The sequence below is a fragment of the Mus musculus genome, chromosome 16 (assembly GCF_000001635.26).
Source record: "Mus musculus strain C57BL/6J chromosome 16, GRCm38.p6 C57BL/6J".
NCBI classification, from domain to species: Eukaryota; Metazoa; Chordata; class Mammalia; order Rodentia; family Muridae; genus Mus; species Mus musculus.
Window position 1 is genome coordinate 33,377,831 of NC_000082.6, and position 287,032 is coordinate 33,664,862.

The 287,032-nt window shown below is 43.4% G+C and overlaps 2 protein-coding genes and 1 long non-coding RNA gene across 24 annotated transcripts; 2 read left to right on the forward strand and 1 right to left on the reverse strand.

Annotated features, from left to right (window-relative positions):
- Positions 1-2,023: 2,023 nt before the first annotated feature.
- 1700007L15Rik (RIKEN cDNA 1700007L15 gene) lies at positions 2,024-2,906 on the reverse strand. The gene is made up of 2 exons (NR_045709.1): positions 2,686-2,906; positions 2,024-2,549 (listed from the first exon to the last, which is right to left on the reverse strand). It is a non-coding gene; the product is annotated as an RIKEN cDNA 1700007L15 gene (long non-coding RNA).
- A 38-nt stretch (positions 2,907-2,944) lies between these two features.
- Zfp148 (zinc finger protein 148) lies at positions 2,945-126,073 on the forward strand. 11 transcript variants are annotated; one of them, NM_011749.4, is made up of 9 exons: positions 2,945-3,197; positions 43,491-43,572; positions 49,364-49,499; positions 56,796-57,144; positions 79,046-79,171; positions 89,025-89,148; positions 90,270-90,353; positions 117,515-117,633; positions 117,916-126,073. In NM_011749.4, the coding sequence occupies exons 4-9, from the start codon at positions 56,812-56,814 to the stop codon at positions 119,512-119,514; spliced, it is 2,385 nt and encodes a 794-aa protein (NP_035879.1). In that variant the 5' UTR covers positions 2,945-3,197; positions 43,491-43,572; positions 49,364-49,499; positions 56,796-56,811; the 3' UTR covers positions 119,515-126,073. The 11 variants fall into 11 exon arrangements, with proteins under 11 accessions (NP_035879.1, XP_006522166.1, XP_006522161.1 ...); XM_006522098.4 differs by having other exon boundaries at positions 2,996-3,197; positions 79,046-79,189; positions 117,916-124,550; XM_030249100.1 differs by having other exon boundaries at positions 3,009-3,197; positions 117,927-124,550.
- A 13,424-nt stretch (positions 126,074-139,497) lies between these two features.
- Slc12a8 (solute carrier family 12 (potassium/chloride transporters), member 8) lies at positions 139,498-286,308 on the forward strand. Of its 12 annotated transcripts, NM_001370999.1 has the most exons (14): positions 139,498-139,665; positions 140,450-140,546; positions 157,034-157,180; positions 163,022-163,213; positions 173,053-173,284; positions 212,422-212,535; positions 228,336-228,423; positions 230,315-230,402; positions 239,278-239,424; positions 246,724-247,345; positions 268,733-268,830; positions 271,988-272,105; positions 280,367-280,427; positions 285,095-286,308. In NM_001370999.1, exons 2-14 carry the CDS (start codon positions 140,499-140,501, stop codon positions 285,255-285,257), a joined length of 2,118 nt encoding a protein of 705 aa, NP_001357928.1. In that variant the 5' UTR covers positions 139,498-139,665; positions 140,450-140,498; the 3' UTR covers positions 285,258-286,308. The 12 variants fall into 12 exon arrangements, with proteins under 12 accessions (NP_001357928.1, XP_030104852.1, XP_006521886.1 ...); XM_030248992.1 differs by lacking the exon at positions 212,422-212,535 and having other exon boundaries at positions 139,503-139,665; positions 285,095-285,578; XM_006521823.4 differs by lacking the exon at positions 139,498-139,665 and having other exon boundaries at positions 140,330-140,546; positions 280,367-280,483; positions 285,095-285,578.
- The last annotated feature ends 724 nt before the right edge of the window (positions 286,309-287,032 follow it).

A 287,032-nucleotide genomic window follows, 5' to 3' on the forward strand; every position in this document is an offset into this window, starting at 1 on the left:
GCTCTGGCTGTCCTTTCCTAGAGCTTGCTTTGTAGACCAGACTCTCCTCAAACTCATGTATGTCCACTTGCCTTTACTTCCTAAATGCTGGGATTAAAGATGTGCACTACCACAAACTGGTAAGGAGTGGTTCTGTCCTCACTGTGGGGACAGACCTGTGCTCCTACATAGGATGGAGGTAAACTCTAAACACACATGAGGATGCACATGCCGGGTGTGGTGGCACATGCCCTTAATCCCAGCACTCGGGAGGCAGAGGCAGGCTGATTTCTGAGTTCGAGGCCAGCCTGGTCTACAAAGTGAGTTCCAGGACAGCCAGGGCCACATAGAGAAACCCTGTCTTGAAAAACCAAAAACCAAACCAAACCAAACCAAACCCCTGGAGGATGCACATGGGTTCAAAGGTCACAGATACTGCCCGGTTTTGTGGGCACTACGTAACAGGCTCCTGCCAATCTGCTGCTGTTGATGGCTCTCCATAGTTTTATATCACACCATTGGGAGAAGCTGGGTGAAGAGATAAAGGAGTTGTTTTGCCCTGTATTTGTAACTTCGTATAAGTGTACAGTCATTTTAAAAATTTATCATTAGGGGTGCCCCTGTGGATGTTAAGAGGACAACTTTGGGGCTGGAGAGATGGCTCAGTGGTTAAGAGAACCTACTGCTCTTCCGAAGGTCCTGAGTTCAAATCCCAGCAACCACATGGTGGCTCACAACCATCTGTAATGAAATCTGATGCCCTCTTCTGGTGCATCTGAAGACAGCTACAGTGAACTTAGACATAATAATAAATAAATCTTTAAAAAAAAAAAAGAGAACAACTTTGTGGAATTGATTCTCTCCATCTACTTTTAGTGTGAGTTGAGCTCAGGTTGCTATCTTGTGAAGCAAGTGCGGTCACCTGCTGAACCCCCTTGCTGATCCTTCATTTGTTTTAAAGAGTTATTTTTATTCATGGTGTGTGCTTGTGCATATTATCTGCCATGTGTGTGCAGGTGCTCTGGAAACTTGGGCCCTCTGAAAGAGCAGCAAGTGCTTTGAAATGCTGAGCCATCTCAGACAGGGTTTCTCTGTGAAGCCCTGGCTGTCCTGGAACTTGCTCTGTAGACCAGGCTGGACTCTAACTCAAGTGATACCCCTGCCTCTGCCTCCTGAGTGCTGGGATTAACGTCACTACCTTATGGCTGTCTCTCATTGTTTTAAAGTGGGTGAGTGGAAGAAATTTAAGATGGAAAGGAAGCAAGCTGCGTGGCCAAGACTGGTATTGGAAGGTAAGCAGCAGCAGTCTGGATAAAAAAAATGGACCAGCAAGAATTTCAAGAGCCTTCAATCACTCTTACTTTGAAGGCATGGTCAGTAGTCTTCTCCACTCTGCCCATTTTAGATGGTTGTTTCTTCCTTGTCTTAATTCTCTTCAGAAACAAAGAGATGTATTCCTAGTGGCAACCCTATTCATCTTAGTCCACTGGGTGTGACCCTAGGCTTTTAGCTCTTTCTAGTTATTAGCTTTACCACAGCTTAAACCTAAAAGTTAGCTTCTTGGCTGCCAGAGGGTTTTTTTTTTCTTCTCTTCCCTTTTTAAAAATACATCTGAATTTGATGTCACTGCAGTTGCTAGAAGTTGCCAGAAGGCTGTCCTCCAGCTAACTGTCCCTTGCTCTAGCTTGTATCACGGTTTTGTTACAATTAGCATTCAGAATATGCACTGTCATCTTATTAAAATTTATATTTTTTTAGTGGAGAAGGTTCAAGTAGAGTTTATTGTGAGGCTGTGGGCTCATCCCTGCTTTTCTTAGTTAACTGTGTTTGAATTCAGCTGAACTTCTGAGCCTCAGCTACTTCAAAAGGCGTCGCGGTTTACTAAGGTTAACGCCTGAGGGAATATTAACCTTGCAGACAGTAATCTAATTCAGTGTCATCACAAGTGCATAATGCGGGAGTTTGGAGTTTGGCCAAAAAGCCTATTCAAATGAACATTCAAGGGGTGGGGAGGTGGGTGTGGACAAGGAGAGAATTCCAGAAATGGTTATGTAGATATTTTAATGTCCTTTCCCTCTCACCTCAAAGGTTATGTTTAAGTATTGCAGAGAGGTGCTAAAATAAAGCCTTGAGATTGTGAAACAGAAATCCTAACGAAGGTGCTCCATCTCTCAGGAAGTTCCCAATAACCCGATCGACATTCACTGGGCACATTAAGTTAGCTGACCTTGTACTACTGTGTGGGCACAAAGGTCATTAACTGTAAGCCCTCCCTTTGTATAGGCAACTAAAGGGCCTTGGTGTTAAATGAGGGCGCTCCTAAGAAACCAGGATTTAGTGAAGGTCGTCGAAGGGCTGCCAAAAGATGGCTCAACTAAGCAATCTTAGGTATGCAGAGATTATAACCAAGTCTTTGCTGACATGCAGACCGTGGTTTGGGCCAACGAAGTCCTGACTGGGATCTCTTGCTTTTTCTCGGTGCCCACATCCTGCATCGCGGTTTGCAGACTCCAACCAGGTTTTCTAGTTTCAAGGGTGCAGGGTAGCATCTTCCGGAAAAAGAGGAGAGGCTAGGTAAGAGAATAAAAGAAAGATCCAAGAAATCCTGGCTAAACCCTTCATCGACGTTCCCGCCCCTTCCACTTCCCAGGGCCTGGGCCGCTATTTAATCCCCATTTTTCACTTCTCGGGGTGCCAGGCACGCACCCAGCCTCAAGGGGAGGACGTCCCTCTCAGTGGCTTTCCCAGCTCCCATCAATTTCAAAGCGTTTTCCTCTCAGGCCCATCAGGGGGACCCCCAGAGCGGGGCCCAGCTTTCCCGGCCACGCCGCGCTGCTGACACGCAGGCGCCAGAATCAAAGCCACGCTTGGTCTCGCAGCCAGGTCTCCGCGCCAAGCGAGGGCCGGCGGCCCGGAGCGCTTCCTGTGTGCGATGCTTCCCATAATGCACCGCGCCGGCAGCGGCGGCGACCGCGGCGACGCTCTAGCCGCGCCATGTCTGCCTCTCGACTGCTCTGGGAGGAGGAAGAGAAGGAGGAAGAGGAGGAGGAGGAGGAGGGGGAGGAAGAGGAGAAAGGCGCAGGGGTGGGAGCTGTCGCCGGAGCTGCCACAGCAAAAGTTCTCTCCCCTCCCCCTCGCCCTCCTCGTCGGGCCCGTGGGAAGGTCGGAGCCGCCGCCGCCTGCAGTCAGTGACCGCGCGCCTCGGCGCCAGCCCCGCGGTAAACGCTCGGCCTGGCAGGCCTGGGCCCGGGAGGGCGGGGGAGGGGAGGGGGCGGCGCGCGGTCGGGGGGGGGGGAGCGCGGCGACGACGGTGTGACCCGCAGGAGCGGCGGGCCGGCCGGCCGGGGGGCGGCCCGGGAGGCGGCGGGCGCAGGCCGCGGGGAGCGCGGGGCTGGGGACGCGAGGATGGTGGGTCGGGGCTTGGAGAACGGAGAATGACGGGGGCGGCGGAGGCGAGAGAGCGGGCGGCCTCCGAGGCCTGCGGCCGGTGTCGGGTAGGAAGGTGGGATGCACGCGGGGAGGCCTCGGGGTGCCAGGCTGTGGGCGACGAGGCCGGCCAGACCCTGGGGTTCTCCGCCGTCTTGGTGCAGTGCTTTCTGCACCGCAGGCCTCGGTCGCCGCTGCTGCCTCGGTGTGCTCGTTGGCTGCAGGGAAGGGCAGGGGCTGGTGAAAAGGGGATTGCTTGCAGGAAGCCGAGTAGGAGTGCGAAAGGGGAGAAAGGGGCCGGAGGGGAAGATGCCGGATAGGTGGAGGAATGCCGGGGGTGGCTGTGGAGCAGTCTTGAGGATTCTGAGGGTGTTCATTGTGCAGATACGTTAGGTGTTTCATTATGGAAAGAACCGAAGCGTTTCCAAGGCAAGGGGAAGAAGGCTAGAGTAGTTTCTACGGATAGAAGGAAGAGCGTTTGAAGCCAGAGGAGTGCTAAATATTGGAAAAGAAGCAGAGAATGCATAATAGAATAGACAGATGTAGCATAATTATCAAATGCTGGCCCAAGGTCTAAAGAGTTATTCCAGATGGGCCAGAGTGGCCTAGTTCGGAACCTGTTTGGGCTCTTCAGTAGATGACATCCGGTAAGTGTGGGTCCCCGCTTGGTTGGGGGTCATTGAGAATTTAGTCACTTAGCCTGTAGATTGGTTTGAGACATTTTAGTGCCGCACTAGTGAACTGAAAAATCTTTGAAAGAGACCTTGAGAAACCGCCTGGCTTCTGGGCATTCTTGAGGCCACGGAGTTGAGAATTTTAGCAGATTTGGAGTATTGTCTGTTACCGGAGGGTGGATGAACACCGTCCTGGAAGACGGTGGAATAGGAATTAACGTGGCCTGGCGGTGTTCTTCTTCACTGCCTAGCTTATATGGTACCACCAGAAGAGCTGGTGCCGTATTTCAGCCTAGGTTGCAGGACATAGATTGTAATTGTCCGGGTCAAGAGTTGGTGCATTCTAGTCTGGTCTTTGAAGGCTCCATTTGTCTAGTTCTATACTTCGGGTTGGCGGGAGATCCTTTTCCATTCACAGTTCCGGGTGTACTCTTTCACGGAGGCATGATGTTATTAAAGAAAATAACATCTGCAAGCAAAATGTAGGCAGAGCATCTAGAATATCTGTTATCTTAGCTTATAAGGAGGTCAGGAGTGGTTGTAATGCCTAAGGAAATCTGAAGTGACAGGATGAGTCGAGGTCTCATGAGGAGGGACAGTCCCTATGTTAGGAAACCAAGTTCTGCACTCCCTGAATGCACAGTAGACCACATTTTTCAAGAAGGAACACTGGGTGAGAACAGAGTCTTGTCCTTTTTGTTTTGTTTTGCTTTTTTTTTTTGAGACAGGGTTTCTCTGTAGTTCTGGCTGTTCTGGAACTTGCTGTTGTATACCAGGCTGGCCCGGAACTCAGAAATCCACCTTCCTGTGCCTCCTTAAAGGCACAGCCCGGCTAGAACAATGTGTTAAATTCTATTTGGATAGTGGTCACCTTTTGTTATTAAGAGAAATTACATAATGTGTTGTGGTATCATTTCAACTGAAGGGAAGACGAGTATGTTAAATGTGACAGATCTTTTTCATGGCAGTTGAAGGAAAAGAGAATAATGGGGAGGATGGGGTAACATTCGGGAGAGGGGAAGGAAACTCAGGTATATTCATTCCTTTTTCTTTCATTATAATTTTTCTTATAGAAATAACTGGATTTTTTTATTTTTAAAAAAACTTGGAAATTTTCCGGTTAGTGCATTTAGATTTGCTCACTTTTAAAAAGATTTTTTTTTTTTTTTTTTTGGTTTTTCAAGACAGGGTTTCTCTGTATAGCCCTGGCTGTCCTGGAACTCACTTTGTAGACCAGGCTGGCCTCGAACTTAGAAATCCACCTGCCTCTGCCTCCCAAGTGCTGGGAGCAAAGGTGTGCGCCACCACGCCCAGCTAAGATCTTATTTTTATTTATGCATATGTATTTGTCTATGTGAACATATGCCATGGATGTGAGGGTAACCAAGGAGGTTAGAAGAGAATGTTGGATCCTCGGGAGCTGGGATGACAAGCATTTTTGAACTGACTGATGTGGGTGCTGGAAACTGAACTTGGGTCCTTTGGAAGAGCAGGACGCACTCTTATTAGCTGCTTCTTTGGCCATTTTAAAAAAGGGCTTACTTGACATGATGCACCCATTTTTACTGTCATGGTGTTCGTGGCTCAGTTTCCCTCTGCTGCACTGGTATTGTGTATTGTCATTTCTTTTACTACTGAGTGCCAAATACAGTATGTTGTGTTTCTTATGCAAATAATATGAATATATGTAATTTTAAAAAACTGTCCTGAAGGGACTAACAATGAAAAGCAATGAAACAGGGGTTCATTGCAGTTTTGCTTTCATAGACTGCTGCCTGCTGTGCCCTGCAAGCCCCCCCCCCCCCTTTCTGAGACAGGGTCTCACTGTGTAGCTCTGTCTGAGGAGGGACTGGCTTTGTAGGCCAGGCTGGCCTCAAACTCAACAGAGATCCGCTTGCCTCTGCCTCCCAGGTGCTGGGATCACGGGCCCACATCACCGTGTCCAGTGAGCTTTTGTGTTGGTGTTCTGAGACAGGTTTCTGTCACCCAGGCTGGCCCCTTAAGTATGTAGGAAAGATGACCCTGACTGTCTGAACCTTTGCCTCTTTGATTTCTGGCATTACAGGTGTGAATTCCACAACTAGTTTCTGCAGTGCTGGGAACTGAACTGGGGACCAAGTTTTTTTTTTTTTTTTTTTTTTAATGTTTAATTATCTTATGTATATAAGTACACTGTAGCTGTCTTCAGACACAGCAGAAGAGGGCGTCAGATCTCATTACAGATGGTTGTGAGCCACCATGTGGTTGCTAGGAATTATACTCAGGACCTCTGGAAGAGCACTCAGTGCTCTTAACCACTGAGCCATCTCTCCAGCCCTCTCCTTTTTTTTTTTTTTTTTTTTTTTTTTTTTTTTTTTTTTTTTTTTTTAAAACAGGGTTTTTCTGTGTAGCCCTGGCTGTCCTGGAACTCATTATGTAGATCAGGCCAGCCTGGAATGAGTGCTGGACTGAAAGGCCTCGTTGAACCCAAGACTTTTTTGCATGTTGGGTAAGCACTACAACTGAGCTACAACTCCAGCCCTTTTTTCTTAACCATATTCTTACCTTCCACCTTAAGAGAATGAACACATAGCAGGAGGTGGAGTGCACCTTTAAGCCTAGCATTTGGGAGGCAGAGGCAGGCAGACCTCTGTGAGTTGGAGGCCAGCCTGGTTTGCTGAGTTAGTTTCAGGACAGTCAAGGCTAAACCAGGGCTCAGTTACAGAGAGAAACCTTGTTTTATGAAAAAAACAAAAAAAACAAAAAAAACCGTAAAATCACACTTCATATAAAATAATGGGTTACTGCATGGCATTTTCATATGTGTATATAATCACTTTGATCACATTGATCTCTCTGCTGCCTTATCTTATACTCTCCCCCACATTTGTCCTCTACCACAGGCTGCCAGTTCTAAGCATTAATTTTTCTGTAGTTCATGTTTTTCTCTGGCTCTCCCAAGCGGTTGGTAGGTCTTTATCATCTCTGGTCTTTGTTTTATGGAAGAATCCCACCATGCTCTGCTCCATCATTTCTCTCTTCACCAAAATGATGTCATCACTTTGGATCATGACTACAGAAGTCAGCTTTCCCTGAGTGAAATGGATGAATGTCATTGATGTCTTTTATTATTCATCCTCCATTCTGCTCTTCAGTTATTTTTGTGTATTAGATGATATACCTTGATATTAAAAATTTTATTTTTAAGTTTAGCTTTTATTTACATTTTAGAAATTATTGCATGTGTGTGGTCATGTGTGCAGCAAGGTGAGTGTGTGCGGAGGTCAGAGGAGAGCTTTAGGAGTTAGTTTTTCTCCTCAACCTTTATGTAGGTTCCAGGGGTTGAACTCAGGTCCTCAGGTTCGCCAGCATCATTAAGCAGCGAAGCACATTTACCCTCTGAACCATCCTGATGGCCCTATCTGTCTAAGCCTTGAGTTTTAGAGGCTGAAAAACTCAGTTTAGATGCTTTAAACCAACTGCTTTAGCATGCATCTCTGAACTTCCCAGTATATTAGAATAGGCTTTAAACTTCTAACTTTAAAAAGGGAAAGAAGGTTTTGCTAAAGTAGTCAGAAGTATTGGGCGAAATGGGAAAGGGAAGGCTTGGACTCAAACAAGAGTTGTAGGAACCAGCATCTTTGCAACATTAGCTTTGCTGGCTAGAGATGAGGAGTTGCTTGAAAGTATTAATTGCTTGTTCATCTTTGAACTACCTACCGGGTTGCAGTATCCTTAGACAGTCTTCAGGAGAGTGTTAGTTGATGAAATGTGGGAAGGTGTTAAAATGACCCATTAGTGTTCATTCCATAGGTCTGTGGTGTTCACTCACTCATTTGAGATAGGACCTTGCTAAATAGTTCCAGACTGGCCTGGGACTCGCTAATTGTCCAGGCTTACCTAGATTGTGGAATCCTCTGCCCCCCTGCTTCTGTCTTCTGGATTACAGGCACACATTGCATGCCTGGCTATAACTTTTTTTTTTTTTTTTTTTTTTTTTTAAAGATTTATTTATTATTTTATGTAAGTACACTGTAGCTGTCTTCAGACACACCAGAAGAGGGAGTCAGATCTTGTTACGGATGGTTGTGAGCCACCATGTGGTTGCTGGGATTTGAACTCTGGACCTTCGGAAGAGCAGTCGGGTGCTCTTACCCACTGAGCCATCTCACCAGCCCGGCTATAACTTTTTAAATTGGACTGATTTATTATGTGTGTGTACGTGTGTGTGTGTGTGTGTGTGTGTGTGTGTGTTTACATGCACCATGGTCTAAGTGTGGAGGACATCCTGAGTGAGTCAGGTCTACCTTGTGGGTCTGTGGGATCAAACTTGGGTCACCTGGCTTTGCAGTGAACTCCATCCCCCACTGAACCATGTCCCTGGCCCCTCACTCTGACTTTTACATTTTATTAATAGGGCTGGTAGAATTGTTCAGCTGGTAAAAGTGTTTGCTGTCAGGTCTGATAACCCGAGTTCAAGTCCTGATCCTGCATAGTAGAAGGGAGAGCTGACTCCTGCAAAGTGTCCTCTGACTTCTACATGCAAGTGACATGTACACACAGAATAATAAGTAGTAAAAAGAATGGAGTCAGTATTGCGGTTAGCACTATAGATATGGGGAGTAAGAAGATACTGTTCTATTTCTTTTAGGAAATCTTGTCTAAGTAATTGTACTCCTCTCACTATTAATGTCAAGATTTCTTTCACATATAGTTGTAAATATTGAATATTCTATTTGCTCCTGTTCATCCCCCCCCCCTTTTTGTATTGTAGATTACATTTAGGGTCTTGTGCTTGGTAGGCAAAGATTCTGCCACTGGGCTAGCTGTATTCTCTTTGCACATTCATTTATATCAGTTCTTCTTGGCTTTCTCTTTGAAAATGTCAATTAGGTTGTAACCTGTTCTAGAACTCCAACTTTATTTAATCTTTGAGGAAACTGAACAGCTTACCTTTTAATAAATAACTGTTGAATGATTGCTAGAGGGCATTATTAGTCACAGTACCCTGGAGGCAGAGGCAGGAGACTCTCTCAGAGATTCAGGCCATTTGGGAAGCTCCAGGCCAGCCAGGTCTACATAGCAAACCTTGTTTCAAAGAACAAAGGGACACAATAGTGTTTCTGTGAGTTTGAGTTTGAGAGCATGGAGGACACAGGGTCTTTGGTTGAATACTGTGAGTTTATGGAAGAAGGTGGAGTAGGTTAGATTTGAGCTCTCACCCTGCAGAAGCGTTGAAGGAGTAAGATCCAAGGGCCTCTTCTAATCAGAGGGTGGTTTAATCTGGTCTGGAGAAGGTCACTGGTTTGTTTGTATTTCCTTATCTCTAGCTGTTTTAGGAATCTGATTTAAAGGGTAGGAGTTGTCTCTGGGTAAGAACCCTTGCTGTGCAGGCATGAAGACCTGAGTTTAAGTCCTCAGGACCCATAGAAAAGGCTAGAATGGTTTCAGCTATGCTTGTAACCCCCGTACTGTGTATAGGATAGTGGTGGGATTGGTGGTAGGCAGAGACTGAAAGCCTAAGCAGTTACAGATTCACTGAGACCTCTGGCTAAAAAAAATAAGGCAGGGAGCAAGATACTTGATGTCCTCTTTCTCTGGCCTCCAAGCACATACCTGTACACACATGGGTACATACACCATGCGCACAACCAATACACATTCATACATATTAAAACAGATTAAAAAAAGAATCTTTAGCTAGCCATGATGACACAGGTCTGCAATTTCAGTACTACAAGAGGAGGAGGGCGAGGCAGGAAGATTTTTAATTCTGACTCAGCCACAGCTACAGTGTAAGACTGTGTTCCTTTTTACTCCAAATCCCAAATTTGATATAATTCATTTTGAGAAAAATTAAAAAATAATGAGGTTTTCTCTTTCTTTCTATGAGGTGAGAATAACAGTTGTGGAGCAATTCTGTAGCTAGGATGTCAGGAATTGATTTTTTTTTAATTGTTTTTTTTTTTTTAATATTTATTTATTTATTTTATTGTATGTAAGTACACTGTAGCTGTCTTCAGACACTCCAGAAGAGGGCATCAGATTTCGTTATGGATGGTTGTGAGCCACCATGTGGTTGCTGGGATTTGAACTCAGGACCTTTGGAAGAGCAGTCGGCACTCTTAACCGCTGAGCCATCTCACCAGCCCCTAATTGTTTTTTTTTTTAAAGATGATTTATTTATTTGTTATATGTAAGTACACTGTAGCTGTCTTCAGACCCACCAGAAGAGGGCATCAGATCTCATTACTGATGGTTGTTAGCCACCATGTGGTTGCTGGGATTTGAACTTAGGACCTCTGGAAGAGCGGTCAGTGCTCTTAACTGCTGAGCCATCTCTCCAGCCCAGGAATTGATTTTTAAGTTTTTAAAAAATTACTTATTTTGATATGTGCATGCCCATGCCACAGTACATGAGGAGGTCATGGGACAGCTTACAGGAATCTGTTCTCTCCAATCTTGTAGGTCTCAGGAATTGAACTCTAATTGTGAGACATGGCATTGGGTGCCTTTATCTGCTGAGCTGTCTCACTAGCTTTAATAGGATCCTTTAAAATATAAATATTTGGGCTGGAGAGATGGCTCAGCAGTTAAAAGCACAGACTGCTCTTCCAGAGGTCCTGAGTTCAATTCCTAGCATCCATCTGTAATGGGATTTGATGCCCTCTTCTAGTGTGTCTGAAGACAGCTACAGTGTACTCACATAAATAAATCTTTAAAAAAATATTTTCAGATGAGAATTTTTAGTGTTTTGTGGTAGTAGTGTTCAGACCTTTTGTGGAACACCTTTTCGAATTACCTTTTAACCTCTAGTGCCACTTTATACAAGTATTACTGAGTGTCTGTTGTATGCTGTCAAGGGAGGGTTTTTAAAGTATACTTGAGATGTGGTCCTTAGGAGTACATAATTCTTTGAGGGTGGTACATTTATAAGTAGTACAAAGTATAAAATTCTGAGTATCATTGTTGACAAATATTTCTGAACATATTTTACATTAACTTATTATGTGCATGTGGAGGTCAGAGGACAACTTGTCAGAGTCTTGTTTTCTTCTACTATGTGGATCCCAGAGACCAAAGTCAGGCAGTCAGGGGAGGTGCCATTATTTGATCTTCCTAGCTCCTGACAAGTCTTTTTTACTCTAAAAGTTTTGATTTTTTTTTTTTTAATTTAAAGAAATGCTAAAGACCAATCAGTATCAAATAGAGAAAATAGAGAAGAGCTTTGCTTACAATTTAGTAAGTCAAAGTTGGAAATATTTTGGACAGTGGTGGCCACTTTACAGTTAGGTACTTCAAAGTGTTAATTAAGCAAATCAGATGATTGGATGGGTGGAGTGAATTTTAAAAGGTATGGGGTAGCTTTGTTTTGCATTTTGAGTTAGGGTTTCATTGTGTGGCTATAACTCTGAATGTCCTGGAACTCTAAGTAGACCAAGCTGGCCTGAAGTTACAGAGATCCATCTGCCTGTGCCTCCTAAGTGCTAGCATTAAAGATGTGTACCACCAAGCCTGGCTGGACAAGGACTTTTGAAGACTGTCAGCAGCACCAGAGTTCAGGGTATTGGGATATTTGTTAATAGTATTGGGAAAGGAGAGAAGAGGACAATGCTTGAGATGTTTGTGAGACTTCTAAGGGATCTCAGAGAGGAATCACTGGGTTCCAGGTTTCTTGGGCAACCATAGGATGAGTCTACAGTGTGGCTCTATGTGAATGCTTTCTGCCTTCTTTCTTTTATCTGTTCCTACTGAATTGTTTCTTTCTGAATTAGCATATGTTGGGCAGATTTTTGAGCCCTCTGTAACAGCTGTGGGGACTTTTACATCTTTGTCTAGTGCAATTTTTAGTTTGTTACTTTCTGAGTCTACCTTGAAGATTTTTTTGAGTAAAAAATACGCATGAGTCAATTTAGCCTGTTATCCTGACATTTTCCTGCACTCTTCTCAGAGCTACTGTCTGAATTGCAGACGGGACAAATAGATCTGAGGGCATATGTGCAGTGGATGGACACATGCCTGTTGAACAAAAAAGAGAATGGGAAACTGAGGTAGGTAGTTCAGGAAAGCTGAACTATCTTTTCTGTTTTTGTTTCATTCATTTATTTATAATTTCCATTTTATACACTTTTTTTTTTCCCGAGACAGGGTTTCTCTGTAGAGCCCTGGCTGTCCTGGAACTCACTTTGTAGACCAGGCTGGCCTCGAACTCAAATCCGCCTGCCTCTGCCTCCCGAGTGCTGGGGTTAAAGGCGTGCGCCACCACCACCCGGCTTATACACATTTTTATACAAACAAGAATTAAGAGGATTGATAAAAACGGTGTACTAGAAAGAAGTGAACTTAAGTTGAGGAGATGTAGTTGTAGAAAAATACCTTAAGTATAAAATTGGTCAGTATGGCTGGGGGCTCATGCCTGTAATCCTGGCACACAGAGCAGGAGGATTGCTACAAGTTTGAGGGGCAGCTTGGTCTACATAGCAAGTTCCAGGCTAGCTAGAATGACGGAGTGAGAAGCTGTTTTGAAAGCTATCCTCTCACCTCCTACCTCCAAAAGGAGGCAGTTGATTGGTTTAGATGCTGGAGAATGAGAACTAAGGTAGAGGAGAATCAGAGTGGGGAGAAAAGTGATTCTGAAAGGAAATGGTCGTCATGAGTTATGTCTAATGAGCAGTGGAGGAATGATGGGGGGAGGTAAAGAGGATTGTTCGAAAGGGCTATTTTGAAGAAGAAGATGGTGAGAATACTTGAAGCACGAGAGTTAACAGAATTTAGTAGATAAGGCTTTAAGACAATTTGTTGCATGATTTTTTTTGTTTTTTTGTTTTTTTGCTTTTTGAGACAGGGTTTCTCTGTGTAGCCCCGGCTGTCCTGGAGCTCACTTTGTAGACCAGGCTGGCCTCGAACTCAGAAACCCACCTGCCTCTGCCTCCCGAGTACTGGGGTTAAAGGCGTGCGCCACCACTGCCCAGCTATGATTTTCATTTAACATATATAAAAGCATCGTTAGAGGTCATCAAGAATGAACCCTTTGGGAGTTATGCTCTGAGGGAGCTAGACTTGTGCACAAATATACAGCGGTCATAGGTGTGCCACAAACAGCAAAATGTGGCATAAGAAAATGTCCACTGTTCCTGAAGTTGTAAGAATATATTTGACTGCATTGCAGTGCTACATAAGTGGAATTTTGAAAGCCTGGTGCAATGGTGCCAATCTGTAACTCTAGTACTTAGAGACAGAGGCAGGAATATCCAGTTTTCTGGGCCAGTTTGGCTTACCAGAGTCAGTCTGAGATACATAATGAAACCTTGTCTCAAAAAAGAAGAGAAAAATAAATTAATAAAATATTTAAAAAGAACATTTTAGTTGGAGAGATTGGAGATGAGATATTTAAGATCTATGGGGAATGGTATAATATTTACATGATGACCAATAGTAAGAAATACAAGGTATAATATCTCAGTGAATACATGTATATATGAATATGTATATATGTAAAGCAAAAAATCATAACTAAAACCATCTTTACCAAGGTGGATGCTATTATAATAGTATATACTGTTCTCTTTTTAGAAAATAGTATATACTATTCTCTTTCATTGTGTGTATGGGTGTCCCTTTGTCTGCATGTGTGCCTGTACCCGTGTTCATGCAGTACCCCTGGAGATCAGAAGAGAGCATTGGATGCCCTGGGATTGGAGTTAGAGACAGGTGGGAGCTGCTGTGTAGGTGCTGGGGATTAAACCTAGGTCACCTTAGCCCACTCCCCTAACCTCTGAACATCCCTCTAGTGCCACCTCCCTTTTTACATTTTTGGTTGTGAGCCTAACCTTTAATGGCTGAGCCATCTCTCCAGTCTTCATTGTCCTTTTTAGAAAGATGGAGTCTCACTGTGTATATCCCTGCCTCACTATGTAGACTAGGCCTTTAATTAAGAAGTTGACCTGCCTCTGCTTCCTGAGTACTTTGATGAAAGATATGAGCCACAAATGCCCAGAAAAATACCACCTCTCCCCCAAAAAACTGGCTCAGGGGTTTTGGGTTAGGAATATAATTATCATGTATGAAATGGGTTTCATGAATTGCTAAATAATCATAACCTGTGTAGTTTAAGTATAGAGGGGTTAATTCATGAGTAGAGCATATTATGTTTTAAAGTAGGAAGAGTTAGTTTGAATTGAGTAGAATATGGATGATAAGTAGTTTGTGATTGGTGAGTTAGTGTTGTGCTTTTTAAGCAAACAGAAGTTGTTTTTTTTTTGTCTTAGCTCTTGTATTTACCCATTCTATGTAGAGAATTATTTCCTTTTCTGAATCTCCACTTTCTCATCGGGAAATTGATAATCATTGTACCTTTTTGACTAAGGTTGTTGTGGGGATTTGATGATGAAAGTATGTTAGCAATAATATTGAAGTATGTTAGCATATCATTAATGTGTAGCTATAGAATTTTGAGTAGAGAATTGTCAAGAACTATATATTAGACAGATTGACATTCTTTTCTTTTCCCTTATAGTCCTAGGCAAGTGCTCTACCAGTGAGTTATGTCCCTAGGCTTATTTATTTAATCTGATAATAGATATACCATATAACATTGGGGCAGTGTGGTAGGAGTTAAGATCAGTTAGGAGGCTGAAAATGAAGTTCAGAAGGGCTTGAGTTAGTAGCAGCAGTAATATTAGAGATGAGAGGGTGGCATGGGGTGATTGCAGTGGAGAGACTGGGTGGCTAGATTCAGATGACAGCAGCTGAATTGGATTGAATTTTTGTGTAGAATAGTGGAGCACATTACAACAGACAGTTTATTTCCTGTAGTAAGAGTTTAATAATTTGTTGTATGATTAAATGTGCAAACTGGGATGGGAGGGTTAGGTTACAGGGTATTTTTGATGGACTTCCAGAATTTCCTTAGCAATCTTTGTACATTATACTGTACAAGGTTTTATGGTAGGCAACGAAAGGATACATATCTGTTTATGAACATGTACATGATCCATTTTCTTCAGGAATTTATCTAGGGACAAAATATATGCATCCGTCTATGACACAAGTAATTTGACAGCTTTGGTCGGGCTTTGTGGAGGAATTGATGTGTAGCTTAGAACTTGAAGGATAGGCAAGAATATAGGTCAAATGATGAGAATAATGGAAGTGACAATTCTGGATGTGTTTAGGGGTTGGTGGTTTAAAGCATCTATAATTACGGTTCATGTTGTGGAATGGAAAGGAAGAAAGCTAGAAAATAGTAGCAGAGAGAGCCCCAAATCCAGACCAAAGTGGGTTAAAACATTTTATTTATTGAAATATGCCCAGTAAAGTGCTTTAATCCTGAAGGCACAGGATAATATGTTTTAAAACTTGTTTTAAGGCTTATTTACATAGCTATTTACATGGCTACCTCCTAGCTTACTATATATGAGGTTTCTAACATTTCTTCTATTCCCATAAGATTCCCATATGTCACCTCCAAGCAGGAAGGTGGTTCTCCAAACCACAATTATTATTTTAATCTCTTTGTAACAGTGTAGTTCTGTATGACTTTGAACTTCTAATAAATGTAGTCTTATCTCTGTATTTTTTCTTAGGTCATGGCTGTCAGATTCATTTCTGTTGCACATAGCAGTGATTTATTCGTTTTCATTCCTCCTCAGGTCTCCTATGTCACTGTTCTACAGTGTAGTTACCTATTTTACAATTGTTGGATAATTGAATAGTCGGTAATTTGAGGAACTCAAAGGAACTTTAACTTAAGATATAGTGGGGCACCATTGATGAAATTTTGTTTTCATTGATGAGTTTTGCTTGGGGAAGTAAGAAGAGGGTTTAAGAATAGAGTCTTAAGACATTCTCCTTGTGTGATAGAGACATGACTGGAAGACATTTACAAGGCTGTGGCAGAGTGTGAAGTGTTGAGGATGTAAGTTGGCAGTAATAGTAGGAATAAGGGGACTGACTGCTCTTCTGGAGGTCCTGAGTTCAATTCCCAGTAACCACATGGTGGCTCACAGCCATCTGTAATAGAATCTGATGCCCTCTTCTGGTGTGTCTAAAGACAGCAGTGTACTCACATAAAGTAATAAATAAATAAATCTTAAAAAGAAAAAAAAAAGCCTGAGTGCTGTCGTGCTGTTAGCAGGAGGAAATGTCAGTCAGTTAGACTGTCTCAGTGGTCTAAGACATTGGGCGAGGTGTAGGGTTGTACCTGTAGTCCCAGCACTAGACTGGCTCAAGTAGGAAGATGCAATGAATTTGATACTCACATAGTGAATTCAGGGATACCCTGGGTTACATAAGGAGATCCAGTCTCTAAACAAACAAAAACAAACTAAATAGGAATATCAAGGGTAGATTATTTAGCAAGAGTTAAAAGTACTGAAGGAAGATCCAAGAGGTCCAATAGAGACTTGAGAATACATGCGTGGGCTTGTTAGTTGACACTACTACTAGATTTGGTAGGACACTCACTGGCAGTTATGAAATAATTTGGACTGATAATTTAAGTGTTGATTAAGCAATATATGGGCTGGAGAGGTGACTAAGTGGTTAAGAACCAGGTTCAAGTCCCAGCCCATGTGGTGGGTCATAACTGTTCATAACTCTAGTCCCAGGGGATCTTTCATTTTGTCTTCTCCATGGTACTGCATGCATGTGTACAGATATATATGAAGACAAATACCCATACATAGAAATGTGTTTGTTTTTTGTTTTTGTTTGTTTTTTGAGGCAGAGTCTTTCTACATAGTTAGACTGTCTCAGTACTTAGGGCTGTAGTGCTATTAGCAGGAGGAAGTGTCAGTTAGACTGTTTCAGTGTTCTGGAACTCACCATGTAGACTTATTACTGGATCTGCCAGCCACCTAGTAATGACACATAAACTTATTATTTATGACTGGTTAGGCCTTATAGCTTAGGCTTGTTTCCAACTATCTTGTATAACTTAATAACCCTGTCTATACTAGTCTGTGTTTGCCACATGGCCTGTTACTTCCAATTCAGTTATCATATGTCTGATTTCATTCATGGCTAGGTGGCAAATCTACCTCCCCTTCTCCATTTCTCCCCCAGAATTCCTATCTTTGCTCTACTGCCTTTCCTCTCCTGTCCTGCTATTGGCCATTCAGCTCTTTATTAAATCAATCAGAAGGTGATAGAGCAGAGTTTTCACAAAATACTCAGGACAGGTGATGATCCAGTAAATAACAATACCAAGGTCCAGCCTGTACTCAACTCTGTGCCAGTACAGAAATCAACATTTGAATAAAACAAAGACAACCTTTACACCGTGCATAAAAAGATTATTTCAACATCTCTGTATAACCCTGGCTGTGTTGGAACTCACTACATAGACTAGGCTGACCTTGGATGCATAGAGATCCACCTGCCTCTTGCCTCCCAGTGTTCGCATTAAAGGCATGAGCCACCCATACCCGGCTTTATAAATACATAAAATAAAAAATATATGTTAATAAAAACATATGTTCAGATTCCTTAGGAAAAGCAGGTTGAGGCAGAGAGTGACAAGCGAAAGCTCTTTCTGGGGAGCTGAGAAAGATATCCATCCATATGAAGGAGAGGATTGACGAAGTATTAGGAGGGAGAACATTTTAGAAAGTTCCAAGATAGAATTAGCATATTCAAATTTGGGTCAAGCAGAGACCAGTTTAGAGTAATGAACTAAGAATCTAGTGTAGGAATGCCATGTAAAAATCATGCGTGTATAAACCAAGACAGGTTGGGCAGTGGTGGCACACACCTTTAATCCCAGCACTTGGGAGGCAGAGGCAAGCAGATTTCTGAGTTCGAGGCCAGCCTGGTCTACAGAGTGAGTTCCAGGACAGCCAGAGCTACACAGAGAAACCCTGTCTTGGGGGGTGGGGTAGGGGACAAAACAAAACAAAAAACCAAGACACGTCTTTAGATGTATGCCAAAGACTTGAGTGGAGGGCCAAGGGCCTGGTATATAGAACCTGCCTTTTCTCTGGATAGACAAATCACCAGAATGCATGAAGCTTACTTAGTGGACTAAGATGGAAATAGTGGATGTAGGAGTTGAATTGAGTTAACTTTAGGAAGCATGGGTACTTTATTCTGAAGCTGGAGGTAACAGATGGATGAAGGAAAACGCAGCATTTAGAATGTGTAAAGAGGATTACAGGTGCCAAAGGTATGATCTGAGACTTTTATGGAAGGACTTGAGTATTTGAGTGGGATTAAGCATTTAAGTATGGAAATGCTTTAGATTAGTTGATGGGATGAATAGTTATATTTAGAATAAATAATGGAAGATTCAATGGCTTTCTGCTGCTGTTCTTAGTACCCAGTGTGTAAGTGTGGAGGAAGTAGGTGAGAACATACGCACTGAGGAGACAAACAGTGAGTGTGGTAGAAGACAGTGGCCTTCTGAGGAGAGTAGCACAGAAGGACAGCTAGTCATAGTGGGTGGGGCGTAAGTGAAGCTAAATGCCAGGAAAAAGGGGTAAAGCAAGGCACGATGGAACCAATACTCAGTAAATTGAGACAAGAAAACTTGAGAGTTCAAAACCAGCCCAAGCTACATCATAAGATCCTGTTTCAAAAAGATGAGAGGTGTGTGTGTATATAGGTGTATGTGTGTATGTACACACACCTATATATGGTTGTGGCTAAGAAAAGAGAATCTTTGAAGTCATAAAGCACACTGAGTTGATGGGTTGTTTGTGTGTGTGTGTGTGTGTGTGTGTGTGTGTGTGTAGCTGATGTGGGGTATCTTTAGGAAATGAGGAAGGTACTGAAGAAAGTTTTTATTTATTTATTTATTTACTTATTTATTTACTTATTTATTTATTTATTATATGTAAGTATACTGTAGCTGTCTTCAGACACACCAGAAGAGGGAGTCAGATCTTGTTACCGATGGTTGTGAGTCACCATGTGGTTGCTGGGATTTGAACTCTGGACCTTCGGAAGAGCAGTCGGGTACTCTTACCCACTGAGCCATCTCACCAGCCCCTGAAGAAAGTTTTTGAGCATATTGTTGAGTTCGTTGAGAATAATGGCTAATGGGGCTGGAGGGATGGCTCAGTGGTTAAGAGCACTGACTGCTCTTCCAGGTCCTGCGTTCAAAATCCCAGCAACCACATGGTGGCTCACAACCATCCCTAATGAGATCTGATGCCCTCTTCTGGGGTGTCTGAAGACAACTACAGTGTACTTAGATAATAAATAAATCTTGAGAGAGAGAGAGAGGGAGGGGGAGGGGGAGAGGGGAGGGGGAGGGAGAGGGGGAGTGAATGAATAATGGCTAATCTACAACAAAGCAGAATTGAAGTCATTGGAGGAACTACTCCAGAGATTGGTGGATGGTGCAGAGGGATGAAGTGCATAGTGGAAACTCCCAGCAATCCTTTAGTGATGGAGTAGTAATAGGAGAAGCAGAGAGACTTTTTATCGGACTGAAGGAGTAGGAGAATGAGGCTTTAGACATTAGAAAAGCAGTTTATGCAGGAAAGGGTGAGTTTAAGAAGAGGAAGTGGTCACTGGAGTCTGGTCAAGAGGTGAAAAGTCTCATTGTGTCTGAGGTATGGGGTTGAGAGAATCAGATTTGTTATAGACACCAGTTCTTTGATTTTTCTGTACAAAGTAACATTTGTAGAATCTTAACCCTTCATATGTAATATTCAGATAAACTTATTTGAAAGATATGTGGATTAAAAAGGAAACATTATAAATGAAGTAGAAGTATATCAAAGATGAGAGGAAAGGCTTGTAATTGTTGACTGTATAGCATGGACCAGGGCTTCCCCCCGTTTTTTTTTTTCTTTCTTGAGGGATGGGCAGTAATAGTCTAGGCTGTCCTTGAACTTGCTACTGATTCTCCTGCCTCTACCTCTCAAGTGCTAGGCCTACAGGTTTGTGTAGCACATGTGGTTTTATGTGGTACTTGGGTCAAACCCAGGGTTTGGTACATGCTAGGGATGCACTTTAGCTACTGAGCCACACTCCCAGTCAGAATATAGACAAGTTGATAGATAAGTCAGTAGAAGCTAGATAGCTCAGTGCTTCTCAGCCTGTGTGTTATGGTTCTTCCCGCAAACTTCTACCTCCAACAATAGTTATATTAGCAATTCATAACGGCAACAAAATTACAGTTATGAAGTAACAATGAAGATAAATGTTATGGTTGAGGGTCATCACAACATGAGGAGCTGTGTTAAAGGGTCACAAGGGTCACAGCGTTAGGGAGGCTGAGAACCACTGGGTTAAATGCATAGACAGGAAGTGAACGAGGAGGTCAGAGAGGAGCGAGGAGGGGAAACAATGTAGAGAAGATGTGCTAACCGAGAAAAACTACTGTATATAATGAGACCCAGGGTGGACGCAGCAGGAAAGGGACAGACATCCTGCTGAGGAACTTAAAATGTCCCGTTGGTATGTCATGCCTTTTTTTCCTCACTTTCAATCTTTGTTATTTTATTTTTTTAGCTTTTAAATAAGAGTCACAATCTTATTTTTCACTAAGCTGGCCTGAAACTGTAATTCTTGAGTCTCAGACCCGTCCTTTTCTCCTCAGTGGCTGGGGCTATGTGCATTCCATACTTATGCCATATACTTTCTATTTTAGATTTGTTTGTTTACTTTATATATATGTGAGTACACTGTTGCTGTCTTCAGACACAGCAGAGGAGGGCATCAGATCCCATTACTGATGGTTGTGAGCCACCATGTGGTTGCTGGGAATTGAACTCAGGACCTCTAGAAGAGCAGTCAGTGCTCTTCACTGTCGAGCCATCTCTCCAGCCCTGCCAGACATATACTTTCTTAGTTTTGGGAGTTTGCTTCCCATTTATTACCAATGTATAGATGCCTCCCCACACAATTCTAAATAGGTTTTCTTGGCTTGTTTCTATTTCTTTAAATTTATTTATTTATTTATTTATTTATTTATTTATTTATTTATTTATGAGGCAGGGTTTCTTTGTGTTGTCCTGGCTGTCCTGGAACTCACTCTGTAGACCAGGCTGGCCTTGAACTCAGAAATCCGCCTGCCTCTGCTTCCCAAGTGCTGTGATCAAAGGTGTGCGCCACCACGCTTGGCTTTCTTTAAATTTTTGATAATTTTGTACACATATATTCTAGTCTTATCTGTTGAACATCTTTAAGGCATTGACCTACTAATCCTAAAGACAAAATATAGTTTAAATGGAAACTTTGCCACCAAAAAAGAAATAAGTCCTTTATCTTCTATATACTTACCATAATTAATGATATTTAAGACCAACACCAGGCCTCTTATTTGCTTGGATCTCTGCTTCCAAACTTAGCCTGCCTAGCCCTGTAATAGTACTCATTTTTCTCTGTGTAGCCCTGACTGTCTTGGAACTCACTCTGTAGACCAGGCTGGCCTCGAACTCAGAAATCCGCCTGCCTCTGCCTCCCAAGTGCTGGAATTAAAGGCATTTGCCACCACTGCCCGGCTTTGTCACCTTTTCTTTTATACTATCAAGGATTTAATTTTTTTAGAAAGTATTTATTAGCATATGTGTGCGTTGCATATTGAGGTTAGAGGGTAACTGACCCCACATTGCTGTGGGTTTGGGGGATGAGTGGTTCAGAGGACTTCTTACAAGTTCTTGCCTGTGGAGCCTTGCACTCACAGAAATCCGCTTGCCTCTCTGCTTTCCTAGTGCTGGGATTAAAAGTGCATGCCACTGTCACTAGTTTAGAAAGCATTTTTAGAGATTTATGTTAAGTTGTTGAGGGCAGGATTGGAGATAAAGTGATTGGAGATACAACTCAGAGGTGGAGTACTTGTCTCGCATTCCTGCTGGAGGTTGGAGTCTAGCCCGGGTACTGTAAAAAGGAGAAACAAGGGCTGGGCCAGACCTAGGAAATGGAGTTATAAAAAAGACTCCTGGAATAGTTTCACAGAATGTGAAATAATAACTTTGAGAGGATGATGGAACAACGTGGAGAGTCTATGATTATTTGGCAGGAGCTGGTACAAAATATAAAAGTTAAATTTGGTGAAATTTTTAAAGGAAACTTGTCAGGTAAATTTCAAAAAAATAAGTGGAAAGATGGGCTGCAGAAAAATTCCTTGAGGAAAAAATACAGTTCTTATGTTGAAACCAGAGGGAGGGAAGACTGAAATGAGAAAGTGAAGGGATAGAGAAGTGAGAGGAAGAGGGAGGAATGAAGTTATTGGAAGGTTTCTTCCTATTTAAGGCAGTGTTCTGCCAGGTGCCTGGTACCTCCTGATGACAGCTCAGTTTCTAAGGGTGCAGGTTTTTACCAAAGTTCCTGAAGCCACACATTTTTCATTTTAGACACCCAGGAATAGGGAGTCCTAAAGTTTCTTGGGTTGGAGCTCTGGACAGGTTGGGGAGCCTGGCCTAACAGAGCGGACCGGCCAAGGCAAACCGAGCTTTGGGCCTGCGGGACCCACGCGCCTGCGGCCAAGGAAGGCCCCTTGGCGTAGATCGAGGGAGTGAGAGAGCCGGGAGGCGGAGCCTTTTGTGTGCAGCGCGTGCGCCCGAGGCCTCGCTGCTGCTTCCGGATCGGCGGTGCGCGCTGGCCCAGACTGCCAGGGTGCCCCGGTACAGTGTCTGTTCCAGTGGGGCCGCTGGGGGCCAGGGGCTGCTACTCCTCCTGTTCGCTGCCCTGTGCTTACAGCTTTATGGTTCGTGAGAAGGTCAGGCTAGAACTTGGTCTACAAGACAACTTTGTTTAAAACGTAGACTTATGCAGAGAGTGTGCCACAGTCCTTATGTTGGTTGTGCTGGTAAAACCTGCGAGGTTAGTGGTGAGAACTCTCCCGAGGGCTTTCCAGGGGTAGACTGTGAAGCAAACTTTGTTCTCCACACAGCAAAGTACTTTTTTACAGTGACAGAGAATGGCTGCATATATAATAGACTCAAAATTAAAGTTAGGGAATACATATTGGAAGCCCTCCACTCCTGCGTTTGTTTGTCTTTTATGTAATGATTATGCCTTGTTCAGTTTCTCATTTAAAACTTAAAAAAATTAGGCATGATTTTAAAAAGACTTACTAATTTGTGGTGAACAATGGTAAAAGCACTACATAGATTTGAAATTTCAAGTGTGTTAAATGTTATTTTAAATAAGTTATACAGGATTTTAGAACTCATAAATCTAAAAATATGTTAGCAATTGCCTTTTGGGTGTCCGAGGCAGACCTCAGTTTTTCTGAATTTCTGGATAGCATTATCAGCATGGTATGAGTGTAGAACCTCCCCGTGAGTGAGTGCATAGTGTTTGAGATTACCAGTGTGTTCACAGCTGGGAATAGACCGGGTCTCTTCTTCCCAGTCTGCTGACCTATCCAAGAATAGACTAATGAAACTGGCTATTTATTTGTTTGGAGGGAAATATGGCCGAATTGGTTTTATAGTAAGCATTAAAAAGCTAAGAAAAATGAATGTGGCAATGTTTAGTTTATTGTTGAAATGTATAAACTTAAGAGTAATTTATTTGCATGGAATTTCTTTGGCCTTTGAAAAAACAACAAAGGCTTGAATATTCCTCAGTGTTGATTCCTTTTATGGGATTTGTGCTGCATTTGAATTTGATTAAATAGATCGATGGAGATACTTGGCATTTAACTGGGTGGATGTGTTTTTCATGTGGATATTTTCAGTGGTTACAAGTAACTTGAAAGCTTAGCCTTTTCAGAAATGCCAAGGAGAAAAGGAATTATGTTAATAGTAATCTCAGTTAAAAACCTTCCTGCCTGGCCATTACACAGGGCCGTGGTGCTAGAACTCAGGGGGCTTGAGCAGGAGGATCACCACTTCTAGGTAAGTGTAGGCTTGATAGCCAGACTGTCTCCAAACAAGAAAAACAGGAAAACCTTTGGCCCTCCTTATGGGGGATGCTTAACAAGGCACAGATAGAAATGTTTATGACTCTCTCCCACAGCTTTGAACAATACCAAGTTTAAATTTTATATGTGTATGGGCGTTTTGCCTGCATGAATGTGTACCAGAGGCCAGGGTGTCAGACCCTCTGGAACTGGAGTTATAGCTGATTGCGAGCTGCCATGTGGGTGTTGGGGATTGAACCTGGGTCTTCTGGTAGAGCGGCAGCTGTTCTTACCTGTGGAACCATGTCTCCACTCTCTCTCCAACAACTTGATGTGCTCTTAAACTATTTGGTTAGTGGCCTTTTTGTTTTGTTTTGGAGATTGGGTTTCTCTGTAGCCTTGGCTGTTCTGGAACTTGCTGTGTAGACCAGGCTGATCTCAACTCTGCCTCCTTAGTGCTGGGGTTTAAGACCTGTGTCACCACTGCCTAGCTATATTTTAATTTGCTTACTTTATTGGAAAAATTATTTTGGAATTTTAGGAGTGGAGTTGGATGTAACATAAATTGGATGTATACATATTATATTCATATATAATATATGTTATATATCTTGTATGTTATATATGTAGTATACATTGTATTATATATACATAATATGTTATGCCTCATGTAATATGTATATTATATGTAATAAAGGTATTATATGGTTTAATATATTACACATATTAAATATTTAATATATTATTATTATTTTAATTTTTAATTTTTAAGACAGGGGTTTCTTTGTGTAGCCTTGACTGTCCTGGAACTAACTCAGTAGACCAGATTGGCCTTGAACTCAGAGAGATCCTCTTGCCTCTACCTCCCAAGGGTGGATTAAAAGGTATGTGCCACCAATGTCTGGCTCATAAATTGTATATTTAGTGAATTGTTTTCATATTATGTAAGCAGTGTATTGTTAGAGGAAGAAGTATCAATAGGCTTCTCTTTATGTTAAATCCTCTCCATGGTGATGCTGTTTAAAAATACTCTCAACCAAATCAAACCAAATCAAACCAAACCAAACCAAACCAAATCAAACCAAACCAAACCAAACCAAACCAAACCAAACACACTTACACGCACGCACAGAGAGTAAAAGGGCAAAATACAAGTTATTAGCTAAGCCTGCTGAAAATCATTTTGTATTTCTTTATTTTTAAAGTTTAATTATTGTGTAAATGTACATGATGTGTGTGTGGGGTCTGAGGACAGCTTTGTGGAGTCAGTCCTCTCCTGCCTGGTTAGAAGGGGTTGAGTTTAGGCTGTTGGGGTTTACAGGAAATGCCTTTACCCACTGAGCCCAGAAATCATTCTATAGAATCACGTTGATTTTTCAGAATTGAAATGCATGTTAGCAAAGAAAAACAAGAGAAACTCTTGTTAATACTTTGGTTTATAGATGAAATGGCTTTCTTACATTTTTATTAATGTTGTAGACAAATTTAAATAGAGGAAAGAAAGCAAAGTCTTAGAAACTCTACAATTAGCAGTTGTTGGCCATTCTTGTTTCATCTAGACTTCCACCTATTCTGTTTCCTGCCTCTTCCTTATGTATTTCTTTAAGATTTTCTTTACTTGTGTGCATATGTGCATCTTGGGAGTATGTGCACATGCTTGTGTGTGAGCAGAGGCTGGAAGACTGTGTCAGACCCTTTAGAGCTGGAGTTGGCAGGCATTTGTGTTATTACATAGATGCTGGGATCTGAACTCCAGCTCTCGTGGGCTTTGTAGCAAACACTTAACTGCTGACTCATCTCCTACCTTTCCTCTCAGTATTTTGTTTATTTACTTGAAAGAGAAGAGGGTAGAGGGAGAGAATGTATGTGTGTGTATATCTGTCTGTCTATGTCCATGCGTGCATGCACCCATTGCCCTGGCTTACCTGTTGAGGTCAAATGACAGCTTGTAGGAGTTCAATCTTGCCCTCTACCTACCATGTGGGTTCCGAGGAGCAAAGTCTCAGGCCCCTAGGGTTGGCAGCAAGTGCATTTTACTTGCCAAACCTGCTGGCCCCACAACTCTTGCTATTTTTAGGATAACTTTATTTTGAAAAAATTATAGGAAGTGGCTATGCAACAGGGTGTGGTGGTTCACACCTGTAATTCCAGCCGGCAGGAAAACAAACATATTTCTCTGACTTTGAGGGCAGCCTCGTTTATATAGTAATATCCAGGCCAGGTAGGGCTACAAAATCAGACTCTGTCTCAAAAATAAAACAAAACCAGAAAGACTGCTGTGCTTCCTTCATGATGTAAGTTACCAAACCCAGAAATCGACAGTGGGACTTTCCCCTTAATAAGAATACTAAGTTTGTAGTTTTATTTGTTTGTTTAAAATTTTTTTAGACCTACACTGCTTGTGTATGTATAATTTTGTGCCGTTTTTTCTCATGTAGAAAGGTATGTAGTCACTACATTGAAGATATAAAACTTGAGTCACAACAAAGGCCACCCCTCTTGCCACACCCTAAGATTGTCCCTTCACAATGTGGCTCCCTGACTCCTGGCATCCTGCCCCCCTAGCTCTGTGGGTTCCATTTCCTTGGTATGTAGTGTAAGTTAAAGAAAGACACTTGGTGTAACCTTTCCCCAGTGAGAGCTTGTTTGTGGTGTATGTGTGTGTGTGTCCGTGCTGAGGCCAGAGGGAGGACTAGCATTCTTGTTGCTCTTTGTCCCATTTCAGTGAGACAGGGTCTCCTGCTGAACCTGCAGCAAGGCTAGCGGCCTGCAGTCCTTTCTTCACCCCTCACAGGGCCCGGATTACAGAACACCTGGCTTTTTATGTGAACTCTGGAGATTTGAACTCAGGTCTTTGTGTTTACAGAGCCAGTGCCCTTATCTACTGAGCCATCCCTGAGCCCTGAGGGATGTTTAGTGTTTTCCATTGTAAACCAAGGGCTAGTGCAAATTTGTACAGGCAATATGAGGATTTTCTTAAAAAAAGATTTATTTATTATATGTAAGTACACTGTAGCTGTCTTCAAACACATCAGAAGAGGGAGTCAGATCTCGTTAAGGATGGTTGTGAGCCACCATGTGGTTGCTGGGATTTGAATTCAGGACCTTTGGAAGAGCAGTCAGTGCTCTTAACCGCTGAGCCATCTCCCCAGCCCCCAAAATATGAGGATTTTATGTAAATAAAAGCTCCCCCCTTTTCTGAAATAGGTGTTCAATGGCAAAATTGCTGAGTTGTGTGCTAAGTGTGTATTTAGTTACTTGCTGTGATGGCTAATGGTTTTAATCATCTTTTTATGTTTTTATTCTCTTCAGATTTTTTGTGTGTGTGTGTGTGAAATGCTTGATATCTTTTGTTGCATCAGGATAATTTGCTTATTTGCTATTGAGTTTTGAGAATTCTTTATAGAATAGTTTCTACTTAAGACCTTTTGTTTGTTTTGTTTTTGTTTTTGGAGACTGGGTTTCTCTATGTAGCCCTGGAACTTATAGACCAAGCTGACCTTGAACTCTTAGAGACTCACCTGAACGCCTGGCTTAAAGGTGCAAGTCACCACCTGTCTATTTAAGACTTTTGTTAGATGAGCTTTACGGATACTTTCTTTAAGTCTATAAGCAGAGTAGACTGCTTTTAAAAATGATCTTAGAAATGTCATCTTGACAAGGTCTTTAATTTGGGTATCAGATCTGATTTATTTTCATTCATGGAGGGTAGCACACCTCTGGTGCCAAGGTCTGTAGTCCTTTGCTTCAGTTCTCAAGAAGTTCTTTGTATCATATTTAAATTCATGATCCCTTCTGACTTTGAGACATGGTTGTATGGCTTAGAGGTTGGTTTTGTTTGGCTTCTAGGTGTCTAGTCACAACACCTTAGTTCCTCAGTTATCCTTTCTCAGTCGAACTGTTTTTGCTTCTTTGTCAAAATCTGTTGCAATGTGTGTGTTCATGTTGGAGCTCTGATCTGCTCAGTGATCTGTGTGTCCTCTGTCTTCAGGACCTTGCTTACGGTGTGCTCCTGAAGGCTGGCAGGGCTCCTGGTACTTTGTTCTGGGTCAAGACTATTGCAGCTTCTCTGGCACTTTTGCCTTTTCATATAAAGTTTAGAATTTCATAATATGTGTGAACAATACCTCGACAAGAGCTTGGTAGGAATTCATTAAGCTCGGTTTAGCATAGATTGCTTTATTATGTAGACTTTTAATCCGTGACCAGGAGCTTTATAGAAATTTTACCAAGTTTGTGGTTCAGTTTGGGATGAATTTACTTTTTTATGTAGACTTTCTTTTTTGTTTTTGTTTTGTTGTTGTTGTTTGTTTGTTTGTTTTTGAGACAGGACTTTGATATTTGGCCCTGGCTGGCCAGGAACTTAATCAGTAGATCTGCCTGCCTTTGCCTCTGGGGGTGGGCTGGAATTAATGGACTGCATCACCACTGCCCTAGCCTATTATGTTAGCGATTCCTGGTTATTTAGATCTATCATTTTTGAAACACATTCTAAGAACCATTGAGTTTTCCTTAAACATATTTGAAGTATTTTTAACATACCATTTAATTCATATACTATAAACAGAGTGATAAAGTTTTTAGAATAACACAGAGCTATGTGGCCATCACTGTAATCAAGTTTAGAATATGTAGCATATAAAATATTTAGAATATTTTCACTATCTTAAAAAGAAACCACCCTTATTTCTGCTTCCTCTTAGTGCCTGGAAATCTACTTCTAGGAGTTTGTCTGTTTTGAACATTATCTATCTATCTATCTATCTATCTATCTATCTATCTATCTATCTATCTAAAATCTACTTCTAGGAGTTTGTTTTGAACATTATCTATCTATCTATCTATCTATCTATCTATCTATCTATCTATCTATCCATCCATCCATCCATCCATCCATCCATCCATCCATCTATCTATCTAGAAGTTGCTGTTACTCTTTCTGCTTCTAGGGATTTGTCTGCCTTGAACATTCTGTCTGTCTGTCTGTTTCTCTCTCTCTCTCTCTCTCTCTCTCTGTAGTCCTGGCTGTCCTGGAACTCACTCTGTAGGCCAGGCTGCACTCAAACTAAGAGATCTTCTGCCTCTCTAGTGCTGGGATTAAAGGCGTGCCACCACTGCCTGGTTGTTTTGAACATTTTAATGGAATCATAAAGTGAATGGATTTCTGTGCCCTGTTTATTATGCTCTTACATGATGTAGGAAATGTCATTAGTTGATTCATTTTTAATGGGTTAGTAGTAACCTATATGAACATACATTTTGTCTATTATCTGATCAGCACTTGGGTTGTTTAGACTTAGGTATTATGAATAATTCTATTTTGAATATATGTGCCTTTTTTTTTTAAGTCTATATCCATTTTTTAAAGTAATTTTTTTTCTTTTTGTGTATGCTGTGTGTGTATGTGCATATTTCATGCTAGTGGGCACATTTGTGGGCTTAGACTCAAGGTTAATATCTGGGATTTTTCTGATTATTCTTCCACCGTAATGTTTGAGGCAAGTTCTCTTAGTCAGATCCAGAGCTCACTAGTGGCATTAGTGAGCTTGCTCTGGGACCCTGTCTCTAGTTGTGGGTTTTGAGGCTGAATTACAAGTGAGCCACCACTCATTTACTCTGGTGGGTTCTGGGGATCTGAGCTCTGTAAGCACTTTGACTACTGAGCTATGCTCCCCATTGTTACCTCTGTAATCCAGGCTAGACCTGGACTCAAGAGATTAAGGGATCCACCACCACACGATGCAGGAAAGTCTTTTTGGTTTTTTGTTTTTTTTAATGGAGACTCTACAGGTTCTCTACAACTACATCCCAAACCCTTGTTTTTGGTGTAAGCCTTCACTTTCAGTTCTCTTGTGTATATGTCTAACAGTAGAATTGCTGAGTATAGCTCTTCAGCGATGTTCATTCAGTTATGAAACTGTAGACTTTTCCAAAGAGGCTTTACTATTTTAATTTTCCATCAGCAGTGTATGAGCTCTTCAGTTTTCCTGTATCTTGCCAATATCACCTGAACCACACCCCCATCACCCATCCCTTGCTCCTTGCTGTATAGTTCAGATTGAATTCAGTTTAAGATCTTATTCCAGCTTCTCTAGTGCTGGGGTCACAGGGACTTACAGACTGGTGTCAGCCATTTTGATTATAGCATTCTTTGTGGGCCGTGAAGTTTAATGATGTGATACTGTAAAATGTGTGTTTGGTCTTTATCTATTTCCTGGCATGTAACTCCTGAAATGCTTGGAATCTCTAATGAGTTTCTTTTGTATTTATTGAGTGTAGTGAGGTTATAACCTCCTAGCTAGCTTGAGGTGGGGACTGGTCATAGGAGAAATCTAGGTATGATTTGGGGGTTCCAAGGAAGGGAAGAACAACGGTTGAAAAGATTTATTCTTGGACAGTGGTATAGTTTATTCTTACTTAGTGAGACCCTATTTTGAATCCCAGAGAATTGAGTTTGGGGAACTATGTGGAGGAAGACCCTACTGCATATTGTGCTGGAGAGAGCTCGTAAGCAAGGCCATTCTTTCCCTCTTCCTTGTGCATATGTGTCTCATTTGAGGTTTAATCACTGTCTTTGAATGCCTTTTGTAGTAAGTCAATGATTCTGTTTTTCTGAGTTCTGTGAAAAGCTCCAGAAAATTAATTGAACCAGAGTGGGGTTCATGGAACCCTGATTAATAGCAGGCTAGTCACTAGACAACAAACCTGGGGTTACATAGATGACATTTAAGGCAAAGCAGCTTATCTCTAGATTTGAGTTGATTTAAAGGTCAGTTTCTTAGAGTTTCTATTGCTATGATGAAACACCATGACCAACATCAACTTGGGGAAGAAAGGACTCTAGGTTACACTCTTTCAACAGGGAAGTCAGGGCAGGAACTCAAGTCAGGAACTGAAACGAGACTTCGGAGGAATGTTGCTTACTGGCTTGCTCCTCACAGCTTGCTCAGCCTGCTTTCTTATATCATCTTGGACCAACTGCCAAGAGGGGCACCCTCCCACATCAGTCATTAATCAAGATAGTACCCTCACAAACTTGTCCCACAGGCTAATCTTATGGAGTCATTTTCCTCAATTAATTAAGATTCCCTTTTCCTAGATATGTTTAGGTTTGTGTCAAGTTGACAGAAACCAACCAGCACAGATGCCCAGCTAGTATCTGTTGCAGAACTTAGAGAGATCCCTCCTTGTACTTGGTGACTGGGGGTCAGAGTCTTTGTGTGTTCTGGATCTCACGCCACGGCTTGCACATATTTCACCTGAACGTTTTTTTTTTTTTTTTCACTTTCTTGATGGCATCTTTGAAGTGCAGTGCTTAAGATTTAAAAAAATCCATAGTATAAGATCTATGCTTTCAAAATTACATTTAGAGTATGAAATTAACTAGAAGCAGTGTTGTAAAGCAGAGTCTAGAAGCTTTTCAGTTTTAAGCACTGAAATTTTAGATCTGTGCAGCATAGCTCCTTGTTTTTACTTCCTCGTCCCCTGTCAGCCTGCGTGCATACTGCCTTTCTCCTGTGGTTGCTTTAGATCCCTCATATGGTGGAATCACACACTGTCTGACCATCTGTGACTGACTTAGTTTACTTAGCATTTTGTTCTCAGTGTTTATTCATCCTGAATCTTCCTTTTAAAGTGTTGAATGTTTCCTTGTGTGTCTCTACACAACACCATTCATTCATTCATTCATTCATTCATTCATTCAGTGGGCACACATATGCTATACTCACACATAGAGGTCAGACACAACTTGTAGGAATGGCTCTTCTTTTTCTCTGTGGGCTCCAGGAATGGAGCTCAGCTTGTCAGGCTTGGTGGCTGCTGCCTGTACCTGCTATCCCGTTTTGAGAACTGGTCCATATCATAAATATTTTCCTTATCCATTATTTGTTGGTGTTCATTTTGTTTGTTTCCATATTTTGGTTTTTGTGAAGAATGTCGTAAATACCTGTTTGGGATCTAATTTCAGTTCTTTTGAATAAATAAGTCCCACCTACAGTCGGGTTACTGTCTTTGAAGAGTTCTATAAGCTTCCCTCAGTGGCTCTTACCATTTTGTATTCTCATTAGTAGGGCACGGTGTTTCCAATTTTTTGTATTCTCTCAACATTTACATGACCCTTTTGATCATGGCCACCCTAATAGGTGTAAGGTAATTATAGTTGGGTGTGTTTTTTTTTTTTTCTTTAAAGTTAAGTTTCTCTAGTGACTATAGTTTCCATGTTTTTTTAAAAAAAATGTTCTGTGTATGTCTGTACATATGCATGTGTATATACATGTGCATATGTGCACATACACCTAGGAGGGCCAGAAGAGGGAGATGAATTCTGTGGGTCTGGAGTTACAGTTGTGAGTTGCCCAGTGTGGGTGCTGGGGGCCAAAGGAAGAGCAGGATACACTGTTGGTGCTGAGCCATCTCACCAGTGTGCCCCCCCCCCCAGCCCCTTTTGTTGTTGTTTTTTTCAAGATAGGGTTTCTCCATGTAGCCTTGGCTGTCCTGGAATTAGCTCTGTAGACCTGCTGGTGGCCTGGTCACAGAGATGCACTTGCCTCTGCCCCCAGTGCTGTGATTAAAGGAGTGTACCACTACCTGGCCCCTTCATTTTTTTTAATGTATGCGTGTGTATGTTTGTATGTTTGCAGGTGCTTGGGTAAGCTAGAGGGCAGTCTGCCGTGTCATCCTCAGAAACACCATCTGTTTCCTTTTGGATAGGATCTCTCTTTTGGCTTGCAGCTCACCTACTGGGTTAGAACCAGTATCCTTCTGCCTTGCCTTCCCATGCTGGACTTAGAAGCACCTGAGTCTCCAGTATACTTACTGGATTCTGAAACTTGAAGTCAGGTCTTCATGCTTACAAGGCAAGTTCTTTGCTGACTAAGCTATCTTGTGGTACTCTTCCCATATTTCTGTTGTCTTTTGGCTATTGCTTTTGGAGAACCATCTGTTTAGGACCTTAGTCCTTTCTTTTGATGCTGGAAGTTAAGCTGAGCTTAACTTGGACATGCCATCCTTTTGCTTTGCTACTAAGCCATACTCCTAGCTTGCCTACTTTAGTTTTGTTTTAATCATGTATCTATGGGAGTTTCTTCTGTAGTTTGAATGTCTCCCTTATCAGTTGTGGTTTGCACATCTTTTGCTGCTTTCAGCAAGGCACCTTTTCACTGGATTGATTTCTTTGCTGGATTGTAGAATCCTTTCCGTGTGATGTAGTTTCACTTTTCTAGTTTTTGTTGCATGTGTACCTTTGGGGTCATGTCCAAGAAATTATTGGTGTGTCATGAAGGTTTCCTCATCCCTTTTCCCCTAGGAGACTGTGATGGTTTCAGATCTTCCATATTTAAGCCTCTAAGGGGGTGGTGGTAGTGACAGGCAGGCATGCTGGGGAGTAACTCTAAAGCCTTGTCACCAAGCTGCAGGGTTTTGTGTATTAGTTGCATTGAATCTGTGGATGAATTTGGTCAAGTATTCATCTTAACAGTACTAAGGTTTCTGATCTACAAATGCCAGATATCTGTTTTGATCTTTCCTAATTTCTTTCAATCAGTTTTTGTAATTTTAGGACCTGTTTGTTAACTTTATAAAAGTAGGAAATTTCTATACTTTTTGATGGTACATTAGTGACTTTTCTAGAGCATGCCACCTGGAGCTGTATGCCTTTTACTTAATTTCTTGCTTAATCATTCTAAATTATTCTATAACATTGTCTCTAGAAGTAGCAAGCGCAGACATGTTTGTCTTGTTTCTGCTCTTAGAAGCATTTACTATTTCAGCATTAATTATGATGTTAACCCTGCCTTTCTGGTAGATGGTGTTTATTAGATGGCAGTCATTTGGTCACTTTGTTCTCTTTCTTGTGTGAAAGTGTGTGTGCAGGCGAAGGTTTTATTTTATTTAAAACGTTTCCACATCTTTTGAGGTGATTGATTAAAAGTAATGATTTGACATCTAGTTCTTCATTGTTTTGGTGTTGTATATGTCCAAGTTTTCTTTTGCTGTGATAAAACACCAAGATCAAAAGCAACTTTGGCCGGAAAGGGTTTATTTCATCTTACAACTCTCAGGTCACATCCCATCACTGAGGGACGTCAGGACAGGAAGTCTAGGCAGGCCCCTGGAGGAAGAAAACTGAAGCAGAAGCCTTGGAGGAATGCTGCTTATTGTCTTGCTTTTTATGACTTGCTCACTTTGCTTTATTAAACAATTCAGAGTCACCTGCCCAGGGTGCCCTTCTCCTGTGGACTGGGCCTGCACATTAATCATCATTTGAGAAAATGCCCCATAGACTTGTGCCTACAGGCAGTCTGCATGGAGGCATGTGGGGCTGTGGGTATAGGGGAAGAGGGGGGAGGGAGAGAGCCCATGTCCGGCCAGAGTTCTTGTGCTCTGGGCAGGCAGATGCAGGAGGACTGCCGGATGCTTTCTACATTTTTTTTTTTTAATTGAGGTTCTTCTCCCCAAATCTGTGTAGGTTTGTGTCAGGTTGCCAGACCGAGCCAGCATGTTAGACTGATTTTCAGAGCTTATGCCAGCCCGACATGTTTGAAATGATTCCCTTTTGCCTGCGGTGCATCGTCCTTTTATGTGTTGGCGGGTTTTCTGGTCTCATATTTTGGTGAGAGTTTTACCTATATCCATAAGTGATATGACTTGTCTTTTCTTGTGGCATCTTTGTCTTGTTTCAATTTCAGTAGCACTAAACTGTGTTTGTTTTGTTTGTTTGTTTGTTTGTTTGGATATTTTCACCAGGGACTCTCAATGTAGCTCTGGCTTTCCTGGAGCTCTATGTAGACAGACTGGCCTCGAACTCACTGAATCTTTCCCTCTTTGTTTTGCTAAAAATAAGTGAAAATTTGGTTTCAATTCCTTAGTTAACTATTAGGTAGAAGTAACTAGTGAATCCATTTTAGTTTGGCATTTCTTTGAGGAGAGGCTCCTCATGAGTCCAATTTTCTTTAATGGTTGTATAATCACTTTCCTCTTGATTGAGTTTTGGTAGCATTCTTAGAGCCTAGGGTCAAATTTAAGAGCATAAAATTGTTTGCAATATTCCCTTATCTTTTAAATTCAGGGCCTGTATTGATAATGTCATTTTATTCTTGATATTGTTTGTAAACTCCCTTTCTGTTAGTTTTATAGAGAGTTGAGGGCTGTGTGTGTGTGTGTGCGTGTGCGTCGTTCTGTCTGTCTGTATAACAGGTTTAAAGGTAGCCAAGGCTAATCTTGAACTCTTTTGGGGCCTTAATCTGCCTTTAGGCCTTCAACTAGCTGAGGATGACAAACATCTGACCCTCTGCCTCCATCTCTGTGGTGTTGGGGTTGCAGGTGTGTGCTCCCACATCTGGTTTGTGGGGTGCTGAGGATGGAACATTGGGCTTTGTACATGCTAGGTCAGCCCTCTAGGGCTGTCTGGCTTATAAATAGATATTTTCTTTTCTATTTCATTTATTTCTGCTCTACTTGTTTAAAGTTCATTTTACCTTTATAGTTATGTGAGTGTGAGCGCACATGTTTGTATGTGTACGTGCGTGTACAGAACCAGAGGTCACCATTGGGTATCTTATTCTAATCTAAAAATCTTTATTATTTTTGTTTTTTTCTAAGATTTAAAAAACATTTATGTATACTTTATCTGCATATATACCTGCATACCAGAAGAGAGCATCAGAACCTATTTTATAGATGGTTGTAAGCCACCATGTGGTTGGTTGCTGGGAATTGAACTCTGGAATACCAGCCAGTGCTCGTAGCTGCTGAGCTATCTTTGCAGCTCCTTCCCCCAAGATATATTTTGCCACTTTAAATTATGTATATGCATGTGTGTCTGTGTGAGAGTATGTCACACAAGTACAGATGCCTATGAAGGCCTAAGCACTTACAGTTGTGAGCCCCCTAAGGTGGGTGCTAGGAACTGAATTTCAATGCTCTGCAAGAGCAGTGTGTGCTCTTAACTGCTGAGCCAACACTCTAAGTTGTTATTTATTTGTGTATTTATTTATGTATTTATATGTGTATCACTCACATTCAACACTACTAGGTTAAGAACAACTTTTAGGAGTCAGTCCTCTGCTTTGGCTGTGTGGGTCTCAGGGATTACACTCAGATGCTCAGGACACACTTGTGGCAGGCATCTTTACTAGCCAAGCCATCTCACTGGTCTGTCACTTCATTCATTCACCCATTCATATATTTATATATCCATCCATTTATTGTTATGGCTCTAAGATTTTTAGAATTTATTATTTTATGTATATGGGTGTTTTTGCCTGCATATTAGTTTGTGCACTGCTTGTTTGAGGGGGGCAGAAGAAGGCATCCAATCTCTCTGGAAGTGGAGTTACAGATGGTTGTGAGCTGCTGTGTGAGTGCTGGGAATTAAACCTTGCGTGGTCCTCTGTAAGAGCAACATATGCTCTTAATGTCTGAGCCATCTCTCCAGCCCTAAGGTTTGTTTATTTATTTATGTGGTTTATTTTATTTGAATGAATGTTTTGCCTGCATATGAGTACCATGTGAGTATACCTGGTATCTGCAGAAGTTGGTCTTGAATACCCTGGACTGGAGATATGAATGATTTGGGCTACTGTGCGTGTGTTGGGAATTGATGCATGTGCGTGAACCTGAGCACTGTGCAAGGCAGCAAGCATTTTACTTATGAACTGTCTCTCCAGCCCTCTAAGGTTTATTTTTGGTTATGTGTGTGGGTATGTGCATGTGACTGTAGGCACAGGCTTCTGATCTCTAGAGTTGTAGTCAGAGGTGGCTGTGAGCCATCTGATTTAGGGAAGCGAGGTCTGGTCTTCTTTCTGCATGTGCGTACGTGCTCTTAATATTGAGCTGGACAAGGCTGCTCAATGGAGCTGTAGCTCACTGATTTGGCTAGATTGGCCACTCAATGAAGTTCAGGGATCCTCCTGTCTTCATTTCCTAAGAGTAGGATTATACACACATACCACAGTGTCTGCCTTTTTATGTGCTCTGGGGACCCAAACTTCTTGTCCCTAGCACTTTGAAAACTGAGCCAGCTTTTTTTTTTTGTGGTAGAGACACTTCAAGCTTCACCTTCTCCCCTGTGTTTGGGAAACTTATTACTTCAACTAATCTTTTTAAAAATTTATTTTTTAAAAATTTTGTATATGAGTATTTTGCTTTCATGAGTGTTTGTGTACCTCATGTGTTCTGGTGTCAGGCAAGGTTAGGAAAGGTTATCAGTTTCCCTAGAAGTCAAGTTAGGGATGATTGTAAGATACTGTGTAGGTGCTGGGACCTTAACCCCTGTCCTGTAAGAGCAGCAACTGCTTTGAACGACTGAGCCATCTCTCTGTCCCTCTTCTTCAGTCAATCACGACGAGGAGGTTTTCTAGCAATGCATAATTTCAGTTTTTTATCTTTTGAGAGCTATTTATTTTTATTTCTGAAGGATAGTTTTATTAAATATTATTCATTAGTATCTCCCTTGGAATTTGAAAAATACAATGCCACATTTATTTTTGGTCTCTGGTTTCAAGTGAGAAAATTGTGTGTGTATGTGTGTGTGTGTGTGTGTGTGTGTGTAGTGTGTAGTGTGTGTGTGTAGTGTCTGCAGAGGCCAGAAAAAAGATTCCATGTGGTCCTTTGGCAGAACATCGATCTTTCTGAACTGCTCAGCCATCTCTCTAGCTCCCAAGCCCATAAATAAGCATTCCATATTAAGTGCACCAGTTTCCTTTTTGACTGTTCATAGTTGCTTGGCTTTTTAGTCAGTCTTTTTATATAGTTAAAGCTCAACAGGACTCAGAATTCTCCTATCTCAGCCTCCCAAGTACGGAGATGATAGTTTGTACCACTGTCCGGTGCTTCCAAAGGATTCTTATTACTATATAGCTTTTGTTCATGAAGAATTGACGTTTGGATGTGAGGTACACGTGTAGATGCCAGGGATTTACATCAGATGTCTTTTATTGCTTTCCTTTTTATTTTTGAACCTTAAAAGTGTACATCCTTATTTTATGTGTATGTATGCACAGAAGCATGGCACGGCACACACGTGCAAGTCAGAGAACAACTTATGGGTGTTGGCTTTCTCTTCTGGCCACATGGGTCCTAGGGATCAAACTCAGGTCATCAGACTTGACGTCAGCTTTGTCTTTCCTTCTACATTTTTAAAAAAAGGTTTATTGTACTTGTGTGTGTATGTACATACACAAATGCCTACGGAGGCCCCTGTACCTGGAGTTAAACAGAAGGTAGTTGTAAGCTGCCCTGTGGGTACTGGGGATCAAACTTGGGTTCTGTGGAAAAGCAGTGAGCATTTAAAACTGGTAAGCCATATCTCCGGCTCTTTCACTTTATTTTTTGAGATGGGGTCTTTGATTAGGACCCAGGCATTAGTTCACTGACTGGCCAGGAAGCCTCTGGACCCTCTTGTTTCCCACAGGGCTTTTCCATCCTCAGGGTTAAATAGTAACAGTTATGGGTGTGAACCACTGCAGTTACTCTGTTTTCTGTTTGTGATAGTTGATTTTTTGATTAAAAAATATTATTTCTAGTAACAGCTCATTATTTAATTTGGTATACTGAAAATATGCATTATAGACAATATGCAGATATACTGTGGAATTACTTGTAACTGTAGAAGTTAATCTAATTTTCTTAGAGCGAAACAAGAAGTGTCTGGCATAAAAACAAAACAAACAAAAATCCCCCCAAACAAAAAAGCCAAAATCCCCAAATCTTAAACTTCCCGTCTACTGCCAAGTTCATGCACTTTCTAAAGTTTGGCTGAAAGAGAACTTTGTCAGTTAAATTCACTAAAGACAGTCTCTGCGGCCCCAGTGTGCGCGTGGCTGACTCCGTAAGAGGGAGACGAAGTACTTGCTCTGGGTTGCTTTGACTGAGAGGAAGCCCACGTTTGAACTCTCCACTTTTCTCCCTCTGTCTTCCATTTGTAGCCATGGTTTCTCTCTTGTCTGTAGTCTGTCTGTATCTGCCTTGCCTGCCTAGTGTTTGACTGTCTCATCCCTAACAAAGGGCATTGTTCTGTATTTGTTGAACATAACATGGGGAAGGAATGAGGGATATCTTACCTAAGTCTTTAACAGAGTTTTACAAGGGATTGAGTCAGTCCAAGTGTCCTAGCTGATCCAGATAGTAAATGTAGCATCATCAAGCAATCCCTGTTTCCAGCATTTGTGAGTGATGTTTGTTGTACAGGATCATTTTTCATATATTTGCTGTATTCAACAAATGATTATCATCACACACACACACACACACACACACACACACACACACACACTGTTCTCTGGGTCAGTGGCATGGAAGGGTATATAATTTAAAGCGATGCATTAGCTTGGATTGTCAAGCTGATTACATGGAAAATCCAAGGCAAGAAAGGTTGTTTGTTATGTTGTCCTTTTAAAGGCAGGTTAAAGGAGGAGGTTGAGTACACAGTAGGACAGCAGTCTTGAGTCCAAGTGACCTCAGTTCCTATTGTTAACTGAACAGTGGGGCCTAGCAAAAGTTCCTGTCTCTTTGAATACAAGAGATATTTTCATCAAATATATCACCATAAACAAGAACTTCTGAAATTAGTTGCCATTCTTTTAAAGCATTGTAAAATAAGTTCTGTAGTACTGAATTATTCCTCACATCATGCTTTTAAAACAACTAAGCTAGATATGACTGAACTATTCTGTAAATAGCTAAGACTGATCATGCTGTATTTGTTAAGTGTTTCATAATTTTAAAGTAGACTCAGGCTTCCAGAATCTGTTGTGAAGACCAGAAGCCTTCTAAGGGAAATCTCCCAACACTTGAGCCCTGCCACTTACTGGTTGTTGCTGTTGTTTGTTGTTGGTGTTTTGTTTTTAAATGAACAAAACTTCAGTCTTCTTATTTGTAAAATGTGAGTAGTAAGTAATGAATAGTAACAGTAAGGCGTCTAAATGCCTTAGCTGAAGTACCCAAGACCAGGAGTGTTTTGGGTGGTGAGAGATCTGTCTCCCCCCCCCCCCCCCCCCACCGCTCGGCATAGGTTTATTTCTTGGATGCCTGTGAGTTCCTGTGAATATTACTCAGCAAAATCTAAATACTGTTCTCTGTATTCTTGTATGTGAGATGAACATTAATAGGTTATCCTTTTTTGGTTTCAGAAAGTTAGCAGAAGCAGATAAATCATTCTTATTTGATTTTCTTGTGATAAATTGCTTAAATTTCTGCTAAAGGACTTAGTACTTTATTATCCCAAATGAATACTGTCTATGAACTTAACATTGCAAAATTGCTAACACCTCTGACAGTGTCTTAGTCTTTTCCTGTTACTCTAATAAAGTATGAGGATGACAGCATTTTCGGGTTGTTTTCTGGCTCACAGTACAGGGTAGAGTCTTCTGTGGGAAGAGGTCAGGGAAGCAAGAGCTTGAAGCAGCGTTGGTGTGACATCACGGTCAGGGGACAGATCTCTGCACATTGCTGTTGAGTTCTCTTTCTCCGTTTCATACAGTTCATGATCCCAGCCCTGGGAAGGGTGCTACTCACCATGGGCAGATCTACCCCAGTGACCACCACCACCACCCCTTACCAGCAAATGTGCCCTCCCTCCCTCCCTCCCTCCCTTCCTTCTCACCCCCTCTCTCCACACACTTTTCCCCCCACAATAATAAAAATAATAATTTGTGGTGGAAAGATAATGTAAAAAATATTTATAATTTCAGGCTATTTTGTGTTGTGTGAAGCATGTTCTTCATTATTTTTTTTAAACAAAGCTAGTTATATTCTTTGATACATGACAGCCTTTATTTGGTACATTCAGTAAAAGTTATGTAAGAAAGTAAGTATGCTTTTTGAGAAAATGTTTATGGAAACTTAATATTTCAGAACCATTTCACTAGGCAATAACAGTTAACAAATTGCAGTTATAATAATGTCTTGATTGTGGAGGAGGTATAACAAATCAACTTTTAAAAAGACTCAGAAAGGTGTGTTTATACATTTTTAAAATTTCATTTCTTGCATACCAGTGTTTTGTCTGTCTGATATATGTCACCAGGTGTGTGCCTGGTGCCTTGGAGCTCAGAGGAGGGGTCATATCCCCTGGACTGGAGTGACGCTTCTCAGCTCTCATGTCTGGTCATGCACTGCCAGCAGTTGTGAGAGGTGAATACAGCAAGCGATGTGAGCTCCGTTAGCGGAGCAAAGAGCGGAGATGGGACAGAGTGCAGTGCACACTCAGGGTAGCTCCGACTCATGGCGCCTGCTTTCTCTTCTCTAACTGTAGAAATAGATACTTAAACATAATTTTGAGTGTGGAACAGTGTTTCTATAGTTGCAGATGTGTGGAGGCAGAAGTGGGACGATTGCTTAAGCTCAGGTATTTGGGATCAGCCTGGAAAACATAGTAGGACTCTGTTAACAGTAATAAGAAGCACATATTGGCTCTTTGAGTGCTTGACTTTGGGGCAGGCAGTGGAATTGCTTACTAGAACCTTTTGTTGTTGTGCTGGGGACAGAGCTGTTTTGTGACACTTTTTTTCTGGGGAGATGCAGCACATGCATCTACTGGCTCCAGCTGGGGATCCCACCACAGCCGAGTGCAGACACCACCAAAGTCAGCTCGGGGGACCAACGAGCTCTCCTGAGAGTGGGGGGTGTCCCAGTCTTCTGTATCTTGGCTTGCCTGAGAATCTTCTTTTCAGCTTCTACTGCTTATTCTGTCAGGAAGGGGCCTAGGGAGTCTTGTCAGTTTCATGGATTTCCTGGAGTGTCGTCCATGCTGGAGTGGGCTTTGGCTTGTCTTGGAATCTCTGTCTGGGTGAGTGTGTGTGTGTGTGTGTGTGTGTGTGTGTGTGTGTGTGTGTGTGTGTGTGAGAGAGAGAGAGAGAGAGAGAGAGAAAATTATAACTAGAGCTACTCACTGGCTATAAAATGATAAAGCGTTAGGGGAGTTGGTGAGATGGTTCAGTAACTGAAGCGCTTGGGAACTTGAGTCCGGGCACAGTTGCTGCCTGAAATCCCAGGATCTGGGAGGAGACAAGGAGTCTGGGGCAAACTAGCTAGCTAGACTATTCAAATTGTGCAGCTCTAGGTTCAGTCTGGAGACCCTGCCTCAGTAAGTAGAGAAGAGAGTGAATGAGAAAGGCACTGCCATCGACTGTGGGCTTTCACATGCACACATGTGCCACATGCGCTGGTGCTACAGCAGAGTTAAGGCCGACACATGAAAAAAATATTTTTTTCTATATAAACTTACATTTGGCCTATTCTGTGTTTGAGAATTCAGCTTTTAGTTTTCATAGCATTTGTTTCATATACCTGGAAAAATATCCCAGTTAATAGGAAAGAAATGGATCTGTGTCCTGTATCATTATAATGCAATCTGAATGGTAATTTTCTTAGTTTTTTGCTAAGAGGTTGATTTACTATATATAAATTAAAATCATCCATAGATTGTTTTGACATTATTAAATCTTTTTTGCCTTACAATTAAAAAATATATATTTTTTTTTATTTTCTTTTTCTCTTTAAAGATTTATTATATGTGAGTACACTGTAGCTGTCTTCAGACACTCCAGAACTGTTCTTAACCACTGAGCCATCCGTCCAGCCCCTATTTTTTACTTTCACAATCTACATTCAACTGTTTTGGGGATTAAGGGAAAGAGGATGTGAGTAACCAAAGTCTCATGTAGCTTGGGATGGCCTTGAACTTGTTATGCTCTCAAAGATGATCTTGAATTTTGATCTCTTGCCAACTCCTCAAGTTTGGAGCTATAAACAGGCACTGCCATACTATGCTTTTACAGCCCTGAGTATTGAACCCAGGGCCTCATGGATGTTAGGTCCATTCACAACTACCTGCCTCTCCTTCCCTCCCCAAGACAGGATCTTGCTGTGTAGCTCTGGGTTACCTAGATTTATTTCACTATGTAGCCCAGGTTGGCCTTGATGGGCATCTTCCTGTCTCAACCTCTTGAATGCTAGGATTCAAGGAAGGGGCCAACATTTTTATTTAAAGTAAGTGTGTGTGTGTGTGTGTGTGTGTTCGGGTGCCTAGGGAGTCCAGAAGAGGGAATTGGATCCCTTAGAGCTAGAGTTACAGGCTTCTCAATGTGAGTGCTGAGAATTGAACTTAGGGTCCTCCGCCTTTCCAGCTCCCAAACTACAGTGTTAATACATTTAGCCATTTCAGCAAGAGGCATTATTGCTCTGGGGTTTTATTAAATAAGTAGTATCATGTGAGTGATCAATGCATGGAGTATGCTCGTTTTTATATTTTCATCTCTTTTGTAAGTATCCCAGGCAGTCCACAACTTGTTTCTGATCCTCCTGTGTCAGTCTCTTTATACCAGCAACACATTTGTGCTTTTTTTCTTCCTTAATATGATTCAAAATTGTCCTAACTTTCAAGACATCTTAATCCTCCTTAACTAGAAGTTTAAAACATTGCAACCTACTGTCTTTGATAAACAGCTAGTATTGATGGGCCGTTGCAGTTGAATTGTTAGTTGTGAATTATGTTTAATCCAAAAGCGTCTACTTAGGAAAAGAATTTTGTTAGATTTTTCACATTTAGTTACAACTCTTTTGCCTAGCTGTAAGAATGTGTTTAATTCAGTTCTTTTGGGTTACTAACTTGTATTTTCATACTTTTACAGGATAGAAGAGAAGAATCAGTGGTTTGGAAATTTAGCCAAGTGATCTGGCGGGATGGGCTTATACCTGACACATTTTATAGAGGTAAGTCATGATTGCTTTATCCAGGCTTTAGTTCTCACATTTAACTACTGTCCCCACGCTTATACAGATAATACTTTATTTCCTGAATAGTGCCTTTGTATTGCTTATGCATAACATCACCTTCAAAGAATAACATTGTAGTGCTGTATGGTTTGCACAGAATCACTGAAAAGAATGAATGTTGCAAGTTGTAGGTTGAAGGCCATTGTCTTTTCATTTAACTAGATATGGTTTTGTTTTGTTTCTTGTTGTTTTTGATCTCCCAGTTCTTTTATGCTAGGAGGATAGTCAATCCTTTTCTTTTTTGGCAGCCTTTCTTGGTGTTTGTATTAAACTCCTGCCTTTATCAAACAACATGAAGGAAAACAAAACAATTAACAGTTAAAGTATATTTATATATCTACAATAACACACACTCATCTATATATCATGTTCCTGTCTATCTATTTTTTTTTTTTAAGACAAGGTTTCTCTTTGTAACGCTGGCTGTCCTAGAACTTGCTCTGTAGACCAGGCTGGCCTCCATACTACCATCCCCACCCCCCCACCCCACCTCCTTTGTTTCTCTTCAGAAAAAGGTAGGGTTCCCAGGCATATGAACCAAACATGGCATATCAAGTTGTAAGACTAGGTATCTCTCCTTGTATTAAGGAGAGGATTCGCACTGTTAGGAGTCCCACAAGGAGACCAAGCCACATAACCATAATATATATATGCAGAGGACCTACGTCAGACCATGTAGGCTCCCTGACTGTTGGTTCAGTCTGTGAGTACCTGTGAGCCTAGGTTAGTAGATTCTGTGGGTTTCTTTGGTGTCCTTGGCCCCTTTTATTTCTACAGTCTCCTCCCACTCCCTTCCACAGGATCCCCTGAGTTGCCTAATGTTTGGCTGTGGTTCTGTGTCTGTTTCCATTCGTTGCTGGATGAAGCTTCCCTGATGGCAATTATGCTAGGCACATTAGTGATCAGTTCCTTGACTTTTTTTTTCTTTAATAATTGCTGGTCCTGTTTGGTTCTATCCTGGGTCTCTGGATTATCCAGCCTCTGGTTCTTATCTCTCTAGGTAGTATCTGGTGGTTTCCCTCAAGGTGGACCAGGCATTGCTTAGCCACTCCATAATTTCTATGCCACCTTTACCCCAGGATATCTTATAGACAGTGCAGATTGTAGGTCAGAGGTTTTGTGGTTGTGTTGTACATGTATTCTTATGTCAGTTATACAGATTATAAAGTTGAATTATAAATTTTTAAATTTGTTTTGAGAATTCTTTCAGAACATGAAGATTGAAATATTGCTGGGTTTTTTTTTTTTTGTTTGTTTGTTTGTTTTTGTTTTTTCCAGAGCTGAGGACCGAACCCAGGGCCTTGCACTTGCTAGGCAAGCGCTCTACCACTGAGCTAAATCCCCAACCCCACATTGCTGGTTTTGATGACCATATTTTAGGGCTTTCTTTATTGGCCATATCTTTTGGCAAATGTGGAGCATGCTACTAATAACCTCCTTTACTTAGGTTTCATTGTAAGCAGTGGAGAGTGTCACAGTGTTAAAGCAAACAGGAAAATATCTCCCATTCTTTGTTAATAGTATATATTTTCCCAGACATCTCTGAATACACAAGGACCTAATTACTTTTATGAGACAAGGACTCTGTGTACTTTGTCTTGGTTTCATACTCCATTGTAGTGTGAGCTGGCCTTGAACTTTTGTGATAGTCCTCTGCAAGCTGGCTGCAAGCATGTGCCACCACAGATTTTATATAGATTGTATTTTAGAATAGTGTCTTTTTATTGTCAAATTATTTGTCAAATTGTCAAAAATATTGTCAAAATGTTAAAATGTTAACCTTTAAAAATTGCATTATGATTGGCGGTTCGGATGAGTGTGCATCTCTTCAGGGCATGCCCAGCATCAGCATCAGTATCAGCGGTTACTCGAGTGAGCGAGCGCCTGGTTAGCTCCTTGACAGCATGACAATTGGTTCATGTCAGGTTTTTTTGTTTGTTTTGGGGGAGATCCTTTTATCCTTTTTGTATATTTACATATTAGGGATGGGAGCCTTGTTGTTATGTTAGGAAAATTAATTTGTACTTAATTACTTTTACTTAACATTTGCTTTTTTTTTTGATTTTGGTTTTATTTCAGTTCTACAGAAGTTAATTTTTTCTAAATTGTTAGATAGATACTCATCCTTTTTTTGTTTGTTTGTTTGTTTGTTTTTGTCTTTTGCTTTTTTTTGCGAGATAGGGTTTCTCTGTGTAGTCCAGGCTGGCCTCGAACTCAGAAATCTGCCTGCCTCTGCCTCCCGAATGCTGGGATTAAAGGCGTGCGCCACCACACCCCGCACTTCTTATCCTTCTTGGCTGTAGTAAATGTAGAGTGGAGATTTCTGCATGCTCTTGAAGACTCTCACCCTTGAGCGTGTAACTATACTTTACCCTCTACATCGTCATTTCTGTGAATGACCATGTTCCTAACCTTTCCCAATTTGATATTCTTTCTCTTGGTGATATAAAATAGTGAGTATTGCACTAGTTAGTAGTTGTAGATGTCGTAAACTGTGGTATGAACAAGTCAATGATAGTAGTAGCTAGGTCATGGAAATGTAGCAGATGGGCTCCACTCTATCCGTGGTGTGCACCTGTACTTTCAGCATGTGTGAGGTGGAGGCAGGAACAGGCGTTCAAGACTTGCCTTGGACACATCACAAATTTGAGTCAGGCAGGACTCAAAAGAGAGAAAATTTAGCAAATGATAGGTTTTGTTTTAAAAAACGTAGAAAAGAAAATAATAACCCGCAAGACCTCATTGGCCTATCCATTTGCATTTGTGGCTGTTGCCACAACTACTGCTGTGGCCGAAGCTAAAGGAGTAAGGACAGGAAAGGGATTTTGTCTCTTTGATCTCTCCAAAGCACCCAACTCGGCCAGCTTTAATTGAGAGACATGGAAAATAAGGCTCATTTCTTAAAAACCAACAAAGGAAACAAGCAACCTGGTAAACAAGTTAGGATAGTTGGCCTATCATCTGGGAAATGTAGTGCTAGAGCTCTGCGTTTGTTGATTATGTAAACATTCTGGGTTTTAGTTTTGTTTGCTTTTTAGACAAGATCTTACTGTAAAGCTCTGGCTGGCCTGGAACTAACTCTGTAGAATAGGCTAACCTTGAACTTAATAGAGCTCTGCTTGACTCTGCCTCCCAAGAATTGGGATTAAAAGCGAGTGCTGCCATGCCCAGCTCATAAATTCAGAGTTTTAAGCAATTCAAGTTATAAAAAGTAATGGAACATTTATCTAATTTGGATTTATTATGGTTGGAGAACATATTTTGTAGGAGTTGAATCCTTTTAATTTTACTGTCTTACTGCTTAGTTTAGTGTTTTATGCCTTAGTTTGCTAGTCTGCTGGCTGTTGTTAAAACTTAGTATGGTCTCTGCCAGAGAGTATACATTTAGAAGCAGTATCTTCTTTTTATTGTCCTTCCTTTCTTCTCCCTCCTTTCTGTGAGTCTATCCTTGTTATCTTGTAACCTCTGCTGTCACTGGTTAGAAATTGGCCATTATTTCGACATTTGCATTAGTTACTGTTCAGTTACTGTGATAAAACACCATGACCACAGCAACTTGTAGAAGAAAGCATTTAATTGGGCTTATGGATTTAGAGGGTGAGAATCCATGATGGAGGCAGGAATAGCTGACAGCTCACATCTCCGACAGGAAGCAGGAGAAATCATCTTGGGAGTTTTAAAACCTCAAAGCCTGCCTTGAGTGTCACGTCTCCATCAAGGCCACAAACCTCCTAACCCTTCACAAAAGTTCCACCAGCTGGGTACCAAGGCTTCATCCCTGAGCCTGTGGACCCTCTCCTTCAGACTAGCACACTGGTGTCCTGCGCACACTGCCCTTTCCCTTCCTGCTGCCCAGATGCTCTTCTCTCTGTGCTTGTTCTCAGCAATTTTATTTGGACTCAGGAGTAGCACTTTTCATATCGATTGAAATGGAAGTTGATTGAGTTTCCTGGATTTGTAAGCTTATTTTTAAAAAATAGTCCAAATATGAGGAATATTTGGCTTCTGTTTTATTAAATTTTACTTCTTTTTCTCTTTCTTATTAAGAAATATTGGTGAGCAGGATGTTGGTTCATATATCTCTGGAGTTCTATTTTTTTTCTTTCTGTATTTTATTGGGTAATTTTCTTGTTTCTTTATATTTTTAATAAAGATTAACTTATTATATTTATTTATTCTTGCATGTGCATATATGACAGTCTGCAGAAGTTGGCTTTCTTTTCCATACACTCAGGTCACCAGGTTTGGTAGCAAGAACTCCTACCCACTGAGCAGTTTGGTCAACCCTAATTGGGTAATTTCTATTGATTAACCATTAAGGCTACTTATTGTGTTTTGCAGTTTTAAATTTGGTTTTGAATACTTGGCATACGTTTTTGTATTTGAATAATCACATTCTTTTGTTTCCAAATTTCTATTGGTTTTTTTGAAATAATTTCTTTGCTTTCTTGAGAATTTTACTTGGTAGATGATTGTTTTCATAGTTAGAGGTGAACATAAGTTGAGTTCATAACATAGTAAATGTTTGAAATCTTTGTTTAAATGAACCCATGAAAACACTTAGAATCATCTTATATTGCCTAATTTTGATGAATATATAGGCCTGTCTCCACCCCGCTTTCTGTATTGCTTATTTGAGTCAGTTTATGTAGCCCATGTTGTCTGGTACTGGAAGTGTAGACCAGGCTGGCTTTGAACTTGCAGAGATCTACCTGGTTCTGCCTTCTAAATGCTAGGGTTAAAGGTGTCAGCCCCCATAGTAGCTTGCGTTATCATTTTGAGGGCCATAATGAGGACTGAACCTAGGCCTCATGCAAATTATGCAATTTCTCTACTGCTGACCCAGTAGCGTGAGGCACATTTTCTGGTATATTTAAGTAACTTGTGATGGTTGAAATGGCTATTTTGCGTATAATGCTGTACACATACAATATTGCAAGTCCAGATCATCATTCCTTCCCATTTCTCCTGTGCTGGTTTTATTTTTCATATTGTTTATGTGTGATAGCAGTCTTGTTGAAAAGGAGAGCACCTTTTTTTTTGTACATGTTTTGCTAACAAAAAACATAAACGTAAAGATTCAGGAAGCTTTAGGAGTAGAATGCTGAGCATGGACAGGTTTGGCTTTGAACTCAGGCGCCTGCAGATGCTTTAGAAGGTTCTCCCTCGTTGTAACAGGGCCTCCCTGTAGCCCTGGCTGGGCTGGGCGAGACTAGGCTGTCCTCAGACTCACAGAGATCACTGCCTCTGCGCCCCTAGTGCTGGGGGGTTAGTACTGTTTGTGCTTTAAGTGGGCACTGTTATCCTTGTTGTTTTGTGCCATTGTAAACATGTCAGATCTGTTCGTAAATCCAGTGCAAACTGTGCATGGACCTCATAGGGTAGAAAGTTTTATAACATCATTCATTTGTTTGACAACTTTGCTAATAAGAACTTGACCATGTAGAGGTCAGAGCTCAACTTGCAGGAATCGGTTCCCCACTGCCTCCATGTGGTTCCCAGGAATCAAACTCAAGTCATCAGGTTTAGCAGCATGTCTGTTGAGCCTCGTGTCTTCCCTGGCACTGTTGGGTTTTCTCAGTCAGTGCCCTCTCTCTCTCCCGCAGGCACAGCTCCCTAGTTTGCATGCATCACTGTAGTACTCAGACAGCTTGCGCACAGTGTCCCTGCATGTTCTCCCTCAGGGAGCGGGACAGGTTTCACTTATCCTCTCTGTGTTCTCCTGTAGGCATTGGATGGCACAAGTGACTGAGAGGATCCCGAGAGTTTCCGGGGCCTGTGAAAGGTAGAAACTCAACCATGATTTCTTTCTCAACTCAACAGCATTCCCTTCCTTGAAGTCTTCGTTTTTACTTCAGCCTCAGGTAACTTTATGTCTCATAATGTTGAAAGAGTACATTTTACTTATTTAATTTTAGGCTGTATTTTAATTGAGTCATGAATAAAAACAGCACACATTTGAGGTAGCCCTTTAGCTGTGAAGGTCACTGATGATTGTATAGTGTTGGGTTAGGAAAGTGATTGCAGTGGCTTCAGCTATGCTGAAGTTAATTTTTTCATATATTAAACTTTTTTTTGTTGGATGATAGATTTCATTATTGGGTTTATTTAATAGTTTCAGTTTGGATTTTTATATGTGGAAGAAATATGTATTTATTTATTTAATTGTTTGTTTGCTTGTTTAGTTTTTTTTTCCGTGTAGTCTTGGCTGTCCTGGAACTTACCCTGAAGACCGTGCTGGCCTCGAACTTAGAAACCTGCATGCCCCTGCCTCCTGGGTGCTAGGATTAAAGTTTTATGTCACAGTGCTTAGCTTCTTAAGAGGTTTTTGAGATGAATGGTTAATATATTGTGTAATAATAAGTAGTAGGTTTTCTTTTCATTAATCTCCTTAACCATGACTTACTTCCCTGCCCCCCATCCCAACACCATCCCAACATTGTATGTCTGGGGAAATTTTTTATTCCAAGGAAAAATGTGAGACTTTTTTTTTTAAAGTATAGAATAGAGTTTATTCAGGGCATGGGGAAGGGAACTAAGAGGGTAGTAGAGGCAGAGAAAGCCAGAGAGAGAGAGAGAGTAGAGAAGTAGAGAAGAGGCCGGCCATGAGTCCGTGGAGGGCGGGGGTGGGGGTGTGGGGGGAGGCAGAGAAAGAGCAAGAGAACAGAAGAGGAGCAAGAGACCAAGAGCTAGACTATTAATATAATTGTATCTTCCATATATTTCAAAATATTCTAAAAATATTGGTTAGAAATGTAAGAGATGGTTAATGTTGCCAGCTAGTTAGGATCTAAAATTGTCTAGAAGCTAAGCCTACAGGTTTACCAGTAATGTATTATCTAGGTTAAGGTTAAGGTTAGTCTCTGAGACTCTCTGTGAGGGATTAGTTGATGTGGGAAGACTCATCAGGATTGTAGATGAGATCATGAACAGGGAATCCGGGACTGTATAAAATGCAGCAGTGAGACTGAGTGCTAGTGTGCTTCCTTCATTGTTCACTGTCTGACTGCTGATGCAGCGAGCCTCCTGTATCCAAGTGCCTGCTGCCCCTACTTCCCTACTTTGAACTGTGAGCCAGAATAAGCCCCAGTTTGTCTTGAGAGTTGCTTTTGTCTGAGTATTTTATCACAACAAAAGGAAAAGACTAAGCTAACAATGCTCTAAATGTGCACTGCTGCATGCTTGCCTTTAGTAGCTGAGCGAGCAATCTGATGTATACCATGTAGAACTGGGCACTGTGATAGTCCTAGAAATAGGCTTTTATCTACCAGAAAGCTTATTGTAAGCTAGCTCATGGAACTTCCGTAGTTGTGATGCTCCAGGCCCTTTGCTCTGGGGAGTGGGGTAGGATCAGGTTGTTGAGGACGATTGAGCTTAGAGCAGTGCTCATTCTAAGTGTTGTTATACTCTGTCACTGACTTGTATGCCGAGCCTGTCAGTGGAGAGAAGAAAACAGAAGAATACTTGGCATTTTTGTGGGCAATTTATTATTTTATTTTATGTATATGGATGTTTTGCCTGCATGTATATCTGTCCAGGTCGTTTGCAAGAGCAGCAAGTGTTTTTAATCACTGAGCCGCCTCTCTCCAATCCCAACACATTACTGATTAGATAGAAGACAGTAGATTTTGGGTGTGGGTATTGGGTAACCAGCTGTCTCTCACACTAGAGTTTGTGTTAGATTTAATTTTATAAACAGTTATACAATTATAATGATTTAAACAGTTAACAAATCTTTTCTGTTCTTAAGATAAATCTTGGTCAGTGATCCAGCACATTAAACAGTATCGGGCATTAAACATTTGTTCATTGTATCTAGGGAGGTTTAGGAAGTATTTCTTATATCTGTGCTACATAAAATGATGGAATTCAGTTTTCTAATGGAATGAATAATTTGAATTTGTGCTAGTACCAAATGTAAGCTACAGTATAACTGGGACCACTGTGTACAGCCCCAACTCCATCCTTCTCATCTGATTAAGATAAATTATACTTGTTCCTTAAATAGTTTGAGTTGGCAAAAATGCAATGTTTTAGATTCTCAGTGCCACTATTTTCTGGTTGTGTCATTTTAGAAAACATTTTGATAAATAGTTGGAATATATTTTTGTGCTTAGATACTAGGTTTTTGAATGGTTTTCCTGTTAAGTCAAAATGTCTGTTAACTTTTCTTAAATATTTATAGATTATTTTTCTATGGTTAAAAATGGTCACTTTTATCTAAGTTGTCATATTTACAAAATGGAGAACTTTATCATACTTAATAACTTTATTACTATCTGTTAAATGTTTATCACTTCAGTGTCTTCTGTTGCTGCTGGCACTGAACATGGCTCTCACTAGACTGTTTTGAAATACTAACACTTAAAAATAGTTTTCAAGAAAGACTTTGTAATATGCAAAATGTGCCCTTCACACACTTACCTCAAGGATATCGGCACGTACATATTTTGTTTGTTTGTTTGCAGAGACAGCATCTTGCTGTATTGACCTGGCTAGTACTAAGCTTGCAGTGGTCCTCTTGCCTTGATCCCATGTGCTCCAATTAGAGTCATGTAGCACTACAACCAGCTGGCTGGGTGACATTTGGATTCTTCAAGCTAATATTTTTAAGATGGGATTTCTCTCTGATTTGCATATAGAGTAGAACTATGATTATCCAGATTAATGTAACTGAAATTCTCAAAGTAAACAGGGATTTGATGAAAATGTTTTTGATTCAGAAGTCATTTGTGAGTTCTGGGGATGTAGCTCAGTGGTGAATGCTTACCTCACATTTTACGCCTCTGGGTTCTGTCCCTACCTAGTGTCTTGGTGATGGGCTAGAGAAAAAATTGAATTTTCAGAATAAGTACCTTTGAGTGTCTGTCCAAAGAGAAGTTTCTTTTTAGGTTGAGTGGGTTCTGGTGTATTGTTGACCCTTGGAGAGTAATTAATAATCTAAGTTGGGAATTATTCTTTTCATAGAAAGTAAAATGATACTCAGATTTATAAGCTTACCCATCATATTTTATTTTGACTCATAGTGTACATTTGAAGTTCCATAATATTCAGTGATAGAGGATAGGAGGAAGTGTCACCATCAATCTCAACAAAGACACAGGAGAGCACTCTTGAAATGAGAAGTCTTTTCTTTTCCTTCTTTTCTCTTCTTTTCTTTTCTTTTCTTTTCTTTTCTTTTCTTTTCTTTTCTTTTCTTTTTTCTTCTTCTTCTTCTTCTTCTTCTTCTTCTTCTCCTTCTCCTTCTCCTTCTCCTTCTCCTTCTCCTTCTCCTTCTCCTTCTCCTTCTCCTTCTCCTTCTTCTTCTCTCTCTCTCTCTCTCTCTCTCTCTCTCTCTCTGTTAAATGCTTGAGTGCAGGTTAATTAAAGGTAGTTTGTGGCTGGTGGAGACATTCTATTTATATTTTGAAAGGGAGCTTAAAACGTCTTTCAAGAAGTTTTGAGGATTTAGCAAATGCTTTCAAATCTGTTTTTGTGTTAAAACTCACAGCCATCTTTTCTTTGACATAGGTATACTTTTAGTGTTGCTCTTTAACAGCAATGTATTGTATTTTAAAAATTCCAATTGGATGTAGAAAAATTCAGGAGAGATTATCTTTATTATGGATTGACGAGAAAGGAGGAAATAAGGTGGTTTAAAGGATAAATATGGAAAAACTGACTAGTTTTTTCATGATAAATAAAATAAAAGAAAGCAACAGTGTACTCACATATATAAAATAAATAAACACATCTTTTTAAAAATATGTATTTATTTATTATATCTAAGTACACTGTAACTGTCTTCAGACACCCTAGAATTGAGCATCAGATCTCATTATGGATGGTTGTGAGCCACCATGTGGTTGCTGGGATTTGAACTCAAGACCTTTGGAAGAGCAGTCAGTGCTCTTAACCATTGAGCCATCTCTCCAGCTCAAAAAATACATCTTTAACCAAAAAAAAAAAAAAATTATAAAAACTTAAATCTTAGGCGCATGTCCCAGCCCCAGCACAGGAGGCAGAGGCAGGCAGGTCTCTTGAGTTCCAGGACAGCCTGGTCTACAGTGTGAGTTCTAGGACAGCCAGGGCTACACAGAAAAACCAAATCAAACCAAACAAAAAATTTCTACATTTTAATTCTGTATAAAAGCTCCAACTCAAATCTTTTTTACTGTATGTTTACTTGTAAATCTGTAGAATTTCTAAGTACTTGTTCAGAGTCCTTCAGACATTAAGTTAGAAGACAACAGTAAGCTTATCTCTTCCTGAAAGCAACAGGAAGAGGTGGCTGCTAATTGACATGCTCTTCCCTCTAGCCTTGAATGATTATGAAATTCCCAGACTGTTACAGTGGAGATGAGTTCTACACAGATGAGCTGAACAGTTGTCACTGAGAATGGTGATGGCTATGGCAGAGAGGAGCACACACCACACAGTCGGAGACAGAGAGCAAGTGGGCTAGCTGTGCAAGCCTGTGGGGGAGAGAACAGGACAGCCTGAGAGTCAGACAGACTCTCACCTGCCACTCACTTCCAAAACCTAACTGCAGCAGGGCTCTGCTGCACTCCCCAGCACTGTCGCAGAACTCCAAACAAAAACTGGTGCATGCTATGAAAGAGAGGTTCATGACTAGCGTTTTTCCTATGGAATCTTTGTTAGTCTGTTTTCTAAAAAAATTTCCATGATAACAGTTTAAAAGTGCATGGGAAGTCTCTTACAATCTGTGAAGTTCCTTAACTTTCATTGTTTTCTCCTATAGAACCACTATAGACAGCTCATTTCATTCCCTTTAATGGTATAGATATTCTGTTGTGTGATGGGTATGTTCAAGTAAGTCTCTCGTTTTCCCATTAAAAGGCTACAGCAAGCATCGCCCAGTGTAGATGTTATATAGGTTTCTGTGAATAGAAACACAGGCTTGCATATCTCCCTTCTCCCTAGCAGTCAATTGGCCACTTAAATCAGATACCTGACAAAAGGACTTAAAAGGTAGAAAAAAAAATATGGTCTTGGGCAGAAGGAGCCAGGAGTGGGTGAGTGGAAGAGCGTGAGTAGAGAAGGACAGGGTATGCTCCACAGACCCAGCCCCACGGCCTGCTTCCTTCAGCTCCGTCTAACTTCCCACTGCTGTGAAGTTCTAGAACCTCCCTAAATACTACCCCCACTGAAGTGCCAACTTTTAATAAATAATCCTCTTGGGGTTGGGGAAGCAATTCATAGTCAAACCAAATCTAGGTCAAGAGCACACACCTTTCCTTTTAATAGATATTTTCAAGGCTTATTTGAAAGTCTAAGCAGTGATCATTGATAGAAAAGGATTTTCTGATATTGCAGGAAAGCTGTGTCCACAGTTTGTAGTTATCCATTTGGAGTCTTAAGTTTCTGGCTCAATTCAGAAGTGTAGGAGTAAGAAAGCATGGGTGTTGAAGGGGACTTCATCTCAGCAAGGGTTTGGAGAGCCAGGCTTGCCTGTGTTTTGCTTGGACTGTTTCTCTATATTTTTAATACCTTCTCTGTTTGAAACACGTTATTTCCTGTTCTAAGACCCCGACTGAAGTCCTTGGTGCTTCCCCTACCCCAAATTGTCTTGTCGAAAGTGCGCTTTTGATTCTTACTGTTTAACTTGATGCTAAACTTTTATTTGCTCCCCCCCACCCCCACCCCCAGTTGATAGACGTGCAAGAATGTGATTTTTCAGTTGTTGACCAGAATTGTGGCCGTTCAGATCCTATACAGTAGGGGACTTAGTGGTCTCTGGAATAGCAGGTTTCAGCTGGATGCTGTGCTATTGATGAAGCGCAATACTAAAACCTGAGTTCTCCCTAAGCCACTTACTTAGGCTGGTCTTTTACTTTAAACTTCCTTCACATCTTTCATACTCTCTAAAACAGACAGGTTTTTGTTTTTCCCAAACAGTTTCAGTTTGTAGCCCTGGCTGTCTTGGAACTCAATCTGTAGACTAGTCAGGCCTTGAACTCAGAGATCTGCCTCTGGAGTGCTAGGATTAAAAGTGTGTACCACCACCCAAATTTTTTTTTTTTTTTTAAGTAATGGTATATGTGATAGCAGTTGATGCAGTATATGTAAGTTGGGAGTTTTTCACATCTTTTGAGAAAACAGTAGGTCATCTAGAAACAGCATAGTTTGCCAGAATTTCTGAAGAATTGGCCAGAATTACAGTCCTTTAAACAAGATTTACTTAGTTATAGAAAACTTGTTTTCTAAGAAATGTGTAAAGCAGAATGTGAAGATAGCAGCTACTTGGTAAGATGTTCAAAATGATTGACCTTTTAAGAGTTTGTTTGCTCTGTGAAGATTTTGAAAAGTAAAATCAAATGCTGCTCATTGGTCATATGTTTTCCAGACTGATAACATCTGGTAGGTACCAGGAAGGCAAGAAAAGCAAGTCTGAATTAGTCTTTGTTTACTCTGCTGTTCATAAAGGTCTGTGAAGTGTTCATTTAAGAAAAGGTCATTCCCTTGATGATAGCCTTCATAAATTAAAGGATATTTTGATTTTAGTAGGGATTGGAATCTAATATACATTTTGGTCTTACATTATGAAGCCGAAGGTGATATTCAACCCTGTCTGAGACAGCAAAGCCCAGTGCTCTCTTACTTGTGAGCTTCCACTTGGGCACTGAGGGTTAGATTCGCTCTGCGGGATTTCAAGTTCTTTGAGCAACACTGCCTGTTTGACACTGCTGTGGTTTGCTGAACCGAGGGTTTCTTGTGTATGGTAGCCAAGCGCTGTTGTAACCGAGCAGCTCTATCACAGCCCTTCTTAGGGTTTATGAGGGTCTTCCTTTGCATCGGGGGTTTGCCTGGGAGTATTCTCTGTCCGTTATGTTTTACTGGTTCATCCTTTTACACTGTAAATGTAATGTAATATGTTCAGATTTGAAAGTTCTTGAACTAAAGTTATAAATACGTCCTTTAATCTGTTTTGTGTAAAGTTCACTTTCAGTAATGAAAGATAATGGGATTATGCCTTAATTTCAAAATGAAAACTTGTTTTGCTTTTCTAGCCTCTGGAAGTCAATCTTGGTAATTATATGGATTAGATGAATAAAAATTTTCTATTTGAATGTATATCTTTTATAATTTGAAATAAAAATCTACCAAACAGGACATAAACTAATTTTTTTATGCTTTGTTGCCAAACTTGGTCTTTCTAGGCAGTTATACTTAAGCATGAACATTGACGACAAACTGGAAGGATTGTTTCTTAAATGTGGCGGCATAGACGAAATGCAGTCTTCCAGGGCAATGGTTGTAATGGGTGGAGTGTCTGGCCAGTCCGCCGTGTCTGGAGAACTGCAGGAGTCAGTACTTCAAGATCGAAGTTTGCCTCACCAGGAGATCCTTGCTGCAGACGAAGTGTTACAAGAGAGTGAAATGAGACAACAGGATATGATATCCCATGATGAACTCATGGTCCACGAGGAGACAGTGAAAAATGACGAAGAGCAGATGGACACCCACGAGCGGCTTCCCCAAGGACTGCAGTATGCACTCAATGTCCCTGTAAGTACTAAACTAGAAATGGTCCACGGTCCCGGGAGTCACCAAAAAATTACAACAGTTAGAGGCTAATCAGTTTTTGTTGTTGTTATCGTTTTGTTTGTTTATGTTTTAATTGAGTGACTAAGCTGTGGACAGCTATCATATTCGAAAGGCAGAATTAAGTTTTTACATGTTATTGTTTTTGAACTCTATTTTCCAACATTTATTTGGTCATGGTTATGTGTATACCGGATGTTAAGCGCTTGCTTTTGAAAGACACCATGTTTAGCATTTCTTTTTGATTTTTGGAGGTGGTTTCTCTGTGTAGTTCTTGCTGTCTTGGAACTTGATCTATTTGTGGCAGGCTGTCAGTATATAGCCCAAGTTGGCCTAGAATTTGCTACGTGGGCCAGGTCATCCTTTGTTGCGGGAAATATTAAAATCAAACCAGCACATTGCTGCGCTTATGCCTGCTCCTCTCTCAGCTAGGGGGTCTGGCTGGCCTGTTCTTATCCTGTGGAGACCCTCTGGCCTGGAGCTCCCGAAACTACCCCACCCAGCTCACTAAGTTCCCACTGGCGGGTCGCTACCAAGCAAACCCCGTGCTTCAGATCCCTCACGGCCTTTGTGGTGCACCTCAGGCAAAGCACACACTTTGCCGCCATACCTTTCTCTCTTGAACCCAGATGAGCTGCCCCTCGAAGGGAAATGCAACACAAATTTAGCTCAGAAATGAGGATAACTCAGTCGCTGGGTGCAGCAACTAAAATTCTAATCTTGTAAGCCTTATTAAATCTAAAGCCTCCGGTGGCGAATCCTGACAGATCCACCATTGAAACTAGGAGACACTCTTGTCCTCATCATGTCCTCACACTATCCCTGTCCAAAGAGACCTCTCTTCCTCAGCCCAACCCAGAAGTCCCGCCTACTCGCCTAGTGATTGGTTCACAAGAAGTCACCTAGATACATGACTCTCTCCTTGTCTGTAGTGCCTCCCAGGAGAGCGGAATCAGCATCAGATACAAACTGCACCAGGCCCATCCACAACAATCCTTACACTTGCTGACATCCTCCTGCCTCTTCGCTGCTGGGATTACTCAGCTCCAAGAAACTCATTTTTAGGCATTTATGTCTTCTCTTCTTCCATCTTTATTTATTTTGCTTGTCTTGACAAAGAATCTTGTTGTACAGCCCATGCTGCCCTGCGTCCTTACCATGTAGCCCAGGCTAGTTTCAAACTCCTTGGCAGTCTTCTTGCTTCAGTTTCCCACTGCCCCTGGTACTGGTGTTTATAGGCTTGCTGGCACCACACCTAATTGTCTGTTTTCACTCTGATGAATAAAACCAGAACTATATTTTGAGTTTTAGCTCTTCCACCACTGGTACTAGACCCAGAGGCTTTTTTTCTCCCTTTATCTATAATGCAGCACTTTTTCTTTGCTTGAGGAGCATCACATATCTGCCTAAATATGTACTTCAGCCATAACTCAATGCTGTTTTCTGCATAGGTAGTGCAACTTCATCACTGTCCTACCGCTCACAGGGACTCTAGTTGAGCCCTAAGATAGAGACTTGTGCTGACTTACCCCGTGTCCATATCTCTTGATAGAGTGTGGGTTCTAAAAGGCAGCAGTGTTGTCTATGTTCTGCTGTATACCACCATAGTGTGATTAATGGATAACCATTTACAGTTGTGCATATGTGCACCAATTTGTACCTAGCCCATTGCAGAAGCCTGTTTATAATGGATTGCATGAACTGCTGTTTGAGCGTTGAACCAGCTTTTCATGCCTTCAGTAAATCCCAGTATGATTGTTTTTATACATTGTTAGATTTGATTTGATAACACTTTATGTTTTACAACTTAGGAGAGAGACCGGTATGTAATTTTCTTTCCCTGTAATGTCGTTGCTTAGTTTTGGTGTTTCATATTTCTTGCCTTGAGTTAATCCCTGTTCTTGTCTTCTGGAAAAGATAGGAGAGAATTGATAAATTTCCTTCTTAAATGTTTGCTTGAATTCACCGGGACCTGGTGCTCTCTATTTTGGAAGGCTTAGAAAATCTTGGACCAATTTTCTTATAGATGTGGGCCTATTCAGATCATCTATTTCTTCTATGAGTCAGCAAGGCTCTTTGTTGTAAAAGAACGGTCAATTCTGTCAAAGTTTTCCAGTTATTGTACACAAATCTGTTACCAGTTTTCCCTTCTTTCCTTTCTTTCTTCCTCCCTTCCTTCTTCTTTTTCCTCCTCTTCCTCCTTTTTTTTTCTATCCTTTAAATGCTTTCGAGTTTGATGTTAATAGTCTATTTGTCTCTGCCTAGCTATAGGTGTGTGTTTATGGTTTTGTTACTGTCTTTACCATTCTTTTTTAAAATTAATTAATTAATTTAATATGAGTACACTGTAGCTGTCTTCAGATACCCCAGAAGAGGCACCAGATCCCATAGCAGATGGTTGTCGATATTTGAACTCAGGACCTTCAGAAGAGCAGTCAGTGCTCTTAACCCCTGAACCATCTCACCAGCCCCCATCTTTACCATTCTTAAGCTTATAGTTGGTGTTTAGTTGTATCTGCAGTGTTGTATAGCAGGTCTCTAGAGCTTCCTTGTCCTAAAAAACTGACACTTTGTGTTGAATACTTGCACTGTTAATTCTCCAGAAGTGACTTCCTGATTTTATTGATATCTTAAGAATACTTTTTTTTTCTACTGATTCCTGTTTGTTTGTTTGTTTAATTTGGTTTTTCGAGACAGGGTTTCTCTGTGTAGCCCTGGCTGTCCTGGAACTCACTCTGTAGACCAGGCTGGCCTCCAACTCAGAAATCTCCCTGCTTTCTGCCTCCTATGTGCTGAGATCTTAAAGGCCTATGCCACCAGTGCTTGGCTGACTCCTATGCGCTTGTGCGCACTCGCGTGCGCACACACACACACACACACACACACACACACACACACACAAGGTATGTGCACTCGAGAGTGGAGAGTTGAACTCAGATCCTCTAGAAGAAGAGTAAGTGCCCTAAACCAGTGAGCCATCTCTTGCCATCTCTCCTGCCCATGGCTTACTGTTTTCAGTTCATTGATTTGGGGTGTGTGTGAGTGTGTGTTGCTATCTTCTAGCCCTAGCTGGCCCTGAACTCTAGCTGAAGAGGATCACTTGTGCTCGAATGGAGGTCAGGGGCAGCCTGCAGGAATTCATGTGACCTTTCACTCGGTGGGCCTGGGGATCAGGTCACCACACTCAGGCCATCCACCTGACATGGCGGCAGGCATCAGAGCTGTCTCACTGGCACTGCTCTTCCTTGTGCTGACTTGGAGTGCCATTAGGTTGTTATTTCAGGCCTTTTCTCCTGACATGCACCGGGACTGTGGGTTTCCTCTAAGCCGCTGCTTCAGATGTGTTACTAGTTGACTGTTTAATTACGTTCTCTTTCCTTATATCTTTGATTTCTTTGAACTATGCATTATTTGGAAGTGCATAGTTTAATTTCCAAGTATTTGATAGAAGAATATTTTCTACCTTATTTTTGCAGTTACTTGATTTCTAGTTTCAACTATTGTCCAAGTAAACACTATTTGATTACTGCACTAAGGTGACTTTTATGACCAGATTGTGGTCTGTTCTGAGACACTTGAGAAGTGTATACATTCTACTGTTGCTTTATCCAGTAGTCTAGACTTCACAGTAACTTTATTAGACATGCTGTAGCCTGAACCTTCTCTGGTTTTTTTAGTTTCTGTAGTGATCTTTTCAAATGTGATGTAACTTCTTGCTCCTTTTATAAAACGACTTCACTGATTCCTCATTGCCAGACAGCTAAAATGTACTAGTTTGGATGGCGATAGCCATTGTGTCAGGTCTCTGAGGTAACTTCTTTCATAGCTGGTTACTAAACTCTCTCATACTTCATTTTAAGCATTATCAGACTACCTTAGTTCACCAGATCCACAGTGACTTTCTCATTTCTTTTGCACATGGTGTGTTTATACCTGAAATATTCTTGTTGACACCTCAGCTTGTGAAAATTTTCTTGTTGATTTTTATTATGGCCAACTTACTTTGCATTTCTTTGCTTGTAAAGCTGTATTATTATCCTTTAAGGTTTATTTTGTAGGTCTTGCCTTTAAATTTTATGTTCTTAGTACTTGGGCTATAGGAGGCAACCCAGATGTGTAAGTGAAGATACATTTTTTTAAAAAAAGATTTATTTATTATTATACATAAGTACACTGTGGCTGACTTCAGATGTGCCAGAAGAGGGTGCCAGATCTCATTACGGGTGGTTGTGATCCACCATATGGTTGCTGGGATTTGAACTCAGGACCAAGAGCAGTCAGTGCTCTCACCCACTGAGCTATCTTGGCAGCCCACATTTTGTTTTTAGTTGGAGAAAGAGTTAAGTGGAAAAGCTTGTATCTTCAGTTCAGTTCAGACAGCTGCATACATTTTAGTAACACACAACCCATCAGGATATAGAACATTTTCAGTATCTAGAAAGTTGCTTTGTGATTCTTCCCAGTCATTTGTCTCATAATTGTTAGGATTGTTTTTCATTATAATTTGTTGTAGTCTCAGAAATTTTATGTCATGAAATTAAATGTAGCTCTCATGTTTGCATGCTTTCGTGAAGCACATTATTAGTTTATCTGTGTTGATTGTTTATCAGTACTTCATTGTTTTTTCTTATTGATTAGTGTTGTATTGCTTTAATATCTAAACATTTACTATCTTTCTTCCTTGTGTGCACTTTCTTATTTGTATTATTAGAAATAAAGCTATTAGTAAATGCATTTTCTGCATGTTTGTATGCCTTCTCTTGAGTTTTGTTTCTGTTTGACTGACTTAGTTTATCTTTCAGTCAGAAACACTTTTTGACTTTCTCCTCCATGGTTAAGTTTGAGATCAGATAGAATAATACCTCAGTTTTGTTCTTTGCAAGACTCTGAGGACAGTTTATGTCCTCGTATTTCATGTATAGTCAGTCTTAGAGCCAGCTGGACTTTCATTCAGATCACATAGATTCTAGGTAATGATTTGCTTACGGCCAACATTTAAACAGTGGTGGTTTTAATTCATCAGATGGCATACCTCTAGTTTTTTAGGTTTTCTTTAATTTACCCCCAGCCTTTTCTGTCATTTTTAGTGTTTAATTAGACACAGTTTGTTTTAGTGCTGTAGCACATAGTACCAGTTTTTAATGACTAGGATAACAAGCTTCAGTTGCTTTTCCTATTGCCTATGTAGTCTGTGACACTGTTTCTGTTACCTGTCAGTTTTCAGAGTTAAACTGTACATTCTTTAGTTGCCAACCAGCACTTGCCAGAGTTTCCCTTCTTTGTGAAGAATCCTCTTATCATGACTGGATATGACATCTATGACATCTTGAAAGACATCTTTTAAGAAGTTTATTTGCTTGCTAGCTAGCGAGTGTATGCCTGATCTTAAGCCAGCTAGTCAAACACTACCCTGGATCTACAGAACCTGAACCCTGCTTTGGCATTTTGTATTAGATGGGCTTCCCATGTAATTCACAGCTTACAGCTTGAGGACTGCAAGGCTCCTGATAGGGAAGAGCAGAAAGGGGAAGAGACAAGAGCTAACCCTTTATAATCAGTCCCCACTGCCCTTCGAACCCTCTGTCTACCCCAGATCCGGTTCCCACTCTGTAATTGAGTTACTTTGAGGATGTTTTATTGATGAGATCAACGTTATGTGACTTTGAGTTTGACTTTTTCACTTGGCCCATAACTGAATCAGAGCTGTCATATCTGTAGTCCATTTCTCTTGTTAGGCCTCAGGTGAACATACTCTCTCTTATTGGAAGGCCGTTGGGGTTGTTTCCAGCTTTTAGCTAGCACAGATAAAGCCGCTGTGGATATATTAGTTCATGGGTTCTGGACCAGTCTACAGAGCCTGAGATCTCTAGAACATGTCCTTCCATGTTCATAGCCTATCGCCATAAATGATCTGTTTATGTGCTTTTCATTGGCATGCCACTTACAGGATTGTGAGGGGTTCCTTTCTTGTCAGCACAGTAGAACTTTTCTCAACTCCTTATTCTTTTTTTTGGGGGGGGGGGTTGGGTTTTTTTTCTAGACGGGGTTTCTCTGTGTAGCCCTGGCTGTCCTAGAACTCACTTTGTGGACCAGGCTGGCCTCGAACTCAGAAATCCGCCTGCCTCTGCCTCCCAAGTGCTGGGATTAAAGGCGTGGGTCACTACGCCCAGCTATGACTCCTTATTCTTTTAATCTGTCAGCTTGACATTCCATTTGAATGAGCACTCAGTTGAGTTGTCGTCCTCAAAGATAAATGAATCTGAAAAATTGGTCATGCCGGTTAACAGATGGTCAGAGTTTGAGATTTATGTAACATTGTTTTATAATGAGACATAAATAGATATGAGGAATTATTTCCCTTTTTAGTCATATATTGCTGTTGGTGGTAAGGACTATGTATTGGTTTTCATTGAAAAGGGCATTTTACCCAGAACAGTATGATTTTGTTTCTCAATGTGAACAAACTTACAAGTAACAGGCCATTTTCAACATTCTCTTTAGTAAGTATTTTAAAAATGATATTGAACATGGTAATGGTTATCTTCCTCTGTTAGTTCATTCACTTGGAAATCACAAAAAGCTCCTTTTCATATTACCCCTTGTTAGTATAGAATTAGCACTTGAGCTTTCACAAATGTTAATGACTTTAGGTTCTGTACCCTTAGTAAATTAAGTTAACAATTAAAAGTTGTTATTTGTGGCAACTTAGCTCTCAGGATTTATTTTGATTTTCTACTCTTAAGTCAGTAGAGGTCAACTTTTTGGTGTATGGTTTACTCATTGGATGTTTGTTCTCCAATACATTACATTTAAGTTAACACTTGAGGCCTTTAAGCTCACTGGGCTTCTGCAGATGCTTATCAGCTGCATGGTGTCCATGCAGGCAGTGTCATTACAGCCTGTCTCACTAGACAGTGCTGTGGCAGCTTTGCAACATCTCAGAAAATAAAGAAAAGCTATCACCTACCTTCTCATTCTTACAGAGTTCATCAGAGAAGATTTGAGAACTCTTAAACTTCTATGCTCTTTTCTTTTCCAGTTGATGACAAGCATGTTAAGAGGAAAGGCTTGCAGTTTGTATTTACAAATTGGAGTAGATTATAATTGATGATAATACATTTGTCTTCTGATAAACTGTTGGGCTGTATAACATGAATGAAAATATTTTATAAACTGGAAGCTATCTAAAAATTCATGTTCTTGTCATACAATGATATATAGAAAAGATTTTAGGAATATCTAACTCCTGAAAGATTTACTTCAGAATTTACGTGACATTCTTTTAAACATCTTTTAAAAACTTACATGTGAAGGTCAGAAAGACACAACCTGCAGGGATCAGCTTTTACCTTCCACCATGTAGGTCCCAGTGACCAGATTCCAGTCATCAGGTTTGTAGACAGGTGCTTTTTACCTGCTGAAGCGTCTCCGTGGCTTTGTGTGACATTTTTAGATCATAAATTTCTAAAGCATCATGATAGAATTACAGCTATACTTTAAGGTGCTTTATATGTTTGAATACAGTTGGGGTTTTTTGTTTGTTTTTTTGTTTTTGATTTTTCGAGACAGGGTTTCTCTGTGTATCTCTGGCTGTCCTGGAACTCACTTTGTAGACCAGGCTGGCCTCGAACTCAGAAATCTGCCTGCCTCTGCCTTCCAAGTGCTGGGATTAAAGGCGTGTGCCACCACTGCCCTGCTTTGAATACGTTCTTAATGGGCCTGAAAACTCAAAATGTATTTGGCCATTGGAGTTAGACTTCTGTTTTCCTTTTCAGCTCCTAAAAGTTTTTAAAATCCTTTCATTAAGGAAGACGACACAGGCAATTATAATTATATTGTATGCTTTTTCAGAGTCATTTGTAAGTTACAGTCTGTTCCTAATTACTGTTGCATATTTTTAGAGTCATTGAGGGATTCAGTAGTAATTTGTTGTTTGTGGGCTGTTGGTCCGGGCTGTGTTCCAGGAGGTTAGAGCAGTTTGTCAGGTGTAGGATTCTCATGATACTTTACTGATAAGATAGAGGGCGGTTTCTGAACAGAGATAGCATGGCTGAGCACTGACCTTCATGAACCAGGCTTTAATGGGAATTATGTTATTGCTTAGAATTGCTGATTTCAATTTTTTATTAGTTAATTGATTTATGTATTGAGACAGATTTATATGTAGTCCTGGCTAGCCCAGAACTCACTATATATATATAGTCCTAGACTCATAGATAGGCCCGTCATAATTTAGGTTGTGTAAATGGATGAATGAGAGTAATACTTTTGCAGGTTGAGATACTTTATCTATAAAGCTTGTGTCCAAAAGTATTTTAACTTTGGGATTTTTTGTTTGTTTGTTTGTTTGTTTTGTTTTTTGAGACAGGGTTTCTCTGTGTAGCCCTGGCTGTCCTGGAACTCACTTTGTCGACCAGGCTAGCCTCGAACTCAGAAATCCGCCTGCCTCTGCCTCCCAAGTGCTGGGATTAAAAGGCGTGCGTCACCACCGCCCGGCTAAATTTTGAGATATTGACATATGAATAACAAGATTTTGGTGATTAGACCTGGGTTAAAATAGGATGGTCATTTTTTGTTTACTTATTACATGAAGCCTGGAGATAATTTTATTCAGTATTTTTACTGAGTGTAGCTCTATACATGAAGTCAGGGTTGCCAGGCTTCACTCAGGGCATCATGTCAACACTCAAGAAGGTCTTGGGATTTGGAATATTTTGTAGTTATCAATTAAGAATGCTTGATTTGTAGTTGATTGTTTTAGGGAGCAAACCTAGTATGGTCTGCTTTTTCTTCCGGTCTTAAACTAATCTGACCAAATTCACCATCCTTTTACCTCCCATAGGTGATACAAATTATTAATAGGAGATTTTTCTTTAGATGGCTTTATGAGGATTTACAAGTTGGATTACATTTAGGTCAGGGCTGGAGGCTCAGTTCACCTGGGTCAGAGGTGTTTATTATAATATAACCACATAGTTACTGCAAAAGTTAAAATCTATGATGAAAATAATTTCCTATATAAAAGGTAAACATTCTATAGGCTTCTGTATAGTTCAGTTATATAGAGTGCTTATGTAGGATGCCTGGTCTCCAGAAACACATACATATTAGTGTGTCTGGGTGGATGGGTGGGGATTCCTTGTTTCTATCTTTTGACTCTTCTGATCCCAAAGAGATCACTAATATTGATATTTTAGAAAATTTTAATTTGTAAACAACATTGGTATATTTATTTCTACATAGTATGCTTTAAAGATATATCATCTAAATGATAATCATATCTCTTTGGAAATTGTATTTAATGATACTTTATTGATTTTCATGTCACCACATATAAAACTGCATTGCTTATTTTAGTAATTAAATGGCATGCTGTTATTTATTTCACATTTATGTTGTTGCTAGGTCTGTTTGCTTGAATGAAATCATGATAAAAATAATGCTTGTGCATGTATCTGTACACACATATGTAGGCTCTTTCTGTACATATATGTATAGTTATTAGATCAGAACATTCATAAAGAAAATTGGATAGATTGCTACGTTCATAAATTTAAGTGTAATAAATGTAGTCAAAAGTAACTTCATGTGCCTAAATCATGGCATAGAGCATCAGTAGTGACCCCGAGACATAACCCTCCCCCCAGTCCAGTTCTTACTACCTTGATGCTTTTATCATGGTCTGTAGCTTGAGTTTGATTTTGATATAAATAGAACCATACTTTGTGCTATGTTTTTGTTTGTTGCTTATGAAATCAGTTATCTCTTGCATTTAGTAGGCTATTCTCAGTCCTGAATATAGTGTTCCTTCTGTCATTGCAGACTGTTTCTAGAGTGGGCTATGTGTGCTCAGAGCAGATTGTTTAACCAGCCAAGTGGAAAGGACTAGTTTTAATCCCCAAACACATCTTCCTTTCGCTCCAACAAAAGATTGTTTCTAGGTATTGACCATTCTGAGAAGTGCTTCTTTGAGTATTCTTGGATGTGCCTTTTTGTGCCTATTTTTACTCATTGCTGTTGCCTGTTTCCTCAGGATGCAATTTTGTAGCTTGGTAAGTGTCCTGCTCCACCAGAAGTCTGTGATTGGTTTGGCCAAGTTATAAAGATTGTTCCATATCCTTGGTATCTGGTCTTGTCATGTACTACATTTTCACTGTAACCATTTTAGTTGTATAATGTAATGAAGTGTGGTTTTAGCTTTCCTTTCACTGGTAACTAGTGAGGTTTGGTAACTTGTCCTGTTTAGCCACACTTCCTCTATGTACTGTTGTTTGAGTTGAGTTTTTGCAGGTGATATGAGAACCAAACCAAACCAAACCAAAACTTTTTTTTTCCCCCTGATTGCTGTTTAGTTTTGTAAACTAACCAAGAGATACCTTCTTTCGGTTTCCCATTGGTATCAGTCTGGGTATAGCAGTGTATAATGAATGTGTAGTAGAAGGTTTTTTTTTCTTCCTTCATGCCTTTGTCACTGTCTCTCTTCTCTTCCCTTCCATTCAGTGCCCCCCGACCCCCGGGTCCTCCCCTTCTCTTCTCTCTTACTTATTTATTCTGTCAGTATGTCCAGGGTATCATGTAGGTTGGCCTACTCACTGTGTAGCTGAGATGACCTTGAAGCCTTGCTTCTCTTGCCTCCACTTCCCAGGTATGAGGCCTGCAGTCATGGGTACCATTCCTCTGATAGCTTTGCTTTTAATAAGGACTTGTACTAGATATGACTTGATGCCGTCTTAGGATAATAAGGTAATACACACTGAGAAGATACTGAAGGTTCTAAACCATAAAGAACAAAAATGTCTGCAACTTCTGTACTCTAGAATAACCCCTCTTAATGCTTCTTTGGTAGCATTGTAGTATTTCTTTTGTTGTTATTTTCCAGTGTAGGTGTTTGTGTGTTTGGACAAAACATATGTGTATATTTGCATAATGTTTTCAAATATCTTTTCATATTTATTCCTATTTCCCACTTAACCTTTACCATGAATATTTCTCTTTTATGTTAATCGAATGTGATATTACCAATAACTGTAATCATAGTTTATTATTGAGTAATAGACTTTATAGTTTTATTATTATAAATAATACTGCAGTTTTGCATGGACATTGTTACGGTTTTTTATTTCTTTGGTATGGGTTTCTTTAGGCTTTGGAAATATAATTCTAAATTATAATTCACACACACACATAAAAAAAAAAAACCCCACAAAAGTACTTGTAGGCTAGAGAAGAAAAGTAAAAGTGAACCAGAAAGCAAAGTAAACACACACATGTATGTATGTATGTATGTATGTATGTATGTATGTATATAATAGGATGAGTCTGTGTGCCATGGCACAATTTTGTGCCATCAGTTCTCTCCTTTGTCTGTCTGTGGTTCTGCGATCAAGCTCAGTTGGCCGTGCTTGTGCAGCAGTGTTCACTGCTGAGATGCCTTGCCAGCCCTGGATACGGGCAAGATACTGAGAGGAAGGCAGAGACTCGGAAGGATGGTCTTTCCCTTTTATCTTAATGTACATAGGACTATTTTGCCTGCATTCGTGTCTGTGCACCACATGTGTGCCTTGCCTTGTACCTACCAAAGTCAGAGAGGGTTTCAGAAACCCCTCATTCCCCGGAGCTTGAGTTACAGTCAGTCCTGAACTGCTGGGTGGGTGCTGGGGGTTGAACCCCGGTTCTCTGGAAGAGCGAGCATGGGCCATCTCTCTAGCCCTGGAGGGAGGATTTTACATGAAAGATGAATGAGCTTTTAGCTGTGTTGAGCTTTAGAAAGCACGTTGTATAAGTGGGGCTTGTGTAGCAGTTAGTAACCCTCTGCATAGCTGAGAAGCCACTCTGCAGAGTGTGCTGGTGATTGATGACATGCACGGGTTACTTGGTGCCTTAGGATTTTCCAAGGATTCTTTTTGTAGTATTGACTGAAGTGCTGATGAGTAGCATCGTGAATTGTAGTGTGCTACCACCTGTTCCTTTTTTCCCTGTGTGCAGAGTGTGGAGAGCCAATCAATTAGTCATGGATGTTTACACAGCACAGGTGACTAACTGGGGCTAACTGGTGGCTGTGTCACTGAAGAAAATGACTCTTCCCTTCCCCAGCAACCAGTGACTACCTATAAATCCTCCTGTGTGAGGGAACACTGTGAGGCCCTGATGGTGCAGGCAGACACTGCTAGTGCGATTTTCTGAGTGCACTGGCGGTCTTGGTTTCAATCCTCGTTTTGAAACTGTACAGAATGGGGGTGAGAGGCCTCACTGAACTTACTGATGGCATGGGTATAAGAAATAATTCACAGAACATAGGAGTTCACTTTGTGTCCCTGGATATAGGGGACTTGGATTTAAATTTTTACACTCTTTTAATCAGTACAGTTTTTTGGGGGTTTTTGTTTTTGTTTTTGTTTGTTTGTTTGTTTTTTTTTTTTTTTTTTGAGACAGGGTTTCTCTGTGTAGCCCTGGCTGTCCTGGAACTCACTTTGTAGACCAGGCTGGCCTCGAACTCAGAAATCTGTCTGCCTCTGCCTCCTGAGTGCTGGAATTAAAGGCGTGCACCACCACGCCTGGCTTAATCAGTACACTTTTAAGCATTAAGTTTAATCTTTTGGGGGGCTTAGTTTTGTTTCCAATGAGGTTAAATTTTAATCTTACTGTATAAATACAGTTCTATAACAGTCTAGAGACTATGTATCCCCTACCCACCATTCCAATTCACAGTATCCTTAGTGCTCTGTTGTATCTGGTGCTCTGCATTTCTGGCAGTGCCACAGATGTGATCTTGTATTGCCCTCCTACAGGGTCACCCTACAGGGGACATATGTGGCCTGTAACTTCATTTAAGATGGTGTTTGCCAGGCTTCCCCCTTACAAAGGTAATTTTTTTGTTGTAATTGTTAAATGCCTTTGATGAGATTCTTGATTTATTATCTCAATATGAATATTTATTCCATAGAATTAAAATCCAGCACATAAAATAATCAAATTGCTTATTTGCTTACTCATTGTTCCAGTTTGGGTCTTTAGGAACTCTTTCATTTGGTTCCTTTTGACATACTTCTGATCCCTCCTTAAGAACTTGAATTTCTGGCACTACAGTTTTTAGCTTTCACCACACGCTGGTTTTTCCTGTCCTGAATGTGGAATCAGCTAAGTAGTTATTGGTCTATTGTATATTGATTAATGGAAAGTAATTTCTGCGTGCTGGATGTAGTGAGTTCCAATCCTTCTTGGGGTCCCAACCAGTGGAACTAGGAAGTGCAGGTATGTCTGCTCACCCACTTGTGTGCACAGCCTTTACACATGTGCCTTTATCTTGATGGTGACAAGTATTTCTACAAAAAGAGATTGGATGAAGGAAAAGGAAGAGAAGACTGAGGTTTGTCTAAATCAATTCTCATTCTGTTGTTGAAACTCTTCACAGTCTTAAAAAAAATGAAGACTTGCAAGAGCTTTTGCTGTTGATTGCATTATTATTTTTCAGAAAAAATTAAAGTATAGTAACTTAAAGTTTCATCTTAATGTATGACAAAAGTATTTTAAGTAGTAACATGTTTATAAAAAAACTTTTAAAAATGTTTAGGTGTATTTTATGCTTTTGAGGTTTTCTTACATGTATGTATGCCTTTGTATTGTGTGTGCACCCAGTCCCCATGGAGGTCAGAGAGTTGGAACTGGACTTACAGTCAGTTGCAGCCACTGTGTGAATGTTGGAGTCAAACTAATCAGCAGGTCCTCTGCAAGGGCGGAATGAGCTTCCCGCCACCGAACCATTTTTCAGTTCCAACCTTTTGTTGTCATTTTGGTTTTGGTTTGGTTTTTTGAGACAGGTTTTTCTATATAGCCTTGGTTGGCTTAGAACTTGTTCTGTAGACTAGGCTGTCTTTGAACTCAAAGAGATCCACCTGCCCCTGCTTCCCAAGTTCTGGAATCAAAGACACCACCATGCCTAGCCTTGTTTTGTTTTAAAGATCTATTATTTTTATTTATATGTGTATGTGTGCATATAGGTGCCCCGGGAGGCCAGAGAACATCTGATCCTCGAACTGCAGGTGGTTGTGGGCCACCTGACCTAGGTGCTGGGCACCAATCTCAGGTCCTTTTCAAGAGAAGTAAGCTCTTAATATTTTTTTCCTCTTTGAAACAGGGTTTCTCTGGTTTCTAGGATAGGTTTCTAGGACAGCTTTGGCTAGCCTCGAACTCAGAGTTCGATGCTACTGCCCATCAGGGAGTAAGTACTCTTAATTTCTCTATGCCCTGAAAAATAACTTTCATAAAACACAAAAGTTAATGAGAAGTGAGTTGTACATTTTTATAGCTCTCTTCATTGTCTAGATCAGTAGACAATGTTTAGATTCTCATACTTACTATTACATCCAGTCTCTGATAATATCACTTGTTAAGCAACTATAAGTTGTTGTGACAGCTGTTTGATCAAGAAACATCACATGGAGAGGGTGTCAGGGCCCTTCAGGGGACTCCCACACTGGGGAGTCATTGATGTAACACATACCGGAAGTTTATTATTGAACCAGTTCAAAGCAGTTGCCACTAGGCAAAGGAGAGAACTTAAGTTGGTGTGATGTCATGAAAGTTAGAAGAGTGGAATTCCAACAAGAAAGAATCAGCATTACTTCGTTAGGATAATTTGACACACCCAGTTTATTCATTTTATCTGTGGTTAACTATAAAATGTTGATATTGCAACATCATTAAATTAATAACTATACTTGGGAAGTAGGCTAGAATATGAGCTGGGGATTCCTCAGCCTCCTCACATCATAATGGCTGTTCACATCTTCACCTGACAGAGACAGTTCCTTGTGAGAGTTTGCATGTGGTCATGGGTCAGGAAGTGAGAGGGTGCAGCTCATAATCCACAGACACCTGTCCATCGGCTTCTCCTCCCACTGCTGCTGTAGCTTGGGAGCTTAGAGTTTGAAATCTTCCTGTTAGCTGGTTATATCTAGTTCTGTCAAAAATGCCCAGAGTTAATCACCAGTTTTCCTTCCCTTCCTCCCTCCTTGAGTCTCCTGCCTTAGTTTTTCCTTTCCTGTATTCCATAAATATTCAAGTAGTGCTGGCATTCTTTCTTTAGTATATTTGCACTGTAGGTAATTGTGTTGATATTTTTCTTTTCACACTTAACTCTTATTATACTTGTGATCATCTTGATTCAGCTTGTTCCTCAGACAATGTTTTGGGACAGATTCCTTCTAGACAGTATGTACGTAGTGTAGACGGTATGCCCATAGTGTAGACCATATGCATATAGTGTAGATGGTATGTGCATAGTATAGCTGTGTACTGCTTTGACTCCCAGTATAACCACTTTTTAAAATTTGGAGTCAGTATATTCCAACTATGTAATATTTTAAATATTTTAAAATCTCTGGCTTTAAAAAGGATATTGGGCCGGGCGGTGGTGGCCTTTAATCCCAGCACTTGTGAGGCAAAGGCAGGCGGATTTCTGAGTTCGAGGCCAGCTTGGTCTACAAAGTGAGTTCCAGGACAGCCAGGGCTATACAGAGAAACCCTGTCTTGAAGGGGGAAAAAAAAAAAAAAAAAAAAAGGATATTGGGGCTGGTGAGATGGCTCAGCAGGTAAGAGCACTGACTGCTCTTCCAAAGGTCCTAAGTTCAAATCCCAGCAGCCACATGGTGGCTCACAACCACCCATAATGAGATCTGATACCCTCTTCTGGTATGTCTGAAGTCAGCTACAGTGTACTTACATAGAATAATAAATAAAATTTTTTTTAAAGAAGGATATAAATTAGAAAAATTTGGGTCCACAAGAATTTTTAGTAGACACAGTATTGTGTTTTTAAGAGGAGAGAAAGGAGCTGATAGATCCAGGCTTGGTATTGTAGGGAGATGGTGAGGCAGCAGAACCTTGGTGATGGATGGGGAGGAGTCATTAGCAGAGTTAGAGGGAGGTCAGGAGGTTGTTTTCTTAGTCTCTGAGATAGTAAATGAGAATTCAGAAATTGAAATTGAGTATTGACAAGAATATATCTCTCCAGAAATGGAGAGATGAGTAAGCCCAGATGTGTTTCCTATAAGATCACATAAAATCATGAAAGCTGAGTTAGGAGCTAGTTATTGATTCACTAGTAACAGGGCAGTGTTACCCTGTTTCTCATTAGAGAAACAGCTTATATTAATGTATTTGTAGAAGGCTCATAATGAGATGATGTCCTAAGTTAGCAGAGTTGTCAGTGTAGCTAGATTAGCATGTGGGTGTTGGGATGATAAAGACAGGGCCAAAATGCTGTCAAGGAGTTGGCCGTCTTCCTTCTGGAGAAAGGAAGAGGAGAATAAGTGAAAATGTGTAATCCTCATTAAAATGTCAGGTGATATTTATGTGTATTACATTAATAACATTATTCGGTCTGCGAAAGGAAAGCTGGGGAGGGAGACAAGTTTGGAAGGAAAAATTAAAAGGAATATATAATGATAGACTTGAAAATCTAATTAAGTCTCTTGTTTCATCCATGAAACCTGACAGGTTGTCATCTTTTTCTGATTCCGCCTTTGCTGTTTTCCTCTGTACTATTCATTCATTCAGTTAGAGAATGACATGTGGTCTATTTTCCTTGGGATTCAGAACTATGCCATTTATACATTTAAAGACACAGGAAAAAGAGACCTCAAATTTAAAATGTGTTCTTTACATCTAGAGTGGTACTTTGCACATAAAATTTCAGTAGGAGTTTGTTTAACCTTTTAGCTTTACTGAATTTAGTACCAAACAGGTACTTAGAAGCTGCGAGATGAGTATAGAATATAGTGAATTATAACCAAGAATGTTTTCTGTATATATGGAATCTTTAAAGTCATTCTGGACTTTGGGCTTGATTTAGATTTCAGGCTGGAGAATGAAGGGAAGAGCTTTTAAAGTTTACTTACTAAGGCTCTTTATGCTCTTTATGTTCCAGTATGCAAGAATAAAAGAAGCAAATGTCAGAGCAAGGAGTGGACTGGCATAGTGCTCTTTGTGGGGCTAGGGACCAGGGCAAGAGCAGAGGGTTTAGAGTTTTAGGTGGAGAAATATCTGAGTTTGGTTAATGGGTTTGGAAGTTATACTGCTATTTCTAGATAGAAGCTGCATTGAAATTTGGGCTCTTAGGTTACCAGGAGGGTGCTGTGAGGGACTGGGTGGTATGGTTAATGTCACATGAGAGGGGACACCTGGGATTTTTATTTTGCTTTTTGTTTTTGTATTTTTTCCTTTAATTTGGTATATTAAGCTGGGTAGTGGTGGTGTATGCTTTTGATCCCAGGAGGCAGAAGTAGGCAGTTCCAGGACAACCGAGGTTACACAGAGAAGCTCTGTCTTGACTAAAAACAAAACAAAACAAAACAACTACCACAACAAAAAGTTGATGTATCTTGCAGACTTTTAGATTCTATTATGGTTTTCAAAAATCTGGCTACCTAGTCTCTTCAGATGTTTAACCATTTCTCGACACCTGCTTTTATTAATATTATAGTTTAGTTTTTGTAAAAATCAACACCATGAAAGTAATTTTTTTTCAACAAGAGTTCTTAAGCTGTGGAGTCAGCTCAGTTGATAGAGTGCTTCCTAGCATGTGGAGTGCCCATCGCCAGCATCACATGTGTCATACGTGGTGCCACAGCCTGCAGAGGGTAGACGTAGGAGGGTAAAAATCAAGGATCCTGGAGCCAGAGAGACGGCTCAGCAGTTGCGAGCACTTGCTCTGACGGGGCACCAGCCCTCAGCTCCCAGCATCTACCTTGGGTGCTCCTATAACTTGGGCTCAGAGGTCCCTGCTTCTTCTAGCCTCGTCATGTACCCACACATGCAGACACACATACGTTCACAAAAATAAAATAAAAACTTTAAAAAATGTTGAGATCACCTTCCAGTTCATGAGATCTTGTATATAAGTTTCTTAAAAAATCAAAACCTCTGTCAGGCAGTGGCAATTCATGCCTTTAGTCCCAGCACTCAAGAGCCAGAGGCAGGCAGATCTCTGGGTTTGAAGTCAGCTTGGTCTACACAGTGAGTTCCAGAATAGCCAGGGCTACACAGAGAACCGCCCCCCCCCCCAAAAAAAAAAAAAAACAGAAGAGGGGGACCTCTCAAGGAAGGGGCAGGATGACTTAATGTCTTTGTGACATTTTATAGATTATTGTTGTGGCCTTGCTTGGACCAGGGAAGGCTGTGAAGCTCTTTCATGCTGTCTATCATGCATTCTTTCACTTCACACTTTTCGCTCTTTGAATTTTCCAGCATCTTTGAAAATTTTTATTTTTATTATTATCTCTCAGTGTATATGATGTATGTATGTGGGCAGAGATCAGAGACAACTTTGTGAAGTTGGTTCTTTCCTTCACCTTTCTTTGCATTCCAGGGTTTGAACCCACGTCTCTAGGTTTGTTCAGCTGTGACTTTATCCCACTAAACCATCTCTTTGCCCCACTCCAGTTCTTTTTGTAAAAACCTTTTTGTTGCAGTGATGGGGGGGGGGCATAGCTGAGCTTAGTTTGTGTTTAGATGAACTGTGTACTTGAGACTTGAGCATAATTAGATTGTTTCATTATAGTAGCAAATGTTTTTGGACCATTCTAAAACTATGATTTACTGTCTGCCTGGGTTTGTACATGTGTTTGTACATGTTACATGTGTGCCTCATATTTAAAAGATCGTATTAATATGATCAATTTCCATGTATGTGTAAGGAAAACTGTATTTTTAAAATTGTGCGCTCATGAAGAGCTGTTGCCTGTAGAACTTACTTATGAGTCAGCTTTAACTGTGTATTAAAGAGTTCCCGTGTTTTCTGTTTTGGGATTTTTTGGAGACATGATCTCTGTTCAGTCCTGGCTGCTCTAGAACTCACAGAGATCCTCCTGCCTCTGCTCCTCCAAAACTGGGATATAGTTGCATGTGTGTGTGTGTTTTACCCCCATTATAAACAACATCAAAGTGTCAGAATTGCATTTTGGAGCCTCTGTGAAATTGAGCAATTCCACAGCTGCCTTATCTCTCTTTGCTGTGTGCCCAGCCTCAGTCTGATACAGTTATTAGTCAAGCAGTCCTGTGCTTGTTGTCACCTGTCTTCCAGCCGCATCTCTGAGATGCTATGAATCTTTGTACCATAATTTTTGTAGTGTTTTGAAAATGTAGTCACACTAACTGTTGTTTGGGGCACAAGCCTTAGCTTCAGTGTCCCTAACAAATGAGACCCAGTTTCCGCTCACAGTACCACCTGACAGCAGTAGTGGGGAGCACAGAAAGGGAAGCTGGGCTGAGAAGAGGACTCGAGTCCACGGGTAGGGTCCTGACGTGAGATTTAGGTTTAAACACAGAGCAAGAGTGTAACTTCCGTAGCTAGCAATCCTGGTCAGAGCACACCCCCTTGACAGGCATTTGACTGTCTTTGTCTGGGCTTTAGTCTGTCCTGAGGTGGCCTGTTAATTTGTTGAAATCTGTGTGAAATCCCTTCCCAGGAGACAGTTCCTTCCTTGGCTGGCACTTTGGGCTTTGGCCATCCCCTCCCTAGGGAAACAGCAATTCCTTGAGGCCCAGTGTTTGACTGGCCTGGTAGGCAGTTAGAGGCACTTTGTTCTTGTCAGGGCACTTAAATCTTTAGCACTCTGTGTTTACTTAGATGGTTTTCAGGGGGCTCTGGTGTTATTTTTAACAAAATTACAGAATTTTTTGTATTCATTTAATGATAAGTTTAAAAGGTTGCACTGAGGAGGTTGACTGATGACCCCCAGTCCGATGAGAATTAACTGTATCATCAGTGTCCTTAGAACCTCGGTGTTTTAAAGATAGGCAGCTCTGGAACCCAGATTTGAAGATGGGATAACAGTGTTGTTGACATTGAATGCATCCTGGACTCTGTTTCTCTAATTATTGTATAGTAAGCATTATGTCTTAAGTAAAGCCTTATACAACTTTATAATTATACCTTTGGTAGTGATTTGTTGAAAAGGCTAGGAAATGTGAAAAAAAAAAGAAAACTATATTGAACATAAATGAAAAATATATTGTTTCTATTATTTGATTGAATTTTCTCTTGATATGATCAGTTTTTAGAATTTTGTGGTTTTCTTGATCTTAAAAAAAAAAAAAGGACATCAAAATGTCTAAATATAGTTCCCAATACTGTATTGAGCTTTGCTGGAACCTAGCCTTTCTTGTGCCTTAGTATTAGACCCTTAATTGCTTGTGGCAAGGGAACCGATGCTGCTTACCTCACTGCTCGCTCTTAGGTCTTACCCCTTTCCAAGACACCACTAATCATTTTTTTCTCTACTTCAACAAAGTTTCTCAGTTTCATATACTCCGTTTTTGTTTTTCCACCTCCTATTGATTATTTTTAGCATTTTGTGTACGTGGTGTATGTGTTCAGTCACTCTGAAAACATTATGGAGGTTCAGCAAAGAGAAGAGTACACTTTTGAGGTGGGTGGTTACAAAAGACTTTGTCCCGCACACAGGTCCAGTAAGCTGAGCCTTGCTTTTAGAGAGGTTTAGGTTTACAGGAATTGGGGTGTTTGCAGGGTGGGGCAGCAGCAAGAGGTAATTAGCAGCCCTGAGTGAGCAGTCCTGTCACATGGGTGGTGGACGTTGTCTTAGCTCTGGTAGATCTTGCAGAAGTCTCTTGCTTACCAGGATGGGTGTTTATCAGAATAGGGTTGCTTCTGCTCCAGGGAACTCTGCCTTGTGAGGATATGCTGTTCTGGGTATCCAAGGTGACGCCAGAGGAAAGGCCAAGGACAATGATTTATCTATGCCATCAACCATTCAGGAGATGAGATAGATTATACAGACACTCCTGGAGAGGGAAGAAGGCAACCCAAGGTAAAGGAGACAGACATAACCAAAGTAGCAAAGCCGGGCTTTTATCCTAAATTTAGTCACCTTGAAGCCCAAGGGAACAGTCAGCTCGTTTGTTTGTTTGTTTGTTTGTTTGTTTGTTTGTTTTTTAAACAAAAGCAGTTTCTAAGTGCCTGTTACAATTCTCCCCTGTATATGAATATTCTCAACCTTGAGAAAACTAGAGGATCAGCTAATCTAGCCTTATAGATTTCCTGGCTAGTGATGAAATAGTATATGTGAAAGGGGCAGGATCTAAGGTCAGAGGCATATAAAACAGAGCAGGATGTTTATACCTAAAAGTAGAAGTGCCCCTATAGAGCAGAGTCAAAGAACATGGAGGAAATTCTCTTGGGAGTCGCAATTGTCACAAGCATCATGTGTGTGAAATCTAGTGAAAGGAAATTAGTGTCAGGTAACCATGTGTAAGATTCATTTCCTCCTAACTTCCTGGCTATAGTTACTCTTGGAAGGGCATACACAAGTGTCTTGGTTTTTGTTACTGATTTTAAGACAAGGTTTTTGTATGCAGTCTGGATTGGCTTCAACCTCATGATCCCCTCCCCCACCTTCTGCCTCCCCGTGTTGGAGATACAGGGAAATGTTACCATATCATTTCAATTCTGACAACTACCCCATCCCGCATACACACCGTTTGTCTCTGAACAGTTCTCTCGCATCTGGCTCACTGTCCTGTGCTTTGATTTGATTCATCCCTCATCACCACAATGGAATTTATCCTGGTTGGTTTGATCTGGTTTCCATGTGTAGGGAGAAAGAACAGATGCCAAGGACTTAACTACTAGTCAAAGCTTTTTGGCTAATTTCAAACAATTAAAGAAGTATAGAATGAATATACAGAACTTTCTTGGAGTCCATCCTCAGGCTTAATTCTCTCTGTCCTATGGGCAATGTCCTAGCATCCCAAAAAATACTCTCAGGTTATCTTGTTAGTTGTACTTCTGCAGAATACACATTGGACTTTATGCATTTCTAAAATCAGCTTTGTTTTTTTTAAACAGATAAGTGTAAAGCAGGAAATTACTTTTACTGATGTATCTGAGCAACTGATGAGAGACAAAAAACAAGTCAGAGAGCCAGTAGACTTACAGAAAAAGAAGAAGCGGAAACAACGCTCTCCTGCAAAAGTAAGAGACTGTGCTAAGGTGTGGTCGCTAACCTTTCATTTTAACTGTTGGGTTATCCTGTGGGCAGAACCTCTTTCAACCTTAATCCAGATCTAGAGGTCTTAATGTGGATCAGTAGTTGGTGTGCTGTGCCCACTTCTGTAGGAGGAAGTAGAGAAGAGAGATGCATACCTGTGTGGATGTGGTGGGCCATAGCTTACAATCTCTCTCTCTTCCCCACCCCTCCCTCCCTCTCTCTCTCCTCCCTCCCCTACCTCATCTGTATTACCCCTTCCTTTTTTTCCCTAAAAATGAATTTTCGTCTTTCCATGTCTCCCTTATACTTATAAACTAACAAGATAATGTATGATCCTTGCTTATTGTTCATATTTTAATACAAGTGTTGATGTTTCATGAAAGTTTACGGTGCTCATCAGAGACACCTTTAATAGACTGTACGCTCCCTGAGGGCAGAGGCCTCATCTTACCACAGCTGTATCAAGAACCTGAAGTGGGAGGCTGAATGGACACATGATTGGTGCTGTTTGAGACTGTCCTCTTTTGTGTTTTCCCTTGCAGTGGCAGTGTCCTGCTGTTGTGTAGTATGAAGCAGTGGGAATTCATCTTCATAGTTATTTCCCCCATGTTTTACCTTGTGTAGTAAAGACGCCATCCTTTCCCTCATCCTTTATTAGCAAGGTCCCAGCCGAAACTCGTCTTGAACTTGAGGTGTAGCCAAGGATGACTGTGCTTTTGATTCTCCAGCCTCTGTGTCTTAAGTGCTAGGATTGCACAGGAGTGTGCCACCGTGCATAGTTTATACAGGCCTGGAGACTGAATAAAGGGTTTTATGCATGCTAGACGAGTGCTTTGCATTCTGAGCCACGTCTTCAGTTCCCCCTTTAAGTATATTATATATGCCTCCCTCCCTCTTTGTGACAAGTTCTTGCTATGATCTAGGTTAGGCTGACCTTGAACTTGAAGCCTTTCTACCTCCATCTCCTGATTGCTAGGATTATAGGCATGCACTACCTTGCTAATTAAGTAACAGGATCTTTTTGGAGGCTACTTAATTGTAGTTTTTATTTAAAATCATAATCATTATCTATCTTGTACACTTGATAGTGTGGCAAGAGCAGCTAGTAGTACTGGCTTGCAAGAGCAGACTGCTAACATTTCAGCAGACTAGGAAATCCTCCTGTTCCTCTCGTTCCCCATTGTTAGACACCCCTTGCTACTGTCTAAGGGATACAGAACATATGCCTACGGGATTCTATTATATAAAATAAGTGAGTTATATTTTTGATTCTCTGCCATATATATATTCCCTTTCTGTCTACAAAATTTAGTAGATTTGTATAAATGTAATTTCCTGATTTTTCAACTTGTAAAGTGTACTTAACCCATTTTTGTACTTAAAGTTAATAATAGTTTTGTTTTTATAGTGCTAGAGATCACACACACACACACACACACACACACACACACATACACACACTCACACATGCACATACACACAAGCCCTTACTCATTCTAGACAAGCATTATATCATTGAGCCATATCCTCAACTCTAAAAAGTGTTTAAGCATTTTTATTAACCGTGTAATAAATTACCTTGGCAAGATCATGTTATAATTAATGATCGTTTTGCTGAACATTGCTGTGTTGTTGTATTCTTTTCATTTCCTTTGTAAGGCGATGCTATATGTGTATCGGTGCTGTCTGTTTCTGGAATCAGGGGTGTACTCTTGATTTCCAGAGCTGTCGTGCAGGTTATGTTTTTGACTGAGTGCCTGTGACTGGGCTGCTGCACTCCTAAGAAAGAGCCCAGAGGGTCATGCAGGCCTTCTGGAGCCACCACAAGAGCCACACTGGAGCTGGAATGCACGTGGGGGCATACTAAATTCATCTTTCTCATTTGTTTCACATTTTGTGTTTCACATTTTATGGAATATACCTGCCCCCCCCTCCACACACATACATTTTTTTTTAATTTTACTGTTTTTCTCAATGACTAATATGATGTTTTTATTGTTATTACCCTTTACATTAACATTTGTCAGAGTCACTTCAGGGTTTATGAAAAATTAACTTCCAAAATTGTAGTGATGGTTGATTGTGCTACTTTGTGCTCCCTGCTTACATATGAGAAATCTGTTTTAAGATTTTAGGTTTTATTTACTTATTTATTTTTATTGTATATATATTTTGTCTATGTGTATATACCATGTTCATGCCTAGTGTCTGTCTCCACCAGAAGACACTTTAGATCCCTTGGAACAGGAGTGACAGGTGGCTGTGACCACTCACAACTGAACCCAGGTGCTCAGGAAGAGCAGCAAATGTTCCTAGCCTGAGCCAGCTCTGCAGACTCTGCTCAAAACATGTGCTGCTATTATTTCGCTAGATATTTTATTGCCCTGTTTTACTGGTGCTATTCTGTAAGTTATTATTTTTTTTAAGGTTGATTTATTTTGTGTATGTATGTGAATCAAGTGCAAGCCTGGTGTCTGAGGAAGTCAGAAGAGGGCACTGGCTCACCTGAAACTGTGAGCCAGCCTGTGGTGCTGAGAACCAGACTCAGGTCCTTGAGTGCTGAGCCATCTTTTCAGCACCTGTTTTTACTATTTTTAAATTATGTGTTTGTTTGCATATGAATGCTGGTGCTCTTGGAGGACATTAAAGGGCATTGGATTCCCTGCTTCTAGAGTTCCAGCTGGTGGTCAGCTGCCTGACATGGGTACTGGGAATCAGACCCAGGCCCTCTGCAAGAACAGTGCATGCTTCTAACCACTTAACTCACCAGCCTGCCTCTGAAATTCTCACTGAAGTCTAGATGATTAGTGTCCTGTAGAAGATGACTGGAGTCTTGTCTAAGTCAGTTTTTTGAGGATGTCTAATTTAAAAGCATCGCTACGGTAATTTGTCCCAATTATTGTAGTGGCCGAATGAGAGGAGTTCCAGGCCGAATGAATGGAAGGACTGTTTCTTAGAACAATAAAGTACAGAGCAGACACAAATGAAAATAACAAAAATAGTTACTTTAAAAATTGTTAAAATTGTTCCCAGCAGGGTATGGTGGTGTATTCCTCTAATCTCAGCACTTGGGAGGCAGAAACAAGTAGATCTCTTGTTTGTCAAAGCCAACCTGATGTACAGAGTGAATTCCAGAACAACCAGAGTTATACAGTGGACTTTTTGTTGTTGTTGTTTTGTTTTTAAGATTTATTTTATTTACATGAATATACTTAGCTTTCTTCAGATACACCAGAAGAGGACATCAGATCCCATTACAGATGGCTGTGAGCCACCATGTGGTTGCTGGGAATCGAACTCAGGACCTCTGGAAGAGCAGTTAATGCTCTTAACACTCTATCCCTGAGAGACCCAGTCTTAAAAAAAGAATAAGAAAGCCGGGCAATGGTGGCGCACGCCTTTAATCCCAGTACTTGGGAGGCAGAGGCAGGAGGATTTCTGAGTTCAAGGCCAGCCTGGTCTACAAAGTGAGCTCCAGGACAGCCAGGGCTATACAGAGAAACAGCAACAAAAACCTATACAAATTGTTCTTGCATGTTACAGAGTGGACAGAGAAAAGTGTGACTAGTTTTAACATTGATCTTAAGTTCCCCAGATGAGTGGTTTCTTATGTCTGAAATGTTAGGACTTTAGGCATAAGCTGGGTTCTGTTACACCTCCTCAGATATGTGTTAGTGCCATATTCAGATATTTCATTGAAGTAACTTATTCTGCCATTTTCATCGAAGATAAGTTTATCTGGATTTATAGTTTATAAACCAATGTGTTGATTGAGGGTTTTCTTTTTCAGTTTTAAGTTTCTCAGAATTCTAGGTGTAATATATGTTATGACAGTGTATAAGACTTTGGGGAAAGTTGTCAGAGAGTGGAAGGTTTAGGAATAATACGTAGTAGATGGGTGTGAGAACTAGAATTCAATATCTTTGGAAGGCTACTCTTTGCAAAGACATTTTTCAAACCTTAGTCTTTGCCCACTATCAGTGTCTTTCCTATATGCTGCTGTGTCGGATGAGATCTATATAGGAAATGCAGCTGACATACTGTGATGGAACTGTGTTGAGCACATCAGAACTCATGTCATGCTAACCAGGTCACCGTCACAGTCGGGAGGACCGCAATGTTAGCCATGGTAGTGAGGAGTACCACATTGCTCTGCCAGCATCAGCTGCTGACAGACACTTCAGAATCTTTGTCATCTTAAAGTAGGCAAGGATGCTTTGTCACTGAGTTGGGGGTATTATCTAGGTTAAGGTATTTTCTCTATTGTGAAAGAATCTACTTATGAAAATAGAGGAAAATTGTAGACGCTTGTTTCTTTCAAATGCCAAATTTCTCCTTTGGGTGAGGGAGAAAACCCTAGAGCTTCATGCATGCAAGAAAAACACTGTACTGTTAAACTCTATACCCCCAGCCCAAAGATTATTTCATTTTAATCAAAGTAGTCCACTTAGCCATAAATCACCTTTTGCTGTCTTTGTGCTGATGTTATAAACCCTTAAAAGTCATATGTCTTGTAAAACAGCCCCATGAGAGGACTGTTCTTTCCCCTCACTGTGGTGACGACAGCATAGACTTGGAAGCGTTCTCTCAACTGCTGGTGATTGCTTCACTGTCTCATTCCTTAAGGACAGGCCACTCACTCTTACATCACTGTGCCTGTGAGCTACTCAGCATCACTGTTTTGCCTCTTTAAATCTGTCTTTGTTCTGTATTACAGATAGCTAAAGTTGTTAGAAGCCTGTGATGCCTGTGTGAATGTAGTACAGTCTCGGTGTATTTATGTCAGTGGTTGTACCCCTGCCCCCATGCCCTGTGTTAGTTGTAATCACGTAGTATAAACAATTTCTAGGTTTTTCGTGCCATTTAGTACTCCACTGAGAAAGAGCAGTGTGGTTTTAGTTACTTCTATTCTGCAGTATGGAATTTAACAAAGTTTGTCATTTAACAAAGAACTTGAGTACCTGATCTCTTGACTAGAGCTAAAGAAAGGACATGGATTATTATTAGAGCCCTTTAGGAGATGTGAATACAGGCTAGTTGTTCAGAAATGTGCTGGGCTCTTGAAGAAGACCATATTCCACACACCGATTATGAACTCCATGGTTATCTCCCAGCAGTTAGTATGCATCATTGGCCGTAGAAAGCAGCTGAGATTAAGACAGGGTGATTTTTAAATGAGGAAGAAACATTTCTGAAACAGCAGCAAGTGGATGTCATACTCTCTTCTCCATGTTGCCTTGGCTTGTGGAAGAACTAACTACCTTTGAAGATGAAAATAGGAAATCAAACATAATGCTAATGAGAACATGAGGGAAGAAAGTAGAACATTAGAAAAAGAGTATACTAGTAATTCATTTATCTGGATTTACCAGAATATGGCTGTATTATGGGGAAATTGTTTTCTATAGAACTGAACCTTTAAAAAGATTCTGATGCTGAGAAAAATCATCTCTTAGAAACTATCACCACATCTTTAAATCCAGGAAGCATGCAAGGACCTTTCTAAAACTATCAGTCACAGGCTAATGAGATGGCTCAGTGGGTAAAGGCACTTGCCGCCAAGTCTGACTGTCTTGAGTTTGATTCAGGACACACATGGTAGAAGGAGGGAACTGCCACCTGCAAGTTGTTCTCTGTCACACGCATATGCACTGCACTCACACTCACATAAGGCCAGTGTGCTGAATATGAGTTGTGTTCCATTCTTTTGACACAGTGAGTTTCATATTCTGCCACTGTTAAAGCTTGCCACTTAAACATGAAATTTGCTAATTAGTAAAATGTAGCAGAGACTGAAGAGATTGTGACTATGAGGGACTAGTTCCGCATAGTGTGGTCACATGACTCTTAACTCTGCGTGGCCTTGCTATACCTTTGGGGTTGGTTCCTTTAGAGAAGGAAGAAAATCTCATAACCGACCTGAGAGGTTTTAAATCAGTGCCTCTCAACGTTCCTAATGCTGTGACCCTTAATACAGTTCCTCGTGTGTAGTGACCCCCGTACCATAAAATTATTTCATAACTGTAATTTTGCTACTGTTATGAATTATAATGCAGATATCTGATATGCAGGATATCTGATACATTAGTTACCCCTGTAAAGGATTGTTTGACCCCCAAAGAGGTCATTACCCACAGGTTGATTCTAAATCATTTCCTCTGAATTCTCTTGAGTTTGAGTGGCTTAAATGTTGATAAAAGTTTATGTTAAGTTAAGGTATTAAATATCCGTAGTCTGTTAGATTAAAATGCTAACAGCTGTGTTTGTCTTTTGGGAAGAACCTTTTCTAATGGAGGAGTGTCAGTGATCCTGGAGGGAGTTCTTGCAATTGAAGAAGCAGAATTTAGCCTTTACTTAGCACAAAGACATGTGTTATGAGGGCCATCCTCATTCCTGACATCTCTCCCGCTATCTGCGTGAGTGCGTGCGTGCAAAACTCTACATGTGACACTACCTAGGACAAATTTATCTCAAACAAAAAAACACAAAATGAACTATAAGATTAGGGATATAGAATTGCTAGGGAATTCCATTTGATACCAGTTTTTCTTTCTGTAAATTTAGTTTAACACGATTAATCAAATATAAAATGAGTTGGATATTTAAATTATTGCTAATTTGTTCACTTGGTAATAGGAGAGCCTGACTGTTGGGTCTTTATTTAAAATGTCCTGTTTCTGCTGAAGTAGCAGGGCAAGAAGAAACTAAAGCTCCCAGAGCTGCTTGGCTCTCCTAGAGTTGGGCTTGGAGGAGCATACCTGTAATTCCAGTTTTGGGGACCATGACTCTGGCCTGTAGAGTCAGAGTCTTTCTTCAAAACAAAATCCCCAACCAAAATTAAAAAGAGCTGTCTCCCACGTCCTAAACATGAACCTGCAGCCCATTGTGCTGTAATGGTGATCATATGTTGAGTAGGAGGGAAAGCAAAGCAAAAATAGTTTTTGGTACTAATATTGCAAGTAAGGCTGCTAATCTTCAGAGCAAATGTCTCAAACCATTGGATCATAATTTGAGAAGATCCTAACGGTTATAAACAAGAGTAGGTCAAGTGCCGAAGAAGACAGTTTGTCCAGAATTAATATGCTGCAGCCACCATGCCTGAGCTTTGTCTTAGAATGCTCACCTCTCTGTGGTAGCTGGTCCACGGGGGATATAAAGGCCAAAACATGGAGAAATACATTTTTCGCAAAGCCTTTTTGTTTAAGTGGTAAGTTGTGGGGGCTATTTGGTATGGATAGCAGGAAGCTATCTATCTCAGGAATAGTTACAAAATCCCCACTGTGCCCTAGATTCCAAGCCTGGACATTGGAGTTAGAGCAGTGGACGACACAGGCAAGTTCAAGTGAGTGCATTGCAAACAGATTGCAAACTGGAAAAGCCACTGACTGTTTGCTTGTGGCAAGATGGCTTTTACTTTGTCCGTAAACAAAGATATTATTATACCGGCCTAACAGAGGAAAAGAAAATTAAATTTAAAATTTCTAAGAACTTGGTATTTCTGCTTGAACTTATAAATACGCTGGATCTTATGTTTGCCCATAAGATGAGTAGTATCCCTCTCATCCATGTGATTCTACCTTTTATGAAGAATGAATGAAGACAGCAAGACTTCAGTGCAGTAAACAGTATCTGTCCAGGAAGGGCTTTGTACATCAGGATTACATCCGCGTCACAGTTATGCCTGACAAAACCTTTCCTTGCAGTTGCTGTGCTGCAGAAAGCCAGTGAACTGCCATAGCTTTTGGCACTCATTTTTATCAAAGTATGTGAAAAGAGGAAAGCCTGGTATTATTGTCTTACTTATGATATATAATACTTAGTTAGCATCATTCTGTTTTGCATATTTTGAATTCTATTTTAAGAGGGTTTGTGTATTTTCTTTTGTACAGTGTTAACTTGCATTATTATTAAGTGACTTGGAGGAAGTGAAAAAAATTTTAAACTTGACTGGCCAGAAATCAAACTTTTATTCTTACTGACTGTTCAGGAAACTGTGACACCCACTTCCATTCTCCTGCCAAATGTGTCCCTTCTATGTCTTGGGTGCATAGACTTGAAGCATTGTTGACCATGTTGGCAATTTGCCCAGAACCCAGAAACCCTGTATAATTTGCATACTAATTATCATTGATTTGCATTCAGTATAGGGTGAACTGTCTTTCTGAATTTAAAGTAAAAAGATACACTAAAGATTAAAGCTATTTCTCCTTCCCGACTTGTCTCTTGTAGGTTGAAGAAGCTATGCTTTATAGGCCCGAGTCACTTCCCATGGTCTTCTGTAGATCTTATGTTGGTCAGTCTCTTGGCTTTCTTTCCTTCTCTTTCTTTTTTTGTTTTGTGTGTGTGAAGAGAAGTGTTAAGATAGGGTCTCCATCGCCCTGGCTGTCCTGGAACTCCCAGTGTAGACCAGGCTAGCCTTGGCCGCACAGAGATCTACCTGCCTCTACTTCTCTCGTGCTGGGTTAGTGTACCACCATCCTCAACTTGCTTTCTATGTGCTTTTTGCCTTCAAAGTTGTTTCCCACTTCCTGGCTAGATGCCTCCTGACCTGATCCTGCTTTCTTTCCCTCTCCTTGCCTTCAAGTTCTTGCTGTGTAGTCCAGGCTGCCCTTGGACTCTCTATCCCCCTGCTCCAGACTCCTGTTCTCCACTACACCTGACATCCTCTTAGAATTTTCTATGCTCCTTCACATCAGGTTTTTGTCATCTTTTTCTTTCCTCGGTAATGTTAAAGGGATCGTGTGTCTGACAGACAGGAGGTGGTTAAATGCTGCATGCTGAGTAAGTTGTTGGTAAGTTAGAATTCATGAGGCTGAAGGTGCGCTTACACTGCTAACTGTCCAGACCTGACTCACAACATTCTTAATTTAAGACCCTCTCGATAGAAGAGGTGTTGCCTTTCCTCCCGTCTTCCTTCCCCATTCTTACAATAGTTGCACAGTATCCATCCTTACAGACCCTAGACTGAGACAGAGTCCAGGTTCAGTTGCATTATTGGAGAACTTCATTTTCTCTTTTATAAAATATAAGAAAATAACAGCAGTAAACTCTTATCTGACTAAGAAAAATTTTCAGTCTGTAAAATGTATGCACACCTTTTATTTGCTCAGCTCCTCATCCATCACAGCCAAGGTATGAATCCTTTTGAAGTAGTTATTAAACATACAGATGCAAGTATACTTATACCTATGTGGATATATATGTGATGTGTATACACATACACACAAAAGGATACTATGTATCCAGATAGACACTGTCCGTCTGTCTGTCTGTCTGTCTATCTATCTATCTATCTATTTATCTATCTATCCCCCCCTCTCTCTAGATGTATAGTGTCCTTTTCAATTGAAAAAAATATATACTGGGTTCTGAACCTTTTTGAGTTGAACAAATCCTGATTTTTTTTCCATTTAAGTAGATAGAATTTCTCAATTCATTAACAGTCACATAAAATTAAGTTAAATTGGTTTTCTGTGCTTTAGCAGTTCTCATTAATTGATTGATACTGAACTTTTCTCCCTGCATATATGAGAATTTGAAATTGAAGATTAAACTGTACTTCTAGCAGCCCTTTATGGGAACACGCAGGAACTCTGGTAGTAGAGACGCCATTACACAGGGGGTGGAAGAGTGCTTCCAAGGTTTTTACTATGGACTTTACCCAGTCTAAGTCAAATTGTGCTTTCCTACTTTAAAGGTACCACTCTCTTAATAGCCTTTTCCAGATTATTTCTGAAAAAAAATTTTTTTACAACCTCTTGCTTATGTTGTCCTTTTAAAATGTAGTATTTACATTTTAAAAACTTTGTTTTTTGCCTTTATTTTTTTTTAAACTAGATCCTTACAATAAATGAGGATGGATCACTTGGTTTGAAAACCCCTAAATCTCACGTTTGTGAGCACTGCAATGCTGCCTTTAGAACGAACTATCACTTACAGAGGCATGTCTTCATTCATACAGGTATTGAATTAAAATGGGCTTGTGGCCATTAAAATTATTATCATTGTTGTTTTCACCTTCGTATAAATGTCATCTAATCTTAAGACCATAGCTTACTTGGCATTGTCAGTCAAAATCTGTAGCCAGGCTATCAGGAGGAAACCGAGAAAGACTTTAAATGAGAGGACAATTGATTAATGCAGATATATCCATCTAATAGTGTTAATTGGGTATTCACTTGCCTTAAAGTTCTCTTTTTCAACGAGAGAAAATGCTTACGGATGTAGTAAGAGCCTGTTGGATTCATTTTTCTGTGTATGAACAGCACAGACAGTGTTTGGAAATCAGATATTAGAAATGGTAGCTAACAAAAGTAGAAGTTAAAAATCGTGAAATTGTTGAAAATAGAGCTAAAGGCTGATCACACACCTTTAGAACGGCAAGCTAGAAATATAAATGACTTGGTGGGTAAAGGAGATGTGTTGAAGTAGAAAATGCAGTGATAGCCAGAAGCCGATAGAGAAAGGATTTAAAGAGACCTCAGGGTAGAGAGACCGTGGCTGTAGTCTGTGGAACAGAGGTGAGGACTCCTGTAAGCTTCAAGCCCAGTGGGTGAGGAAGCACTTCAGACTTGAGACTGCCCTCGTAGGGTGTGGTGGGAGGACGGAGGAAGGTGCCAAGGAGCAGTGCAGCATGGAAGCACAGCTTCCCCTGGGCAGACCACAGCACTGGGGATTGAATTCGGTCTCCAGCAGAGACAGACTGCTTCCAAGGACAGAGGTAAAAGGGCAGAGGGGGATGGTTAGCCACTGAGAACAGGATGTGCATGCCTTCAGATAGGGAACACCAGGACTCTGGACAGTGCTTCCTTAGCTCGTATATCTTTTAAGTTTTGTTTTCTTTCTTATTAAAATGATATAAATGAAATTTTATTTTTTGTGTGATTGTGAAAATGTGAAACTTTAAATCCCGTGGGAAATTTTTGAGGGAAAGTATAACTGTTAATGAAAAATGTTTTTTAAAATCATGTGGTGTTTTAGAATTTCCCCAAATTTGGACTTCTAAGACATATATCCTCAGAAGTATGACTTAAAGTGTTGTCTTATTCATTAACTAATATATGGATGTCAAATTATTTTAAGGCGAAAAACCGTTTCAATGTAGTCAATGTGACATGCGTTTCATACAGAAGTACCTGCTTCAGAGACACGAGAAGATCCATACCGGTGAGTGCTGTGTCCTGCCTAACTAAGCTCATGGTCACCACCACAGGTGGAGGGAGGGAGGGAGGGAGGGAGTCTAAAAAGGCACACTGCTTAAGACTATCAGTCTCTTAATTGTAGTTAAATCCAGGTTTTAATGAATTACAACAAATTATTTTGAAATAGTTCCATAATAATATAAATTACATATTTTGAGTAACAAAGAAGGAAACTTTCCTGAAATAGCTGTGTAAGCTAAGTAAAATGATCATTCCCACTTATAAGGAGCAGTAGCATCCTTCATGTCTCTTTGTTACATGGCGCACTGTATCAAGGAAGACGCTGCCTGTGTCTCCATCCAGGGTTAATGATTTGGAAGTTCACTAAAGTGATCTATATGTTAAATTTTTTAATCTCATTTTAAAGCAAGTATCTCAAATTTTCTAAGTGACTTTGATTTAATAGACTATTGACTTTTCTTCTTTGATATTTCTAAGCATTGTAAGAAGACGTTTCTTTGAAATTAATTTACAGTGTTCAGGAGGTGAGGTGTGTGTGTGTGTGTGTGTGTGTGTGTGTGTGTTTTAGATTTTGTTGGAATTAAGAATGGTGATGAGTGCTAACAGTGACAATGCCAGCCCTGCGAGTTATTAGGGCCTTGTTACGTCCCTGTCCCAGAGTTATTTCGATGTGGTCTTATGGTATGTGCAGGATCTGTGGAACGGGATCCTTGGACACACTAATAGATAGCAGCCCTTTTTAATCAAAAGCTTTCCTGTGTCATGTTTGGTTTTATTTTGAGACAGGTCTTAACTCTAGCTAAAATGGCCTGGAACTCTGTCTTTATGCCTCAGTCTGCTGAGTGCTGCTATCATCGGCATGAGCCGCTATGCTCGGCTGAAACATTTATCACTTTAATATATGGTGGAAGAAAAAAATCATGTGGCTTTTATGTGACTTGATAGTTAACTTGAAATTTCAGTGCAATAATAAAAATGTTAGGTCCAAGGTGAAAAGAGTTGAATATTTTCATGTGTTTATTAGATTTTGATGATTTGTTCATTTAACAAAAACTTAGTGGCTGACCCTTCAATGTTTTTCAGTTGCTAGGAGTACACAGAGACTATTTTGGAGATAAGAGACATATGGATAAGCATCATGTAATTAAGTGTTGTAGACTTCTTGAGAATTACCCCAGAGAAAGCCTCTGCAAAGCGGCCTGAGGCAAAGTTATAAGTCTGTGTGTGACTGGATGGGTGAGCGTGATCTGAGAAAGTGAGACATAATGCTTGTCCTTTTGTCACTCTGACATTGCACTGTGGTGAACTCTGAATGCCCTGGCCACAGTCTTGTAATAGTTCTATCCTGGTTTCATTCCTGACAAAACAACACGGGGCACGCATTTGTTCTAGCTCTCAGTTCCAGGCTGCAGTCTGTCACAGACAAGTCAAGGCTCATACATGCATGCATGCTGGTTCAGTGCACTCTCCTCCAGGCCCAAACCACGTGCTTCTCACTTCTAGGCTATGAATGTAACTAAGAAAATCACCCATAGACCTGCTCACAGACCAACCTGATCTAGACAGTGTCTCACTGAGACTCCCAGGTGATTCTCAAATGTTCCGTTGACTCTTAAAGCAAAGTCACACTTTCTGATTGGGTTTAAGTGAAGTGTGATGAGTAGTTTATTGAGAACTTACTAAAGAAATACCAGGTACTGTTGTTTAGTCCTCCCATTAGTTTTGAAAGGCAGGAGGTATTACTGTCCTCAGGATATATTAGGCAACAGAGAGAAGATGAGAATTTCTTTAACTTCTACAATGTAGTAAATGAAGTTGCACAGACTCCAGTTCAAGTCTCTGTCACTCTAGAGACCAAGATACAGCCACTGAGCAAAATGAGACACAAAATAGCTATATAACTTTTGGCTCTTTGAATTTTTCTTCCTGTCACTAAGCCAGTCAGTTTTGGCTTAGCTTCTCTGTGTGTTAGTAACATCTGCAATGAGTAGAAAGCAGAGGCCAACATTCTCATGTTACAGAAAACAGCCTTGAAGACATACTGACTCCAGAGGAGTCATAACAAGGCAAAGACACTCTCAGAGTCAGTGTCTCCTCCCCCTCCCTCTCCCTCTCCCTCTCCCTCTCCCTCTCCCTCTCCCTCTCCCTCTCCCTCTCCCTCTCCCTCCCCCTCCCCCTCCCCCTCCCCCTCCCCCTCCCTCTTGTGTATGCATGTGGGGAGGGGGAATTTTAATAACAGTTTAATCCAAAGGAATTGAAATTTAAATGTTATAAGGCCAGTAATTTTCAAACTCCCACCCACCCATCCTGTGATAGCAAGCTTACTTTTTTGAAACTAATTTTTAAATAAAATCCAGCACTGAGATTACCAGACATCAAGGCCTGACCTTGGTCCCCAGTACTAACAATAAAAAAAGCAAAAGATGCCAGGCCGAGATGGCACACACCTTTAATCCCATCACTCAGGAGGAGAGGCAGGCAGATCTTTGAATTTCAGGACAGCCAAGGCTACACAGAGAAACCATGTTTCAAAACAGACAAAAAAATGAATAAACCTTAAAAAAAAAAACTCAGAGAAAATCCTAGGGTCAATACCTAGCACTACAAATACAAGGAGTTCCCCACCCCTGTACTCTAACAACCGGTTCTCTAACTCCCAGGACACATTTGTGCCCTGCAGTTGGATATAGCTCTGGCAGTACTTGAGCTGGAATCCAATCCCACAAGGGCCTGAGCAAGACTCTCCTCTCCTCAGACGCTGCATTAAGTCCTCTCATCTGTACTTCTGACCAGTTGTAAGCTGAGGGTTCCCATGACCCCCTACTTCAGTCTTACGATTCACAGAACTCAGAAAAGCCCTTTACTTGTATTTACAACGTTGCTGTAAAGGATGTGGATGAACAGCCAGATATGAAGTGAGTCTGGAAGGGTCCTCCACTTCCTGGAACATGGATGTGTTGCCCACCAGAGGCCTCTGAGTGTTATGCATGCAGGGGCTTTAAGGAGGTTGCTTGAGATTGGGGAGAGTGTGGTGAGAATTGAAGGCTAATCAAGGCCTGATGTTCTTGTGAATAGCATCGCCTTGAACCTCCCTATGATCCCACCAAAAGTCAGCTCAGTAAAACAGAAGAGGCTTCTGGGCTGGAAATGCCCAGGAGTTGAAGCGCTCTGTCTGCTGCAGGACAGAAGACACTTAGCACTACCATAGCTGAGGAGGGGACAGGGGTTTCAGGCACTGTCAGGAAGCAGGGTCAAAAACCCTAAGAATGGCATGAAAAACATTGAGTAATTCCAGTCCCTCAGGAAAATACAAGGATTTTAGGAGCTGTTTATCAGAACCTAGAGGCAGAGACCAACCTTTACATTATATCAGTATTGCTGGTGGTGTTTCAAGAAGTTAGTCCCAAATTTATAGTGACTGAAAAATGATCTGTCTGGAACATAGGCAAGAATATTTTTAAATCTAGTCACATAGTTTACATGAACCAACGCCATATTGAGTTAAATATCATTGAGACATTCTTCTTTAAGACTATTTTCAAAAAATGGAGGAAATATTTTGATCTAACCTGAAATGAGTCCATCAACTTTTGTTGTAACTAATGGTGGGAGAAATATCTACATGGAACAGAAAATAGTGTTTGGGCAATAAAAGTCATTTAAAGTGAGGCTTTTCACTGTTGCCCGTGAGTGCTGCCTTGTGAAGTACTTGGAAACACTGTGTATCACTGGAGTAGGATGTCAGCAGCGGGATCTACTTGCTCTAGATAGACTTGGCCATCACTGCCTGGGAGCCTGACTTTTTCTGCTGTGTAGAACGTTGATGTTTTAGAAGTGGTGAAGTTTTAGTGGGAGGTTTCCATGCATGTGTGTACATGTGCGTGCCTACTATGGTGGCACTCAGGAGGAAAGCCCTCAGGAGGGTCTTTTTCTCCTGCCATGCAGATTCTAGGTCTGGAATTCAGGACCGCAGCCTTGACAGCAAGCACCTTTACAACAAAGCCCAGTCTCTGACCATGATCTGATGAGCATGGAGTCAGGGCGAAATGTGTTTCTGGATAAAGTAAACCACACTCAGTTGTTATTAATGAACATTGTAGGATGGTTTTGGAAATTAGCGTTTGCTTAAGATTAAAAATGTTTCTTAATACATCCAACTTAGTGTTACAGGGGGAACTACTTTTGTGGCAAATTTACTTCAGTGGCAGCTGTTGAGTCCCCAAGTACAGCTTTAACCACTGCCGCACTGTTACATGGGGGGAGACTCGCCTCGAATCTGGCTGTTCATCCACATCCTTTACAGCCACGTTGTAAATACAAGTAAAGGGCTTTTCTGAGTTCTGTGAATCGTAAGACTGAAGTAGGGGGTCATGGGAACCCTCAGCTTACAACTGGTCAGAAGTACAGATGAGAGGACTTAATGCAGCGTCTGAGGAGAGGAGAGTCTTGCTCAGGCCCTTGTGGGATTGGATTCCAGCTCAAGTTATGTTAGCTTCTGGACAGTGATCCAAAGGAAATGTCTGTGTTTCTGAATCCACTTAAATGATTAACCTCACCCAATCTTTTATATTGGCAATTAGTAGTATATAATGTAAAAGTATTAAAAGTCCAGAGAGCAGGAATTTATTGCAATTTTACAAATTCCTTTCAGTTTTCATGGGTTGATACCAGTACTTTGTGATAAGCTTCCATAAAGATGGAAAACATAAAAATCACATTAGTGTTTTGTTGTTGTTTGTTTTTATTACTTTAAAAAAAATTATTAGATATTTTCCTCATTCACGCTTTAAATGCTATCCCCTTTCCCGGTTCCCCCTCCCCCTGCTCACCAACCCACCCACTCCCACTTCCCGGCCCTGGTACTCCCCTACGCTGGGGCATAGAACCTTCACAGGCCCAAGGGCCCCTCTTCCCATTGATGACTGACTAGGCCATCCCCTGCTGCATATGTAGCTAGAGCCATGAGTTATACCATGTGTTTTCTTTCATTGGTGGTTTAGTCTCTGGGAGCTCTGGAGGTACTGGTTAGTTCATATTGTTGTTCCTCCTATGGAACTGCAAACCCCTTCAGATCCTTGGGTACTTTCTCTAGCTCCTTCATTGGGGACCCTGTGCTCTGTCCAATGGGTGGCTGTGAATATTCACCTCTGTATTTGTGAGGCACTGGCAGAGCCTCTCAGGAGACAGCTATATCAGCAAGCTCTTGTTGGCATCCGCAATAGTGTCTGGGTTTGGTGGTTGTATATGGGATGGATTCCCCAGGTGGGGCAGTCTCTGGATGGTCATTCCTTCAGTCTCTGCTCCACATGTTGTCTCTGTAACTCCTTCCATGGGTGTTTTGTTCCCCTTTCTAAGAGGATTGAAGTATCCACACTTTGGTCTTCCTTCTTCTTGAGTTTCATGTGTTTTATGAATTGTATCTTGGGTATTCCAAGTTACTTTCTCATACATGGTTTCTCTGTGTAGACCAGGCTATCCTCAAACTCAACCATCTGCCTGCTTCAGCCTGCCAAGTGCTGGGATTAAAGTCATACGCTACTGCTACCACTGTGCAGCTAAAAACTGCACTGATTATTAGCATTGTCATTTAAAATAGCCTTTAAGGAAGCACTCTTCAGCACTAACTTATCATTGAGTTTTTTTATTATTATTACTTCCTACCATAAAAAGAGAATCCCAGTCTTTTCATATTATGGTTTGAACTTTATTAATAAAAGCTTTGTAGAAGTTTATCTTTTTATATTTGTATCATACAGCAACTTTGATTACTTCTTGGAGCACTAAGTCTAATATATTTACTGTCTAATATATTTTATAGGATATGCTATCTTAGTTCTCCCCTTACTCTCTCAGTTCTTAGGCCTCTATTTTGTTGACATTCCTGTCATTCGTTCGTTTGTTCGTTCATTCATTCATTCATTCATTTTATTAAGATAGTGTCTCATTATATACCCCAAGCTGGCCTGAAACTATGTAGACTGGGCTGGCTTTGAACTCAAGAGGTCCACCTGCTTCTGTCTTATAAATGTTGGCGTATCAAAGGTGTATGCCTTTACAACTGGGCTCTCTCATTTATTCGATTGCAGGCATGGTCCCTCCTTACAGGGATGGTTACCAGACCCCGGTGTCTGTGATTTCTATTTCGTTGCTGTAAGACCTGCCATGCTTGCTCACACTGTTAGGACCTGGATTTTAAGATTCCCTTTTCTCTGCAAGGACCCAGGATTCAGTCATTCTACCTCTTCTCTAAACTACTGTTTGTTGCTGTGACTAAACACTAACCAAAGCAGCGTAAGTGAGAAGAGGGCATATTTCAGCGTTTAGAGTACAGTCCACTATCAAGGGAGCCAGAGCAGGAACTCAAGGCAGAAACTGAAGTAGAGCCCGCGGAGGAAGAACGTTGCTTACTGGCTGGCTTGCTCTGACTTCCTCATTTATCTCTCTTACACAGCTTGTGCCTACCTGTCCAGTTGTGACACAATCCACAGTGGACTGAGATTTCTGCATAAATTAGCAGTTAATAAGATGCTCCGCTGACAGGACCACAAGCCTGTCTGATAGAAATGTCTCAGTGCATGTTCCCTGGTCTCATGCTGAGACAAGTTTCCTTGTCGGGTTGAGAAATTAAGTTAATTGTGATGTTCCACTTTGTCAGTTTTGGCACACAAACCTCTTCTTAAAACTATAACCTTTCCTTTCTTGTTTTCAAAATCTCCTATTAATATCTTAATATAAGATACTTTTTTAAAGTCCCAGTCTTTAAGAGAATTTCATATGCAGCTAGAGACACGAGCTCCGGGGTACTGGTTAGTTCATATTGTTGTTCCACCCATAGGGTTTCAGACCCCTTCAGCTCCTTGGGTGCTTTCTCTAGCTCCTCCATTGGGGGCCCTGTGTTCCATCCAATAGATGACTGTGAGCATCCACTTCTGTATTTGCCAGGCACTGGCATAGCCTCACACGAGACAGCTATATCAGGGTCCTTTCAGCAAAATCTTGCTGACATGTGCAATAGAGTCTGCGTTTGGTGGCTAATTATGGGATGGATCCCTGGGTGGTAGTCTCTGGACGGTCCATCCTTTCGTCTTAGCTCCAAACTTTGTCTCTGTAACTCCTTCCATGGGTATTTTGTTCCCTATTCTAGGGAGGAATGAAGTATCCATATGTTGGTCTTCCTTCTTCTTGATTTTCTTGTGTTTTGCAAATTGTATCTTGGGTATTCTAAGTTTCTGGGCTAATATCCACGTATCAGTGAGTGCATATCAAGTGACTTCTTTTGTGATTGGGTAACCTCACTCAGGATGATGCTCTCCAGGTCTATCCATTTGCCCAAGAATTTCATAAATTCATTGTTTTTAATAGCTGAGTAGTACTCCATTGTGTAAATGTACCACATTTTCTGTATCCATTCAGGTACATCTGAGTTCTTTCCAGCTTCTGGCTATTATGAATAAGGCTGCTATGAACATAGTGGAGCATGTGTCCATATTACCAGTTGGAACATCTTCTGGGTATTTGCCCAGGAGAGGTATTGCGGGATCCTCCGGTAGTACTATGTCCGATTTTCCAAGGAGCCAGTGATATATTTTCTTATTTTAGGAGAGAAGAACTGGATCACAGTTAAATTCAGATCAAAGCAAAACTAAAACTGAACTGTGTAAATGGTTAATGTTTGACATCTGGGACTCACTCATGATCATCTGGATCCCAAAGGGCTTGAGTATTCCACTTCTCCAGCTCTGCTGTCCTTGGCACGCTAGCTTCTTGGGTAGGCTCGGCCTTGTTCCACTCCATACATGGTGCTCTTGCAGTCAGTTATCCCGTGGTTCTACATCTTCAGTCTGTAGGGATCTCCTTCTGGACTCTTTTACCAGTGACTTCTCTTGGCATTTCTTCTGGCCATGCCACATGATGGCAGTCGTCAGCTTCTCCATGATCCCTTCAGGACTGTAGCTTTCATGCAGCCAGAACCGGTTCTGTATGTGATACTCTGCTCTAGTCCCATATGGACCACAGCTTCTCTATTTGACCTCAAGGAACACTTCCCAGAAGAGTTTGCTTCAATGAGGCTGTCTCAGTAATCACAGCTGACTCTTGAGCTCCACCTAGCCAGCATCCATTGTCCCAGGGAGAGCAGGTTCCATGTTGATGATGAGACTGCATTGCTGGATCTGCTCTCTTCTGATTCTTCAGCCCTATTAACCAAAAACCAGGTTCTTTGGGTTTGGTTTTTTTGTTTTTTGTTTTCTTTTCTTTTCCTTTTTGGTTTTTCAAGGCAGGGTTTTTCTGTGTATCCTCTCACTCTGTAGGTCAGGCTGGCCTTGAACTCAACAAAGATATGCCTGCCTCTGCCTCCCAAGTGCTAGGGTTAAAGGCATGTTCTACCACTGCCTGGAAGAAACCAGGTTTTTTATTCAAAATCCGACACAAATGGCCTGATAACCTTTGCCCCTTCTAACAGTTTAAGCCTTGCCTTCTTTGTCTGCCTCTCAAGCCGTCTTTAGCTCACACAGAACATCCCATAGAGCTCTGAGCTCTTGTTGGCTTCTCCATATCAAGAGTTCTCAGAAGCCAGGCGTGGTGGCGCACACCTTTAATCCCAGCACTCAGGAGGCAGAGGCAGGCAGATTTCTGAGTTCAAGGCCGGCCTGTTCTACAAAGTGAGTTCCAGGACAGCCAGGGCTACACAGAGAAACCCTGTCTGGGAAAAAAAAAAAAAAAGAGTTCTCAGAGCTCACAGCCATCCTGTGAAACATGGCCAGGCCCTCCCTTCACTGTACCCTGCTGTCCAGGTCTAGCTGTTGAAGTGTGCATTTCTGTTTCTGGGATTAAACACTGACCACAGGCAGCTTGAGGAGAGAAGGGTTTATTTGCTTATAGGTCACTGAGGGGAAGCTCCTGGCAGCAGGAAATGAAGCAGAGACCAGGGAGGTAAGCTGCTTCCTCCTTACAGAGCCCACCTACCTAGGTGTAGCCCCATCCACAGTGGACTAGGTTTTTCTATATTAACCAGCAATTTAAAAAATGCACCACAGGCCAAGCTGACTGAAGCAGGTTTCCAGGTGTCAGGTTCACAGCTGAAGCTGACTGTGACAGCCCCCTTTCATCATTTCTACAAATCTTTGGTCTACTTGATCTAAATTCTGTCAGTTATAGCTACTCCCTTGCTTATATCATGTCCCTTGCCCTTTACATTTTAAATTTATTTTGTATGTATATTAGTGTTTTACCTGTAAATGTCTTTTTACCACTTGCATGTATGGTGAATGCGAAGGCCAGAGGAGAGCATCAGGTTCCCTGGAATTGGACTTATAGATGGTGTGAGCCTACATGTAGATGCTATGGATTGAACCCAGGTCCTGTGGAAGAACAGCCAGTGTTTTTAACTGCTGAGCCCTCTGTCCAGCCCCAACCATTGTCTTGTCTTTATCAGACTTTCTTTTTTGTAGCTAGAGTACCAGGGATTGAACTGAATGCCCTGTGTCCTAGACAAGTTCTACTGAGGGCTACATTCTTAGTCTTTCCCTGCCACCCTCACCCTCATAGTACTTATCTGACTGTACTTTATTTTATTTAAGTATAATTGTATATTTCTGCTCCTTTGGCTATTGGAATAAAAAAAAGCTATGCCAAATTAGAGTCAACTTACTGGTATTTTGTTTATATTTTTATTTCTTTTGTAAGAGGGCAAGAGTGGTATGTGCATGCTGTTGTTCATGTGAAAGTCAGAAGACAACTTGTATGAGTTGTATTCTTTCATCATGAGGGTGAAATTTAGGTTGTCAGACTTGACAGTAAACACCTTTGCCCACTAAGCCATCTTTCTGGCCCCATGAATTAGGATCATTTAACAATAGGTTCTGAGTATCTACTGTGAATGGCTTCTTTAGTTTACTTATCTAGAATGGGTCTGTAGTTTTATAACACATTGAAACTCTCTCTCTGTGTGTGTGTGTGTGTGTGTGTGTGTGTGTGTGTGTGTGTGTGTGTGTGTGTGTGTTTGTATTTGAGACAGGGTCTTACTGTCTAGTTCTGGCAATCATTAGAAGTCACTGTGTTACCAGGCCAACCTCAAACTCAACAGAGATTTGCCTGCCTCTGCCTCTCAGGTGCTGAGATCAATTTGTAGACCACCAAGCCTGGCTGTGTGTGGTTCTTTTACAGGAAAGACTTACTGCCTTTTTTACCCAAACAAGTTTTCAGTCTTTGTCCTTTCTATAAAACATAGCAATTCGGCTTCCCTTCTCACTTGTGGTTGATTGCCTACTTGCTGTGTATGGCCAAGGTTGGATTACTCAGACATTGAGATTTTAAATTCTTAGCACTGGGTGTATTCATCCATGTGTTAGAAGTCCTTTGGTGGAAGGTGAGATAATCACCTTCCTTTGAATGACAGTTGAGAGGTAAAAGTAGTAAAGGTTTGCACACTAAGGGTCATGAACGCAGCTAGAGTCCCTGGGTTGCAGGCTGACCTCTTCTAAGTAGTAGTGGGATATAATGCAAGTAGTGCTTGGGAAGGCTTACTGTACTTTACAAAACCTCTGGAGCTTGTCAGTGATTTGTATAGACGTGGAGAGAAAAAGCTTTTTATCATTCATTCATTTGTGGTTTTTTGAGACAGGGTTTCTCTGTATAGCCCTGGCTGTCCTGGAACTCACTTTGTAGACCAGGCTGGCCTTGAATTCAGAAATCCGCCTGCCTCTGCCTCCTGAGCACTAGGATTAAAAGTGTGCACCACAAGGCCCAGCTAGCAGAGAGCCTTTTCTTTTAATAGTGTTAGTTGTCCTTTTTTGAAAAACACATACATCTTTGTAGCCACACTCTTGTTTGTTGGTAGAGAAGGTCTGTTCAAAATTTTTCTGTCCCATTTAATAGGCAGAGCTATATTTTCTGTCTTGTTTTGCTTCTTCCAGATATTATTTAAGAGAAAATATGTGATGTGTAGTCCTAAATCTGAATTCCCTCATCAGTAAATTTGAGTCTTTTGTGTTTTTGATGAATTGGTAATTTGTTCCTTTTTGTTGCTTTCCATTTTATGGATATAAGCACTTGTAGAAGCATATATAGGGTTGTTCAATGGTAAAAATAGTATACATGGGCTAGCGAGAGATAGCTCAGTGGTTAGGAGCACTTGTTGGAAGACCCAGGTTCAGTTCCCAGTACCCACATCGCCACTCACAACCATCTTTAACTCCAGTTTCAGGAAATCTGATACCCTCTGACTTCCAAGGCACCAGACGGCACATGGTACATAGATAAACAAGTAGACAAACATCCTTGCATATAAAATAAAATTAGTATTTTTTAAAGTTGCATACAGCTTTTTGGTCAACATGTGTTTCACTTTTGAAAATATCTTAGGATGGAATATCTAGTTTATATTGCAAATGGATATTTGGTTTTATAGGAAACCAGTAAATTACTCTAAAATGATTGTGCTATTTTATATTTTTATAGTAACTGATGAACTTTCAATTTGTTCTGTAGCGTGTAGATTTTGCTATCCTGCTTTAAGGTCTGGAAGTGGGCCTGGCTACAAGCCCTCACCCAGAGAATATTAGATCCGTGAGTGAAAAACACAGACACATGTTTTTCAATTTCAACCTGCCTTATTGGCTCAATTACTGGGCACTACTATGGCTAACCTGCCCTTCCCAATACTCTTAGCTCAGCACCTCTTAACCTGCTCTCAGCTTCAGTTGCTCAGTTACCTTTAGTCCCTGCTCAGTACCCTAACCTCCTGCCTGGAGAAGTAACCCATGATCACTCCACCTGGTTGGTTGGCTTTTCTTCCTCTGAAGCATGGCCAAAACTCCTTTCCCCTCTCTTTATCCTGTATCTGCTACCTTCCTCCCCCCCCCCCCCCCCTTTGCAAGGACCAGGAAGTCCTGCCTAGTCCACCCAGCTAATTGGCTGCTAGCATCTTTATTGATAGCTCAAGAACCAATTGGGGAACAGGACCTTAGCATCAGACCCACCCCCTTCATTGTTCTGCTTTGTTGAGACAGGCTCTTATTGTATAGTCCAGGCTGGTTCAATAGCATAGTCTTGCTGAGTGCTGGGGTTTCAGGCATGTACCACCATGCTCCACTTGATCTGCATTCTTGACCTTGTCATATTTACTTTGGCCATTCTAATGAGCTTTACTTTGCATTTATTATGGCATTTTAATTTTACATGTATGGGTGCTTTGTTTACAAGCATGTTCATGCATCAAATGCATGCACACCTAGTACCCATGGAGGCCAGAAGAGAGCATTGGTTACCTTGAGATTGGAGTTACAGATAGTTTTGAGCCATCATGTGGGTGCTGGGAACCAAACCCAGGTTCTATATCAGAGTAGCCAGTGTTCTGTATTTATTTACACTTTCCTAGGGCTCTAAAAGGTTGGACTTTTGTTGTTGTTGTTGTTTTCTTACTCGCATTGATGGAGTGATAATTCCCTCACTCATTAAAAAACATTGGATTATTTTCTTACTTTTGAGTTTTGAGATTATCAGATATATAATTAGTGCCTTTTCTGCTGTAGATTGATGGAAAAGACTTCAATCTTTTCCTGGATCATGTAACAGTTAACATCATTTACCATATGACTATCCCTCCCTCCCTCCCTCCCTCCCTCCCTCCCTCCCTCCCTCTTTCTTTCTTTCTTTCTTTCTTTCTTTCTTTCTTTCTTTCTTTCTTTCTTTCTTTCTTTCTTTCTTTTGTTTTTTGAGACAGGGTTTCTCTGTGTAGCCCTGGCTGTCCTAGAACTCACTTTGTAGACCAGGCTGGCCCCGAACCATATAACTATTTCTTGCTGTGATATAAAAAAATAAAAGGGTAATGAGTTTACATTAATATATTCTGAAATATGTAGAAATGTAAGTCTAAAACTTTGGCAGATACTAGGCTTAGATTTTTTTTTTTCCTATTACAATTGGAACATGTAAGAAAAGGCCTGGAGGTGCAAGTTTTATTATTTACTTCAAAAAATCAACAATTTAGGTAAATGGGCTTTGGTTTAGTGCTTCTATCCCCACTACCCATGATTTTATACTAAGGCCTTTGAAGGGTCACCAGCTAGTGTGCTAGCCCTACAGTATGGCAGCTAACTTGTCCACTGGCTCACTTGTGGCCACTAATGGCCAGTACCAGTACTGCCTCTGTGTCTGTAAAGTGCTGGGTCTCACTGCCTAGTCTCTCTGCAAGGTGCTACCCTGGCTGATAATAGAGGGTTCTTCTTCTTGGGGAAGTTCATGTCACAGTCATGGCCTTAGCGTTGAATTCCCTTGTGCACTTGGCATAATATTCCAAGACATCTAGCAGTCAGTCAGCCAGCCCAAAGCCAAGCTGTGCCAGCCCTTGTCATAACATGGCAAAACCGCTGGCCTGGGCTTTCATGTTAATAGGCCAGAGCCATGCTGGAATCCTGACCCTGTAAACCAGGCAGGGTACAGTATGCAGTGGAGGCTGGCAGGAGTGGTGGTGGGCCCCTTCTTCATTGACTGTACTGTTTCAGCCCTTTAGCTGCCTTGCACAAGCATGAAATAAAGTCCAAATGCATCTGCCCTGCAAAACAAACAAAAGCTCATTATATTATCTTATATATCACACATATATATATCATACAAACTTACATAGCACATATTTTCCTAGACAGCTGGTTAATCTTTTTTTTTTTTTTAATGCAACTAAAGCACCAAAAAGAAATGAATTTGAGCAGCTCTGATGGCACATTTCTGAAATCTCAGCATTTAGAGGGCAGGAGAATTACTGTAAATTTGAGTTTGCATTGCCTACATATTGTATTTCAGACACAGATACTGGGCACAACTTCATTAAATAAATAAATAAATAAATAAATAAATAAATAAATAAATAAATGGAAAATGCCCACAACAACTTCAATAAATAAATAAATAAATAAATAAATAAATAAATAAATAAATAAAAGGAAAATGCCCACAATCATATTGTATTGTCATTGGAAAATATTTTAAGTATGTGACTATTTTATACTTAACATTGTTTAGAAAGATTAATGCTATACTTAAACTAAAATGCAGTTAGTACATTATATGTGAAATTTCATTGTAATTTCAGTTCAAGACCTGTGTTCATTTCTAATCATATTTAATCCAAAAGTCAGTTAAAAAAAATCCCATGAGCACTCCCTCCTGTCAGCAACAGCTGTATAAAGTTTCAGGTGTACTATTTTAATATTGCTGAGCTTGTTTCCAAATACTCTGGCATAACTCTCTAAGACCCTTCTCAGACTTACTTTCCGAGGATAACACTGAAGTTGTGATCCTTCTGCCTCATGTGCTGGGCTGACAGGCATGCGCCCCATACCTGGCCCGTGCTTCTCAGCCAGAGACTAGAGCAGCCAAATGATAAGAGGAAATAACAGCCCAGAAATAGAGCTGTTCTTTGTAGGGATATCAGAAGGAGACTTTAAAGTGTAAACTGTCACTTATGTAGTATAGAAAATAGATGAAAAATAAATTTTACCAAAGAATTGCATCCTATGAAAAGCTCTTGAAAGTTCTAGAATTGAACAGTATAGTAAGTGATACAAAAGAGGCTACAAAAGAGAAGATTAGTAGATTGGAAGTCATTGAGAGAAAAATAACATGGAAAACACCCAGATTTATAGTATAAACATTTCTTCACTTCTCTCAGGAATAGTCAGTCTGTAATGCTCTACACCAGATGGGTGAGAGAATCTGCACATGGTGGAGCTAGAATTCAGGTTATAGCGGAGTATACCTTTGTCATTAGAATTCTAAAAATGAACTGGAACTAACAGCATTAGCAGAGAGTGACCATGCTTCTAAATATTTAGAACAGACACTAAATTAAACTCAAAAGTCCTTTTAACACCAAACAGCACGGGAGGGAAGCATACAGGCAAGCTACAGGTGTTGGTGTATGTCTGCAGCCCCAGCACTCTGGAGAAGGGCAGAAAGGCTACATACACAGTGTAAACCAAGGGCTGAGGGCACAGCTTGGTGTTACAGTGCTTGCCCAACATGTGCCAGGCTCTTCTTCCTCTCCAGCACAGCAAAAGGGGGTAGGGGGCTTTCATTTCAAAATAACTGAACCTGTAAAGACTGAATACTTTAAAGTTATGTGTGCACAGGTATGTGCCAGAGTACATACATGGAGAGCAGGGCCAGCTTCAAGGAGTTGGTTCCCTTCTTCCACCATGGGTTTGGGTGTCAAACTGAGGTGTTGGATTTGTGTGGCAAGTGCTTTTACAAGTTCCTGCCCCCCAAGAAACTTCATAGTAACAGTACCTAACTTCCTCCCTGCGTTTCAGTTTTCTTGTTAGTGTACTTGTTCATAATTTCATGCTTCCATACTTTGAGTACTGCCTCTCCTGTCACCAGCCTTTCACCACTCCTCCTCCCACTGACCTTCCACTTCTCATCTTCTTCTTTCTCTCTCTGGGGACCACTGCATTTTAATTAGGACTGCCTGTATGAGCACTGCTGGACGTCATGTACTCTAGTAGGGGCAACTTGCCAGTGAGAAGGGGACTCACTCCACATGTAACCACTAAGGGCCTATAGTCTCAGAAAGTGGTGGGGCCTTATGGAGATCTCCCCATCCATGATTGAGTGCTTTCATAGGTACAGTTTCGTGGAAGTCTGGAGCAGGTAGCATTGATGCTGTGAATAAATGGGTACAATAGCCATATGGTTCCAGGAAGGTACAGCATAGCATTGATGCCTGTGCCCCCTGGACTCTGGAGGGGTGATATAGGCATCCTATTTAGGGGTGAGGACTCCAGTTTCTGGGTCTTTACATTAACTCTTGTAGCTGCAAACAGAAGGGTCTGTGACCAGGGCTGAGAGCAGCTCTCACCTATGGCAGTGAACGTCCATTTTTGTTTTAGATGGGCTTTTGTGTATCCTTCCCTGGCCTTGAATTCTCTTTGTGGTTGAGAATAACTCAGAATTTCTGGTCTTGGCTGTATACCTCCCCAGTGCTGAGACTACAAGTATACACCACCACACTTCATTTATATAGTATTAGGGATCAAACCCACTGCCTTCTGTGTGCTAGGCAAACACTCTACTAGCTGAGCTATATCCCAGGCCCTAGCTCATTTTTTTTTTTCAGTAAAGATAATAAAGTCATCAGATATTGCATCTTTATAGATCCATTTTTAAATCAGTATAGAGTTCTGTACCCAGGAAACTATCCATCCAAAGTGTGGATGGAGTAAAACTGTATTCAGATGAACAGAAACCAAGAACATTTATTATCAGTGGTCCCACAATTTAAGAGCTATAAACATTCCTTAGATGGAAGAAAAATGATCCCATATGAAAACAAGGAAGTAGGACCAGCAACATGGTTCAGCAGTAAAAGTTCCGGTCATGCAACCCTAATGGCCCGAGTTCTACCTCTAGAACTGTGAAATAGCCAGACGTGGTGGTGAAATAGCCAGACATGGTGGTGTGCATCGATAATCCCAGCATTTCTTACAGAAGGTAGAGATAGGAGATGTGTGTGAAGTTCATGGGCTTGCTAGCCTGGAGTACAGAGCACAGCAATAGAAACGAGAAAGACCCTGCCTTAACACAGTGGGGAGAGAGAAACAACTCCTTCAAGTTGTCCTTTGGCCTCCACATGTACACCTTCTACATATACATCACACACACAGTGATGAAGAGAAGAGAAAAACATGGAGAGGCAGAGAAAGACAGAAGAGTGGCAGGGACATCAAATATGTAGCTAAGGCAGATCTGTGTGAGTTTGAGGCCAGCTACAGAGCAAGTTATATATAGGACAGCAAGAACTACATGGACCAAAGCAAAATGGGAAGAAGAGGAGGAGAATTTTAAAGCAAGTCACAGTCATATAATCAAACACACAGGAAAAGAAACTGCTAAGAGATACACTTTGAGATACACTCAAAGTGTTTAAAATTGAAATGGTTTAGATTTTGTAATAACTGCTTTTGCATAAGATGCCTTAGGGTTGGATCCAAGTATCACAGGAACTTTATTGCTGTGGTGGCACATATACCCTAAAAGGTTATGTGATAAGACTTACTTCAGCTGGCTGCACTGTGGTATAGTATCCATACCATGAGAGGTTGCATGTGGAACTGCTTCCTGTCTCACTTTGGCACTCAGAAAGTTTTGGATTTTGGAGCATTTCAGATTTCGAAATTCTGGGCTAGAGGCCTGTACCTGATTAACCCCAAACCAAATGATCCAATAGTGGACAAGTGGTATATGATTATGTTTAATCCGAAAGTCCTAATGTAAATAGCTTAAATACTCCAGAATAGAGTCAGGCTATACCAAGTCAAAGATCAGGAGACATCTTTTATACGTAAGGATCAGCAAGAGGAAACACGAAAACATTAGAAAAGCATACACTGTAGACAGTTATGGCTACAGTAAACACAGCCAAAGAAGAGTTTTCAAGCATCAAACAGAAAAGATGGAAAACATGTCACCAAGGTTTGGTAACATCAGAAGACTGGATGTTTTTAAATGTGTAAGACAAGCCAACACAGAAAGGAAAAATAAAAGCAAGTTGTTCATCAGATTATTTTTTAAATCAGCTGGAAAAGAACTGGAACCATGACCACGGGGACCTGGTCTGCTCAGCCCGTTGACATTGAGATGCGTAATGCGTCATCTACAAATGTGCTAGGCCACATTCATAGCAATTCATGGATGTGGACACATCTGGACTGTGCTTTGGACATACATATTAGAGCTCATTCATCCAAAACTTACTGTCCCACATTCTTTTCAAGTATGTGATGATCGTTTACCAAAAGAGTCATAGTCTGTCATAAGCCAAGGCTCTGCACACTATCAGTATTAATCCGTAGCCAAGGGTGCAAATTTGTATATGATTTAACACAAGCATTAAAAAACAGGAAAACATTACAGCTTTGTTTTTAAAACCTGAAAATGTAGGCAGGAGATGGCTCAGAAGGTAAAGGTGCTTGTCGCCAAGCCTGCTTTCCTGAGTTAGATCCCTGAGACTTACAAAATGGAAGAGAGAGAACTGGCTTCTACAAGGTGTTCACACACTGCATGTGTGGAGGTCAGAAATCGACTTGAGAGAGCCAGTTTCTGCCTTTCACATGTGGGTCCCAGGAGTTAATCAGGTTCCCTTAAATACCAGGCTTGTCACCTTTACCACTTAGCTGTCTTTCTACTGTAGTTGTAAGAAGATTTAAAAAACAAACAATTGAGGCCAGCCTGGTCTACAAAGTGAGTTCCAGGACACCCAGGGCTATACAGAGAAACCCTGTCTCGAACCCCCCCCCCCCAAAAAAAACAAAACAAAAACAAAAAAACATAGTGTATGTGTAGGAAGGAGGTGACCTCATGGCCATAGGACCTGTAGTGATTGGGTTGGGGGGGAGGTTTGTCTGCTTCGTTTTGTTTTAGCTATTTGACAGCCCAATACAGAGAGGAGAGAGATGGCTGATTCTGCATCAGAGTATGTGGATTCTGTATAATAGCAGTGTTCATACTCTGTGGTCAACATAAAGCAGCATTCAAACTGTATTTCTCAAATGCAGTGTGTGTGCCTTGATTAGGAAGACACCAAGCGAGCTTCAACATAGTAAACAGTGTATGCTGTAGACTATAGCCAGCATCATAGTAAATGAGAGAAAGCTGAGCATTTTCTCTAAACCCTGGAATGAGATGAGGGCGGCCACTCTCTCTATTCTTACTCAATATATCACACTTTTAACTAAATAGAGCACAATTTACAGCAGCTAAATTATGAAACCAACAAGAAGTAAAGAAATGTGGTAAATATACACAGTGGACTTCCTTCAGCGATAAAGAGCAAAGTGTTTCATCTCTGGGTAAATGGGTGCAGCTGGAGATAGTCACACTAAGTGAATCTGGGCATTGTGAAAGTATCTTTTCTTTGATCTGCACTGCCTAGATTTTACATGCAAATATGTGTATACTTAAGAATATTTATCTTGGCTGCTCTATTCTGACAGAGTCCCCCCAGGTTGTATTGATATAAGTTTTATTTATGATTGTTACACATTAAGAGTATATATTTTTATGGGGGGCAGAACGGTGCTTCAGCGCCTGTGTACAGTGTACAGAGATGGGATCAGGGCAGTGGGCACATTCATTCCCTGATGCGGTTGTCTTTTCTTTGTGGGAGGAACAGTTGGAATCCTCTTTGGTAGGAATTGACAATAAATTGATTTGAACTACAGTTCTCCTGCTGTGCTATCGTCAGCTGTCATCTCCCCGTCCCTGCCTCTTGAACACTTCTCAAGCCTTACTGTTTATCATGTTATTTACTACTCTAAAATAAACACTTTTTTGGGTGTATGTAAAAAAAAAAACAAAAACAAAAGCATAAAAACAGTGTATGTGAAATGCAGTGCAGAGTACAGTTAATAGGAGCTGGCAGGTCTTTTTATTATAGCAAAATAATAAGGCATTAGGTGCAGGGAGTCATCAGAAAGCCTAAGGCCCCTAATTAAGGCCCTGATTAGGAAACACATTTAGTGATAAAGTTTGCTTTTGAGGATTGGTTTTTATCCCTTGATACTTTAATTAATTAGGAGATTATATTTAGTATATATTTATATATTATGTTTAGTATAACTAATAATTCACCGAGAAGGCTGAGATGCCTATATACAGTGTTGTATGAAGAGGAGGAAAACAGTCTGGTGAGGAGGATTTTTTCCTTATTAGGAATTGGGGGTGGGGTGTCAGCTGACATGTGTGTGCTGAGTGCTGTCTTCATTGTTGGTCTGTTACTTTAAAGCGCGTACTGTCAGTGCTGCCTGTAACGTTCAGAAACAGGCTAACTTCAGATACTATAAATCAGGACAGTATTTACTTATGCATTTTAAAATCTGTTTCTATGTTTTGGAATTACAAAATCATTTCTTTTTGCACATAGTAATAATAGGAAACCCGCTCATTTTACTAATTCCTAGTAATGTCACATTTAGATGACATTTGCCATTAATTAATATTATGCCTAAAGTTAGATCTGCTAGATGCCTTTGGGATGTTAATTACTTAGTATTAATAGGCCAAGGTGCTTTGTACCCATGTGTACTCCAACTGTACAGCTGGGCTGATTTAAAAAATGGAATGTTAAACTTGTTTGGTGGTGCAAACTTATAATCTCAACACTCTGGAGGCTGACAGTGTGAGGCCAGACTGCGCAGTATATCCAGCCTTCATTCAAGAGAGACAGCACCAGGTGACAGTGGCCGTGCTCATGTTGCTCAGCAGGCTGCTCTGTTCCAGTTTTCATACCTCGTTCTAGACAAGGGGTTCCCATCCTGAGGGTTATGACCCCATGTAAGGGCCACATACCAGATAATTACTATTCATAAAAGCAAAATGACAGTCATGAAGTAGCAACGAAATAATGTTATGGTTGGGGGCACCACAGCATGAGGAACTGTGTTAAAGTGTCGCAGCATCAGGAAGGGTGAGAGCTACTGTCCTAGACCAACTCTAAGCTACTTGAAGTTATGATTAGGGTTTTCTTGGGATTTTTCTCTTACTTAAGGGAATTAGTTTCCTAGTGTGTTGGGTAAACAAAGAAGTCTAAACATGAATACTTAGAAGCTAGGAAGCAGGTCCCATGTTAGCTGCTTTATTCTCAGGAATCTAGGACTAGACTACATATACAGTCTTATAAATAGATCCTTTCAAAGCTTTGTAAGAGAAACTCATTCATGAGTAGACCATATCTTTCTCTGTGGCCTGTGTTTGCCTTGAACTTAGTTCTCTAGCCTCAGCTTCCTGAATGTCCTGTCTCCCACTATGCCTGGACTAGCCTACAGTTTAAAATGAATGAATGAGGCAAACATAATACAGTGTTTTTAGAGTTCCAATTCTTAGAACTTTTCATTTTAGGCAAAGAAAAAGCATTCTATCTCAGAAAGATAGGTTTTGAAAATTGCTTCCCATTGAAGTGTTCTCAAGTTACTTTTTTCCTTCCTACTTCTTTTACTTCTCTCTCTCTCTCTCTCTCTCTCTCTCTCACAAAGATTTATTTTTACTTATATGGTACACTGTCGTTGTCTTCAGACACCAGAAGAGGGCATCAGATCCCATTACAGATGGTTGTGAGCCATGATGTGGTTGCTGGGAATTGAACTCAGGACCCCTGAAAGAGCAATGAGTGCTTTTAGCCGCTGAGCCAGCTCTCCAGCCCTACTTTTCGTTTTCTGAGACAGATTTTCTCTATAAGCCCGTCTGCCCTGGAACTCATTCAACCAGACTGGCTTCAAACTCACAAGAGATCATCCTGCCTCCCTTCCCAAGTGCTGGCATTAAAGGTGTTGATCACCGCCGCCTGGCTAAAGTCACTTCTTCATTAAGGATCTTTAGGCCACAGTTCTTTTGCCCGTTGGGTTGAACCTGAAATTGACATGTTCTCATGTTACTGTCCGGATTTTCCCCTCCTAGGTTGTGCTTGGTCTCGGATGCTCTTCTGTAGAATGTAGTTTTCCTGGCTGGTGCACAGCTCCCAGCCTGATGACTGCTCTTTCCTGACCTCCTGAGCGTGCTAGGTCTCAGTCTCAGTGCTCCCAACATTAGGAGCAAGCTCCTGGGAGTGTGGTTACTAGTCCATGTGTTGAGCTTAATAATTCTGATCTCAGTTTTGCCCAAGTTCAGTTTAAGAATGTTTTCATTTGGCATGTATGGCCTAGTTGTTGAATTATAACTATAATTAGTTTGTAGGTGTAATAACATTAATTTACTACCAGCCTCTTCACTTTATGTTAATAGCTAACATATTCTTGAATTACTGCATTGTGTCAGATTTCATTCTCAAATCACCACTAATTTTCATAAATTGTCCACTTAATGTTTGGTTCTGAGATATGAGCTAATGGTTCCATTTTACTGATGAAAATATCAACTCTGGAGGTTTATATAACATCTGTAGTCTTTTAGCTAAATACTGAGACCAGCTTTAAACCTAGCTCTTGGCTGTGGAACCAATACTCTCAAGTACTATTTTATGTTGCTTCTCTTAATCCTGCATGATCTTACTTTTAGCATAATAATTTATATAATATATTTTAAAATGTCTACTCTTAAGATATTTTAATAAATAATTTGTCCATGTGTGGGTCCTCATGCCTATAGTGCGAGCACTTGAAGCTAAGACAAGTGGCTCGCCATGAGACTGAGCCAGCCTGGGTTATGCATGTAGTGAGACCCTATCTCACTTTAAACACTAAACACTAAAGTGGTAGAGTATAAATTTCGAGTGTCAAGTATATTTTACTAAGACTAAGTGAACTTCGTCGGAGGTGGGGTTTTCTTTTCAAAGTGGGGTTGGGGTAAACAGGATCTCATAGCTTAGGCTGATCCTGAACTCACTATGTAGCCAAAGGTACCCCTGAACTCTTAATCTTCCTGCTTCTGCCTCCTAAGTACAGGTGTTCTCAGCTTGTGCTACCATGTCTAGGTCACAGATATGTTTGCCCTAGGTTTTTCATTGAGTTCATTATTTTAAAGTTTACTTATACTATAGTTAGTAATACATTTTCTTGACTATTTAAATTCTTTCCATTCATTGTAATAAAGAAGTAACTAAATGATAATAACAGGGTTGTAGTGTGTAGAAGAATGCACATGGCAGCTTTTGAAACTAAAGAAGGGTTAGAGTTGAGAAGTTGAATCCAAGAGAAAGGCAGAGGCCAAAGAGACTCGAAATTTCTTTTATCTTAAGACCACTGATAGGCAAGATAGACTCAGGAGGCAGAGGCAGAAATAACTCTGTGAGTTTGAGGCCAGCTTGGTCTACAGAGTGGTTCTAGGACAGCCAGGGCTACACTGACTTGGACCACTGATAGGCTTTTAAAGCGATCAGTGTCTCTTACTGTGCTGTGGAGTTAGAAGAGGAAAATGTGTCCTGGCAGGATGACTGCTGTTAGGGTTTTAAAATGTTTTTAGAAGGCTTGGCCCTTAGCTGATGGACCTCAGTCACAACACAAGTGGATTACCCTTTGATGGATTCATATAATGATGACATAATTGGGAAAGAGTAAAAAATTAAAGTAGGGCCTGGTTGTGGGAACGGGGTCACCGGGGTTTGTAGTCCGTGGGGGCTACAACTTCTCCCTTCTTTCCTGGTTTTCTCTGCTTCCTGGCCATCATGAGATGAGCAATTCTGTTTTAGCAGTCCTTAAGAGTAGTTTACTTATCGTGTGTGTGTGTGTGTGTGTGTGTGTGTGTGTGTGTGTATGTGTGTGTGAGAGAGAGACGAGAGACAGAGAGAGAGAGACAGAGAGAGACATGGATTTGGGCATGCATGTGCTATGCACACACATGGAGGTCAGAAGTCAAAACCTAGAGTCAGTTCTCTGGTTTCACTCCAGGTTCTAGGGATTGAGGTCCATTTGTCAGGTTTCTGTAGCAACTGAAGGAGGAAAGGGTTTTACTGGTTACAACCCATCATTTAGGAAACCAGGATAGAAGCCAAAACCATGGGAGAGCGCTGCTCCTTGCTCAGTGTTCCAGCTTGGCTTGCTTTCTTACACTGTCTAGGCCCACATGTGTAGAAATGGTACACCCACAATAGGCTGGGCCCTCCCACTGTCAATTGACAGTTAAGACAATCACTCATAGACACGCCCACAAGCCAATTGATGGAGGCAGTTCTTCGTTATGGTTATCTAGGTATATCAAAGTGATAAAAACTTGTGGGAACACATGGCATGCACTTTTACCACTAAGCCTTTTGATGGCTGCCACCACTGCCTTAGACCTGTTTTCTACCTTATCACATATACAAAGCCAATGGAGCCAGCCACACCAAAACCTGTGAACGTGTGAGCGAAGTGAATCTGTCTTTTAAATTATCTAGTTCAGATATTAGTTGCAACAAGAGAAAGGTGGCCAACACAGCTAGTTAGAAGGACATTACCTCCCCCTCCAGCCTGGGAAATTCTTTTGAACTAATGATGACAGTAGGAAATTTAGAGGAATCAGTAGGACCTGTTAATTGGAAAAATAGGAAGAGACACGGAAGGTTGTACAGGCCTCTGGCTCAGACAGCTAAGTGACTAGTAGCAACATTTTAATCTACGCTGCGGTTAGCAATCTTCAGTTTACTGTGAGATGCTATGTATTTGAGATCCTAAGTATCAGAATGTCAGGAGTGGCGAGATGATCCAGTGGTTAAAAAGTACTGGCTGCCCTTGCAGAGGATCCAGGTTCAATTCTCAGCATATATACACTGTGGCTCCCAACCACCTGTAACTTTAGTTCCAGGAGATCTGACACGTACTTCTGGCCTCATCCAGCATTAGGCTCGCATGTGGTAAGCATATACACATACAAGCAGATATTCATACACATAAAATAAATAAGTCTAAAATGAAAAAAAAAAAAAGAGATACGTTGAGTAGACAAAGCGTATGGGTCTGGGGATCAAATTTGAGCATAATTAAAGCCATGGCCAGAGATGACCTTTCCTCTTGCCAAAGAAAATAACATAAAAGGAGAAAGGCAGCAGGCTCAGCGACTACTGTACCGTGCCTTGCCAAGTGACAATAGGAGTATCTTTGAGGAGAAAATTAAAGAGAGAGTTGTTTGAGTGATTTGCAAGAACCGTCCTGACCCTGGTATGGTCATACCTACCATGATCCTTGCACTTGGAAGGTTGAGGCAGAAGGATGGTGAATTTAAGACCAGTTTGGGGCAAAAAAAGCAAGCTTCCAGCCAGCCTGGCATACATATCAAGACCCTGTCTCAAACAACAAAACTGTGTAGCAGAAAAGAACCATTTTGATAGGGTAGTGGATAAATCTGATTTACAATAAAGTTTAAACAAGGAGAATTAGTTCAGACTGTCAAAAATCATATTATGTCAAGCTATAGAGCAGTAGATTATGCATAAAGTGTAGGTCCTTGCTATACTCATATGTACTTTATAGAGAAAGCAAGTTCTGTTAGCTCACCACTTGAAGGCTAAAAGTGAAAATGATAGAGCTCTATGAACTTGACCTCTGGTCAGGACCCCTACCTACCACATTATCAGGTAGCATCATGACAGAATTGGAGAGATCTGAAGGGAAAATGGGGGTCCAGAGCATCCATTTAGTTTCCTTGCAAGAAGCAAATCATAGATGCTACAAACAGGAAGTTTGTTCCTTTTGAGAGTATTGTCCTTGATGATGTAATCATTTTATGCTAGGCTCCATTTCCTAAAGATCCCCTGCCTCCCAGTACCATAATAGTGAGGACCAAGCTTCCAACACAGCAGCTTTTGTGGAATACACTCAAACTGTAGCATGTGGCCATCTGTTAGAGGACTCCTGCATCCTGACTCATAGGCTGCTATGGTCTGCAGTATCAAGTGACCAAGGCAAAACATCACAGTCAGGACTAAGAAACTCCAGAGCCCTTGGGCACTAGAAACCTAGTATTGTGGAACATACTGAGATTTTTTTTTTCTTACGTGTTATGCCTTCCTGAATGACTTTTTTAAAAAATCACAAATTTTTTACTCTTCATTTAAATTTTTATACCAGTCTTAAAATTATTTAAATAGTTTATATAAAATAGGCTTCTTTTTCCAAGAGAGGCTCTCATACCCTCCAAGGGAAAAGCATTAAAAATTTTTTCTCCAAAAGAAATTTTATTAAATTGTTTTCGTTTTCACAGAAAAGATGTATCAGTCATTTATTTCCACTTCCGTTCAGCAGTAGAAACACCAAAGTTCCCAAATCAGGGACATCAGCTGTACTGCTTTCTAAGACGACATGTGGAAATAGGTAGCAAGAGTAAATCAGAAAGACGCAGGCCCACAGCTATGTAGTGAGTCCTTACCTCAAGAAGAAAATGCAGGGCTGATGAGATGGCTCAGCAGGTAAGAGCACCCGATTGCTCTTCCAAACGTCCTGAGTTCAAATCCCAGCAACCACATGGTGGCTCACAACCATCCGTAATGAGATCTGACTCCCTCTTCTGGTGTGTCTGAAGACAGCTACAGTGTACTTACATATAATAAATAAATAAATCTTTAAAAAAAAAAGAAGAAGAAAATGCAAGAGTCAGCTAAAAAAACCTTTACAAATAAATGATTTCATTCAAATTGTAGAAAGATACACCTTGTACACACATGTGTGGGAGGATATTGGGAAGGAGAATATTTTCTAACAGTTTTCAGTAACATACTCTTACTGTATGGTGGGGAAAGCATTCAAGATGACCCTGGCTCTGCTGTTCACAGACATCCTTTTATCAGTACAAGCTATTTGAACTCAAAGTAATGTTCCCCATAGCTAAGAAATCTCTAGGGAGTCAAAGGATGAGAGCAGTCATGTGTCGGGTTGACAGCACACTGGTATAATTCTTTCCACAGATGACACGAGAAACTTGGCTTTGAGATTAGAGAAGAAATAACCTTACTTTTGCTTTGCGGTTCTAGGTATGACTCTCACTCAGGACTGCATGTGTGCCATGGCGCACACACACACCACAAATGATTTCCCAACCTCAAACCTTACTTAGGAAACTTTGTCCCAGTACTTTGTGTTAGTAAATTCTCTTTTAAGATATACTTAGGCTCTAGAGTTCACTTACTCCCAAGTGCTTTTAAAGGAATTAAGAGCCGTACCCATCCTGATGATTTGAATTCAAGACCTACGACCCACAGGGTGGAAGGAGAAAACTGACTCCTCAGATTGTCCTCTCACCTCTGCACATTCAGCGACACACACATATGTCTACCACCAATACATAGAAAAGTAGAAGTCATTTAGAATTAAAAAGAGAAAAAAACCCAAAGACCTAAGAATACAATAGCCATGCCCAGACTAGCAAGCTAGCTGAATCCATTTAGGTGTTTGATGTCAAGACTTAGAGTGTGTCTGTTCAAACCCTGGGACCTCTATGGCAGGAGCGAGCCAAGTCCTACAAGTTGTCTTTTGACTGCTGTATGTGTGCTGTGGTGTGCACCACATGTGATGAAGAAATAATTGAAATCTCCAGGTGATATGTTATTTTTAAAAATCTGTACCCAAGAATTGTTAGATTGCATCAGTGCACCAATGACTCTTTCAGCCTTTAGTATATGGCAGACTTTTGGTTTGTGTTAAGAATTTCTTTTGGCAAAACAGTCCATGATTTTACAATGTTTTGTTTTAAAATTTTTAAATCATGTACTAGGTGAAAAACCATTTCGCTGTGATGAATGTGGTATGAGATTCATACAGAAATATCACATGGAAAGGCACAAAAGAACTCACAGTGGAGAGAAGCCTTATCAGTGTGAATACTGCTTACAGGTAAGTCAGACAGTTTGAACTCTCCTACCTTAACTGCAGTGCAAAATCACTAACAAGTTAGGCACCATTTAGTACTAGTATCATTTGAGATTTTTAGGCTCTGATCAGATTTATAATAGAAACTTGATCAGTGAATTGGTTTAGAATTATTTATATTGATATTAATTATCTTGTTTCTTTTCTTCTCTTCCTTGTTGACCAAAAAAACAAAAACAAAAAACACCAAATAAACAAACATAAAAACAACAACAAAATACCACTTCCAACCTCTGATTTCAACAGTATTTTTCCAGAACAGATCGTGTATTGAAACATAAACGTATGTGCCATGAAAATCACGACAAAAAACTAAACAGATGTGCCATCAAAGGTGGCCTTCTGACATCAGAGGAAGATTCTGGCTTTTCTACATCACCAAAAGATAATTCACTGCCAAAAAAGAAAAGGCAAAAAACTGAGAAGAAATCGTCTGGGATGGACAAGGAGAGTGTGCTGGACAAATCTGACCTGAAGAAAGACAAGAACGATTACCTGCCTCTCTACTCGTCGAGCACTAAAGTAAAGGATGAGTACATGGTGGCAGAGTATGCTGTTGAGATGCCACACTCATCAGTGGGAGGCTCTCACCTAGAAGATGCATCTGGAGAAATACACCCACCCAAGTTGGTTCTCAAAAAAATCAATAGTAAGAGAAGTCTGAAGCAGCCCTTGGAGCAAAGTCAAACCATTTCACCCCTATCCAGCTATGAAGACAGCAAAGTTTCCAAGTACGCTTTTGAGCTTGTGGATAAGCAGGCGTTACTGGACTCAGAAGGCAGTGCTGACATCGATCAAGTGGATAACTTGCAGGAGGGCCCCAGCAAACCTGTGCACAGCAGTACTAATTACGACGATGCCATGCAGTTTCTGAAGAAGAAGCGGTATCTTCAAGCTGCAAGTAACAACAGCAGGGAGTACGCACTGAATGTGGGCACCATAGCCTCTCAGCCTTCTGTGACACAAGCCGCCGTGGCCAGCGTCATTGATGAAAGCACCACAGCATCCATACTGGATTCCCAGGCACTGAATGTGGAGATTAAGAGCAATCATGACAAAAATGTTATCCCAGATGAGGTCCTGCAGACTCTGCTGGATCATTATTCCCACAAACCTAATGGACAGCATGAGATTTCCTTCAGCGTTGCAGATACTGAAGTGACTTCTAGCATATCAATCAATTCTTCCGATGTACCTGAAGTCACCCAGTCAGAGAATGTTGGATCAAGCTCCCAAGCATCCTCATCAGATAAAGCTAACATGTTGCAGGAATACTCCAAGTTTCTGCAGCAGGCTTTGGACAGAACTAGCCAAAACGATGCCTATTTGAATAGCCCGAGCCTTAACTTTGTGACTGACAACCAGACCCTTCCAAATCCGCCAGCATTCTCTTCCATAGACAAGCAAGTCTATGCAGCCATGCCCATCAATAGCTTTCGATCAGGAATGAATTCTCCACTAAGAACAACTCCAGATAAGTCCCACTTTGGACTAATAGTCGGTGACTCACAGCACCCGTTTCCCTTTTCAGGTGACGAGACAAACCACGCCTCTGCCACGTCAACAGCAGACTTTTTGGATCAAGTCACTTCTCAGAAGAAAGCTGAGGCACAGCCTGTCCACCAGGCTTACCAAATGAGCTCCTTTGAGCAGCCCTTCCGTGCTCCATATCATGGATCCAGAGCTGGAATAGCAACTCAGTTTAGCACTGCCAATGGACAGGTGAACCTTCGGGGACCAGGGACAAGTGCTGAATTTTCAGAATTTCCCTTGGTGAATGTAAATGATAATAGAGCTGGGATGACATCTTCACCAGATGCCACAACTGGCCAGACTTTTGGCTAAAAAAAAAAAAAATGTGTAAATAATACTGGCACTTTAGAACAGATTACTCAAGAGTGGGGTTGCTCTGTAAAATGGAGTGCTGTACAGTTCTAAGAGCAGTGCGTTCATAGCAAGCTGATAAGAATAGCAAGATAATCCAATAACTGCATTTTGTTTGGTTAGTCAGCATTCCTTGAACTGCCTTACGTGTCGTCACCGTTAGAGAAGCAAATGCATTACCTGTTTTAGATCAGAACCTTGCTATTCACCCACACCAAGATAAAAGAAAAAGACTTTCGCACAATTGTTTCCTAACTGATAACATTGTACATTCTTAGGAGCGTAGTAATTGTGTGAAACTTCCTCATACTGTTTCTGAGTTTTTCAGCATAGTATTGCACTTCAGCAGGGAATCCGAGGATATGTCACAGACAGTGAACTTAAAGTTTCAATGTCAAGAGATTATGGCTTAAATACGTAGTTTGTCCTATAGGGGGGAATAAAAAGAAACCACCTTTAAAAATGATATGCCATATACCCTTGGTTTTCATTTTGCATTATTGACATGGTTTTTTTTTTTTTTGAAGAAAAAGTAATAAAAATCTGATAGTCTAAGACTCCACTATTTAAAAGCCTAATTACTTTTTAAGTATGCATACTTTCAAACCTTTTACCAAAACACACAACCGCTGAAGCACTCACTTCTCTATGGAAGTATGCATATCGGTGTCAGTTTCTTTGTACAGGTAAACTTAGATATTTTTTATGATTTTTCATGTGCAAGTATCAAGGTTTGAAGTTTTAGTAAAAAAAATAAATATTCTGTAGATTACATTCCCAAGAAAATAATGCTTACACAAAATGTATATTCCACGTTTTAAAGCTGAAATGTATTTTATTTTACACACTTCAGTTGACATAGAGCACTTAGAATTAATCTGGTATTTTTTGATTTCTCAAAGTTAAAATCATAGATTTTTTAGGTTTGATATGGTTGTGTCATAATCATCTCATAATTGACAATTTTGCTTTTTGGCAATAAAAGAAAGTTGGGATATCTTTGAACTGTAAAACCTGGTTTAATTCTTCTCTTTCTGGACTCTTGATAGATTGGATAATTAAACAGTATCCCAAGAAACTAAAGAAATGGGCATTTTAATTGCTTACTTACGTTACATTTAAGTGAATACTGCTCACGACAGTTTTACCAAGCGAAAGAGCTTACTGATTCCAGTAACTGCAATTTCTTTTTCAGCTAGATGAGTGATGGGAAATTTTTTGTTGCATTTCAAAATCTAAATAAACTACAGACTTTATCCTTATACCACGAATGTTTTTTTTATATATGTATACTTTGTCTTAAAATAATACAGCATGATATAATAAATAGTGCTTTTATATATATATATATATACACACTTTTATGAAGAATGATGGTTTGAGTTACACATTGAACAGTTTTAATTTTTGGAGACTAACATCGGCTCTACATCTCTTTTATTTGTTCTACTTTTTTGGGTTTTGTACTTTCCATTTCCGCCATCTTTATCGCAGTGCCCCAGTGGTGACCTGAAACCAGTACCCTTGGGAGATGACGCTTTGTTAACTTCCATTTTGACTTTGCTGTTGACCCTGTAGATGCGTGCTTTGTTTCAGTGTTGAGTATTTTATCCATTTAAATTATTTTTCTTTTATTTAATGTTATCCCAAGACTGTTCTCATAAAGAAGGGAACAAAGAAATATCCTCCCCCAGTGTCCTTCACTTACACTCATTTATTTTTTAAAATGTTGGTATTTTTATGACAAGGAATATAAGTTATGTTTATGTGGTTTCCTCTACACTTTGTTATGAAACTGCTTGAAATCATAGTTTTCCCATTTGACAGCTTTGCTGTCAGATCTTCAAGAACTTTAGACTTCTTTGAAGTGACTATTTTAAGTTCTGCCATTATCGATCTGAAGACTGATGTGTGTCTGTGGCGCATCACATAACCACAGGAACGCTTCATCAGATGAGGTGTGATGGACCGTGTGCACCCTAGATGGGTGCTTGTATTTTTCTCATAGTACTTTTGACAAGAGCAGACATTTATCTCCTAAGTTGAACCTGATTAAAAACACAGTGTGGTTCCACTGAGCACTTGATGCATTTCTTGTACAGTGTAAGGGTCTGTTTTTAACATCACCAGCACAGTTTTAAGAATGTGACGGTTGCTGAGCGGTTCAGGTCAGCTTAGGAAGAAAAAGCCTTTGAAAATGGAAGTTCTGTAAACAGAATTTCAGGTGTTGCATTCCTGTCTTAAACACATTTCTTTAAATCCACACAACGGCAGACTTTTCTACCAGGTAATAAGCATTCGAGATAACTGATAGCCAGCATAACTTACTGACTTACCAGTTAAGTATAGTCATCACTTACTGTGAAATTCCAGATGCCTGCCAGGCTCAGCTTGTATCTTCATCCTTCGAGAAGCATCTCAACAGGCTGGGTTTCCCTGTGTTGGTTTAGAAAGCTTTCCTGCCTGGGCATTAAAGAAAGAAAGTGGCCTTGTGTGCTGCTCTGGACAGATCCCTGGAGGATATGAGATACCCTGTCAGTTCACACTTCTCATTTCTTCTCCAAGCATAGCTCTAGCACCCTTCAGCTTCTGCTCACCGTTAGCCTGTCAGTCTGGGCCCACTAGACAAGGCAGGAGCTCTCCAGCATCCGAAAGCATTGCTGCTGTTTGCGCTTCAGTTCTTACTGCACATGTATCTCATTGGCTTTGGAATAGCTGAGTAGCTCCTGTGGTTTTTATTTTTGTGGATCTACAGTGTACATGTGCTACCTAGTCAGGTAGGAGTCCACCATCTTAGCTCTGACTCAGGGTGCCAGCAATGGGTCATTTCTGTCTCTTAGGAGGTAGAAGAGGCCTTGTGCTCAGGGCAAGCTTTCATTCCCACAGGTGAGGGACACTTGCAAAGTGCCAGCAAGGCTAGATGTTTTGCCACTTCTTTGATTTTTATTAATTTGGGCTTTTAAAGGGCTGTTTAAAAAAAAAAAAAAAAAAGCGGCCGGGAACCTCTGAGTAGGTGTGCTGCGTCCGGAGCTCCCTCGAACCTAAGCTAGAGGTCATCTTTTACAGTGTACTTACTTGAAGAAGCTCTATTCTAATCAATGAGAATCTATTTGAGTCTGCAATTTAAGTTAAAACCTTTTCCGTTTCAAATTGCTTTATTTCAGGGAAATAATTTTCCAGTTGTTTTTGCTATATTCTGCAAATAAAAAGTGTGTGTTTCCTTTTTTCCACCTAAACTTTGGTAGGAAACAGACTAAAGCAGACAAACATTTCTTGTTGTGTTTGTTGCTTTCTTTAATCCAATGGATAAAAAAAGTAAAACCCTGTAAACATTATTTTATTTTTTTATGCAATACCATGCTGTAAATAGGGTTCATCGAGTAAGGATGCGCCTACCTATGACTGAACCTTTGATTCTGCACAGTTAGAGTTTATATATAAACGTGTCTTGACAATCAAGGACTTGATGTGAGTCTTCCTTTATGATGTTTATTAATGTTATGCATTCCATTTGTTTGAAGTGAGTACCAATGTGCTAATTTGTATTGTCTGAAAGTATGTAATGTTTTTACAGCTTGTTTTTAAGACTCTGTAAATATGTACAAACCAGTCACAGTACCGCTTTATGTTAGAAGGCGTGTGATGTTGTACTGTATGTAAGCAATAATACATAGCAGTGCTAACTTTACAAGTAGCATCAGGAACGTTCTAGAGAAACATTTCAGAGTTATCCTTATTAGTTACCCTTGTTTCACTTAATAATGATTACCTTTAATCAGTTTTTATAAGCAAATTCCATTGTTCCTCCTGTTGGAACGTAACACTGTTTACACAGCATAACTGACGTTGCAGGGGGGACAGGCTAGATGTGGCTTCGCCTGTGCTCACTCTCACTAAGCATTGAATGGCCTTACCACTCTTGTGCAAAGATGGAGGAAGACCGCTGAACTTAGTGCCCATCACACTGAAGGAAGGGATGTGTTTTGTTTTGTTTTGTTTTGTTTTCCTGTTTCTGTACGGCTACCTAACTCTGGTTTGCTTTGGGTTTTAATGTGTTTCTGCTCTAGATTCAAGCCCGCAAGTGTTGAGGTAACTTCAGTTCAGTTGTGAAGTAGATAGATTTCTTCATATTTCATAGCTACATTTCAATGATTCTAAACTTTCTACTTTGATTTTTAGATACTTATTTTTCAAGCTTGATTTCTCAGCTGACCAGATGAATTTACTCAACTTCAATACAAAGAAAGACAAACTTATAGCTTGAAGTGAGTAGATATTATACTGTACAGAGCAGCTCTCTGAACACCCATCACTGCTTTAGAAACGAAGCCGCCAATTTATAAATGATTATGACCTACATTTTATAGGGAAAATGTTTTTAATGCTAGTCATTTATATAATGTGCTTTGAAGGGTTTGCTAGGCCACTCCTGTCACTTTTTAGCACACTGGTACCTTTTCTATGTAATGTATGCTTTTTATTATTGTAGCAAAGCATTTCAGTAGAAAGAATTTTGCAACAATATGGGGGAAATTTTTCATTGTCGGGTTTGAATTATACTGGATTTTATCTGTCTAGTCTTACTTGTCTTTATTTTAATGCTGTCTGGAAGGGACCTTGGTACCCAAATAAAGCAGGTTAACCTCATTGCTTCAAGGGCATACATACTGTGTAGTGCTGAGTTTCACCTGGAAATCTGATGACTTTGAAAAGAAAAACACATTTATAAAAATTGTACAGAAGAAATTAAATGTGTGATGGAAATCCTGATGGTGGAGCACATTGGATTTTCTGAGACATAGTGTTATTTTCCTGGAATCCCTTATGCCTTCTTTGTATTCCAGCCAATAAAGAAAACCTTGTTGTTGAAAGTGGTAGGCTGCTAGGATATTCTGATTATACAGTATTGCTTTTCCTGTCCTGGTCTCGGCCCCTCTCAATTGCTGTAAACTTTTATTTTCTACTTCCTATTGCTAATTAAACATGTATATAATGTAGAGGCTGTTGTATAGAACTGAATGAATTGGGATGCTATGCTTGAATGGGTAGCTACGTGGAAATATTGGATGGATACTGAAAGTTCCTAAGATGCCAGAGTAAATTTACGCGGGAAAGGGGATGTCTTTTCTTGGGAAGGCCACAGCAGATGGTTCCTGCACCCCTAGGGGTCAGTGGGAGAATCAGCTGCAAACTCAGTATCAGACACAGAGTGGAGCCTCCCTTCCCTTCCCTTAAAATATGAGCACTAAATTTCAAAAATCTACTCAGGTGAACTTGCTTTGCAGTGAAACTTAACCACATTGAAATTTTCACTGTTAAATACTATATTTGTGATATTTTTAAATACAAACTTTTACACTGCAGTCAGCAGCCTAATGATTGAAATTTAGCCAAGATATTTTAAAAGTAATAGTTATCCTCCATGTATAATTGTTTTTAAACAATTGGGAGGATTTTTCTGTTGAAAGATTTTTTTTTTTATCATCATTGTTTAAAAAAAAAGAAACCATCTTGCTTGAGCCCCCATTTTATACCATAAGTGAGTCACTGAGCCATTCAAGTGCAGTGGTGGCTTGTTTCACCCCTGGCCACGGGACGTGAACTGACATTACAAGGTTTAATGAGTTCATAGCTTTTGGCACAGTTGTCACCTCGCCTCTTGGAGTTTATAACACTGTTTTGTGTATTGTGATACTAAAAGGAAGTTGTTTTACATTATTTTAAATTGAATTATTAGATTAACTTATATTTGCAAATTCTGCATTTTAAATGTGGACACTTGGCTGTTTGAAAATAAAATACAGAATACAAGTTTTATGAATAATTTTCTAGCTGAATTTTTCACAGTACTTCGAACCAAATATCTACTGGTAAATATGCAAAAAAAATGTGGTACATAGTTACTCTAGAGGAAGGGATGTCCATGTGGAATTACTAGTTCCATAGGTTGAGTAAATATCAGGGCCTTTACTGTAGTTTGCCGTGATAATGTTACTAGTTCTAAGATCTAGTCAGCTGTTAATCATCATTAACTATTTCAGACTTGAACCATGTTGAAGCATAGGGCTAAGAATATCTATATGGCTTTTCCTTTACAGATAAGATTCCATCAACCTTTCTTTCATCAGTAGCATACATAGTTTGTTGGGTGTTTTTCCCCCTCCATTAGTGTAGATAGACCTGTTTTCAGCCACCAGCCACCTTGCCAGGACTTCGTCTTCTGACAGTGGGATGCATTGTAAAAAAGCAGTTTGCAGTTAAGAGTGCTGCCTCCGTTCTTGGGACAAATGTCAATTAGTTGGCCCTTGCAAAAGTCAGTGCTCAGAGCCTGGCTTATTGGCACGGTGCTGTAACCAACTGTACGTAATGGTACCACTGACGGTCTACTATTCATTCCCTAGATCCCGGTTCTTGAGTGATTTGGCTTGGTGGGGAGAGGGGTGGGGAGATTTCTACCTGACACTTCTCCCACCTTCTGAAGATTCTATGAAAAAATAAAATTGAAGTCACTTGAATTAATGTGTTGTCACTGAGTCTTACTTGACAATTCATCACTCACAAAATGATTTTCCTGATCAGTGTCTGGATAGATTACGCTTCCCAGCTGTTCAGTCCTCTGATTAATTGCTGAATCTGATGAATATTAGGATAAACAACATCCACTTCCTGCATCAAGAGACACTGGAGGCCAAAGTGAAGTGAAGTGAAAATGGGAGTCTCCCACACCCCACCCCGGTCATTTTAAGATAGAATGGGCAATCAGGACAAAACCTTTTATCCATAGACTTAGGCAGATATATACACATGCCTATGTAAGGAATGGAATGGGGGAAAATGACACTAAATAAGAATGGCATTTTCAAGTGCTGGGGGAAAAGGCGGGTTAAAACTTGTAAAATTTGAACCTTTGGACCTTTGCCTGTTTACTCACACAGATGAGCTTTTAAAGTTGTAACCTTACTGTTTGTAACTTCTCATGTCCTTAAAGCTGAAACAGCTGTTCCCTTGTGGGGAAGGGAGCCTAGGGAGAGCGTTCCCTGGGATAGGACTTGGCGTTTCCTGATGACTTGGATCTTCATTGGCTGGGCTCAGAACCTTCACCCTACATTCAGCACTCATCACCTACTTACCAGACACTATGCTAAGTGCAAACAGTAGATGACTGAAGCTGCCAGTATCTTTTTTTTAAAGGAAGACTGATGTATGTGTCTTGCCTACATATGTGTCTGTGTACCATGTGAGTGAGAGCTGAGCAAGCACTGAAGAGGGCACCCAATCCTCTGCAGCTGCCAGTACAGGGGCTTGTGTGGCAGGAATCAAACCCGGATCCTCTGGAAGAGCAGCCAGGGCTATTTAGCCATTGAGCCAGCTTGGCTGCTAGCATCTTAATCTGAAAGCATTGTGGTATCAGCAACAGATTACATGTCACAGTGTTGTACTTGGTATGGTTAAGGCAAACCCTGAGTGTAAGGATGTGTTGGTACTGTGCTGCACACTTGAGGTTGAATTCCTCAATAAGTAGGTAAGTGGCAAAGCATGGCTATTCTCTGCTTCAGCGTGGGTTCCTAAGACAGGTGCAATTTAAATACACCAGCTCCAGAAAATAGAAGTATGTGAAGACCATTACAGAGGAAATAGAGAACATTGTCAAAAGCTACCCCCAACGGAAGCGATCAGTATTCAAGGCCTGGAGTGTGTGACTGGGGAAGTCTGCTGGAGGTACTGGCCTGTCATGTCAGGCTTGGGTAGTCCATGCTCTGTGGATTTACACACAGGGGTGAAGCTAACCCGAGGATCACCTCTTACTACTAGGACAATGGAAGCTGGTGATGGAAATGTTTTCCCCGCAGGAGCTACAGAGGCAAGGCTGGTGGGCACATCCTCCATGGATAAGTGTTAGCATGTTGACTGTTGTGATCTCACACACTGATGCAGGTTTCCTTCCAGACTACAGCTGTGCCCTGCGCATCCCCATTTTCTCCAAGGTCTTTGAGCATCTGTAAACTCAAACCTCCGGTGTAATCTCCCTTTGTCTGTGGGAGGTGTAATACCATCACATAAGCAGCTTCTGCCAGTGACAGAATGAGACTTGGGACAATTGCTGGAGCACAGAACAAAAATGGCAGGCAGAGATCACAACAGTGAAGAGGGAGGGCAATTATGGGCCTCTCACATGTCCGGGAGAACTGAATGTACTCAGCTGGCCCACTTGGTTTTAGAGCAGGTGTTGGTGGTGCTCAAAGCATGAAGGGAATACAGAGTTGGTAACTAAGAAGTGCATTCTTTAGGAAAGACTTCCAACAGCAAGAACAGTGATGGTGAGTGATGGCTTTAAATGAGCCAGCCTCATGTGGTTCTCATTGAGGACTGTGCTGAGACTTGACATACAAACACATCACTATTAAGCCTCAACCCTTTCTTATTCATCCCCAAGATCTAAATAAAAGTCCCACAGTCTTTGCAAATTCTTAAAATTTCAATCCCTTTACAATATCCAATCTCTTTTAAAATTCAAAGTCTTTACAATTAAAAGTCTCTTGACTGTGGGCGCCACTAAAAAAACCTTCCTCGGAGAGGGGAAAATGTCAGGGCACAGTCACAATCAAAAGCAAAATCAAACTCCATCTGTCCAATGTCTGGGATCCACTCACGACTTTCTGAGCTCCTCCAAGGGCTTGGGTCACTTCTCCAGCTCTGCCCTTTGTAGCACACACCTTGTCTTCTAGGCTCCAGATGCCTGTACTCCACTGCTGCTGCTGTTCTTGGTGGTCATTCATGGTACTGGCATCTCCAAAACGCTGCCGTCTTCCGCTATAACTAGGCTTCACCAATAACTTCTCATAGGCTCTCTTCATGGTGCCAAGCCTTAAATCCTTTGCATGATCCCTTCAGTCCTGGGACATCTACTGCAACTGAGGCTGCACCTTCACCATTGGCCATGGCCTCTCACAGTGCCGAGCCTCCGCTTCTCTTCATGACCACTTCATGCCTTCAAAACCAGTACCACCTAGGTGACTCTTATACATTACCAGGTCCTGCTGCAACACAAGGTACAACCTTGGCTATCTCTGGACATAGCCTCTTTGAGCTCTCATAAAACACTTCCCAGAAGATTTCACGTCAGTGATGCTGGTCTCTTCTTAATCACCGCTAATTTCTTAGCTCCAGCTAACCAGCATCAATAGTCCCAGCAAAGTTTTTGCTTTAGTAGTTCTGGTATCTTGTTAATCACAGCTGATTCTTCAGCCACAGCTAACCAGAAACACAGAATCTTCACAATCAAAACAGCAATGGCCTTGGTAAGAGTCTTCAATCTTCCCTCTGAAATTTCACAAGCCAAGCCTCCATCTTCTGCACTGTTCCTTCCACAGTTCTCCCCAAAACATAGTCAAGTTGTCACAGGAATATCCCACTATCCTGTTACCTATAAAACATCATGACCAAAAAGCAAGCCAGTAACTCCCCTCCATGCCCTCTGCATCAGCTCCTGCTTCCTGACCTACTTGAGTTCCAGTCCTGACTTCCTTTGGTGATGAACAGCAGTGTGGAAGTGTAAGCTGAGTAAACCCTTTCCTCCCCAACTTGCTTCTTGTAGCAACATAGAAGAAACAAGCAGAAAGACTATAAAAGTAGGGGAATAAGTAAATAAGAGTGGACATCTGAAATTTCTCACATCTGTTTGGAAGTGGATTTTTTTTCTTTTTTCTAATTTTTAAGTTGATTCATCATTTAACTCCCACCCCACCCTTGCTACTCCTTTGTTTTCATCTTGTGGCTCCGCCCTACATGTCCCAGGAACATGCTAAAGAGCTGAGGTAAGCTATAGGATGCCCTGCCTCATTAAGGTTATTTGTGTGTTTTTAAGTAATGGTAGTTCAAAAGAAAAAAAAAAATGCAACTATTAACCTCTCCCTGAGCGAAGATCAGGGACCCATGGGTTAATTTGTAAGCTTCTCAGAGGTGTTTAGTTCATAGCCTCACTCAAGCTGCCTCCCATAAACACCGGTGTGTAAGTGGTGAGTACACATTTTGCATGGTAGAGAAGGTATTAAAGGTGCTGTTTGAATTCATCCAAAGTGGCATTTCGATGAGGCCATGATTAGGTAGGAAAAAAATGCTAGAATTCAGCACGTGATGCAAGCTTCGTGATGCAAGCTTCTAAACAGGATTCCCCAAAGGACATGCTAGAGTCAGCTAGATGTGGAATATACCTGTAATCCCAGCATTCTTGATGCTGCTGCTGCTAGTGATTTTGAGTTCAAGGCCAGCCTGAACTTCACAGAGAGAAAACAAAGATTCAGAGGTTACTGGGAAAGTAAGGCTCTTCTTAAAACATGTTGGGCCTGTTTCCCAAACCTTGGTGTGAAAAGGGACAGAGCGTCAGGCCAGGTCAAACCATGCTCCAGCTGAGCAGAACATCATTAGAATAGAGAGAGGTGAGAGCAGGAGGGCCAGGCCTCCATCTATGGTCCATTGGCCCCGGCCCTTTCCCAGATGCAAGGGGACAAAGGAAGAAGCAAACCCCCTGGCTCCTAGGTAGAAACAACTTTGCTCCATGCTGGATTTGGTTCAATGTGCTTTGTATCCTATAATCAGTCAGAATGTCAGCTTATAGTGGGGGCAGTCTTGTGAATGCTACTTTAATCCTTTGAAATCCTCCTTCCCTTTACCACAACCATAGCCCAGGCCAACCCAGACTTATCTGGGTTACTGCCAGTTTCTGCATACCCACACTTGTCGACTCTAGTCCTTGCTCTAGATGGAAGCCTTTCCGAAGTTTCTCAGCTGAGTCCGGACTGGCTGTGCCCCTTACCTTAGTCCTACAGTTGTCTGCTGCCTGGTACCACCCTCCCTGAGGAAGGCTTGTTGCGGCTAGCCCTGGGGCTAATTATATTTGGTGTTAATTCCATTCTCTTGTAAGTGGCTGTGGTCAAGGAATGAGTCAGCACTCAGGTGATTTCCTGTAAACCTGCTTCCCACCTTAATTTGTAAAATAAAGAAGAGATGGTGATTGGGCAGAGAAAGGGGAAAAAGAAAGGAGAGGAGAGGGGGAAAGGGAAAGTGAGAGAGGAAAGAAGGAGAAAAAGGAAGAGGGAGAGGACACAGAGGAGGTGGAAGAAGAAGAAAAGTGGAGCACATAGCCTGGAGAAACCGCAAGTTTTAAGGGGTCTCATAGATGTGGAAGATGATAGTGTAGTGGTAGATCTGCCCAATCTAGGTGCACAGCACGTATTCATATTGATTGTGTTGTTTTTTCATTGCCAGGGCATATTTGGGATGGAGAGTTTTACTGGAACAAAATGGCACCCAACATTATTGATTTGAATTCAACTAACCTGAGATAAATAGGGAATATTAGTTACTGACTCCAAGTAGAGACAGCAGTGATAATGGCCTGCTCTGAACAGGTATTAATTAGTAAATGTCTGTGGCTCCAGGTAGAGAGCACGGCAGACAGGATGGCTGCTCCAGGCAGAGAGCTTATTAATTATAAGCTATCTGCTTCCTATAGGCAGATATTAGTGGAAGTTTGAATTAATTGCTTTAAAGATGGTATAAAGATATACTGCTCTAATAATTCTTAAAGTATACTCATATTCTGTCTAACGTGGGCTCCATGTGAATTTTGGGTTTAAATCCTGGTTTGTCAAGCTGCCTCTTAGAAGCAGGTATGGAAAGGAAAAGAAAGGAAAGGAGAGGAGAGGGAAGGGGAGGGGAGGGGAGGGGAGAGGGGAGGGGAGGGGAAGGGAGGGGAGGGGGAGAGGGGAAAAGGAAAGGGAAGGGGAGAGGGGAAAAGGAAAGGGAAGAGGAGAGGGGAAAAGGAAAGGGAAGAGGAGAGGGGAAAAGGAAAGGAAAGAGAAGAGGGGAAAAGGAAAGGAAAGAGGAGAGGGGGAAAGGAAAGGAGAGGAAAATAGAAGTGTGAATCAATTGTTTTAAAGATGGTATAATAAAGTCTGCAGGAGACTCATATTCTGTCTAACATGTGCTCCACAGGAATTATGGGGTAATATCCTGACATGACGAATTAGAAAGGCCTAAGTAGGCTAAAATGTGTGTGATTTTGAGTAATGTGGTTGTTTTATTGTTCCTCTGGGACAGAGGGCAAGCTACATGTTTTCCTGGTTACTGGCTGAAGGATATGCTGATTTGGGGAAAAGGTTCTGTCTTTGTGTTTTTGGAAAAGGTGATCGAGGTATTTACACATTCCAGAGTTATATGGATCAGATTTGATAGAGGAAGACCCTCTAAAGAACTAGATTCCAGAGAATCAAACAAAAAGGTTATTTTGATGATGCTAAAATTTTGTTTTCAGATTTATACATTATAAAATATACAATACAGCCTTGGTGAATTTCATCGTCAGACATGCCAAGCTGACCTGCCTGAACTCCTGATGTCTTAGATTTTCATCTAGATCCAGTCAGGACACAGACATCAGAGACTAATATAGTCATTGGTGTGGCCTTCTTAAGGCCAACCAAATTCCCTATTTCCCTACCCTTTCCCCTCCCTTCAAATTATCTCAACGCCCATATTCAGCTTGAAGAAGTTAGAAGAGTTGTCGTCCCAGTTCCCTAAGCTTTGGGACTGGGAGTGGTTATTATAGGTTGGTTTTGATACTAAAAATTTTGAAGTACAGGGCTTGGATCCAGTCCTTCTATTGCTGTTATTATAAACAGATCTGAGATGTTTAAGCCTGTGAGTTAAGGGCCAAATATGAAATTCATGGCTCTGAGTTTATTGTTAGGGGGTTTTCAGTTATTTTAATTAGAATGGCTGAGAGTAGTTAACAGAGAACAGTCTAGATTACATAGATAGTGTTTTTCAAAAACGTCAGAAGTCCACAGAATGTGACATTTAATGTTATTTAGTCACTTGTTGTTGTGACTAGTCTGCTCCTGACAGTTTTCTCTGTCTTGGATTCAAAGAAGAAGCTGAACATCTTTGAGTTACTCTAGTTGTGTCGAAACAGCCACTAGGCAAGAATTGCCTCATTCATCTATAGGCATAATACTGTCCAAAGAAAGGACACAATTACAGGTTAGGACGGCTTGATTCTGCCGAGACAGAATAGGCTAGTCCTTAATATTCCTGTTTCTCTAAGTCTGTCAGATGACCCTGGCCAGTAGGCTGAACACCGATGCTCTAACGCGTTGAAGTAAGGGACTGTCCAAGTGACCAGTGGTCTCTATAAATTGGCTAAATTTTGGAAGGTGTGTTAGGCTTTCTATATATTTTCAGTTGATACCAGTCATTCTTGGATTTCTAATGGAGTTGAAAAACTACATAGTCTCCTAGGCAACCCAGGCTTTTTACTTGGAGAGGAACAGGTTTGAGGGGATGGTTTTCAGATGGCATTCAATCTAAAGCGAAGACAGCCAGGTGCAGAACTATAGTCTTTTAAGTTAGGATAGATGTCAGAGGTTCTATTTAATTAACAAAGATGATGGACTGGGTGTTAGGTCTCTTGTACTTTATAAATTACAAAATAATAATAGTTATGTTCAGTTATATCTAAGATAAAATAGTCTTTTAATTGGACAGAAAGGGGGAAATGTAGTGGCTAGCCCTGGGGCTAATTATATTTGATGTTAATTCCATTCTCTGTGAGTGGCTGTGGACAAGGAATGAGTCAGCACTCTAGTGATTTCCTGTAAACCTGCTTCTCACCTTAATTTGTAAAATAAAGGAGAGCTGATGGTTGGGCAGATAAAAGAGAAGGTGAAGAAGAAGAAAAGCGGAGCAGAAGCACATGGCCTAGAGAAACCGCGAGTTTTAAGGGGTCTTATAGATGTGGAAGATGGTAGTGTAGTGGTAGATCTGCGCAGTCTAGGCACACAGCATGTATTCATATTAATTGTGTTGTGTTTTCATTGCCAGGGCATATTTGGGATAGAAATAGAGGCCTCAACAAAGGCCTCCCACCGTCTGCTTTCCTAATGATTGCCAGTGCTTGGTCATAGCTGTTCATGCTACGAAACACTGTTTTCTCTCTACAATGTTAAGACTCCCCTCTCCACCCTATCCTTCCGATCCTCAAAAGGGCCTGCCCTGATTTAACTGATGAGACCATGTCAATCGCAATGATTTCCTAGCCTGGTTAGCTATCTACTGGAGTGGTGAATAGTTAGTCCATGTTGGCTCCCAGTAGATAGTGTGCACACTGCATCTGCTGCCCAAGAGCTTTGGATTCACGATGAAAGACACACACACATAATTTTCAATATGCCTAACTAGCTCAATAGTTGGGCACGTCTAAACCTTCCCAGGGCTAGCGCACACTCCCCTCTCATATTCCTGAGTTAAGATTTTCTAGATCTAATTTATCTTTGGTTTCCCAGATCCAAGCAAGCAGGGGAGTGAGTGGCCCCAGGGGCTGCTTCCCCGATTCTTAAGTCAGCAGGTCTTTAATTCTGATCTCTCTGCTCCCCTGTCAGGGCAACTCTGTCTGTTGTTCTTACCCCTCCATCCTTTGCCAGTGCAATCCAAAAGTCCTGCCTCCATCTCCCTGCCCAGCCATTGGCTGTATGACCATTCTTTATTACCAATCAAAGCTAACTGGTGTCAGGGGCCCTCAACATTTGGAAGTGCTTTTGGGAGCTAAATTAAAAAAAAAAAAAAAGCATTAGAATCAATCTCCCAACAGTCTACAGTGCTGTGCTTAGTAGGAGAATCTGAGGCGTGTCTTCCTCACCTGTTCAGAGTGGTCTTGCTCCTGTGTTTCTTCTGTGTTGAGCCCAGTTGTTGATGATGTACAGGGATTTGGTGGGTTTTCCTGAGAGGGTGGGTCCAAGCACTAGAGTTAATGTGAGGGTGCAAAATGATCCCCCTCCAAGTTGCAGGGCCGGGAGTTTGGAGTTCTGGGATGACAGCATTAGATGGTGTGGTTTCCAAAAGAAAGGAGGCAGAGTAAGGTCTGAAAACACAACAGGCCATTGATCTGGATTTCAGTCCCCAGCAAAATGGTCCATAACTCTCACAGGTAGGCTTAGCAATCTTAATGTGAACTCCTTGTAAGAAACTAGTACATAGATCCTTGAATATATCAAAGGCCTGGGGCCTGGGCATAGGAAAAAAGAGCCAGGGCTCTGGGCCAGACTTCACTCTACCCATCTACATTCTTAAAGGGCTGCTATTGGGGCTTCTGTGTGTGACATTTAAGGAGATAAAGAATGCCAAGTGGTGCTGTTGCCATCCGGAAAGGCAGCCACTGTCGTCATAAAATAAACAGGACATCCGTGTCACATGCTTTCTCGGGCTTCCAGGTCCTGGCCCATGGCAGGTGGCGGGTGGCAGGTACTAGGAGAATGACTTTCTCTTGTTGCAAGGCAAACCCCCAGAGTCAACAAATGCCTTAGCTCCTGGATGAGAAACCTGCTGGACAGGAGCTGGGGATACCGGAGAGGAGGGGCCCTGCCCTCTGTACTCAGCACTACCCAGGAAGCCAAGCAGGGTTGTGTTCTTCCTCTGGGACCCAGGAGCTCCTCCACCCCACTTCCAGGCACATCCAGCAGTGATTCTAACAGATGTCCCTCCCCCTCTTTACCTAGGTCTTTGAAGTGCAATCCAAAATCCAGGAAGGAACCAAGATGAGCAGTGCACACCTGCAATCCTCAACCGAGGCAGGAGAATTGCTGAGAGTTTTGAGGCCAGCCTAGGCTACATACACATTGAGTTCTAGGTCAGCCTGAACTATACAGAGTGAGACCCTGTTTCAAAAAACAAATGTGGGGCTGGAGAAATGGCTCAGCATTTAAGAGCATAAAACCACTGCTGTGGAGAACCTGAGTTTGGCTACCAGCACCTATATGGGGTGGCCCCCAACCACCTGGGCATCCAGCACCCTCTGGCCTTCAAGGGTACTTGTGTGAGCATGCATCCTCACACACATGCACACACGTACATAAATGTAAAAGAGTAAATATAAAACAAAACTCTTAACTTTAGAATAGGCATGACCTTGGAAAATATATTTCAATGATTAGCTAAATATTTACATGTAGCATACTATCTATTTCAGAGACAATATTTACACTCCTTCTTGCTATTAAAATTTTAATTAGAGGACTGGAGAGATGGCTCATTGGTTAGGAGCATTTACTGTTCTTCCAAAGGACCTGAGTCCCATTCCCATCAGATATTTTGCAACTCAGTACCTCTAGCGCCAGGGCATCCTACACCTCTGGCCTCTGTGGGCCTTTACCCACGTGCACATACCTGCATACAGACACATAGCTATGCCAAGTTAAAGATAATAAATCTTTTACATTTTAATTAGAGCAAGACAGCACTGTAAAGTAGTATTTTGGATAAAGACAAAAACTGTAGGACCAGAAATGCCATAATTACTGTAGATGGCTGTCCATTGGCAATGGAGGGCCTTAAAGAAAATGCCAGTGTGTCCAGACCTGCCTCAGACCAATCAAAGTAATGAGGTCAGAATCCTTGGGGCAGGTTACCGGGGGGGTGGGGGGGGTGTTTTCTGATCCCACACCTAGATAACTGTGAATGGAGTACAGACGGGTTGTGAAGCCCATGCCAGTCCAGCTGACCCCTCCTTGCGGCACCCGGCCTTTGGTGCTAGAGCCCAGGCTGTGCACATACATGCTGACCTCACTGTTTAATATTTTCAGTCTGCTTTCAGCTTTCTCTTCTGCTTTACACTGTCCAAGCTCTGATCCTGTCCCCAGCTTCAGACTTCCTGATGAAAGAGGTCATTTTCTAAGACCTTAAGTTCTCAACCTTCCTAATGCTGTGACCGTTTAATACAGTTCCTCATGTCGTGGTGACCCCCAACCATAACTACTTCATAACTGTAATTTTGCTGCTGTTATAAGCATAATGTAAATATCTGTGTTTTCTAGTGTCTTAGACCACCCCCGTGGAAGCATCAACCCACTGGTTGAGAACCTCTGTTCTAAAGCATGGTTTCTTTGCCAGCCTTCACACAGAAGGCAACTCTCTCTGCACCATGGTCTGGAGGGAAGGACGTGAATGAGCTTCTGTGTGCTGTGTGCCTTGCAGCCTGGCGAGGTGCTCAGAGCAACAGCCTTGCCACGGGCTTCAGCACTGGAGCCTGAGCTCATACTCAGGCTGAAGAGAGATAGGTTAATAGCTGTATTATATTCTCACATAACTGTGAGCTGTAATAACGGGGCAACCAAACCACAAAATGGATATGGAATATTTGGAGGGGGGGGGGGAAGGAGCCGCTTTTATCACGGTTGGATTCTTCATGTATTTGGTTATCTATCACTCTGTCACAAGCTACTCTCAAACTGATTCGTCTAAAGCAGCCACCATCTTTAATCCACTCTGTGTGTCAGGGACTCAGAGCTTGCCCAGCAAGAACAGCTTGCTCTAGAATGCCCAGGACTCCTCTGCTGCGGGCGGGAGTCAATTAAAGACCTGTTTCACTCAATTACTTAATACTGGCTGTTGCCTGGAGCATTCACTTATACTCCACCATACAGTGTCTGAATTTGGAGTCTAGCAGCCAGAACACCCATCGCCTTTATTTGTTAGCGTGTGAAGCCAAACAGTGTTATTTCTTCCGTCAGCCGAGACACTCGCAAAAGCCCACACTGGTCAATGAGAACAAGGTCCCACCTCCCGAGGGAATCTCATTTCCTATTTTACGAAAAGCAGACTCGGTAGAATGAATGTATTAGTGCAGCCATCTTGGGGAAATACCATCGGCCCCACTTTATCTGTCTTTTTAACTCTTACTCATTTTCCTCCATCAGAATCTAAACCAACATGTACTTGTAAGAAAAACAAGTCAGTAAAACTCTAGATGTATCCACCAAAGTGGGTTTCCACTCCTATTTTACAACCCTGGTTCCTCCTTCTAGAGAGAAACAAACCCAATAGATTGATGGTGTTTCCCGTGCACACGATACATCTATAGACACATATATGGGCTACAGCACATCACTCACGGTGTCCTGCAACTTGCTGTTTGTATTCATTATGTGATGGGCGAGGTTCGTGTCAGTACATGGGAAACCACCTGATTTAAAGCACTGGCTGTCCTAAATTAATCCATCTTCTGCCAATGGACTTTAGGTTCTCATGCTTTCAAGTATTAGAGGTAAATAAGGCAATGGACACCCTTCTCTTAGGCCACAGAGGATCGCAGCTTAGAAATGGAGATGGTCCATTCTAAGAATATGGAAGATACTATTTTTTGGCACAAGCATTTTGGGTCTTTCGTTTGTTTATTTGGTGTTTTGTTTTGTTTGTTTGGTTGGTTTTTCGAGAGAAGGTTTCTCTGTCTGTCCTGGCTGTCCTGTAACTCACTTTTCTGTTTTGTTTTTCGAGACAGGGTTTCTCTGTGTAGCCCTGGCTGTCCTGGAACTCACTTTGTAGACCAAGCTGGCTTTGAACTCAGAAATCCTCCTGCCTCTGCCTCCCAAGTGCTGGGATTAAAGGTGTGCATGCGTGCGTGCGTGTGCCACCACGCCCAGCTTTGTAACTCACTTTTTAAACCAGGCTATCCTCTGCCTCTCTAGTGCGAAGATTAAAGATGTGCGACACCACTCCCATTTTTTTTGTTAGTTTTTGTTGTCATATTTTCAGGTTATAAGTTAAGTTGGCATAAAGCAGGACATACTTTTTCTTTACAAACAACTGAGTTTCTCTATTTAACCATAAAATGAAAAAAAAAAAGATATGGACACATTTATCCTAAGGTTTAGAAGACAGGCTTTCAAGGAAACTCTTTTTTCATTTATTTAGAAAAGAGTTTATTGCAGGAAGTAATGGTAAAAAAGAGGGGTGAGTCTCCTTTTCTCCTGTGTGGATTTCTTAAAGTTCTGGCTGATACTTAGCAGTAGGCTCCCCAGATGTTGACAGCAATCAGGAACCTAGTTAAAGGCAAAGTAAAAGAGTGTCCTATAACCACCTAAAAAGTGACGAAGAAAGAAGGCTTTCCCAGCCGGCCGTGCAGGTGATGAGATGCCCACGTCATGAGTCTTAGCAATATGCCATCCTTCTGTCTGTCCATCCTCTTCTCAAAGACAGGTAATCTGTGATTCATTCTGGTGGAAATGGGGGTTTTGCTTTTTGCAGAGATGGGCTATTAACACTCCTCTACAAGCTGGGGATATAACTCCGTGGGAAAGCAGTCCCAAAAACAAAAAGACAAAGCCCTGGGTTCCACTCCCAGCATTGTAAAGCCAAAACTGAAAACAAAACCCCACAAAGGAATGAAAACCCAATCTGCTTGTATGCTGATGTATACAACATAGAAAGGACTTTGGGGGTGTGCTGCTCACGTGTGACAAGCCAGGCACAAAACGATAATAAATGTTGTTGTATTCCATTTAGAGGCCAGTTATATTCAGAGTAGACAGAAAGACAGACAGTGCATGGGGACACCATGGGTGGGGAGTGGCAGAATGTGTGTTTTCTGTATGGGGTGATGAAAAAAACGTCTTGGGTGTAGTGATGATGGATCTTTGAGCACCAAACACTGGGAGCAAGATTTTCCACACTGTTAAAATGGCCCAGACTGCAAACTTTACATAAGACACCTTCACAGGAACAACTTCCCTGGAGCAGCAAAGAGAGGAGAGGGCGCCACCAGTGTTCCCGGGCTTTGCCTTCCCTTTTGTTTTAAAAGAACAGCCTCTATTTTTAGGGATTCCACACAAAGGCTTGTGGGCGTGGGAAGTACTCCCAGCTGCCCTCCTGTTTCTCAGAAACCCACATGGAAGCCTGGCAAGTTATTTAAGGTTTAGGAACTATGCCAGATTGAAAATGGAGATAATTTAATCTCTCTGTATGTTAATTCCCACCCCTCGTCCTGCAACCCGAGGTGGCTCAGTGGTCCTGCTGAAGTGGTGAGGGTCAGCCCCCCACCCCCGCCTCTCAGCATGCCCGGGCCGCATTCTGGAAGCTCCATTTCCTGCCAGTTCGGTGTCACCTGACTGAACCACCGCCCTTCGGACAGGGGGTGCTCAGGGCCTGGGTCTCTAGTCCAGATGCTCGAGTCCGGACGCTGGGGCGGGGTCGCCCGAGATGCAGGGCAGGTGGCCAGGAGCGCTTGCGGCCACGTGGCAGGACCGGGTGGGGCGGGCGTGGCCTCCGGAGCCTGAGTAGGAGCAGGTGAGGGTGCGGGCACTGCTCTGTGGAGGGGAAGAGTGGCTGGGGTCGCAAGGACCTGACTCTGGTGCCCAGAGCCTCATCCCGCAGCCCTCAGATCTTTTTAGGGTGATGTGTCCCAAAGGAATCTTGCCCTATTCCTCTCCCCACGAGTCTCCTGCAGGATGGGGAGCACGGCCAGTTGCCTCAGCCCTTCTCCCTCCCTCTCTTTTTTCTTTCAAATGTCATGGGGCAAGGTCCCTGGCCTCAGGAAAGCCAGATCAACTCCTCTGGTGGGCCAGAACTGTACTTTTCTGACATCTTTTTCTTACCTGCCCTATTCTGGCCAGGGTCCAGGGGCCTCTCAAGACAGCCGCCAGCCCTCTGGCTCTGCCTCCAGTACACTCTGCCTGCACTCACCACCAGACACGGGTTCCAGCAAGACCCCAAATGTCCTTGCTCTGAACAAAGGGTTCCCAAGGCACTGGGGAAAAGAGTGTAGGACTATGTCTTTAAGGGCTAGGCAGCTGAGCAGTCAGCCTAGACCATTCCCCAATATTCAGGAGTTCAGGGAGTAGGGAGTGAACTATAGGAGTTCCTGTGACCCCAGGACAACGGGAAATGATCAGGCGGGCTCTGAACCATAAATGAGGTTCTGAAGAGAGCAGTGGGGAGGAGTCCCCAGATGGGGCCAACAAGGTTTCTACTTCACCCACGACCTTTCTCAGTGCAGAGGAAGCTGGACAGGCAAGAAGCAGCAAGGGAGGGAGGGAGGGCCTGGCCTGACAGAGTGATGTTTGCTTTCCAGAGTGGTCTCCCTATCTAGATAAAAGTATCAGAACCTCACTTCCTGGAGAATGGCCCAGAGGTCTCCGCAAGAACTCTTCCACGAGGCAGCCCAGCAGGTAAGTCTGGTTACAGGGGTGGTGGTGGAGCTGGCAGAGGCCATCAGACAGACAGGTGCCAGCAGAGGGGGGGTCTGTGGCAGTGCAGTATTTTCAAAGCAGTTATCTCAGGTTTACTTAGGCGTTGAGGGAATACCTCGGACAGCAGTTAACCGTGCAGAAAGTCTCCTTTGGCATTAGCTGTAATGTACTCCGCTCTCTGCCCTCCACCCCATCATGGGAAGAATGCCACGAGTGGAGGCTGAGACTCAAATGATATGAACTCCCTTTAATAACAAATCAGATCAAAGTCAGAAGGTAAGTTTATTTCTAGAAAAGCTAATCTACGGAAATCAGGGGGTTTCTGGACTCCCTGATGTCTGCTGGTTTTGTTTTTATTAAGTCCTTCTTGTTGGTTATTAGTGTGTGTGTGTGTGTGTGTGTGTGTGTGTGTGTGTGTAGTGTGTAGTGTAAAATATTCCATTTGTGGTCGATGGTTGATATAGAATTGAAGGATTAATCCCTTAAATGAAAGCCCACACCTTGGTGCTTATGGGGTCTCTGCCATCCGTGTTCAGTCACCTTGGTGTTTCATTGCCCCCTGGGTTTCCTTTATGCTTTGTAGTGAGAGGCAGGGAGGTGTTCCTGCACTGCAAGAGAGGGGAGTAAGCCCTTCAGCAGGAGAAAGAATATATATTTCAAGAACAAGGTCTAGAGCTGAAAGTCCGGAGGTGGTAGGGGCATCCAAGCCACATGTTAACCCTTTTCATGTGTGCACAGATGCCAGTGAAGGCGTGCTGCCTGCTGACCAGCAGGCGGTAAATGCTCCATAAACATATGACAAGGAGTGGCAGAACTAGGCTGAAGTCAGTTAATGACTTTGTAATGCAGTTGGGGGATGATCTAGTCTCCAAGTAACAGTATTATATGTTAACACATTGGTGCTAGTCTGTGTCATTAAAAACAAAATTAAAAACAGAATAAAACGAAACAAAAAAACCTTTGCTTTCATTTCTGAGTCCTCAAAAATTCTGTGCCAGACCATAGGGGATGCACCTGGTTAGTCAGGTGACCAAAGCCAGGAGTGGAAGGAGTCTAAGACCAAGGCTTTTGCTGGGGATTATTGCAGGAACGTGAAGGCAGGGTAGAGTGAACAGTTTGGGGTGTGCCACTCTGAAGAATTTTTCTGGACTCTGGATTAAGTGTTGGTCTCTAGTTTCCTAGTAACTGACCCTGGGATGATTTAGGTTGGTGTTAGGAGTTAGTGGCCGCAGCTCTAGACTGAGAATTGGTAGGTTGGCTTATGAAAGACATAGTCCCATCTAAGCTTTTGCTCTCTAAGACAGCCAGTAGGATTTGGTCTTTGCCTGCTTATGAATGGATGGCTTGTATTACTTCAAACATTTACATTGCCCTCTGCTACATTTCATCCATGACCAGAAGCAGAGAAGAAAATTGCTGTCTTTGTCACTATATGATAGATCAGCGTTTGCAAGATGTCTAGATGTTAAGGATGCTGAGGCACGAATTTTGTGCTCTAAGTGAGGTGCCCACCGGGTGGTACCTAGAGCATGGTCTGACTTCCTAAGGAGAGGCTATGTGACTTTTAGCTTCATTTTGTAATTTTCCTCACAAGATATATCTTTTCATAAACGGAAAAAAAAAAAGAACTAAGAGGAGGAGAACATGACTCAGACACTGGGAAGCACTTCCTCCCGGGTGTCATTCTGCATGTGACATTCCTGCCTTTGTCCTTCTTTTGCCTGACCTTGCTGTGCTAAATCACGTGTGCATTTGCCAGCTGGTCCTTCTGATCATGTATACGGCCGCCCTGTGGACTAAATGTGGACTAAATGTTTACTGAATGCTTACTATGAACCAAGTCCTGTATTATCATAGCATTTTCAAGAATTGTCTCCTTAATTTTTCTTACTCCTCTAGAGTAAGCTTAGTCATTAAAGCCATTTCATAGGTGAGAAAATAGAGGATAGGTGAAGAGACTCACTCAAACTCACAAAGTGCAGAGTCAGCACTTAAGCCCAGTCTGTACGTGTAACCTTGACCACCAGACTGTAACACTTAGATCTACAACCCCTTGTTGGGGAGTTCATTTTAGATACACAGACACACACACACATACACACACACACACACACACACACACACACACACACACCTAACTCCCATTTGAAACTAAAATGCCTAAAGCCAACCTGAGAATTTAGTCATCCATTTCTCTATAACTCACAACCACAGGCTGCTTCCTCCCCATGGTGCTCAAGAGACAGGCCAAGGCCGAAGGGTTTTATACAACATTCCATAGCCTGTCTTCCTACTGGACTCTGCCTACTTAATCCCATGTTATACATGTGCCAAAGCTCTTCACAGAATTTCTTGCCACCACAGCTGGGGTAAAGGTGACAAAAAGGTTCACAGATGTTCACTGCAGACTAGTCACTACAGCTTAAAAATAATAGCTACCTCACTGCTCTTTGTCTCCCATGGAGATCCTTGATTTACTGTCTGTTCCCCTCTGGCTCCCGAAGAGGCCCTTGATTTACCATCTGGATGGATTATGCATTTTGCATAAATTTGGAGCAGAAGGCATATACCAGAAAAGAGGAAATTTCTGCACTCAAAGAACTCCAGTCCTTGTCAGTCGCCCCGAAGTAACTGTATCCCAGAATGTAAAGATAACGAATGTTAAGTGTTTAGAACAAGACAGTGCTCACTACCTGGTGGCTACTGTGATTTTTCCATCTGTCTGGGATGTGTTTCCCGAATTTACCACACACTCTATTTCTACCAACACTTCAAGACCTGAGGCAAATGGCTGTTTATCCAATCCCAGACATACAACCAGCATGGCTGAACATCGCCCATACTCCAAGCATGCTATCAAGACTTGAGAATGCTTCTGCCCCACTCCCCACCCCAAGGAAAGAAGACAGAAACGGTCACATTACAGGGCAAGTGGAAAGACCCAGGTACAACTGGAACTGTAGATTGGTCATATCTCAGTAGATCCGAAGGCCAAGATAGAAAGTTTAAACTGGAAAGTGACTAAGAGAATCTCCTTCAAGGCTCTCGGCCAAGATGTCAAATGCACAGGTCAGTGCTATAGAAAGAACTACGTCACAACAAAGGAGAAAGATGTTAGGAGGGTAGGAACAGCCCAGGCAAGAAATGGTACCCTAGACAATGCAGGGGAGGGGGAGAAGTGGGGATGGGGAGCTGAGAAGATGGAAGAGGTAAGAGCTTATGTTGCTCTTACAGAGGCGTTTGGTTCCTGTATCCACTAGCAACTCATAGGATGTGAAACTCCAGCTCCTGGGAGTATCTTCATTTGCTCATCAATAATTTGTCAGTCAAGTATATTAAATCTATTTACAAATCAATTTTAAGAAATTTTTTCATCTCGAGCTTTAATGCCTTATTCAGACGGTGCACTGTGGTAGTGATGGTGGTATAGGATTGTTTTATACAAACAGCCTACAATGCACTTCTGAGGGACAGTGACTTAGTGTTACCAGCTCTCGGGAGAAAGATCCCGTGTTAGTCAGCGGCATGTTGCTACAAGGAAATAGCTGAGCCAAGTAACTTATAAAGGGAGCGGGTTTATTTAATAGATTCAAAGCCCATATCAGCTTAGTCCTGCTAAAGGCATGGATTATGGTGGTGGTGGTGGGGATCATGTAAAGTAGAGAGAGCAAGAAGGGTCAGAGGAGGGCGAGAAAGGGGGAAGAGAGGGCGGCAGAGGGAGAGACAAGTGTGTGTGGGTAGGCAAGCTTCTTTGGAGTAACATCTTGACTGGATACACTGCAGGTGAGCATTTATAGAACTGGCTTACATGGTGCAGGCTGGATAGTCCAGCATGAGAGTCTGAGAACCTGGTAGCTGCTACATGTCTCTGGGGGTAAAAGCCTAGAGCAGCGGTTCTCAACCTTTCTAATGCTGCAACCCTTCAATACAGTTCCTCATGTCGTGCTGACCCCCAACCATAAAATAATTCCATTGCTACTTCATAACTGTAATTTTGCTAGTTATGAATCATAATGTAAATATCTGATATGCGGGATATCTGATATGCATCCCCAAAAGGGTTTCAACCCCTAGTGAACCGCTGACCTAAGGCTTTCTGGAGAGTCATTGATCTTCAGTCCACATTGTTCTGATGACAGCTAAGCATGCTGGGAGTAACAACAGGATAGGTAGACTCGCAGCAAGAAGCAGTGGCAGGAAAGCAAACATGCCCTGTGTCTTCCTCAGACCTCTTCACCCAGGCTGACAGGGGAAGGTGCTTCCTACACTGGGGGAGGGTCCTCCTCCCTCAGTTAATCTGTCCTGGAAATACCCTCCAGTAGAGGGTGTGCTCCTCCCTAATGTTACCTCCGGGTAGCACTCACTACTTAAGGGTCCATGTCATTCCAGGATGTGGGAACCAAAAGTTTGAACGTGGAACATGGGGTGGGGGTTGGGCATCCCAATCATAGCAAGTCTTATACGTATTTTCTTTATTTTGGGGAGTGCTTTTCATCTCCACAAAGGGGGGGGGGAGAAGGGTGGGGGGATAGTGGAATTTAAACCCTCTCATTTCTGTGGAACATCACTATACAGCTGCTGGGTGCTTACTGAATGACCAAGAGCCACGGAGGCCTAGCACCTTCCGTAAACCGGAAAGAATTCTGTCCTTGCTCTAACACGAATTCCCCTATTTACCAACTTCTTAACTAAAAGAAAACAATGTCTTGGCTCATGTGAGATATTTTCATTTTATGTGGTTATTGGTTAATAAATAATAGAAAACAATAGCAAATTACAATTCATTTTAAAGGCGCCGAAATCATGGGAGCAGGCAGTCACTTTACAAAGGACCTCGTGCAATGCATTTAAAATGCGATTCGAAAGGAGGACATTGCTTTGTGACTCCATCCACTGAATATGATAAATGGATTTCTCACATCAGCTTAGCAAAATCACACCAAAAAGCCCTCATTCGTTTAAAATGTTATTTTCAGTTTTATTAGTTATTTTATTTTAAAATGTTTTTAATATGTAGTAATTTTTCTTTAAATAAAAGGAGTGTTTTTGTCATTGAAACACTTCACGTGTGCAGGAAGACGCCCTGAAGTATGCACCAGGCCACCCAGACAAAATCTCCTTGTATTCCCCTGCCCGTCCCAGGTGCCAGACACCCCGGATACTTTCTGGTTTCTATTTCCTCTGCTGGTTATCATTATCACTGTAAATAAAATACTGATATCTTGGTTTCTGGGTTATTAATTTACCATCAGCTTACTTGTTGCTTCCTGATACCAAAAAAATAAGACCTTGGCACACCTGCCTGCCTGCCCGCCGCCCTGCTTTCCTGCCAGCTGGTGGACGCCGTTGAGGAGTACAACAGTCCTGTAACTGTAAGGAGCACTTTCTTCTTCAACATAGTTTGGCTCTGAACGTTTTAAATGGTGAACAGTGTTTATGTGGTGCGGTTGTGCGCATGTGCTCAACTGAAAAGCCAAGCGGTGCCACGGGCTCACCTAGAGGAAAACAGGGCCAGCCTGGTGCCTTCGCTGCCTCAAGTCTTAATTTCCTTTGTTTTCCTTCACTCTGTGTGTACACAGCTGTCTCAGTTTCTTAGATCCTTTGTCTCCTTTCTCTGGGGCTTCTCCTGTCGGTCGGCTCAGTGATCCAGGTTTTCCACACATGGGTCAGATGTAACAAGTTACTCTTTCCTTTTCTGACATTAACAGTGGCAGGTTTGGCTGTTGTTTCTTCTCTTGTAATTCAAAAATGACATCATTTTACAGCAGGTAGAATCCAAGGTGTATATATATATATATATATATGTGTGTGTGTGTGTGTGTGTGTGTGTGTCAGATTTGCTCTCAGGCTAGATATTAAGATTTGTAAAATGAAGTCTTTCTTTTCACAACAGAAAATAATTTGTGTTGCGGAATAATTCTTTCACTAAAGCCATTTGTCTTACTAAGAAACAAGTTTGTGGTTACGTTAAAATAAATAAATACTTAAACATCTTAAGTTCTTTTTTTGTTGTTGTTGTTGTTGGTTTTTCAAGACAGGGTTTCTCTGTGTAGCCCTGGCTGTCCTGGAACTCAGGATGTAGACCAGACTGACCTTGAACTCAGAAATTTGCCTGCCTCTGCCTCCCAAGTGCTGGGATTAAAGGCGTGAGCCACCATGCTTGGCTTCTCAAGTTCTTGATATGGTAAATATTGGTACATATAAGCAAATGCTTATTTATTTATTTATGTTTATATCTAAGTACACTGTAGCTCTCTGGGCATCGGATTTCATTATGGATGGCTGTGAGCCACCATATAGTTGCTGGGATTCGAACTCAGGACCTTCAGAGGAGCAGCCAGTCCTCTTAACTGCTGAGCCATCTCTCCAGCCCAAGCAAATATTCTTGACTCTTTGTGGTCTTCAGTAAATTGTGTGTGCTTGTGTGTGTGTGTGTGTATGTGCACAGAGGCCAGAGGTCAGTGTCAGGTGTTTCTAATTTTTGTTCTTCATCTTATTTTTTGAGATAATCTCTCACTGAACCTGGAGCTCACCAGTTCAGTTAGACTCGATGGGCAGCAAAGCTTGGGGTCTCCCTGTAAGTGCTAGAGTTACGGATGCATGCTACCATGCCTGGCTTTTAGGTGGTTGCCTGGATCTGAACTAGGGTCCCTGCCTAGTGTCCTGGTTTAGTTTTCTATTGCTATGTAAAACACCATGACCAAAATGAACTTGGGATGGAAAGAGCTTACAGGGTGCAGTTCATCATCAGGGGAAGCTAGGACAGGAGTTCAAGGCAGAAACTTGAAGCCAGTCAAGGAACTTGGTGATCAAGAAGAGACCAGCATCACTGAGGTGACATCTTCTGGGAAGTGTTTTCTGAGAGCATAAAGAGGCTCTGTTCCAGGGATAGCTAAGGTTGTACCTTGTGCTGTGGCTGGACTTGGTAATGTGTAAGGGTCACCCAGGTGGTACTGGTTTTGAAGGCATGAAGGGGTCATGCAGAGCAGCTAAGGCTCGGCTCCGTGAGAGGCCAGGGAAGGCCATTGGTGTCGGTACAGCCTCAGTTGCAATAGATGTTCCAGGACTGAATGGGTCACTCAAAGGACTTGAGGATTGGCACCACGAAGAGAGCCTATGAGAGGATAGTTACAGCAGGAGACAGCAGTGTTTTGGAGATGCTAGTACATGAGATGACAACCAAGAATAGCAGCAGCAGTGGAGTACAGGCATCTGGAGCCTAGAAGACAAGGTCTGTGCTACAAAGGGCATGGCTGGAGAAGTGACCCAAGACCTTGGAGGAGCCCAGAAGTTCCTGAGTGGATTCCAGACATTGGACCATTAGAGTCCAATGATTCTGCTTTTAATTGTAACTTTGCCCTGATATTTTTTCCTCTTGAAGTAAGAAAGTATTTTAGTGGAGCCCACAGTTAAGAGACTTTGAATTGTAAAAAGACTTTGAATTTTAAGAGATTGGATATTTTTGTGCTGTTTTTCAATTGTGTTTTCAATGGAGAAATACATCATCTGTTTACAAAATAGCTCTTGAAAAATGCAAGGAGTACAGATACCATAAAACAAAGCAAACTCCAGTCATGAGAAAACATCATCATGCGAAAGCAACAGTCGGATCTCTAGGTTACAGAAACTAGAAGTGTCATTACACAGAAAAGATCTACATCTCCAGCCTGGTGAAAACTGCATGCAGTTACATGGAACGTTCATTAAACTGAATTTTTCCCCAATGTGTAAACAAACGACAGGACTAAATCTGTGCCAGGTGATGTCAATCTAACTCTGAAGCTACACACACAGACATCGGTACATGCCACTATTAATGGACCATCTTCTTTACTCAAATGGTGGGGGGAAGGGCAAGGTGACTGCAGAGCAAGAGGTGGAGAGTGAAACAATGTAAGTGGTAAAGAAAGCCTTAATTAATGCATAGCTTAAGGGGAAAGACTACACTCCAACTTTGGGAATTAATTTAGAACAGGGGAGAGTTTTAAGTAACTGCAATGTAACATGAAAATGAACAAATGTGTGATAGTTAGAATGCAGGGAAACCATGCTCGTACAGAGATCTGCTGCTACAGGTCTGCTTTATCCAGATTAACAAGAGATTGTATATTTTCAGGGATTGAAATTTTAATATGTAAGAATTTGAAAAAAAAACAAAACAAAACAAAAAACTGTGGGACTTTTAAAATTATTTAGATCTTTGGGATGAATAAGAAAGTAAGGGTTGAGGCTTAATAGTGATGTGTTTGTGTGTCAAGTTGACAAGGGGTCAATTGTACTGGCTGGTTTTGTGTCAATTTGAAACAAGCTGGAGTGATCATAGAGTAAGGAGCCTCCCTTGAGGAAATGCCTCCATGAGATCCAGTTGTAAGGCATTTTCTCAATTAGTGAGCAAGGGTGGAGGCCTCCTTGTGGGTGGTGCCTTCCCTGGGATGGTAGTCCTGGTTTCTATAAGAGAGCAGGCTGAGCAAGCCAGGGGAAGCAAGCCAGCAAGTAGCATCCCTTCATAGCCTCTGTATCAGCTCCTGCTTCCTGATCTGCTTGAGTTCCAGTCCTGACATCCTTTGGTGACCAACAGCAATGTGGAAAGTGTAAGCTGAATAAACCCTTTCCTCCCCAACTTGCTTCTTGGTCATGATGTTTGTGCAGGAATACAAATACAAACTAAGACACTTACAGAGCCCTAGATCCAAATTTTCATTTTTCTGCTGTTCTTCTATTTAATTATTAGTATTTTTCATATTTGATAATGATACCATGTCACACATGGCTCAATCTAGCTCCTGTGTCCTCTGACATTCCCTCCTCTCTCTTCACCCCAGCTCCCATTATTTCTTTTTTAAGCATTTCCTTACTTTCTTTACCTTTTTTTTTTTTCCTTTGAAGAACCTTAGTTCCTGAAGAATGGTATCTAGAAGTGAAGACCTGAATCCTAGGCATGGTCTTTGCTACTGGGATGTCTTTGCTTTTTAGAGAGAGAGAAGGAAGATGAGTTTGTAAGCATATACACGTGTACTTACCTGTTGTCCAAACACGCACGCACACACACACACACACACACACACACTAAAAATCAATAAATTCAAACCTTTAGTTCTAGTTCCAGGTTCCAGTTCTTCACAGAATTAATTTTTCTCTTCTTTTTTCTTAATTGGAACCTGAGATGCTTGTTTGTTTAGGGAAGGAGGGAAGGAGGGAGGGAGGGAGGGAGGGGGGAGAGAGAGAGAATATATGTGTGAATGTGTGTATGTGTGTGTATATACAATGGGGAGGTCAGAGCAATCAGGTCGTAGGTCACCATGTGTCCTTATCTAGTGAACCATCTTATTAGCCCTAAGATGCTTAATTTGACTGCATTGAGAAATGTCTAGGTTAGTAAAGTCTGCCTCTGGGCTTGTCTATGAAGACGTTTCCTGAAATGACCGTGAGTATTCTTAACTAATCAAATATAAGATATAAAAACACTTTTATAGACCCATAGTATAACGGCAATACTGAGAGGTTGTGAAAGGTAGGGGGTGGAGCCTGTGAGAAAGTAGTTCACTGGGGATGTGCAGGACTGTATCTCCTACACTGATCTTTCCTGTATTTCCTGTTTCCCTGGTCAGCCATGATGTGGGCAACTTCCTTCCACCATGCATACCAGCTACTACGACGCTCTGTACAAGCACAGGGGCCCAGCAAACTTGAGCTGAGCCCACTGAAACCATGAGCCAACATAAATCCCTCTTCCCTCAAGTTGTTTTTGTCAAGTATTTTTGTCCTGATCCAGAAAGATCAGACTTTGTTCCGGTCGGGTTCTTGGTCCTCTCCTGCGGGTTAGGTTGCATTTTTACCATCAGTGGGGTTGCAGAAACCCCATGTCTAGGCCACCCATGTTGAACGTCACTTCTGCAAAGCTTTCTCAATGGTCACCTCAGAGAGTTGAACTTTGCACAGTCCCCTGGTGTAACCGTGTACTTCCTGTAGGTACCCCAGGTGAGTTCTGACCCCTAAATCCTTGGTCGCATCACCCTGGTGCCCAGCTGTCTGTCACAGCTGTGATCTAGCCATGATGCATTCAGCTCCAGGGTAAAAGAATTAAGTCCTCCAAGCAGTCCACTGCATCATGGGTCAGCAGCAGCTTAGGCATATTCTCTGATGGCCAATTAAATAGTCAGCTCTTGGAAAACACGGGAACCTGCAAAGAAAAAGTCCGGCAGGTTCTTGTGCACAAGATGTAACGGGTAGAGATCCACTCTGTGTCTGTAGGAGGGCTCTGGGGAGATGTTAAGAGGTGTGCCCTGCTTCAATCCACCTCTGACCTTTATCTTTTTCTCCAGTTGTCAGAAGAGACAAGGGGTTAGCTCACGGTTCAGGTGTGATTGTTAAGGCTTATCAGGTAGTGTAGTGCCAAGAAGTGTTAGCGATCCCGCCAAAACAGACAGGAGCTGATCTGTTGCAACTCACAGCAGGGTCTTTATTTTATTGGATCTAGCTCAGGCCCTCTAGCACAGGATGGTTTTGGTGGGGGTGGGGGTAGCTTTTTTTATTGGGGCAAGGCTTTATAGTAAGCAGCAAGGGGGGGTGTGTAAGTGTGTAAGTGTCTAATTGGAAAGCTGCTGTGGCCTTTAACATAATTGGCTGGTGCTGGGAGTCATAACATAAACTCAACTTCTGCTCCCCTCTGCATTGGTGGTTGTTAGGCCTGGGGGTGCAGATCTGTTGGGGTAATAACCTGGAGATGGTGGTCTTGTTGGCAATTAGCCTAGAGACTGGAGTTAGGCTTGGGTTTTGTTGGGGAGCAACTTGGAAACTCGTGCTAGCTACCAGCCAGTTAGTTTACTTGAGTTCAAACTTAAAAGTCAGGTTCTCTAAAATGGAGTCTGAACTTAAAAGATTTGGCCTCTCGGTAGCTGTAGGAGCAAAAGGGTCTTGGGCCTGCATTCTTGTGGCTGCCTCTGGCAGAGTTGTTGTCTTACTCAGCTCACTGATGCAGGAAGGAGAGTACTTCCATGCTTATGGTGGGACAGTCTGTTTCACAGAGAAGAACTGTTCTCTCAACTGAAAACCATGGTTATCTCAGCATTGGGTACAGAACAGAGTCGCCTGGGAAGAGGGGTCTTCAAGTGAAAAATCACCCAAATCACACAGGCCTGTGTCTGTAAGGCAGCATTTTCTTAATTCCTAATTGGCGTGGGAGGGCCCAGCTCACTGTGTGTGCTGTTCATCTCTAGGCAGTTGGGTCTGGGCTATAAATGAAAGGTAGTTGAATAAGCCAGAGAAAACAAGCCAGAAAACAATGTCCCTCTGTGACCTTTGCTTCAGTTCCTGCCGGATGATGGATTGTAAGCTATAAGCTGAGACACACCCTTTCTTCCCCAAGCTGCTTTTAGTCATGGACAGCAACAGAAAGACAAACTGGAAGGGCAGAACTTGCTCCTCACTGGGTTCCTTCCGCTCAGCCGGCATCTCTGCTTCCCAGTGTACCCTGCACGAGGACCCCATCCTCGGCCACTTCCCCTTCCTCAGCCTGCACGTCTGTGTGAACCACTGAGTGAAATTCTATTTCTGGACTTGACGGTCCTAAGCTGAGGACAACTATGTTCTAAAGGCAGTTACCAACAGCTGAGATCAGAGCACCCCCTGACACTTTGAAAACAGCCCGGAACTGGTTTAACATGGACACTTCTCATCCTAGCCTCCTTTCTCATCCTTTTCTGTCCCCCTCCAGACACGGGGAGGAATCACTAGGGAGTTGAGAGCTGACATTGCGCTCCCCTCCACCCCCCTGCTGTGGGTCTGCTTCTGTTGCAGATGGCTGCTGTGCCCCTTATAATACCCAAGCAGGCAGCTGCTGTGCTGGTTGAGGGGTCTGGACCACACCCTCCTGAACAATGGCACTGTGTGTGTGTGTGTGTGTGTGTGTGTGTGTGAGGCTGGACTAGGTGCAGATGCTGGTGCTTCTGTGGGGTGCCTGGGAGACAGTGTATCACTCCCACAGAGTCTGAAAAGTCACCTGGGGGATTTGTGGTACTTACAGTCATTTTATGCTAAGGGTCTCTATTCTATCATCTGTCTCTTTTGCTGTTTGTCTGTCTATCTTTGCTTTCACTAGGTTTTAAGAGGTCTTTCTCCCTAAGAACACTGGAATTGCAATGGTGGTCAAATCCAGGTAGTTCCTACCCACTCTTTGGTGAATAAACTTTAGTGATAGTCTTTGATCACTTTGCTTAAAAACAAACAAACAGAACCCCAGCAATACCCTGGAAGGTTCCTCACACCAACATCCTGAAACACACAGTCCTGGCTCGGTCACCCAGACATTTTATAGATGTTCTGTTTCCTTTCTCAGGGTAAAAAGTGACCTACAATAGACATAAAGCACTCTTCAGGCTGATATGCTAGAGTGGGAGGTCAGGAGGCTTCCCACAGCCTTCAGACTTGAATCACAGTCACACACGCATTCACAGGGTAGACCAGATGGACACAGTGAGACCCAGAGCATTAGGATCTAAATTTAGGGAAGGAGAGAACACATTGCCTTTAAGCAAGTATGGTATATGGTAAAGTACACATCCCACAGTCTGGGCACCCATTGGTGCCCCAGCTGGAAGACTTAGGGCAGCCAGGCATTTTCTTAGCTTTAGGCAGCACCATCCGGCCTGTCTCCTAAGGCACTGTCTCCCAGGGCTGTGAGGAATGAAGCAGAGCTATTAACTCTTCCCACTGCTGAGGGCTACTGCTATTACTGACTCTAATAATAATAATAATTATAATAATAATAATAATAACAGACCCATGACAGGCCCTGACAGGAGGCTCACACAAGCAGAGACAGGAAGTTGGGCTGTGTCCTGCATTTTGAGAGACTGGGATCCTAGTCAACAATCTTGGGGTCACCTGACCCTGGGTAATGTAGGTCAAGGACAGTCTCGGGTGGCAGAGTCCTTGCTCTGAGCTCCGTCAGTCACTGGCTTTGAGGCCCTCCTGCGTTTGTGGTTTGTGAAAGACGGAAGAATCAGTAATGACTAAACAGACGTCAGCAGAGCGGAGAACCAGCAGTCAGGGCTGACCAGAGTCTCACAGGGCCTTCTGCATCGCCAGTCTAATTGACTCCCTAGTTATTTCTTGAGACCTTCTCCTCCTCCCTTCCCTCCCACGCTCCCATCTCTCCCTCCCTCCTCCTTACCTTTCTCACTCCTTTCTCCCCCTCTTCCTTTTCCCTTCCCTTCTCTCCTATAGCTTTCAAAATTAAGTTTTATTATATTTGTGTGTGTGTGTGTGAGAAAGACAGATGGACAGAGACAGAGAGACAGACAGAGAGAAGGGGGAGGCACATGCCATGGTACACATGAAGGTCAAAAGACAACTTACAGGAAACAAGTTTCTCCTTACGTTGTGGATCCAGGCATCAAACCCAGGCCATCAGGTTTGTGCAGCTGTTAACTGCTGGCCCCAAATTTAAAAATCTTTAACATAAAACATGTACATATGTATGAGGTGCAATGCGATACTATTTAGATACACGATGGATGATCATATAGAGGTGGTTAGCACATCCATGTCAAACACAAGTTATTCTTTGTGCTGGAAACCTTTAAGCTCCTCTCTCTGAGCATGTGTAACAAATCTTTGCAGACAGTAGTCACTCCTGGTGCTATGAAACACTCCAGCTAGTTCCTCCTCCCTGACCTCCCAATATCCAAACTCCATCCCTTCCTGCCCGTCCTCCCTCCATCCCTCCCCTGTCCTGTGCTTCCTCCCTCCATTCCTTTTCCGTCCCTTCCTCTCCCTCCCCTCCCCTGTCCTTCCTCCCTCCATCTCTCCCCTGTCCTTCACTGCCTCTAGTGAGCAGGACTCACTTGAAGGCCCTTTCATGGTCTATTAGTGTGGGCTAGGGAGAAGGAACAACCTTTGGGCTCTTTTGTTTTAAGCACTGTTGTCTAGCTTCGCCTGAGGTCACTGGTGTGACTTTTCAGTCATCACAGAAACAGGCCCTGTACAGGTCTTAGATTTTTCTCCTGCTTCTTGCTTCTTTTTTCTGCCTTCTCTTTGCATTTATAAATAATGCACTTATCTTTGCATTTATAAACCTAGAGTTGGGGGGAGGGGCAAAATTTCAGGCTCCAGCAATTCGAGTCTTGGCTACCTGCTCCGGTTAAAGAGACAACGGTGAGAAGCAGAAGTTATTTAGTCAGTCGGATACACTTGGGAGACAAGGATCTCAGGGTCTAATGACTCCAAGGCCATCTTTGGAAACAATGATCTGACTTTTAGGTTTAAACAGAGAAAGAAAATCCTCAGAGCAGTCTGGCTCTAAGATAATCACTCACACTCCAGGGTGTATCCTCAGCACCATGGGTTATCCCCTTCATCTGAAGCCCTGTGAAGAGCTACTGTTGCTTGAATTCAAGGTGGTTAGAGATTTAGGACAATTAGTTACTTCTGTGCCTTCATCCTTGGAAGAACACGGGTTAGACACTCCTTGAGTGATTAACACACCTGCAAGGGGGAACAAGTGACCCCTCAGTAAGAAAGTCAGACTCAGGTGAAGGCAGAAGTGCCAGGCGCTCTCACCTTCTGGTTCCCAGTGAAGACTCAACACAGTTGATCAAATGCAGCTTCTAGAGCCTGCTCTGGCCACGTGTGCTCGCCTGCTGCAGACACTGCACGGGACTGCACCTTCCTCTCTCCTGTTCTGCTGAGGGTCCTTAATTGTTGCCGCATGGTTTTAGGGTACCAGGGACTTTACTGATGCCCAAACTTAGATTAATTACTCAGCCCATGCAAAAGCAAGTCCCAGTATGAGCGGCTACCGACTTTGTTATGTTATTCTAGTATCGCACAAGCTTTTGGTCATTTTAGTAATAGGTTTCCATTTGAGGGCTTGTCTTAGGTTTCTGTCGCTGTGATAAAACACCATGACTGAAGAATTGGGGGAGGTGTTAACAGTTTATTTCATCTCACAGCTCCACGTTACAGTATGTCTTAGTTAGGGTTTTACTGCTCTGAAGAGACACCATGACCACAGCAACTCTTACAAAGTTGAGGCTGGGGCCAGCTTACAGGTTCGAAGGTCCAGTTCATTATCACCATGGTGGGAAGCATGGCAGCATCCAGGCAGACATGATGCTGGAGAAGGAGTTGAGAGTTCTACATATTGATCTTTGGGCAGCAGAAGGGAACAACTGGGTGTCACACTGGGCAGAGCTTGAGCATAGGTGACCTCCAAACCCACCCCACAGTGACACACTTCTTCCACATCTCCTAACTGTGTTACTCCCTATGGGCCAAGCATTCAAACACATGGGTCTATGGGGTGGGGGGAGGGGGGCGCTTTTCTATTCACACCACCCACAGGTTGTCACAGAGGGAAGTCAGGGCAGGAACTGAGGCAGAAGAGGCATGTAACTCCCTTATTTGCTCCTAAGGGCCTGCTCAGCCTGCTTTCTTATAGCACCTGGGCTGCCTGCCTACAGGGGTTTGGACCCTCCACATCGATCATCACTCAAGAAAACACCCCACAGGCTTGCCTATATCCTATAGGCTAATCTGGTAGGTGAATTTTCTCAGTGGAGGTTCTCTCTTCCAAAATGACTCGATCTCGTGTCAAATTGACATAGAAACTAGCTAGCACGGGGTTCAGAGATACTATTATTATTTTTAAATTAGAAAAACTATCAGAAACCCCCACTGAACCAGTCGATTCTGAGATAAGCAGCAGAGGCATGCTTGCAGACCCTAGGCTCTTGGAAAGAAAGGAGGCGTAGAGTCACCATGGCAGGCAGGGTTCAGGCAGAGAAACAAATGACTTGGGTCTTTTAAACAGAAGAATCTTGTGACAGAGGTATGGGAAAGGCCAATGAAGTGAAAAGTGTCCAGTCATCATCAGAAGGAGCGAATGCTAGGCGCTGCCCTCATCTGGAAGACTGAAGGGAGTGTGCATTGCTGGGAGCCAGTGATACTGTCTGAGCTGCTGGGGCCCCAGTCTACCAAGGCAAAACCTGCTATTGCTTCTAACTACCTCTCTCCTGGTCACATATAGATGCAGCAACCCCTGCTACTAAGAGAAAATAGGGATCCCTTTATAGAGTCATTCCTCACCTCTAGGTGTGTGTGTGCGTAGTGGGGAGAGCACACACTGGAGACAGAGTCTCTCTGAGCTGAAACTGTCCTGGCTCTGCTACCTAGTCAATGAGTTCCCGGCATCTCCCTGTCTCAGCCCCACGAGGCTGGGGTTTCAGCATGGCAACCACACACAGCTTTCCCTGAGCGCTGGGGATTTGACCTCAAGTCCTCATGACTGCGTAGCAAATACTCTGACCAGCTGAACCATCTTCCCAGTCCCAAGGTGGAAGGTTTTATCCTTGTTTTTCTGTTTGTTCGTTTGCTGTTTTGATTTCTAAGTTCAGTCTCTTCTCTTTTCCTGCTCCTCTTCCCTCCTCCTGTTGGCTGCACATCTGACTTCATGATGTTCTTTGCAGGGCATCCTGGCCCAGCCCCAGCCCTGGTGGAAGATCCAGCTGTTCATGTGGGAGCCGGTGCTGTTTGGGACCTGGGATGGTGTGTTCACATCCTGCATGATCAACATTTTTGGCGTTGTCCTTTTCTTGAGGACCGGCTGGCTGGTGGTGAGTGAGCTGGTGACCCTGGAGCTTCTGGTGGGCCTGTGACAGGGTGAAGCTTCTTGGATACTACAGTTTAGGGAACAGATTCCCCAAGCACAGACTCTGACACAAAGCAGGAAGTACAGGGCAGAGCTGGCACTGCTTTTAGAATGGGAAATCGGGGAGCCTGGGCTTCAGAGGTTCCCAGTGTGAGCCTTGGGATGGATCTGACTATATGGGGGTCAGTGGTCATCATGGGTGGGACTAGAGTTAGGTCAAGGATCAGACAGATGGGGACTTTTACTCTAGTTTGTGACCCTTCTGGACTTCCTAGTATGTCACCGCACTCTGTGGCCCTCTGAAGTACCAGCTCCCCGTATACATAGTTGCTCTCTCACACACTGTTCTTGGCCTTGTTTGTAGGGCTGCATGGTTGGAGATACAAACTCCTGCCTCCCGGGATTCATTGCCCAGGGCAGACTCTCTTGTACTAGATCCTGATGGATAGTTCGTTCATTCATCTTTAGCACAGGGAACAAAGGGTCCCTCCTTTCCTCCTTGGGCAAAAATATCCTAGAGCAGGGCTTCCAAACCTCTCCTCTGTGCCTTCTCACACAGTGAACTTCAATAGACCGAACAAGCTGAGCAGAATGGGAAGACCACCCAGTTAAGAATTAAACACTAGCGCACGCCTACTGTGTGCAGACGCTAATGCTGCCAAAGGGATTGTAAAACACCAGCCTTTGTCCCTCTGCTGGTGCCAGTCTCACACTGAGAGATCTCAGGAGCCTTATGGTCCCCAGGAGTGGAGCCCTGCAGTGGATGTTGCAAGGTGTTTGGGAAAGCTGCGTGCATGAGGTGTTTGCAAGAGGCTTGAAGGCTGGGTTGGGTTGGCTAGGTGAAGGAAGAGAGCCATTCAGGGGGAATATTGTCCTTGAATAGCCAATGCTGTGGGAAGCACACACATCGGATGCATCATGCATCGCCAGGTAAGACTTGAGTGAAATGGAGACACTAGCAGGCATTTCTGTTGCAGTCTGGATGCAGAATGTCCCCCTTGGGAAGCCTCAGGCTTTGATCTTGTTGTTGTTTTATTCTGGTTATCAATGTCAGTCCTGGCTCTCGGGGCTTTGCTGCATGCAGGGCTGGTTAAGGAAGAGTAGAAGGGAAGAAGATATAGCTCTATGTTAATTCTTGTCTCGAAAAAACAACAACAACAACAACAAAATTTTATTTGATTTTTAAGAAATGGCGGGCTATCTAGCCAGTGGTGGCAGCACACACCTTTGATCCCAGCACTTGGGAGGTAGAGGCAGGTGGATCTCTGATTTCAAGGCCAGCCTGGTCTACAGAGTGAGTTCCAGGACAGCCTGGACTTCACAGAAAAACTCTGTCTTGAAAAACCAAAGCAAGTAAGCAAGCAAGCAAGCAAGCAAGCAAGCAAGCACCACCACCAACAAAACCAAGAAAGGGTTATCTAAAATTAGTTCCCTCCCCAGAATGAAGGTATGAGTTGTATTCGCTGTTTATTGTTGTGTGACAGACTGCCCCAACTCTAACAGCTTACAGAAGTTGCATGTGTGCTCTGTGGCCCTGAGGCCTGTGTGCTCAAGGTCCCTTGAAGCTGCAGCTGTCGGTCAGGCCTCCAGGCACATGGGAGGATCCGCTGATCACCCAAGTAGCACTTGGCAGGCCTTGGCCACACCTCGTGGTTCCCCGGGGGATTGTCTCCTTCTGAGGCTGCAGACTTTCACTAAGACCACGGATAGAATAAGAGAGAGCACCTCTCCTCGGCAGCCATCAGTTCTTCAATGTCCTAGTCTCTGAAATGATGTCTAGACCACGGATAGAATAAGAGAGAGCACCTCTCCTTGGCAGCCATCAGTTCTTCAATGTCCTAGTCTCTGAAATGATGTCTCAGCACTTCTGTGGTACATTCAAAGAGGCTCAGTAGATGATAAAACACAGTCGAAACAGAAGCTCTGTGCATGTCTAATCAAAAACTGCTATGTAAATCCCAACTAATGTGATAACTTGGACTGACATAAAATGTTTTTACCTACTTTAAAAAACAAAGTGAGTCACTTCACAGAGCCAGAGACCACGCAGGTGTCAAGGGCCATCTTGAGCTTGTCTGTCCTTTTGCCCTAAAATAACCTCTGCCTTTTACCTTTGCCATTGGAATCACCTGAATATTTGATCATGGAGAGAAAAGGACAAACATGAAATGCCAGAAATGAGACAAAACACCCAGGGAGTTGTATGAAATTGAAATCAATCTAAACATCTCTTGAGTAGAAAATATTAACTCTAAAACAGCTTGGAGTCATAGTTTATAAGCTGTTAAAGGAACAGTTCCCCTCTGAAGACCCAAGGCTGCTCTTGGAACCAGATATTTATATTCACATGCAGACAGCTTTCAAGTACAAACTAAAGAAGAATGTATTCTGTAGGATTTCATTGAAAGTGTAATATTAGCAAAGTCCGTAGTTAGAATGCTCAGATGTCATGCTCAAGGGGGTGAGTCCTGGAGACGCCAGCATCCTGGGGACTAGGGCTTTGTCACGGGTGAGTAGAGGGAGCCACATGGGCACTCTGGTTATTCTCGCAGCCCTCTTGTTCTCACCACTACCATCTAGCACGTCACCACACCCAGGACTTCAGCAGCGTCCTTTGCCATCTGGCAGTAGCTGGGCTTTGCACGTATGTATCCCTGCGTGGCCACGTGGCTGTTGGCATTCTCTCTCCAAAGGGAACTCACAGCTGTCCTTATGAACCCGGCGAGGCTTTGAGCGGATTCGGAGGGCGCGGTCTTTATGAGCTGTGTAATAATAAGTAATAATAATAGTGTAACATTTATCGCAAAATAGCACATAACAAGTAAGCACTACGTGACAGGTGGCGTTCAAAGTGCAGTGAATGTGTTTAATTCTCTAAAATTTAGTATTTCCTGACAGCTGTGAGGCACATATCATCTCTGTTTTATAGATGAGGAGACAGCCCAGAGCTGTGAAGGAGTGGAAGGCATGGCTGAGGAGAGGCTTCCTGTCTGCTCACACTGATCACACAGTTGGCATGCAGAGCCCTTTGCAGACAGATGTCCCCTAAGGGACCCTACCCTCGCTCCAGTCCCCATACTAGGTCGGATGTGCAGAGGCCCCTCTTTTTTGGCACAGATTTGTGAGGCTGGCAGTGGCTACCGCTGCACCGTCTCATTTGTTTGGTATGCCTTGCTTTGCCTTGCTGCAGCCCTGCTCCCCCTATGGATTTTGTTTTGTTTTCTTTCTTTGTTGGTTTTGCATTTTGGACTTGAACCCGGGCTTTGTACTAGACAAGTGATGTATGGGTGAGCTACATCCTCAGGCCTACGTTTCATTCCTGTTCTGTTTTATCCCCCCAAGGAGCTCACCAGGGTTAACAAAGATACCTGTAGTACTCTGAAATAAAAACCTGGGGAGACGGAGTCCTTGGAGGGCCTATGGGTACTGCCTGAGCACTTCTAGCTGGCCAGGTCTCACTTACAGGTCACTCCAATATCAGTTGAACAGTGTGTCTCTCTGGGTCTCTGGGCTGACTCTCCCAGTGGCCTCAGAGGGGACAGGGGAGAGAGGGTCTTTCTTTTAAGCCTACTATGTAGCAGTGTTATAACGGAAAGGGGAGTTTGCAGGGAAGAGAAAAGCCAGAATTGGTCCATTTGAGATCTACAGCTAATAAAAGTATAATAATGCAAACATCCTCATGGGTGTCTATAAGAACTCACAGAGATTAGTAAGAACAACATAGTAAAACGCTGGGACTGGGAGCCGGGAGAACACCATCTTCTTGCGATCTTGCTCCCATCCCAGACCAGCAAAGCAGCTCGAGCACCCATCACTTGCAGGGCACCCTCCAGTTCCGTTTAAGCTGCCTCTGCCCTCTCATCGCTCTCTCTGCAACACTTAGCACATCTCTGGGGATCCTCCCTTTAGGAATCTCCATTGCCCTCACTCTTACAAAGCTTGCAGGGAGCGAGTGTTGTGGGTGGCTTATACTGTGTCCTTTCTCCGTTGCCCTCACTCTTACAAAGCTTGCAGGGAGCGAGTGTTGTGGGTGGCTTATACTGTGTCCTTTCTCCGTTGCCCTCACTCTTACAAAGCTTGCAGGGAGCGAGTGTTGTGGGTGGCTTATACTGTGTCCTTTCCCCCTTCGTTTTAGTCAGGGTTTCTATTCCTGCACAAACATCATGACCAAGAAGCAAGTTGCAGAGGAAAGGGTTTATTTAGCTCACACTTCCACATGGCTGTTCATCTCCAAAGGAAGTCAGGACTGGAACTCAAGCAGGTCAGGAAGCAGGAGCTGATGCAGAGACCATGGAGGGATGTTACTTACTGGCTTGCTCAGCTTGCTCTCTTATAGAACCAGGACTTCCAGCCCAAGGATGGCACCACCCATAATGGGCTGGGCCCTCCCACCCTTGATCACTAATTGAGAAAATGCCTTCCAGCTGGATCTTATGGAGGCATTTCCTCAAGGGAGGCTCCTTTCTTTGTGATAACTCCAGCTGTGTCAAGATGACACACAACCAGCCGTACACCCTCCTTTCTCTTTTCACACTGAGATGTGTGTACACGTTGGCATACACTTCCAGGAAGGTGTACTTATTTGGCCAGAAAGTATTTAGTGAGGACTAAGTCCAATGGGGTGTAAGCCCAGTGAGCATGAAGGGGAGTCGAAAACGAGTCCCCTCTTAGAGCTCACACGCAGGGATCAGGGCTGACCTGGGAAGAGACTCTGTAAATAGATACTTAGCTGGAGATTGGGGCTGACCTTGGCAAATAGACACTTAGGAAGTATGGAGATAGATAAGCACTAGGCTTCGAGTACTGTAGAGCTCAGAGGAAGGGTGCCAGTGCCAGCCACCAGAGAAACAAATCCTGAAGACAGAGTCGTTTTCAAGGCCACTTTGGAGTTAGCCTGGCAATCCATAGAATAAGTAGAAAAGGCTTTCTAGGCTATCTACACCTAGACTGGTGTAGGTAAGAGGACGAGAGAGAGAGAGAGAGAGAGAGAGAGAGAGAGAGAGAGAGAGAGAGAAAGAGAGAGAGAGAGAGAATGAGAGAGAACATATCAACATATCCTTTCATGCTAGGCCAAGGTTACCTGTATGGTGGGTTTGCAAGCTTCTGGTGACTCACTCTCTTAATCTCTCTCTCTCTCTCTCTCTCTCTCTCAAGATTTATTTATTTATTATATGTGATTACACTGTAGCTGTCTTCAGACACTCCAGAAGAGGGCGTCAGATCTTGTTACGGATGGTTGTAAGCCACCATGTGGTTGCTGGGATTTGAACTCAGGACCTTCGGAAGAGCAGTCGGTACTCTTACCTGCTGAGCCATCTCACCAGCCCCGATTCTCTCTTTTTTAATTTTACTTTTGTGTATAGGAGTGTTTGCCTACATAAATGGGTACCATTTGTATGACTGGTGCCTGAGAGGTCAGGAAAGGGCATCAAATCCCCTGGAACTGGAATTAGAGATGGTTACGTGGTCGCTGAGAACTGTACCCTGATCATCTGCAAGAGCAAAAAGTGCTCTTAAGTGTGGAGCCAGCTCATCTCTTGGTCCTGCTGGTGACTCTCTTGAGCCGCCTTCACTTTATCGACATGTGGTATGAAGTTGTAAGAGTTTGAAGGGCGGGCTTTCCACCTGAAACCTTGGGTGGGCCTCAGCTCTCCCGGTACTGTCCGCTTCTTTTCTCATCGCCCCTCATAGTGCCCCTCTGCCCTGTGGATCACCTAGTGGATGGAGGTGCCCAGGGCTTCCATCTCGAACAGCTCTAAGAGAGATGGTTTTCCTAACTCTGATACTCCTCCCCTTTCTGCTGCAGGGAAACACAGGTGTGCTCCTGGGCTTGCTCCTGGTGTCCTTCGTCGTCCTCGTGGCCCTCATCACCGTGCTGTCGGGCATTGGTGTCGCAGAGCATGGCGGGATCAGCAGTGGCGGTGTCTACTCCATGATCTCCTCGGTGCTTGGTGGGCAGATGGGAGGCACTGTGGGGCTGCTCTATGTATTTGGACAGGTGAGACATCTTACCTGTTCATTTGCCAGTGTCTCTCTTCACTTCCTCATTTGTCTGGGGGAGGAATGGGGGAAGACGGCACATGGGTGAAAACAAGGGCTCCGCTTGACAGAGGACCACACTGGGCTCTGAGCTGGAGCTTGCACCACCAATCCTGAACTCCAGAGCTTCTGTCTCCTCCCATCTCTGCCTCTTGACTTCCTAGGGTGACCAGGGCCAGGGTCTAACAGCTTTTCTTGGAGAGGTGTGCATGGCAGGCAGCTTTGCACTGTGGGTGGACATCGCGCCTCTGCCAGAGGTCTCTCCTGTGGCAGTGAGGCTCTGGCAGGTCCAATGGCTTTGGTGGCCTTAAGCAGGCCACAGGTCCCCCGTGTGGATACTTAGACTGAGCTGCAATCCAATGAGGAGCCCACACTGCAGTGGACAAAGCCAGATAGAAAACCAGCAGGCGAGGGGAACTTCCAAGGCTCAACTAGAGTTCATTTAGCTGAGACATGGGGATGAGATTTGATGCTGCGAAGACAACATGGGAATGGTAGGAAGTAGCTTTTATAACTATGGCTTGGACCAAAGAGGGTTTTATGGAGAAACAAAGGGTAGTGGGTGGTTGAAAAACAATTAAAAAAGAAAAAAAGGGGGGTGGGTGGGCCTTTGTTACGTTCTATTGTAGGCAGGCAGCAGAGACACAGGATCAGCATAAACACATCGTACTCTTTAACAGCACAGAGCTGAGGGCATGAGTGTGTGGTGAATGTGTGAGTGTGTGTGTGTGTGTGTGTGAGTTTGAGGATGGGTGAGTGTGTATGCATGTGTGAGGGTGTGCATGAGTATCTGAACGTGTGTGTGTGTGTGTGTGTGTGTGTGTGTGTGTGTAAGAGTGTGTGCATATGTGAGAGTATGTGTGAGTGTGTGAGTATGGGTGTGTGTGCGAGTATGGGTGTGTGTGCATATGTGAGGGTGTGCATGCTGTGAGTAGGACAGGTGCATGGGAGGCACTTCATTACTTGCTTGGAAAAGACAGTTGCTTTTTGGTTTTGTGTTATTTTTTCGAGACAGGGTTTGTCTATAGCCCTTGCTGTCCTTAAACTCACTTTGTGGACCAGGCTGGCCTTGAGCTCAGAGATCTGCCTGCCTCTTGCCTCCCAAGTGCTAGGACTAAAGGTGTGTGCCACCACCACCTGGCAAGGCAGTTGTTTTTATTGGAGAAAGATTTGGAAGTATGATAATTTAAAAACTCAAAATCCATAATGCTCCAAAAATCCAAAACCTTTTGAGCATTGATCACATTGAGCATTGCTTACAATTTTCATATTTTGAAGCTGGACGTGGTGACCTATGCTTATAATCCTAGCATCTGGGAGGTTAAAGCAGGAGGGTTGTGACTATTAGGTCAGCCAGGCAAAATAGTAAGACCCTGTCTCTAAAAAAGAAAACCATATCAAACAAAAAACAAGAGAAAACCCCTACCAAACCCAACCCAGCCCAGCCCAGCCCAGCCCAGCCCAAACAAAACAAACCAGCCCAGCTCAGCTCAGCCCAACCTAACCCAACCAAACCCAATCCAGCCCAACACAACACAACCAACTCAACCCAACTCAACCTAGCCCAACCAAACCAAACCCAACCAAAGGAAACCAAAGCTCTCACACAACAGACAAAAGAGCAGCCGGGCAGTGGGATATCTTTAATCCCAGCACTCGGGAGGCAGAAGCAGGCAGATTTCTGAGTTCAAGGCCAGCCTGGTCTACAGAGTGAGTTCCAGGACAGCCAGGGCTACACAGAGAAACCCTGTCTCAAAAAAACCAAAACAAAACAGGAAAAACAGCAAACAAACAACAAACCCCACTGACTTTCAGATTTTGAAGCCTTTTTGAAGCTAGATTTTCACATGAGGAAAAACGTTTAATCAATGCAAAATTTACAAGATCCAAAATAGTTTGATACATACGCTGCCCCGTGACTGCCATTTTCAGATGGCTTACAGTCATCACCAGCCTGCTTCGCCATCCTATGGGTTGTGGGGAGGAAGATGCTTTCTGCTCCTTCCTGTAGCCACAGTGGCTGCAGGCTGGTCATGTGGACAACCTCACTTTCTATACTCTCTGGGCAGACAAATGAAGACAGGGGCTGAGCACCCTAAGTGAGGAGAGGATGCGGGGTCTCTCAGCTATTGTTAGCTGGACTGGCTAGCAGGAAGCATCTTCACAAGGTTTGCCCAGCACAGGTGGCCATGGCTGAGAAGTTTCAGGGCCTGGGCCTCTGTCGGCAGTCCCTGTAGTCGGTGCTGATGGGTCCTTGGCTGTCTTAGCTCCTTTGGGTGGAGTCTCTTGTCAGGGGCCTTACCCTGTGGTTCTTACATTGGTTTCTGGGTTCCATCTGCTCCAACTTTGCTGAGAGGATATTGGCATACACTTCCCAGGGATGCTGGCCTGCAGCTTCCATGAGATGCCTCTGTCTGGTTTTGGTGTGGCATTAACACTGCTATGAGGACTTACTTGGTGGGGGTGGGGGTGGGGGTTCCCCTCTCTTCTAGTCTTTGGAAGAGTGTATAAACAGTTAGCATTAACTCTATAAATGCTAAGTAGAACACATCAGTGCCACCATCTGGTCCTGGGTTTCTTGGTTGCACTTGTTTACATTTTCTGATTATTAGCATATTCTCTCCCTGCACAGGAGTGTCCTGATTTCCTGTTTTGTGTAATGTTGGTAGGCTGTGTCCCTCTCCATAATTATCCACTTTATCCTGACTCTCTGAAGTACGGATATATTAACTGTCCCCTGTTCTCCTCTTTATTTCTTTAAGTCTGGCAGTAGTAGCACTTCTTTCATTCCTTACTTCAAATCATTTGAATTCACCTCTCTTCTTGGTCAATCAAGATAGGTTTATCCACAACTTTTATTTAATCTTTATAGAGAAATATTATTAGGGTTTCTTCTTTTTTTAAATATATAATTTATTTTTATTTTATGTTCGCTGGTGTTTCTCCTGCATGTGTGCCTTTTTCAGATGTCAGAAGCCCTGGAACTGGAGTTACAGTCAGGCTTGAGTTGGCATGTGGATGGTGGGAGTTGAATGCAGGTCCTCTGGAAGAACAGCCAGTGCTCTTAGCTGTAGAGCCATCCCTCCAGCCCTGTGTGCTTTTCCCCATGAGATTTGTTTTTATCAGCTCTTCCACTCCTCCACCTCCCTGCTCCACCTCCCTGTCCCCTTCCTGTGGCCTTCCACCTCCATAGTCTTCTTTCTCAGTTCATGTCACATATCAAACACCCAATGTTTTTTGGAGACAGAGTCTCACTATGTAGCCCTGGTTGGCTTAGAACTCACTGTGTAGACCATGCTGGTCTTGAACTTACAGAGATGTGTCTGTCTCCACCTCCTGAGTCCTGGAATTAAAGGTGTGGGCCAATGCCTGGGTATTGTTTTATGTTTAATCATGTCCATGTGATGATTTTGGTGAGGGATTGAGCACATGAGAGCGGGGCCCATGGAGGCCAGTAGAGGGCGTTGGATTCCTGGAACTGGAGTTAATACATTGTTGGAGTCCTCTGTAATGTGCAATACATACTATTAACCACTGAGCTATCTACAGCCTCTATATTTTAAAACTACTATTATTAGTTCTTTGGGAATTTCATCCAGTGTGTTTTGATCACACCCCAACTCTTCCCAGATTCACCCCTGTTCCTTACCCACTCAACTTTGTGTCTTTTTTTCTCTGTAGCTTATGCTGACCTTGAACTCATGGTGAGCCTCCTGCCTCAGCCTCTCAAGTGCTAGAATTACAGGCCTAAAACCTCTAATGTCTGATTAGAATCAGGACTTTAAAATCTTGCCATGTAGGCTCAGCAGTTAAGAAAGAACACCGACTGCTTTCCCAAAAGACCTAGATTTGATTCCTAGCACCCACAGGGTGGTCAGGGGATCTGACTCCCCACTCTTTTGGCCTGCATGGGCACCAGTTGCCCAAGTGGTGCATAGACATGCACACAAGCAAAGTACCCATCCTCTAAAATTAAAATTAATAAAATTGATAAAAAGTTCCACATGAAACAACAAAAACTTTAAAAAAAAAAACCTTGCTATGTCCTATACACACCATACATATACACACACACGCCTTTATACAAACCTCACTGCCTCAGTTCTGAGGCCTGCCTAGTCACTTACTCTATGGGACCAGACTATGGCCAAGGCCAGCTAGAAACCCTCCTATGTCCCTGTTCCACCCATCCGTGCCCATCTGAGGGGCCTCTTTGGGCTCCTCACTTGGATGTGGGAGTGAGCAAAATTCACACTGGCTGCCTATTATAGCCGAGATTAGGATTTGAGCCTGACAGAGGGTGTGGAGGGGAGGAACACCCAGCTTCCAACCAGGTCTCCTGAGCAGATTCATTCAAAACAAACACCCTGGGCTGGATGTTCTGTCCTGGGAAAACAGCCTCTTCCCTCTATAATGGTGGCCACCCCACCTTATGTGGCAGGGAGTGTCAGAGGTTTCCATGTTGAGAACGGTTAAAAAAAGAGAAAAAGCCCCTTGTTATAAATGTCAGAAGGTAATGAAAACACTTTGCAACCCTAATGAGCTCTGGGAATGTTTACAGAAACTCAGTAATGCTTTCCAAGGAAGAGCAACTTCTCAGCCTTAGGACAGCTGGCTTGCTCCAGGAAGGCCTGGGGCTCAGACCCGCCCCGTGTCAGCTGTCCCAAGCCGGATGTAGCTGGAAGGGAATATACTTCTTGCCTATGGGGGCTCATGTACAGGTTGTACTTTTCAAGTGAGATGGGCTCACTTGGCAACAGGGTGCAAGGTACTTTTGATGGTACACCCCTAATGTACCCAGGCATTCTGGTTCCATGGAGATGGGTGTGTCTACCTGTTAGAAATGTAAAGGCAATGCCATAATCTCTGATGGTGTGTGAGCTCTTCCCTCTCTGCACTCAGGACCTCACTGTATCGTCTAGTCTATCTGAATGTTGTCAAGTCATCCAAGCTACCCTTGAATTCATGACCCTACTGTCTCTACCTTCTTAGTGCTGGGCTTTTAGACAAGTGCCCTCATCTCTAACTTGATAGTTAACCTTACCTATCAAGTTGGTTGGATACAGAGGAAGTAAAGCCCACTTCTTGCTGTGTCTATGAGGGGGAACATGAGAGGGACCAAGAGCTGTGGATGTGGGTGCCACAGTCTGGTAGGCCAAGGATCAGATTTCAGAGGAAGTCCGAGGGGATGATGAAGTCTTCCTCAGCAGGTGCATGAGTGCTACACCACCGCCCATGAACAGCAGCTTTGGCAGCCTTTCAATGCAGACCCACTCCAGTGACCTCTTGGGAGCTGCCAGACCTTTGGCTTTAGATTGGTGCTGCATCTTTGTTCCTCATCAGCTTAGACTTAGCTGCCATGCCTTTGTCTGGTTTTCCAGCTTGTAAATGACCATCACAGGACTATCTAGCCTCTGACTGTGCAAGCCAACCCATGACATCCACTTTGTAATTGCGCACACATCCACTGCTTCTGTTCCTCTACAGAACCCTGGCTTGGGGGTGGGGTGGGAGTCCCTATGCTTCTCTGTGTTCACAGGGACTCAGACTTCCTCCTTCCTTACTAAGCAGCAAGAGGTTGATAATGTGTGTGGGAAGCCACATGTGCCGTTGCAGAGTGGCGCTGGCCACCACTGGCCATCACACATACCTAGGCAGTAAAGTTCTTTTGCCAAGATGAGGTTTTGAGAATTAACCAAAATTAACCAATCAGATGAGAGACAAGTTAACCAATCAGATGTAGGCATGCAAATGAGGTGGTAAGCATAACCCAAGCACAACCAATCCGGGTGTGAGACACGCCTCTCCTAGGCCTATATAAGCAGCACCAGTTCTGGGCTTGGGGTCTCTTCGCCTCTGCAATCAAGCTCTCCCAATAAACGTGTGCAGAAGGATCCTGTTGTGGCATCTTACTTGCTGGCAAGTTGGGCGTCCCACAAATGTGTCCTTTTGTCAGGGCTGCTCAGCCAGCTTTATCTGAGTTAGAGTGAGAGAGACGATACAGTAGTAATGTAGGCCACAGACAGACATTGACTTTGAAAGTCGGCATATGTGCATCATGCGTTGCAAATGGAAGATATTGAAGACAGGACACAAACATTAAGTTTTTTAGCTTGTATTTGTGATTCGTGTGCCTGTGTGATTACGTGTTCCCCTGTGTATAGGTGCGTGTGTGCATGCATGTATGCAAAGGCCTGAGCTTGACACTGGTTTTTCCTTCCATTACTCTTTATTTTTTGAGGCTGGGAGCTTCTTGCTGAATTCACTAATTCTGGCTAGGAATTCCTGGAGCTCCCTCTGTGTGCCTCCTTTTTTTGGGGGGGGGGGGTTGGGTTTTTGGTTTTTTATCAGACAGGGTTTCTCTGTGTAGCCCTGGCTGTCCTGGAACTCACTTTGTAGACCAGGCTGGCCTCGAATTCAGAAATTTGCCTGCCTCTGCCTCCCAAGTGCTGGGATTAAAGGCGTGCGCCACCACTCTGTGTGCCTCCTAATGGAGTGCTAGGATTAGCATTGACCACTAGCATTGACACCCGGCCAGCTTTTTCCCTTGGGTTCTGAACATTATTAGCCTTCTCACTTGGGCCTCCTTGTGCTCTATCCACTGAGCTGGCTTTCTACCCCAAATATTTTGTTTTTAAAGGGTATTTGTATTCTTGCTGCAGGAGACAAATTTATAACCATGAAACAATAATAGAATCTGGACCCCGATAATCATATAGCACTTTGGGTAAGTGGAACGCTTACTGAGAGACTGGGAGGGGGTGGGTAAGAACGAGTTCATGGAAAAGGAAGAACTTGAATAAACTTGAGCTGTATTTGTCCCTGCAATAATGGCAAGGGCAGGCCTGCACTGACCAGCAGAGCCTGGGGCTCAGGGAGGTGGCCAAGCTGAGGAAAGGTGACAGACGATGATGATTGTGCAAAGTTTTGCTCCTGCCATTAGAATTCTATTAGGTTTGTTTATTGTGCATTTGTGTATGCATGAATGTGTGGAGTGTGTGTATGCATGTATATGTGTGTGGGTGTGTGTATGCATTTACTATCAGTGAGGGTGTGCATATATGTATGCATGTATTGTATGTGCATATGTGCATATGTATATTGTGGGTATACATGTGTGTATGCACGTATGTGTGTGGGTATGTATGTATATATGCATGTACATGTGTGGGTGTGCATATGTGTATGCATGTATATGTGAGGATGCTCATGTGTGTATACATGTATATGTGTGGGTGCTCATGTGTGTATGCATGTATGTGTGTGGGTGTGCATGTGGAAACCAAAGAACAACTTGCAGGACTTGACTCTCTCCTTCAAACCTGTGAGTCCTGGAACTCACACTCAGGTCATTAGGCTCCATGACAAGGGCCTTGGTCATCAGGCTTGGTGATAAGTGCTTTGGTCATTAGGTTTGGTGGCAAGTGTCTTTACCTGATGAGCCATCTTGTTGGCCCCACATGACACTTTAAAAAAAATTTCTTTTTAAAAACAGAGTCTCACTGTGTGGCTCTGTAGGCCATGTTGACCTTGAACTCACAGAGATCAATTTGCCTCTACCTCCTAAGTGCTGGCATTACAGTGTGAACCACCAGACCCAGTTCACATCACTCTTCACTATTTGTTTGGGCCTGCCTTTCAAATATTTCTAAAAATGCAAAATTATGACCCTAGGCAATTATAAGATAATCACGTAGCAAGCACACAGTGTATGAATGAGTGTAGCCATTAAGGTGTTCCAGAGCGCTGAGTGAGGCCAGAGGGACACTCACAGTTGGGCACTTTAATGAGCCAAGGGAAAGACAGGTTAGCTGGGTTAGATATCAGACTAGCTACTGTCTCATAGGACTGGGAATTCTAATCCTTTGGGCTGTCTGCTTACCAGGCAGGAGTTATTTCTGTATCTGCTATATAGCTGGAAGAAATCGGTCTAAGTTAGCATGTAACTTTAGTCAGTGTGGGATATTTACTGCCAATTCGACCAGTAGAGAATGATGAATGAGGCTCTGATGCCACCTGGGTAGCCTGTGGTCACCTTTGTCACACATCACATTGAAAAGGTGTGCCTCTCACTCTTTCTTATTTTAGTTCTAAATTTTATATTAAGTATGTGCTTGAGACAGGCTCATGCTATATATCGCTGGGTGGCCTATGTAGACTAGGCTGGCCTTGGCTTTCAGTTAGCCTCCTGCTTCTGCCCCCTGAGTACGGGGATTAGAGGTGTGTGCCATCGGATAACATAAGTGTTGGCAGCTAACTAATTAAAAAAATACTGCCAAGAATTGTGGTTCATGTATATAATTCCAGCAATCAGAAGGCTGAGGCAGGAGGATTACTGTGAGTTTGAAGCTAATTTGGGATATATAGTGAGATCTGGATCAGTCTGGGCTACAGTGTTAGTCCCTGTCTTAAAGAACCAAAAGCAAATGATACAAACCAAACCAAATCACCAGATTTACAAGCTGGGAAGACAGTTTACTCAATAAAGTGTTTGCTCTGCAAGGCTGGGGACATGAGTTTGATCCCCAGACCCAGTGCCAACAAGGGATGGTGGTGTATGCTAGAGAGGCCAAAGTGAGAGGATCCATGGGGCTACTATAAGTTAGTCAGCCTAGCATTCTAGGCCACTGAGAGACCCTGTTTCAAGAAAGAGGTAGACATACACACACACACACTCACACACTCATTCATACACACATACTCACACACACACTCACACACACACACTTAACACACATATACTCACATACCCATAATCATTAACACACACTCACATATATACACACATGCACACATATATACACACTCACACACACACACTCAACACACACATACACATACATACCACAGTCATTAACACACACTCACACATATACACACACTCACACACATACACACACTCACACACTCATTCACACACACATACACACACTCTTACATACATATACACACTCAACACACACATACACATACTCACATATCCATAGTCATTAACACACACTCACATATATATATATATATATATATATACTCACACTCACTCACACACATACTCACATATCCACAGTCATTTATGCATAGTCATATACACACATACATCCATTCACACACACATCCACAGACACTCATTCACACACATATATACACAAACACATACACTCACACATTTATACTCATTCACACACATATACACAAACACACTTACCTACACACTCACATACATACACTTATTTACACATATACATGCACTCACACACTCATTCACACATACACATACTCACACACACATACACACTCGCATACACCCACACTCACATATACACACACTCATTCCCACATACGTCTATACATGCACTCTCGTTAAAAGTATTGGCGTTTAAATGTTTGTGGGAGTGTGCTTCGGTGGCTCTGAGGACAGAGCCCTGTGTGCACTGGTTTCTTGTAAACATTTAGTTCTTGAATAGTGCAGGCAGAGAAGGCCAAATCCTGACCCAACATCCCATAATCATTATGCCCTGTTTACCACTGACAGCTCTCAACCCAGGGCTCATTCCTCTCTTGTTCAAGATGTGGATGTGAAATGGGGCCTTAGTCAGGTCCCCCTGTGGAAGAGCAGGTTAGACCTGATGCTTCCTCCCAGACAGTGGAGGTATCACCTGCTCACTCCTCCCACAGTGCTGGTGCGTGCGCGCGCGTGTGTGTGTGTGTGTGTGTGTGTGTGTGTGTGTCCGTGAGCAGGCGGGTCTGCTGCTGATGCCTCTCTGTTGCTGGCTCTCCCCACCGGGGATTGCCCGGCAGTGTGTTGCAGGTGCTATGTACATCACCGGCTTTGCGGAGTCCATCTCAGATCTGCTGGGACTTGGGGACATCTGGGCAGTGCGTGGAATTTCAGTTGCTGTGCTTCTGGCTTTGCTGGGCATCAACCTGGCAGGTGTCAAGTGGATTATCCGCCTCCAGCTGCTGCTGCTGCTCCTGCTGGCTGTCTCGACCCTGGACTTTGTGGTGGGCTCTTTCACCCACCTGGACCCAGGTAAGCCCCTGGAGTGTAGTGCTTTGTAGCTATGGATAGGTGTGATTTCAGGGCAACCTCCCTCTCCTGCAGGCTGTACCTCTGACTAGGGTGGGCTGGTCCTAATCATGTGAGCAAGTCCATCAGCTTGTGTGCAGCTCCCTGGGACCAGAAGATCCTCCATTCACACAAGCACCCCTGAACACACAAATGTCCCCCCACAGACAACCCCCACATTCACACACAAACACAAAAATACATACAGAGACACATACACTCACACAGACACATACAGACACACACTTTTACTTCATGTATTTCCCATGATTCTGTTTCAGTTTTTTTCTATTAAAATAAATGTAAATAACACAACTTCGGCCAATCAAAAGTACAAGCAGGTGAACAGAGACCAACTCCATAGCACTGACTGGGACCCTGAGCAAGAAAGAAATGCAGGGACAGAGAGGAAAACAGACTTCGATGTTACCTTCCAGGTTATTTTAAGAACTTGATGTCAATGTATGTTTCTGGACATGGTGGCACCTGCCTGTAAATATTTGTGAGGCTGAGGCAGGAAGATTGTGAACACAATACTGAGACCTTATCTTGTAAAACAGAGCAAACTATGACAAATGTTGACAGTTGTCATTTCACAGAGATGGCTACTGAAATGTTCGATTATCTATTGCTCGATATACTAAATTATATTTCAAAATAAAAATGTGTGATCCTTATCTAAGCATAGAAAATGATCAAGTGCCCAGGTACAGGTTTTTATCCTTTGGGATAAAGTAATTGGTATATCCTTTTCTATTCTATTCTATTCTATTCTATTCTATTCTATTCTATTCTATTCTATTCTATTCTATTCTATTCTACTCTACTCTTCTCTTCTCTTCTCTTCTCTTCTCTTCTCTTCTCTTCTCTTCTCTTCTCTTCTCTTCTCTTCTCCTCTATTCTCCTCTACTCTACTCTACTCTACTCTACTCTACTCTACTCTACTCTACTCTACTCTACTCTATTCTATTCTATTCTATTCTATTCTATTCTATTCTATTCTATTCTATTCTACTGTATTGAGACAGGGTTTCATTCACTATGTGGCTCTAGCTGTCCCAGAACTTAGTATGTAGATCAAGCTGACCTCAAACTCAAAGAGAGCCACCTGCCTCTGTCTCTCAAGCACTGGGACCAAAGGTGTGCATCACTATGTTCAGAGGTGTTGCAACCATTCAGTGAACCCATCACTGGCTATTCCAGTGATTCTCAACCTGTGGGTTGTGTCTTCTTGGGGTTGAATGACCCTTTCCCAGGGGTCACCTAAGACCATCAGAAAACACAGATATTTACATTATAATTTATAAAAGTAGCAAAATTACAATTAAGAAGTAGCAACAAAAATGATTTTATGGTTGGGGGTCACTGCAGCATGAGGAGATATATCAAATGGTCACAGCATTGGGTAGGTTGAGAACCACTGGTCTAATCTAACGCAGGGTTTCCTGAACTTCATGGAAGCCTTGCAGCGTGAACCCAACATCCCGTGTCTCTAAGTGACATGGAGGTCTGTACCTTTGCCACTTTCTGATTTGTGTTGTTTGTCCTCAGCATACATAGCTGTCACCAGGATGCTGTAGAAAACACCCAATACTGTGCACTCCAGGAACTCTGTGTTTAATAGAGACTAGTCTTTAAAGAGAGGGGGACCGGACCAACACGTGTGTTTAGAATAATCTTCAGCCCAGGGAGAGACCCATGATGCTGGTGGGGGTGATAGTCACTGTGCCCAAGTTCCTGCCAAGCTGGGCTCTGTGCTGAGTATTTGCCACAGTTTATCTTACATAGCTCCTGCCAGACCTTTTGAGATGGGAACACTGATACCCATTTTACAGACAGAGAAAGGAGCTATGTTTGTGCAAATGCATGGCAGGGTTGGGGTTTGAAACCAGATACCATGCTGTAGCCAAGCTCTTCCTGGAGTAGGAAGAGGCCTGTTTCATACAGCATGCTTGTCTGCTTTCTGCTTTCTCTGTCTGGGGTCACCTCTGCACTGTGTCCTTCCTAGTCTTGCCTTTATAAACAAACAAACAAGCTATGCACACCATTATAATTTTATTTTTTAATATGCTTTAAATTTTAATTTTATTTATGAGAATATATGTGCACCTGTTTGTGTATATGTCACAGATGTACAGGTGCCTGCTGGTATCAGATTCCTTGGCTCTGGAGTTACAGACGGTTGTGAACTGCTTGACATGGGTGTGGGGAATCGAACCCAGGTCCTCTGGAAGAACAGCAAGTGCTCTTAACTACTGAGCCATCTCTGCAGCATCCCCAGTCTTGCCTTTTAAATGCTGTTGGCTGTAGGCTGGTCAGAGTTGAGTTGACACATGCTGCTATTTCTTCAAATATCATAGTTCCAATGCCAGAAATGGCCCATGCTCTGATGTTCCCCACTGACATCCAGATGGGCTGACTCCGATACAGAAGGGGTCCTCAGGACTCATCCTAGTGCCAAGGACCTGGCTCACCTGAAGTGCTGCAGTGTGCTCTCTGGGGCATCTCTGCTGGAGGGAAAGTGTGCTTTTTCCTGGCCTCGCACCATCCTGCAGTCATGACTCTCACACTGAGGGAGACAGACAGGCCTTTGGCTGCTGAACTGTCTATGAAGGGAGAAACAATCTACCCAGGCCCCGACTCCCAGATGCCCGCCCCACTCCACTGACACAGTTGCTAAGAGACCGCAGTTGACTGACAGGGCAGTGTTGTTGGCCACCTCAAACTTCACTAGACTCATGTGTTTTCCTTCTCCATTGGAGACTTTCTTGGCTGCTCTTGTAAGTGAGTCCAAATGCTTCTCCTTCTTTCTGGTCGATACATTAGCAGGGTGTAGTTTGAGCTGAAATTTATTTTCCAGAATTCCCATAGCAACGGACATCATTGGTTTTTATCAAGCAGACTGTTTTCTCTGTAGTTAAAAACCCCAATCTGAAGCCAGACCATAAACTTTTACAATGGATTTAACAGGGGCATAACTTCAGCTCTTCGAGGGGGAAAAAGACACTTGAAAGAGGACTGGAAGGAACTATGCCTGGCGGCTAACAGTGATTGTCTGTTGAGTTGTGTGTAGCTTTATTACTTCAGTTCTACATTTCCTTTAGTTGGCTGGGGTTACTATATTTTTTAATATTTATTTATTCATCCATCCATCCATCCATCTATTCGTGTGTGTGTTGCCTGCATATATGTATATGTACTGTGTGCATGCCTGGTACCTGAGGAAGCCTAAAGAGGGAATGAGTCAGATTCCCTGGAACTGGAGTTAAAGACGGTTCGGAACTGCCGTGTGGGCACCGAACCTGGATCCTCTATGGAAGAGCAGTCAGTGCTCATAGCCACTGAACCATCTCTCCAGACTAGCATTACTTAAAAAATACATACAAACATACATACATACATACATACATACATACATACATACATGGGGCTGAAGTATTGGCTACTCTCATGTCTTCTGGCCTCTATGGGCATCAGGCACACTATGACATACATTCAGATATACATACAGTTGAAACACCCACACACAAAAATTAACATTTGAAAAAAAATTTAAAAAGACAACAAAATTTAGATCTAACATATACTATGGCTCCCCTTTATCTGTATTCTAAAGGTGTAAAACATGCCTATAGTCTCAGGAAGCTGAGACCGGGGATCGGCATGAGTTCAAGGTCAGCCTGGGCTGTAGGGCTACAGCCCTCTCCGAAAAGGAAGGAAGGAGTGGAGGGTCGGGAGAAAATCAAGCAGGGAAAGAAATCTCTGTTGTCTTATGAACGCCCCTGACACCTGAGAAGAAGAGTACACCTGCCCCTCCCTTGCTTCATTCTCTCACTCCTGTGGCCCAGGAGAAGGTGGGGCACATGTGCATTCGTGCTCATGATGAACACACACACATGACTGCTCTTTGTAGAGATGCAGGTAAATTCTCCCTGACCTAGCTATGGTCCCCGCTCTGCTCTGAAGCACCTCGGGGACACCCTTCTGTCACTCGGGTTTTTTGAGATTATGATATCATCATCAAGGAGGGGTCCCCTTTCCCTCTTCTCCCTCCAAAGCCTTCCTCTCTGTAGAATGCGTGGCCTCTTCTTTCATTAACTGCTGTTACATGTGCATATGAATGGACATGCATCACGGCCCCTGTTACTGATTAGAAACACTCGGAGTTGAAAGCCCTGTTACTGTGCTCCAGATTTCCCCAGTTCTGGACCTTTACAGACGTGGCTGATGTGAACAGCTTGCTGAGATGTGCGTGTAAGGGGGTCTGTTTCTTCAGGAGAGAGTCACAAAGGGAATTCAGAGGAGGAAGGTCAAGTGCACTTTAAGTTCTGCTGGGTTCTGTCACACTGCCTTCCGATTAGATTGCTCTGAACTCACACTAGTGGGAGATTCTCTATCTCTTGGAGAATGTTAGGTAGGCATAATCTTTTACATTTCTGCCATGTTATAAAGTGTGTATTCCTTTTCTTTCTGTTTGTTTTTCTTTTTTTTTCTGTAAACCATTGAGGGTCATTTGTTCATGTTTTTTTATTGCTTCGGCTATTTCTCTTCCCTTGGAGTGTCTATAATCTTCCCTTGTCTTTCTGAGTCGCTTCTCTCATTCCCTGACGGTTCCTAAAGGTCTTCTACCTTAGCAGTGAGCCAGACACAGAGCACGGTCAGCTTAGTTTTTCATTCATGCTGGACACTTGCTACAGATATTGAGGCTTTCCCCTGATGTCATCTGTCCTTTAAAAATATATATAAAGGAGTAATACATCCATAAAAAATCCATTTTGATCTAAACTATATACTCTATTTCTTTGTATAGTTTCCTGAAATTAAATATACTGCAAGTGCTAGGTCCTCAGCCTTCCTTAACCAACTGCTATAACCACAGAGATAACAGAAGTTTATCCTCATGTAGTTCTGAAGACCAGACGTCTGAATCAAAAGTGTCTTGGGGTCACTGTCCCAATAAATCCCTAGAAGAGACTTTTTCCTAACCCTCCTCCAGCTCCCGGGAGCACAGTTGTCCCTTAGGTGTGCCTGGTCACTCTAGTCTCCGCCTCTCTCTCTCTCACATGGCCCTGTTGTCTTTTTACTGTGTAGTCAGTATTTTAACAAAATAACCTCATCTCTACAAATAGAGCCAGCCTGATAATCCAGGCTGACCTCCTGTGGAGATCCTTAGGTCTGTCTGTAAAGCCCCTTTTCCCACGCGAGATCACATTTGTAGGTTCTTAGATCTAGGGTGAAAACATACCTTTGGGGGTACCACTCACCCCAACACAGCATCACCTTTGATTTGCTTTATTTTCTGTGGCCAGTTCCACGTAGAAAATGCTCTGCAGAGCTTCCAGATGCTGCTGGTGCTGTCCCAGGGCTCCCCTCATGGAGCCTGTCTCTTCAGCCTTGCTTTTCCTGGAGAGGTGATCTCTGCTGGGTCCCAGCTGGTATGCTGGACTCTACCTCTTTGTCTAGGTCCTGGACCCTATCCTGTAAGTCCCAGAAAATGTAGGTCCCCTTCAGCAGTGATTGACATTGGATCACAAATCCTAAGTTGAAAATACTTTGGAATAGAATTGTGACAACATTTTGCTTCTCTGCCTCGCACCCCACAGTCTCAGGTATTTGTGCTGTTCTGATTAAGGAAATTGTAAATTATGCATATGCGTGTATCTGTGAACATGTACGTGGGTGCCCATAGAATACCGGAAAGGGCGACAGATTCCCCCAGAGCTGGGGTTACAGATAGTTGTGAGTCACCATGTGGGTTCTGAAAACTGAACTTAGGTCCTCTGGGAGAGCAGCCAGTACTCTTAACCACTGAGTCGGCTCTCCAGCCCCTAAAACAACAACAACAACAACAACAACAACAATAACAACAACAACAACAACAACAACAAAAATCTATCAGCTTGTTACCTTCAATTTGGGGGTTATTGCTATTTCTTTTATAGTGTCTTCCTCCCACCCACATTTTTTTCCTATTTTGTAGTGTTTAACTCAAACTTTTATCAGGCTAGCCTTGAGCTTATGATCCTCCTGCCTCAAATCCTGAGAGCTGGAGTTACAGGTATGTACCCCACAGCCACCCAGCTTCCTTTGTTTGTTTGTTTGTTTTTCGAGACAGGGTTTCTCTGTGTAGTCCTGGCTGTCCTGGAACTCACTCTGTAGACCAGGGTGGCCTCAAACTCAGAAATCAGCCTGCCACTGCCTCCCAAGTGCTGGGATTAAAGGCGTGCGCCACCACTGCCCAGCTTGTAGCAACCCTTCTTTAAAAACAATTTTAATTTTTGCAGTTTAGGTTACCACCAAAAAATATTAAATGGAAAACTGGAGAATTAACTGATCAAATTAATTGACAAACAGTTCATAAGTTTCCCAATTATTCAGTTTCGCTGTTGTTAGTCTTTTCCAGGGCCTACCTTATAAATTAAACTTCATCATAGGTGTGTGTGGGAAAGAGCAGGATTTAGTGGGATTTGCAGGTTTGGGCATCCCAGGGATCTGGGGATCATTTGCCAATGATCCCCAGGAATAATTGATAACTACAAGAGTTGGATAGTAGGTTTGAATGTTTGTCATTTAATTTTTAAAAAATTTTAAACTGTGTGTGTGTGTGTGTGTGTGTGTGTGTGTGTGTGTGACGTTTGTGTGCTATATCCCTCTGTCTCAGGATGTCTCTCTGTGTCATATTCTCTTTGTCCTGACTTTCCTCACCACCTCTGTCCCTGGCCACCAGGTTATTTGCCATGTAGGCTGGCAGCAAGGGTCCCTCTTTCTTTCCCGTCTTGTCTTTCCCTAGCACACACCTCCCCCTAAGACACAGTGTGGGACTGTACAAAGATGAACAGCATGACTGTGTAGACATGACACTCTCAAACATTTGTCTCAAAGCCCCTAAAATGCCTTGGGGGGGGCACTCATATTTCATGTATATAAGACGAGTCTCATGCCAAAACGATCATAATGCCATGAAAGTCAGGCAAATAGAGAGAAAATGTATTTTAGAAGATGAAGTAACACGAGGTACATTTTAATGCTAGTTTCTACATTTTTAAAATGAAACTGTGAACCGCCAAACATAATCCCTTGGTTATCCGGGCAGGCATTTGCCAAGCTTCTGTGACAAGCCCACATGACCATGGCGCACTGCTCCGCGTGGTGTCTGAGTCAGTCAGCGGGACCTGGGATAGGCTGGTCTCCAGCAGGCAGAATCCAGCAGGCAGAAGCTGCTCCGTGAGGCTGGGGTCTTGTATTTGGCCGATGAAGGGCAGAGTCACAGCATGGGAGCTAGGAAAGGCTCCAGCGATCTTGCCTGCTTCTGCTCTCAGCTGAGACGGCTCTTCCTGAGCTTCCATTGAGCTCTTGGTCGCCACAGGACCTTTGCTCAACTCTGATTCCTGTTTGCTAATTTGTTCGTTTTGGGTTTTGGTTTTTGCAGGGTCTCACTGTCCAGGCAGAACTAGAACTCACTCTATAGCCAAGGATCCTCTGGAACTTCTGATCCTCCTGTCTCCACCACCCAGCTGCTGGTCTTAAAGACATATCTTGTCACGCCTGGTTTTATCTATGACCCATTTTGCACATTGGTCATGTACCTATTTGAAATAGCCATTTTTCCTTGATTCTGTGAAATAAGTCCTTTGCTCTCTTCTTGGTCTTCCTAGTCCTCATATGGTCAGGGGAGCGTGGAACTCAGTTCCCTGCTGTCAGTGATCAGGGGAGCACAGAGCTCAGTTCTCTACTGTTGGTGATCAGGGGAGCACGAAGCTCAGTTCTCTGCTGTCAGTGAGTACTCTGGGATTTCTTCATCATCACCGTTGCCCTGCTTCATCTGCCTCCCTAGAGTTCTCCAACCCAGCTTCCATATTGCCAGTTCCCATGGTCTACACACCATCTCAAATTAAAGTCAAACACCCTCTGGCCCTTCATTCATTATCTCCATTTTTCTACTTTTAAAAGTTAGGATTAATCTAATTATCTCTTAAAAGTAGAATTGTCTTTTCTTCACTGACAAGTTCTTATGTGTGAGTAATATATCTTGGTCATATCCACCCCCAAGACCCCTTCTAACAACCCTGAGACATCCCCGACACATCTTCCTCCCACCCTCACATCCGCTCTGGCTTCTGTATTGCTTTGGCAGCCCACTGAAGCCAGTTGTTACTTTCTGTTGAGTGGTGACTCCTGACTGTGTTGGCCTGGTCTTCTGCCGGTGGCCATAGCTGCTGTGGGTTCCCGAGTGTATTGATCGTGGCATGTCCAGAGGACAGTGCCCACAGTGCTCCTCCCCACCCACAGTACTCCTCTACACTCACAGTGCTCCTCCACACTCACAGTGCTCCTCCCCACCCACAGTGCTCCTCCACACTCACAGTGCTCCTCCCCACCCACAGTGCTCCTCCACACTCACAGTGCTCCTCCCCACCCACAGTGCTCCTCCCCACACCTGGGGCCTTCAATTCTTTCTGCCTCATCTGAGATGGTGTCTCAGCCTTGAGGGTGGGATGGAGGTCACATAGCTGTCCCATTTAGAACCGAGGACTCACTCAGTCATCAGTTCAGTCTCTTTGACCAGTTATGCGTCTCTGACCAAGATTACAGGGAGCACTGGTCTATATGTGTCACTATTTAGAAAGAAGCCTGACAATATGTCCACTTAGCAAAACCACACTGTGACAGATGCTGGGCAGGGTTGCTTCCCACCTCAGAGACGCAGAAGCAGCAGTCTGGAGAGAGGAGTAATTTCTAGGAACCCAGGCTTCTGCGGTCAGCCCCTTGCTGGTCTAGCAGAGAGGCAAAAATCTGAGTTATCAGACTTAGGTTCCTGTGTAAGGCCTATGCCCTAAGGCATGGACTTTTGCCTAGGTTTATAGTATATACGTGAGCTCTGTCCTGTGGAGCAGGGTGAACACGAACATTCTGGCTGCTCCTCTGGAGTGTGAAGTCAGCCCACATGGTGGCTAAGAAGGACAAGGCTTGGATCTTTCAGAATTGCTCAGCACTGGCTTACAGAGACAGGCAGTACATATTTGCATGGAGAGAGCCCACGAGGAAAGGTAGCCAGACTGCATGGCCTTTTTTGTCCCTGCAGGAGCGGTCGGCTAGTCTGTAGCCGCCATAAGGGAGGCCTCCATGCCCTTACTGTGAGACCCCTGTCTTGCACCCCATTTTTAGCACCCTGCTTCAGTCCTGGAACGGGAACAGGGGCCAGGTTACCACTGTGGCATTACCTTCCCAACCAGCTCCTGCCCCTTGTGGTGGACACCAACGCTGCAGGCTTTGTCTCCAAGTGGTTTCCAGGCTGTGGGGCAAGGCCTGCCTGGAGGGCCGGCCTTGCAGTGCCCTCCGTGGCCTCTGTGTGGAGTTGCAGTCTGTGTTCTCTCGGGACCTCTGGGCAGGATACCTCGCCCCAGGGCAGCTCACTCAGCCCTTCTCCCTTCCACAGTCCTAGGAGGAAACACCCACTCCTGTGTGTGGATTGCTTCTCCAGAGCTGGTGTTTATGTTTTTGTTCACCAAGGACTGTCATGCACACACTCTCAAGTGACACTGGACAGGGCTGGGCAGGGTTACTTGAGAGATGCCGAAACAGCAGCCGGGAGAGGGGACGTTGGTTCTGAGAGCGCCGCTGTGCAGCTAGCTCCCAGCTGGTCCAGCAGAGAGAGGCAAAGTCTGGGAGTAGGCAGAGAACTATTTCAATGAGGGCCTGACTTTCATTCCAGCCTTGGTCCCCATGGCCCTGCCTGCCCCTAGCAGTGCTGGCAGAGTCCGAGGGAAGCAGGGAACACCCTAAGCTCTGGTTCAATGCTAGACCTCTGTCCACCTGTATTTTCAAACTGCATGGGGTTGGGGATCCCTGCCCGGTGTCCTCTGCTCCTACAGGCTTCCGCATGGCCTTCTTCAGAGATGGGCAGTGAGGTGTAGTGTGGGACAAAGACTATGGGTCCCAGTGTTCTGCTCCCAGAAACCTGGGGATAGAAAGTCCCCTAACCCATTGGTCTGGAGTGTGCTGAGAGCATAGCGCCCATCTTTGTTCCAAACCTCTCACTTGACTGGTGCTCAGCCAAGGCTTGAACTCACAGATCTTTGCTGTGTGTGTGTGTACATATGTACGTATTTGAGGAACCGGGGAGAGGGACACTCTATATGTATTATCCTAGTCACCCTTGAAACACCTAGTGGGGGCCGTGAGGTAACAATGCCCACTTTATAGACAAGGGAGTGGAGACTCCAAAGAGCTGGTCCAATTTTCCTAGATTGTGTAGTAAGTGGCTTGGCTAGTATGACCTCAGAGGCGCCATGTGCCATCAGGTAGAGGTAGGGTCTCTATACTGCTTCCATTCTTTCAGATCAAGAGGGTCTGAGAGCCTGAGTTCTCAGCCAGCCTTCTCTTGTGGGGGTCAGATGGTCAGAGCCAAGCCCCTAGAGGGGTAAACAAGAGATGAAATAGAAGCCTGTGAACAACACCAGGCAGGGTGGTGACAAAGACATGCTCTCCCAGTGCCACTAGGAACTGAGATCTCGGACAAGCTCAGCCAACAAGTGCTAGATTCAGGTCCAAAGTCCGGCAGGTTTATTGTCAGGCCACCGAGGTCACTCCCCACGTAGCCTGCCTCTCACCCCTGGGTTCTCCAGCAGCTGCCTTCTTCCTGGAAGGCGGGGTGATACAGCAGGTGGCTCCACACTGGTCCTCTGCATTGAGCCCGAGGGCAGTCCCACCTCAGCGTGGGTGAGCATTTCTGCCATTCCTTAGCATAGTTCCCTGACAAAGATGCCAGCTGAGAGTGGGCAAGGAGCACAGCTGGGTCAGGGTAGCAAGCCTGCGGGATCTGAGGCCGCGGTAGAAGGGGCATGGTGAATAGCCTTTATTTTTGAGACAGCATCTCATTGTGTAACTCTAGCTGGGTCTGGATTAACACTATGTAGATCAGGCTAACTTTGTACTCAGAGATCTACCTGCCTCTGCTTCTGCCTCTGAGTGCTGGGATTAAAGGTGTACCACCAAGATGTTTTTATTATTATTATTATTATTATTATTATTATTATCATCATCATCATCATCATTATCCTATCTTCTGTTTCTCTTTTATCTCTCCCCATACTTGACTTGCCTCCCTTTCTGGTTTCCTTCCCTTCTCTCTTTCCTTCTATCTTCATGATTGGATCCTTGAAATGAACCAGTGTATGGGAGTTTTTGGCCTAGCCCAGATCATTCATTCCTATTGCTGTCCTAAATCCTCTTGGTACCCTTTTACCACTAAATATATATGTTAGTGTGTTTAGCCGAAGATGTGACCCCTGTGACCCCTGTGGACAAAGGTAATGAGCAGCATTTGGGTGACTTGGAAGCAGGCATTGCGGATGATTTAGACTTGAGGAGTGTGGTCATTCATTTATATTGGATCTCAGCAGATGCCATTCACCACGGAGGGCTAGTGTGACAAGTTCTTGTTATAGACACTGGGACAGAATCTGGAAGCTCATGGATGCTCAGGGAGAGATGAAGTTGGGCCTGCCTGGATGCCCTTACCTGGTCCCTCTCTTCAGAACCCTCATTTGCTTTGACAGTGATCTGAGGCACACGGCTGGGATGTCATAGTGGGACTGAGGCTTCAGAAGAGTCCCAGTTGCTGGAATTGTCCCTTAGGTGGCTTGTCACAACAACGTGAATGCTCTGGGGGATAGGGATAGATACTGTCACGTCTGTGTCACCCAGCACCGGGCTAAGGCCTCAGGCAGGGTTTGAGACTCTGTTAATTGGGCAAATGAAGGAATCAGAATGTGGAGAGCCCTGGGGAAAGGTCCCGGCCACCCTTGGCCCCTTGTCTGCAGACCTGGGTGGCTGATCCTCCCCAGGCTCCCCCCAGAGAGGCGCCAACCTTCCTGTTTTGGCAGTGGCTCTCAGGTATTCTGTCTGCACAGGCTCAGCTGGCAAGGGATTTCACAATGCCTTCACAGAGGGCCCGGCCCTGGGTGGAGACCGGTTACAAGTTCAGTCAGACCTTCTTGGGCAGAAGGAAGGAAGAAGGGTTACAGCTGAGAGAAGCCGTGGCTTTGAATGTCTTCCTCCTGGATTTTCTTGTATGTAAGGAGTGGTGGCGCTTAAGGAGGCGCTGCATATTTGATGAAAGAGTGGAGAGGGGGGGATGGGTCACTGGGAAATCGGACTGTATATCCTACCTATCCCAGGTCAGTACTGTATCTGTGTACTGTCACAGCCTTGGATAACAATACTATCTCCCCCTCCTCCCTCCCTTCTTCCGTTCCTTCTCCCCCTTTCCCATGTGTCATAATACCCATATCCGTATGTAAGTAAATCAAACCAGAATCTAGACAACGGGGACAGGGAGTCTCCTGCCTTATTCTTTCCAACTGTGTAGGTCTGAAAGGAAGGCGAGGGATCTGGGGATGCTGAGAGGAAGTCAACGGAGCAGGGATGTTGGCCAGACACTCCCATAGATCAGCTGGAGTCTGGCTGGGGATCTGTGGATGTATGTTATGAATAGGCAGTCCAGCATCAACCCGAGGGGCCAAAGAACAAAACTGGTCTGACTTAAACAGACCCTCCTTTGCTCAGAACCAGACACCAGGCAAGGCAGATGAAGGATTGTGGGAAGGGAATGTCAAATGCCGCTAGCCAGTTGTTTCTCATCACACTCCTCCAGTTATAGCACATAGGATCGCAGTGATCTCACTTTTGACCAATGGCCAATGCATTCAGCTGTCTGGAGAAATAATCTATTAACTGGGTACCTGCCAATTGTCTGGAATAGGAACGGAGTTTGGGCATAGGTTTTAAAAAGTGATAACATTGTTACAGGTCCTGCCTAGGCAAGGAGATGGGAAACACAAGCCAGCCAGCACTAGCCCCAGAGTTAGACTTGGACGAGGCGCTGTGTTCTGAGTAACTCAGCACCCCCTGGCTGACCTCTTTTCCTCTGCGGAGTTCTATGGCAGTGGTTCTCAACCTGTGGGTCATGACCCCTTGGGTGAAGGTGGGGGTTGAAAGACCTCTTTCACAGGGGGTCACCTAAAACCGTTAGAAAGCACAAATATTTATATTATGATTCATAACAGTAGCAAAATTACAGTTATGAAGTAGCAACAAAAATAATTTTATGGTTGGGGGTCACCACAACATGAGGAACTATATTAAAGGGGTGCAGCGTTAGGAAGGTGGAGAGCCACTGGGCTTTGGGTCTAAGGGCACACCACCATAGACCCCCAGCATCTGAGCCTTGAGTGAAGAGCTGGGGGACACTTGCTGGGTCACACGGTTGCCATTGGGACGCTTCTCCCACATCCTCGTCTTGTGTCCATCTTGTGTGTTTTGGGGGAGCGATGGCTCATGTCTGTGTGTTCCTCTCTCCTCTTCTCAAGACCCCTTGTGATGCTGGCTTGTGAGGAAGGCAGCAGGACTGGTCCCCAGCCTACCACCAAGCTCAGCCTATGGCTGTTAGGGACCCGTGCCTTAGTCCTGGTTGTGAAAGACATAGACACGTTGTCACAGATGACTCTGGCTTCATCCAAACCCTTCAGCTAGCTAGACAGTATAGGAAAGCTAGCTAGACAGTATAGGAAAGGGTCTGACACATTCTGCAGGCAGACTGAGCACAGCCAGGCCCTTTGGATGAAAAAAACTTTCAGAAAAAATGGCTCTTGTGTGATCATTACATATCTGAAGTGTGAGCATGACAACAGCCATCTTTTATCAACTACCACATAGGCTTGCTTTATTTATTTATTTGTTTATTTATTTATTGTTTTACTTGTACCTGTTTACTTAATTATTATCCACTAAGCGTGTCTCGTGATTATTCCCATTTTGTAGATGGGAAAGTTGAGGCAGTGATCCATAAACACTTTACCATTTGAGAGAACAGAGGACACTCAAATAACCTAAGTAAGCTCTTACCCACAACACCTGGGGCCTGGGTGAGTTCTACTTTATATAGTAAATAGGCCTTCCCTCAGAGAGCAGCCTCCAAATTTGTGGTTCTGTTGGGTTGTACCAATTGCCTGATAACAGCAGCATTTTCTCCAGGTCTTTTTGCCTATGACCTGTTATCTCTCAGACATCCATCAGAGTCTGTCGAAGTGCGTCAGATGCAAGGTCCTCCATGGTGTGGTGGGTGGATTGTGTTGGGCCTCAGCGTCACCGGTGGCTGGCTGGCCCTTCAGTTAGCACCAGCTCTCACATGTCTGCTTTTTTTTTTTTTTAAAGATTTATTTATTATTATACATAAGTACACTGTAGCTGTCTTCAGGCACCAGAAGAGGGTGTCAGATCTCATTACGGGTGGTTGTGAGCCACCATGTGGTTGCTGGGATTTGAACTCAAGGACCTTTGGAAGAACAGTCAGTGTTCTTACCTGCTGAGCCATCTCACCAGCCCCCACTGACCATATTTTAAAAATACTTCTTTTCATTTACTTGCCTTCATAAAGTATCATTTTTCCATGGGCGGGGATGCATATTGGTTCGGCTTTCTGAAAAGTGTGCTCTCTTTTTAGTGATCCCCAAAGTCTTGCGTTTGGGACAGTCACCATCATGTGGGCTATGCCCACATTTGGGGGTCAGCATCTGTGGAAACCCAAATAACACTATAAATAAAGCTTTCAGAACCTTCTTCAAAGTCATTGGGGGATAGCACTGTAGAAGAATTGGCTGCTGGTGTGGGATTTTTGACAGTGCCAAAATAAACAGTCGAGAACCCTCACTGTCCTTAGAGAGGTGGCTTTCTGGGTTGGTCCTCAGTCACAGCATTCAGAAGGTGTGAATTGGCTTTGTGAACAACTTCCAAGGTGAGTGTGAGAGCCCAGGTCAAACACACCGTGGAGTATGTGTAGGCTATGGAAAAACAAGTGTCAGGCGTTGCTCTGGGAAGAACAGTGACTTCACGGTCCCAGTGCCTGGAAATGGTATCAAGCGAGAAGCTCATGTTGTCCAGGGAGCATCCCGCAATCATTGTGCTATATTCCCAGTTACAGTCAGGGCAAGCTGGGACTGAAAACAGGCAGAGAAGTGGTGTCCTTGGTAGGACCAGGTGTGGCAGTAGTGTCTGTAGTCCCAGCACCTAGGGATTCTGTGAAAGATCAGAGTTAGGATTAGCCCAGGCTATCCCTTGAGACCCTTTCTCAAATATCCCAGCTATTCCCTACAAAGCAAAGGAAATGAGAATTTAGACTTAAATAGGAAAATGCACTTATTTTTCTCCCTGAAAATATTTGTCATGATGCATTTTTCAGGCTTGTCTATAACTGACATTCCTTCCTGGTTCCTTTATTTCTTCTTGTCCTTCCTTGGTCCCATTTATCTCTGTCTTCAGTGTCCTCTGAAGCCTGCCTCTGTTTCTTTCTCTTCCACTGGCTCCGTTGACCAAAACACTTTTGCCTGAGTTTCACTATGTGCAAATGAAATGCTCAACATTTAAGATACACAAAGGATAAGGCCCTGTCTCTCTTAACTGAACCGCGTCACATCCTGGGTAAGGACCATAAAGGAGAGTCTCCATGTTCCGGGAGCGTTGCGCAATGACCTTGAGCTGAGGCTATGACGTGGATCTAAGAGAAAGTGTGCCACCTGACAGTGATCTTCAGAGAGTGACCCTAGAGCAAGGGAACCGTGTAGGTGAAGAGCCAGGAGTGAGAAAGTGCATGGAAAATTCCCGAAGAGCGGGAAGTTAGATATGTGGTGCTTAGGCTCTGGTGTAGGATGAGGAGTGACAGAGGTCTCGAAGGAAGTGAGGGTGTCGCCAGCTCATGAAGAGTCACAGTCTCCTGATAGTGGCTTCCCTTGACTAGACAGGGCAGCTAAGTAGGCCCTGTGGCTTCCCAGGGTTCTAGAACGTTTGTAGTTTGTATCATAGACCATAGAGAGAGTATTCTCTCTCTCTCTCTCTCTCTCTCTCTCTCTCTCTCTCTCTCTCTCTCTCTCTCTCTCTCTCTCTCTCTCTCCCTCTCTCCCTCTCTCCTTCTCCCCCCTCTCCCTCTCCCCCTCTCTCCCCCTCTCCCTCTCTCCTTCTCCCCCTCTCCCTCTCTCCCTCTCTCCTTCTCCCCCTCTCCCTCTCTCCCCCTCTCCCTCTCTCCCTCTCTCCCTCTCTCCCCCTCTCCCTCTCTCCCTCTCTCCCTCTCTCCCCCTCTCCCTCTCTCCCTCTCTCCCTCTCTCCCTCTCTCCCCCTCTCCCTCTCTCCCTCTCTCCCTCTCTCCCCCTCTCCCTCTCTCCCTCTCTCCCTCTCTCCCTCTCTCCCTCTCTCCCTCTCTCCCCTCTCCCCTCTGTGTGTGTGTGTGTGTGTGTGTGTGTGTGTTGTGTGTTGTGTTGTGTGATGGGGCGATAATAAAACTCTTCTTTTCAGAGAGCGCGCTATGTTCTCTGGCAAACTCCAAAGTCTCATATTCAGGATGGTCACCACCACTTGGGATATGCCCTGATTTCTGGGGGCCATTTGTAGAAATCTTAATAAAACTCTGTAAATAAATGGTTTCAGAGGCCTCTAGATGCCATTCAGGATAACAGTGTAGAAAACATAAGAGAGTGTTTTTTCTCGGTAGGCTGCTGCAGAAGAACCAACATGAATCATAAAGGGTTAGCGTCTGCCTCTTGGCTCACAGCCACGGCTGATACCTGCTGTCCTTTAGTGCCTCAGCTAAGGACTTTCTCCCTTTCCTCCCAAAGTGGGATCCATCAGGACAGGGCCTCATGGGAACTCTCTTATCCAGTGGGCTCCCTTGGGACCAGGCTCCGCGTGCCCCACTCTGTTGGGAGACTGTGTCCAGGGGAGTGAGCAATAGGGCATAGGGAGATGTTGAAGCAGAAACAAATTCTCATGGCCTTTGTCCTCAAGAGACATTCCAAGCACGGAGAGCATCAAAGATCTCCTTGATCATGTGGGACAGAACAGACAGGTCAAGGGTCAGCCAGTCCAGGCAAAACTAACTAGGCAACTTGAAAAAAAAAAGAAACAAAGTTTTTTGTTTTTTTGTTTTTTGTTTCTCAAAGCAACACATATTCCCCTCATATGCAGAAGAAATGGAAAAAAAATCAACCAAAAACCTTGCTACTTGGAGAAATAAAGAGAATTAGTCTCGTTAGGCCCACATGTTCTGTTTTGTTTTTAATTTCATGTTTGTATTCATTAAATATTGAACATAAACTACAATTTTATATTCTGAACGGTGCACACTTATTTTATTTAAATTGGTTTTATATTTATTTATGTAGGTGGCTTGTGTGGGTGGGTGTGTACCACAGTACACATGTGGAGGTCAGAGGTCAACCCCGTGGGGAGTTGGTTCTCTCCTTCCACCCTGTATGTTCCAGGGATTAGGGTCAGCAGGCTTAGTGGCTAATGCCTTTACCCCTGAGCCACCTCACATGCTCCATTTAAAATATGAGGTAGAAAGGCTCTTCCATCATAGCCGCCGCCTCTTGGAAACATAATTGAGTTCATCTTAGTGCGTGTTACGTTCAAGATTAAAGACAACCGGCAGTATATAGTGGTCTCAGTCAGTCTGTAACACAGCAGAGGCACCCTGTGGAGTCTCTGGGAATTTCTGGGTCTTTCTGGCTAGGGGGCAAAAAAGGGAACAAAAATAAATCATAAAAGCTAAGCAGAAGGTCAGTAGGTTTCCTTTTATGTAGGGAAGTGGTTAAATTGGGAGTTGCTCTTTAGAAACCTTGCATGGGCAGGCTGGGGTGGAATAAAACTCAGGAACCATCCTGAGGCAGGTTGGACAAGTCACAGCTGGGACTGTGGGGCTGCATGGGAACAGGCCAGGAGAGGTTTAGAAATCATTTGTGTGTGTGTGTGTGTGTGTGTGTGTGTGTGCGCGCGAGAGCGAGTGTGCGTATGGGGGGGAGGGTGAGATCTTTCTCTTAGTTCTAAATACCTATTTAGTTTCCCCATCTCTTCCCTCCCCATCCTATTTCCCAGGTTGGTTGGTTGGTTGGTTGGTTGGTTGGTTGGTTGGTTTCTCCAGACAGGGTCTCCCAACACCCCAGCTGTCCTAGAACTTGCTCTGTAGACCAGGCTGGCCTGGAACTCAGAGATCTGCCTGCCTCTGCACCCCTCCCGAGTACTGGAATTCAAGGTGTGTGTCTCTACACCCAGCTCTATTTCCCAGTGTGCCCATTATCACCATCAGGGGCATATATACCTGCAAGCACCCGCGACAAAGTTTATTTTTACCTGGAGACCTTAAATGATGTTTCTCTTGTTAGTTTATGATCCAAAATAATAACTTTTAAAAGGTTCCAAGATCGTGCTATGAATATTTGGGTTTTCCAATGTGACTTGCTTGTGGGTAGGCACACATGCAATTCCCAACCAGAGACCTGTCTAGTCACAAGCACACGTGGCCTGCCCCGCTTGGACACTGTAGAGACGGAAAGCAGCAGAACAGAGTCAGAAAGTGAACTAGAGTGTTTCTCTTTCCCAGCAAATTCTAGCCAGCTCCGCCATGCCTGCTCACGCTTAGAGGAATTCATTGACAAGCTTTCCAAGGTGCTGGGCCTACACATAGGCAACTTCTCCCATCATACATCCTGCAGGCTCCCTAGTCTCTGGGCTGCAGCACAGTCACAGGCTAGACCAGCAGCACAAATAGACAGCTGGGGACTCTGCCTGGCCTGGGAGCCTGCATTATTCTTGTATGTGGCCAGGCTTTGCATGAGAAAATAATGTCTGTCTCCCAGATCTTCAGCCCAAATGGCAGTCTCCTCCAGAGTCTAGAGATGAGAAGGGAAATTTCCCTTGTCTCTGACAAATTCTATCACTTAAATATTTGGTGTGGATAGTATGCATATGTGAGTGCACTGTTGCCTGATGGTTAATGTTTTCAAATCTGTCAGACGTCTGCATCATCTGACACATCAGAATCTCACAGAACCATTGTCAGACATTCCAAGCAGCCCAGCTTTAAAGAAAAATTTGAAACAGTAATTATTGCATCTTTCTGCTTATAAGGAATGGCTGTGGGAGCAACTGTTGAAAACGGGATCTTGGAAGGGAAGAAGAGGAAGAGATAAGATGGAATCTATAGGAGAGAACCACACAGTCCTGGGAGCCATAACTATTGGGGATTTCTTAGCTAGTTTATTAAATAATAATTAGGGTACGTCTGCCCCATCTAGGTGTGTACATTGTGTTTATATCAATTGAGTTTTGAGTTCATTGTGCGGGTGTTTTGTGGGCCGAGAGTTTACTAATATAAATCTGATTTATAAATTACGAGCCTCCAGAGTTTCGATTTTACTGGGGTTGGGAATGTGAGCAGAATCTGCAGCAATAAAACCTCGAGGGCAGTCGCTGCATGGGGCTAGCCACAGAGGCAGCGAGGTTGCCGGGGGCCAGAGAGTAGCTGGCGCTAGTGGGGATGGTGCCCTTTTCCGTGTTTCCTGCAACAGAATGTGGCTACTTTATGCCATTGTCTGAAGAGTTTACCTGAGGCTAAGGTAAAGAGACTTATGATGATTGCATTGGTAAAGGAAGTCTCAGAAAAACTCAGCAGAGACTTTGTTCTCTGGTTAAGTCTCAGGAAGAGCATTTTGAACAAGCATAGCAAGCTGAGAAAGGAAAAATATAAAATACATGGTTCAAGTATTAAAGGGGCACCAGGAAGTGAAATGGAGCTAAATCCTGTGTTCTAGGAGATGGCAGATTAAAAGAGTGGGACACTGGGGCAAGATCCTATCCAGCTAAATTTAGATCCATTCATGGTGGTACACACCTTTAATCCCAGAAGACATGCAGATCTCTTGAGTTCAAAGTCAATCTACAGAGCTAGATCCAGGACAGCCAAGCTTAGGCAGTGAAGGAGTTGGAAAACAGAAAGCTGGTAATTGTGTAATAGAATGAGCAGCAGAACTCAGCAGCTTTGGTCATTTGGCTCTGCCTTTATATCAAGAGGAGAAAAGGACGACTGGGACAATTGATGCTGGTCAGTTGGAGCTAAGAAATTAGCAGTGATCAGGAAGAGACCAGCATCACTTTGGCGAAATCTTCTGGGAAGTGTTTTCTGAGAGCACAAAGAAGCTGTGTTCTAGAGGCAGCCTAGACCTACATGTTGGACCTCATGCTGTAGCTGTACTTGGTAATGTGTAAGAGTCACCCAGGTGGTACTGGTTTTGAAGGCATGAAGAGGTCATGGAGAACAGTTGAGGCTTAGCACTGTGAGAGGCCATGGAAGGCCATTGGTGAAGGTGCAGCCTCAGTTGCAGTTGACAACCCAGGACTGAGCAAAGGATTTGAGACTTGGCACCATGAAGAGAGCCTATGAGAGGCTATTGGTGAAGCCTAGTTGCAGTGGAAGACCCAAGTGTATTGGAGATGTCCAGTACCATGGGATGATCACCAGGAACAGCAGCGGCAGTGGAATGGATCAACCTGAGCTTAGAGTGCTACAGAGGGCAGAGCTGGAGAAGTGATGCCAGCCCTTTGGAGGAGACCAGAGATCATGTGTGGATCCCAGACATTGAAACAAAAAGCTGTAACACTGAAGTTGCCTTGGAGACTCCAAGATGTTGGAGATGTCAGAGCCGTAGGTTATCTGCTGAGGAAAGCTACTAACAGGGAGTGGAAGCAGCCCAGGAGAAAGAAGTTTGTTGCAGTCAATAAAGATGAAAAAGGAGTTGGAGATCTGAGACTGCCTGACATCAGACATAGAGATGCAGAGTTTAAAGTTTGCCCAGTTGGTTTCTTGTCTTGCTTTGGGGATTACAGTTAAGTGATTGGATGGATCTCAGAAGAGACTAGAACTTTGGACTTTTAACATTGGAAACATTATTGAGACTATGGGGACTCTGGAAGTTGGACTAAATAAATGTATTTTGCATTATGCTATGGTCCCCATAGGCTCATATGTTTGAACAAGTCTATGAGAGCCAGGGAGTGGAATGTGATGGTTTGTATATGCTTAGTGCAGGGAGTGGCCCTATTAGGAGAGGTGGCCTTGTTGGAGTAGGTGTGTCACTGTGGGCATAAGCTTAAGACCCTTACCCTAGATGGCTGGGAATCAGTCTTTCACTAGCAGCCTTCAGATCAAGATGTAGAGCTCTCAGCTCCTCCTGTATCATGTCTGCCTGAAAGCTGCCATGCTCCCACCTTGATGGTAATGGATTGAACCTCTGAACTTGTAAACCACCCCCAATTAAATGTTGTCTTTTATAAGAAAGAAAAGAAAAAAGAAAAAGAAAACGGGATCTTATTATGTAGCCCAGGCTGGCCCCAATTTTCTGTTCTTTCCTTGTTTTTGTTTTTTTTTTATTTGTATGTTTTTAGTTTTTTTGTGTTTGTTTTGCTTTGTTTTTTGTTTGTTTGGTTTGTTTCCATAGCCCCTGCTGACCTGAAACTCACTATAGACTGGTGTCAAACTCGCTGAGATCCGCTATTTCTGCCTCATGAGTTCTGGAGTTAAAGGCATGTGCCACCATGCCCAACTGGCTCCAAAACTCTTGATCCTCCTGCTTCTCCCTCCTTCCAATGCTTGCTAAGGGCAGGTCTTGAATTTCAGATTTTGAGGATAAGCTGTGGAGTCAGATTTCTTTTTTTCCTTTGAGAACTAGGCATGAGTTTAGGACCTCCCACTAAGCACTCTACGCTGAGCTATCACCCTAGCCTGGTCCCTGTTCTGCTTAAGCAACAAATTCACCTAGTTCCTAGCTGAGGAGCACCTTCTTCCTGTGCTATTACTGACAGAACTATAAAATAACTAATGGAATATTGTATTGCAAATGCCTTTTCAGGGCTGGGGGATGGCTCCAAAGAGCTTTCCTTGCAAGCTTGAGGATATTTGTTCAAGCCCCAGACTTGGGGACTTTAAAAGCCGGGCGTGGTGGCACACGCCTTTTATCCCAGCAGGGAGGCAGAGGCAGGCGGATTTCTGAGTTCGAGGCCAGCCTGATCTACAAAGTGAGTTCCAGGACAGCCAGGGCTACACAGAGAAACCCTGTCTCGAAAACAAACAAACAAACAAAAAGCTGGCTGTGGGGGTACCTGCTTATGAACCCCGTGCTAGGGAGGTGAAGCCAAGCAGAGTCCTCGTTCCCTTTGGCTAGCCAGCCTTCATTATTTAGCTTTATGATTTCAATGAGAAATTCTTCAGTTAATTTCTTTCTTTAAGAAAAAAGTGAAGCAAGGAGCTAGGTATGGTGGGTGGCTCACAGCTTTAGTCCCTGCTGAGGCAGGGGAATTATCCTTTATTCAAGGCTAACCTGGGCTATATATAGCAAGACCGTGCTTTGAACAAACAATCAAACAAAACCAATAAAACGCCAGAAAGAGAAACTAAAAGCAAGCAAACAAAACAAAACAAAACAAAAAAAGAGACATAATCTGGCTTTATAGCCCAGCCTGGCTCCAAGCCCCGTGAGGGCTGGGATTCCAGATGTGCAATACCACACCTGTTTCTCCTGTTAGGCCCCTACTGGCTCATCTTAAACCTGCTAGAAACCTAGATTTTCCAAGGTGATCTGGCTGCAAGGAATTAAGACTACCCAAAGTAAATAGCAGATTTATTCTACATCAGTAGATGTTGGAGTGAGCACTGTAAGTCCAGTTAGCTGTTGTATGAGGAGTGTGACCCAGTTCCTAAAGTAATGAGGAGATACTAGTTATAACCAAAACCACCAGCATCCAGAAAAACCCACCATGTATCCCCCATCCCCCAGTTCCTTCTTGAAACCAGAGGGAAGCTGCAGAGATGCAGAGTGGAAGTGACGTCACAGAGCAGACGTCCCACAGTCTACGAGCAAATCTGCCCACACTGCATCAGGGAGGAAGCCATGGGACCCAGACTTTGTCCCAGCTCTGCCATTTCCTCACTCTGTGACCTTGGGGAAATCACCTGTCTGCACAGCAGCTTCCGTGTCTGGGAAACAGAAATTGAGAGTCCCTGCCTCCCGGAGCACTCAGAGATCAATGGATGCGATAGACTTTATTTCCTCAAGTCTAGACCGCTGTCAGTTTTACTACGTTCAAAATTTTTCTGGTGGAAAAAAACCTATCAATACAAAGTGTGTTCATTGTAAAACATTCATTCACATTTCAGTGAATCAGAATGTTAACGATACTCATACCTGGCCGGGCATGTAGTTCAGAGGCAGGGCACTTGCTTAGGACAAGGAAGGGACAGTGAGATAAGAGGCCTCACAGTCTCAGTGACCCTCAGAGTCTCAGTCCTCAGTCTCTTCAGAGAAAAGAAAGAAGACAGTGCAGAAGTATAGCTTAGGGGCAGAACGTGTCCTAGTGGGAGACCCAGGCTTTCAACCCTCACAGTCAGCAGACAGATAAGACACTCTAGCAATGTCCGCTGAGTTTCGTTGAATTCCAAGAACATTTTGAATTTCTCAAGGCATCCTTAGAATAAACCTGGTATCTTGATCAAATGCCATTGGGCATATGGATATCATAACAATACAAGGCTCTTCCCACCCCCACATCCTGCTTTTTTGGTACTAGGTCTTACTTTGTAGCCTAGGCTGGTCTTCTACTTGTTATACAGTCTAGGCTGGCCTCGAATTTGAAGCTATAACTCAGCCTTCCAAGTGCTGGGTTTCTGGGTGTGAGCCACCAAGCTCTGCAAGTCCTGAAACCTGCCTCAGTGTCAGAATCAATAGTCAAATGTGTGTGTGCACGCATATGTGTGTGTGTATGTGTTTGTCTGTATGTGCATGTTCATGTCTGTATGTGTCTGTGTAGATTCCCTAAGAGCCTTTGACCTAGAAATTTGGATTATGAGAAGTATTCCTGGTGAATCTTTGTTGTTGTTGTTGTTGTTGTTTTTTAAATTTCCTATGAGCATACAAAGTAGCAGGTTCCTTATGCCATTTTCACGCCTATATCGTTGTCCTTTGTGTACAACCAGATCTGAGAAGTGTCGCCTTAAAAGTCCCTGTGGCACTCCACCTTTTTCCCTGCAAGGAACCTTCTAGATGCAGGAGCCAAAGCTAGTCTTATGTACCATGGCACACATGCCTAGTCCTGCCCCATTAGGGGCAGCAGGAATCCGCTAACTGGCCCAGCCTCCCAAGGTTTATTCTGAATTTCTGCAAGGACAGTGCGTCTCCGTTGGGTCTGCAGAATGCCTGCATCCAATCACCCGAAGACTCACTGGAATAGACTCAAAATTTGAGTTGAAATCTGCATTTTACACAAACATACTGGTGATTCTTAAGCACAGTTCGATTTTGGAACTATTGTTATTTAACAATTCCACGAACCTGTAAAGAGAGAATTCCGAGTCTGAACAGGTGGGTAGTGCTGCCTGTGTCAAAGGCAGGCCTTTTACTGCATAATAACAATCCGTGCACATGAGTGGCCCTGGGTCTTGCTTCTAGTTTGCCTGGTAAGGTCTTCCCTAGGGAGAAGTGCTTGGGCCCCAAATACTCTCAAGTGCAGCCAGTGTTCTCCCTAAAGCCACATCCCATCCCCCCTTTCAGAAGGTAGGGAACAGAGATATGACCTTACTATTCTGAGATTTGCTCTGTAGACCAGACCAGCTTTGAACTTGTAGAGATCCCCCTACCCCAGCCTCGCAAGCGCTGACATTCCAGCGTGCACCACCACATCACCTCTCCCACCCTTAGTTTAATCTGATTTAGTTTCATTTTAACACTTTTATTGGGGCTCTTATGAGTTTCCCAATGACAGTGGTGATCCTAGCTCCTAGCATTCGAGTCCAAGAGCTCCTGAAATTTCGAGAAGTGGATAAGTGTACTTTTCTGGGAGGGAGTTCAGGACTGCCGCCAGATTCCCAGAGGCATCCTTGGCCCTAAAGGGAGAAAGATTGTGGATCAGAACATAGGAATTTTTTAGAAGATTAAACAGTGGAAAGCGATAAGACGAGGGTCTGGGTGGAGATTTTTACAGCAAAGCCAAATTACCACAGCCCTCGGAGTCACCTCCCTCTCTCCTGGCTCCCTCCTGACTCTCTGTGTCTTCCTTTATTTCTCCCTTTTTCTGTTCTTTTTCTTTGCCCTCAGTTCCTCCCATGTCCTATCTTTCTTGATAACTTCAACCAGAGGCAAGTTTGTTCCACCTATGGGATACCATTGTATGTGGGAGATTCTTATTTTTAAGAGTGTGTTGGACTTTTAGTATGTCTCTGAAGTGGAAAGGGCTTTAGGTGCCTGGAAGTCCTGCTTTATGGGTCTGGCTCCTGTTCCGTTTTCTATGGGCAGAATGGCAGCCAGGAGTGCTAGGAGGATTACTCAGTCTCACTCCTTTCTCTCATCCTGAGTTTGGTTCTGATAGAGTGACTGGCCGGAATGTTAGCTCCCTGGCCCCAAACCCCACCCTACAACTGAGATGGGTCCACGGGATTGTTTTCATCTTGCTGCCGTTCGCACTAAAGGGTAGAGAATGGAACCACATGCTGAAGAGGCCGTGGAGCCCGATCAATGGTACGGAGCAAGTGAGAGTCAGTGTTGCCCAGTTTCTGCCCTTGTGTGGGATCCAACTCTGTGGGCAGGCGGCCTCCCTGGCCGGCCTCCCTGGCCAGAGTTCTGGGGACGAATGCCTGGTGTATGAAATCACTGGCTTGGGAGGTTCTTTAACATTACTGAGCAAGGATGGAGCTCCGAGGAATGGGCGAGCATGTTCTGCCTGCGACCCTCCACGCTCCCGCTCAGCCAGCCTTGTGTGCCTCTCGCTATAGGGGCCGAGGTCGGTGGCCCCGTGGCATTGAGTAGTCTGCGGAGTGCTCCGCTGTGGCGGTGGGAGAGCAAATCACGACACTTAGAGGCTAAAGCACTTTGGGAACACTGACTATGCGTGTGGAGGCATCACGACGGAGGGTGGGGCTGCCAGGCATGCCTGTATCCTGCACATCGGAGAGTGGGCAGTCACAGCGAGTCGCTGAGGCAGAGCGCCGCTGTCTAAGGTTGACTGGAGATCCAGGCGCCTGTGGAGGATGGCGGGTGGAGCTGGCTGAGCCGGGCTTCCTCCTAGGGTTGTCGTCATAAATTTGCAATTTATACAGTAATGTGGGGATTGACCTGGTGCACCCCTGCTTTCTTCCCTGTGTCCTCACTCTGGGGTCCAGTGCTGAGATTTCTGAACTCATAATGAAGCAGTCCTCAGGCCTGCTCACTGTTCCGACTCCCAATCCATGTTAGTCCTGGACCCCCATGTACTCTGCAGGCGTCCATGCACGCTCCTCTTTGTGGACAAGTTCTGAGAAGATACTGAGGCTGCTTCCGGCTTAGCAGCAGCAGCAGGCCAGGCCTAGGAAGCCTCTGGAACACCTCCCTGGGGGAACACAGGTGAAGTTTTAGGCCCTACAGGGGCTTGGCAAGAGGCTGTCGTTGCTGGCCTGGTGCTAAAGGTTACAGCACAATTACTGTCCTGAGCCCTGCTTTTAGAGTTAGGCCCCTCATAGCAAATCCCAGCTTGGCTGCAACATGCTACTCAGATCCTACCAACCTCTTTTCCCTCATATCTGAAAACAAGTGGTAATGGCTGCCCTGCTGGACTGTCAAAGAATGAAGTAAGATACTGTCAATGTGAGACCCGGTGTGGACCCTGGCATGAAGCAGGTGCTCCACAGAGAGTTATTGTAGCCATCACTGCTTATCCTAAAAGGAGAAGCCCCTGGAAGCCACTGGGTTGTGTGCTAAGACAGTGTTTCTCAGGTCTCAGGATCTAGGGCCCGTGTGAAAATGAAAATTCTTGTGTGCTTGGTCAGGGATGAGGAAGGAGCGGACCCACGAGCATTCTTTGAACAGTGCTCAGGCCCTGCTGCTCCTGGGACTAGGCTCTGCACTGTGAGGCAGGCACGGGGACACTTTAATCCAAGCCATCTGGATGAGACCTTACTCCTCTGTTTCTTTGTGTCGGTGGCTGTCATTACAACACTTTCTACCCCATTAACAAAGCTTCCAGGTACCACATCCCGATGATGACATCCAGTCTGAGCCGAGGAATTGATGCAGAAGGAAGAGGGACCCTGAGGTGTCTCCTGTTAGGAGATACCCCAGACAGCACCTCACTCTGCATGAGCCTTGAAGGCTATGGGTGCCTGGAGCAGTGAGCTCTGCCAGCCTCTGAGGGGACATGGGAACAGATTAGAGCAGTAGAGCCAGCATGCTGCCACTGTCACAGGGCCACCTAGGTTGATAGCATATTACCCCAAGGCTAGTTCTGGCTTGTGGGGACCACTGTTAAATGTTGTTCCCAGTCCTCAAGTCCTGGTGACCAGAAGAGTCTTGGAAGTGGGAACATGTGGGCCAAGTATGACTCCTTAGAACACCTGACACTGAGACACCCAAACCTCTGCTTCTGATAGCCTCCTTGCCTGACTCCTTAGAACACCTGACACTGAGACACCCAAACCTCTGCTTCTGATAGCCTCCTTGCCTGCCTCTCCACTGCTGACACACCAAGCCCCCCCCCACCCCCCCCCGGTGTCAGCAAAGGGAGCCCAGGCTTCCACCTAAACTCAAGAACACACAGGGCTCTGTCCGTATCTGCACTGGACAGATAGATAACAGCAAGCCTAGCACTGATCTTTCCCTCCTGGGCTCTAGCCAGCCCTGTTCTGGGAATAGCCATGTCTGGGAGGTTATTGCTTCATAGCTGATTTCCCACTGGCCTCAACCAAGAAGTGCTTTTATTCCCTATTTCTATATGTGTAAAGCAGGCGGGAGCTGGGTCTAAATCAAGGCTGTGGGCTGTGATCTCTGAGGGGGCATGTGCAAAGAAATGGGTTCTTTTGGTTTTCTTTTTTATTGTGATAAAATATCTCTAAGGTGTGAGTTGATGTTTAAACCATATTTAGGTAAGCGATTCAGTGGGGTTAGCCACAGTCATCACTATATACAGCAGTCACCACCATCGGCTCCTGAAGGTTCCCTCACCTCAAATAGAAAACGAGTCCCCGGGCCCTGAGGAACTGTTCTGCCGTGTCTGGCTCTGAGTTTGTCAGGCTGGATGTTACACAGGAATGGACTCTTAGGACACTTGTCCTTTCACTTGGAGTGATGTTTTTAAAGACCACCTAAGTTGTAGTATGTCCAGTGTTTCATCCCTTTGTGTATGGTGTGAGTGAGTGTGTGTGTGTCTGTCTGTCTGTGTCCATCCATGCATGAGTCCGTGTATGCAGAGGCCAGAGGACAATCTTAGCTGCTGTTCCTCAGGTGTTGTCCACGGTGCTTTCGAGACAGGGTTTCTCACTGGCCTGGAACTCACCAAGTAGGTAAGACTGGCCAAGGAGCCCCAGGGATCTGTTTGCTCATCTCTGTTTCCCCAGTGGCAGGATTATAAGCGTGTGTCCCCACACCCCACTTTTAAGCATATGTGATTAGTGGGGCTGACGGATGACTCGGTGGTTAGAAGCACTGGCCGCTCTGTGTTGGACCTGGGTTTGGTTCCCAGCACTCAGGAGCAACTGTAGTTCCAGATGCAGGAGATCTGATGCCCTCTCTTGGCCTCTGCTGGCACCAGAACTTATATTTTCTCAGCTAGGCTGGAAGCCAGCAAGCCTCTATAACCCTCCTGTCTCCTCACCCTCATTGCTGAGGTTCTAGGCATCTATCTGCAGGGAAACCCAACTTGTGACAGGGATGCCGGAGGAATTTTGTTCTCATGACTGTAGGATAAGTTTTCCTGCCCTCTGAGTAAATTCTTTGGCTCTCTGCCTATTAAAATCTGGATTCTGGAGTGTTGAACTCAGGTCCCCTTGTTTGCCAGGCAAGTAGGTTACCAGCTACGCTTGCTTTCTAGCCACCACTTCATCCCTTTTCATGGCTGAATGATATTCCATTCCCCAAGTACACTACATTTTGTTTATGCCTTCTCCGGTTGTGAACACTTGGCTTGATCCCAAATGTTACTCTTAAGAATATTTTATGTTTTTGCATGTATCATGTGGTGAGACAGTATAGCCATACCAGAAAAATAGCTATCTGGTACATAATGGAAAAATAGTCAAATAGCCCCACAATAACAATACATATGATTGCTGCTACGGGGCCTGTGAGGACACATAGGGCTTGTTGAGTGGAGGCTTAGATTCCCTGGGTCCTGCCCTTACCTGACCAGCTGCCAATCTTGTGATATAGGACTCACTTTTCCTGGGCCTCAGCATCTCCATCTATAAAATGGGTGTCAGGGTAGAGTCCCTGGACCGTTCTCAGGTTCTGTGATGCTGCGCTGTCATCCATGAGATTCACTCTGTCACTGTTGTCTGTTTTCTGTGTTGCTGGGAATTGAACCCAGGGCCTTGTTCATGTTGAACACACGCTTTACCACTGATGTGCATACCCAGCTCCATGCCATGGGATTCTAGGGAGGCTTTCTGATTTGTTTCCTGGTTGGGATTGGCTTGGAGACTTGCGAGGCAGGAGCTGTGTGTTTCAGTGTGTCAGCCTGCTGCACAGCAGGAGTGTATCTCTGAGATGGTCCTGTGCACTACAAGGCCACTTGGCATCCTCAGCCATCTGCCTAGGGAGCATAGCCACATAGAAGTGGGGCAGGGGATGGACTTCTGGGTCAGAATTCCCCAGTGGCATGGAGCTGAGAGTGGGTAGCTAATTGGAGGAGGCTTGGGGTGGGGTGAGGGGTAAAATGGCTTAGAATTCTGTTGGGGAGGTCAGGTCAGAAGTTTAAGCATGGGAAGTGGATGCCAGAGGCAGGGACAGCCAGAAGGAGCAAGTGGTGACTGGGAGGAACCCACAGCTAGGGTGGAGACTTCCTGTCCAGCAGCCCCTTGTCCTGGCAGGAGAGCACATTCCTTTACCCCAGGAGATAAGAGGCCAGCTTTTCCTTTCTCAGGGAATCCTTCAGGCTGAGAGTTACACAGGCCAGGCCTCTGGGGGTGGGGGGTGGGTGGGGGAATCTGGGGCCACAGTGGGTGGGACCTCTCTAGTCCCCAAAGCAGGGCCCTAGTTGCCCCTGGAGCTCCTGGCTCCCTGCCAGGTCTCCCTGCATCCTTGGGATAGTTGTGAAGCCAGCACAGTGTTAGAATCTGCCCTGGGCCCCTCTCTCTGGGATTCCTACCTCACTGAGAAAATGTGCCAGGCTGTTGACAGCTTAAATGTCCAGCTGGGACAGCACTCCACATGGGATCTGGCACAAGCTTGGCTGCCCCAGTAGCTACTGCTTTCCTCTCCTTAAGGTGACGCTTTCTTCTTAGAGCCCAAGTCAGGCTTTGTCCTCATTTCTGGCATTTTTTTTTTAAAGATTTATTTATTTATTTTATGTATACGAATGCAGTGTAGCTGTACAGATGGTTGTGAGCCTTCATGTGGTTGTTGGGAAATTGTATTTTTAGGACCTCTGCTGGCTCCAATCAACCCTGCTCACTCTGGCCCAAAGGGTTATTTATTATTATACATAAATATACTGTAGCTGTCTTCAGACACCCCAGAAGAGGGAGTCAGATCTCATTACGCATGGTGGTGAGCCAACATGTGGTTGCTGGGAATTGAACTCAGAACCTCTGGAAGAGCAGTCAGTACTGAGCCATCTCTCCAGCCCCCAAGTACTTTTAAAAACAGAGGCCATTGGTCATAGAAGGCACAATTTGGCTGTTAGAAGCCATCTTGCAATAGGAAACGTTCAGCTTCCCTTCCACAAGGAAGAATGCTCAGCTCAGAGGAACCAGGCTGCTCTTTCAGAGTGTAGAGGTGGCAAGGGTTCAGTTGCTGGACACTTAGTCACTCCCCCATCAGAGCAGAGCATCTACCCCTCCTCCTCTGGCCCTTCATCCCCTTGGATGCGAGAATGTGTGTATGTGTGTGTGTGTATGTGTGTGTGTGTGTGGGGGGGGGTTGGTGGGGGTGTTACTGCTTCCTGGCAGCCTGTCCCGCTCAGGGTGGAGGCCTTCCCCAGGGACAGAGGAGGCTCCAGGCTGCTTTCCTTGGGTAATCTGGGTGGACCCTGCAGGCCCAGCCCCATTTCACGTTTCCCTTCTGGCCCCTGCTGAATGTCCAGCCCTCTCTTCATGTTTTCTCTCTGGGTGGAGTCTCAGACTTGGAGACCTCATTCACTCCTCCACAACCCCTCCTCGAACGACCAAAGTTACCAGGGATGAGGCTAGAGTGCAGGTTGAGGGCTGCTCCCAGCTCACTGCCCAGAGTTCCCTGGGGCCTCTTTCAAACCTGTCCTATCTCCTCTTTCTTCTCTGCAGGCCCATTAGCTGTACACACTGGATATGGTCTATCCTTTTTAGGATTTTCTTTGAGGCCACCTCTTACTCTGAAGCCAGCCTCGAACTCTTCAAGCACCTGCCTCAGTTTGAGGTCCCCGGCAAGCCCCACCACATCCAGCTCAAAACACTCTTACTGGACACCTCTAATTGTCCTGGGCAGGGGGAATCCATCATATATGGCCTTGGCAGTATCTGGGGTTTCTCTTCGTTTGACTCTTGCGTCTTCTAAATATTCTGCTTCTGTCCTGCACACTAGTGTCCTTCGTGGTTAAAGTGGCTCGGTCTCTGTAAGTTTACGTGTGCATCCTGTGGGGTCTGAAAAAATGATGTTTCTCTGGAGTCATCACCACCTCTGGCTCTTACAATCTGCCCACATCCTCTTCTTCATAGAACTCCTAACCTTGGACGGAGGCGTTTGATAAAGATATCCCATTTAGGACACAGTGTTCCAGAGCCTCTCACTCTCTGGATGGTGTCCAGTTGTGGATCTTCTTGTCGTTGGCTCTCATCTACTGTAGGAAGAGGCTTCTCTGATTGGATGGAGCGATGCTCTGATCTGTGGATATAGCAAGGTGTCATTTTATTGCTATGTTGTTGTTATTGTTTTAGCAGAATAATAGTGTTATGTTTTCGCTAGGGACCATGACCGAGGAAGCCTCAGGTTCTTGAGCATGGTAGCAGTGTCACACACGGGAATGTACCAAACGCCACTCCTAACCAGGAGCTGTTTGTAATTGATTACTTTCTGGGAAAGAAACAACAACAACAACAACAAAACAACAACAACCCAGTTTTCTCCAATGGTGTGTCACTAGGAATATCAGCCACATTCTAGGTAGGCCTCATGCCCAGGAATTATTGGACAACATAAAAGTCTCTGTGGTCTTGGTTTGCGTGTGTGTACTTTTTGTTTTATTGTGGTATTTTTTGTCTTACTGATTTTTTTCTTTATTTTTATCTGTTTTGATTTTGTGGTTTTGTTTGTTTTCCTTATTTTGTTTTTGTGTTTTATTGAGAAAGAGAGAGAGAGAGAGCGAGAGGGAGAGAGAGAGAGAGAGAGAGAGAGAACACAAAGTTGGTTGTGGGGAAGAATTAAGATAGAGAAAAGAATATGATTAAAATATATTGTATGAGAATTAAAAAAAATACAAATTTTAAAAATGGCCCAGTCAAGCAGACCATACCCCTGCCCTTCTTCCCTCTTTTCATCTCTCATTATCTGCACTCAGGAAAACCACAAATCACTGTTGACCCAAAACCGTGGAAGATAAAACCATTCAAGGCCCTAGACAGGTTGTAGCTGCGTTGGTGATGCTGGTTGTCATCTGCTGGTTCCCAGTGGCAGGGCAGGAGCTTCGGGGCAGTCTTATGCCTGGACTAGATCTCACACCCAATGCCCAGGCAAGAGGAACCCAGCTGGGATCTCTCCCCAGGCCATGCCTCCCTGTGATCAGGATCCCAGAGTGGGGCAGATGATAATGCTAAAGCCCAGGCTGACAGGGTCCCTGCTGCTAAGCGCCTCTTGCCCCTTGTTGCCGCTGTGAGATGGGCACTCTTTGAACACTCCTTTTCCTCACCCCTCTGTCAGGCTATTTTAGATGTGCCCGAGTCTCTGTCCCCAGAGGATGACAGGTAGTGTGACACTGGGCTCTCATGGATGTCAGTCCAACTCCACATCTGAGGGGGTTGGGGCGGGGGCTTAGGACCGGCCATACGCTGCTGGAGGCTCGAGTAGTACTTCCGGCAGTGACTGTACTGTATTTCCTTCTTCTTTGAGGATCTCAGCGTGCTGAGCCCTGGTGGCCTTCCCTTCCCCTGCCAGTGTCCCTCGCGCCCCTCCCTTCGGGGCTGTTTTGGTGCCTGTGTTTTCCCAGAACCTCGGCCTCTCCTTTCCTTTTCCTTGCATAGTGACTCTTCCTGTGATCTCTCAGGCCCCACCCTCCCTCAGTCTGGGGGGCGCCGCTGCCTCCCTTCCTCTCTCCAAGCCCTTCCTCCACTCTTTCTATTCCTGGTTGGACCAGACTCTCTCATTGTCCCTTCCCAGGAAAGGCTTGTCTGGCTGGTCCCTGGTCCCTGGTCACCGGTAACTGATTGCAGGGTGGGGGACCTGAGCTCAGAAGAAAGCGGGTGATGCGGGAAGCTCCGCCCGCAGCCCGCAGCCCACAACCCACAGCAGCAACACCAGCAACGTTTTTAGAAGCCTCATTTTCTAAGTTAGTCCACAGTCACAACGGGACTCCCTCACCAAGGGCTCAGCTGCCCGTACTCAGTTCACCAGGGTTTGTGTGTGTAGCGGGCTGGGTGAGTACTTACACTACAGATGCCACAGGGTGTTTCCCAGCAGCCACCGCGTGGCTAGGTCTGTGAGCCTGGGCAACTGGTACCCAAACCCAGATCAACGATTCTTACATCACCGCTAAAGGCATTTACCACGGGAAGAGGAGACCTTCCGTCTGCACCCCCCTGAGGAGGTAACACTAAGCCCCCAAGAACTACAGCCTACTGACAACTTCAGGGGAGTGACCGGAATCTGGGGAGAAGTTAGGTCTTTCTACACACAGGCCTGCAAGGGCATCCCTCTGCCTCTTCCTGCCTGGGCCTGTGAGGATTTGTTTCTCCCACCCCTCCCCCATTCTGCTTTTGGTCTTTAAAAGTACACAGCACAGAGGGGCCCTGGAGTATTTTTACTCGGTGGATTCAGAAGCAGATGTTCAGGTCAAGCCCAGGCGCATTCACAGGCAGCAGCTGCAGGCTCTCAGCATCCCAGGCACTTAGGCTTGGAGATGGCAGCTGACAGGACCCAGTTTTTGCAGCAAGCAGTTACCATTTGGGTGTCAGGAAGCAAGCTTTGTTTGGGGGTGTAGCTCAAGGCTAGGGCACTTGCCTCGAACCCTAGACCTGCAAAAACAGAAGCCCCAAACATAGTGCATGGGGAGTCTTGAATGCAGACAGACCTGGAATCCCAGCAGGGTTGGCTATCCTCTCAGCTGGGCCTCTATCAACCCTACTCGGTGCCTCTGACCTGTGGTGCTCCACAGGACATGCCTGCCTTTCCCAGATGAAGTCTGCCCGAGGGAGACACCGGTTTCTGAAGCTGAAGAGGACTGCTCTGTGTGGGAGGCAGAGTGACAAGCCTCAGTCTGAGCTGTCCCAGGATATTTATTACAAATCCTGAGAGGGAATCAGAATGAGCAAGCGTCAACAGGCTTAGGAGGTGTGTGTGTATGTGTGTGTGTGTGTGTGTGTGTTTGTGTGTGTAATAAGGCCAGTCTCAGATACTCCTTTTCATCTGAGAGAAAAATGGCCTATATGGGACCAAGCAACCAGGCCCAATGCCCTGTCCCCATGAGCTTGGTCAGAAAAACTATAGATTATCTCCCTAGGCCCCAAATTCTAGACTCAAGGCCACAGCCTCAGATTTCACTTCAGAACCTTACTGAACCCCTCTGGCTGTGTTGTGGGTGATACCCCTCCCTAATTAAATGCTATTTATTCTCTTACTCATGACTTTCTCGTAAACGATTCTAATCATTCTGGGAAGCAGGACAAGTATACACGGGGAGAAAGAAAAGAAGATGGCACATTTGGGATGCCCCTCTAGACACTTGGCCTTCGCGTGGGATCATTTCCTGAAAGATACGACTTTTTCATAATAAGTAGATTGCCTTCAATTTTTTTTCTTAACTGCAGGAATTTTATAGGAAAAATTTGAAGGAGAAGACTTGCTGAGTCTAATGGCAGATGTCAGGAACCTGTGCACTGGGGAGGTGGAGCCAGGTGGGTCAGGAACTCCAGGCCAACCCAAGCTACGTAATCAAATCTATCTTGGGAGGGAAAGGGCAGATGAAGAAAGAGAGGGAAGCAAAGAGGGGGAAAGAGCTAGATCCCAAGGAGGGAGGACAGACAGACGGAGGGAGAGATAGATCTGCCTCAAGGAGGGAGGAGGGAGAGACAGAGAGGATAAGAATTGCCATAATTATTTATATAGACAACCACAGTTAATATTTTGTTTTTTTTGAGACAGGGTTTCTCTGTGTAGCCCTGGCTATCCTGGAACTCACTCTGTAGTACAGGCTGGCCTCAAACTCAAAGGCATGTACTACCAGGCCTGGCATAGATATTTCTTCCATGTATAAGTTTATTTTTAATATTTAAAACATTGGAAGTTTTTATTTATTTATTTATTTTTAATTAGCATGCTAGGTATTAGATAAGATTATGGCTTGTCAGTTTTCTGCGCTACTAAGTACTGTGGTGGTTTGCTATGATACGGGTCCTCATGCATGCTGGGTAAGAGTGACACTCTGAGCTGTACCTCAGCCCCATTCTCCTCCTGTCAATCAAAATTCTCGCCTCCTGCGTGGCTGGGGGTTACACGTCTGTGCCTCCAGGTCCGACTTCAAACATCTTCACTGACATCTAAAATATCTCAGTTCTCCATAGTTAGAGACTTAGATCTTTCCCCACATTCATATGATTGCAAGAAAGCATTAATTATCTTCGTCAACAGGTTCTTTTCAAGGTTAAGATTATCTCTCCAAGAAAGGCTAAGAATTAGACTTATTCCAGGGCAGAGGGTCAGGGCAGCAGGATTGTGTGTGCCAGGGAATGTGCTCGTGGGCGTGTCAGTGTGAGTGTGTCAGTATGAATGTGCCCACGCGTGCTCCTGTGCCCATAGAAGTGTATTTGTGAATGGTCTGGTGTGAATGCGTGCTTATGAAATACCCTCGTGTATAGGTGTGAGTGTGTGTATGTCTGTGCGTCAGTATATGTGTGTGCTCGGGTGTAGTGCATGCTTGTGAGTGTGTCAGTGTCTTTGCTGGTAAGCTGTGTATTAGTGTATGCTTCTGCGCCACCGTAAAGATATGCTATGGACATGTTAGAGCTGCCTTTCTCATTGGCCCTGGAGAGGCAGCCTCGAGGCCTCTCTCTGCCTTGCCCAATTTTCTCAGCCTGTAGATGTGAGGGGAAGAGGTAGAGAAGGCTTCCTAGTCGACCCGACTAAGCAATCTCTCAGGCTAGGCAAAGCTCTCAGGCCAGGGTCCCAAAACCCTTCGAGTTCTAAGACCTCCTTGGAGGCGGTGGAGAGGAACCATGTGGAATGAGGTGTTTATGTGCTGTGGGCTGGCCTGCCCCGGGGTGCACAGCCCTGGCTCAGCTGTGCGTCATCTTGGCCTGGCTGAGCCAAGCTCCAAGGCTGCCCTGGTTTTCTCCTCAGGAAGACTAGTCTGTGGGGTCAGCCAGCGGGTAAGCTAAAGTTAACTTAGCTTGTTATTGCTTTTTGTTGAAGAGGGGAGGACCAGCTGTGAGGAGGCCAAGCCATTCAGAAACCCGGTGCTTGGGATTTAATATGCCAGAACAAAGTCTATATTCAGCCAAGAGAAAGCAATTGACGATGATTTGAAAGTGTGGACCGGACTCCCAAAGACTCCCTGTGTATCTTGGAGCTTCATAATTCTCTTGAAGAATATTTTTCCTGTGAAGTTATGACTCCTGGAAGCCGAAGAAACGCACAGTCTCCTGGGAGCCGAGGGAGCTCCCTTTGTGGAGGGGAGGTCAATGGTGGGTGGGGGTGGACCAGGCCTGCAGCTACGGTGGGCTCTGTTCTCAAGCTCAGCTCTGGGGCACTGTGGTGGCGGGGGTGAGGTGATGCAAGCTAGCAAGTTCTAGGGGACAAGACTGAAAGCCAAAGCGGAATATTTGGGGTGTCTCTGAGCCAAGAATGCTTCACTTGTGTCTCAGAGTTCCAAGGCCTGCTAGTACATTCACATATGCTGTTCAAGGTGACAAAGAAGCAAAATGGATTGAAGGCACTTGAGAGACGTTGTTTAGGTTGATGTACCAACACATTTAAAATACTTCGAAGAATTCAGACCTCAGATGTTCTTGTAATAAAGTAGCTTGAGAGTGAGTGCTGCAGGGGCCAGAGAAGGAGATGTACCCATGGGATCTATGAGAGGAGTCATTTTACTGTGAGTCCTATTTGGTCTACCATTTTACTGTGAGGTCTACCTATTGTGGGCCAGGTAGAGTGGAGGTGTGCCAGAGTGGATGTTTCACCTCAAGAACTATGGGTGGGTTGAGCCGGGTGTGGTGGCGCACGCCTTTAATCCCAGCACTCAGGAGGCAGAGGCAGGCAGATTTCTGAGTTCCACGCCAGCCTGGTCTACAGAGTGAGTTCCAGGACAGCCAGGGCTATACAGAGAAACCCTGTCTAGAAAAACAAACAAACAAACAAACAAACAACTATGAGTGAGGGGCTGGAGAGATGGCTCTGTGTGATTAGGAGTGAGTTCCTGCTGTCACAGGATTTAAGTTCGGCTTCCGGCACCCATATCCGGCAGCTTCCTAATATCTATAGCTTCAGGGGATCCCATGCCCTCATTTGAACTCCATGTGAATAGACTCATGTATCCACATAAATAAAATTAAAACAAGCATTTTTAAAACAAGGACTGTGGTAGAGGCTGGGGACATAGCTCAGTTGGCAGATCAATGTTCTGGCCTGTAATATCAATAAGTTGGGACTATAAGACAAAACAAAAAAATGTGGTTCCATAGAGACCTAAAGTGGCTAGATTTATTTATTTATTTATTTATTTATTCATTTATTCATTCATTCATTTAATGTGTATAGCTGTTTTGTCTGAATGGATATCTGTGGAGCATATCCTACAGTGCCCATGGAGGTCAGAAGAGGACATTGGATCCCCAGGGACTGGAGTTACAGACAGCTGTGAGCTGCCATGTGGGGGCTGAGACACCACCTTGTGGGTACTAGGAATTAAATTCAGGCCCTCTGGAAGAGGAGTTATCGCTCTTAACTGTTGAGCCATCTCTGAAGGCCCATAAAACAGCCAGAGCATAAAATAGCAAGAACAACGAGAGGGAGACTCAGTCCTGATCAGGACAGATGAAGGAAGCTCATGTCTGAGCTTAAAGAATGAGTACAGGTCAGGCCTGGTGGTGTCCAGCCTGTGGTGCCAGCCACTTGAGTGGTTGAGGCAACAGGACTTACAGTTCCAGACCAGCCTGGGCTACAGAATGAGATCAGGGCCAGCCTGAGCAACTTAGAGTGATCCTGTCTCCAAATTAAAAATAAAACCGGGGCTAGAGACGTATGATAGACTGAATAGCTGCACAAGGGGGCGGGGGAGGGGAGAGAATCTAAGAAAAAATTGAGCACAGTATTGATGGCTCAGAGAGAGGGGTGATACGGCAGGGAACATGACCCCAGTGAAGGGCTAGGATGGGCATTTGTTGTGCTCTGGGGGCCAGGGGTGGGGGTGGGTAGGTGGGTGGGAACAAAGGGTGAAGGGGTCACTGCAGACTGTTGTCAGGATGTGGGGAGTTTTATTGTTCAACCTAAGGAGTTTTGGCGTTATTTTTCTTTTAGCTCCCAGGGACCCATGGAGGTTTTCAAGCAGGGAAGTTATTTGCAAAATCAATTTCTTTTTACGGAAAGCAATCAAATAAAAAAATAGACCCTCACTGAAAAGACCCTGTAGCCATCCTGAAATCTATAAAGCAAAGATGAAGTCTTCCCTCCTCTGAGCTAACCACTGTTCTCCACGTTGTCTCCTGTATAGCCATAGGTGCAGACACATAAAGGTCAGATTCTCAAGTCTGTCTGTCTGTCTGTCTGTCTGTCTGTCTCTGTCTCTCTGTCTCTCTGTCTCTCTCTCTCTCACACACACACACACACACACACTTGCACATGTATTGCCTAAGAATGTTCAATATTATATGTCTGCACATGATGATGTATGCCTATTATCCCAGCAACTCAGGAGGTTGAGGCAGGAGAATCACAGTAAATTTGAGGCCAGACCAGACTAACCAATAAGTTCCAGGCTAGCCTGGGCTACAGAGTGTGTCATTGTCTTAAGAAGAAAGAAACCATGCTATAAACCACGCTGTCCCCTTGGGCACTCTGCTCTGTTGGGGCTCCTTTGTGTCATTACAGAACATGGCTTTATTGGCTACTCCCCAGAACTGCTACAGAGCAACATTCTGCCAGAGTACAGCCCCGGGGAGTCATTCTTCACTGTGTTTGGGGTGTTCTTCCCTGCAGCTACAGGTAGGTACTCTGGGTTCTTTCTTCCCGAAGTTTAGCATCACAGTTGGCCTTCATGTGCTATGGGGTTTGAAGTTGACTTTGGTGATGGCCAAAAATGACTTAACAATCCATTCTTTTTAACAGTGGTTTTACTTGCTCATAATTTCTGAAGGAGACTATAGAGCTCTTGCCTCACGTGTGGGTCCCTGGCCAAGAAGACAAGAAGCTAACATATGACAGGTGGCTCATGAGAAATGCTCAGGACAGGGCTGTTTCCGGGGCACAGACCAGAAAAGTATCTCTGTTGCTGGAGTCAGCTGTCTCCTATCCTCTGCTTCCTACACATGCCATGTCCCTTCTTGTCACCCTTCCCCCACATGCACAGAGGGTGGGAAAAAGAGAAGCTACTGGAATGTCTAATGTGAAAGAGACTTCCATACAAGTGTTATACGGCTGTGGAGAAATTCCAAGCACCCATACTACTGAAGGGAACATGAAATGGTCACACCACTTTAGAAAGCTTTGAACAGTTCCTTAAAAATTCCAAATACCCAGCTATCCTACCTCTAATTATCTGGAAGTATGCACTTGTGTGAAGACTTACATGTGAAAATTCAAAGCAGCTTAATTTGGGCTGGAGAGATGGCTCGGCCGTTAAAGCCTAGGCTTACAACCAAAAATATAAGGGCATCTACGGTACTTGTAAAAGGTGAGAGTTTGGTGTCCAGCTCCATCTCCCACAATGGCTCACAACTGCCTGCATCCCCAATTCCAGGGGATCAGACTCCCTCTTCTGACCTTCATAGGCACTGCACTACACACACACACACACACACACACACACACACACACACACACTAAAAATAAAAACAAAGACTTAAAATATTCAAAGCTGCTTAATTTGTATAGTCCCCAAATGGAAATAGTTTGATGAGTATCAACAGGTCAGTAGATAAATTGTGGTTCAGCCACACAAAAAGAACAGCATAAAAGGAAGAAATTATTGATATATGCAGCAAGTGTATATGGGTCTCAAAATAATTATGCTGAGCAAGACAGCCAAAAATGATACAAAAAGTCAGGGAAAAAAAAGTAAAATCACATAAGCTCCATTTATATAACGTTTGAGAAGAAACAAGCTTTAGTTTGCAGGCAGATGCCTGGAGAGAGGGGTGAAGGGGATAGAGGAAGGGCCGCTTAGGGACAGGAGGACACTTCAGATGGACAGTACATTCTGAAGTATGCTGGTGGCTGTGTGGGCGTCATGCAGCTCACCGAATCTGAGCTACGCTTGAATAAAGCTGCCAAACTGAAGGAAACACATTTCACCATCATGCCTCAAGCCCACACTCTTCTCTGGTAAAGGCCCCTTGCTCTCCTCCTTCCCCAGGTAAGATGGATGGCTCCCTATCTGCCTTGCCCACTTCCTGCTCATCTCTACCACACTCCCCTTTCGGAACTCAGAGCATCGCCCCAGATGAACTGGATCCTTCCAAGGTCATCGGCGACTTCCTACTGACCTCACTGCTGAGCAGTGAGCATTTCTGACTTCCTGCTTTGTTTGACCTCTCAAGCAGCCACCGCTTCCTCTAACTTCTGAATGCCTGTCACACACCACCAGAGCCTTCCCTCCCTGCAGCTCTCACCTGCCTGCCTGCTTATCTTCTCTGTCTGCCTGTTACATATTCAACTTCCTCAGGCTCCTGCTCACACACACACACACACACACACACACACACACACACACGTATGTGGAGGCCGGAAGACAACCTCAGCTATCATTCCCCTGATTCCAGTCTCCATGTTTTTTTGAGACATGGTCTTTTGGCAGCTTAGAACTTGCCAACCTGGCTAAGCTGTCTGACCAGTGAGCTCCAAGAACCTGCTTGCCTCTGACTTTCCTGTACTGGAGTTACAAGCCCATGCCGGCATACCAGGCTTTATCCCTTGGTTCTAGAGATGCAGCTCAGGTACACAGCTAGCACAGTCCTGTCCTCTCCTTAATCTCTTCCAATTCCCTTCTTTAATAATCACCCACAGAGCTGCCAACTCCCACATTTGCCCCGCTTGCCCAGGCTTCTCCTCAGCACATAGTTTCTTCAGTCGCCTGTTTAACATCCCGGACACTTCAGATGCAATGACTTTGGATTCAAACCCTTTCTGCCTGCCTCCAGCTGGCAGTTCTTTTGCTCTCCTGTTCTCAAGGATGGCATCCAACAATAGGGACTAACTCCTGACTCCGCTCCTCCTGCTGACTCTGCCCACCTTCTTATGACTCCTCCCACCTTCTAGAACGCTCCAAGTCCTAACAAGGTTACCTTCCATATAGCACTGGATTCTCTACACTGCCCTTCATGCCTACCACCTGACTGCTCTGTTAGATCATTGCCAACCCCTACCCCAACCCCTACCCCTTCCCCAATCTTGGAAATGAGCCTGTGACTAGGGCTGAGTAGCAGGATCCTCATCTGCAGATTCAATTGGCGGGAACAAAATGTCTCTTTCATGTTTATAAAATGAGAAGAAGTTGATCTCTGGCTCTTCAGATTCTACCCCACCCGGATGACTCAAAGCTAATGCCAATCATTCTGGATGTCACTACCTGGTGTTACCATGCTTTGATCAGTTCCAGCTTTTGGGGCTCTTACCCAACACCAAGGCACATCAAGTGGTCACACTGTTGGGTATCTGTGCAGAGCCAGGCCCTCCCATGTCCCTTTCCTTTCCCTTTCCCTTTCTCTCTGCCTCCCCCTCCCTTTCCTTCCTTTCCTCCCCTTTCTTTTCTTGTTCATGTTCTTTGCATGCATGTGTGATTGGTAACACTGGAACCCATGGCCTGCTACAAGCTAGACAAGAATTCTACCACTGAGCTACATTTACACCCTTGAGTCCCTCCAATTTACTGTCTTTTAATCCACAACTCCTTCTGGATAACCACACCGCAAATTCTGCTCCAGGGAGGGTCTCTGTCTTCATCTGAGACAGCTACCTAAGAATATCGGTTGAGATGTATTCTCTGAGGCCAAGGAGATGGCTCACTGAGGAAAGGGCTTGTCTCAAGCATGCCTGATGTCGTGGGTTCTGATCACTGAAACACATAAAAGTCAGACACGGGAGGGTAAGCATCTACAGTCCCAGCGAGGCCACGAGGAGGTGGGAGTGGAGATGAAAGAATCTCCTGAAGGTTCAAGGCAGCTAGCCTGTTTTATGCAGAGACCTTGTCTCAGACAAGGCAGAAAGGTGAGGGCTGACATTCCAAGGTTGTCCTCTGTCTGCCTGCCACGTGTACCATGGTACATGCTTACCTACACTTGCAGGGTACATGCTCACCCACACCCCATGGTACGTGCTCACCCCCACCCCCGAACAAATATCTACCCCCAACATGTACATATGCTCACACAAACACCGATTTATTTTCTGTGCTTTAAGAAAATGTCATTTTGTAACCGTCTAGGAGTTAAAATTATAATACTGAATAGAGAGTCAGCTACATGGGCTTCTCCATCTTAGAGACCAGGCAGGCCTCCTGCTTCTCACAGCAGCGTGAGAACCTTTGATGTGAGGGGTTTTGTTTGTTTTTTTTTGTTTGTTTTTTGTTTTTTTGTTTTTTTGGTTTTTTGTTTTTTGTTTTTTCCCAACTGGGGAAGGAGGGGCTCAGAAAATATTGGGAAGGACCTGACTGACATCATACAGACAATTCGGAAGCAGAGGAGGACCTCCCATTGCTTTGGAGTGGAGCCTCCCCTGACTCTGTTTACTGGGGGGGGGGGGGGGGGGATGGATAAACACAGAGGCAGGCCACATGATTCAAACCACTTGTTTTCCCCTGGCAGATGTTCGGTTAAGTGATGAAAAGCATGCATGATTGGCAGTTTCCATGGTGATAGGTTTGCTAGGGATTATCTGTGCATGAGTCATGGCTGGGGCGCCCTCCTGCACTATCCTCTTCCTGGCTGGAAAGGGGAGCTTTGAAGAATAAGCATTGTTGCCTTGTCCCCGCCTCTAGAGCCGCATCCTATATATTACCTAGATACTTTATCCCAGGGGGCAGTGACTTCTGAGGAGCAGTTGAACTGTAGGTGTGGTGCCCCCACTGTATTTATGGAACCTGACCTCTGGTCCTCACCAAGCTAGGCTCTACCACACCCTGTGGTAGGGGCTGCAGGGGTGAGGATAGGGGTTGGCCTAGACTCTTCATTTGCTTTGCTGTACCAGCAAAACATCCCTCTCTACAGGGTTTTCCCAAACACACCCTTAGGGAGCCAGCCCCTCCAGGACCACAGTTCAAAGAGCTTGCTGAGAAAAATACCAGTTGTATGAGGTCACATAACCCTTGTCCTCAAATCCCAGACTCTTACTGGAAAGGACAAGAGGCTCTTTGGCCACAGTCAGCACTCGGAGCTGTGGCTGACCACACCCAGCGTAAAGAACTTGGTGGGAAACCAACAGCTTTTACCAGAATGGCCTTGGCCATCTTCTTTGTCAAGGTCTGTCTCTGTGGTGCCCTTGACTCTTGATCATGACTTCTTATTTACACCTATGCATCCTGGGAAGCTGTCTGCAGGACCTCAGCCCGGATTGCTCTGTGGTTAATGTCTCACTGACTCCCCTCCCTGCCGACCCGACCGACCATCCAGCCCCACACTATTTCTCCATCTCCATGAATGAGAACAAGCAAGCCCCTGCTGGATGAGAGAAGGGACCCTAGGTTTAAAAACTAGAGAGGACCAAAAAAGGATGGGGCAGATCGCACTTCATTCTGACGGACTTGTGGGCAGGAAAAGGAGAAGAGAGGAAGCTCTATGATTGTACACACTTGGTTAAGATTTTATAGAATTTGTGATTTTACATTATATCTATAATTGTTATTTCCATAGCTTACCATATGACACACCGCACAGAGCTGTGGATGATACCGCCTCTCTTTTAAACCCTCCCTGGTTCTGTGAGAAACAGGTCTGTTATCTTAGTCCATTTCCTATCTCTATCACACAATGCCTGAGACTGAGTAGAAGTTTATTTGACTCATGATTCTAGAGTCTGGAAAGTTCAAGGACATAGTGTCCAACATCTGCACAGCATCTGGGAAAGGCCTTGTGATGTGTGAGAACAGGCTGGAGGGTGTCACATGGTGAAACATAGCAAACCATGCTAACTCAGATTTCTCCACTCCTCCCCTCTTGTTATAATCCTGCCTCTATCTTCCGGGTGTTGGAATTACAGGCGCATACCCCTGGGCTGGCAGTTGGACTTTGCTATAGTTGTTATTGTTTTATGATACAGATAGTAGAGCCGAGGGCTTTGTACATGTTAAGTAAGTCTTACTTTACCACTGGCCACACGTACCTAGCCCTCTTTTCTTATAAAGACACTAAAGTCACCATGTGGTCTCATTCTTATGACTTCATCTTATCCTAATTACCTCTTAAATGTTCCATCTTCAAATGCCCTTAACATAACCTCTCTCTCCCAGGAAGCCCAGGTTAGCCTGATGTAAGAGATCGATATCAGCTCAGGAACTCCAAGACCAAGTTCTCAGCACAAAGATTTATTTGCCCCAGAGAGACAGAGGGAAGGGAATAAGAGACAAAGACAGGAAATAGAGGACAAGGGAGAAGAGGGATGGAACAGGGGAGAGGATCAGAGTATTTATTCTGTGGGGACAAGACTGTCTCTGGATAGAGGGGAGACAGACATGGTCCATAGGCAAGTGGCAGTTTATAAAGATAAACGGGGAAATGTCACATGTTTAATTTTAATCGGCATGTTAATTAGATGAGCCAAAGGGGATTTTGGTTGCTTGACTTAAATACTTTGATAGCTGGACCTTGGTAGTCAGCTTCAGGAAGAGGAAATGCACAAATAAGGGAATGGACCTTGGTGGCTCCTTTAGGAATGTAATCTAATGGTTTTTAGCAAGGCAAAGGGGATGGGGGAGAAGGCCACAGCCTGCCAGAGCCATGGTTGCATGGTCACATAGTCGCCATGGTCGCTGTGCTCATGCTGGCCGGAGTCCCACCCCCCTGGAACTTGCTATACAGTTGATCTTCCTGCCTCTGTCCTCCAAATGCTTGGATGACTGATGGTCACCACTGTGGTCAGCTAGCAGGAATCTTTCACTCCAGTTTCCGACACAGGAACCTTTGGAGGAATTCAGTGAGGCCTTGGCTCCAAGGTCCCTCATTTGCTGCAACTCCTGCTAAAACCCCTGCTCTCATTTCATATTCAAAATCTTACATATCTGCATCTGCTTTAAAGTTTAGGCTAAATCTTTACTTGGGTTCTACTGTCGATCACCCAGATGGTAAGCAGTAAACCCTACTGTTTCTCTGGAGGAGAGACTGCATGGTGTCTGGGGCTATCCCTGCCACCCTTGCTTGAGCCTTGGCATTTGCAAGGCCTGGTCTGAGGCTGTCTTTTCCAGCAGCATCTGTACAGCTAAGGAGATGGAGGACTGGTTCTGTCTCCGAGGAGAAAAGGGATAAAGATTCTACAAGAACAACTTAGCTGACCAGTTTGTAAGCCAATGTGGGGCAGGAACATGGTTTGGAAATGAGGAAGAAGGGAGGGAGAGACAGCCCAAGTCTTTGGAAACTTCAGGTATGTAGCCCAAGCTGGTCTGAAATGTGTTGGCTTCAAACTCTTGATCCTCCTGCTTCAGTCCATTTTTGTGGGTGGACCTTGATATAGTAGCTGCGGCTAGGTGCTGAGTACTAAGCGCCTTATAAATCTTTCTCTGCTTTTGCCACAGTCCTGTAAGGTGCTATTTGATGTGTGGACAAGAAAACGATAAGATTTAGGCACTTTGGGTGTATATATTCTTTTAATAGAAGATTAAATGTAGGAAACCAGGGAAAGGAAGAAAATGGGCAGTGTGGCTCAAGAAACAGAAAGTTGGCACCTATAGGGTGCAGTTGGAAGTCGCCTGGAGGAGACCTGGGTGTTCTTTGATAAAGAAATAATAAGGTTGCCTTTAGTGAACTCACAGGAACCAGGAAAGCACAGAGCAAAAGCCTAGGCTTGCTTCCCCCACCTCTTCATTGATCTTCATTTTCAAGACCAGAAAAGGGAGTTGGGTTGGGAAGTCTGTGCTAAGCGGCAGCTGTGAAGGCTTCGGTGTGCTTGTGCTCTGGTGAACTCTGGGTGCGGAGAGAAGGAAGCTGGTCCTGGGTCTGGTGCAGTTTTTATTTTACACATGGGATTCTTGTTGAGATGTGTAAGGAATAAATTCCTTTCCTGGTCATCTGTGTTCTCTCTCTTCATCTGGTGCCATCACTGTAGACTAGTGGGTAGCAGTCATGCTGACTCTGTATGGTTCGGATGCTACGCTACAGCCTTAGCGTAGTAAAGCTGGTGGCCAACACCATCAACTTGTCTATCACAGCCAAGTTGACATCGACCAAGATATCCCAGAAGATCATTAGGACTTGGATAGAGGACTGAACTCAATAGGTATGTGGTTGCAACATACCAACTGTCACCCTGGTACAGGAGAAAATGCAGTTTCGATAGAGCAACCACCTGCTTTTTACAGTGACAGTGTAAAACCCACAAGGAGGGTTGGAGAGATGGATATACAGTTGAAAGCTTGTTCTGCTCTTGCAGAGAAACCAAGTTCAATTCCCAGCACCTGGGATATCTTGGGGTCACTCACGATTGCCTGTAACTCCAGCTCCAAGGGATCTAACATCTTCTGGCTTCTGAGGACACTGTACTCATGTGTGTATACCTCGACACAGGTACACACATATACTCATAATAAAAAATAGAAAGTAAAAATTTAAAAAGCCCACAAGGAGAGGCTGATCCAGATGCGAATTGGCAGTGATTCCTGGGGGCTGATGTGCTGTGGAGAGTCCAGTGTGTGCTGCCAATTAGAATGATACACCCTTGTGAGGGGATGGAACCCCGGTTAGTCATGTGAGTCTTCTGTTTTGGAGAGGACAATCTAAGGAAGCCATGGGTATTAGAGAGGGGTTGACTGTGTGATGTGGGGTAGACCAAACTCTTGGTCTTTGAAGATCAGGGCTAGTAGTTAGCTGGAAGACATGAACCAAGTCACTCTCGCCAGCAGCCTCGTCTCAGTTTCCTTATTCTTTGGAAAACAAAAGTTAACTAGATGCTCTCTGAGATGTTTTCCAGCTGTAAGAATTTTTGATTGTAAAGAACCATTTAATACATTTTTAGGAAACCTGCCATAAAAAGTCTAAAGACAATGGTAATAGCAAACTAATGCCTAGCTTTCTCCAAAACATTTTTCATGGACTCTGATAATGACCAAGGTACTTTTAAAAAGTGTGTTTAATGTCAAGTAAATTTTAGGAAATAGCATATATGTATTTCCCTTCTCAGAGTCAGTATATGCATATTACAGACTCTGGTGAACCCAGTAAGATGAACTGGAAGTCTTGTTTTGACTAAACAAGGGTTTCCTTCTTTTGAGACACAGTCTTGCTATGTAGCCCAGGATGGTCTTGAACTCATACTTCTACATCAGCCTCCTGAGTTCTGGCATTACAGGCATGTATGGGGCATGTGATTAGTTCTGGAATTTAAAAAAAGAAAAGGTGATATTTGAAGACACCTGGGCCGTAATGCTCTGGGTCTGGGCATACCCAGCCTTGGTCTAGTCACAGCATTTTCTGTAATGTCTCCAGCTACCCTGGAAATAGAAACAAAGTGAATGCTTTTGACACAATCAAAAGTTCCCTAGATCTAGTTAATGAACAAGATGCCTATTCATGTTTGGTATTTTTGGAGCCTGTGTTTCACAAAACATGTCATTGTAGCTATAACTTTAATTAATCAATCTGAGACATTAGGCACCAACTTCATGCTAGGAAATATGGATTTATGTTACCTACAAGACCTTCTATCTACTTCCCCATTTTTGATAAAGTTTTATTAATTATTTATTGATTTCCTTGAGAACTTTTAAATACTTAAATCCCTGTTATTTTATTGAGCTTAGTTTACATCTCTTCATTCCTTCTGTTGTTTAGGAAGCTGAGACTCTCTGGATTGTTTCTTGTTTATTTTTGTATATGCACACACACACACACACACACACACATATACATTTGAAATACTTATAAGGTATACTTTAATTACTATCCTCATCTTAAGGGAATCTGTATAACCCTTTTATATATTGAGGTTTTAAGGCAATAACTGATTATCCTTGGTAAGTGGGCCAAATCTCATGAATAATTAAGCTTTCAGTGAATAAAACCCATGATCCCTTGGCATACCAGCAAAAATATAAATAATATATGTAGCTTATTGTTGGAACTAGTGTGCCTTATTTTCAACTCCAAAGCAAGTCATCAATTTCAAGACCAAAATATTTAATTCAAAGTCTATGAAACAGCTTAATACACAAGTAGAGAAATCTGAGCAATCTCAGAAAAATGGGTAAGAAACAGTCGTTATCTTTGATTGTTGAATGTGCAGGGTTTTTGTTTTTTTTTATTTTTTTCTTAGTTTAGAATAGATTTTATTCAGGGCATGGGGAGGGGAGCTAAGAGTATAATAGAGGCAGATAAAGGCAGAGAGAGAGAGAGAAAGAGAGAAGAGGAGGGGAGGGGAGGGGAGAGGAGAGGAGAGGAGAGGAGAGGAGAGAAGAGAAGAGAAGAGAAGAGAAGAGAAGAGAAGAGAAGAGAGAGGCTGGCCATGAGCATGTGGAGAGAGGGGGGTGGGCAAGGGAATGAGAAGGGGAGAGCAAGAGCAAGAGAGAAGCAAGAGGGCAAGAGAGGAACAAGACCATACAGGCTTTTTTATAGACTTTTTTTTTCTTAGTCATATAAGTTGTAATAGCTTCATTGTCATAGAAACTAAAAAATGTCCAGACAAGGTAAATGTGCCTCATTTAGTATTCAGAATCACATTACTAGACCCTCCAGAGCTCCCAGGGACTAAACCACCAACCTAAGAGTATACATGGGACTCATGGCTCCAGCTGCATATGTAGCAGATGGCCTAGTTGGTCTTTTCTTATTTTAGATGCAAAGTTGCCTTGTTTTACATGCAGTACCCGTGGAGGCCAGACGAGGGCGTTTAGGACTGGTGTTACCGAAGGCTGTGAGCCACCAACGTGGGCTCTGGGAACTGAACCCAGGTCCTCTGGAAGAGCAGTCAGTGCTCTTAACCTCTGAGCCATCTCTCCAGCTCACACTATGTTCTTGTCTAGTAACCATTTAGAAATATAATTTTCTGATGACAAGATAGAATATGAAGCTAGTTAAAATGTATTTCAGCTGCTATATTAGTATTCCTCTTCTCACCTTAGCTTTTCCCTTATCTGCCTTAATGGCTAACCCAAAATGCATTCTTGAATTATATTTCAAGTTTCCTCAGTGCTCTCGTTGGAGCTTGGGGTATTATTGCCACTGACTCTGAGTGAGACTGAGGGTTTTTGTTTTCTGCATTACAATGGTTTTTCTCTATTCCTCTTTTATTTTATTTATAAGCTTTATTTTATCTCTTACTAACGTGTGTGTGGGGGAACCTGTCCACAGAGTGCGTGGGAGGTTAGGAGACAACTCCATGGAATCAATTCTCTTCTCCCACCTCTCTGGGGGTTTTGGAGATCAGACTCGGGTCATCATGGCTGTGCAGCAAGCTCCCTCACCCACTGAGCCTTCTTGCCTCCCTCTTGAGTGTCATGTAGCTATAGCCTGACTTTTGTGTCACTAAAGTATAGAATACCCATGTTCTGCATGCAGTTATAGTATTCTCTCTGTCTCCAGTTTTAAAGGTTAAAAAAGACCAGGGGACGTGTAGGTGCCTGTGACTCTATGTGGGTTGCTTGCTGAAGAACGAATTAATGGCTGGAATTTTGTATTGCCTCATGCCAAACATGGTCTCTCTCACCTCCCATTGGTTAAGATCATGTCACATCTTAGCTCCTATATTTAGACCTTAGCTCTTTTATTCACCTTTTCCTGCATTTTCAATAACCTTTCTCTTTCTTGCAGTGAATCAAGCATCCAACACACCCCTTAATGTCATTGTGTGTCCACTATCATCCATATTGCTTCTTCCATTCCTACCCAGGGCCTCTGACCTTATGTTTCTGTCTCTGCTCCCCTCTCTGTTATCAACTTATTCATTTCAGCCTGAGTCACCACCACCGCCTTTTTCCTTTGCGACCGACATTTTCGTTTTGTGGTTGTGCATCTTTCAAGGCTTTCTCCGAAACAGTATGGACAGTCGAAGTTTCCGAGCTCTTGCTAGCCTAACTTTACTTTCATTCAACTGGTAAGCTGGCTAAGATTCTCCTTTAAAAACAATTGTCCCTACAAATTTCAGAATTAGCGTCTTTAGCATTCAGTGTGGTTGAGGAGACCTGATGGTGGTCTGCCGTTTGTTCTCCTGTTGGTGTCCAGTGTTTAATCCTTGGCAGCACTTGGGTTTCTCTTGAAATGGCACAGAGATGTACTTAGGTGTGGACCCCACCCATTCTGTGTGATGGAACATAGTAGGAATAAAGAAAGACAAAAGTCTTTGTCAGTTTGGGGAAACTTCTGTTCCCTGGAACTTTCTTTTATCTTCTATTTTCTCTATTTCTGTTATCTCTCTGGTCTCTGGCTGCTACAGTTTTCTCTCTGATTTCCCAAACTTTCCTACCCTTTTATATTTTTACCCTACATGATTAGGAACACACTCAATTTTATTTTTCAGATCCATAGCATTTAAACTTATCATTCCATTTATTTGTTTGTTTATTGTGTGTCCCACTACGTGGGTCTTGGGATTCACACTTGGCGGCAAATGCCTTTACCCACAGAACCATCTCACTAGCCCAGTTCTATGGCATTTTTTACTTTAAGGGTCACATTTTTATTCCAATTATTTTTTCCTGTTGGATTTTTTCCTCAGCATTTTATTCTGCTGGAAGAGTATTCATTCCTCTTAGAAGCAACTTATTAGTAATTTATTTTCCAAGATTCTCTCAGCCATGGTCTGGGTTTCTTCTATCGGGGTTGCTTCACACTTATTTGTGTGGTTTTGTTTGTTTGTTTGTTTATTGGTTGTGGTTCTCAGCACCCATCTGGTATGTTCTGGTCGTTGTGTGGGTTCTAGGCTCCAGGCCCTCCAGTAGTGTTTTCCTGCTGGATGGGAGGGTAAGTGGACACATCTGCGTGCCCACCTGATCCGTGGACAGGGCTTCCTCTGAGGTGAAGCATCCGGGCTGCCTCAGGCCACACACTGAGGAGACTCCTTAGGAGCCTCCCAATGCTGCCCTTTCTGGCCCTGATGTTTTCCGTAATCTCTGTGTCCCAAACGGGAGACGTTTTAGTCTTGGAGTAGATGCATTCTCTCTGCATATAGACGTGTATTAACCCCACCACCACCCTTTTAATCATTCCTTTAAGAAAAGAAGGAATGAGTCGAAAGAAAATATGCCTGCCAGGCTGTTTTCCACTTTATTTTTCCCATATTGGAAAATTGTTTTGAATTTACATGTAGCTCTAAAGTTGACAGCGTTGGCCTAGAATCACGGGGGCCCGGGTTGGAACATCGGTCCAGCATACAGTGAGTGCAGTGGTACAAGCCCGTAATCACTGCACTTGGAAGGTACATTCAGGAGATCAGTAGTTTGACGTCACCCTTTGTTACATAGAGTTCAAGGTGAGCTCTGTCAGAAAGAAACAAACAAATAAAAAAAAAAAGTGATCACTGCAAAATGCTGGGGGATTATAAACAACAAAAACTGAAGAAAAAAAAATCTGTTCTTCAGTCCTGCAGAAATAATATAACATTTGTCGCCTTCCCTAGCTCCTCTTGAGTATGTAGTCATGTGTGTTAGTGTGTGTGTGGGGGGTCATGTATGTGAAGGCCAGATGTGTCTTCTCCTCTGTCGTTCACCATCTTGTTTTCTTTCTGAGACCAGGTTTCCTTGAACCTGGAGCTTGTCAACTCAGCTAGACTGGCTAGGCACGGACCCCAGGGCTGGGATTATAGGTGTATGCTACCGTTCCCTGTTTGTCTGGGTGCTGGGGGCTCAAACTCAGGTCCTACTCTATGTGTGGCAAGTACTTGATGGACTGAGGTCCTTCCCCACCCTCTTTCTGTGTCTCTATCCCTCTTCTTCTCCTTTCCCCTTCCCACCTCAGCTAGCAAGGGCAATATGCCATATGTTCTGTTTCTGCTGAGTCTCTTTAAACAATGGCTTCAGCTACCTTTTTGTGTCACAGCACAGCCCACACTGTCTCTGAGGCTTGGTACTAACTGACAGGCACACCACCATCCTCTCTTACTGACAGACACCACCATCCTCTTACTGACAGGCATATATACCATCATCTACTAGTTTCAGACATGAAATGGTTTGTAATTTTTGCTATTCCAAACAAGTACTTATAAACATCGTTGGTTATGTCTTTATTCATACCTGTTCTAGTTTGCTTTTCTGTTGCTGTGATAAAACCTTTTGACCAAAAGAAAATCAGAGTAGGATAGGGCTGGTTCATTTGGTGTCTTTGCTGTGATGGACACCATGGCCAAAAAGCAAGCTGAGGAGGAAAGGGTCTAGTTGGCTTACACTTGCACATCACTGTTCATCATCAAAGGAAGTCAGGACAGGAACTCAAACAGGACAGGAAGCTGAGGCAGGAGCTGATGCAGAGGCCATGAAGGAGTACTGCTTACTGGCTTGCTCCCTATGGCTTGCTCATTAGGGTGCCCCCGCCCACAATGGGCTGGACCCTACCTCATCAATCACTAATTAGGAAAATGCACCATGACCTTGCCTACAACTTGATCTTATGGAGGCATTTTCTTACTTGAGGTTCCTTCCTCTTGGATCACTAGAGCTCATGTCAAGCTGACATAAAACTATCCAGTCCATTTGACTTATATTTCCCAGTAACAGTCCATCACTGAAGGAACTCAAGACAGGAACCTGGAGGGAGAAACTAAATCAGAGACCATGGAGGAATGCTGCTTACTGGCTTGCTTGTTAGCTTTGTCATAAGCTAGGCCCACTGGGTATAGGGATGGTGCCGCCCACAGTGGGCTGGGCCCTTTCACATCAGTCACCAATCAAGATCATTCCTCACAGACGTGTCCTCAGGCCAATCTGATTGAGACAATTCTTCAGTCGAGGTGGCTCTTACCAGGTGACTTCAGGTTGTGCCAGGATGGCAGTATAGACTGTCCAGCACAGTACCCTTGGCAGAATCACTAGGACGAAAATGTATGCAGATCCAAGTCTTGGCCCGGCATTCAGGGTTCTTTTGAAGTAGAACCCTGTGACTTTCTGGCTTCAAACTTCCCCTCGACTCGGCATCCCCTGGGTAAAGCCTGGCTCTGCAGTTTACTGGATGTGAGCCTTTAGGCTGCTTCAACCAACTTCTTTAGGAACTTTTCTATAGAATGAGAAAGTCATTCCACTTTTCGGATGTGGTTGTTTTAAGGGTTAAACAAAAATAAAATTCGCATGAAGCTCTTACCCAGCCCTGTAGGCTGAATGTAAGTCAATAGTAGTGGTATCAAACCCATGACATCCCTGAGTCCACTAAAATCTCCTTCAGGGACACTTCTGTCTTAGTTACTGCTGTGAACAGACACCATGACCAAGGCAACTCTTATAAAGAAAAACATTTCATTGGGGCTGCTTTACAGTTCAGAGGTTCAGTCCATTATCATCATGGCAGAAAGCATGGCAGGATGCAGGTAGACATGGTGCTGGAGGAGATGAGAGTTCTTCATCTTGATCCACAGGCAGCAGAAAGAGAACTATGAGCCACTGAGCCTGGGCTTGAACTTCTGAGACCTCAAAGCCCACCCTCACAGTGGCACACTTCCTTCAACAAGGCCATGCCTACTTTTAAGAAGGCCATACCTTTTAATAGTGGCACTCTCTATGGGCCTATGGAGGCCTGTGAGGGTCATTTTTATTCAAACCACTATGATGCTCCACATGAAACCATGTGTCCCTGCTGTGTCAGAGTTTCATGGCCACGTTCTCCATCACACCGAGTTGATTGAGCATACTTATGGGCTAGACTCTTACTCTACTTCAGAACACTTTGTTCTATTGAGTGTGTCTAGAGAGAAAGCATCTCCCTTCTCCTCAGCCATGCTATTGGTCCCTCACCAGGATGGATGAATTAATTTTCATTATCTTTTGGGAGGGTAGGGGATGGGTAGTTTCTTGAGGCAGGCTTCCTTTCACTCTGACTCTTTGGCTGTCCTGGAACTTGCCGTGTAGACTAGGCTGGCTTCAGACTCACAGAGATCCAAGTGCCTTTACCTTTCCAATGCTTCCACTGGGGTTCTTGGGACTTGAGGTAATACGGAAAAGATTTGCCAGAGTGTTCACCTCAGATTTTTGTCATTTGTAGCTCTGAACATGGCACCTGGTCCTGGCTGCTGGATGATACCTAACCCCAGAAGTGCTTGAACCCTCTGTGAATTAGTTGCTGAAGAACTCTGCAGGCCCTTTGATTCCCGCTGAGCCACTTGGGCACTGTCCCAGCTAAGCAAGCAGGCAGAGCTCAGAATGCCCCATCAGGACCTTTGTGTGGCTCTGATCACACCTCCCTCATCCTTAACACTTTCATGGAGTGATAAGATGCTTTTGTAGCAGGGAGGGGTTTCCTCCTCAGCGCACAATCCACAAAGGTCCCTTTCACATCCCTGTAGATGCCTCCCCAGTTGCCTAGGGAGATAGACAGGCGGCCAGCCTGCAGTCCTTCAAATGACAGCTTCTAGGAAAGAGCCTGGAGGAGAAGAAGGGACCACCCTGGGGAGAGCTCTTTGATTGACAGAGTACCCTGCCTCACTTCATCTCTTGTCTGGGTGTCTTTCAGGAGTCATGGCTGGCTTCAACATGGGAGGAGACCTGAGAGACCCTGCTGACAGTGTCCCCTTAGGCTCCCTAGCAGCTGTTGGCGTCTCGTAAGTTCCCCTCTTAGATTGGTCTGAGCTGGAGAATGGGAGAGAAAACCCAGGCAGAAGAGGGGGCTGCCCCTTTTGTTCTGAGAATGCCCTGGCTGTGACCAACCTATTTCGTATTCCAATCCTCCTTTTTACACTCGGTGGGCTGGAAAATTCACGTCTGGTGGGTTCTGATGCTGCCCTTTCACAGTCCTGCCTGAGAATGCTGTGGGAGGAGGGGGATCATGAATGCAAAATAATCCTTCCTTGCCCCACCCCCAACCACCCTGCCTCTTCTCCACCTTCTTTTGAACTTGGGGATTTTTTTTTTTTTTAATTCAGAGTTCCCAGGGTCATGGTGGGAACATGGGGATGAAGCATTGGGTAATCTCATAGACTAGCATCGGCATTCCATTTGTCAGCCTTCTGAGCTTCTATGAAAGGAGAGAGGGAGGGAGGGAGGGGAGAGAGAGGGAGAGAGAGAGAGAGAGAGAGAGAGAGAGAGAGAGAGAGAGAGAGAGAGAGGATGGGGATGTCTACATGTCATATGTGTACCGAATGAATGGAGGGAGATGCTACATGATGCAAGTAGCAGAAGCTCAGAGATGGGGCTCCCCCTCCCTCAGTTGCTGGTTTCTGGGGTTTTAGTTCCTATCACGCTGCTGTCACCTGACTAACAAGACCTTGAGTCTGGGTTTTTTGTTTTTTGTTTTTTTTCCTTCTAGAGTCTTCTGTTATTTCCCCTGTGTAGTAGGCAGGAGGGCACCTCTCTGCCTTCACTGAATAGGTGCGGAAATGCAGTGAGGTCATAGGCAGAAAGAACCCTGCCACGAGGAGCTGGCAGTGCCTGTGCTATTTTAATGACAGCACTTGAAAATGTTAAAATATCTGCCTGTGAATGCTTACTGACACAAGTCCCTTGCTGCCAGCCAGGCACAGGGCACCAGGCCGTGTGTATAAAAGAGGCAAGGACATTGTGAAGAGCATAAAACGATCAGGAAGAGCTGAGCATGAGAGAGGGGGAGAGAGGAGGTTCCACATGAGCACCTGTCCTGCTTTACACAGAGCTGGAAGTCAGAGGAGCCTTGTGTGTCATGGCCCAGCCGGGAATGGGCAGATCTCAGGGTCATGTGACTTAGTCAGCCACCCAGAACAGCTTGATGGCAGAGCCACTCTACAGCTTCACCTGTTAATTCTCCCCTCTGTGTCTTCATTTGCTTTCTGTTGCTGGACCTTGGGGAGGAAACAGTTAATCTCAGTATACATTCATCATGGCGGAAAGTCAGACTGGAGGCAGGAGCGGAAAGCAGAGATGATAGATGAAGGAATGCTGCTTACTGGCTTGCTCAGCTTGCTTTCTTACAGACCATCTGCCTAGGGATGGTACCACCCACAGTGGGCTGTACCCTCCGCTATCAATCCTTAATCAAGAAAATGCCGGCTATACTCACCTACGGGTCACAGGCCAATCTTACAGAGACATTTTCTCAGTTGAGGTTCCTTCTTTTCAGGTGATCCTAGCTTGTGCCAAGTTAACAAAAGCACTTAAGTACACTGTTGCCTGTGGTCTAGAGACCGGAGAGGTCCAACACATGACTGGGTAATTCTTCTACTGGAGGAAGATAGATGGACTGCAGGACAGCAGGTCAACCCTGGCCAAGTCCGGGAAGCTGGGCTTCCCATTTCCCCACTTCAATACCCTTTCTTAATATAAGATTAAAACCACTGCTACCTTGGTTTCTTTTGGCCAAGAAATACACTATAGAGTAGAAAGAGTACAAAATGCACCTTCCCAGGCTTCTCCATGGCTCCATGGCTGGCCTTCTTTCATGACTCAGGTTCCCATAGAAAACTGAGGCTTGGTGGGATTGGGGCTGGACAATATGGCAGCTCTTTCTCTTGGATTTTGCAGGTGGTTTCTCTACATCATCTTTGCCTTCCTGCTTGGTGCCGTCTGTACCCGAGAGGCCCTCCGCTCTGACTTCCTGATAGCTGAAAAGGTGGGTGCATCCTGTGCTGCCCAAAGGGCTTACTTGTTCCATGAACACCCAACACCCAACAGCCTCCTCTTGCAGCTCTGTCTGAGAATCTGTATTGCCTTCAGCCCAGGACCAAGTTGGAGGTTTTGGGTGCTGGCATATGGAGAATGTGCAACATCTCTCTGTGGATCCTCATAATGGCGTTCAGATTCCAGCATCCAAAGAGGGACATGAATTCAGGAGACTAGATAACAGGGTCATCTTTCCATGTCAAAAATCAAGACAAATGACAGGGTAGGTAGTCAGATGTTAAAATGCTTGCTGTACAAGCATGAAGACCCCAGTGGTCCCCCACAAGATTCATGTAAGATGCTGGGAGTGGCTCTCTGGGGCTTTCTGGTCAACCAGCCTACTTAGTGAGCCCAGGTCTCAGTGAGAGACACTGTCTCAAAAAGCAAGGAAGAGGGCTCAATGGACTAAGGTTCTTTCTTCGAAGCCTGAGGACCTAAATTACATCTCCCAGCCCACAAGCTGGAAGGAGAAAGTGGGAATGTGTTCTCTCGGCACACACGCTCCCCCAGGGCAGGGCTGGCATGGAGAAAGACAGGAGGAAGTCTCTCCTGAGAATCTCAGCAACTCTTGGTTGGTTTGGCTACAACATCTTTGTTTCTGGACTACAAACCAGGTCAGATTAATGAATTCCTTGAGTTCCACTGCTTCTTTACAGAATGGAGGTCATGTGACACCAAGGACACATATTTGGCTCTTAACCTCAAAAGAATTAGATTTTCTGAAGAAAAAAAAATCCCCTAAAACTCCTATGGTGCCCCGAGTTCACAGAATAAAAGCAGACTCTGAAACTCCCATAATTTTTAGAGAATGGTGGCCAATTAGGCCAGCGTTGTGAATTCCTGCACTGCTCTCTGGGGTAGAGCTGAGCACAGGAGGCCAGTGATGGGAAATCCTGACAGAGGAGACGGAACTACTTTCTAAAGATGCGCTTGAGGCTGCTCTCCACATCCACTCAGGTCTCTCTTTATAGTGAGTAGATTCCAGTACAGGTGACACTTGTTTCCAGAGGTCATGACCGTAGACCACAGGCAGGATGGGAAGGGCCCCAAATCTTGGACACTGGGTTGCAAGGTTTGCTTTCAAGGAAGTTTCCCCCTCTCTTCTCTCTTTCTCTTTCTCTCTCCCCTCCTATGTGCAAGTGTGTGCACTTGCATGCATGTGTGCACGCATGCACGCATGCAAGTGTGTGCACTTGCATGCATGTGTGCATGCACGCACGCACACACTGACACACACATCCTCACACCCACTTTCATACACACACATACACATGCACAGACACACATACACATGCATACATGCATGAACATGAACACACACACACACAGTTCCATCTGAAATCTGACCTCCACAGATCCCTTCTCAGTGGAGTGGCAAGTGTGGCTGCACATGAGAAACTGAAAACCTCAGTAAGCCACTGAATGGAGAAGGAGTGGCTCCTCCAGGGACACCTGCTTGTCTGCAGCTAAGGGTGTGTGTGTGTGTGTGTGTGTGTGTGTGTGTGTGTGTGTGTAGCTCTGCCTGCCTCTGAGACTGCTTCCTCTCTCGCAGCTAGCTCCCTCCCCAGTGCTCTCTTCACTAGACTCTGGTCTGGATAGAGGGAGGCAGATTCCCCGCTGGGTGTGGCTCATCTTCCCATCCTCTGCTCTGGAGGGAAGGCTCAGGGTGCACATGGGGGAGGCCTTGTCACCAAGGAAGCTGACCCCAGCATAGGTCAGAACCATCTCAGAGGTGCCTGCTGCAGCCTCCACAGCCTCTGTGGGTGGAAGGTCCTCAATCAGTAATAAACCTGCTGACAGGGAGGACCTTCTTGGGAGCACCACTGGTCCAGAACAGTGAGACAGGTAGGAAGTCCAGTCGGCAGCATGCACTACCCAGGCTTGGCTCTGATGCACATGCTAGGGTGAGAAATGGAGTGTAGACTTTAGAGGCTACACAGAGACCTTTCCCTGGATCAGGCAGTGAAGGCCACTGAGAAAAGCAAGACGACTGTTCTGGTTCTCAGCAGATGCAGGGTGCCCGGGGATGGACCAGCGAGGAAAACTCCAGGAGCGGAGCGCTCCATCATCCTTCCCCCAAAGGATTACCCATGATCCTTTCCCAGACTCCTCCCCCCCACCCCCGTGTCTCCCTCTGGGTCTGAAGTGGCTGCAGTGGTAGGCACTATATTCAGACAGTTGGGCTGTGTGAGCTTGCACCAGAACGCAGGGATGTCCGCTTCTCGAGGTATCTTTATGGATAGTCCATCACTCTCATGTAGTTTTATTAAACCACTCGGCTCAGGTCTGGGTTCTAAGCTGGGCTACATCTGTCCGTGTTCCCCACAGTCACCGTCAGACACAGAGAGCAGCTGGCTTTAAACATGCTCTCTGTGCTGCTCCTTTGCATGGCCCTGCCAGTGCCTGCCAGTGAACAGTCCCCTTGGATGGCTCCTGGGTTTCTCAGTCCTTTCCCATGTGGGCCCGGGCAGCTGATCCTCTCTGTCTGGGTTCCCTGCAGCTTCCTCTGATCTATTTCTAATTCTCTGTCTTTCCAACCCACTTCTCCCACAATGGAAGAACTTTTCCCTCACTCTTCCTTCAAGCACATTACTCCATGTGGTGGTTGTGAAATCACAGAGTGACCCATGGCAGGGGGTTATTAGAATTCAACCCTTTCACACTCATGGGGGACATCATGGGGACATCCTTATACGAGGAGACATCTATTTTAGAGACACTCTGTCATACCTTTCATCCCTCCATGTTTAATTCAGTAGGAAAGTTGTCAATCCCACTATTCTCTGTGATAGAGAATACTAAAGAACAGTATTATCAGGAAAAAAAAAATCTTACAAAGTAAACCGCACACACTCCAGGAAGTGGGTGTTTATAACAGGCCAAGAGCACCAAGAATCCTAAGAAATTCCAGTTCACCGGATAAGAGCAAATGAAGTATCGAGAAGACCCCAAAGCATCTCTGTTACAGGTAGAAATCCCACCAGAGCTAGCCCTAATCCTTCAGGATGCTCGTGACAACGAGAATCCAAGGGGAGGGGACTATGAAAGCCCATGACACTACTGCATTCCATTGCGTGCCATCCCTGGGATGGGCAGAGCTCTCATGGCTGGTGAGTGGCTGTAGGCATCTGCTCAGTGCCCACCACAGCACCTGCCACCGGCTGAGCCATCCTTTGCTCTGGCCCTAGGCAGCACTGCCCCTCAGACCAGCTGAGCCATCCTCTGCTCTGGCCCGAGGCAGCACTGCCCCTCTTACTGGCTGAGCCATCCTCTGCTCAGGCCCTGGCAGCACTGCCCCTCAGAGACGAAGCGTGCTTTATTTACTCCTTTGTGGGCACCAGCTGCCAAGTGAAGGCAGAATTTGGCTGGGGGCAGAGGTCAAACAGCAGAGTAATGCGAACATTGGAAATACATGTCTGGAAGTGTGAGGTGGGAGGAAGCTGGATATGTGTGTACAGGTGTTGCCTTCTTAGTTTATCTGAACTTGTAGGGTCACCAGGATGTCCCCCACAGTATCATCCAGAGTCACAGGAACTAGATGAGGTCAAATGAGTCCCTTCTAAATGATGCCAAAGCCAGTCTTCCAAGAGAAGGGAACATACTGAGGTAGGGGGGTCCCTCTGTGGCTGAATGCAGTGCACAGCCTGAGTAAGACCGAGAGCAGAGAGCCATGTATAATATGTGTAATTAATTACTTCCATGAGTAGAACAGTTAGGGTTGTTTACATCCACATAACATTTTAGAAAGATAGCTTTTTGTGATGATATGGATGTTGTCTTTAATTTTTTAAGAATCACCAACACACATTTGTGCAAAATAAACTCTCATTTCCATGTTAGGTTCCAACTTAAACACCAATATGTTTAAGTTTTCTTTAAAACATTAACGTGAAAATGACCTGATTCTGTGGGAGCTGGGAATGAAGGTGCACGGTCTACTCCTGCATCTATGTTGCCTGCCAAGCCCATGCTGTTCCAGGACAGACCGTAACCTTAGTAAATGCTGCCTAAATGCATAGGTGGAAGAGCTATAGAGGAAGAGCTAGGATTCAGCTGGGAAAGAGGAAATGGACAACATTTCAGTTAAGTTATAAAAATAGACTGAATAATAGTTTTATATGAAGAGTATTAAGTGAGCAGACCATTCTAAACACAGTTTCTCCACCAAATGTAAACTAGCTATTATGCTTGGGCAATTCTGGCTCTGCCCCCAGCCCACGGGTTCTGGAGGAGTCCCAGGGTGTATCTGTGGAAGGAAGCCCAAGATGAAGTCACTAGTGTCATGGAGACGATGGAGCCAGACACTGATCAAGTTCTTGGGGTTCAGCCAGCACTTGGGGGATGTATTCCCATGAATGATCATGCTTTAAGTGAAAAGAAAAAGTTACACACACAAAGAGGGGATGGGGAGACAGAGAGACAGAGAGGAAGGTGTATGTGTGTGTGCATGTCACACACACACACACACACATGTGCACGCATGTGCACGCTTGCATGCATGCATTCTACACATTCAACCCTTAGTTTAAAAAAATCATAAAAAAATGCACTCTGTAGCTGGGTGTGGTGGAGCACGTCTTTAATCTCAGTACTAGGGAGGCAGAGGCAGGCTGATCTCTTTTGAGTTTGAGACCAGCCTGGTCTACAGAGTATCCAGGACAGCCAGGGCTACAATAGTAAGACCCTGTCTCAATACTTCACCCTAAATTTCATTTTTATAAACCTAGCTTATCTCTATTAATCCATAACAAATCCAACCATTTGCATTAGATATTATGTATAGTAATCTAGAGGTGAGAGGATGTAGGTAGATCTTATCTAGATAGTAGGCCATTTTATACCAGGCACCTGAGCATCCAGATTCACACACCTGTGGTGATCCAGAACCCATCCTCTGCAGACACTAAAGGATGCTTTCCTAACCTCTTAGGCTTCACACTGACTGCCCATTTGAATCATCTGGAAGACTTTTTAAAGATCAGAGCCAGTGTTCCACTGAGAACTTATTGAGGCGGGATCTCTGGGGTGATTCCTAAGGCTGAAAAGAGAGTCACTGAGTTAAAATGTCAAAATGCTTTTGATAAAATTTCATCTGTTCTTTTCTTTTTTCTAAGTCGCCAGCATAGGATGTAGAGAAGAAACACACACACACAAAGATTACAGATGGCTCCTCTCAGAATGCACGGAGAAACAACCACGGAGCTGGTTCCTCTAACAGTTGTGTAGAACACACAGGGCTCAGATCATGTAAAGTGCCCAGGCTTCACTAATGTATCTGGTTAGCCAGGCTCTGCTGTAGATGGTGGCTGAGACATGATTCCATTGGACTCCAGGGAGTGCAGGGTGTGATGGTGAGATAAGCCATGAGCCTGATTAACATCCTGCAGGGGAGAGAATAACCCAGAATGACAGGAAACATTGATAACAAATGATTCCTTATAATAAAGTGGGAAGGGAAGAGCAGGACACACCCAAGAAACCCATGACAGCGAAGCAAGAGGCAGATGAAATCCACCTGGAATGAGATAATGCCCATAGGGCAGGAAGGCGCTGTAGTGGACCACGTCTCCTCTGTCTAGCCTTTGACCACCTCACCTCCCATCTTGCGGGTTGTGAGACACTCCCTCCCCCATTTAACATCCAAAAGCCCAAAGGACCAGAACCTTTCTTGATGCCTCTTTGCAGCCCTAGAAGAGACTATGGTAGGCCTGTTCTGTGCCTCACGACACCGGGGAGCAACCACTGGTATGAGGAGAAGTGAGATGACTCATAGAGGAGATGGGGTTTGTACTGAGTCTTTTGCATTTAAAGAATTTAAAATTCATGTGTATGTGCATGTACCCAGATGAGCTTATGTGCACCGTGTGCATGGGGATGCTTGTGGAGGTCAGTCAGGTCCTCGGCAGGAGCATAAGCATTCTTAACTGCCGAGCCATCAGTCTGCTGCCTTGTGCCTTGTGATTCTTGATGTTCAGTGGTGAACAACGAGCAGATTAGGGAATGTAGAAAGAGGGTCCCAACAGCAAGTGTGACCCTCCCTGCCCCCACAGGGATTGGAGACAAATGGAGCAGAGACTACAACTGGGGGTGGGGTGGGGGGATGGGTGTTGGAAGTCCTGTAAATATGGTAACACCAGGACCAGCTGTAGGGAGGCAGATCAACTTTACTTGACGTGATTCAAGGATTATTTAGTTTGGGGGATGAGAGTTAGAATATCCAGGATGGGCAAAGATCATTGGCTGAAGACTTAAGGTCCCAGATGCCTCATTAGTGTGGGGAGGCATTGCAGGAATCAATCTCAGGTGCTAGCTGAATGGGTTCTTATCAGGAGAAAGGAATCAGAACCTATAACCTAACTAAGGCTATGTGACATCCTGCAGGCAGAGGCCTGTGGGGTTAAGGTCAGAGAAGGGGAAGTCTTGCTACTAAAGGGAGTCCTTCATTTTGCATCAAGGTCAGAAGGCTATCTGGACAATGGTAGACTTTTACCTTAATCCCTAATTAGCAGGGCAATAGCAAGTGTTGTGTAGAGTGGAACTTATCAACCAATAGGAGTTGCTGTCACTGAGGTTTTAGGACCAGGGTTGAGTTTGTCACTCTGGTAAGGGCCTGGAGCATTTTCACAGGGAGTACAAGAGGCTGACTGGAATCATAGCCAGCCAACAGTTCTCAAAGGCTGGTTTCTAGCCACTGACATCAACATTACCTTAGAACCTTCTGGAAATCCATATTCTTAGGCTCCTCTCAATGCCTTCTAAATCTGAAATGCCAAGAATAATACCCAGAAGCAGGGGTTTGAGAGACACTTCAATGAATCCAAGGCTGCTCAATTGGAGAACTAGTGTATAGTCCATATAAAATATGAACTAGCCTGAAATAGTGGGCTGAGGGGAGTAGGCTGGGGAATGGGAACTCTGAGGGTAGGTGTACCAGGGGAGTAGGAAGGCTCAAGTCATGGTTTGACTGGTATATACAGCATGCTGGTAAACCCAGAATCTAGGAGGTAGAGCTAGGAGTATTGTGAATTAAGAACAACTTGCACGTATAGCAACATTCTTGTCTCAGAAGACAAAACCAACCAACCAACCCAACAATGGTTAGGCCCTGGGAAGCTCTGTGGCTCAGCTCAGGCTGTGCCGTCCTGGGATCCATGAGAAGCTCAGTGCATGGTCACAGGTCAGGCATTCCAAGATTGCTACAAGTGTAGCAAGATGAGCGAGTGAAGTTTAAAAGTCATCTGACCTAGAATACGCGCACAGTGCAGAGGCAAGCAAGAGAGACCCTGCGGCAAAGTGTAAGGCGAGGCCTGCTGCTGTTCCAGGTTACCTTCCAACCTGCATGCGTGTATAGGGGCACAGAACACTCCTTCCAAACAAGTAGTAAATTAGAAAATGTTTGTAAAACCTTTTTTTTTAAGTGTTGGTCATTGTATAACTCTATTAGTCAGATTCCAATCACTATCACGCAATGTCTGACATAATTAATTTATAAAGAGAAACGTTTTGGCCCGTAAGATGGCTCAACAGGAAACGAGACATTTACAGTCAAGTCTAATGGAAAGTTTGATCCCTGGGCCCCACATGGTGGGAGAGATCAGTTTCTACAGATTCTGTTTGATACATGTCTGTCATGGAATCCCTCTCATCCCACACCTCCACACTAAATAAACTGTAATAAAGGCCTCACTTTGCTTTGGGTTTAGGGGGTTCATTCTATGACCTGTTGTTTTGTGCCTCTTGTAGGAACGCCGGGTGGGAATGGCCACAAATGTGTAGTACCACAAAACTGTTCTTCTCAAAGGCAAAAGAGAAAGAAGGGCTTGAGGTCCTTCCATCTCTTTCAAAAGCACACACCCATGGTCTAAAGAATTCCCATAGGCCCCGCCCTTGACAGTCCCCTTATTGTTCAGTAGGCACTGCCCTGGGGAGAGGGGAGGGCAAGCCCTAACACAGGGGTATAGTAGAGTTTTAGCAGAGCCATTGTATCTGGCATGAACCTGCTGTGACCTCAGCTTTAAAGTAGCCTTTTGTCAGAGATTGTTATCTGAGATTTTAGGGGGTTACTCTCTTGAAGGATTCTCAGAGACTTTGCATCACTTAGTCTGGAGACATGCCTAGCAAACCAGGAAGTACTTATGGTTGAGAGTGGGTCTTTCAAGATAACCTCTAGACTCTTTATTTAGTCTTAGTCAGGGTTTCTATTCCTGCACAAACATCATGACCAAGAAGCAGGTTGGGGAGGAAAGGGTTTATTCAGCTTACACTTCCACGTTGCTGTTCATCACCAAAGGAAGTCAGGACTGGAGCTCAAGCAGGTCAGGAAGCAGGAGCTGATGCAGAGGCCATGGAGGGATGTTTCTTACTGGCTTGCTTCCCCTGGCTTGTTCAGCTTGCTTTCTTATAGAACCCAAGACTACCAACCCAGGGATGGTACCAACCATAGTGGGCCTCCCACCCTTAATCACTAATTAAGAAAATGCCTTACAGCTGGATCTCTTGGAGTCATTTCCTCAAGGGAGGCTCCTTTCTCTATGATAACCTGTGTCAAGTTGACACACAAAGCCAGTCACTACACCCCTAGATCAGGTAAGTTTCCCTATTCGAAGATTGACCTACTAAAGGTGCTTTTTTTGTACAGCATTAGAAAGAGCTTCGAGGAGGCTGTCAGCATTCAGTCCCCGAGAGACCGATCCCCTGCCGCTGAGAAGCCTAACTTCACTGAGCAGTGGCTCTCTTTAATTTGTCCTGTGTAACCCAGACACAGGGGCCACTGCAGGACATTCAGGATCAGCCCGTGGTAACAATAGGACATCTGCCTCTCATAGGTGTCTCTGGTTGGTTTCCTCTTCCTATTGGGCCTGTACATCTCATCCCTGGCTTCCTGTATGGGGGGACTCTATGGCGCACCCCGGATCCTGCAGTGCATCGCCCAGGACAAAGTCATCCCTGCACTCGCCTTTCTGGCGAATGGGGTGAGTGGCTCACTTTGTTGGCTATCTCTCTTCTCTCTGTTTTTCCGTCTGCATCTCTCTGTCTCTCCGAAGCATAAGCTTCTGGCTGGTGTCTCTGGTCTCTGGGGAGAGACAGAGTGGGGGGTGGAAGTTGTACCTTTCAGTCCCATCCCTGGGTGTGTTAGGCTAGCTGCTTAGACACAGTGTCTCATATATCACAGGCACCTGCTTCCCGGAGCTGAGCAGCCATGAAGCAGGGCCCTTCCTTCAATAAAAACAAATCCAGGACCCTCCAAGTTTAGCATAAAGGAAAGTCTCTTGTTTAGGAAAAGAATAGAGCCTTGCAGCTCTGCCTTTCCCATGGGTTTACTGTGCCGTGGGTGGTGGTTGTGGTGCTGATAGTGATGGTGATGGTGGTGGTGGTGGTGGTAAAGGTGGTGCTGATAGTGATGGTGGTGGTGATGTTGATATGATGATGATGTTGATGTTGGTGGTGGTGGTAATGATGGAGGTGATGGTGGTAATGTTGATGTGGTAATGGTGGTGGTGGCAGCGGCAGTGGCTGTTTGAAGAAGCCCCACACTATGGGCTATGGGCTCTCTATGAGCTATCATGTGCCAAACTGTAACTCATACTGAATAGCAGGGTTGACTGACGGCTGCTGGGATGGTCAAAAGAGACTTTCCTAAAGAACAGTAGACATACTCACAGGGAATCCAATGTCTCTGTATTGTAGCTTGTAAGCTACACTTTGTGTTTGTATTTTTAGTCCCTTCTGACTCCAGCCTCATCCCAAGGGGGTGTATATCACCATAACTCCTTCCTTTCCACCCCCCTTTAGATTTTTCAAACAGGGTCTCACTAGCTAGCCCAGAGCTGCCACAATTTGCTAGAATTCTCTGGTTGTGTGTTTTTTATTGGTTTGTGTATTTTTATGTTTGTGAGGGGTAAGAGGGGGAGAGCATGGGAGAGAGGGAAGGAGTGGGAGTGGGAGGTCAGGGGCAGAGGGAGGGAGGGGAGAGAGAGAGAAAGAGAGGGGGAGATAGAGAGAGAAAGAGAGAGAGAGAGAGAGAGAGAGAGAGAGAGAGAGAGAGAGAGAGAGAGAGAGAGAGAGAACATGTAGATATATGGTCAAGAAGACCTGGTAGCATGTTACCATTCTTTCTAGACTCTGCCCAACAGTTATCTAGCAACAGCAGCCAGGTAGGCCAGGCCTCTCTTCCCTCTCTCTCTGACCTCTTTCTCCCTCTCTCCTCCCCCCTCTCCCTTCTCTCCCTTTCTTTCTCTGCCTTGACTCCATTCCCAGATAAGCTCTGTTTTATATTAGACACATCGTATGACTGGTACCTGGGGCAGGGGAAGGGAGATGCCTCAGCATGGACCCTCTGAGATAGCCCCTGCCTCTGCACCGTACCATGCTCTACAGAGCATAGCCACAGCGCTTGTAGGAGCCACTGTGCCGATTCTAGGGATCAAACTCAGGACATCAAGTGGCTTTACCCACTGAGCCGCCTCAGCAACCCCTCGTTTGTTTCTTGAAAGAAAGAAGCTGGCCTGAAATTTGCAATCCTCCTGCCTCCACCATTTGTGTGCTAAGCACATAGGCACACTTGACCACAACCAGCTCCTTCTGTTTCTTCTCTCCAGTTGACATGGGCCGGAAGGAGAAGTGGTTGATACTTCAAGATTAGGATGTTGATATACCATACAACTTTATTCTACCTCATTTAAAAATTTATTATTATTATTATTATTATTAATAATAATTTTATGTGTCTGGATGTTTTGTATGTATGCATGTGTCTATGCACTACTTGAAGGCCAGAAGAGGGCATCTGAGTCCCCAAATGCTAAAGGGGGTCATGAGCTGCCAAGTGGGTACTGGGAATTGAACCTGCGTCCTCCAGGACAGCAGCCATCGATCTTAATGGTAGGGCTATCACTCTGGCCCATTGTTTATTTTTTTATGAGATACAATGAGCACAGATTTCAAAACTAAAACTTACACAAACTGTATCCACTGGGAATTTCTACACCTATGTTGAACCTTCCTACCTGTCCTAACCTTAATTTTGTTCTTTAAGGCACTGTTTTTCCTAAGTCTTTATGATTATTGTTGGTTTTGTATGCGTGTGTGCACGCAAGCACAAGAGTGTGGCTTTCTTTGTTTCTTTTGCAGTGTTGGGAACTGAATATATAGCCTTGCCAGTGTGTGTGTGTGTGTGTGTGTGTGTGTGTGTGTCTGTGTGTCTGTGTGTCTGTGTGTCTGTGTGTCTGTGTGTGTAGTATATTACATACATGCTCTTTGGGTATGTATCCTTGTATGTGTTGGTGTGGGTATGGGTGTGTGCATCCTTATATGTTCTTCCCAATCTGTATGTTTTTATTTTCAAAAGTGTGTGTGTGTGTGTGTGTGTGTGTGGTGTCTGCATGTATGTCTGTGCACTACTTGCATGCCGTGTCTGTGAAGGCCACCAGAGAGCAGCAGATCACCTAGAGCTAGAGTTACAGATGCTTGTGAGCTGCTGTGTAGGTGCCAGGAACCAAACCCGGGTCCTCCGGAAGAGGATGGAGTGCTACCACAGAGTCATCTCTCTGACCACACCACCTTATTTTCTTGAAGCCAGGTCACTCGCTGATACAGCTAGGTTATTTGGCCAATGAACTCCAGGGGTCCTGCCTACACTGCATCAGCCTATGTTGGGTTTCAGATGCAAATCTCCATGTGCAGATTGCTTGGGTTCTGGGGATCTGAATTCAGGTCCTCATGATTATGTGGGAGGACTTTACTGACTGAGCCATCTCCTCAGGCTCCCCAGTTGTTTTTCAAATTGAATCTTTCCCTTCCGTATATTCATTCAACACACAATTCTCTCAATATATTGCTTATACCTTGCATTTTTAAATTTTCATATGTGGTTTAGAAATCCGTCTTCTATATTACTTTAAAGAGGATTTTCTCATTCTTTTTCTGTTATGTTTATGTGACATAGTTTATTTAATCAGTTCTCTATTGACTGATGCATACATGAGTGTCTTCCAGTAAACAGTGTTGTAGTAGTTGATGCACACTCACATAAATACACACATACACACACATACACATATTCATACCACTTATACACACTCACACACTCATACACACATACACTCATACATGCAGTCACATACATAAACACACATATTCACACACATACTCACATATATGCACTCATACACACACTTATACACACATATACATACACATACCACAGATACATACCAGACATACATACACCACACACACATACACATTCACACATTCATACATATACACACACACACCATACACACTCATACACACAAACACACATATACACACACCACAGACATACACCTCTCTCTCTCTCAGACAAAAAAGAAAATTGAGCATGTCAAGTGGATGATATTAGCAATTAGACCAGAGCCTACTTGGTCAGATCATCTCTGTTAAACGCCCTCACAAACATTCAAGAGTAAACTGTACTGATCTCCTAGGTGTCTCTCAACCCAACCAAATTGACAATTATGATTAGCCAATGAGATAGGATTTGCATCCTGTTGGATGCAAAATGTTGATGGGGCTATAGGAACATTCCTACATGCACCTATGCCTTTACACTGTGTCCAAAACTTGTCCTACAGAATTTCTTAGCCAGGTGGTCCAAGCCTACCTCCACAGTCTGCAAAGGCCCCTCACCATCTAGATAGAGTCAGGTATGGGTGAGAGTCACAGATGAGTGTGAGTGCCCCTCCCCCATTATGGTCCACAAAGGGATGTTCATGGGCATCTGTTGATGAGGAAGGCTGGCCAGGAGGTGGTAGTGCACACCTTTAATCCCAGCACTCAGAGGCAGAGGCAGGCAGATCTCTGTGCTTTTGAGGCCAGGCTGGTCTGCAGAGCAAGTTCTAGGACAGCCAGGGCTACACAGAGAAACCATGTTTATAAATAATTAAACAAACAAACAAACGACCGGCCAAGGACTAAAGGGTTCTAAGCGTACACCTGGTCTTCCTCATTATCATGTTGATATGTTTGCCAAGATAGGAGGATAGACAAATTTGCTCAGGTTTATGTTATTAGCTTGGTCAGTATATGTAAATATTTATAAACCTCATTTGCACAGCACCTGGAGTGACAAGGGCAGTGTTAACAAGGAACATATCTGTGGCTCATTGTTGTGTGAACGGTTTTGCTAGTGTACAGGGAGAAATGGCCTTTCAGGACACCAGTATTTGTGTTCGTTTCATTGTGAATAAAACTGACTGTCTCTTCCTGTTTTGTGGCTGTTTGTAATTTTTTTCTATCACTAAGATTATTTTCAGTTTCTAGAAGCTCTTAGCTAGAAAGATTAACTCTTTGTGATCTGCGTTACAGATATTTCTCCCGGGTTGTCGTGTGTCTTTTAACATCGGGAGCTTCTCCCATCCCCTAGACGTGTCTTCATATATGATTATATTTGCTTATTTCCTTTTTAAATGGCAGAACACTAGAAGCTCAAATACATTATTGAGGTACAGTTAACACGACAGGAAAGTTCATAAAACCAATGTAAATACTTTTAAGAATAATTAGAAGGTAGCATCCTGGAGCCTCCAACACGGAACCCTGCCAGCCTGCCCCCACCCCCAGCCCCACCCCCAGCCCCACCCCGAGCCCCACCCCCACCCCAGCCCCACCCCCAGCCCCACCCCCAGCCCCACCCCTACCCAGTGAGGCCCTTCCCTCTTGCTCCATAGCCCCTGGCTTCCATGATGAGCAGCCTAGGCCTCTTAGATCCTGCAGCACACACCTTGAATGTTGCAGGCCCCCCAGCCTTCCACCCCAGCACTTTTCTCTGGTGTTGAAGCTCAGAAATTGCCACAGAGAGCATCCAACCTCCAGCCAAGGACACAAATCTGAATTTCGTGTGACAAAACATCCTTCTTCTTTTGATTTCCACCAAGCTGTTTGAAAGGCAAAGGCACTTGTGGCTCATGGCATAACCAAGTTCGTCCCAGGGACCACAGCTTGCGACTGCTCCCTTCATATTCGTCCCTAAACAGCTTGCCGGGGTTTGAAACCTTCTAATATAGACTGGATGGTTCTTATCTTTACTGTCTGGGGCCAGAAGCTTTTCGGATGGTGGAGTTTGTTTTATATTTTGGGATATTCCTATTTCTATATTACAGTATCTTTACACCCAATTCATTTATGTTTCATATACACCTAGCCTGAAGGTAATTGTATGCAGCGTTTTTTAGACATTTTAGGCATGAAACAAAGTTTCATGATGTGGGATTTCCCAATTCAATTTCCATGTAAATCTAATACAGATTTTTAGAATTCTGTCATTTTGGATACAGAATTTTTACACTGAGAATACTCAGTCTGTACATGGAATCATGTGTGTGTGTGTGTGTGTGTGTGTGTGTGTATGTGTGCGCGCGCGCTTCTCTGCTATCCTCCCTATCTCCTTCATCAGTATTTTTGTGAGAATCCTCCTTCTCCATACTGTAGCCGCAGATTGTTATTTGGGGGTTTTATGGCTGTTGCCTGTGCTGGATGTAAACTTAGAAGAACCCCAGGCTACATTCCCACTACCGGAATGTCTCACCTGCTCCGTGTGCCTGGCTTCTCACAGTGAGTAGCACCCTGTTCTTTTTCAGGGCATCTGTACTAACTGATGCTGCTATAGAGATGGGTGAGCCATCCTAATCCTCTGTACTTTTACATAATTGCCGTGCTCATGGGTATTTGATGGCATCTCACTATGGGGTAAATATGTGTCCTCTAATTGCTGATGAGGTTGGCCATCTTTCCACATGCTTAATAGTCTTTGATGAGGTGCTTGTTCAGATCTTTTACTCATTTGGTTGAGTGGGCTGCCTTTTGAGAAGGACTTTTATTATATTACATTACATATTTATTGTGTGTGTGTGTGTGTGTGTGTGTGTGTGTGTGTGTGTGCGCGAGTCTTAAGCTACACCATGTGTGGAGGTCAGAGGACAGCTTTCAGAGTTGGTTCTCTCCTCCCACCACGTGGGTCCTGAGGATTCAGCTCAGGCTGTTGGCCTTGCTGGCAAACACCTTCAGTTGCTGAGCCACCTCCCCTGCCTTGTCTGTCCTTTCCAGTTATGCATAGGGATTCACTGTCTGTCTTCCACATCTTTTGTCCAGTCTGTGGATTGTCCCTCTCTTGGTGGAGAAAGACTCTCATTGGCCCATTTTAACCGTTCACCTCAAGGTCTTGGCCTAGACTAGCATTTTTGGCAGCCTCCTGGAAACTTCTTTTAAAGTTGTGAGTTTCTACAGACTTTACTCGCAGTCATGTTATTGTTAGAATCTTTTATACCACTTTAATGAATGCACTCTGAAACTAATTTCCAAACATTCTAAAATCCTTCTCTTCCCCCTTTCTCTCCTCCTCTCTCCTTACTTTTCTCCTTTGTAAAGATTGTTCTGGGGAGAGTCTCGGGTCAGCCTGGGTTCTGACACACCCGTAGAAGCCCCAGTTGATTCCAGAGGAGTGCTGAGAGAGCTGTAGGCTAGAAGTTCAAAGCTGAGCGGTGCGGACAGAAAGCTGATGTTTAAAGTCATGAATGGAGTGGTTGGGGAGAGATAGGGGGTGGGAGTATGTGTGGGGGTAGGAGTCTAGTGAGTGAGTTTAGGTGGAGAAAAGGGATAGTCTGGGAGACAAGGCAAGGATATTACTTTAGATGCAGTCTCTGAGGTGTGGAGAGTGGGCTAAGAGGACTGAAAGGGAGCCACTGAGGAAGGAGGAGGCAAATGCCAGGTAGAGAAGCTTCCTGGGGAAGGGCAGCTGGACCGGATGAAGCTCCTCAGGAGAAGAACACAGGACTGAGACGTGCACCGTGCTTTGGCCTCAGAACCACATGAGTAGCTGTGATAGTTTCTAGGAGAGGAGGGTGTAACTGTGTGCGTGAGCCTGGGCTAAGTGGAGGATGCCAGTGTTTTGGTATTAATGGGGGCTTTCTATTTGGGGGAGCTGAGACACTAAGACTTCCAAAGTTGTACCGTAGAGTCCCATGTTAATGGTGATGTTGTCCGTGCCTCTGGTGTTCAGGAGCTACTGGGTCTCCATGTTTGGCTTATGCTATCTCATGTTAGCTCAGGTCTCACATTGACCCCATGAGTTGGCTATTATTTTTCCAAGTTTACATGTGAACAATCCTGTGGGGGAGAAGTTCCTGAGATGTTACAATTGATTTTTATTGTTTAACTGTAAAAATTTGGGATCTTTCTATGTGAAATTTCATAATTCTGTATTTTTGTTGTTGTTGTTGCTGTTGTTCTCATAGAAAGGGCCAAATAAAACACCGGTAGCAGCCATCTGCCTGACCAGCTTGGTGACCATGGCCTTTGTCCTGGTGGGTCAGGTGAATGTTCTGGCGCCCGTTGTCACCATCAATTTCATGCTGACCTACATCATGGTGGACTACTCTTACTTCGCCCTCTCCATGGCTCACTGTGGCCTCGCCCCATCTCCTGAGCCCGTCCCCAGACAAGGCCCAGATACTCTGCACTGCTCTGAGCACCTGCTCCAGGACAGGGCTCCCAGCTACGGCTCTGATGTCCCTGCCAGAAGCCTCTCTGAGGGCACCCTGCTGGAGTTCACCAAGGACATGGATCAGTTCCTCCAGCCAATAGAGGAACTGGAGAGTCGTCAGCTTGGGTCAAGAGAAGGAAACAACCCAAAGAATCAGAAGCGCAAGGGTAAGAAAGGCGCCAAGCAAACCCTACAAGATAGCTTCCTCTTGGACCCTGGGTCTCCTTTGTCCTTTCCTACGAGGACTTCTGAGAGGTTGTCTGTTGCCTTCTGTGGGGAGCAAGAGTCCTATCAGAAGCAGCAGACTTCTAGGAGTGAATCACATGACCATCTTGTTCCTGATCTACGCAACCAGCCTAGAGTGAACAGAGAAGGTAAGAGCTTTGGAATAATTTTGGGGCCTCCTACTTTGGGGTGCCCACCAGTTGCTCCATCTACCTGGTTATTATAACCCAGGTTTCATAACTTTTGGTGATTTTAATATTTATTTCAAAATGTTGAAATTTAGGTGCCAGTTAAATTATTTCTAATTTTACTCTGTTATATATACACTAGCTAATTTTAGACAGAAATTTCTATCTCCTGTGTATAAGAGCTGGGAGCCAGAGGTAGTAATTGAATATCATTTTCCTTTTGCTCAAAGTTCAACCAAAGAGTAACCACTGTGAATCAGACTAAGTTAGCCTTTGACAAGGATGCCTCTTCTTGCTTGCTAAAGGGCCCACTCAGTTTGTCAGCAGAAGAGAACTCTTTTAAACCAGGCGCCATGCGATGAAGGGTGGGTAGTTAAAGATGTCTAGCTTTTCTTAAATCTACAAGCTCAAAGTCACAAAGAGAGTCATCATAGAACATGAGAAGTCCTGAAAGAGGAAGCATCATCTTTGAGGACCTGGCATATCCTAGGTGATTTTTTTCTTGCTATAATCTGGATCTAGATTGTTACCCAATGGCCTATATTAAATGTATGGCCCCAGAATGATACTATTGGGAAGTAGTTGAACGTCTAAGAGGAGGAACCTAAAGGGAGATCTTTAGGTCATTGCAAGCATGCTCGTTAAGGGGTTTGGGGCTGCTGGTGCTCTCTCTGCTCTCCTTTGCTCTCTGGCCTGTGATATAAGCAAGTTTTATTCTATGGCGCTGTATTTTAGTCAGGGTTCTCTAGAGTCACAGAACTTATGGACAGTCTCTAGATAGTAAAGGAATTTATTGATGACTTACAGTCGGCAGCCCAATTCCCAACAATTGTTCAGTCACAGCTGTGAATGGAAGTCCAAGGATCTAGCAGTTACTCAGTCTCACGCAGCAAGCAGGCAAAGGAGCAAGAGCAAGAGCTAGACTCCCTTCTTCCAATGTCCTTATATTGTCTCCAGCAGAAGGTGTAGCCCAGATTAAAGGTGTGTTCCACCACACCTTTAATCCCAGATGAAAGCTGTAGCCCAGATTAAAGGTGTGTTCCTTAAACTCGGAGATTCAATCTTCTGGAATCCATAGCCACTATGGCTCAAGATCTTCAAACCAAGATCCAGATAAGGATCTCCAAGCCTCCAGATAAGGGTCACTGGTGAGCCTTCCAATTCTGGATTGTAGTTCATTCCAAATATAGTCACGTTGACAAACAGGAATAGCCACTACAGGTGCGTTCCCACCATGATGTGCTACCCTACTGTCAGGTGCAGATCAGTGGAGTCAACTAATCATGGAGGCATCTCCAAGACTGTGAGGCCAGGATAAACCTTTTTTCTTTAAAATTTGTCATCACTCTGACAATGTGCCTGGCAAAACAACTTAAGGGGGAAGGAATTTATTTGGACACACCACTTCATAGGTTTCTGTCCATACTCAGGTACCGCCATTGTTCTTGAGCCTGTGGCAAGTTGCAGCATCACAGGAGAAAGGCATAGTTGGGGTCAGGGAAGAGGCTTACCTCGAGGCATTCAGGAGGCAGAGAGGAGAACATAATAGAACCAGAGACCTAGTAACAGACTTCCTTCAATCAGGTCCCACTTCCTGAAAGTCCATTCAGCACAGACTCATCAATGAATTGATCCAGTCACTTCTCAGGAGCTCTCCCAGGCTGGGGCTAAGCCCTCAGCACATAAGACTTTTTAGGAGGACACTTCCTGTTGAGATTGTAGTTGATTGAGATGGGTCTCTCAGGTGTTTATTGCAGCAACAGAGACTGACTCGCACACATCTATTTATCTCATGTAGTATAATAGATACCAGCATCTTCCAGTTTACAACTGAAGACTTCCTGTGGAGTCATAGAGAAGTTTGAGCCGATTCTTTGCATGACTTGATATCTCCTCCAGGTGACTGTGTGCATTTGATGTCTAGGCAGCTTGTATCACCTCATCTCTTAGGATCTGTACAGTAGTCAGGGTCAGCGGATGAGGCGGAGGTCATAGAAAGAGATGTCTAAAACCAATCATTTTGTGTTCTCCTCCCAACTAGGTTTCTCTTCTTCACTTCTAACTGGGTAGGACACTTTTAGTGGTAGGATTATTATTAAAATGTAAAGCATTGTTGTTGTTATTATTATTATTTTGGTTTTTGAGACAAGGTTTTTCTGTGTAACAGCTCTGGCTGTCCTGGAACTCACTCTGTAGTCCAGGCTGGCCTTGAACTCACAAAGATCGGCCTGCCTCAGTCTCTCCAGTGCTGGGATTAAAGGCATGAGCCACCATTGCCCAGCTGCATTATTTTATTTTTATCAAAATTTTAAGTATATATTTTAAGACTCCAAATGGCATTTAAAATGTCAGAAACAATGGTCCCCATACTTCCATACTATCCTCTCTCCCTTTACCCTTCACTACCTCCAATCCCACTCCCAGAACAGAAAAAAAAAAAAAAAAAACTCAGCCAAATTGTTGTTTCTACTGTTAGCCTTTCGGTGATTAAATAATATCTGTATTGCTTTTTTGTTTGTGTTTTGTTTTATGAGAAAAAAGAGTCTCACTGTGTAACCCCTGGCTAGCCTAGAACTTGTAGACCAGGCTGGCCTCAGATTCACAAAAGTCCCTTGCATCTGCTTCATAGCTGCTTAGGATAAATGTGTGCCATCATGCCTGGCAGATTACAGATGATCTCTTTACCATGTATCTCTTATCACATCTAGGGAGCAAGAAATTTCTTGGCTATGATAGTGTAGTGAACTTTTGTCCCTTGACATTTTTGCCTGTCCATCACGGAATGTCCTTTCTGCGTTGGGGAATTTCCAATATTATGAATCTTGAGGGTAGGCAGAGGAAGCCTTGCACACTCAAACTATGGATATCAACTATATGCAGTGTTATGGCATCTCCTGCAGCCAGAGTTCAGGCCATGAAAACCAGACAAACCCTCCTTAGACTTAGAACTGGGAACTGGAAATTTAAGAAATGAGGACACCAGGGAACTCTCTAGAAGAGTGCTGGAAGGTGCAGAACAGTGCCCGCAGCAGCTGTATTCCCATAAGTTGTTGTAGCATAGTCCTTGAGTGTTAGCCTGACTGCAGAGTCCCAACCTCACTCTCTAGCCTTTCCAGCTATTCTCAGAATTCCCAAAACAAAACAAAACTGTAGTTCAAATGCACTCAATATATCCGAGCCATTTCTAGTTTGCAGATTAGTGTTATTAAATATGTTTATGTTTAGGTTAGACAGCAATTACCATTATCATCTCCTAACTTTCCTTCTGATAAAACTGAAATTATATCCATTAAGTTCCCATTCTCCTTCAGTGAGTTCACTTTTCACTGTTGGGGAATATACCCTGCTGAGCCTGTATCCTTAGTGTTGGAATGATGACTGTGCAGGTTAGCTTTTTGTTCATTTGTATCAGGTGACTTTAATCCCACACTCAGGAAGCAGAGGCGACAGATCTCTGAGTAACAGCCTCGTCTATACATTGAGTTATAGGACAGCCAGGGCTACATAGAAAAACCCTGTCACAAACAAACAAACAAACAAACAGGTTTTTATTGACACAAGCTAAGTCTCTGTGAATGGGAAACCTCAATGGAGAAAATGCTCCCGGCAGATTGTCCTATAAACAAGCCCATCTCACTCTGGTCAGTGCCTCCCCTGGGCAGCTGGTCCTGGGTGCTATAAGAAAACAGGCTGAACAAACCATGGTGAGCAAGCCAATTATGAGCATCCCTCCGTTGCCTCTGCTTCAGTTCCAGCCTCCAGGCTCCTGTCTTGAGCTCCTGCCCTGAGATTTCCCTTTGGGAGAAACAGTAAGCTGTAAAATGAGTAAGCCCTTTCCTCCCCAAGTTGCCTTTGGGGCTGGCGTTTATCATAGCAATAGAGCTAACAAGGACAATGACTGATCCGGGTTTGTCATCTCTGAAGTTGTAGGATATTTCCTTCCTGCAGCCGCTTAGTTCATCTTTTTATTTAGGAAATTCTCATGTTCTTTAGCCTGGGAACAGGATAGGGCTGTGCAGGGGTGCTCATGACTTCAGGTATAGAGCACTGCAATCCTTGTTTGAAACAAGCCTCTGTTATGTACCACCACTGATTTCCCAACACCTCTGGTTCCCTACAGGCAAGACCGTTCTAGCTTCTCGGTTTCTGTTTGTTGTGTTTTGGGATCTCAGGGTCTCATTATATAGCCCAGACTGTTTTTAGATTATTATGGGTTACTTAGACTCACTAGTCCTGGGATTACAGTCATACACCACAATCCCCAGCAAGACCTTTCTATATCTTTGGAGAGTTCCTTCTGTCTCCATCATCCATCATGTTGATATTGTGTATATTTTGTCTTTATTCCACAGTATTTTCAAGTATATTATGTGTATTTCTTTAGTTCACTTCTCAGCTTTCTTTTGCATTTAGTTACCCCTAGAACAGGCTTAAAACTACATTAGAAGTGTCAGCTGTCTCTTCCCGGGCACTACACACACAGACACAGACAGCCTGGCCAAGTCTTCCTGAGCCTAACCCAACAGCTGCTGTTGTCACTGGTTATGTTTGCTCACCAAATTCGTACCCATTCCCTGATATCCTTAATAATTTTCTGCAGCCCAGCCCTGCTGCTCCGCTCCGCTCTCCTCTCCTCTCCCCATCCCTACCCCCAGTCTATCCTTGTTAAATGATCCTCTGTTTTCTTATCATCTTGTTCTCCTTTCTGGAACGCATCACAGAATTATTTCCCAGTATTTCTAGTCTAGATTTTTTTTTCAGTTACCTGCTGTGTCAGCCATAATGAAGCTTGATTAGCAATAACAAGATCTCAAGGCAGTAGTGATTTAAACTGCTTCCGACCAAAGCAGGTGGGCGGAGCAAGGTGGCCACAGCAAGTCCACGGTCCTGAGTGACTCGGACTCCTTTTTGCTTTACCACCCACACAATGAGTATATCGTCCTTGACCCATGGTCTGGCGGCTGGAGCCCTGCCACCACATCCTATCCAGGTAGAAGAGAAAGGAAAGGAAGAAACACAAAAGACAAGCTTCCCAGCAGAGTCGCACGGCCGGCCTGGAAAGCCCACAATGCCTTGCTTTCTTTCCGTGGTTGACATTTAGGTGTGTGACTGATTATCACACAGATGACCTTTTACCTGGTGTGGTATAAAATGACCCCTTGTGCTCTTCATCTGGAGCTTCTACAGTAAGTTGCAAACCATCTGTCTGTGCATACTACACAGCCTTAGTCTCCAAGCGCTTTGGTTGTAACTTGACTTGTCCAGATCTTCATTTACTTTCTTTCATTGAATAGCATCGTTTTTAATTTTCATTTTATGAATATGGTGGATTCTCTTCTTCTGTCCTTGACATATATTATTACTCCCTCCCTGTAAAATCTTTCTATTCTGTGTTTTCTCTAGATTCTTTCCCCATTTTGGTGCCCCCCAATACTTCCTCCTCCCTCTCTCTCCCTACTCTCTCTTCCTCCTCCCTCTCTCCCTCCCTCTTCCTCCTCTCTCAGTCCCTCTCCTTCTTTATTTTCCTTCTCTTTCCTCATTCTTTTCCTCCTTCCATCCTTCTCTCTTTTATTGCAAAAAATTTTTAAATTATTTTTCATATATTCTGATCAGTTTTTCCTCCCTTATCTCCTCCCAGATCATCCCCCTCTCTCTAGAAGACATATGCCCCACTCCCCAAAAATCTAGAAGAAAACAAAGCAAACAAATGGGAGGGGGGAGCAAAGAAAAAGCACCAGATGTGTACACACACAAACACACAGAGCCACACATGCATATACATCTACACATATATACACACACATACATACATACCTGCACATACGCTCACACATTCACACAGCCACAAACATACAATCACAGAAAAACTGAAACCATAATAGGTAAGCAAAAAACAAGTAAGATACAAGTGCCCAGACAAAGCATCATGAGACAAAATATCTCTGAAACTACCACTGAGTTCATTTTGTGTTGGCCATTCACTGCAGATCATGGGGCTTCCCTTAAGTCTGGGGTGTATACCCAGTGAGGTTCTATTGGAGAAAAATAATTTTTCCTTTGCAATTGACAACTTGATGGAAACATGTTCCACAAACTCAACTTATTCATGCTCGATGAGTTATATAGGTATGGTCTTTAGCAGTAAAGCCTTGCTATCCATTTGTGTAGAATAACCAATAGCTTTTACAATAGCCTGAGTTTGGGAATTTCCATGGGACCCCTTTGGCCAACAACTTAACTAAGTGTAACCCATTCCTGCTGCTGGAGATTTCACTTAGTGGTAAGAGGGGTCTAGTTGGGTCTTTGTCTCTCTTGTTAATTGGTGGTTATATATAGATTTCTTTTGTATATGTATGTATTTTTTAAAGTTTCTACCTTAATAGGTTTCCATATGACTCCTCAAAGGGCCCTTAGAGTTAATGTCCCTCCCTGTATTTCCTCCTTTATCTCTTTCTTGACTCCCTCTCCATTTAATTCTCCCTTCCCAGTGTCTCTGTCCCTCACTGTCTCTCCATAACTATGTATTCTATTTCCCCTACATTAGGGTTCCTTGCACCCTGCCTAGTCCCTTACTCTATACTTTACCTCCGCTGTTATATGGATAGTAGTGTGCCCATCAAAGATTTAAAAGCTAATATAGAAGAGAGTGTGTACAATGTTTGTCTTTTGGGGTCTGGCTTAACTCACTATGTATGTTTTTTTTTTTCTGGCTTCATCAATGTACCTGCGAAGTTCATCTTTTAACAGCTGAATAATATCCCATTGTGCAACTGTATCACATTCTCATTAACCATTCACCTTTTGACGGACATCTGGGTTGTTTCCTGTCTCTGACTATTATGAATAGGGCAGCAGTGAACATGGATGAGCAAGTGTCTCTGTAGTAGAATAGTCTTTGGGGTGTATGTCCAAGAGTGGAATAGCTGGATCTTGAGGTAGATCTATTCCCAGCTTCCTGATAGTGGCTATGCAATTTTGTACTCCCATCAGCAATGGATGAGTCTTTGCCTTACCCACATACTCTACAGCAAGACCTGTCATTTGTCTTACTGGTGATCTCGGCCTTTCTTACTGGTAAGATGGAATCTCAAAGTAGTTTTGATGTGCATCTCTCTGATGACTAAGAATGTTAAACATTTCTTTAAGTGTTTCTCAAACATTTGTTTTTCAACGTTGAGAATTCTCTATTTAGTTCTATACTCCATTTTTAATTGGGTTGTTTTCTTGATGTATATATTTTTTTAGTTCTTTATATATTTTAGATATTAACCTATTAGATGTATAATTGGTAAAGATCTTTTGCCATTTCATAGCCCACTACTTTGAATAATGGTGTCCTTTGCCATATAGAAGCTTTTCAGTTTTATGAGGTCCTATTTATTAATTGTTAGTCTTAGTACCTGTACTATTGGTGTCTCATTCAAAATATCTTCTCCTGTGTCAATGAGTTTAGACTATTCCTCACTTTCTCTTCTACCAGATTCAGAAGTGCATAAGGTCTTATGTTGAGGTCTTTGATCCATTTGGAGTTGAGTTTTGTGCAAGGTGATAAATAAAAATCTATCTGTAGTCTTCTACATGCAGGCATCCAGTTTGACCAGCACCATTTGTTGAAGATGCTGTCTTTTTTCTGCAGTGTATTTTTGGCTTTGTCAAAAATCACATGTCTATAGGGTCTTTAATTTGATTCCTTTGATCAGCAGGTTTGTTCTGTGCCAATACTGTGCTGTTCTTTATTATAATAGCTCTGTAGTACAATTTGAGATTGGGGATGTGATACCTCTAGCAGTTCTTTGATTACTCAGGATTGTTTTAGCTATCCTGTGTGTGTGTGTTTATATAAAGCTGAAGATTGTCCTTTCAATTTCTATGAAGAATTTTGTTGTACTTTTGAATGGAATGGCTTTGAACCTATAGATTGCTTTTGGTAGAATGGCATGTTACTATATTAATCCTGCCATAGAACTGAGCATGGGAGATCTTTCATCTTCTGATATTTTCTTCAGTTTCTTTTTCCAGTGTCTTAAAGTTGTTATCATACATGTCTTTCACTTGCTTGCTTAGAAATGCCCAAGCTCTATCTCTATCTCTCTATATGAGGCTATTGAAAATGTATTATTTTCCTCATTTTTTCTCTGTTTATCATTTGTGTATAAGAAGGCTACTAATTTTTGTGTGTTAATTTTGTATCCTGCTACTTTTTAAATGTGTTAATTAGTTGTAGAAGTTTCTGATGGAATATTTTAGGATTACTTGTGTATGCTATCTTATCATCTTATCAGTAAACATACTTGACTTCCTTCTTTCCACTTTGAATACCCTTGATATCCTTCAGTTGTTTTATTGCTCTAGCTAAGACTTCAAGCATATATTGAATAGGTATGAAGAGAGTGGACAACCTTGTCTTGTTCCTGATTTTTGTGGAAATGCTTTGATTTTCTCTCCATTTAATTTGATGTTGGCTATGGGCTTACTGGAAATTGCCTTTATTATGCTGAGGTAATTATTACTTATTATGTCCTATGTACCCCTTACTCTCTAGGACTTTTATCATGAAGGGGTGTTGCATTTTGTCAAAGGCCTTTTCTGTATCTATTGAGATGATAATATGGTTTTTGTCTTTCAATCTGTTTATACGGTAGATTATATTTATTGATTTCTCTATGTTGAACCATCTCTCCATTTCTGGCATAAAGCCTTCTTAATCATGACAGATGAGTTTTTATGTGTTTTGTGTTCAGTATGCAAGTATTATATTGAAAATTTTTTGCATCTATGTTCATAAGGGAAATTGGTCTATAATTCTCTTCCTTTGTTGGGTCTTTATGTGGTTTGGTTATCAAGGGAACTGTAAAGCTCATAAAATGACTTGGGTAATTTCCCTTCTGTTTCTATTTTGTGGACTAATTTGAGAAGTATTGGCGTTTGCATTCACTCTTCCTTAAAAGTCTGATAGAATTCACTGCTAAAGCTATCTGGCACTGTTTTGGTTTTGTTGTTGTTGTTGTGATACTTTTAATGACTGCTTCTCTGTAATTAGGGTTACATATTTATTTAAATTGCTTAAGTGTTCCTGATTTAACGTTTGTGAGCTGTACGTATTGAGAAGATTATCAATTTCTTTTAGAGTTTATAGTTTGGTAGAATACAAGTTTTTAAAAGCATATCCTTACGGTTCTATGGTTTTCTTCAATGTCTGTTGCTATGTTACTCTTTTCATTTCTAGTTTTGTTAATTTGGATAAGGGTTGGTCAGTCTTACTGATTTTTCTCAAAGAGCCAACTTTGTCTCATCAATTCTTTTTTTGTTTGTTCATCTGTTTCTATTTTATTGATTTCAGCCCTAAGTTGATTATTTCTTGCTGTATACTTCTTTTGGTTGTTGTTTATTCTTTTTGTTCTAGAGCTTTCAGGTGCACTGCACAGGCTTTTATTAAAGCAGCTGCTTATCTTTTCATAGTTAGAACTAGCATACACTTAGCCTTTTATACCTGGGATCTGCATCTGAACATTTAATCAAATTCAGATGAAAAGTATTTGGGGAAATAAAAAGTGAAATTGCCACTGTCCTGTCTTGTTATTTAGTCCTATATATAATGATGATTTCATCTATAGTGAAATCAAACATTCTTCTTTTTAAAAAAATCTTAATCACTAATGGTACAGTTTAATAACTAGTTACATAGTATTACATTTTTTAGGCACCATAAGTAATGTAAACATGATTTACCATGTAAAAGAATATGTAAGTTCTATGAAATATTGCACTTCATGTGCAAGATGCGAATTTTGGTATCCGTGGGGATCCTGAAACAAATGATCAGTGGATGACAATGGACAGATGGCTAGACTTAGAGCCATCTAGAAGACCTGAATACAACAAGACTCATTGTTTGGGGCACCGTACTGCAGAATGGCTGAGAATAAGCTGACCTCTTTGCTGGCCCAAATGTGAACAGCTGAAGGCTGGGCCTCTTTTTACTCCTTTTGGTTCTAACATGTGAGGGAGGGGAGACACAGGTGGCAGCTCATATTCTGGAAATTGGGTGAAACAAAGGAGTTGGCAAGTCTTACTGTGTAGGGCACAGACCCTCTCTGTTCCGCTGTGCCAAGCCCAGACACCCCAGATAGGTTGGTTCAGAGGAAGAATACCTTGGACAGGGGATTGCAAACAAAAAGTTCATCCTTAGCTTGCTGGGCAGGAAAGAGGGTCTTAGCATACAGATCATACAGAGACAAACATGTCACCAGCCCCCTGGTCCTGGTCAGCCTATGGGACATGGTGCCACTCCTAGTCTGAGTTCTGCTGAGGTCCTCCAGGTGGGATGACTGGCTCCCATCAGCACTATCCGTGGGGCCCAGAGTTCACCTTTTCTGCTCCACATAGGCCTGCCTTCACTGTTACTTCTCGGGCTTATTTTCATCTCTACTCTCTATCCTCTGTTTCTGGGTTACACTGGTTTCCATGCCTTTTTGTCTTGTGTGGTGACATGACAGACACGTGGTGAGTTTGCAAGTTAATTCTTTTGTACATTCATCTATTACATTCATCTCTTTTACATGTATTCATTCATCATGTATGTATTCATTTAACATGTATTTTACATGAATGCATACATGTGTGTATGGTACACTTGCTGATGCCAAAGGACAGACAGCCTGCAAGAACTGGTCCTCGAGGGTCCTGGGGATTGAAATTAGGTCATCAGGTTGGTAGAAAGTGCCCTTACCGGCTGAGCCATCTCTCTGGGCCAGTCTGTGAATTTTAATGAATGAAGTGGACACAATCCAGCTGTCCAGTCTTAGCAATGCCAGGGCTTTGGTTGGCTGCTCCCTGTGTCTCTCTCCTTGCTACCTTTACCTTGGCTCAGCCACTCCTCTTCTCACTGTTAGACTTTTGCCAAGTCTCCAGGCTAGTGTCCTACTCCTGTTTTCCCCATCCTCCTCTTTGCTCTGCTCATAGAAGGACCTTTCTCTCTTGCTTAGAAGCCTCTGTGGGCTCCCATCCCTGTGTCAGAAGTGCGGAGCTGTGCCACGTGCTTAGCTCAGAAGTGCGGAGCTGTGCCACGTGCTTAGCTCTTCAGCCCTGCTCTGGACCACATACTCCTGAGCCCCTGAGCTTGGAGCATTGCAGCTGAGCCCAAGCTAGTGCCCCGAATCCATCACTTTCCTCTCTATACCCTGCGCTGTCCCCTCAGACTGCCTCGCCTCCTCCTCCTCCTCTCTCTATTTGGAGAACTCTGACGTTTCAAATCCATCTGGCTTTTAAAAGATGTTCAGTGTTTTTGAGGACCTAGAGAATTCTTCCAGTACGCAACCAAAACATTTAATTCTTGGGAGGCGCCTAAGCTCTTATCAGGGTGGCAGACTTCTATATCAGGTTTGCTTACACAGTCAGGTTCAGGCCCATTCATCTGCATGTCTTAAGGAAAATAAGCATCCATTTTCTTCCTCTGCTATGGCCTTGATGTTTCTCTGGGTCACACACTGGTCCTTTTCACCTCCATATCCATCACAATGTTCCCTCCTCATCTGGGGGATGCAGCAGGCATTTGGTAAGGTTTAGTTAAATGGGTGAGCAGTTGAACAAACGTTGCCCCACAACTTGAAATGCTGATCAGTAAAATAGGCAAGAAGAGTTAAACAAGTGTAGTCTTTAATAAGTCAAATGCAGTCAAATGGTATGAATCAGAAGCAAATATTCTTGACAGCATGGGTCAAAAATAACTTGGGCTGTATTTTATACCTTACATACACATGGAATCTTTATTTATACCAGCTGGGCAAGAGAGATATTTCTGACTATCATCATCAAAGCAAAAAAGGAGCTGATTAACTAGAAATGAAAAAAAAAGAAACATTTATACAATACAGCATCACAGAAGGGAACAATTACCCTGCCAAACACAACTGATAAAAGTGTACCTTCTAAAGCACATGACTTTTAAAAACAGGAAGGTCAGACTCCAGATTCTTCTGAGAGGTCGGGAGACATGAATACACAGTTTACATTGGAAAAACCCAGTGCCCGGATTCATTCATGTCCATTCGGCAGAGTTTTATTCTGAAGTATGTATTGCCAGGGCCGAAAATTAGCAATCCTGTTGAGTATCCTATGACACTTCACAGGGGTTAAGTCTTTAATATGAATCATTCCATCCCTAAGCCCTGAGACAGGTACTTGTTATTAGCCTTTTATGGATGTAAAGCCGGAGCTTGGAGAAGGTGGACACTTCAGTGTTATGATCATAAAAAGATTAAGAAATATAAGAATATGTCCCTATCTGGATGTGTGGTGAGGTGTGGAGGGAGGGGGTGGTTTGGCAGGCCCATGCCGAGGCATCCCTTCCCCCTGAGGGACCAGCCACACAACGGTATAGTATAGAATAGAGTTTATTCAGGGCATGGAGGGGGGGAGTTAAGAGAATAGTAGAGGCAGAGGGAGAGAGTAGAGAAGTAGGGCCGGCCATAACCACGTGGAGAGAGGGGGGAAGGAATGGGGAGAGGGGAGCAAGAGGCAAGAGTATCAGAGTAAAGGAGGGAGAAGGGGGCAAGCAGCCCCTTTTAGAGTGGGCCAAGCCTACCTGGCAACAGCCAGGTAAGTGGGAAGGAGCATACCTGGCTACTGCCAGGTAACTGTTGGGTGCAGTCCACACAGAAATGCCAACATTTAGGAAGTCAGATTTTCAGCACAGGTTTGTCTGACTTTAAAAGCACAATGCAAAGTACCAGAGAGATGGCTCAGTGATTAAGGGCACTCACTGCTCTGACAGAAGACCTGGGTTCCCAGCACCCACATGGCAGCTCACAACCACGTGCAACTCCTCTTCTAGGGGATCCAGTGCGTCTTCAGGCACTTGCATGCTTGCGGTACACATAAATGCATGCACACATGCACATAGACAATAAATTAAAATGCACAATATAAAAGTGTATGCTACTTTCTGAGGGTGCCTCTTGCGACCTAGACTCTGGTACTAATTAAATGAACACAATCTAAACCACCTTTTAGATGTCATTACAGCTGTGTGGTAGCCCATACCCGTAGCCCCAGCAAGCGGGAGGCTGAAGCAGGAAGATTTCTAGGAGTTTGAAGCCAGCCTGGGCTACATAGTGAGTTTCAGACTAGCCTGGACTACACAGATACTGTCTTAAACAAACAAATCATGTTTATTAAGTCATTAATAGTTTAAACAAAAGGTACCAGTCTGATGATCAGATACAATTTACTGTAAGTACTATCAGATAATCCATTCTTGGCTTTTTTTTTTCTGTTTTCTTTTTTGCCTGTGGATTTTAATGACAGGGTCTCTCTGTATAGCCTTGGCTATTCTGGAACTCACTCTTAGACCAGGCTGGCCTCAAACTCATATCTTCCTGCCTCTGCCTCCCAAGTGCCGCCACCACCCATCTTCTTGGACCTTGTGGTTTAAGTTCTTCATCAAATCCAAGAACATGTTGGCCATTATTTCAAGTGTTGTCTCCAGTGCTGAGTTTTTCCTTAGAAGCCCTGCCCCAGGCCTTTGGTCCCTGTCATCGTCCCAAAGATCACTGGGACTTCTTTCTTTGTATTAGTTCTGCTCATCTGTCTTTGAGGTTGAGGGTTTTCCATTCTTTTCAGTTTGCTGGTAAGCCCATCTAGCAAGCTTTCATCCCATCACTATCTTCTTAGCTGGAAGTCTTACTCTCTCCTCTGGTATGGCTTATACTTCCCTATTGATGGCTCCTATTTTTAAAGCCATTGCTATCATGGTCCCTAAGCCACTGACACTCTACTTTCCTTATTGCTCTGCATGTGTTTAGAAGGAGTGCTCTGAAGTCTGTGTTAAATCTAACATGTATGTTCACTCCTAGTTTCCTTCACTTGATTATTATTTTCTGTAAGAATAGGTTATAGTTTTCTGTTTCTTTGCATGTCTTATAATCTTGAGTTGAAAACCAGACAATGTATATGATATTTTATAGCAGTTCTCGGTTCTGATAAACTCTTATAAGTTTTTGTATGCTATATGTATCTTATAAGTTCATGTTTGTCTAAGTAAAACTGTGGAGTTGAACTGTGGGATGAGTCTCCCCTGCAGTGTGTGTGGCTGATATCTTTAGTTGGCTTTATATTTTAGTCTTAATTTTTGCCTTTTGAAGCCTGCCCCACCACCAGAAGATAGCCAAGTCTACATCCTCCCACTAGCAAAGTGAAGAAGTGATGGATTGCCCTATTTATTTCTACTCTGCTCACCATATTTAGCTTGCAAAGTTAGCTTTTCTCCCTGATCCAAGTTGCCTTGTCCCCTCTGCAAGTTTGCAACTGGTAGGAAGGCCCAGCAATTGTTTTTGTTTGTTTTTAAATGTTTTAAATTTATTCTTTGATAATTTCATATGTGTACACACTACATCTCGATCATACCTGGGAGTTTTCTGTTTGGTTTTTTATTTTCTTTGGAACTTGGGATTGAACTCAGGGCCCTGTGTATCCTAGGCGAGCACTCTGCCACTCAACAACAGCCTCAGAATTGTTTTTCCTTTCTTTTATGTATATGAGTGCACTGTTGCCCTCTTCAGACACACCAGAAGAGGGCATCGGATCCCATTACAGATTGTGAGCTACCATGTGGTTGCTGGGAATTGAACTCAGAACCTCTGGAAGAGCAGTCGGTGCTCTTAACTGCTGAGCCATCTCTCCAGCCCTGCTTTTACCTTTTATTTTGAGTCAGGGTCACACTAAATTGCTCATGTTGCCTTTGATCTTAAAATCCTCCTGCTTTGGTTTCCTGAGAATATGTGACTACATTCCTGTTATACTTCTGGGCCCTACACTCCAGCAGCTTTTGAAAAATAAATGCTTTTCAGTTAATTTCCCTATTTGGTATGTTTCTGAAGTCCCGAGGTAGTTGTTTTTAAAACAAACACGTGCGCGTGCATGCACACACTCACACACACACACACACACAGAATTTTACACTTACTTTGGGGAGGAAGACTCATGGTCTCTTCCTCTCACCATAGCTGAAAGTCCCTCTGGTTCTCTGATCATGAAGAGCAACCTTTGAAGATTTAACCAGAATTAGAAAATTGTATAATTGTCCTGATTTAGAAAATCTGTTTGGGGAATTGTGTATCAGGAAAACGACCCAACCCAAACAGCAAACCAAAAACTGTGTTCTCCATTGTTATGGTGACATTGCTTGTATTGATGACAAATTAGAAAGAAATGTTCAACATTTGGAAAGTGATTAAGCCAACTGTAATATCAATGTGATTGGAATATCTTGTGGATTTTAAACATAATTCTGTGCAACATAAATCTTTGGTTTCTATGCTACTTAGTAAAGGGACTCCAGCCAAGCCTGAGCACAGCAGACATAGCTCTGGCAGGCCTTGCTCCTCTTCCCTATCCCTTTGCTTAAAACCATTAGATTACATTCCTAGAGCTAGCCACCAAGGTCCATTTTCTTATTTGGCCACTTCCTCTACCTGAGGCTGACTACCAAGGTCCAGCTATCAAAGTATTGAAGTCCAGCAATCAAAAGCCCCCTTCGTCTCACCTAATTAGCATGCCCAATTAAAATTAAACGTCATCCTAATACAGGGTTTTCCCCTTTATCTTTATAAAAGGCCATTTTATGGGCCACATCTGTCTTCTCTATCCAGACATAGTCCTTGTGTCCTTCTCCTCTGACAAATTTCCCTTCCCCTCTTCCTTGTTCCCTTCCCTTTCTCCCTTGTCCTCTGTCTCCTGTCTTCAGCTCTTATTCCCTGCCTTTTGTCCCTCTGGGGCAAATAAATCTCCATTGCGCTGAGAATTTAGTTTTGGGGTGTCCTAAGCTGATATCAACCCTTCAACCTAGGATTCTCTTTACATACTCCGATAAAGATACAGGGGTGGGGTGTGGAAGTGTATTCTTATTAATAGAATGCTTGCTTGTCCTAACAAGGCCCTGGATTCGATCTCCAGCATCACAAAAAGAAGGAGGATGAAAGGGAGAAAAGGAATGAATGTTCAGAGATGGTTTAGTAGAAATTCTAAGTAATTTCTATATAAGTTCTTAAGTTTGTAACTAAAAAATGGATACAATTGTGTTGATTTCCCCATGCTTAGAATGTTAGTGTGTGTATGAATTTCATGAACATGAAAGGTTGTAGACATGCCACTAGATTTTAAGTCAATAATATGTGCTGTTTATTGGTTTGCTATTATTTACCTGAACAATACACTACTTGGCTCACTTCTTGCTTTCCAACTGTAGACTTGATAACGTAGAGCTGCCTTCCTGGTCTTGCTGCCACAGGGCACTATCCTTCTCCTCCTCATGTATTTGGAATCCTCCCCCAACATGCACATCTACGCATACTTCCTTTAGGAACAATATAGATGCTTCTTTTGGGCTTGTTATAAAGTGTCCTGATAATCCCATAGCAAGCTGAAGTGGTAGAAAAATACATGGAACACACCCAACTGACTGAACACTGCCTTAGCACTGCAGGCCTGTTAAATGTCTGTTGTTTCCTTTTATGATCATGGGGCTGTGTGGATACTCTGGGACACTGTCTTATGAAGAGAGTGGTAATGATCAAAATGAAGTGCAGTTTCTCCTGAATGCATATTCTCCCCTGCACCTTTGACAAGTAGTTAAATCTAAGTTGCACCATCCAGAGTTAGGCACCAATTATGTAATTGAGCTTATACAAGATCGAGTGTTGGGAAAGAGAGCCTAACATCTGATAAATCTCAGAGAGGCAGAAAGATACATCCCTGGCCAATAGTGTTTCCTCTAAATCAAAAAAGGAAGCTGTATTTTATTAAGCCTGTGATTGAAAAGAATGACTCATGCAACGACATGTTAAAATTGCACATTGTAAGTCATAGCACTCATAACAGAATTCCTTCTACAGTAATTCTGCCAGGCATGGTGGCTCATTCCTGAGTCTCGGCACTCTGGGGGCTGAGGCAAGGGGATTTTGACAGCCTGGCCTTCACAGCTAGAGTCTATCTCAAAAGAAAAAAGACAGTTGAACCATCATCCATTCAAACCAGTGGTAAATCTTGACAGATTTTGTTTAAATCCACAGTTAGGAGATTTATTAAGTATTTCTTACTCACAAACTCTTAAATGCCTGGAGATTTTAAAAGGGCAATTCACCATTCACATACAGATTCAGAACTTTGAGTATTATAACTCAGTAAGCACACGATGAAATCAAATGAGTTTCGAGACCATGAAGATGTCTTTGGGGGGGGGTGAATGGCTCATTTGTTCAGCCCCATGTATGGGGTGTCTGCATTCTGTGGAGCATTTTCAGTGCTGGAAGAGCATGCTTGGCAGGAACAGGAAGGGCTTTGGTGGGGCTTTCATTCCTGAGGGGGAGGAAATGCATGGTTGGCAAACATACACTGCACTGTAAGTGATAAATATGATAAAGAATTTTTAAAAAACCAGACAATAGGACGTAGACTGGGTCTATATTAGTTACTTTACACACTGATGAGGAAAGAATACCTCAGAAGAACAACTTAGGGAAGAAAGGGTTTGTTCTGGCTTACAGTTCAAGGGTAGAGTCCACCACAGTGGCAGGAGCTTGAAGAGGCAGCTAGTCATATCCATCCAGAGTCAGGAAGCAGAGAGGGGTAGGTGACTGTTCTCAGCTTTTGCATTTTCTTTTTCTTTTATTTTTTTCTTTTCCTTTATTGGATACTTTCTTTATTTACATTTCAAATGTTATCCCCTTTCCTGGTTTCCCCTCTGGAAACCCCTTATCCCATCCCCCCTCCCCCTGCTTCTATGAGGGTGTACCCCCATCTTCCCACCTATTCTGACTCCCTGCCCTGGCATTCCCCTACACTGGGGCATCAAGCCTTCCCAGGACCAAGGGCCTCTCCTCCCATTGATGCCTGACAAGGCCATCCTCAGCTATACATGCAGCTGGAGCCATGTGTACTCTTTTTGGTTGGTGGTTTACTCCCTAGAAGCTCTGGGGTGGGGGGACTGGTTGGTTGATATTGTTGTTCTTCCTATGGGGTTACAAACCCCTTCAGCTCCTTCAGTTCTTTCTCGATCTCCTTCATTGGTGACCTCATGCTCAGTCCAATGGTTGGCTGTGAGCATCTGCCTCTGTATTTGTCAGGCTCTGGCAGAGCCTCTCAGGAGACAGCTATATCAGGCTCCTGTCAGCAAGCACGTCTTGGCATCTGCAGTAGTGTCTGGGTTTGGTGACTATATATGGGATGGATTCCCAGGTGGGGCAGTCTCTAGATGGCCTTTCCTTCAGTATCTGTTCTACACGTTGTCTCCATATTTCCTCTTGTGAGTATTTTGTTCACCCTTCTAAAGAAGCACTGAAGTATACACACTTCTGTCTTCCTTCATCTTGAGCTTCATGTGGTCTGTAAATTGTATCTTAGGTATTCCAAGCTTTTGGGCTAATATCTACTTATCAGTGAGTGCATACCATGTGTGGCTTTTTGTGATTGGGTTACCTCACTCAGGATGATATTTTCTAGTTCCATCCATTTGCCTAAGAATTTCATGAAGTCATTGTTTTTAATAGCTGAGCAGTTCTCCATTGTATAAATGCACCACATTTTCTGTATCCATTCCTCTGTTGAAGGACATCTGGGCTCTTTTCAGCTTCTGGCTATTATAAATAAGGTTGCTACGAACGTAGTGGAACATATGTCCTTGTTATATATTGGAGCATCTTCTGGGTATATGCCCAGGAGTGGTATAGCTGGGTCTTCAGGTAGTACTGTGTCCAATTTTCTGAGGAAACTCGAGACTGATTTCCAGAGTGGTTGTACCAGCTTGTTTGCAATCCCACCAACAATGGAGAAGTGTTCCTCTTTCTCCACATCTTTGCCAGCATCTGCTCTCACCTGAGTTTTTGATCTTAGCCATTCTGACTGGTGTGAGGTGGAATCTCAGAGTTGTTTTGATTTACATTTCCCTGATGACTAAAGGTGTTGAACATTTCTTTAGGTGCTTCTCAGCCATTCGATATTCCTCAGTTGAGAATTCTTTGTTTTAGCTCTCTACCCCATTATTTAATAGGGTTATTTGATTCTCTGGAGTCTAACTTTTTGAGTTCTTTTTATATATTGGAGATTAGCCTTCTATCAAATGTAGGATTGGTAAAGATCTTTTCCTAATATGTTGGTTGCCTTTTTTTTTCTTGTCCTATTGACAGTGTCCTTTGCTTTACAGAAGCTTTGCAATTTTATGAGGTTCCATTTGGTCTAGCATTCAAACTCAAAGAATGCCACCATTCTCTTTTAGGGTGGGTCTTCCTATGTTAATTAACCTAACCCTGATGATCCCTGACAGGAAAGTCTAGAAGCTTGCCTCCTTACTCAGAGAAGGGCAAGAGATAGATAACCAGGAAGATGGTAAAAGCTACAACAGTAAAGGGCAAAGTGTCAGACTTTCTGTTACTGTTAACAAATCCCCAAGGACAGTGAGTTAAAGAGAAGGCTCAGTTGCTTTACTTTTTAGTGGTGTCACTAAAGTGGCTTTCGCTATCATTGTTGGGCTCCTTCTGAGCCCGTGGTGTTGCAGAATGTCACAGTGGTAGGTGCATGTAGATCAGGCTACTCACCTCATAAGGATAGTGAGCAGTGAGAGAAAGGCAAGAAGGGACAGGGAACAACATACACCCTCAGAGGCACACCCCCATCAGAGTCACCTTCTTCTTCCAACCAAGATACTCTTCTAGTGGTTCTCTCACCTCCTACAAATGTTATCAAGTTATGAAACCATCAATGGTTAATCCACCTACAACATCATGGCTCTCATGATCCAATTGCTTTCCCTGAAAATCCATCAGCAGGCAAGTGAGCCCCCAGTACAAGAGCTTGTGGGGGACCTGTCATGTTCAACCATATTAGTCTGGGTGTGAAGCAATGTGATTAATCTGATATGCTTCATTGAGGATACCTCTGCTTCAGTTTAGTTTTTTATTTTATTTTATTTTTTTTATTTTAAGACATTGTCTCTTTGGGTAGCCCAGACTGGCCTAGAATTCATGATCCTTGTGCCTTAGCTTCTTTAGTGCTGTGATTACAGATTCCACTAGTACAGATGTACAGAGGGACTAGTTCTAAAGGGCCCAGGGCCCAGAGTAAAAAGCAGCAGGCTTGCACTGAAATGCATAATGACTGCCAGCTATAAGTCCAAGCTTCAAGATCAATATGGATGCATGTACACCAAGGGCATAGAAACGTATAATACGTATGTAAGAATGCAGATGCATGTGATAGTAAATTCTGTGAAAGAAAGGACATAGTACGAAGGAAACACAACTGGTATGAAGAATTAGGTTTGTGTGGTAGGGTTGAACTTTTGTGAGGCAGTGATATGGTCTATGACCTGAAGAGTGGATGATAGGCAAGCAGCTAAGGGATCTATGAGAAGAGAATTCCAGCAGGATTCCAGACACCTCCTACCCATCAGAAGCAGCCCAGAAGGAGGAGAAAACAAGTGAGTGAGACAGGACCAGGGCATAGATGACGAAGCTCTGAGAGAGGAGCTGGTACATGCAAGGTACTTCGACTGAAGAAGGAGTTGATACTGGAAAGTAAAGCGTTGAAGTTGACACATTTCCTGAGCAACCAGCTATGGAAGTTCAGTGTCAAAATAAGGCACAGTCACACAGCAGAGTCCGGTGTTCTCAGTTGTTTGGCTCGCAGGGCATGGTACTCTTGGTGAGTAGAGCACAATGTTAAACCATCTATATGTATTTTCATGGTTCAATACCATGAGCACATCTGAAATCATGTAAATTGAGAATGCAGCGCTAAATAAAACATTCAACCCTGAGAAGCTCCAGTGTCCCTGAAGCCCATGATGAAGGGGTTGGAATATGTATGTATTAGTGCTCAGATCCTGTTGTCAGCTTCTGGGCTGTATCAGAGACCAGGCTAAGCTAGCTTCAATTACCAGAAGTCAGATGGCAGCAAAAACTATCCTGTTGTAGACAAAAGCCAGCCTGGACCATCAGTTCCAGTGGTCACACCAGGACCCAAACACCAGGTGCCCAGCTCCCCTCTTCTGACCCCCTCCATCTGAAAGACTTGGGGTCCCCCTGGATGACAGATACAGACAAATGTGCAGTAGACTAGAGAGGCTCCCACTTCTACTCTGGCCTTTCTTCCTGTTCTTTTCAGCTGTGTGCTGGTCTAAGGCCATAAGTCCTTCGTCCTTTTTCCTCTGTGAGCAAGTAACAGAAGCTAGCTCTAGACTGATTCACAAAATCTGGGGACATGCGTGTGTAGGTATTTGCTTATAAAAATAGAGCGGGATTGGTAGTAAGTTTGTGAAGGACTCATTTTGGGTTTTTTTTTTTTTTTTTTTTTTTTTAGATTTCTTTCTGAAATGCAGACTTCAGGAACAAGAGATCCAGAGAAGACCAAGTGTTTTCTATGCTTGCATGTGTAACCCCTGGGTCTCCCTGTTAGGGGTGAGTAATTTAATCTTGATCTCAGTATTAATTAGCATCGACATGATTAAATTGCTTGCTTTATTGGAATTAAGGTGAGACTGCCATGACAAGATTTACATCTAATGAACCACTCATTTTAGTCAATTATTTTCTATTTAAGTAATCATATCAGATAAACTTTGGGTTACTAATTTCATGATGATTTGTTGATTGTAGGGAGGAATGGAGCACTAAAATAATGTGATAGTTAATTTCAAATGTCTAGATGTCGCCTAGAATGGACTGAGAGACAGGCTTTTAGGCATGCCTGTGGGGTTTATCTTGATCAACTGAAGTGGGAAAAATTGCCCACTGTGGGTGGCACCATTCCTTAGGCTGGGATCTTGGACTGGATATAAAGGAGAAAATGAGCTGTACAATCATTTTTTACTCTCTGCTCTAGACTGTGGGTTCAATGTAACTGGCTGCCTCAGGTTCCCACTGTTGTGACTCCTTCACCATAATGGACTATGACATGAGCCTCTAACTGTGAGGCGAAATAAACTCTTTCTTCCTTAAACTGCTTTTGTCAGAATAGTTTATCACAACAGGAAAAAGTAAATAAGACAGACAGGGTGTTTGTTTGTTGGTGGTTTTGATTAAGTGGTGACTTTTAAAAGGATATTTCCCCCCAAAACTTGCTTGAGTAAGTGTATAGTTATTTTTTCATTCCAAAATCCAGAATCAGGGTTCTAGATTCTGATTGTAAAATTGACAATTGATACTAATTACCACAATTTCACCCCTGGTCCTCTTATACTTATGGCCATTTCATAATGTAGAATGTGTTTAATTCACCTCAAAAGGCCCTGTATTCTTTCACAGTTTCAATAGCATTTAAAGTCCAATGTCAAAGTCTTAACCCTGGACTCCTATAAAATTAAAACAAAGTACATGCTTCCAATATGCAATGGCACAGAATAAGTATTCTCATTACAATAGAAGGGAATAGGATCATCAGAAAGAATGATCAGAATAAAGCAAGATCAAAACCCAGCAAAGCAAACACCAAATCCTGCAGCTTCATGTCTGCCATCTTGGCGCTGTGGAATCATATGGGCTCAAAAAAGCTTGGATAGCCCTATCCAGATAGCTCCTCTGCCAGTGGGAACTTAATCTTTTTTTCTCAAGCCCACTGTACTATGCTTATAGCTTTTCCCAGCAGATATCTCATGGTTCTGGCATATCCAATATCCTGGGCCCTTCCTTGTAGCTTAGGTCTCTCCTCACAGTTTCACACTATGGCCTCACAAGGCCTCCTTATAGGGGCTCCAACCTTGCAACACACTTACAGGTCTCAATGTCTCTCTGGAACTGTGGTTCAACACTAAAACCACACCTACCCCAGTGGTTGCATCTTTCATGCATATGGAACCAGTCCCACATGGAGCTGCTGCCAGATTCTGCTGCCAGCTTGGGATGCAGCCTGGCCTCCTTGAACCATAGTTGTATAAGCTTTTGTGTGCTAATCCTGGGAAATCAAGTCTCTAGGCAGGTGCTTTTGAGAAAGGGGAATCTGCTTCAATGTAGTCTTTATTTTAATTTAGGTTATCTTCTTTCAAATAAATTTGAGTTTTCAAAAAATGGAGCCTTTGATGGGTAGGTCTTGATCTGAGAAGATATTTTCTCTTGTCCTATTATAAAGCAAAATGCTTCTCTTTAATGGCTATAGCCTCTTTTTCAGCATGTGCCTTGGCCTTGTAGTTAAATTTATTCAAACTCTTATTCTTGACAAATTTATTTCTACCTTTATGCTCAAGTCTTTGTACTTTTTCACCATACATCTGAATTCGTGCATAGAAAGTCATCATACCATAGCCTGAATGCTTTGTTCTCTTAAAATTCCTCCACCAAACAAATTAATTTATCATCTTTAAATTAAACTTCACTTATATCCTTAGGGCATGGGCAAAATGAAGCCACAGTATTGGCTAAAACGTCACATGAACGCCCTCTACCCCAGTTCTGACAGAGTCCTTGATGCCTTTAGAAACATCAGGAGCTAGGTCTCTACTGTCTGTATTTCTATTGGTGTTCTTATCTTCCAAGCTCCTACAAGAATGGCCCACTACTCTTTACTTGCTGTATTCAAAGACTTTACTATCACAAAGTTCCAAATACTTCTACATTCTACCTGTAAAACCAGTTCCAAAGCACTAAGAACCATGCGTTTCAGGTTCATCACAGCAACAACCCCACTCCTGGTACTAATTTTCTGTAATAGTTAGATGTCTTGTTAGGGCTCATTGTTTGAGGGTACAATCCATCATGACAGGGAATCCTTGCAGCAGGAGCTTGAAGTAGCCAGTCATGTTGTATCTACAATCTGAAAGCAGAAGATGAATATCTGTGCTCAACTGGCTTCCTCCCTTTTGTGCAGTCTAGGACTCAAGCCCAGTGATGGTGTCACCTTCCTTTGCACTGGATATTAACACCTCAGTAAACCTAATCAAAATAAATTTTCACAGTCATACCCAGGGACTACCCTAATCTAAATAAGTTCCTCATAGACATGCCTACAGGCTTGCTCCTAGGTAATTCCAGATCCTGTCAAGTTAACATCCAACACGTGCTGCCTTAGTTTGCTTTCTATGGCTGTGATAAGCATTATGACCAAATGCAATTTGGGGAGGAGGGGCTTTATTTCATTTTACAGTGTATAGTCCACCATGAAAATAAGTCAGGGCAGAAACTCAAGGCAAGAACCTAGATGCAATGGTTGATGTAAAGGCCATGGAGGGATGCTGCTTACTAGTTTGCTTCCCATGGCTTGCCCAGCCTGCTTTCTTATACAACCCAGGGACACCAGCCCAGTAATGGATACTACCTACAGTGGGCTGGGCCCTTCTACATCAATCAACAATAATTTTAAAAAATGCCTAGAGGCCAATCAGATGGGGGAATTTTCTTAACTGGGTTCTCTATCCCCAGATGATCCTAGTACAAGTTGACAACAAACAAACAACCCAACCAGTACACTACCACAGTAAGATTATATTATAAGTGAGTTTTAATTATTCAGAATTTTACAGAGCCCAGAAGCTAATAAGAAATCATTGTCTCCTAAGGTTCTAGCCTTCTGTTTTTATCACCACTGTAAGGTCAGGTGACTTACTCTTCTTATCCATATCTGTAGGCTCTTGCATCCCTGCTCATCATGTTTGTGATCCAGTGGCTCTATACCCTAGCTAGTATGGGTGTTGCTGCCCTTGTGTATTTCTACATTGGCCAGGCAAGTCCAGGCCTTTACCTCGGTAAGTGGCTAAGTCATTGTACTACCATTTCCATTATTTTTTCTAGCTTTCACAGAAGAACTTTTAAATATGACATAGACCCAATTTATAAATAAAATACATTGCCAATTAATTTGAGATTTATAAGACCTATAGAACTAAAATGTATGGCAACAGTAGAGCAAGAGCCAAAAAGGATAAAATAATATGTTGAAATAAAGTATACTGATGTAGCATAATATTATATACAGTATGTGCTATGAGTAAATGCTATCATATCATTTGAAGATAGAGTGGGTTAAGTTTAAGAAGTATAATATAAACCCAGAGCCAACCACTAGATAATATAGTGAAGAGTTATACCTAAGAAGTCAACAGAGGTTTAAAAAAAGAGTTGGAGAGATGGCCCAGTGGGTAAAGGGATTTGCTGGTGAGCCTGAAAACCTGAGTTTGATCCTCATGACTTACATGGTAGAAAGATGAAACTGACTCTTTTGAGGTCAAAGTTATCCTTTGACCTCCATACAGGTACAGGAGTGTGTGTATGTGTGTGTGTGTGTGTGTGTGTGTGTGTGTGTGTGTGTGTGTGTACATGGAATAAATAAAATAAATAAATACAATTTTTAAAATGTAAAGCATATCAAAGAAAACTAAAAATAAGTATATAAAGAATATTTATTGATAATAAAGCAAAGACATGACATGTATGTGAGGTCATAGGCAACAAAAGTGGAAAGACAGCAGGTTCCAGGCCAGCCTGACCTATACAAAGAACAACAGTGATCTATATATGTCTATCTGTATTTATCATCACAGTCTTAACACCCCTAATTAAGTGGCAGCTAAGTAAGAAAGTGTGGCCCAACTGTATGCTGCCTACAAGAAACTTCTTTTAATTGGTGAATTTATTTTTGCAGTGCTGGAGATCAAACCCAAGGCCTGTGTACACTATCAAAGTGCTTTGCCCTTGAACTACACCCACAGCTAAAGAAATCTGTTTTAGATTTTTAAAACACACAAATAGGTTAAAAATAAAAAGGATGTGAAAATATATACTAAGCTAACTCTAATCAAAATATAGACACTAGAATGGCTACATTAATATTAAGGTAAGCATCAGAGGAAAGGCTGTTGTCAATGATCAAGTGGATCACTTGATAAAGATGAAGGGGGAAACTCATGAAGAAAACATAATAAGCCTAACTTTCATGCCCTTAAGAACAGAGTTTTGACTAGGTGGTGATGGTATAAGCCTTTAATCTCAGGAGGCAGAGACAGGCAGATATCTATGAGTTTGAGGCCAGCCTGGTCTACAAAGTTCCAGGGCTATATAGAGAAACCTTGTCTCAGAAAATCAACCAACCAAACAAACAAGCAAAAACAAAACAGAACAAAGCAACAACAACAAAAACAACAAAATAAAACAGAGCTTTGAAGTACATGAAAACAGAATCTTATAGAATGAAGAAAAGAATAGAAAAGTTCATACCACACAGATTTCAGCATCTGCCTCCCGACAGATGACACATGCAGGAATAAGGGAATAAGGTTAGCAAGACCACAGAAGACTTGATCAGTACTGTCAACAAGCTTGCCCTAATCTTTATAGAATTTATATTTTTTCTCAGTAACAGGAAACACAAGGCTATTACAAGATACAAATGTTCTGGTAAATTTAAAAGCATTCAGTTCAATTGAATAAAGTATTTCTCTGAAGGGGGGAATAATCAGAAATAAATAACAGGAAGATAATAGGAAAATTCACAAATATTTAGATGCTAAAGAATGTTAAATAACTAAGAGCAGTGAGTAAAGTATAGAAACCACAGGTTTCAAGAGGAAAACAACTAAAATTATGAAATATTTTGAACTGAATGAAACCAAAAATGCAGAATATCAAAATTGTAAGGTATATCATCAAAGAAGAAAGTTTTCAAAATTTTGACCTCAGACCTCAGCTTTAAACTTAACAAATTAGAAAAAAAGAAAAGAAGAGGAAAAGGAGGAGGAGGAAGAAGAGGAAGAGGAGGGGAAAATTAAACCCAAAGTGGCAAAGGGTGGGGCTAGGGGTGGGGATGAGACAAGGGCATAATAAATATCATAGTAAAAATCAAATAGATAGAAAACAAACAAAAAAAATGAGAATGCCAACTATGTTAGTTACTTTCCTGTTGTGGAAAACACCACGAGGAAGACAAGTTACAGAAGGAAGGGCTATTTGTGCTTATGGTTCCATGGGGGTCAGAGTCGACCAGAGCAACACGTGGTAGACATGGAGGCAGGCACTGAATGCTGAGGGCTCACACCTTGAACAGCAAGCACAAAGCAGAAAAAGAGTACCAAGAATGGAGGGAGCTTCTAAAACCTCAGAGCTCGCGCCTAGTGACATATCCCTTCCAGCAAGGCTACATATCTTAAACTTCCCCCAAACAGCAACACCAGCCAGGAGCCAAGGTCCAAACCCTTGCACATATGGAGGACATCCTCATACAAAGTGCCGCACTAGGGAATCAAATCATTGTGTCAGAAGAGCAATAAAATCAGTGGACTTCCAGCCAGACTGAGCAAATTAAGGTAAAATACAAATGACCAAAACCAGGAAGAAACATATCATTGGAGAGTCTATACTATCAAGGGGAAAATAGCTCTGAGTGAGGCCCTGCACATCTTTAATCCCGGTACCTAAGAGGCAGATGCACGTAGACCTCTGTGAGTTCAAGGTCAGCCTGGTTTATAGAGGAAGTTATAAGCCAGCAAGAGCTACATAGTGAGACCCTGGTGGTTTTTTTTTTTTTTTTTTTTTTGGTTTGTGTGTGTGTGTGTGTGTGTGTTTTAAGGAAAAATGAGAGAAAGAGGAAGAGGGAGAGGGAGAATAGAAAAGTCTTCCTTCTAATGATAAAACAGAATACCATAAACTGAATAGTGTATAATTTTTAGCTAAGGGTTCTGGAGACTGGCAAGTCTAAGATCAGAGGCTACTTAGGTTAAAGCCTAACTGATGCATTATAACACAGAGAAAGGCATCCCATGGCTGATATGGACGTGGAGAAGAGGAAGATAAAGGAAGAAGAGACAAGAAGGAGAGGAAGAGAGATGAATTGATCTTTTTTATCTGGAACTCACTCCCTAGATAACTAGCCCACTCCCAGTTTAGAGGATTAGGTCCATGTTTTGCCCTACTGCTGGGGAGGCGAATTACAGGGCGCACTAGACTGCGATTATGCTGTTGCTGCCACCATTGGTGCTGGAGAAAGGCTGAGACACTGCTCTGGGGGTGGGAAAGTACAGCCTAGGATGTGGGAGGCTGAAGCTGGGGTTCCCAAGCTCCTGGGCATCCAGTCGCCTCGCAGCTGGAAAACTGCTCAGAGGAGTCTGGAAGGAAGTATCAGGAGTCCACAGGCCAGTGATGAGGCCGGGACCTGGGCTCCCAACTCCTGGACATCCAGGCACCACTGGGTCATGTGGAGTTGGGAATGGAGTTGGGGGACTGCCAGATGAGGACAGTGAGCTCAGGACTGGGTAATGGGAACTTGGGCTTAGCTCATTGGCGATTGTCCTTAGCTTGGTGGTGGTTGTCTGCTTGGTAGTCAGAAGGCCTTCTCCATGCCCCCACAGTAGTTCTTGATGAAAGTGACAGTCCTTGGTTCCAAACTGTTTATTGGTTGTTTGTCATGGAAAATGGATGCATATCACCTTCTCAGGGTGGACCAGAGATTAAATAGCTTTTGCAGGAAGGAATGTCTGGGAAGGGAAACTTATTGATTAAACTCTTAGGGTCTCTAGATGCCTCGTTAGCATGGAGAACTCTGTTTTGGGCTACATGACTGACAGTGGGGAATGTGGTCATGTGCTCTGGTCCAGGAATCTGGTAGGGAGCAGGAAGATGCCTACTGTCTCAGGTGGGTACCTGGGTGCCAGGGTCTTGGACTCACTCAACTGTAACAAGTTTCCTGGCATGTTCCACTGTCCCACAGAGTATCACTCTGGTTATCAGAATAGCTGAACGACTTAAGGATTTTGACTTTCAACACTTACACTAGAGATTAAGTTTCCACATATTATCACTGGGGGAGACATCAAGCCAGAGCACGTAATTTATATGTTTTCCTCTATCATAAAGCAATTTTAAAGACATATTAACAGCTGTGTAACACTCCATTGTGTAAATGTACCATTTTCATTACTTGTTCATTGGTTGATGGACATCTAGGCTATTGTACACTCACACAATGGAATATTAGCCAGACATTAAAGATGAAATTATGGAATGCACAGGTAAATGAGTAGAACTAGAATCATTGTGAGGTAACCCAGACTAAGGAAGACAAGTGTTACGTGTTTTCTGTTACATATGGATGTTAGCTTGGACTCTTTAGATTCGTATGATTCATTTGAAATACCCATGGAGATTAGGAAAGTAGTAAGGGGCCATTAGGGATGTGCTTTTAAGAGAGGGGACACAGAATAGAGTGATATAAAGGAGGAAGAGAGAATGAGGGAACAGGAAGGATTAAAGGAAGTAGGAGATGGGAGAGCAGGGTAGATGAAGGATTACAGGGAAGGATAACTAACACTTTTGAGAAAAGCATTCTTACTATTGTAGAGGCTTCATAAAATATTCATATAGACATATAAAATAATTTAAAATAGAATTGCCCTAAGATGGGATAATACTCCAACAAGATACCACATGCAAATTAATAACCCAGGTACCAGAATGGGTTACCTCTTTTCGAATCACTGGCCAGTGAGGTCCCATAAACCCTCAACCATTATAGGTGATTTCCACTGTTCTTTGTTACCCTCTAGAATCTGGCCAGCTTTCATGGTGCTGGAAGGTGTTATGCATGCTACTGGAAGAGAAAAGTAACCATCAGTCCCACCCAGCTGCCAACCCTATGAGCTACAGTCATAACTGACCCAGCAGGATATGCCCACTAGGACAATAATGGCACAAATGTCATGGGAGGAACCAACCACTTTTTGATTGACCCAAAGTCCACTCCATGAGATGGAACCTGCTTATGGAACTGTAATTGGGGCCAAGAAACTGTGGATAGATAGTTAGGGAGAGGCCCCAGGAGAGAACCTAACTGCTAAGTAGACATAGCATTAAAATAACTCCTAATGACCTATTGCTACATCCATAGATCCTATCAGCCCTCACCAGAGAAACTTTTTCTCTAGGTTCTAGAACTAGTTGGCAATTAACAGAGACCCTCAACTGGTCAACATATAGAGAATAAGACTGTAGAGCAATTATCCCTAAATGGGACATACATAACTTACTCCTCACTTCAAGGCTCAGGATCTTTTCTAGACAGAGGCAGGAAGACTGTTAAGAGAGGCGCTTGATAGCATCAAGGAAAGAGTCTCTTCCAGACACAACAGGGCAGTTGTGCTTATGTACTCACAATGCTTGTGACTCTGCACAAGACTCTATGCAAGCTCAAGTCAGCCAAAATTCCAGTGTGGACAGACAGAGGTAGGGACAAAGTCCCACCACTAGATAAGATGCCAATGCTATGTGAAAGCTACTGGGAGAGAGAAAATAAATTTTTCTTTTTCTTTTTCTTTTTTCTTTTGGAAAAAGCCCTGTCTGACCTGGAACTTGCAATACATAGACAGGACTGTCCTTGAATTCTCTGAGATCTACCTACCTCTGCCTCCCCAGTTTGGGGATTGAAAGCATACACCACCATACCCAGGCTGAGAGCCAGTTTTCTCCCAAGAGCAGTGGGCAGCATAAGTCGGATTCAACGGGTGTGAAGAAGAAGAAAACGGGAAGTGTGGGTGGATCTGGAAGGAGTTGAGAACAGTGAATATGATCAAAATTCATTATATGAAATGCTCAAATATTTAATAAAAATATTATCTTTTAAAAGATCTGTTGAAGAGGGACTGGAACAATGGCTTAGCAGTTAAAAGCACCTTCTATGCTTGCAGAGGGCCCAAGTTTATCTTCCAGCACCCACATTGGGCAATTCACAACCTCATGCAACTCCAGGTCCGAGGGATTCAATGTCCTTATCTTTCCTTAACTTATGTGCGCACACCCACACACATAGACATTGTTAAAAATAAAAAGAAATATTTTTAAAGAGATGTGTTAGAGAACTAGAGTGCTTGCCTAGTATGCCCAAGGTCATGTCCTAGGTTCAGTCCCTAGAAACACACACACACAGACAAACACACACAGGGGGACTTTTTCCAGAATAATCTATGATGCTCCAATTTAAAATAAAGCAATTAATACCACCAGGTGTGGTGGTACATATCTTTAATCCCAACACCCAGAGACAGACACAGGTAGATTGCTGTGAGTTCAAGGGCCAGCCTAGTCTATGTTAGTGAGTTTTAGGCCAGCTAGAGCTACATAGTAAGACCCGATATCAAAAAGGAAAAAAATAATTAATATCAAGTCCTAACTAAAAATTTCTTCAGATTTACGGTATATGTCTTTTTACAGAAATGCACTTTAGATATCTAAAGTGAAAGCATATACTAAAAATAATGTCTTAGAAAACCAGTAATGCTAGGAAGAGGTCCTGTGTAATTTAATTTTATAGATAGAATATATTTTAATTAACATAATGATTATATCAATGATTGCTTCACCTTAAGAAATTTAAATATTTTCCCAAAAATCCAATCACAGTAAAGTATGAAATAAAATTTCAGGTCAGTGTCTATAATTTAGATAATTTAGAATTTAAGTGATTGTAGAAGTAAGATCAGTTAATAGCTGTCTTATTTTGATTTTGTAGCTTCTTATAGAATATATATAAGGGGTCGCCTCTCTGATACTAAGACTCACTAGGTAGTCTTGCTGGAGGAAGTATACACTAAGGTAGATCAGCAATATTTGCTGTTTTACTGCAGGAATCCTACAGAATACCAAGATAAGATTTTAACATGAGCATCTTCAACTACTGCTGATTTCCTAATCACACATTAAACATGGTCTGACTCGTCAATTTCAAGTATATCTGTTCATGCAATTGATGCATGCTTTTTTTTCCTGGTTCTTTGAGACAGGATTTCTCTGTGTTAGTCTTAGTTGTCCTAGAACTCACTCTGTAGACTAGGCTGTCCTTGAACTCATAGAGATCCAAGTGCTAGGATTAAAGGTGTGTACCACCATTTCTGGCTAAGGAATGCATTTTCTAAAAATAAGTTTGATTAATTGTTCCAAAGTTGTACATAATTTGAGCTAAGCACTTGGAATGCAGAGGAAGGAAGTCCAGTAAGCTCAGGGCTATCATAGGCCAGCGTGAAAACCTGTCTTGGTGGGATGGGTGGATTATGTATACCGTACTATACCAAGATTGGGACAGTTTGGATGAAATGTCCCTCATAGTCTTGGGCATTTGTTACTCCATCCCAGTTGGTGATTCTATTTGGGTTAGGGTTAGAAGGTGTAGCCTTGCTGGAAGAAGTATGACACTAGGCGTGGCCTTTGAGGTTTCTAAAGCCACACAAGATTTTAAAGCCACATGCTGGTCCCAGTTTGATTTCTCGGCTTCCTGATTGTGGTTTAAGATGTGAACTCTCAGCTTGCTGGTCCAGATATCCTGCCTGCCTACTACCATGTTTCCATGTAGTGTATATACATATATATATATATACACACATAAATATAACATAAATATATATCATATAATAATCACTTAAATATATCTATTTCACTATTTATGTATATTTAAGGTTGAACTTTACTCAGATCAGTGTGCCATACTCAAAGGTTATTTGGCCAGTAATAGAAAACAAACAAAACCCCTCACTTCAAACATTTCTCCACTCTGAACTATAAAACTGCCTAAGTGCTAAGTCCTGTGAGGTTGTAGGGATGAGAAACCGTGTTCTCTGCTCTCAGACAGTGTATGGTCCTAGTGGAGGATTTCACAGCATGCATTCAACACACGCAGATATGAATGGAGGTTTGAGTGTCATGAAATGTATTTCCATTCCTGAGACAAAAGTCAGTCAGTCGTCTTCTCTTGTCTTAACAGTAGGCTCCACCCAGTCCTCCTAAGATGTTTGTAGTTTAGATGTGAGTATTTGGAAACCATACATGAGCACAAGTCAGGCTGCTGCCAGGCTGTAAGAGAGTGAGTGTTGTTTGGTTTGAGTGGAACAGTGTGCTTGTTCTGTGTATGTACACACACGTGAAAGTTGTCTGTGAGTATGTTTAGGGGTATATCAGCCCCCGGTGAAGCTGGGATTCAAGATGTCTACTTTTGTGAAAGCCTCAAAAACCTATGCCTATACCTTCTTCACAGGATCAGCATCAAACTTCAGCTTTTTCCAATGGATGAAGTCCTTCTTGGTCCCCTCCTGCAGGTCTGTGCCCACTGGGGCTGGTACAAGGAGGGATGAGTGTCCCAGAGGCTGGGGAGGTACGGAGCGGTCTTGGCTGTGCTTGGACCTAGACTGTGGTGTGGGATGGACCTGACAATGGGGAAGCTCCAGGAGGTTGGTGTTTGCTCCTCACTGTCCCCCACACTCAGTGCATGGCCCTTGCTCCACACTGCCTCACCACACTCAGTACCCAGTTCATGTCCATCACTGTCATCCATACTCAGTACCAGGCCCTTGGCCCTCTTGCTCCACTTCACTTCTTTGCCAGCTTTAGCTCATCAGAACCTCCTATAGGCTCAAATCCTCTTTCCTCATGAGCCAAGCCTTCATCTAGGATCTGATTACCGAGTGATGGGTCACCCGAGTTGATCTCAGTGAGTTTACAGTCAGAGACACATTCCCACTGATACTTAATCACGCCTAAGACCAAAGCCCAAGGGAATGTGAAACTGCATCTCCTACTTCTCCTCTCAGGCCAAAGGTAGTTGGTGCCACTGCCCTGGTGACACTCTAGCCAAGTGTGACCACAAATGAAAGGCCATGGGAGGCTGCTGTGTGACTGCCATTCTCTCTCTCTCTCTCTCTCTCTCCCTCTCTCTCTCTCTCTCTCTCTCTCTCTCTCTCTCTCTCTCTCTCTCACACACACACACACACACACACACACACACACACGAAGGCAATGTTCCCTGTAGCCTCTTCCCTGTGACTCCTTCCCACTCTCATAGGAAGCCAGGACTTCCTCATCCTTTAAGGCCTCAGGGTTCTGGGAACTTCTGCTGTCCGTCCCCTTTCAACAGCAGCATGAAGCCAAAGCTGCGCACCAGGGTTTATTGGGTTGCATTTTGATGGTTTGACTTTGAAACTCTAGATATCTAGTTTATACTTGCCTTAAATGTATAAACATCTTCATCTGCATCTTCCACACCCAGACATTGCTAATGAAGTTTAGGATCCGTTTCCACTGATCTCAGATGTAAGCTTAGAATTCTTTTGCTCTCTTTGTGTCTCCCCACCTCTAAGTTTTTTTTTTTTAATTGTGGTAAGACACACATAACATAATCTTAATTATCTGTAAGTGTATATTCATGGTGTTAAATAAAACCATATTGTCATATAGCCATTATCATCACTCATCTGCAGAGCTGAAACTCCATGTCCATTGAGCTGTAGCTCTGCATTCCCTTGCATGCTTTGGTTTTTAAATTATGTGTATCGGAGAGCAAAGTATATGGGTGTAGGTGCCCTAGGAGGCTGGAGTTGTTAGATTTCTCTGGAGCTGGAGTTACAGGCAAAGTTGTAAGCTGTCTAACTTGGGTGCCAGGAAGAGAACTCAGGTCCTCCGCCAGAGCGGTACTTTCTCTTCACCTCTGAGCCATGTCTCCGGCCCATACCCCAGCATCCTTTTGAGGTAGCTCTTTGCAAATAGTGACAATCTGTTCAAGTTGGCACAAGAAGTGAGATTTGGTGCTGGAGCTTGAGATGACAAAGACCAGGGTGTAGAGGTGTGGAAACAAAGGGAGGGGCCGAGAGAGCTGAGGGGCCAGGGATGGAGGAGGGGAATCGCCTAAAAATGCTTTCAACTGCATTACCTGTCCTTGGAGCTGTGGTAAATATGGGATAACCCCTGCCTCCCATCTTGTCTGAGGCATGAGGCTGGGTGGCTCAGGTCACAGAATATCTACATAGATTTTTTTCCCCCTCCCCAACCTAGGACTGACAGAAAGTAGATTAAGTGGAATTAGGTTTGGCACAGAAGCTGCCTACAAAAGTCTGAGCTTCAAATGTGTGGGTGGGGATATCTGGCATAATCTGATTTACGAGAATATATTTAGTCATTTCTGGCTTGAAAGCCTAAAAGAGTGACCACAGGGTTCAGCACGGCTCCTTGAGCTGTACTCTGATTTCCTGGAATGTCACCTCCAAGGTCACTGAGGTCACTGTTTTGGAGGGTGTTCCTGGGAAAAGGCAACGCTTTGATTGGACAGAAGCTAGTCCACACAACCCCTTGCTCAATGCGTGGCTCTGGACTAATGAAGTGGCTTGTGGAGCCTTGGCCAAGTCAGCATCAAACTTGCTGGCCACACCATGGCTCCTGGGTGTGTTTTGTGATGATTTAGATGAGGGGAGGGCCGAGGGGAGGGCCAAGGAGTGGCTTAAAAATAGAAACTGATGGCTGTGCTTTCTGCTGTGTAGTTTTGACTTTTTCAAGTATGTCCTCCAGACCAAGGGCGAGTCACAGTGAAGTGTGTTTGGGTTGAAAGATTTGGCTATGTTCTATTCTCTATTATATCTGTACGTTACAGTGACTCTGTGAGGTTAGCTTGGAGCCAAAGCAACTGTCCAGAGAAGGGCTCTGCAGCAATTCTAGGAAGCTGATTTCCCTAAATCCAGAAGAATGTGTAGGTTTTCCTGGGGTTTGTTTTCTTGTTTTTTGTTTTTGTTTGTTTTGTTTAGTCTTTTTGGCCACCTCTTTTTTGCAGGTCCTCCCCTCATTAAGGCAAATTCAGTTTTCAGGAACTCTTTTTTTTTTTTTTTTTTAAAGATTTATTTATTATATGTAAGTACACTGTAGCTGTCTTCAGACACTCCAGAAAAGGGAATCAGATCTCGTTACGGATGGTTGTGAGCCACTGTGGTTGCTGGGATTTGAACTCGGGACCTTTGGAAGAGCAGTCGGGTGCTCTTACCCACTGAGCCATCTCTCCAGCCCAGTTTTCAGGAACTCTTAGCCTGACTAATTTAGATTCATGTGACCTGGTACTTGCCAGGGTCGGCTGAAGCTGCTGCTGCTTCAGTTCTACAGACTTATGGCCTCAGGCCTCTCTTTTTACATCACTCTTTATATCTTGTTTTACATCCCTGATTTTGAACACTTGAAGATTAATCTGAGTGAAATAGCTGATTCTTTTGGGGGGGAAGATGCTCAGCGGAAATCTGTGCCTCTGAGGGAACTCAAGGACCTAACAGGCTGTGGACCTGCGATGGAGGGGCAAGAGAACAGAAGACTATGGAGACAGAGGCCTTCTGAGGCCATGAACTGTTGAGGGACAGAGCTAAGAACAGCGCTGCCTTCTTCAGCCTCTGATACCTTCCTCTGACACAGACACAGCATTGACCGTGATCTCCACTAGTGTATCCACCCAGATGTACAGAGACTGTACCAGTGGACTTAAATCTGGGATTCTCTTGTTCTTCACTATTTTGGAACCCAAAGCACAGGCACGTTACCTCTTAGCTGCTTGCTGAGTAACCTTGGCAACCTAGAAATGACTGCTCACTCAACTTCCTTCCTTCCTTCCTTCCTTCCTTCCTTCCTTCCTTCCTTCCTTCCTTCCTCCCTCCCTCCTTCCTTCCTTCCTTCCTTCCTTCCTTCTTTTCTTTTTATAGGATATCTTTTATTTATTTATCTCTTGATATTTTCACACACATAAGCAATGCATCTCTGTCATGTATACCGTGTCTCCCCAGGGACCTGCAACACTCACCCCTTCCATTTCATGCCTTCTTTTTGTGTAATAACACTGAGTCCAGTTAGCGCTGCCTGTTGGAATCTTGATTGCTCTTGCTGACTTGATTGTATGTGAATAATCATATGTACAATGAGCTCATAAACCACGAGCAGTGGCCATTCCGTCTCCAGAGGACAGCATTTCGTAGTCTTCCCTGTTCTCTGCTTCTCCTTTCTGCCCCTCTTCCTTAAGTTCCCTCAGCCTTGGTGACAGGGGTGGATGTGGATGTCTCGTGTGGGGCTGAACGCTCAATAGACACTTATTCTCAGCGCTCTGACTGGTTTTGTCTCTGTATTAACTGCTGCGCACTCCAGACAGAAGCTTCTCTGGCTAAGGTTGAGGGCAGCGCTAATCTATGTGTATAAGCAATAATCATTTAGAAGGCAGCTTGACAATACGTTCTTTAGCAAAACAACAGTAATGAGTTCCTCGCTGGGCCCATAACCTCCTGAGCCATTACTTTTGATCAGGATTATGGTACCAAGTCTTAATTCTTTTCTGTGGAGTAGGCCTGAAATCCAATCAAAAAACAGTTGTTAACCCCATAACCTTTCCTGCTACTATTGCAGCCACAGGCATATTTTGCCTAGAAGGGTGGTTTTGTAGTATGCAGGGTTGGTGTAGGGACACCTCAACTTTCTTTCTAATGAAGCCAAGCAGTTTCTCTTTCCATTCCTCTCCAGTCTGTAGTTTAGTCCTGCCATTGTCTCATTTGATAAGAACAAAGAAAAGTTACAGAACTCTCACAAAACTGTCTTTAGGGTGGGCATCCCTTATTAGAAGGTATAGTTTTACAGTGTTTCACTTAACAATGGTCAATATTACCGTCTTCACTTGATACTGTATCTCCTACTTTGAGTTCATAGGCTGTTGTAGTTCCCAACAATTATCTTTTAAGTATTTAAAGACATAAATGTTAGTGCAGCTGGTGTTTGCACAGTATCTCCATGGGGTGGACAGTATCTCCATGGGGTGGACAGTATCTCCATGGGGTGGACAGTATCTCCATGGGGTGGACAGTATCTCCATGGGGTGGACAGTATCTCCATGGGGTGGACAGTATCTCCATGGGGTGGACTGGCTCCCATAATTCATCTCCACCTGTTCTTCCCCTCTCCCCATCCTATGTCTCCCCCAAAGGAGCCTGAGGTCCGCCCAGGAGCAAATCATCTTGGCGCCATCACCAGCCAAGGTTGACATGGCAATGACTCAGCTTACCCAGGACAATGCAGACTTCGCCACCCGAGATCGTTACCACCACTCCTCCTTCCTGAGCCGGGAGCAGTTGATGCCTCCCTACTAGGACCTCGCTGGACCCCACCTTTCTAGAAGCCGCTGTGGAGATGGGGGACCCAAGCCTCAGAACCTTTGGAAGTTGCTTCTACCAATAAGAAAACCCAAGACTGGTCTTCCCACCACAGCCTTGGACGCTGGAAATCACATTCCGGTCTGAAATGGCATGTCTAGCCAGATACTAGGTATGACTATGGCTTCCACGTGTGCCCAACCTGAAGAGTCCACAGGCACCAGGATGATCAGGTGACACCAAGACAACCAAATGTGGAGAATCAAAACGAGATTTCTTATTCTAAGGGGCCAAAATAAACACTTCTTTTTAATTTTATTGTTTTATTTTTTATTATTTTTAAAGAATTATATATATATACATATACTGTAGCTATTTTCAGACAGAAAATAGCATCACCAGAAGAGGGCATCGGATCCCATTACAGATGGTTGTGAGCCACCATGTGGTTGCTGGGAATTGAACTCAGGATCTCTGGAAGAACAGTCAGTGCTCCTAACTGCTGAGCCATCTCTCCAGCACCCTCCCCTGTTTTATTTATTTTGTAATGTATACTAACTACACTCACATGGTTCCCAAGCCACAGAGTATAGAAACCCCCTTCTCCCTGTTTCTCATCTGTTTGGTGTCCGTCCCCCATCACAGGGGCAACCACTTCTCATGCAAACATCAGCCACCTCTTTACAGACCCCTCCCATCTGCAAATGCAGCTCTGTTTACAATGCACTACATCCCGCTCTTCTCCCTTAATCTGCCATAGAAGCATTTCCATGAAGATGCTTACACAGTTTCCTCCTTATGTCTCTATGTCTGAATGTGCCTTAATTTATATACTCAGCCTCACGAGGACGGCATTTAGCTTCATTCTGATATTTTGCTATTACAGCCGCTTCTGCAAAGAGTCACTGTGTTTGTGTGCACAGTCGTGAAGGATACCTGAAGATAAATTCTCAGAAGGAGAATTACAGGGTGACTGGGGATGTACATTTGTAAGCTGTTACTGTTTGGAGAAATGCTTTTTAATTAAAAAGTCAATCAAATACCATGACCAGGCTTGATAGTCACCTGAAATCCCAGGACTTGAGAGATGGAGACAGGAGGACCAAAAGTTTGAAGCCAGTCTGGGCTACACAGTAAGACTCCACCTGTATCATGGGGAAGGGGGAGAAATTGCTATGAATTGCCTAACAGTGTTTCAAAAATATGCGCAGTCTGACTCCCTGACACCTTTGCAGCTGTTTTGCACCATGGATTGCCCGAGACGACAGGACTGTTGGTTCTTCTGTGATCTAGACTTGGCACTTATTGCAAGCATCCAGCAGTGGGGGCCAGGCCTCCTAATAAGCTCAGCCCCTAACCCAGGCTCCAGTTCCACTGCTGAGCGTGGAGGGATGGACTGCTGGCTCACCTTAGACTCTTCCATACGTTCTCCTGAGATGCTGTGCTCTCTCCTGCCGCACATGTTCAAAGTGACCCATCCAAGTTTTAGAAGAGTCATGGGATCTACATCTTTAACAATGCCATACACAAGTCAGTGCTGGGTATGCTGTGGACACATTTTATAAAACATCCATGTGTTGGATAGACAGTTTAGAGGAGGGGAGGGCTGGGAAGGGCATAAGGGGTCAGCTAGGTCTTGTAACCTTCTCTTCTGGAAAACAAGCTCTCACTCGTGATGGCAGGAAACAACCTAGCTCTGCTTAAGGAATAAGCGTCTGAGCACTTTTAGATACATACCTTTAAAGGATGCAGACTTTGGGTCTAAAGCAACA

Excerpts from the sequence above, each read along its gene's own strand:
- Zfp148 (XM_006522098.4), top strand. The coding sequence starts at position 56,812 with ATGAACATTGACGACAAACTGGAAGGATTGTTTCTTAAATGTGGCGGC. Across the intron at positions 79,190-89,024 it reads AAGTAAGAGACTGTGCTAAG|ATCCTTACAATAAATGAGGA; the intron begins GTGTGGTCGCTA and ends TTTTTAAACTAG. Across the intron at positions 89,149-90,269 it reads GCATGTCTTCATTCATACAG|GCGAAAAACCGTTTCAATGT; the intron begins GTATTGAATTAA and ends AATTATTTTAAG.
- Slc12a8 (NM_001370999.1), top strand. The coding sequence starts at position 140,499 with ATGGCCCAGAGGTCTCCGCAAGAACTCTTCCACGAGGCAGCCCAGCAG. Across the intron at positions 163,214-173,052 it reads TGCTCTATGTATTTGGACAG|TGTGTTGCAGGTGCTATGTA; the intron begins GTGAGACATCTT and ends ATTGCCCGGCAG. Across the intron at positions 280,428-285,094 it reads TTCTTGGTCCCCTCCTGCAG|GAGCCTGAGGTCCGCCCAGG; the intron begins GTCTGTGCCCAC and ends TCTCCCCCAAAG.